The sequence below is a fragment of the Papio anubis genome, chromosome 16, assembly GCF_008728515.1.
Source record: "Papio anubis isolate 15944 chromosome 16, Panubis1.0, whole genome shotgun sequence".
Lineage (NCBI taxonomy): Eukaryota > Metazoa > Chordata > Mammalia > Primates > Cercopithecidae > Papio > Papio anubis.
In genome coordinates this window covers 61,387,591-61,610,145 of record NC_044991.1, presented here as the reverse complement: position 1 = coordinate 61,610,145, position 222,555 = coordinate 61,387,591, and the positions used below count along the sequence as shown (strand labels likewise).

Below are 222,555 nucleotides of genomic sequence, written 5' to 3'. Positions count from 1 at the left end.
CTTTGCGAAGGCCAAGGCAGGCCTGAGGTCAGGAATTTGAGACCAGCCTGGTGAAACCCTGTCTCTACTAAAAATACAAAAATTGGCTGGGTGTGGCAGTGCTCGCCTGTAATCCCAGCCACTCGGGAGTCTGAGGCAGGAGAATCGCTTGAACCTGGAAGGTGGAGGCTGCAGTAGCCGAGATCGTGCACTGCACTCACCTGGGTGACAGAGCACGGCTCCGTCTCAAACACAGGTGGCTCCATCTGCCTTATTATGTCTCTGTCCATCTTCCCTTTTTGAATTTCAAAGTTGCAGACATCTGTTCACTTTCCCCTCAGCCTTTCACGTTCATGTATTTTCTTTTGGGGTAAAATTCACATACAATGAAATGCGGAGGTGTCAAGTGTACTCTTTGGTGAGTCTGAGAAATACTCACTAATGTGACCCAAACCCCTTTCAAGATAGAGAACATGGCCGGGCACGGTGGCTCTCGCCTGTAATCCCAGCACTTTGGGAGGCCAAGAAGGGCAGATCACCTGAGGTCAAGAGTTCAAGACCAGCCTGGCCAACATGGTGAAACCCCATCTCTACTAAAACTACAAACAATTAGCTGGGCGTGGTGGTGGTGCCTGTAATCCCAGCTACTCAGGAGGCTGAGGTAGGAGAATTGCTTGAACCCAGGAGGCAGAGGTTGCAGTGAGCCGAGATTGACCCACTGCTCTCCCGCCTGGGTGGCAGAGCAAGACTACGATTAAAAAAAAAAAGACAACTTGGAAGGTTCCTTGGGCCTCCCCAGTCCACCTGCACCCCGTGGAGGCAGGCACCGTTCTCATTTCTCACCCTACTCTGGCCTGGTCTAGAAATTCTTACAGATGGAATCATACAGCATGTGTTCTTGTGCCTCTGGTTTAATTCAGTATAAAGTTTGAGGCTTACCCATGTTGTTGCAGGTATCAGTAGGCTTTTTTTTTTTTTTTTTTTGAGACAGTCTGTATAATTTCATATCCTGCATAATACGGGAGCATGCTGCCACACCTGGCTAATTTTTTTCTGTATTTTTAGTCGAGACAGGGTTTCACTATATTGGCCAGGCTGGTCTCAAACTCCTGACCACCTGATCTACCCACTTCGACCTCCTAAAGTGCTGAGATTACAAGCATGAGCCACCACGCCCGGGTAGGCCATTTCTTTAAACTATCAAGTAGGTTCCCATGGAGGGATGTACCAGTTTATTGTTTTATTGATGGATGCCGGGGCTGTTTCCAGCTTTTGGTGATGTGAATAAACTGCTCTGAACATTGCTGTGACAGTGTTTGCGTAGATATGTTCTTTTGTTTCACTTGGACGAATAGGAGAATTGCTGGCTTTGGGGGCAGATGTGTGTTTGAAGAGTGGCCAGGCCTCTCCCCAGTGCTGTTCCATTTTGCGCTACCATCAGTGATGTGTGGGAGTTCCGGGTACGCTGCCTCCTTGCCAGCGTTTGGTGGTGTTCATTTCTGTTTCACCATTTTGGCGAGTGTGTAGTGGTATCTCCCTGTGGTTTTACAGTTATTATAATAAAATTTTATTTCCTTCTCACTAAAATGCAAGTCCTCGAAGGACAGTTTTTCATATGCTTGGTTCCTGCTACACCCCAGGACTTAGGGTGTGGCACATGGTGGGCGCTCAGTAAATATTCTTTGGATAAGTGACCCTGCCCCTGGGTCCCTACAGTCATCTCTCCGTGCCATTTGCCATCTAAAAGGTTTATCTCCCCCTCTAGACCACGTGCAGGGACAGAGTCTGTGCCAGGCAGTGCCAGGGGGATCGGCAGAGGTTGGGGGAGTCGCTTCTGCTCAGGGGGTCTCAGCCACGGTCAAGCACACCCCCTGCCACTCTGCTCCCATCCCTCATTCCTGCTGTTCTGTGGCTTCTGACTTGGACCTATTGGCCTGAGAAAAAGCAGACAGCTGGCCTTGGCTGGCCTGACGAGGGCGGAGCAACCCTGGCCTGTTTGGCCACTAATGACTGTGCGAGTATGGGCAGATCATAGGCCCTGAGCTCCTTTACACGACGGCAGGTGGGCCAGACAGACCTGGGGCCTCAGCTGCTTTTCCACATGGAGAACTGAAGAATTTCATCTTCATCTGCAAGACAGACAGTGCCAGAACCACCTCCGAGGTGGAGGATCAGTCAGCAGCTCGGAAGCCATGGAGTCCTGGGGGAAACAGGGCCTGCTGTCAGCACTGAGGCAGGAGGGACTGACTCTGGACCAGACTGAAGACTGGCTGAACCGGAAGTGCCGAAATCACCTCTCCAGAAGACACGCCCACCAGTGCCATGACAGTTTACCATTGCCATGGCAATACCTGGAAGTTACCCCCTCTGGCCATGGCAACAGTCAGAAGTTGCTGCCCATTTTCTAGCTATTTCTGAATAACCCGCCCCCTGACTTAGCAGTCATTAAAAATGGGTGTAAGTACGGATACAGATCTGCCCCTGGGCTGCTACTCTCAGGACACTGCCCATGGCAGGGGCAGCCACAGCTCTAACCCTGCCACCCCCTCAGTAAAGCTGTTTTCTACCACCGGCTGGTTCTTCAATGCCTTCCTGAGCGAAGGGAAGAAACTGCCCTGCATCAGCGCTGCTGTGCCTTGGCGCCTCGTTTCAGGCAAAGGACTCGTAAAATGGGCCTCACATTGGGAGGACCCAGGTGGGCTGAAGTCTGAGTCAGGGTCATTATCTCTGAGGAAGGATTGGCTGCTCCCATTTACAGACTCAAAGTGAAGGCTGGGCACGGTGGCTCGCGCCTGTAATCCCGGCACTTTGGGAGGCCAAGGTGGTCTGATCACCTGAGGTCAAGAGTTCGAGACCAGCCTGGCCAACATGGTGAAACCCCTTCTCTACTAAAAATACAAAAATTAGCCAGGTATGATGGTACACGCCCGTAATCCCAGCTAATCAGGAGGCTGAGATGGGAGAATCACTTGAACCCGGGAGGCAGAGGTTGCAGTGAGCCGAGTTTGCACCGATGTACTTCAGCCTGGGTGATAGAGTGAGACTCTGTATCAAAACAAAAACAAAAAACCACAACCAAAAAAGTGAAATGGGGCCAGGCATGGTGACTCACACCTGTAATCCCAGCACTTTGGGAGGCCGAGGTGGGTGGATCACCTGAGGTCAGGAGTTGAAGACCAGCCTGGCCAACATGGTGAAACCCTGTCTCTACTAAAAACACAAAAATTGGCCGGGCGCGGTGGCTCAAGCCTGTAATCCCAGCACTTTGGGAGGCTGAGACGGGCGGATCACGAGGTCAGGAGATCGAGACCATTCTGGCTAACACGGTGAAACCCCGTCTCTACTAAAAAAATACAAAAAAACTAGCCGGGCGAGGTGTCGGGCGCCTGTAGTCCCAGCTACTCGGGAGGCTGAGGCAGGAGAATGGCGTGAACCCAGGAGGCGGAGCTTGCAGTGAGCCGAGATCCGGCCACTGCACTCCAGCCTGGGCGACAGAGCGAGACTCCGTCTCAAAAAAAAAAAGAAAAAACAAAAATTAGCTGGGCATGGTAGTGTGTGCCTGTAATCCCAGCTTACTAGGGAGGCTGAGGCAGGAGAATTGCTTGAACCCGGGAGGCGGAGGTTGCAGTGAGCCAAGATTGTGCCACTGCACTCCAGCCTGGGCGACAAGAGCAAGACTCCATCTTAAAAAAAAAAAAAAAAGGCGAAGTGAAACATTCCCAAGATTGTAGGGACTGAGACCCACTAAGGGGTCCACAGGCCTCGAGCTCACACTGCCTCACCTCACTCCCAGATTCTCTGCTTTCACTGGGAAAGTGGAGGCTGAGAACACCAACCCCACTGGCCCTGCAGGGCCTCAGACCTGGCCATTCCCTTCCTCTGGGCCTTACCCGCATATCTGTCCTCTTGAGCCAGAGGCGTGCTCAGTCCTCTCCAGCTCTAATCCCACCTCCTTGAGAGGGCTGCGGGTGTCACCCTTCTCCCTCCCTCTGTGACTTCAAGCCCTCAGAGCAGGCTGGTCGCCTGGGGAGGTTGGCTCCCCAAGGCCTTTGCAGCCTCCAGCTGCTCCTCAGCTCCCCTTAGCCACTCATGGGGTCCTGGGTTCTGTCCACACCCACCAGTGCATCCACTATGAGTGATGTGCAATCCCCACCTCCAGTTTGGCTTCCAGCTGTCAGGTCCAGGCTCTGTCTCTGGAACAAAGGCTGCCTCAGAACTCAACACATCCAAAGAAAGTCACCTCTTTCCCCAAGACTGTGCCTCCAGCTAATCACCCCCTCTCCTCTCATCCCATCACCTGGCCCCAGTGCAGTCCTGAGTCCTCTCAAGCCCATCTGTCTCCTCCCACCCCTCTCCACTGTCACTGCCCTGGGAACCCCCCTCCCTCGCCTGCCCCAGACGGCACCTCACCAGTGTGCCTCCCCTGCAGAAGCAAGGCCGGGCACACTGATCCCCGCCTTTCTGAACAATCAGCCCTTTCCAAAGTTTCACTCTGGCCAGGTGCGGTGGCTCACACCTGCAAACTCAGTGCTTAGGGAGGACGCAGGAGCTCAAGACCAGCCTGGGAAACCGTACACGTCCATTCTCAAACTGCTGTGAAGAACTGCCCGAGACTGAGTAATTTATAAAGATAAGACGTTTAATTGACGCACAAGTCCGCATGGCTGGGGAGGCCTCACGAAACTCACAATCCTGGTGGAAGGTGACGGGAAAGCAGGCACCTTCTTTGCTGGGCAGCAGGAGAGAGAATGAACGCAGGAGGAACTACCAAACACTTATAAAACCATCTGCTCTCATGAGAACGATCACGAGAAGAGCATGCGGGAACCACTCTATGACTCAATCACCTCCACCTGGGCTCTCCCTTGACACCTGGGGATTGTGGGGATTATAATTCAAGATGAGATTTTGGGTGGGGCACAGCCAGACTATGTCAGCAACATAGCCAAACCCTGTCTCTATTAAATAAAATTAAAAAAAAAAAATGAAAAAAAAAAAGGGGGGTTGGGGAGGAAAAAATTTTTGATTAAAAAAAGTTCCACTGCCACCCTCTATCCAGTCACTCCCCTTCCTCTCCCAGCACAGACTCCACAGCCATCACAATTACTTCCAACAGTCCCAACTCCCTCTTTCTTCTGCCGACTTAACCTGGCCAAGTTCAGCTGTGCGGTGACTGCTGCACCCCCGGCTGAAAAAGATGCTGCAAAAGGGCCACCTGCCACTCGGTCAGACTCCCCGCCCACGTCCCCAGGGAAGTGTGTGTACTGTCTCCTCTCCTGCAAGGCACCCTCCCTGCTGCCCTCACTCCACAGAGACCTTGCCCTGCCCTCTTGGCCTCTCCCTGGCTTCCCTCATGCTGAGTGGAATCACTGTCCCTGTTCCTAAGGCCAGTCCTTCCACTGTGCGCAGGACACCAGCCTTCCTCACGCCCCATGGACTTGCTCCCTGGGACTCCTTACGATCTTTCCGCAGCAAACAAACGTGTTCTGGCGACTTACCCCTCCTCAAAATCCTTTCTCCTCGTGGCTTCTATGGCAGAGGCGGCTGACAGCTGACTCCAGCAGCTGCTGTCCCAGTCCCCCTTCGAAGACAGCCCTGGGTGTCTCTTAGTGCAGCCCTGCACGAGGCTTCCGTGCAGTCAGGAGTGGCAGGTGGCTGAACTTCAGTCAATTAGCCTAAGTGGGAAGTGCCCTATGGGACTCCTGGGAAATCGCCTTAAAGAGAAAAGGTACATCCTTTGCCATCTCCATCCTCCATCAGCTGCCGTCTGGAACTAGAAAGTGGTAACTGGGGCTCCAGAAGCTTTTTCTGTTTTGTTTTGGTTTTTGAGATGGAGTTTCGCTCTTGTTGCCCAGGCTGGAGTACAATGGCATGATCTCGGCTCACTGCAACCTCTGCCTCCTGGGTTCAAGTGATTCTCCTGCCTCAGCCTCCTGAGTAGCTGGGATTATAGGCATGTGCCACCACACCCAGCTAATTTTGTATTTTTAGTAGAGACGGGGTTTCTCCATGTTGGCCAGGCTGGTCTTGAACTCCCGACCTCAGGTGATCTGCCTGCCTCGGCCTCCCAAAGTGCTGGGATTACAGATGTGAGCCACTGCACCCGGCCTCCAGAAGCTTTTTTTTTTTTTTTTTGGAGACACGGTCTCTCACTCTGTTGGCCAGGCTGGAGTGCAGTGGCGTGATGCAGCCTTGACCTGCCAGACTAAAGCAATCCTCTCATCTCAGCCTCCCAAGTAGCTGGGACTACAGGTACTCACCACTGCACCCGGCTGTTTTTTGTATTTTTAGTAGAAGTTGGGTTTTACCATGTTATCCAGGCTGGTCTCGAACTCCTGGGCTCAAGTGAATCTCCCACCTCGGCCTCTCAAAGTGCTGGGATTATAGGCGTGAGCCACTGCGCCTGACCTCCTTGGCTTTACATTCCAGTAACAGGCTGACAGCTCCATATCCTTATGTCTAGCAAGGCCTGGAAGAATTGGGTATTCAACAGTCCGTCCGACATTCTAACTAAACACATGGGTATCTAACAGGCTCAGATTAAGCAGGCCATTTCCAAATTGCTGGTGCTCTTTCCCCCACAAAAGTCCCTAATCAGCCTCCTCTCAGTAAATGGCAGCACCTGGTTGCCCAAGCAGGCACCAAGGAGTCTCCCTTGATGTCTCATTTCCTTACTTTCCAACCCTCCCCAGCAAGTCCTGGCACTTTCCCTTCAGAATCCCCACTTCCGACACCATGAAACTGCCCTTGCCCAAGCCGCCATCAGTTCTCCCCTGGCTGCCTGCGCTCCTGACTCCACTCAGCTCTACGTTCTCCGGAGCCGCTGGGATGCAAACGTGTACATTTCTAGAGAGCAGGTTCATGTTTGCAGGGGGCTCTCTTTGGATGACTCCGGCAGATTCACCCTGGACTTCTAGATAACGCTCCTTATTCTTCAGTTACTTCATTAGAAAAAGGCTGGGAAGCCCTGGCTTATATTATAGCCTGTTGTTAGATTATTACAAACTTTCAAATTTTTACCCAAATACTTGCAGTATTTAAAAATCAAATATGCCAGACGTGGTGGCTTGCGCCTGTAATCCCAGCACTTTGGGAGGCTGTGGCAGGAGGATTGCTTGAGCCCAGGAGTTGGAGCCCAGCCTGGGCAACATGGTGAAACCCTGTCTCTACTAAAAATACAAAAAAATTACCCAGGTGTGGTGGCGCACACCTGCAATCCCAGCTCCTTGGGAAGCTGAGGCAGAAGAATTGCCTGAACCTGGGAGGCAGAGGTTGCAGTGAGCTGAGATCACACCACCGCACTCCAGCCTGGGTGAAAGAGCGAGATTCCGTACCCGCCGTCCCCCACAAAAAAATCATGAAATTCCCTATTTCACCTAGCCTTTTTTAGGGAAAGCAACTAATATATTTCTTGTAAACTAGGGGGTTGAAGTTGAATTATCTTCATCTTAGTTTCTGCTGAGACCCCCCCAAGGCATGGTCCATGGGCCAAATGCCACAGAGAGGAGCAGGACCAGCAGCTACCTGGACTGTGACACCAGGTGGTCTCAAGCGAGCTCACGTTTCTGCTGGGAATGTCGTCTATAAAGAAGCTGGAAGTTTGAGGATGAGTTTCAGAGGCCACTGAGAAGCTATGAATCTTACCACCCATGGAGGAAGGTGGTGGGGTTTCTGCTTCACCTCGAACCAACAGAAGACAGTGTGTAGAGGGGAGGCCCTGAGAGTCAGGAGCCAAAGATAGACAGGCCTGGCCAGAGGGAGCACATCCTCCAAAGTGAGGGAGCTGCCAACAGAAGAGGGCAGGGGACATGCCTGTGAAAGCTCAGGAGAATGCACCACGGCCGAAGTCAGTTCACAGCAGTTATCGGCGAATGATGAACTGCTCCCCACCTCATGCCCCTCTGAGCAACTTGGGCAAAAGAGTGACAGCACCAGGTGGACAAATAAAATAAGGCTGAGGCCAAACATAAGCTGCTCTCCCTCTGCAGAGAGCGAGGTTCCCTGTGGGCCCACAGTGAAAGGGGCGGCCTCTCTCCAAATGCAGCTCGAAGGACTCAAAGAACTTGTTCCTGTGCTGGGCGGGGACTCCATCTGCCCAGGGCACGGCTTGCCCTACATATCACCTAGGGACAGCAGGAGAACAAGCCCTAGAGGAAACTTAGACAGTGGGAGACCAAAATAAAGGTGCTTTGGATTGGATTGAGCTTGTTCATAGCAGTAGGACTAGCATTTTGAACATCTTCTGCAATTGTGTTATTTGCCTTCTCAACCTGAATACATAATTGATCAGCTTAAGTTCACCGACAGTGGGGTACGCTTACTAATTTGATGGATTCGGTGACCTAGTGATTTCTACCTGCTGTGATGATGGAATCTGAGACCTCCATTTCTCAGTTTTTCTTTTTCTGGTAATTTGGGAGAGACAGACGGGAATTTGGTATGGAAAGGTGGCTTTTAGGATTCTCAATGAAATAAGACAATAAGCAGTGTCTCAGAGTCAAACTTATGAAAGGGGAGAAAACCTATAATCCTTGGAGCATTTTTAATTTTTGGAGAAACGGCAATACCAGCTCACAGAGGAGGATCAGAATTCCAGGGAGCCGTGGCCAGGACTGAGGCGGAGGAATGAATGCTGACGGGAGACGGCAGCTGACGGGACCTCCCGAGAAGCAGCCACTTCCCTGAAATGCGGGCCCTGCTCACGGATCCCAGGCGAAAGCTGCACCTTAGAGGGCAGAAATCATACTTGGAGGAAATCAGAACTGGGTGGCCTCTGAGGAGTGGGCTGGGCTGACTGGGAAGCAGAAGCAGCTTTCCTGAAAGGCCTCTGAGGTTACACAGGGGTCACATTTGTCACTTTGAAGATTTGTGCATTTTGCTGTATGTAAATCTTACCCATCCTCCAAAAACAGTAAACGAGTTAATGATATACACTTGGAAGTGGTTGGGGCGGGTACTGCCTGCAATATACTTAGAAATGCAAAAAAAATAAGTTAGATGGAAGAATGGAAAGTTATGTGACATAGAAATAAAGCAAAATGGGTAACTGTAGAATTGAGATGAAAGATATACAATTCTTTCAATTCTCTGTAGGTTTGAAATTTTTCATAAAAAAATACTGGGCATGGGTACACCTTTGCTGTATTGGCAAATGTCCTTCTGAAACTCAGAACCCATGCTTTTCCCTCCAGGCCTAGGACAGCTGTCAGTTTCTAACCTTGACAGTATACACGCTACTTTTGAGTACAAAAACACTAGGGATTTTGTATGTGGAATACCATTATTTAGATTCTTAAAAATCTGAATTTTGGCCAGGCGCGGTGGCTCATGCCTATAATCCCAGCACTTTGGGAGGCCAAAGCAGGCAGATCACCTGAGGCCAGGAGTTTGAGACCAGCCTGGTAAACATGGGGAAACACCATCTCTACAAAAAAATACAAAAATCAGCCCGGGTGTGGTGGTGGGCGTTTATAGTCCCAGCTACTTGGGAGGCTGAGGCAGGAGAATCACTTGAACCTGGGAGGTGGTGGTTGCAGTGAGCCGAAATTGTGCCACTGCACTCCAGCCTGGGTGACAAGAGAGAGACTCCGTCTCAAAAACAAAACAAAACAAAAAAACCCCTTAATTTTAACCTTCTTCCCCCCACCCCCCCGTAAACCTTCTCTGCGGCCATGAATTTTTACATCTTTTTTTGAGACAGGGTCACCCAGGCTGGAGTGCAGTGGTAGACTCATAGCTCGCTGCAGCGTCCATCTCAAGCAATCCTCCCACCTCAGCTTCCCCAGCAGCTGGGACTAGAGGTACGTACCACCACACCCTGCTAATTTTCATATTTTTGGTGAAGATGAGGTTTTGCCATGTTGCCCAGGCTGGTCTTGAACTCCTGGGCTCAAGCAATCCATCTGCCTTGGCCTCCCAAAGTGCTGGGATTACAGGCAGGAGCCACCGTACCTGGCCAAATTTTTACATCTTAATTTGAGTCCAAGGAATTATGCTTGCCTTGCCGCATTACAAACTCCTGATGTACATGGTGGGCTCCTGATGTACAAAATCCTGGTGCTCAAGGGACTGGGAGGTGGAGCATCTTCATTTTCGTAAGAAACCTTCCCCAGGACATTGGATGGGGAACTTTAAGGCAAACAAGAGGGAGTAGTAGGGGGACTACGGGAAGGTGGAAGGGACAGGCCTCCAGCCCTATTCTGAACCCTTGCTTTGGAGCCAGAACGCCTCCTCCCTCCAGGGACAGAACCCCAACCCCCCTCCTAGAAACCTGACCTCTCCTCCGACCTCCTTCCCCATTATCCTTCTTGGAGAAACTCAAGCAGAAGGACAGAAGAGCCTCAGACTTGGATCCCAGCTTCTGAGAACACAAGGGAGATGCTGCTTGGCCACACCCCAGGTTCGTCTGCAGCACAGAACCTAGCAGATAATCAACAAGCAGGGTCTGCCGTCACCCACTCTCAGGGGGCACTTCCTAGGTCCGCAGGGACAAGGGACACCAGAGTGTTTCTCAGACAACCAACATTACTTAAGTTTCAGGGAAAACTATTTGAGGGTTATTTTTATATTAAGATAATCATAGATGTATTATAGAGTGGAAAATTCCTATCATCTTTCATTACAGTAGATTTTGAAGAAATTTTGCCAAGCTCTTATAAACTACACCCCTCAACTCCAAAGAGTACGTATTTTACTCCTCCGATACCACTGAGGAAGCCTCCCTGGAAAATCTGGGCAGGTATGATTGCTAGATGGAAGAACTCACAGACAGTGGCGACTTCTGGGGCAGGGAGGACAACGACGGGGATTTCCAGGCTCACACTACACAGTGCTGAGTCTTTTTCCTGTGTAACAGGAAACAGACAAAAAGAAAAACCCTAATCAAATTAAATACATGTGTTTTCAGAGGGAAAAAACAAGAGAGTGGCTGGATGAGGGTGTGTGGGAGCCTGAGTGCAGGTGAATTCTGGGACGCTGTCGGCGGGAGGACCCCTGCACTCCGAGTCTACGGGGCAGATGTTTGCCCAGGACGGGCTCACTCGGGTGAATGGGGGCCCTCCAGGATTTCTGGAGCAGATAGTGTGGGAAGAGCAGGGATATTGGAGTCTGAGACCTGTGTCCTGGCTGTGAGGGCGTAGGTAAGCCGTTCTAAGCCCAAGTCCCCATGTCTGAGGTAGCCCCAACACTCTGTCTGCAGAGGGTACCGTTAGGTGAGAGCTATGTAGATTACATGCCAGGTGCATTCCGGGTCCTCAGTAAGTACCACTCTTCCCCAGTGCAGCATAGTAGAAAAAAATCTTTCAACACTGGCAGCAGTGGGAAACGGTAAAAGAAGGACGAGGGCCAAGAGGCCCAGAAGCCAGGGCACTGATTTGACACCAAGCTACACGAAGGACGGCCACCAGCACAAGCAGCAGCAGCAGGCCTCTCGGAGCCGTGAACATGATCTCCCTCCAAGACTGACGGAGGCAGCCGGGCCTCTGACGTGTGATTACACAGGAAGAAAGAGGCCTTTTCAACCTAGTGTTTAAAGACACAACAGCCGGGTAAGCATTTTGGTTATTTTTAGTTAAAGAAAAACAGCTTTCTCCAAGGGCGACAAAGTGAACTGAAGGTCAGAAGGAAGCTGGGTGCGGGCTTCTTGCAAGCTCTTGCTCTAAAACCTGGAAGTGAGGAGAGACGGCCCTCCGGAGCTCTGGGGAAGGTTGGCGAACACAGGGGTTCCTTTGGTGGGGGAGGAAGAGCTGCCAGCCCACACATGGTCACTGGATTGGTCTGAGTGGGTTCCAAGGCGACTGCCACATGCCAGTCCACTGACATGATCGACTAACATTCTTGGGGGACATTAAATTAAGGAATGACACAGGGAGCCGAGAGTGGCTTATTCGGTTGGATTCTGAATCACAATCAGGAAATAGTCTTTATCTGCAAAAGAAAAAAATGACACAAAAAATCACTAAATGTAAAATGAGAGAAAAACACACAAGAAAGCAAATAAACCATTAAATCACTAACCATAAAATGAGAAAGGGGGTGAAAGCAATAAAAAGCATCAACGCTCAGCATCTCCAAATGCTGGGAAAACAAGATAAACCTGTAAGGTTCCTGCGGGGGCCCCTGCAAGAGGGGCCTCCCCGTACCGGGCAGCAGGCACTCTACAGTGTCCCCTCTTCTAATCCTCCCCACGACAGTGGCAGCAGGTAGGCAGGATTCTCACCCCTGTTTTCCAGGTCGGGGGACTCTGGTTCAAAGAGCTCCAATGAATTGCCTAAGGCCATGGTTCTCAAACTAGGGGCATCCCAACCACCTGGAGGGCTCCACTCCCAGAACCATCATTTAGTGGGGCTGGGGCAAAGCCCAAGAGTTTGCATTTCTCTAACAAGTTCCCAGGTGATGCTGATGGTGTAGGCTGTGGGAGGACCGCTGGCTTAAAGTTACCGAGCTACTGAGTGTCAAAGATGGAATTCCGACATAACTTCACTGGACTTGGGGTAGTGTCATTTTCTTTTTTTTCTATCTCTTTTTCCCCCTCAAGACAGGGTCTTGCTCTGTCGCACAGGTTGAGTGCAGTGGTGCGATCATGAGTCACTGCAGCCTTGACCTCCAGGGCTCAGGTGATCCTCCCGCCTCAGCCTCCTGAGTAGCTGGGACTACAGGCACACCCCACCAAACCTGGGTAAATTTTTAAGAAGATTTTTGTAGAAGGTCAGGTGTGGTGGCTCATGTAGCACTTTGGGAGGCCAAGGTGGGCAGATCACTTGAGGTCAGAATTCAAGACCAGCCTCTAGCCAACATGGTGAAACCCTGTTTCTACTAAAAATACAAAAATTAGCCAGGCATGGTGGCAGGTGCCTGTAATCCCAGCTACCTGGGAGGCTGAGGCAGGAGGCCTGCTTGAACTTGGGAGACAGAGGTTGCAGATCGCCTCACTGCACTCCAGCCTGGGTGACAAAATGAGACTCCATTTCAAAACAAAAAAAGTTTTTTGTACAGATGGGGTCTCACTATGTTGCCCAAGATGGTTGCAAACTCCTGGGCTCAAGTGATCCTCCTGTCTCAGTCTCCCAAAGTGTTAGGATTATAGGTGTGAGCCACCACACCCAGCCAGCTAATGTCAATTTCTGTCACAAACTCAATTTGTTGGCTTTCCAGAACCTTCTGAATAAGAAAATTTCGAAAGGGGACAAAGCTGCCTGGATTCCAGCTCCAGGGATCTGGCCCAGTAAGGAGGGATGTCCACCATGAAATCACAGCAAGTCCTTGGAGGTGAGCCTGAGTGCCTCTCATTTTACTGAAGAGCAAACTGGGGAAGTGGTATTATTGGATTTAGGGCTTGCTAATTTGGAATAAAAGACACTGATATTACTGGTGTGCCTGAACATCAGTAACTTGTTAATTCTGTTTTCATTAGTGATTTTTATGTATGCAGATTTACCCACTTAATCCAACTGCAAACATTGATCAAGGCTTCTTTGTGTCCCAGTCTGGGCCACCCACTTCTCATACGGCCCCTCAGTGAGCCCTCGAGTCACTCTGAGAACACGGAGGCTCAGAGAGTTAAAGGGCTTGCCCAATCAAGGAAAATCCACAGGTGGAGTGGGGACAGGGACCTGGGTTTGACCCCATACTCCGAACTGCCCTGGTCTGCTGCCCCCTGCTGAGCATGAGAGAAATGGCAGGACCTCAGCCAAGTTGCTTTGTGGCTGTTCAGAGCCGAGCCTAAAGCTTGGTTCTTCCCACAAAGATGGGCTGTTGCAACTGGGAAGAAACAGAAATGAAATGGCTCACAGTTTCATGGCTAACCAGTCTGCATTCATAAAAATCACTAATGAAAACAGAAATAATTAACAAGCCACTGATAAAAACAGGCACAATCAGTAATATCAGTGTCTTTTATTCCAAATTATCAAGCCCTAAATCCAATAATACCACTTCAAGTGCTTTGTGACAGGTAATGTGTGTTGAAGGTTGTGTGGGCTGAGTTAGTTACCTCAGCTTTAGTATTAGTGAAGTTAATAAGTGAAAACTAGAAGTCTGTTCTTTTTTGTTTTGTTTTTTGAGACAAGGTCTTGCTGTCGCCCAGGCTGGAGTGCAGTGGCACGATCATGGCTCACTGCAGCCTCAACTACCCAGACTCAAGCAATCCTCCTACCTAAGCCTCCCAGGTAGCTGGGAATACAGGTGCCACCATGTCTGGCTAACAAAAGTTTGTGTTAAGATGTCCTGGCCAGGCATGGTGGCTCACGCATATAATCCCAGCACTTTGGGAGGCCGAGGTGGGAGAATCGCTTGAGCCCAGGAGTTTGAGACCAGCCTGGGCAGCATAGTGAAATCCTGTCTCTACCAAAAAAAAAGTCTGGGTGTGGCGGCGCAGGCCTGTGGTCCCAGCTACCAGGGAGGCTGAGGTGGAAGAGTTGCTTGAGCCTGCGTGGTTGAGGCTGCAGCGAGCCATGATCGCACCACTGCACTACAGCCTGGACAAGAGCTAGACCCTGTCTCTGAAAAAAAAAAAGTCTGTTCACGTGGGCGGTTCTGGGCCAGGGTGGGGTGAATTTGGCACACATGTGGAGAGCCACGCTGTCTGGAACACCTGCTGCTGTCTACGGCCTGGGAAGCAGCTCCTCAGCTGGATGGAGTCAGGCCAGGCGGGTGGGAAGGCGTGGATCTCCCTCCTGGGCCAGGCTGCTCACAATGTGTAGGGTGCTAACTACAGTCTCATATGGGCACCTCTGGCAGTAGCCAGGCCTGCTCTACGCCCACGGCCACCCCTGGGTCCTGTGCTCTGTAGCCATCCTGAGGCAATTCAGTGCCAGTGCCTCCTAGGCTCTGCGTGGTGGCTCCTGACCACAGGAATTCTGCACCAAAACCCAATTATTTTTTCTTGGCCACATAAAAGTGGGTATGTCAAAGTGTCAAATCACTGGTTTTCATCCTAACACTATGCCCCACAGACATCCCTGACTCCACCCCCACTGCTGACCCCACCTCTGACCCACATCAGTGCGGTGTCAGCAGTGGAGGGAGGTTTACAGAGTCATTCATTTATTTAATCAATGGATATTTGCTAGATGCTTACTATGTGCTTACAAGCCCCTGCCCTCATGGAAGTTACTCTCAAGTGGAGGAGACGGCCTTAAAAATGCAGGTAAGCATTTGGTGGCGAGGAAGGACTGAGTGGCCGCAGTGAGGCTGAGCCAAAGAAGCATGCTCTGTGTGTAAGACAAGCTCAGCACGCCACCGTCCTCCAGGACAGCGCCGCGTGTGTGCAGGAGAGACAGAGTGTGACTTGAGAGCACGGGCGCCCCCTGCAGTGCCGCCAAGGAGAGGGACTGGCCACCTCATCCTCCTCCACTGACAAGGTCGTGGGATCTCCGGGCCTGTGAACCCCAAGGAGAACCCCCTACTTGGGAGCTGCCCATTCTGGACTCAAGCACCAACCAAACTCATGGGCTCTGAATGCCTGTGGGTCTTCAGGGCCAAACTGGAGGTGCCACTGCTGCCAAGTTGAGACTTGAATGGCCAGGAGCTTTCAGACGACGCTGTTCTTCCGGAGGAGACATTCTCAGGAGCTTTATGCCAAGGGACACTGTCCGTGAAGAATCTGTCTGATTTTGAGACCATGTAATTTGCTCCTTTCTCCCATACCCTGAACTCCCAGTTGGCCATTGGGAAGCATAAGGTCTGCTATGCACAGGGTGAGTAGAGGCATCGTTCCCAGCCTTTTTTTTTTTTTTTGAGACAGAGTCTCGCTCTGTCTCCCAGGCTGGAGTGCAGTAGCACGATCTCAGCTCACTGCAAGCTCTGCCTCCCGGGTTCAAGCGATTCTCCTCCCTCAGCTTCCCAAACAGCTGGGATTACAGGTACGCGCCACCATGCCAGGCTAATTTTTATATTTTTAGTAGAGACAGGGTTTCACCATGTTGGTCAGGCTGGTCTCGAATTCCTGACCTTGTGATCCACCTGCTTCAGCCTCCCAAAGTGCTGGGATTACAGGCGTGAACCACCGTGCCTGGCCTCTCAGCCCGACTTTTAGGGGAGTGAAGCTTTGTCCTCTGCAGCCACACAACATGACGTCCTGGGAGGGATTTCAGTTTAAATCTGATTCCAAGGCTTTTTCCCCCAACCCAGGTCAACACACTCAACCAGGCAGGGTGGCTCAGGACATCAGCACAGCACAGTCCCCTACTCGACATTTCACAGATGTAGATTTGCAGGTGTTCTGTGACTTGCCCAGGGTCATGCTTGTGGGAGGCAAAGCTGGGAAAACAGATTCTGCACCTCCTGCAGTCTTTCCTCCCTGATGGATCAGGCAGTACACATGGACGGCGTGATTTTGGAATAAAAAGACTCTGGAGTTATTCTTATGTTCTTCTCTGTGACTGACTTGCTCTGTCCCCACCCCTCTAGGGAGTGTCCCAGGGAAACTGGGCTGCTGTGACTGGCTCTGTAGTTCTTTCCTTCCCATCCTTCCAGGCCTGGTGACAGAACCTATGCTGGTCTGCTGCGTGGAGCGGCTGACCCCCCATCAAATGACCTCAGAACTCTGTGGCCTCTGTGTTGCCACGTCCAGAACACTCAGTGTCCCCAGATCCCCCGCTGCCTTCCTTTATCTGGGTCCTAATCATAATCCTATCACCTCCTGCCCTAAAAACCTTTGCTTGCAAGATCAAGTCCATGCAACTGAGTTAGGTGTTTGTGGCCCCTTCTAAACTGGAACAAAGTCTCACCTCCCACTGCTCCCCACTCACATCCTGATGCCCTAGATAAGCGGCACTGCAGCGGAAGTGCACCATCACACGCACACATGACACACACACACTCAACTATGTGGCTCAGCCAAGAAAAAGCAGGGTGAGAAGTCACGAGGCAGAGATGGTCCTGGAACCTCTGTCTGCCACCCTAGACCATGAGTGAGAGCGAGGGGGCCGGGCAGGAGATGTGGCTCTGTTGCTGGCTCCTGTGCTCCCATCCTTGTGGGCTCCTCCCAGAATGAGCATCTCCTCACCCCGAGAATGATCCTAAGGACTAAACACAGGCCTTGGTTGCACCACACAGCCCTCAAATGCAAGGCAAGCACCTCGTGTAAAAGAAACATGGCAATCTGCTCCGGTGTGGGAGGAAGAGCTGGCTGTAACGGGCCTAAAGACAGGCCTGGTCTTTACAAGTGGGCAGAGAACATGTTTTCAAGGATAAAACGATACGGTACTTTTGCTTTACATTTTGGAGCAGAATCACTGAATATTCTTCCAAATGTGGCTTTCCGCCCCTCTGCCTTGCTCACACTGCTTCCTGTGCCCTTAAGATTCAGTTCCGGTGTCCCCTCTTCTGGGAAGCCTTTGCAGACAGCCCCAGACAGGCCTGGCCACACCCTCCTCTATGTCCCAAATGCCTTTGAGTTTTCTCCTATCAAGGCAGGGGAGACACACATGATGCTCACGTGTCTGTCTATCCCGGGAGACTGGGTTCCCCTCTGGGGCCAGTCGCTGGGCGGATCTGCTGTGGGACACCAGCTGGAGGCTGGCTAGGCAGTAAGGCAACAACCCAGTTCCTTCAACTCCTCGGGCCCTGCCTGGATCCTCTGGAGACACCACTGTGCCAGGCCTCCTGATGAGGCAGAGAATGTGCCGTGAGGTCTGCTCCTACATGGGGAGGTAGAAAACCCCTTACCTGGTGCAACCATAATTTCATTTTTCTTGGAGCGAATTCGAAGGAAGGTGAGATCGTTCTGAGGGTCGATTTCACGCACGGTGCTCCGTGCCTTCAGGATGAAGCTGTGCATGAGGCTGGCGTACTGGGTGGTAGTGGGGTTGTCCATGGTGCTCTTGATGGGAATGCCTGAGGGGAGAGCAGACGGAGCCTGAGAGGATGTGGAGCCCCTTCTGCCGAGCTCCCACCCACACCCCTAGTGGAAAGAACTGGAATAGCAATTCTCAGTCAATGCCACCATCCGCAGAGGGCTTGCTATGTGATAGGCATGGTGCTGAGCCCCAAAGCATGCCAGTGCCATGCCCTAGAACTACTCCACGGGTGGCAACACCATCTCATCCCCCTGCGAGGAAACAGGAGCTCTGAGCGGTGAGGCAACCTGTCTGTGGTCACACAGTGGGGCAGGATTCACATGTAGGCCTGCTGTCTCACTCCCGGTTCCTTTCCCACAGTGGGGCAGGATTCACATGCAGGCCTGCTGTCTCACTCCCGGTTCCTTTCCCAGGGCTGATTGGTTCCCAGCAGTAAAAAGAGACACTAGCTCTGATTCATGAAGGGACACAGATTAAAAAAACTAATAAAATAAGGTTTTTGTTTTTTTGTTCAAAAAAGGAGAGACTCTCATTCATAGTGCTTAGACTTGAAACCAGGAAGCGCTTTTACAAATTTCTTTTTTTTGAGACGGAGTCTTGCTCTGTCGCCCAGGCTAGAGTGCAGTGGCTCATGGCAACCTCTGCCTCCCGGGTTCAAGTGATTCTCCTGCCTCAGTTTCCCGAGTAGCTGGGACTACAGGCACGTGCCACAGTGCCCAGCTAGCTAATTTTTGTATTTTTAGTAGAGACAGAGTTTTATCATGTTTGCCAGGCTGGTCTCGAACTCCTGACCTCAGGTGATCTGCCCGCCTCAGCCTCCCAAAGTGCTGGGATTACAGGCATGAGCCACCGTGCCTGGCCTTACAAACTTCTTTTATTTATTTTATTATTATTTTTTTTGAAATGGAGTCTTGCTCTGTCACCCAGGCTGGAGTGTAATGGCGTGATCTCGGCTCACTGCAACCTCCGCCTCCCTGGTTCAAGTGATTCTCCTGCCTCCACCTCCTGAGTAGCTGGGACTACAGGCGCACACCACCACACCCCGCTAATTTTTGTATTTTTAGTAGAGACGGGGTTTCACCATACTGGCCAGGCTAGTCTTGAACTCCTGACCTCATGATCCACCCGCCTCGGCCTTCCAAAGTGCTGGGATTACAGGCGTGAGCCACCATGCCCGGCCACAAACTTCTAAACACTAAAAAGTAGAAGAGAAAAAGTCAGCTTGTGCTGGGACATAACCGTCACGATTTCCACCCAAGGCAGGCTTGGGGTGCAGCTGTAAACACACTGTCCACATGGCCGTGCCCCCAGATTAAAACATGTTTTTCTATGTTTGCACAACAGGCACAGAAACAGGAAACATGTTCACCCTTTGTAAACAGCACTGCTACCTCTTTCAAAGAGCCCACTAAGTGGGCGGTCCACAGAGCTCCCCAGCCCCTACTGTTGGCTACTTAGGGGCTGGGTTTGTTACCAGTAACAAACTGGGCAGTAACAAACTGTAACCAGTAACAAACTGTAACCATTAACTGGGCAGTGAACAGCACCTTATACCAAGCCTTTTGTTTGGAGGACTGTTTCCTTGAGATGAACCATTAAATGGACTTATTCACTGGATGGTGTCTACTGTCACAGAGGTGAGGAATGTAGCTCACACTGAGCCACCTCAGGCCATAATTGGGCCAGCAGGTACCTGTGAATTGGCTGTGACATATGAGCAGAAGGCTCTATCCATGAGACCCCCAAGAGCCCACCAGCTGACAGGCACTTGAGGAGTGTGGCACAAGTGGCTCCTCATAAGAAGTGGCCAGCTTTGGGGCCCAGGACCCTGCTCGTCCTGCCCACAGCTGCTCAGCCTAGGGATCGGCCAAAGGCAGTTATCAGGCCGACCGGCTGAGTAGTAAAGAAACCGGCCCAATCTTGTCTTCCTAGGGCACCAGGAATGCAAGGGTAGGCAGAAGAGGACACGGTGGCAAAAGAAGCAGGTGAGTCAGAGAGGCTTTTTGAGCCAAGTGATGTCAGGAGAAGAGGTTGTAGTCATCACTTGTCTGCAAGGGACAAGACGACCAGATCACCAGGGCTGCTGCTGGCTCCTGGATGGCCACAATGTACACGGCAGGGCCCTGCAAGGCCTTGCTCTACAGTTGACGCTTCCTGAGGATAGCACCAATGAGTGTGTCCATTATAATCTACCCACGATGGGGCGGTGATGGGGAAGGAGCCACCACGACTCTTTCTGTCCACGCTCACATTCCTGGGGGCCTAAGAAAACAAGACTGGGCCAGTTTCTTGCCACCCAGCAGGTCGGTCTGATAACTGCCTTTAGTTGAGTCCTAGGCTGGGCAGCTATGGGCCAGATTAATAGGGTCCTGGGCTCCAAACTGACCTGTGCTTACACCCAACTCTGCCCTTCACAGCTATGCAGCCTTGGGCATGTGATGAAACCTCCTGAGCTTCCACTGCCTTATCTATAAAATAATATCTGTGCTTCCAAGTGCTGCTGGGCGGGCTGAATACTGCTTAATTCATTTAAGAATGTTTAGCAAGAGTACATTTAATAAATGTTAATAAATAAACACTATTCACACAGGAAATGCCATTTGCATTAATCTGAGGGGATGTGACTATTGCTTAAACCTGCAAGGGGCTTGCTAAAACACAGCCCACCCACCGAGGGCCAGGACCAGAGCCCAGGCAGAGCTCTGGGTTGGCTGTTCTTGCTACCTGGCCGGAAACCCTCCCCTTAGCTCATCTTTGGGCCCCAATGGTAAGAGGCCTACAGTCTCAAGGCTTGGCATGGTTTGGGTGATCAGACCCCTTGACCTTCTCTTTTTACACACCGCAAAGCCACCTTCTCACAGATCCCTCTGCCTGGAACTTTCTTTCCTTCCCCTATTCACTCATGATTCCCACTTTGGTCCCTGAGGTCTCCATCTTCGGGTGACACCTCTCATCCCCACTGGTGGCACCGACCCAGCACCACACAGCTTTCCCAGGCTGACACTGCAGCATTACACTGTGATCATTATTCTATCTCCCACCATAATGTAAGCTCCCCAAGGGCTTGACCAAGTCTGATTTGCTCACTAGTGTCCCTAGAGAGACATCATTAAGCTTTTACTGCTGTTGGTAAGTGAGTGGTCAAAGGGTCTACTTTCACTAGTTTGGACAGATATTGGCATGAAGAGTCTGATCACATCCATACAAGCAGGAGCTGTGTAAAACAGACAAGAAACTAAACATCTGCTGGCTCACTCCAAAAACAAAAGAAAACGTGCAAGTACAGGGCCAAGGACCAAAACCGGGAAGAAGTTCAAACAAGGACAAAGATTAATTCCAGATTCACTGGATGCCAGAGCTGGAGGAGACCTCAGAGACAGCCTAGTTATTAGGCCACCTGCTCCCAGCCTCTGCCTTCACAAATGAACACTGTGGAGCCTGCAGAAGTAGCTGGTCATCTGGGAGGCACAATTTCTAACTTGGGGCTCTGATCTGCTGGGATATACCCCCAGGCTCTTCCAACACACCCAGTTCCTTCAAGCAATAAAAGACATCTAAAAAATTCAACAGACACTTTAATCAAACACCAACTCTGTGCCAACACCATCCTAAGTACTACAGACAGCAGTGAACACAAGAGACCAATCTTTGCCTTCACTTATTCTGCCTGTGTGAGTAGCAGCAGAGGATGGCAGGGGGTCTGGAAAAGTATAAACAGAATGAAATTTCCCTTGCGTTTTCGGTAAAACTGCTTAAACTCACACTTTTATTATGAAACACTATTTGAGTCTAGTCAAGGCGGAGATGTCAAAAGGCAGTGGCAGGTGGCTGGAAAGTATTGGGACTTGGGTATGTCATGGGTTCAGGGGCAGGAGCAGGAGCAACCACTCTGGGCTGGGGTGATCAGGGAGGGGGTCCTGAAGAAAGAAGCAGCTGCGCTGAATGTTGGTGGGTGGGTAGGAAAACCCTAGATAAGATCATTGGCATCCCAATACAATTATCCCCAAATCATCATCTTTAATGGAAGCTTCCAGAGGGCTTAAAGGCCCCATGGATCAGTGGGAAGTGTGACCAACCCAGATTCCGGGTTCTGACCACGTTCATCTACAGCTGGGTGACCTTGGGCGGTTATCCACACCTCTCTCAGCTTTGGGTTTCTCATCTGCAAACTGGGCAAACCCTTGCCTCACAGGGTCACTGTGTGAGATGTAAATGAGACACTGATGTGGGGGCCCTGAGAATGGGACACAAGTTAAAGACACACACACACACACTAACTGAGACATTCATAGGCATTTCGTGCCAGGCACTATTCTAAAAGCTTCCCCTAGAGAAAGGCAGAATTATGATCCACACTTTACAAATTAGAAAACTTAACAGAGAAAGTGGCTTATGCCCAAAACCACATAGCTGGTAAGTAAGTAGGGCCTGGATTCAAAGTCAGGCGGGCTCATTCTGCATTCCATGTTCTCAGCTATGCTGCAATCAGCCCCATGAGTATACAAAAAGGCAGCACTCATTAGCATCCAAAAGGTAAGCAGCTGGGGCTTCCCAGTGAAAAGGCTTGGCTTTAGGGGCAGTTTTAAGGCAAGAATGAGGGCCTCCCCTGTGCGAGTACTGTGGAAGCCTGGGGGTCAGAGCTGGGGCCGCTGGACCCTGGGGTTGTTTCCTTGGAGTCAAAATGTCCAGTCCCAGAAGACAGTTTCTCTCTTAGTGACAGAAGTCTTTCAGGTCTTGGAGTAAGAAGTGCCCAAAAGAGATTCCCTGGACCATCACAGGACTCGAGGCAGTTGAGGGCTGAAGAGGGAAAGGAGCTGCCTCAGGCCACCCAACTGATCGGGGCAGCCCTGAGCAGGGGGCCTGCTCCTGCCTCCACAATGTCCCAAGGGCTCCTAGCCTCCTGTAAATGAAATGAGCACATGGTTTAATCAGAACTAGGCAGGGCTGGGGAGCACATTCTTTCTAGCTCTGTGCTTGTCAGGGTTCTGCTGACTTGGAAATCAACATTTTTTTTTTTTTTTTGAGACAGAGTTTCGCTCTTGTCGCCCAGGCTGGAGTGCAGTGGTGTGATCTCGGCTCACTGCAACCTCCGCCTCCTGGGTTTAAGCGATTCTCCTGCCTCAGCCTCCCGAATAGCTGGGATTACAGGTGCCTGCCACCATGCCCAGCTAATTTTTATATTTTTAGTAGAGACGAAGTTTCACCATGTTGGCCAGGCTGGTCTCGAACTCCTGACCTCAGGTGATCTGCCTGCCTTGGCCTCCCAAAGTGCTGGGATTACAGGCGTGAGCCACTGCGCCCGGCTGGAAATCAACATTCTATCCAAGGACATAGCACCTCCACTTTGTTGCCCTTGATGGCTTTCATTCTGCTTGATTTAAGTAGGAATTGCTGAGAACTCTGCTTCTCCAAAACAAGTCCTAGACTGACAACACACATAAGAGGCTGTCTAACAGCACTGAAAAAATTAGAGCCCACTGAATACACTGGGCCAGAGAATTTGGGGGGCCCCGCAACTGGGCATGGCCTGACCTCTTGGGATGTCCACATGTGTCTGTAAAGGTGGCCGCAATAGCATCTACCCTACGAGGCAGCCAAGAAACACATAAACAAACTGTGCCCGGCAGCACGCCAGGCACGTGACAGATACAGGTACTGCTGTATTACCTCTACCCACAGAGCTGCCTGTAAATCCTGGCCTGTGGGAGCAGCCTCTGGGCTGGGCACTGAAAGGCCTACATACTTTATTATTATTATGATGATGATTATTTTTAAAGAGACAAGGTCTTGCTCTGTGCTGGAGTGCAATCACAGCTCACTGCAGCCTTGAACTCCCGGGATCAAGGAATCCTCCTGTCTCAGCATCCTGAGTAGCTAAGACTACAGGCGTGTGCCACCACACCTGCCTAATTTTTCTTTTTTTTGTGGAGTTGGGGTCTCACTACATTGCCCAGGTTGGTCTTGAACTCCTGGGCTCAAGTGATCATCCTGCCATGGCCTCACGAAGTGCTGGGAACAGGTGTGGGCAACCATGCACCACGCCCAGCTATTATAACAATTATTAATCTACTCATTATGGCATCTAACATGCTTGCAAAAATTTCAGGTTTTTTCCTTTGGGATTATTGCCTTTGAACACAGTCCTTGGGAATCACCAAATCAAAGGGGCTGACGGCTACACCCACTGTGGTCGGTTCATTTAACGTTCACTGACCTGACTCTGCGGCCTGTGGTGAATGACACGGGAACAGAGGTGAGTCAGGCATGGTCCTGGTCTTTCTTCATTGGCCACGCTGCTCTATCAGCAGCAGCGTCTCAGTGGACTCCTCTCCTCCCAGCCTCACATAAACTGGTTTATGTTATTTTTGTAAACTCCAGTAGGGTAGTTTTTAAATAGGCCAAACCCCTTCCCAAATTAAAACCAATGTAGAAACACAAACTGATGGTTCTTAGTATGTGTGCTCTCACTGAAGTGGATGACAGGAACCTCAGCCTCTACCTCTACTCCCAGGGTAGCACAGGACCCCTAGGTTTAAGGAACACAGCCCTGAAAACATGATCTGAGGCAGTCTCTCCAAGGGAAGGCCTTCGGAAAGAGACAGAACTGCTGTGAATCTTAGGCCTGTGGCTCTCACTGAAGCCTCTTCTGATTAGAATCTATCCTCTAAAGCAGAATTTTCTAAACTTGTCTGATCATAAGAATCTCCTGGGGTGCTTGGTAAACACACAGATTCCTCAGGTCTTGCTTTGGTCCTAATAAATTAGACTTTTTGATGCTGAGGCCTGGAAAGCTATGTTTAACAGGATCCCCGGGTGATTTCAAAGAATGAATACATTTGGAAAACACTGTGGCCTAGAGGCATAAAGTATGTGGATGCCCCCAACCCAACAGCGGAACCCCATCAGGTAAATCAGAGTTTGTATGAACAAATGCCTCACAGCTCAAAACAGATGGTGACAATACTGTACTAAATGCTTTATGCTGTTCATTCTTAGTTACTCTTCAACTTATAAGGTAGATATAAGTATTATCCCCATTTACAGGCTTAAGCGACTTGGCCAAGGTCACAAAGCTAGTCAGAAGATGAGGCAGAATTCAAACTCATGACTGCTGGATTCCAGAGTCCCTGTCCTTACTGCTGGCCTGGAGCGTGAGGGCCTGGGGGCCATTCTGGTTCTTGACAGCATGGCATGGGAGAAAGCATCCAAGTGCACTCAGATGGGCTTGGATTTAAATCTCGACTGTGTGATGGTAGGCAGATCAATTACATTTCTAGACTCAGTTTTCTCCATTGCAAAATGCAGACAACCGGGCTGCTTTACGGAATATAAGAAAGAGAACGCGCGGCACCAGCCAGAATCCTGGCACAGAGCAGGGGCGTGCTAAATGTTCGCTCCCTTCCTGTCCGGTGCAGTCTGGGAAAATTAGTATCTGTACCCTTCTACCTATACAGATACCCACTCAGAAAGGGTTGTCGGGGTGGAGGAGAGCTGCAGGCACAGAGAAGTAAACTAGAGAACCATCCAGCCAATAAAGCAGAATCAACACAAATGGGTAGGTAATACCCACTTAATGGATTTACTAAAAAGTAGAAACAACAAAATTGGGCTAATGAACATTGTGATGACACTTAAAAAACTTGTTTATGTAAACCATGAAGCAATATTTTAAAAAGCTCATGTGTAAACATATGCCCAAGGGTAACAACTATTATTATGGTCCTCTCGAACTGTGCCGGACGAGCCTGAGTAAGCATGGAAGACTGAAGTGTGATCTGTCAGGGCAGTGGGACTGAGCAGATTTTCCCTTTGTAAGGACACTGGAAGTGGCTGGTCTGAACGCAGTGCTGTTTACAACTAATTGCTCACAACCAGTTACTGATTTCTTTGTCCCTTCTCCACTCCCGCTGCTTCACCTGACTAGCCTTAATGGAAAAAAAAAAAAGAACACTGGAGGTGTTAAAAATTAAAAAGGCCTAAAATTAGATCAGGTTCGTGAAGGACTTTGTCAACAGCAAGTGCTATGCTGAGTTATGGCTGCTTCTGGGCCTGCCTGGGTGCGGGTCATGGCGGGAGGGAGGGCGTGTACCTTCTGTGTTCACCACGATGATTCCCTGCACTCCCTTCTGGCTCTGCAGTCGCTTCAGTGTCTCCTCCACCTCTGCCTGCCAGAAAACAAGACCAAGGTTAGGAGAAGCCAATAGGCAGGATTAACTTCCTCATACCCCAGGCAGATGAATCACATGTTTGTCTTCCAACAAACAAGTAATACTCAGGCACCTGGCACCCCCTCAAAGCTCCCCAAGCTGATCTGATGTGCTCCTCCGGCCACCGCCAGTGCCCAGAGCATCTGCTCACACCCCCATGTGGGACAGGGCTGCTCCTGGCGCTTTGCCCACCAGGCACTATTATCCCACCCTCCTCAGCTGTTGGGGAGCAGAATATAAACACCATTCCCATGTATATACACGTCCATGACTCATATATTTGGCATAGCTGGGGGATGGGACTCTGATGATTTAAGAAAACCCAGAGAGTACTATCTAACAGGAAGACAACACTTTGTCATTTGCGGCCCAAAGAGCACATGAGGATAGACTGAGTGACTTCAGCAAGCATCCGAGATAGTGTGATGTGCAGCACTCAGCTATAAGAAGTGTGCCTTGGGAAGGGGCTCATTAATTTTGATTACCCAGACACTGCTCAGTGGGCTACTTCTGCACACAGCATCTGTAAGCGGAGGGGCAGTCGGAGTTCATGTCCTCATTCTGCCATGCCAGGCCTCCTGTCACTCCTGTCCTACCTTTCCCTCCACTCTCCAGCTCCATGACACACCTCCCTGTCTCTACATCTTTTTATCCCACAAGGCCTCTTCTCTGCTGAAATCCAACAAACTCTTCTAGACCACCTAAGACATCATCTCCTCCACGAAGCCCTTACTGATCCCCCAATCGATGGGGTCTGCCTACATGTGACTCCCCAAATCCCTGGCTGTGCTTCTCTGGGACATATATTAGGTACTATGTCTATTTCTTAGAGACTCTACAAAGGTCTGTGGAGTAGACGTGTGATAAATAGCTGCTTAACTGAACTAGGCCTAACTCTTCCTGTGGATGGAAACTAGCCCTGAGGTATACCTGTTCTCAGGCGGCCCCTTCCAGACTGGTCTAGAATCCAGTCAGAAGCCCCTCAAAGGCTGAGAGTTGTTAGAAACAGAGGCTCCATTCACCAAAAGAAAACAGTTCCTCACCCCCAGGGACTAATGAGTTGGGGTTGCGGGGGGGAATCCTCAACACTGGGTGGAGACAGCACAATGAATTCTTGTTTTTTTCTGGAAAGCACAAGGCTGACAATCCAGTCACTGCCACCCGCTCCCCTGTGACAGAAGAATACTCTCGAATGCTGGAGGGAAGGGTAAACAAGTTTCTCCTATAAAGTGGCAAATGGCCTGATGCCTCTAAGATCTGGAGCCTGGGTAAAATGACAGGGTTCTGTGGACGTGAGAGTACAATGCAGTGGGTCATGCGTGTATGAGATCGAATGTCAGTCAACACATTCATTGAGCTCCTACTATGTGCCAGTGGCTATTGTGAAGGGGAGGAGCGGGGCACAATAGTGGTCACCGCTGGACAGTACACAGTCTACCCTGGTCACCCTCCTGGAAGTTCACTAATGGTCATCATTCCTCGCAAACAAATAAATGAAAAATTCAGCTGGGCGTGGTGCTCACACCTGTAATCCCAGAACTTTGGGAAACTGAGGTGGGTGAATCACTTGAGGTCAGGAGTTTGAGACCAGCCTGGCCAACATGGTGAAACCCTGTCTCTACTAAAAATACAAAAATTAGCCATCATGGTGGCACGGGTCTGTGATCCCAGCTAATCAGGAGGCTGAGGCAGAAGAATTGCTTGAACCTGGGAGGCAGAGGTTGTAGTAAGCTGAGATCGCTTACTGAACTCCAGCCTGGGCAACAGAGTGAGATTCCATTTCAAAGAAAGGAAAGAAATGAAAAATTATAGCAATGCTGAGGTTTATTTTTAAATGCTGGCATTGCTATTACAAAACTGGCAGGTACAAGGGCAATACAATCTTGACAAAGTACCAAAGTATAGTGGCATCTGCAATAGCAAAATGCAGAAAGAACTAAAAACGCCCAACAATTAGGGAAAAGGCCAAGTAGATTATGGAACATTCACTAATAGGAATATAATACACATATTAACCATGGTGATTAGACCATGTTATACCATCACAAAAGATGTGTGCTATAATGTTAAGTGAAAACAGCAAAATGCAAAAATAAAGTGCTTTAGGGACTGCAATCACATGAAAACAAAAGGTTAGAGGAGATTATGAAAAAAGCCACATTAAGGGCAAGGAATTATAGAAAGGTTTGATTTTCTTTTTTTTAAACCGCCCTTTTCATTCTACTGTATTGTTTCTATTTAAAAACATTTTAATCCCCCATCTATGTATCCAAGAGAAGTCTATGATACAGGGGCCACAGGGCTCTGATACACTCAATGTTGTCAGAATAAGAATATGTAAGAATAACTTGGATGATAATTTAGGACAGCTCAATCTGCAATCAATCCAGAAAGAAAGGGGAAAGAAAGTGAAAACCAAGATGTCAGAATCTAAATCCAAAACATCCCCCAGAGATTAGACAATGGGGCTGAAATGAAATTTCCTAAGACTGCTATTCATTCAGTAACTACATGGCAACCTTCCATGTGCCAGAAATGTTCTAGGCCTGGGGATGCTGCAGTGAACAAAATATAACAAAAATCCCATGTCACAAAACTGACATTTGTGGGAAGGGACATTAAATAAGAAAAAAGAAGTCAAACATAAATGTCAGCTACAGTAGAGAAATGGGACCTGGAATGCAGGGGTGATGGGAATGTGACATACATTGTCAGAGAAGGCTCGCCAAGGCGATAGTGAGTAGACATCTGAAGGAAATGAGGGACTTAGCCATGCCAGTTTCTGGGGAATGTTCCAGACAACACCAAGAGCAAGCACAAAAGCCCTGGGGTGGGCAAGCGCCTGGCATATTCAGGGGGAAAACCAAAGAGGCTGGTGTGGCTAAAGGGCAGGGAGCAGGGGAGGGACGGCAGCTAGGAGCCGGGACCAGACCCCAGACAGCCTGGCAGGTCAAGTGATGACTTTGGTTTTTACTGCATATGATTCATGGAGCCACTCTCAAGTTTTGAGGTAGAGAGTGACAAGACCTGATTGTTTTCCAAAGGGCGGCTCTGGCTGCTGTGTGGAGAATGGACCGCAGGGGGTGAACACAGCCTGAAGAGGCCTCCCATCCCTGCCCTGCCACGTGCTGCTCTGGGTCTGAAGGAAACAAGCTTCCCTCCTTCACTCAATGCTTGATGTAACTACCTCCCAACCCTTTGGACTCAGCTCCACAGCTTCCCACTGGAGGCTTCTCTGACACCAGTCCCTCTGCTGGGCACCGAGGCCCTCAGCCTTCACAGCACTGACCACAATGCAGTGCAACTGTTTAGGTCACATTCATCTCCTCCTCCAGACGCAAGGCACCCTGGGACCAGGAAACCAGACCAGACTTTATAGCCCCAGTACCTCGCAGAGGATAGGCTCAATAAACACTGAAGGAACAAATAAAAAGCATTTCCGCAACTATGTTTCACGAAATCAACCTTTTTAAGTACAGGAGGGGGACATGGCCTCACAGTCCACAGTGCGAAAAAAGAGCTAAGGTTTAGGTGATCTGAAATTCAACGAGAACCAGACACTAAGATCTGGCTATACAAAAGTAAACACAAGCCGGGCGCAGTGGCTCATGCCTGTAATCCCAGCACTTTGAGGAGCCAAAGCAGGTAGACTGCTTGAGCCCAAGAGTTAGAGACATGGTGAAACTTCTTCTTTACAAAAGATTAAAAAAATTAACCATGCATGGTGTCGTGTGCCTGTAGTCCCAGCTACTTGTGAGGCTGAGGTGAAAGGGTTGCTTGAGCCCAGGAGGTAGAGGCTGCAGTGAGCCACGATTGTGCCATTGTACTCCAGCCTGGACAACAGAGTGAGACTCCTCAAAAAAAAAAAAAAAAAAAAAAAAAAAGAGGAAGAAAGAAAAATAAATGAAAGTAAACACACATCTCACACATCTATCAGGAATGGGAGGACACACAGGTATGATTTCCCTACTCAGCACCTACTATGGGTCATATATTGCTTTCAGACACATGCTCTCTTCTGAAACTCTCATTCACGGGTTAGTATGATCTCCATGTTAGTGATGAGGAAACAGGTTTGGAAAGGAGAAGGGTTTTGCCCAAGAACAACACATTGCTGGTCAATAGAAGGGCTGAATATACCGGTGACCACAACCGAGGAGGTCCCTGCCCTCAGGGAGCTCACATTCTGGCGAAAGAGACTTAAACAAGTAAACAAGATTCTTGCAGGATACAGGGACTATGCTGCAGGGCAAGGGATGCTACTCTGACTAATGTGGTCAGGAACACCTGAGGAGATGTAATCTTTTTTTTTTTTTTTCTGAGATAGGGTCTCACTCTGTTACCCAGGCATGCAGTGGTGCGATCATGGCTCACTGCAGCCTTGACCTCCCAGGCTCAAGTGATCCTCCCACTTCAGCCTCCCGAACATGTGGAACTACTGATGTGTACTACCAAACCCAGCTAATTTTTTGTAGAGATGGGGTTTCGCCATGTTGCTCAGGCTCGTCTTGAACTCCCGGGCTCAACTGATCTACTTGCCTTGGCCTCCCAAAGTGCTGGGACTACACGTGTGGGCCACCATTCTCGGCCGTAAGTATGTCATCTTTAAGCCAAGAACCAAATGATGAGAAAGAAATGCATCCCGGGCAATGGGGTGATGGAGACAAGGCTCCCCAATTCTCTAGTCCCCAGGTGCACATTCCTGACACATGGAAAAACAAGCAGCAATAAAGATCCAAGAGTATCCACTGGCTCAGCATAGGAGGGATGACCACTGGAAGCAAATGATTGACAAAGAACTATGACCAATTTGATCACTAAACATAAAACTTAACTTCTGTATAAGAAAAAGGAATCTAACAGGACAGAAAAATATATGCACCAAATATAACAGGCAAAAAAACCCACAAAAACATGAAATGACTAAGAACAATAGCAAGTCTCTAGTAGGTAGTATGCAAAAGAATACTAGTAGAAAATATGCCTACCAGAAATTACAATCACATCAAACTATGGTCATCATTCCTCGCAAACAAATAAATGAAAAATTCAGCTGGGCGTGGTGCTCACACCTGTAATCCCAGAACTTTGGGAAACTGAGGTGGGTGAATCACTTGAGGTCAGGAGTTTGAGACCAGCCTGGCCAACATGGTGAAACCCTGTCTCTACTAAAAATACAAAAATTAGCCATCATGGTGGCACGGGCCTGTGATCCCAGCTAATCAGGAGGCTGAGGCAGGAGAATTGCTTGAACCTGGGAGGCAGAGGTTGTAGTAAGCTGAGATCGCTTACTGAACTCCAGCCTGGGCAACAGAGTGAGATTCCATTTCAAAGAAAGGAAAGAAATGAAAAATTATAGCAATGCTGAGGTTTATTTTTAAATGCTGGCATTGCTATTACAAAACTGGCAGGTACAAGGGCAATACAATCTTGACAAAGCTACAGGACAATGTATTGCAAGAACCATAAAAGCATTGGTCCCTCCCCCTCAGAAATTATTTTCCTAAGAATTTCCTCCTGAGGAAATAACCTAATAAGTAAGTTAAAACAAAACGAAACGAAACCAGACATTCACAGAAGCATCATCACAGCACTATTTCTACTAATTAAGAAATGGAAGCAGCCGGGTATGGTGGCTCATGCCTGTAATCCCGGCACTTTGGGAGGCTGAGGCAGGTGGATCACCTGAGGTCAGGAGTTTGAGACCAGCCTGGCCAACATGGCGAAACCCTGTCTTTACTAAAAAATACAAAAATTAGTTGGGCGTGATGGTGCGCGCCTGTAATCCCAGCTACTCAGGAGGCTGAGGCAGGAAAATCACTTGAATCTGGGAGGCAGAGGTTGCAGTGAGCTGAGACTGAGCCACTGCACTCCAGCCTGAGCAACAGAGACTTCGTCTCTAAAACAAACAAAGAAATGGGAGCAACCCAAACGTACACAGGTAAGATATTTGGCCAATTATGGTACAATTATTTCACTAAGTATTATGTAGTCACTACGTAGTTAATCACAAAGACGATATGACAACAAGGTTAAATGTTTTTGGATATTAAAACAAAAAAAAAAGAAAAAAATTCTCCTAAAACCCAGCATGCATATCTTGGAAAATATGTATACGTGAACAAAAGAGGAAGGAGAACATACAAAGACGAAAATAGTTGTGTGGTAGAGTGAAACTGGATGAGGAGAATTACATATGATTACTTTTAAATTTTATTTATTTATTTTGAAACAGAGTCTTGCTCTGTTGCCCAGGCTGGAGTGCACTGGCCTGGTCTCGGATCACTGCAACCCCCGCCTCCCAGGTTCAAGCAATTCTAGTGCCTCAGCCTCCTGAGCAGCTGGAATTACAGATGCATGGCTTCCGGCTACTTTTCGTATTTTTAGTAGAGACAGAGTTTCACCATGTTGCCCAGGCTAGTCTCCAACTTCTGACCTCAAGTGATCTGCCCACCTTGGCCTCCCAAAGTGCTGGGATTATAGGCGCGAGCCATTGTGTCTGGCCAATTATAGATGATTTTTATATCATTATTCTAAAGGTCAGTTTCCACCTAAAATGTAAAATATGCATGCCAAAAGTGCCACTTGTAGAAATCTATGCTACATAACCACTAGCATGAGTGCGAAAAAGACAAGAACAGTTACTGCAGCAGTGTCTGGAATAAAAAAAACTATACACCACCTAAATTTACATATGGGACTAGGATACTATACAGACCTTAAAAAGAATGAAGTAGACCTGCACATAATAACACAGAAAAATGTGTGATATTTTTAAGTGAACAGAACAAGTTGCAGAATAAGATACATACACATATATCTTAAAGTCAACTTCTGTTTTCTCTTATTTTTTTCTCACCCAGGGTGGAGTGCAGTGGTGCAATCACGGCTCACTGTAGCCTTGACCTCCTGGGCTCAGGCGATCTCTCCACTTCAGCCTTAAAATTAACATATATAAATATACATATTCCAGTTTCATCTAATAAACAGCTTATATATAAATGTGCTTATGTACCAAACAAATCTGGAAGGAAAAACACCCAACTGCCAACAGAAGTTACCATGGAGTAGTAAGATGGAGACCACATAAACTTTCTACATTATATCCTCTGGTACTGCTTCAAATTGTTGAAATATGTGGTGGTTCACGCCTGTAATCCCAGCACTTTCGGAGGCTGAGGTGGGCTGATCACCTGAGGTCATGAGTTCGAGACCAACCTGGTCAACATGGTGAAACCCTGTCTCTACTAAAAATAGAAAAAAAAACCCCGTCTCTACTAAAAATAGAAAAACTAGCCAGGTGTGGTGGCATGCGCCTGTAGTCCCAGCTACTCTGGAGGCTGAGGCAGGAGAATCGCTTGAACCTGGGAGGCGAAGGTTGCAGTGAGCTCAGATCACACCATTGCACTCCAGCCTGGGCGAAAGGGCAAGACTCTGTTTCAAAAGAAAAAAAAAAAAAAGTTAAAGTATGCATCTAAATTTGTATTGCTTTTATGAGTATAACCACAGAATAGCATAATACAGGTTCTAGTAAGCTACCATTTAAGAAAAACGGGGGCCATATAAGTGCTTGTATAGATGTACAAGAAACTAACAGCTGGGTGTGGTGGCTCACGCCTGTAATCCTAACACACTTTTGGGAGGCCAACGTGGGTGAATCACTTGAGCCTAGGAGTTCAAGACCAGCCTGGGCAACATGGCAAAATCCCATCTCTACAAAAAAATCAGCAGGGTGTGGTGGCGTGCACTAGTAGTCCCAGCTACTTGGGGGAATTGAGGCAGGAGGATCACTTGAGCCCAGGAGGGTCAAGGCTGAAAAAAACAGAAACTACATTGGTTGTTTCTAAAGGAGGAGAGACTGAGACTGGGGGTTAGGAGAGTGGGAATTTTATTTTTCACTTAGATCCTTTTACATCATTTATTTTTTTACTGTGTGCAAGTATTACCTGTAAACAATCCTAAAATTCGTATGGAACCACAAAAGACTCAGAAAAGACAAAGCAAGTCTGGACAAAAAGAACAAAGCCTGAAGTATCACACTACCTGATTTCAAAATATACCAGAAAGGTATAGTAACCAAAAGAGCATGGTATTGGTATAAAACACAGACACACAGGCCAATGGCATAGAATAGACGACCCAGAAACAAATCCACATATTTAGAGCTAACTGATTTTCGACAAAGGCATCAAAAAAACAAAACAAAACAAAAACAAAAAACCTACCATAAATCAACAATACCACTACTGGGTATTTATTCAAAGGAAAGAAAATTAGTACATCAAAGGGATCCCCACATCCTCATGTTCATATTGCAGCACTATTCACAATAGCCAAGTTATGGAATTAGTGTCTATCAATAGGTAAATGAATAAAGAAAATGTGGGCCGGGCGTGATGGATCACACCTGTAATCCCAGCACTTTGGGATGCCGAGGCGGGTGGATCATGAGGTCAGAAGATCGAGACCATCCTGGCTAACACGAAACCCCATCTCTATTAAAAAATATATATATATACAAAAAAAAAAAAAAAATTAGCCGGGCGTGGTGGCGGGCGCCTGTAGTCCCAGCAACTTGGGAGGCTGAGGCAGGAGAATGGCGTGAACCCAGGAGGTGGAGCCTGCAGTGAGCGGGATGGCGGCACTGCACTCCAGCCTGCAACAGAGCAATACTCCGTCTCAAAAAAAAAAAAAAAAAGAAAATGTGGTATTAGGCTGGGCGCGGTGGTTCACGCCTGTAATCCCAGCACTTTGGGAGGCCAAGGCGGGCAGATCACGAGGTCAGGAGATCGAGACCAGCCTGACCAATATGGTAAAACTCCGTGTCTATTAAAAATACAAAAATTAGACGGGTGTGGTGGTGCGAGCCTATAGTCCCAGCTACTCAGGAGGCTGAGGCAGAAGAATCGTGTGAAACCAGGAGGCGGAGGTTACAAGGAGCTGAGATTGCAGCACTGCACTCCAGCCTGGGTGACAGAGTGAGACTCTGTCTTAAAAAAAAAAAAAAAGAAAGAAAGAAAATGTATTAATACACAATGGAATACTATTCAGCCATAAAAAAAGAATGAAATCCTGTCATCTGCAGGATGACAGAACTAGAGGTCATTATGTTACCTGAAATAAGTCAGGCACAGAAAGAAAAATATTGCATCTTTTCACCCACATGTAGAAGTTAAAGATCTTGCTCCTGGAAGTAGAGAGAATGATGGTTACCAGAGTCTGGGAAGTGGGAGAGGGGTGGAAGAGAAATTGGTTAATGGGTACATATATACAATTAGATAGAAGCAACAAGTTCTAGTGTTTGACAGCACAATAGGGTGACTACAGTTAACATTCATTTATTGTATATTTGAAATTAGCTTGCTAGGCTCGTGGCCCCTGCCTATAATTCCAGCTACTTGGGAGGCTGAGGCAAGATGATTGCATGAGCCCAGGAGTACCAATCAGCCTGAGCAAGAGTAAGATCCTGTCTCAAAAAGAAAAGAAAAAAAGAAAAAAAGAAAAGCCTAGAAGATTAGAAGATTTGTTCTTTTTTTTTTTTTTTTTTTTTTTTAAACGGAGTCTTGCTCAGTCACCCAGGCTGGAGTGCAGTGGCGTGATCTCGGCTCACTGCAAGCTCCGCCTCTCCGGTTCACGCCATTCTCCCGCCTCAGCCTCCTGAGTAGCTGGGACTACAGGCGCCCGCCACCACGCCCGGCTAATTTTTTGTATTTTTAGTAGAGACGGGGTTTCACCGTGTTAGCCAGGATGGTCTCGATCTCCTGACCTCGTGATCCACCTGCCTCGGCCTCCCGAAGTGCTGGGATTTCAGGCATGAGCCAACTCGCCCTGCCAGAAGATTTGTTCTTAACACAAAGAAATAATGAATGATGACTGGGCATGGTAGCTCACGCCTGTAATCCCAGCACTTTGGGAGGCCAAGGCAGGTGGATCACGAGGTCAGAAGATCGAGACCATCCTGGCTAACACGGTGAAACCCCGACTCTACCTTAAATACAAAAAATTAGCCGGGCGTGGTGGCAGGCGCCTGTAGTTCCACCTACTCACGAGGCTGAGGCGGGAGAATCACTTGAACCTGGGAGGCAGAGGTGGCAGTGAGCTAAGATGGTGCCACTACACTCCAGCCTGGGTGACAGAGCGAGACTCCATCTCAAAAAAAAAAAAAAAAAAAAAGGAAATAATGAATGTTTGAGGTGATGGATATTCTATAATACAGCCTGATTTGATCATTACACATCATATGCATGTATCAAAATATTACATGTATATCTACAACATAAATATGTACAACTATTATATATCAATTTTTTTACAGCTTAAGAAGTGATGTGAAAAATGAAGTTATACATATTTTAAGCATTATTACATGTTTGTAATGATGTGGAGATATTCTTTGTGGTGTAATAATGAAAAACACAGAACCCAAAATTGTACATTCAATAGGGGCTAAACTGTATAAACCAAAAACAAGCAAAGAGTCACATGACTACTGTAAGTGGTTGCCTCTAGGTGATGACAGTTTCTTTTTTCGATTTTTTCTTATAAGCTCTAGATTTCTAAATAAGATTTTTGAAAAAGTAATACATTCACATGGCTTAAAATTTAAAACTTTTTTTCAAATTTTGCACAAGCTGTGAGGATTAAAAACACAAAACCTGTAATGGCGTAGAGAGCCCACAACTGCAGCTAGAAAGGTAAAAAGGCGGCTTTGGGATCCCCAAGAGCGGACCCCGCCCGTTCCTGACTCTGGCACCCACCCAGTCCCAGCGGCTAGAAAAATCACGCCGACAGAGTGGCGGCCGTCAAGCTTCTAGGGTTCAAATCCACCTCCACCATTTTCTGGGGCAAAGCACTTGGCTTCTCGGGGCTGTGGATAACAGATATGTGTAACAAAATGGGACTAAAGATCATATCTACCTCACAGAGCTAGGAGGAGGAGGGGGGAGGAAATACAAGACACATAAAGTGCTTGGCAGAGCCTGCCACAAACTGAGCTCCCCGGGAAACGTTAGCAAGGTTGCCATCGCGCAACAAGACCCAGGACGCTAGGCTGCAGGGCCGCTGCCCACCCCTAGCCCATCATCTCTTCCTGGCCAAGGCCAGGCTCCTGCTTCCGGTAAAGGGGCAGCGGGATCCGGCGGCCCCGCCTCGGTCAGGCTCTAGAGGCCTCCGCCGCCGGGTTCCGCCCTCAAGTCGGCTGGGTCCCGGGCCCGGCCACGCCCAGCCCCCACCGATTCCCGTCCAGAGCTCTGAGATCTCCTCATCCTCAGAGGACTGAAGGCCTGGCGTGGGGTGGTGGGCAGCCGCCAGCCACAAGCCCCCAGCGCACGCTCACCATTTCCGACGGATCCGGTAGCCCCGCGTAGCGAACACCCAGCCCAGTCCCGTGCCGTGCCTTTCTGCGCCTGCGCACAGGTTTCTGTCAAAACGGACAGCTCTAGCTGCCTATCAGGAGCCAGCGTGAAGCGAGGGCGGGCGAGACGATCCTGGCTCCGCCAGGACTCTTGGAAAATTTGCTTTCCACTGTGGGAAAGCAAAAAGCTAAGAAGCGGAACGCTAAGCTGCGGAAAATTCCCAACTCCAGCCGTGCAGAAAAGATGCTGGTTCTGGCTGGACGCGGTGACTCACGCCTGTAATCCCAGCACTTTGGGAGGACAGTCGGAAGGATTGCTTGAGTCCAAGAGTTCGAGACCAGCCTGGGCAATATGGAGAGCGACCTCTTATCTACTAAAAAATAAACAAAACTAGCCGGGCATGGTGGCGCGCCCCAGTAGTCCCAGCTACTCCGAAGGCTGAGGTGGGAGGATCGCCTGACCAGGAGTTCGAGGCTGCAGTGAGCCGAGATTGCGCCACTGCACTCCAACCTGGGCGACAGAGCAAGAGACCCTGACTCAAAAAAAAAAAAAAAAAAAAAAAAAAAAATGCTGGTTCTCGGTATCGGAAGAGGCTTTTAGCTCTCAATGGAGGTCTAAGCTGACTCTGAAGTCCCTGGGTGGAGCGTGGTGGGAGAGTATGAAGGCAAGTGGGACGGTTGCTGAGACCCCCTTTGCGCCCTGACTGAGGCAGAGACAGGCCCAGGGCCAAAATGCGCTTTGGGCTCGGGCAGGTCGGGGGTGGGGCTGGAGTCAGGTACCTCTGGAGTCTCCGGGGAAGATGCCGTGCAAGCTCGGAGATGAATTGGTTAGGGCTGGCCTGGGAGTCTTTCGAATCCGAGCTCAGCCCCGCACCGCGTTACGTAGCAGAAGCCACTTCACATCTTTGTTCTCTATCTTGTTCTCACCTCTGAAAGGGGGACTCTTCTTCCCAGAGCCCTATGTTGTCCCGGTTTCCGCTCTTTAACATTCTATTCCCGCAGGTCACAAACGTTTCTGGGTCCTCTAGTAAGAATAACTTCTGTTAAAACGTGCTGCAGCTTAGTGAACCCTGTGCCACATTACTGTGCTGAACACGCACATAGGTTATCTCCGTAGCTTCATGGAAGTATCGGTAACCCCGATACTTTATAAATGCTGTTTCTCCCAGGCACTGTAGCTTGCTGGATTCAACGATGATCTAACTCCAAAGTTTCATTCCACGGTAGCTGCTCTTCAGTGAGGAAGGATTTGGTTCTCCTTCCAGGGGTGTCTGCATGTTAAGAGGATTGACTTTACTGCGAAGAAACCTAGCCGACACCACCTTAACCAGATCAAAGTTAGTATTACTGGAAAGGGGACATATTGATGCCTTGTGCCCCGATAAAAATACGTTGAGGGCAAATTACCTCCAAGTCATTTTCCACAAAAACGCAAAGCCTTAAACCATGAGAAAACTTCACTAAACCCAGTGTGAGGGATGTTCTACAAGACACCTGTACTCCCCGCAAAATCTCAAAAAGTCATGAAAGCAAGGAATGAATGCGGAACTGTCACAGATTAGAAGAGTAAAGAGAAAGCAAAATAACATTGGTGGGAAAATTGGTGAAATATGAGTAAGGGCTGTAGTTTAGTGTTATTTTACCAGTGTTAATTTATTATTTCTGGTAATTCTACTAGCATGGTTATGTGGGATCATAACATTGGAGAAAGCTGGGTGAAGACTGTGCAGGAACTCTTACCATTTTTGCAACAGCTCTGTAAATGTAAACTTATTTCAAAATAAATTTTTAAAAGGACTGGATCCAAAGGAATTTCTATTGAATGCTGGAAACATTAGGAAAGCATTTAGCAAGGGGAAAAAGTGCTGCAGAGACTGGACCCTAAAACATCCTGGAAGACAAGCCCTGGAAGAATCACCACCTTCTTGCCCATGGAGAGCCAGACTGAGAGGAATGAAAGGATTTTAAAAGATTACAATCCCAGAAGCAAAAAAGAGAATGGCCAATAGTTCATATGATGGGAGTCAAAATGAGAATGGAGGAGGAGCTGGAATAGGACCAAGAATGTCCCGGAGTGGCAGGCTTACAAGCTTTAAGAGCTTTGGCCGGGCGCGGTGGCTCACGCCTGTAATCCCAGCACTTTGGGAGGCCGAGGCGGGCGGATCACGAGGTCGGAGTTCGAGACCAGCCTGGCCAACATAGTGAAATCCCGTCTCTACTAAAAATACACAAAAAATTAGCTGGGCATGGTGGTGTGTGCCTGTAATCCCAGCTACTCGGGAGGCTGAGGCAGGAGAATTGCGTGAACCCAGGAGGCGGAGGCTGCAGTGAGCTGAGATTGCGCCACTGCGATCTGCCTGGGCGACAGAATGAGACTATCTCAAAAAAAAAAAAAAAAAGAAAAAGAAAAAAAAAGTTTTATACTGTGGTAATGGTGAAACCACTGTAAGATTTTAGGTAGAGGAGGCATGAGACAGGACTTCCACAGATAATCCTGAGGTAGCACGGAAGATATACTGGAGCAGGGAGGATGGAAAAATGAAGACAGGATGCCCTTATGGTCAGCCAGATTAGGAAGGAAGCATGTGGGCTGTGGCAATGTTGTAAACTCTGAGAGAAGGGATTTTAAAAAGTTTTGGGGCCGGGCGTGGTGGCTCACGCCTGTAATTCCAGCACTTTGGGAGGCCAAGGTGGGTAGATCACGAGGTCAGGAGATCAAGACCACGGTGAAACCGCATCTCTACTAAATACAAAAAATTAGCCCAGGGTGGTGGTGGGCGCCTGTAATCATACCTACTAACGAGGCTAAGGCAGAATTACTTGAACCTGGGAGGCGGAGGTTGCAGTGAGCTGAGATTGTGCCACTGCACTCCAGCCTGGGCAACAGAGCGAGACTCCACCTCAAAAAAAAAAAAAAAGTTTTGGGAATAGGATTTGGAGACAAATTAAATGGAATGGCAAAATTGGTCATATTAGATTCCCAGTGTTGTGGTAAGTAGCAGCACAACAAAATGGTAAAGTATGCATGCTTTATAGAGTCAAACCATCCTGGATTCCAATCTGTACTCTTTCTACTTAATAGTTGTAGACATGATTGAATCATCTTGAGCCTCTATTTTCTTGTAAAACAGATATAATCATACTCAATAACAGGAAGACTAAGTGACACTGCACATAGCGTATCTACCAGTGTCCTGCACATAGTGATAAATGTTGACAGTTGTTTTGGTATTAAGTGAATATGGGTGTGGTATTGGTTGCTATGATATGGAAGACAAATAGAAGAACAGGTCTGAATTAGAAGAAAAATCAAAGGAGGGCTGTTTTTAGTGATCTTTCAAGTATGACTACAAATTCTCAAGGTCCCTCCCTGTGGGGTGCTTTGAGGAAATCCTCTTGTCTATAGCCACTCTTTGCTTATTAACAGACTCCTGTGCATAAGGGATCAACAGTGTCCTTCTGGGGTTTATGTTTAAGGCCCTCTTTTCCTTGCCAACCATGAAGATTCCCCTGGCTCCTCACTCCAGATATCCTGATCACAAAGGAGTCCTACAAATATGAAAGAATCGACAACTGAAATGGGCTGGGAGAGACAGCAGCTCCTGTACTGGAGTTACATAATGTGAGACAGACACTTAAAAAGTCCAGAGAACAGCCAGTCAGTCACAGCTGAGTCCCAGTTTGATGCTTTGTAGGGTTCTGGATGAGAGCCAATGGTCAGTAAGAACAATTACTTAATGACGATTGACCCTTACTTAGTGGGGCATATTTTCCCCTATTCTAAGCCACAATGAAACTAGGGCATTCTAGCAGCTTCCATTGGACAGAATAAACAGGATAGGGTCTACTAACTACTCAGGACCTGGGAGGGGCCTGCAGTTTTTGTCCTCTAGTCCATGTAAGCTCAGCCGTATTAAAAAATTCCTCTTCCCTTAGTCTGTCTCCACTGGTTCTGTTTTAAATGAGAGCATAATCACCTGAGTTTCCTAATAAGAAAAAGGTCTACTGAAGCTGGTAACCAGGTCAGCTTGTTGCGAACAGTCTTGGTAACAGTCTTGACAGTTAGCTAGTTGGTGATTCTCTACTCAGCACTCATGCGTGTGGTCGTGGTCTTTTAGTTGTCTCAGAAAAGCAATTCATATGGAGGCCTTCGTGTTGGTTGATGGCCCCTGCAGATATCTTCATCTTCAACATGGGCATCAAATCCAATCTCATCTGCACAGCTCTTTCTAGTTTTTTCTACCCATATTGTGGCAGGCCAGATCTCAATAACGCAGGCCTCCATGACAACTGTTTCAACACTGAGTGGTTAAGTTAAATATTAAAAGCTGAGTCAGGGCCCTTATACAAAGGCTGGAATGTAACAAAAGCCCACCAAGGGTTTTGCCCAGGCCTTTTCTGGGCCTTAAAGCATGACAAGGTAACAAAGGAATTTTTAACAGGACCCATTTAGGATTAAACAAATTTTATTGGGCGTCTGAAGGGACTTATTGAGGGTCTGAAAGCCTCCACAAACAAGTTTACTGGGGGGTCTGAAGGAACTCCCCAAACCTCCATGATTTAGCAGGAGACAAGATAAGGGTAATCACCCCAGAACCTGGACCCATTTAGATTAAGTAAATGTACTTGAGGCTCCAGAGGAAGGTTTTTGGGACTCAGATCTTATTTACAGACTTAAAAAAGTGAATCACTTGTCTTTAGATGTCACACGTAGACATACAGCTTATAAGGTAAATAAGCTCTGGAAAACTCTGTAGTTTTGAGTTGGTCTTGGGATCATTTCCTGGCCTTCTCCCCATACTTGGATACAGAAATAAACTCCCTCTTTTCCCAGTTCATCTGCACCTCATTATTTGGCTACAAGAATAAGCAGTCCGACCCTCGATTTGGTCCGGGAACAATATCACAATCCAGACAGGCTGTAACCTGCCACTTAAAAGAGCAGAGAAAGCAGAAATCTATGTGACCTGGTCACATATAAGTCTTCTCAGAAGGTGGGGTCGGGGAGAGAGGAAAGAGACCCCTCCTTACCCAAGACTAACGGAAAGGCATGCAAATGAAGGACCAAAAAAGTTTAATTATGAACAGTCTTATATCTTGTAGGAAAACACAAGTGTAGCAACCACTGAAGGAACTTTATAAAAGCATTTAACTCCCTGTAATATTTGTAGCATTACCTGAGTATTAAAAGTAACAGATCAAGAAAACAAAAGTACTCTTAATACAGTAATATACAATCCTGTGCTGTCAATTCCCTGTTTTTAGTTAATAAAAGCAAATATACAAACAAAGTAAATAACTAAAAGAAAAACGAAAAAAGGAGGGGGGCTGGAGATACCAACAATACTAAATAGAAGTAGTTAACTCTAAAGGAGTTTAGAAAGATGAAGTTACATCCAAAACAGGGAAGGATATAAAAATAGAGGAAAAATTTAATTCCATGAGTCAACCCTGACAACATTTTGTATTATTAACCAGATAAGTAAAAAGTGGTAGAGTGGGCTTGACTGAAATAGCTCATTTAGGATGAGAACTTTGTGTATAGTTGAGTCAAGTTTCACTAAAATTTTTGATCACTGGTATGTCAATCTCTCGATGAAAAACCAGTACCTGAATATGTCTTTTTGTTTTTTTAAGAGACAGGGTCTCGCTATGTTGCCCAGGCTAGATTTGAACTCCTGGGATCCTCCCACCTCAGCCTCCCGAGCACAATACCTGAATTTTAAATAGAGTTATTGTAAGTCTTATGAAATGATGTTTTTCTGCACTCTGACATAAGATAATGAAAGACAGAGCAGGAATTCATTATTATGAGCTGCTTGATCAGTTTTAAACCACTCCATTTGATGAAACAAGTGAGGTCCTTCCCTCCTGACCAGGCTGTGGAATGCTGTCTTCCCCAACCCCCACCCCCTGCAAAAGAGCAGAAGAATAAGGCAATTGCTCATTTTACTTTGTTTTTATTTCAATGTAACATGCAGTAAAAAAAAAAAAAAAAAAAAAAAAAATTAACAGGATTTATTAGCATTTACAATGCTTACAAAGAAAAAGAATTCTAAAAGCAATTTAGTTCAGATTTAAGAAAAAGCTCTAAGTAAATACTTATAACAAATCTATTTCCATATGTTCAGTTTGGACCAAAATTTAAGATAGCATTTGGTAGATATTTATGTCTTCTGTCTATTTGCAATATTTTTATATAACCTCTGATTCTTGGGATATCCAGCCCCCATTTTCCTAACACAGCAGGGAAGACATATACATGTGGCCACTTAAATTAAAGGAAAAAATGGAGTAGGGAGATCCCAGGCTGCAAAAATATATACAAGCATTTACCTTTTCCAGAACTAAACACTTCTTCCATAAAAATATTAAATAGCCAAGCCCTATAGAACTAGGGCCAGGACTATTTCGAATATAACTATTCTGTATTTTAAAAATATAGGGCAGAAAGCCTTTTGGGTGATATTTATATATTTTCACACAATATTTCTAGGTCCCTAAATGAATCATGAAGCATTATATAGAACCAAAAAAATCTATTTTCTTACATTATCGCTTAATTTAATTTCATAAATCTCTAGTAAATATTGTAGGTAACTACATTTCAGTATGATAATTCACCTCAACAGGAAGTCTTTATAGAGGGCTTAATCTTCATTAGCCATATATTACCAAGTTCAGACTTATATAATGAATGGGCAGTTGGCAGACATTCGCTCTGTAAGACAAAGCAATAGCATTTTTTTTTCCCCTACTAACAAACAGGCAGAGTCCCTACTTTTAACAACCAGGGATTTTAGAAACCACACAGTATTTCCTGGGGTACATGAAATAAAAAAACCATAGAGCTGGGGAGAGCCTAGTCTCCCTATTTACACTGAGTTTCTTGATGAGGCAACCTTTTCACTCATGTAAGTCTCTGCTTTATGATGGCAGTGTCTTGGAGTACAGATAGACAAGTTTAAAAAAAATGTTTTTATTGTTGTTCCAGGATGTAAAAAGGAAGAACATTAGGGACAAAAAAGTGTTTTGTTTTTTGTTTTGTTTTGTTTTTCCCATATGGAACAGGGTTCTGCTGCTTGTTCTTGGTTTAATATTACTTGTTCATGCTATGCCTCTGAAATGTGGCAAAAGTCCCTGATATATGAGCTATGAGGCTGTCCTCAGGGTTCAGCTATGATAGGGACTCAGCTGGCTTAGGCTTTATTCCACTGCCAATGAAGTCAAATTTATAACAGCCATCTTGACAGTCAAAGCTAGGCCAAGTTAAAATAATTAATTCCAGAGAACTTCAAAGTGCATTAATCAGTTAATAATGGAGCAATCTAAACTTAAATAGTCATGAGAAAAAAAGGAAACCCTGTTAAAAATTTTAGGGGTGAAAAGAATATTGCAGATGAGGGGTATCAATCCAGTTCATGACAATGTAAAGAATGGAAATGACTACTCCAACATATGTCAGAGAAATGATAACTTTGAAGACTTTTAATTCACAGAGAATATATTCCTGTGGTTACTGGATGTTATCTTCCTTTCTTTTTAGCCAGTACCACAGCTTTCCCTCTCAAATGAAAATTTGATGTCAAAAGCTGTTTCACTGACCTCTATTTGGACTAGAAAACACTCTAGTCTTTCTAGTCTTAAACTCCTTAACAATTAAATATAAATGAAGTTGTTGGATTATGATAAAATTATAAAGCATCAATTATATGTAGAGGAACATATAAAAATCACCAGTGACATCCTTAGATGAATTCAGTTAAATTAATTCTAATTCTAGGTTAACTTTTTTTTCCTTTTATTTATTTATTTATTTCTCCCCCCACCCTTCCCCCAAAGAGACAGGGTCTCCCTATATTGCCCAGGCTGGTCTTGAACTCCTGGGCTAAAGGGATCCTCCTGCCTCGGCCTCCCAAAGTGCTAGGATTACAGGTATGAGCCACCATGCCCGGCCCTAGGTTAACTTCTTAAAACAATGAAGGAATCACAGTGTTAACATTGTAAAGTGTAGTATTTGCCAGGTAACTGAAACAATCAAACTTCCAAATGAAGTCATTTGTAGGCTGTGAAGAACTTTTCCCTGAATTCAAATTGACAAAACTACTTTGCAGAGATGCAAGAGTCTTGCATCACTTCCAGGAATGATGTATGGATTCATGCTCCAGAAAGGAAAAACAATAGTCAAGTCAGACTAAAATGAGAGGGAGAACAGAAGCCAGAATTTTGCTCACATCCCCAGAAGCTGGGCTAAGCTTCCACTTTTAACAAATGCCTCTTACCAAGACGTTAAATAGGCAGATCTTGTATATTGCAGTTACCAAAGGACTTCCCTGCATATCTGCTGAATCTCTAAGAGAAAAAAAACTACTCCCAAGTGAGACTTTTGACACATATACAGAATTGTTGTTAAAGGAACAAACTAGTGGAATAAGACAAGGCAGATTTCGTTGTTGTGTTAAAATCTCATATTAAGCAAGGTTTTGACTAGTCATTTGCAGACCTGATTTCTGGAAATGTTGAGTAGAAATCACTGGGAGATAAATCTAAATGAGAACATTAATTTACTTACACTCAGATAACTCTCTAAAGAGCGATAGTCCAATTTTACAAGATGTGCAACAGGCAGAGAAGGACAAACATTGAAAATAAGTTCTTGCCCATTCACGGTGCAAGTTCTCAGAAGTTACTCTTGTCCAAATCCTTCTGTTTCTTCTATGGCAAACAACAGCTTTTCCTTCAGTTGCTCATAGCTCTTGTATGGTGGAAGGTCCAGGCGATTAAAACTAAAAGCAAGAATTGTTAGTTTTAGAAAAGGAAATATGCAAAGAATCAAATGAGTAGTGTAGTATAACACTACTATAGAAGCACAAAATTATACTACCGTGCTTCAAAGGATACCATTAAGAAAGTGAAATAACCCAAAAATGGGAAAAAATATTTGTAAATTATATATCTGATAAAGGACTGGTATCCGAAATATATAAAAAACTTAAAACTCAACAACATTTTAAAATGGGCAAAGGATAGAGATTTCTCCAAAGACATACAAATGACCAATAAGCACATGAAAAAAATGCTCAACATCCTTAGGTAAATGCAAATAAAAACCACAATGAGATACCACTTCACACCTATTGGGATGGCTATTATTTAAAACAAACAAAAACAACAACAACAACAACAACAACAAAAAAAAACAGAAGAAAACAAGAGTTGAAAAGGATATGAGGATGTGGAGAAATTTGAGCCCCTCTACACTACTGGTAAGACTATAATGCAGTGTAGTCACTATGGAAAACAGTATGGTGAGATTCCCCCCAAAAATTAAAAATAGAATTATTACATGATCAAGGAATTCCACCTCTGGGTATATACCCAAAACAATCGAAAGCAGGGCCATGGATAGATATATCTATATTCTACCACAGTATACATATGTTTATAGCAGCATAAACAGCCAAAAGGTGGAAATAATCTAAATGTCCATGGACAGATGAATGTGTAAACAAAATGTAGTATATCCAGACTATCAAATATTATTCAGCATTAAAAAGGAGGAAATGCTGACACATGCTACAACATGGATGAAAATTACAGATACTATTCTAAGTGAAATAAGCCAGTCATGAAAGGACAAATAAGATATGATTCTACACTTAATTAAGTACTAAAGACAGTCAAAAATCATAGAAACAGTAGTAGAATGATGTTTGCCAGGACCTGGGGAAAGGGAGTCATGCGGAGTCATTGTTTAAAGCAGTGGTCTCCAACCTTTTTGGCACCAGGGAATGGTTTTGCGGAAGACAATTTTTCCATGGATGGGAGTGGGGAGGAGGGTGGTTTCAGGATGAAACTGTTCCACCTCAAGTCATTGATTCTCATAAGGAATGCGCAGTCTAGATCCCTTACATGCACAGTTCACAATAGAGTTATTCCTCCTATAAGAATCTAATGCCTCTGCTGATCTGACAAGTGGTGGAGCTCACCGGGTAATGCTCACTCACCCTTCGGTTACCTCCTGCTGTGCAGCCAGTTCCTAACAGGCTGGGGACCAGGAGTTGGGGACCCCTGCTTTAATAGGTACCATTTCAATTTTACAAGATTTGAAAAAAGTTTTAGGTCTAGTCCGATGGCCTGTAATCCCAGCACTTTGGGAGGCCAAGGCAGGAGTATTGCTTGAGCTCAGGAGGTTGAGACCAGCCTGAGCAACAAAGTGAGACTCTGTCTCTACAAAAAGTTTAAAAGTTGGCTAGGTGTGGTAGCACATGCCTGTCATCCCAGCTACTTGGGAGGCTAAGGTGGGAGGATAATTTGACCCTGGGAGGTGGAGGTTGCATGAGTGGAGATTAAGCTACTGCACTCCAGCCTGGGTGACAGAGTGAGACATGTCTCAACAAAAGAAACAATTTTTGGAGATAGGTGATGGTGATGACTGCATGATATGAATGTGCTTAATGCCACTGAACTGTACACACTTAAAAATGGTGGATTCTATGTTATGTATATTAAACACAACAATTTTAAAAAGGAATGAAATACTGTATATGCTAGACCACAGATGAACCTTGAAAACATGCTAAGTAAAAGAAGCTACACACAAAAGGTTGTATATTTGGCTGGGGGCAGTGGCTTATGCCTGTAATCCCAGCACTTTGGGAGGTCAAGGCGGGTGGATGACGAGGTCAGGAGTTCAAGACCAGCCTGGCAAATGTGGTGAAACCCTGTCTCTACTAAAAATACAAAAATTAAGCTATGCGTGGTGGTGCATGCCTATAGTCCCAGCTACTTGGGAGGCTGAGGCAGGAGAATTGCTTGCACCTGGGAGGCAGAGGTTGCAGTGAGCTGAGATCACGCCACTGCACTCCAGCCTGAGTGGCAGAGAGAGACTCTGTCTCAAAAAAAAAAAAAAAAAAAAGGAAAGTTATATATTTATTGTATGATTCATTTTATATAAAATGCCCAGAATAGGAAAATTCATAGAGACAGGAAGTAGATTAGAGGTTACCAAGGGCTACATAGGGGATAAAAGGGGAGTGACTGCTAATGGGTACATGGATTTTTGGGAGGGTGAAAAAAAATGTTTTGGAGCCTGTAATCCCAACACTTTGGGAGGCTGAGGTGGGTGGATCACCTGAGGTCAGGAGTTTGAGATTGGCCTGACCAACATGGTAAACCCCTGTCTCTACTAAAAATACAAAAATTAGCTGGACGTGGTGGCGGGTGGCCCAGCTGCTTGGGAGGCTGAGGCAAAAGAATTGCTTGAACCTGGGAGGCAGAGGTTGCAGTGAGCCGAGATCAAGCCACTGAACTCCAGCCTGGTCTACAAAGTGAGACCCCGTCTCAAACAACAACAACAACAAAACAAACCACTGAACTGAACTGCATAATTTAAGAAGGTGAGTTTTATAATATGTAAATTATATATCAATAAAATTGTTATTTGAACACTACATGTATGTATAAAACATATGTATAAAAACAAAAAGGAATAGACAATAAAACAGTAAAGAGGTCAGATATCCAGTAAGGACCATATGTGACCACTAAAATATATCCCACAAAGCAAGGTTCAAATATTGTTGACATTAGGTTGAATTCCAAAACATTAATATATTTGCCCTGAGATTAGGATTAGATTTAGTTTTCTATATTTTTAGAAATGTAATTAGATTTCAAATGAGAATATTTGTGGTCATGATGTTAGACGCAGGTCTCCTAACTTTGACTTCTTTTGCTGCCTTCAGAGAAAAATGAAAATAAATCCCACATTAAAAAAAAAATTCAGATGTAAAAAAAGGAATTGATTGCAAATAGTTGTAAGGAATCACACTGGGGTGAACAAAATGCTCTTAAACTGGATTGCTATGATGGCGGTGCTACTCTCTAAATCTACTAAGTATCATTTTTAATTTCTAGCTGGCTTTAAATAGCTACAGATAACTGGACAAAAGCTGTTTTCTCTATCCTTTTTGATTGTACTTACCAGGTATGACTTCTGGGTAGCCAATTTTCTTTCCCAACTTTTTCAATGCAGAATTTCTGTGGTCCATTGCTCCCTAAAACATAATGAAATCATAAACTTTGTTAGTATAGTGGATCTCAAACTGTGTTCCCCAATCCAATGTTCCCCAATCCAATAAGCATCAGCATCATGAGGGAACTTGTTAGAACCATAAATCCACAGGCCCCACACATCAGCTTACTAATTCAGAAACTCTGAGTTGGGTGTAGTGGCTCATGCCTGTAATCCCAGTACTTTGAGAGGCCAAGGCGGGTAGATCACTTGAGGTCAGGAGTTCAAGATCAGTCTGGCCAATATGGTGAATCCTGATCTCTACTAAAAATACAAAAACTAGCCAAGTGTGGTGGCATATGCCTGTAATCCCAGCTACTCAGGAGACTGAGGCAGGAGAATTGCTTGAATCTGCGCAGCAAGGATGCGGCTGAGTCGATTGCACCACTACACTCTCACCTGGGTGACAGAATGAGACCCTATCTCAAAAAAAACCCTCAAAAAACTCAAAACCAACCAATAAACAAAAAGAAACTCTAGGGGTGAGGCTCAGCAATATGTGCTTTAACAAGCTTCTGGGTGAGTCTGGTAAGTGTAAAAGTTTGACAACTAGTTTGTTAATATAAGCCCCAGAGGAGAAAAATGCAGTTTCATCTAGCATTCTTTAGCCAGAATAACACATTGTTATGATTAATAAAAGCTTACACAAGAACACTGAAAAAGCTTACTTTTAGTAGTTTGAAACACAATAAGGAAACTATAATAAAACTTGATTTAAATACAGAATTGACAAAACTTTGTGAAATGTAAACATCCTAGTGAATTCCATATTATTAATGCTAGAACTTACAGGTCCTGTAGGGCATACCCTTACAAAAACAGATACAAGTATAAACATAAAATTCTTGCCCCTCATTTACCTGCTGCTGGAGATAGCTGTGAATAGTGATCATAAAAACACTGGTTTTCTAAAAGATCATTACTTTTCCCTAGGAAGCATTTATTGTTGGTCTCAATGATTAGTAGTGCTACTAGATATTTTAATTAGAAGGGGGCAGGAACACTAACTGTTCTGCAATGTGTGACACTGTCAGACACAAAGAATTTTCTCATGTCCCACCTGACTAAACCGAGTATACTAAGTATACCTAATATAAATTGTTAGTGCTTTTGTATTTAATAACACTGAATTATTTTCACAAGTAGTTATGTAAAAAATCCAGTAATACAGGAAACATTATAAAAAAAGACAGTTATAAGTTAAAATTATTCTGTGGTGTTCAACACATAAAATTAACTCACTCTGCATGTTCTCTCTACTCTCTATATATATTTTTTGAGACCGAGTCTCACTCTGTCACCCAGGCTGGATGGCAGTGGCACAATTGGCTCAATGCAACCTCCGCCTCCTGGGTTCAAGCAATTCTCATGCCTTAGAGTAGCTGGGATTACAGATGTACACTACCACACCCAGCTAATTTTTTTATTTTTAGTATAGATGGGGTTTTGCCATGCTGGTCAGGCTGGTCTTGAACTCCTGACCTCAAGTGATCCACCCACCTTGGCCTCCCAAAGTGTTGAGATTACAGGCGTGAGCCATCATGCCCGGCCTCTACTCAGTATTTTATAGCAGAGTGCAGTGGGGCAATCTCAGCTCACCACAACCTCCGCCTCCCAGGTTCAAGCGATTCTCCTGCCTCAGCCTCCCGAGTAGCTGGGATTACAGGCATGCGCCACCATGCCCAGCTAATTTTTGTATTTTTAGTAGAGACAGGGTTTCTCCGTGGTCAGGCTGGTCTTGAACTCCCGACCTCCCAACACCCGTCTTGGCCTCCCAAAGTGCTGGGATTACAGGCATGAGTCACCGTGCCCAGCCTGAGCAAAGATTTTATAAAGAAGACCTGAAAAGCACAGGCAACAAAAACAAAAAATAGACAAATGGGGTTATATGAAACTAAAAAGCTTTGGCATAGCAAAGGAAACAATCAACAGAGTGTAGAGACAATCTGCAGAATGGGAGAAAGTATCCGCAAACTATTTATCCAACAAAGAATATCCAGAATATACAAGAACTCAACAGCAAAAAAGAAGAAAAACAATGCATTAAAACATGGGATACGAGCTAAACAGATCTCTCAAAATAACAATGTTAAATGTAACTAATCACCAGAGAGATGCAAATCAAAACCACAATGAAGGGTCATCACTCGTCAGTTAGAATGACTGTTATAGATTAAAAAATAACAAATGAGGCCGGGCGCGGTGGCTCAAGCCTGTAATCCCAGCACTTTGGGAGGCCGAGACGGGCGGATCACGAGGTCAGGAGATCGAGACCATCCTGGCTAACACAGTGAAACCCCGTCTCTACTAAAAAATACAAAAAAAAATTAGCCGGGCGTGGTGGCGGCGCCTGTAGTCCCAGCTACTCGGGAGGCTGAGGCAGGAGAATGGCGTAAACCCGGGAGGCGGAGCTTGCAGTGAGCCGAGATCGCGCCACTGCACTCCAGCCTGGGCGACAGAGCGAGACTCTGCCTCAAAAAAAAAAAAAAAAAACAAATGCTGGCAAGGATGTGGAAAAAGAGGAACTCTTATATATTGTTGGAGGGGATGTAAATTCTTCTTCTTATTATTATTATTAACTTTTTGAGACAGAGTACTGCTCCATCACCCAGGCTACAGTGCAACCTCTGCTTCCCAGGTAGCTGGGATTGCAGGCGCGTACCACCACTCTCAGCAAAAAAAAAAAAAAAAAAAAAAAATTCTTTTTTTTTAGTAGAGACAGGGTTTCACTATGTTGGCCAGGCAGGTCTCAAACTCCTGGCCTTAACAGGTCTACCCATCTCAGACTCCCAACAACCATATGATCCAGCAATCCCACTATGGGGTATTCTCTAAAGAAAAGGAAATCAGTATGTCAAAGAGACATCTGCACTCCCATGTCTACTGCAGCACCATTCACAAGCCAAGATAGGGAATCAACTTACGTGTCCATCATCAGGTAAATGGATAAAGAAAATGTAATGTGGTATATAAACAAACTGGAATACTATTCAGCCATTTAAAAGAGCAAAATTCTGTCATTTATGACAACATAGATGAACATGGAGGACATTGTAAGTGACATAAGCCAAGCACAAAAAGATAAAGAGTATATGCTCTCACTCATGTGAAAGCTAAAAAAGCCAATCTCATAGAAGTACAAAGTAGAACGGTGATTACTACGGAAGGGTGGCAGGAAGGAGGGGAGAATCAAAGGTTGGTTAATAGATACACAAGTACAGATCGGCAGGAAGAATAAGTTCTGGTGTTCTACAGCACTATACAATGACTATAATCAACAACAATTTATTGCGTGTGTGTATGTGTATATATATGTGTGTGTGTATATAAAAATATATAAATAAATAAATATATATATATATATATATATTTTTTTTTTGCATTTTTCATAGAGAAGGGGTTTTACCACAATGGCCAGGCTGGTCTTGAACTCCTGACCTCAGGTGATCCGCCTGCCTTGGCCTCCCAAAGTGGTGGGATTACATGCGTGAGCCACCACGTCCAGTGTATGTATTTTTAAGATAGGGTCTCACTCTGTCACTGAGACTGGAGTGCAGTGGCATGACCTTGGCTCACTGCAGCCTTCACCTCCAAGGCTCAAGTGATCTTCCCACCTCAACCTCCTGAATAGAAGGGACTATAGGCGTGTACCACCATGCTCAGCTAATTTCTAAATTTTCTGTAGAGACAGGGTCTCCCTATATTGCCCAGTCTTGTCTCAAACCCCTGGGCTTGTGTGTTCCTCCTGTCTCAGCCTCCCGAAGTGCTGGGATTACAGGTGTGAACCACTGTGCCTGGCCTGTATGTTTATAAAGAGTTAGAAAAGTGAGTTTTGAATGTTCGCAACAGAAAGAATTGATAAATGTTTGAGGTGATGGATATGCTAATTACCCCGACTTGATCATTACATATTGTATACATGTATCAAAATAAAAACTGTACCCCTAAATATGTACAATTTTGTCAATTAAGAACAATTTAAAAAGTAAAAAAGAATAAAGATTTGAAAAACAAACAAAATAAACTAGATAGCCTCTTAAATTCTCCAAACTACAATCTCACTGTTTCTGTCTTCTAACAAAAACTTTCCTAGAAGTCACCCTTCTGAGACCTCTCTGCAGCACTGAAGAAGTGCTCTGCAGCACTTCTACTTGCTTCTCAGACAGTATGCTATTTCTTTCTTCTTCTCATTCTCTGGTCTCTCCTTTAAATTGGGTTCCAGGCTAATTCCATCTTTTCTTTTCCTTTAAGATGAAGTCTCACTCTGTCGCCAGGCTGGAGTGCAGTGGTGTGATCTCAGTTCACTGCAACCTCTGCTTCCTCCCAGGTTCAAGCGATTCTCCTGCCACAGCCTCCTGAGTAGCTGGGGCTACAAGTGTGCGTCACCACACCCAGCTAATTTTTGTATTTTTAGTAGAGACGGGGTTTCACCACGTCGCCCCAGCTGTTCTCAAACTCCTGAGCTCAAGCGATCCACCCACCTCGGCCTCCAAAAGTGCTGGGATTACAGGCGTAAGGCTGTGCCTGGCCTAGGCTATTTCCTTCTGTCTTATTCCTACATGCAGATGGTTCTAGGCATTAGCCTTCTACTCCTCTCTGTATTCTATTTCTGCCCGAGACCACACATTCTCACAGCATCAAATGTCACTGCTCTGATGATTCAACTTCTTCTGTTTCCTCTTAACTCTAACTCATATATTGTTACCTCTACAGCTGCTCCCCTGGGGTTTTCTACTTGGTTTTCTGGCAGTTACCTTAAATTCAGCAGGTTCTAAGCTGTTCAGCATCCTCCCCCAACATCTACAACCATGCATACTCTTTATACTTCCTGACTTCTCCATTGTTCCATGTTCTATAACATGACAATTATTGCTGATACCCCTCTCTTACATTTCCTTTTCTATTAAGCTCTCTACCTGTTTCTACCTTTGGAACTTTCTCTAGCATCTACCCTCTCTTTTCTATTTCCGTCTCCTGAGATCAGGTTCTCATCATTGCTGCAACGATTTCTTCTTATCTCTAGGCCCTCACCATCTTTTAATCCACCCTGTATCTTCCTATCAAATCTTCCTAAACGCAGCTTGAGCAAGTTTTCCTCTCTTCAAAAAGTTCCACAGCTTCCAATACCCTCACAGTAATAACCAAATTCTTTTGATCTGGTTTAAAGTCTTTTCTAAACTGGTTCCATGCTCTGTATTCAAAATTACCTGCTTAGTTCTCCTAATTTTAACTCTGCTTCACCTGAAGCAGGCTTAGGGATCATAACTTCTCTGTGTATCTTCCTATGGTACTTGGGATAATGTTGGTATTAAGGAAATACTTGAATTTACTTTAATAATTTATTGTTTGGTAACAAAGTAAATATTGCCACAGTCACTCATCTCAATATTCATTTTAAGCAGCAGATTGCTGTGTAACAGGCACTTTGCCAGGGGCAAAAAATAAAAAGATGAAGAAGATATGAATCCATATCTCAAAGAACTCCCTGTCTCCCAGGGAAGAGTAGTTTTAAACACAATACAGAAACTACAATCCACTATTGTATTATACAATGATCTTCTCACATTGTTAAATAATACAACCAATAATGATTGACTCATAAGAGACACATGTTTGGCAAATCACTAAATGAAGAGATTTACATACAGAAGACTGCTGTCCTAATGAGTTAGCTGTGGGTTCTAGCTTGAGGGTTAAAAATTTCTAGAGGTAAGGACTAAAACTTATTTTAAAGGTTATACAAATCCACGCTAACTGGGAATAGTTAAGAAAATGGTTATCCTTGTCTTTGTTGCTTCTGATACGCTGTATACACATTCACGTAAAGCAGCATGATAAACAGTTTTCTGTATAGGAAAAGTGATCCTGTATACATACCCATGAGATCAGCAAATCCTCCTAGTGGCAATCGGCAGGTTCCAGTAACAAACTGTAGAAGTCTCATTCTCTTCTCATTATCAATTTCTTTAACAAACTGTTAAAAGTATATTTAAAGAGATATATATGTCATATGTTACATTCGGCACACTAAATAAGAAAGAAAAATAATGATTTCAGATCTTTTACTCTTTTTAGAGGTGAGGTCTTGTTCTGTGGCCCAGGCTGGGGTGCAGTGGTACAATCATAGCTCATTGCAGCCTCTAACTCCTGGGCAGCAGGCAATCCTCCCGCCTCAGTCTCCAGAGTATTTGGGACTATAGGAGCAAGCCACTGTATCTAGCTCATTTCAAATCTTAAAGGAACCCCTGGTGTCCACTGCATTAGATAATTACTTAACCCAACACTATGGATGGAGGACCATTTCCATGTTTATCAAAGCCCCAGCAACCTTTCCTTATATAACTCTTAGGACAATATACTTAAAGGGATATATAAAAAGTAAGATGGACTGAGACCAAGAGCTCCTTACTCATGAAGTTTTAAGATTAGCTCTTCTAGGGCAGCCCTTCCTGTGACTCCCCATCCCACCACCACCCCCCAGCCCCAGATCTGCCTGTCCTATAGGATATTCATGTGGCTACACAGGATAGAGACCTTGAGTCAGTATAGACTTTTTGGTTTAATAAACAACTTTAATGAAATTCACAGAATTCTGAAGCAGGATATATCCCAATAACCTCCTCTTCTCAATGTTCTTTAGGTTTTGGTACAGCTACACATAGCTAGAATCATGTGGTTTTTATTTCATACAATTCTGACTCAAAACAAAAGGTTTCTAGAGAATGTTTCTAGCCTGTAGTATAACTGTTTTGCCTCAACCAAAAACTTTTTTGTAAGGAATAATTTTTATCCTATTGTACTATTATCAATTATCCTACAATTGTAACCTTACTTGTTACAGAAGCTCAGTTTATCTTTAAGTTTCTCATATGAATTTCTTTACATGTATAGCAGATTTTTAAATTTAATTTTTTAAATTGTTGTAAAATATACATGACATAAATTCTTGATTTTAACCATTTTGAGTGTAATTTAATAACATTAAGTACATTCACACTGTTGTGCAACCATCAACACTATTTCCAACTTTTTCATCATCCCAAGTAAAAACTATGTATACATTAAACACAACTTCCCATTTTTGCTCCCTGCAGCTTCTGGTAACCCATATTCTACTTTCTGCCTCTATGAATTTGCCCATTCTAGTAACCTCATGTAAGTGGAATTATACAATATTTGTCCATTTGTGTCTGGCTTACTTTGCTTATCTGTAGCACATACCAAAAATCTCATTACTTTTTAGCACTGAATAATATTCAACTCAAGATATTTTTGACTTATGATGGATGTACAGGATAAAACTCCTTTACAAGTCCAGGAGCATCTGTATATGTATATACCACATTTTGTGTGGGTAAATGGATGATGAATACTGGTATACAAGTATCTGTTTGAGTCTCTGCTTTCAATTTTTTGGGCTGTATACCAAGGGTTGGAATTCCTGGATCTTATGTTAATTCTATGTTTAACTTTTTGAGGAACCACCAAACTATTTCCACAGTGGTGTGGTATTTCACACTATCACCAGCAATGCACCCTTGGCAATGGTTGTTTTCTCCACTTTAAAAATAATACTAAGTATGATGTGATATCTCATTGTGTTGTTTTCATTTTTGTTTTTGAGATGGAGTCTCACTCTGTCGCCTAGGCTGGAGAGCAGTAGTGTGATCTTGGCTCACTACAACCTCTGCCTCCTGGGTTCAAGTGATTCTCCTGCCTCGGCCTCCCAAGTAGCTGAGATTACAGGCATGCGCCACCACGCCTGGCTAATTTCGTCATGTTAGCCAGGATGGTCTTGATCTCCTGACCTCGTGATCCACCCACCTCGGCCTCCCAAAGTGCTGGGATTACAGGTGTGAGCCACAGCACCCAGCCTCATTGTGGTTTTGATTTGCATTTCTCTAACGATTAATGATGTTGAACATCATTTACTATGCTTACGGCAGACATTTTTAGAGAGGTACCATTATGATCCTAAATCATGTCTCTTAAATTTTGCCTTCTGAACATTATATAATTAATGAAGTATAAATGATATAAAAAACAAAAAACAAAAACATATTACAGGCAGTCCTATAAAACCTCAAAACCATTTAAATAAAATGTAGGTAAATTTTATCATCTGGAATTGTCTTACACTCTACTCTGGACAAAGATGCAAGGTATGTGTGGCTTACTTGGCAATAGTCTTAAAAGGATGCTGTTGGCCGGGCGCGGTGGCTCAAGCCTGTAATCCCAGCACTTTGGGAGGCCGAGACGGGCGGATCATGAGGTCAGGAGATCGAGACCATCCTGGCTAACACGGTGAAACCCCGTCTCTACTAAAAAATACAAAAAAAACTAGCCGGGCGAAGTGGCGGGCGCCTGTGGTCCCAGCTACTCGGGAGGCTGAGGCAGGAGAATGGCGTGAACCCGGGAGGCGGAGCTTGCAGTGAGCTGAGATCCGGCCACCGCACTCCAGCCTGGGCGACAGAGCCAGACTCAGTCTCAAAAAAAAAAAAAAAAGGATGCTGTTATAATCTGTATTCATTTATTATAATGCATATGATGGACTAAGGGGTCTATATACACTGGTACATTTTGAGCTGTGACTCATTTCCATATGTGGTAAGCAAATTCTAAAAAATTATGCTGTGTCAACTAATAGAAATAAATTTAAAAACAAACCTGCCAAAACCACATGATTTGTTTGCTGGTCCTCGTATAATGACGGTAGATGGCATGTCTTTGCCAGTCATTCAAATCAATCTCTTGCATTCCACATAAAAGGACCTTTAGGGATGAAAAAGACAAATTGTTTCCTTAGGTCACTGTACAAAAACAGCTGGACATAAACAAGGAAAGACGAAGATTAAGCAAAGTTTTAGAAAAACAATCAGTAGGCTTTGACTTATCAACTATACATCAAGAATTATATCTACATTGCTCATGAAGGCAAGGTTCCAAGCACGGTGTCATATATATACATATTCAGGGAAGTAAGTCACTCAATTGTAGAGAAGCTCTAATATTTGTACTTTTGCGGGGGTAATACTATTGTTTTATCTTTGGATAAATTATTATTTTCTTTAACCACTGGGGATGTTTCAAAACATTTTGCGCCAGTATAAAAAGTATTACAGTAACAGGAAAGATGGGAAAGTGAGTTAAAAGCAGACAACCGAAGGCATTATTTACTAGCATGGTACAGGGGAATGAAGGAAAACTCATTACCTCTAATTCCTTTGCATCAAAGTATTGCACATATTGCTGGGGAAGAATTTCATTAAAGCCCTCAAAGAAAGCTTGTGTCTGTTCTTCAACACCTCGAGACAACCTCCATTCAGCTACCATTCTGGCAAACAAATATAAAAAAAACCTATCAGGAAGTTTAGATCTTATCTTTAAATTCTGAGTATAAAAATAAATTTTAAAAAATTACAAAAAACTTAAAATATATTCAAAAGTAGAATATAATGAACCCCCTGTACACATGTCCAAGCTTCATCACAATGCCCATCTATTTCATTTATGTCCCTATTCATACCCTAGATATCACATAATTTCATTTCTTTTATTTATTTGAGATGAGGTCTCACTCTGTCACCTGAGCTGAAGCACAGTGGCACAATCTTGGCTTACTGCAGTCTTGACCTCCTGGGCTCAAGCAATCCTCCTACCTCGGCCTCCTGAGTAGCTGGGAATATAGGTGTGCAACACCACGCCTGGCTAACTTTTGGTTTCGTGTGTACAGGGTCTCTCTGTGTTGCCAAGGTTGGTTTTAAACACCTGGCCTCATGTGATCTTCCTGCCTCGGCCACCCAAACTGCTAGGATTACAAGCGTGTGCCACCATGGCCAAGCCATATAATTTATTTTCTTTTATTTTGTTTTTGTTTTTTTTTTTTTTTTTTTTTTTTTGAGACGGAGTCTCGCTCTGTCACCCAGGCTGGAGTGCAGTGGCCGGATCTCTGCTCACTGCAAGCTCCGCCTCCCGGGTTCACGCCATTCTCCTGGCTCAGCCTCCCGAGTAGCTGGGACTACAGGCGCTCGCCACCTCGCCCGGCTAGTTTTTTTGTACTTTTTAGTAGAGACGGGGTTTCACCGTGTTAGCCAGGATGGTCTCGATCTCCTGACCTTGTGATCCGCCCGTCTCGGCCTCCCAAAGTGCTAGGATTACAGGCTTGAGCCACCGCGCCCGGCCTGTTTTTGTTTTTTGAGACAGGGTCGCATTCTGTCGCCCAGGCTGGAGTGCAACGATACAATCTGGGCTCACTGCAGCCTCCACCTTCCAGGTTCAATCGGTTCCAGGTATCAGCCTCCCGAGTAGCTGGCATTACAAAGGTGTGCACCACCACGCCCAACTAATTTTTGTATTTTTAGTAGAGATGGGGGTTTCATCATGTTGGCCAGGCTGGTCTTGAACTCCTGACCTCAAGTGATCCGCCTGCCTTCTCCCAAAGTGCTGGGATTACAGGCGTGAGCCACCATGTCTGGCCCAAACAATTTCATTTTGAACAGATACTTCAGTATATGTCTCTACAACATGAGGATTATTTTTTAAAACATAAAGCATAAAAACATGACCGCATCATTATTTATAAACCTAGAATTCTAAATCTAGTGACAATATCCTTCAAAAAATGAAAGTGAAATAAAGATGTTTTCTTTTTTTTTTTTTTTTTTTTTTTTTTTGAGACGGAGTCTCGCTCTGTCACCCAGGCTGGAGTGCTGTGGCCGGATCTCAGCTCACTGCAAGCTCTGCCTCCCGGGTTTACGCCATTCTCCTGCCTCAGCCTCCAGAGTAGCTGGGACTACAGGCGCCCGCCACCACGCCCGGCTAATTTTTTGTATTTTTAGTAGAGACGGGGTTTCACCGTGTTAGCCCGGATGGTCTTGATCTCCTGACCTCGTGATCCGCCCGTCTCGGCCTCCCAAAGTGCTGGGATTACAGGCTTGAGCCACCGCGCCCGGCAAGATGTTTTCATATAAAAGCTGAAAAAATGTAATGCCAGGAGATGCACATGAAGTGAAATGGTAAATAAAGGTTTTTTTTTTTTTAAGCCAAAGGGAAATGATCTTATATTTAAAAAAAAAAAAAAAAAGAATCTGAGGAAAGAAATAAGGAGAACCAGAAATAGTAATGTGAGTAAATATAAGAATATTTTTGAAAATGGTTAAAAATTAAAGCAAGAGTAACAGTAACAAAGTATTATATTTGTAACATGTAGAAATAATATATGACAACAACAGCACCAACAGCTGGAGTGAGGTAAATGGAATTATATTATTATGAGCTTCTTTTCTTTTTCTTGAGACGAAGTCTCACTCCTGTCCCCTAGGCTGGAGTGCAATGGCATAATCTCAGCTTACTGCAACCTCCGCCTCCTGGGTTCAAGTGATTATCCTGCCTCAGCCTCCCAAGTAGCTGGGATTACAGGTGCCTACTACCATGCCAGGCTAATTTGTGTGTGTGTATATATATATATATATATATATATATATATATTTTGACCGTAGCACAGTAAGACAGAGTCTTGCTTTGTCGCCCAGGCTGGAGTGCCGTGGCCGGATCTCAGCTCACTGCTAGCTCTGCCTCCCGGGTTTACGTCATTCTCCTGCCTCAGCCTCCCGAGTAGCTGGGACTACAGGTGCCCGCCACCTCGCCTGGCTAGTTTTTTTGTATTTTTTTTCTTTTTAGTGGAGACGGGGTTCCACCATGTTGGCCAGGCTGGTCTTGAACTCCTGACCTCAGGCAATCCACCAGCCTTAGCCTCCCAAAGTTCTGAAATTACAGGAGTGAGCCACGGCACTTGGCCTATGAGCTTCTTATATTGTGCAAGAAGTAGTGTTTGGGTCAACAGGGATGTTACAGATGCATATTATCATAATCATTACAGTAACCACTAAAATTAAACAAAGAGGTATAGCTAAAAACCCAACAGAAGAGCTAAAAAAGAAAGTAAAAATTGCTTTATTAATTCAAAGAAAGCAAGAAAGAACAAAGTTGGGAAAAACAAGAAACAAATAGCAAGGTGAGACAAATAGCAAAACAAATAGCAATGGTTAGACAAAAATCCAACCAAATCAGCAATAAACTTAACATAAATGTACTGAACACTCCAATTATAGAGATTATCAGGATAAAAATAATAAGACTTAAGAAATACTTCTAAATACAATGAGAGTGGCTGGGAGTGTGATTACATCTGTAATCCCAGCACTGTGGGAGGCTGAGGCAGGTGGATCCCTTGGGCGCAGGAGTTCAAGACCACCCTGGGCAACATGGTGAAACATCTCGCCATGTGGGTGTGGTGGCACATGCCTGCAGTCCCAACTGCTTGAGGGCTGAGGCAAGAGGATTGCTTGAACTTCCAGAAGTGGAGACTGCAGTGAGCCAAGATTTCGCCACTGCACTCCAGCCTGGGTGACAAAATGAGACCCTGTCTCAAAAAAATAATAAAAATAAAACATAATAAATAAATACAAATAAAATAAAGTAGTGAAAAAACACAACATTCCAAAATTTGTGGCTGGGCACAGCAGCTCACGCCTGTAATCCAGGCACTATGGGAGGCTAAGGCAGGCGGATCACCTGAGGTCAAGAGCTCAAGACCAGCCTGGCCAACATGGCGAAACCTTGTCTCTATTAAAAATACAAAAATTAGCCAGGTGCGGTGGCGGGTGCCTGTAATCACAGCTGCTCGGGAGGCTGAGGCAGGAGAATCGCTTGAACCCAGGAGATGGAAGTTAAAGTAAGCCAAGATTGTACCTCTGCACTCCAGCCTGGATGACACAGCAAGACTCCGTCGCAGGGAAAACAACAACAACAACAACAAAAAATTTGTGGGCTGATAAAAAAGGATGAGTTTGTGTCCTTTGTAGGGACATGGATGCAGCTGGAAACCATCATTCTTAGCAAACTATCACAAGAACAGAAAACCAAACACCGCATGTTCTCACTCATAGGTGGGAACTGAACAATGAGATCACTTGGACTCAGGAAGGGGAACATCACACACCGGGGCCTATCATGGGGAGGGGGTGGGGGGAGGGATTGCATTGGGAGTTATACCTGATGTAAATGACGAGTTGATGGGTGCAGCACACCAACATGGCACAAGTATACATATGTAACAAACCTGCACGTTATGCACATGTACCCTACAACTTAAAGTATAATAATAATAAATAAATTAAAAAATATATATTTTCCAAATAAACATAATTTTTAATTCAAAAAAAAAAAAAATTTGTGGGCTGGATGAGGTGGCTCATGCCTATAATTCCAGCACTTTGGGAGACAAAGGGGGGAGGATCGTTTGAATCCAGGAGTTTGAGACCAGCCTGGGCAACATATTGAGACCCATCTCCTACAATAAATAAGTAAGTTAGCCAGGCATGGCAGCACATGCCTGTGGTTCCAGCTACTTGGGAGGCTGAGGTAGGAGGATATCTGGAGCTCAGGAGGTTGAGGCTACAGTGAGCCATGACTCTACCACTACACTCCAACCTGGGCAACAGAGTGAGACTCCATCTCAAAAAAATAAATAAATAAATAAATTGTGAGGATACATAAATACTTAGTTGGAAATCTGCAGCTTTAAGTCCTTATATTAGAAAACAGAATGTGGGAGGACAGCTTGAGGCAAGGAGTCTGAGACCAGCCTGTGCAAAATAGCAAGACCACATTTCTACAAAAATAAAAACAACCAAAAAATTTGCTGGGCACGGTGGCTTGTGCCTACAGTTCCAGCTACTCAGGAGGAAAAGGTAAGATGACGGAGGGAGAGGGAGGGAAGAAGGGAAACAGAAAAGTTTCTAAAATCAATGATCTGAAATATTTAAGAACTCCTACAATCACAAATAAAAAGACAACCCAATTTTAGAATGCATAAAAGATTTGGATATACACATCAGAAAAGAAGAGCTACAAATGATGAATATGCACAGAAAAACGTACTCAACGCTATTAGTCAAGGAAAAAATGGAAATTAAAACCACGAAATACTACTGATAATGATGAATTGGCAAGAACGTGAGGCAACTTTCAAATATTGCTAGTAGGACTGTAAAATGGCAAAAACACTTTGGGAAACTTTGGCAGTTTCTAATAAAGTCAAACACCTTCCCAGCGATTTCACTCCTAGGTATTTACTAAAGAAAAATATGTCCACAAAAAGACACCACAAGAATGTTTATAGCAGCTTTACTCATAATAGCCCCAGACTGGGAAACAACCAAAACATTTATCACTAACAGAATGGATAAACAAATTTTGAGATATAAACAGCATGGAATATTTCTCAGCAATAAAAAGGAATAAAATACTGATATAAACAATATGGCTGAATCTCACAAACACCAAATAAAAGAAAAAATCAGACACTAAAAGCTAGATATAAGACTACATACTCTATGATTCCATTTTAGGAAATTTAAGATCAGAAACAGTTATAGAAATAGAACTAAACAGAAATGGTTACCTACCTCTGGGGCTGGGAGAAGGGAGGTGTATATTGGCCCCTTATGGGGTCCAGAATAGAAAAAAAAAGTTCCACAATTTGGGTCATGTTTACATGGACATGGTGCTATATGGAATAGTGTTTACAGAATTGGTAATTAAATGAGTGATCTAGCACAACTTCTATCCATAAAATGCTCACATTTGGGCTGATACATATATTTGTCAAAATTCAACATGTACACTTAAGATCAGTGCATTTTACTCTAAGGAAATTATACTTCTTAAAAAATACTAAAAACCCCCCAAACTCTGAAATTTTAAGCAAGCCATTATTGAAGCAGATACTAAAAATCTTTTTAGCTGCCCATTATCTTAAAATGTTATATCACCAGCAACAAAACTATTGAGGAACATAGTACATCCTTGGTTACTTGGAATCTTGAATCATTACCTCTCTGGAATGCTATATATGTCATAAAAAAATCTAGACATATCATAACAAAAAAACTGGAGAACTGACAAAAACAAACTGACTACATTTTAAAAGGATATTTCAAAATAAACTTTTAAAAGGATAGATTGTTTTCCAACAAATAATGACTGTTCACTGTGTTAAACAGTGTACTTTCAATCATGGAGGGAAAACCCAGGCAAGAAATGCAGAACCTGGAACTTAAGAAGTAGATATGCAAAATTTAACCCTGATTGGAAAGAATTGCTATTGAGAAGGTATGAATGAACTATTAGCTCTTGAGACTAGAAATATGAACCAATGGAAATAATTAGAAAGGATATACTATAAAACTTCATTTTAATTATAATTTTACCCAACCTTATGATATGGTTTGGCTCTGTGTCCCCACCCAAATCTCATCTTGTAGCTCCCATAATTCCCATGTGTTATGGGAGAGAACCAGTGGGAGATAACTGAATCATGGGGACAGGTCTTTCCCGTGTTGTTCTCATTATAGTGAATAAGTCTCACAAGATCTAATGGTTTTAAAACGAGAGTTTCCCAGGACAAGCTCTCTCTTTGCCTGCTGCCATTCATGTAAGATATGACTTGCTCCTTCTTGCCTTCCACCATGATTATGAGGCCTCCCCAGCCATGTGGAACTGTTAAGTCCATTAAAACTCTTTCTTTTGTAAATGGTCCACTCTCGGGTACATCTTATCAGCAGCGTGGTAACAGTAAATTGTTACCAGGAGCAGGGTGCTGCTGAAGATACCTGAAAACGTGGATGCAACTTTAGTACAGTCCCAGCTACTCAGAAGGGTAGCAGGCAGAGGTGGAACAGTTTGGATGGCTCAGAAGAAGACAGGAAAACGTGGGAAAGTTTGGAACTTCCTACAGACTTGTTGAATAGCTTTGACCAAAATGCTGACGGCAATATGGACAAAAAAGTTCAGGCTGAGGTGTTCTCAGATGAAAATGAGAAACTTTTTGGGAAACAGAGCAAAGGTGACTCTCGGTATGTTTTAGCAAAGAGACTGGCAGCATTTTGCCCCTGTGCTAGAGGCTGGTGGAACTTTGTACTTGAGAGAGATGATTTAGGGTATCTGGTGGAATAAATTTCTACGCAGCAAAGCATTCAATAGGAGACTTGGTGCTGTTAAAGGCATTCAGTTTTGTAAGGGAAGCAGGGCATAAAAGTTTGGAAAATTTGCAGCCTGACAACGCAATAGAAAAGAAAATCTCATTTTCTGAGGAGAAATTCAAGCTGGCTGCAGAAATTTGTATAAGTAATGAGGACCCGAATGTTAATCCCCAAAACACTGGGGAAAATGTCTACAGGGCACATCAGAGGTCGTCATGGCAGCCCCTCCTATCACAAGCCTGTAGGCCTAGGAGGAAAAAATGGTTTTGTGGGCCGGGCCCAGGGTCCCCATGCTGTGTGCCCTCTGGGGACTTGGTGCCCTGTTTCCAAGCCGCTCCAGTGTGACTAAAAGGGACCAAGGTACAGCCCAGGCTGTTGCTTCAGAGGGTGGAAGCCCCAAGACTTAGCAGCTTCCACATGGTGTTGAGCCTGAGGGTGCACAGAAGGCAAAAATTGAGGTTTGGGAACCTCCATCTAGATTTCAGAAGGCATACGGAAACGCCTAGATGCCCAAGCAAAATTCTGCTGCAGGGGCAGAGCACTCACAGAGAACCTCTGCTAGGACAGTGCGAAGGGGAAATGTGAAGTTGGGGGCCCATACAGAGTCCCTACTGGGGCACTGCCAAGTGGAGCTGTGAGAAGGGGGCAACCGTCCTCCAGACCCCAGAATGGTATATCCACCAACAGCTTGCATCATGAGACTGGAAAAACCACAGACACTCAACGCCAGCCCATGAAAGCAGCTGGTGGGAGGCTATACCCTGCAAAGCCACAAGGGCAATGTTGCCAATGCCATGGGAGGCTACCTCTTACATCAGGGTGACGTGCATGTAAGACATGGAGTCAAAAGAGATCATTTTGGAGCTTGAAGATTTGACTGCCCTGCTGGATTTCAAAATCTGCATGAGGCCTGTACATAGGATATTACATGCAGCTCCTTTGTTTTGGTCAATTTCTCCCATTTGGAATGGCTGTATTTACCCAATGCCTGTTATCCCCCAGTATATGTAAGAAGTAACAAAGTTGCTTTTAATTTTACAGGCTCATAGGTGGAAGGGACTTCCTTGTCCCAGATGAGACTTTGGACTGTGGGCTTTTGAGTTAATGCTGAAATGAGTTAAGACTTTGGGGGACTGTTGAGAAGGCATGATTAGTTTTGAAATGTGAACACATGAGATTTGGGAGGCGCCAGGGGCAGAATGATATGGTTTGGCTCTGTGTCCTCACCCAAATCTCATCTTGTAGCTCCCATAATTCCCACGTGTTGTGAGAGAGAATCAGTGGGAGATAACTGAATCATGAGGGTGGGTCTTTCCCATGCTGTTTGCATGACAGTGAATATGTCTCACAAGATATGATATGGTCATTTTTTTTTTTTTAGACGGAGTCTCGCTCTGTCATCAGGCTGGAGTGCAGTGGTGCTATCTTGGCTCACTGCAAACTCCGCCTCCTGGGTTCAAGCCATTCTCCTGCCTCTGCCTCCCTAGTAGCTGGGATTACTGGCACATGCCACCACACCCAGCTAATTTTTGTATTTTTAGTAGAGACGGGGTTTCACCATATTGGCCAGGATGGTGTCAATCTCCTGACTTCGTGATCTGCCTGCCTTGGTCTTCCAAAGTGCTGGGATTACAGGCGTGAGCCACCGTGCCCGGCCAATGATGAGGTTTTAAAAACAGGAGTTTCCCTGTACAAGCTCTCTCTTTGCCTGCTGCCATCCATGTAAGATGTGACTTGCCCCTCCTTGCCTTCCACCGTGAGTGTGAGGCCTCCCCAGCCTCGTGAAACTGTAAGTCCATTAAACCTCTTTCTTTTGTAAATTGGCTAGTCTTGGGTATGTCTTTATCAGCAGCGGGAAAGTGGATTAATACACCTTACAATATTCCCTGTGAAAATATCTGCATATATATTTGAGATTCTTTTTAATGACTTGTTATACAGCGTAGTTACAGAATTGATATTTAAAAGAGTAATCCTGCATGACTTTTATCCTTAAACTCTTTTAAAAACACTTTTTGAAAAAAAAACTTTTTAGAAATGAAAAATGACTGCCTACATAGGATATTGATTAGTACAAAGACAAATATTATTTTTAGAGATAACTCTCCATTAGTATTAGTAAGCAATTATCAATACGCTGTAGTCAAACAAAAAGTGAAATGTGAAAAGGAGCACTCTCACCTGATGTATTCCTCTTTATTTTCTTCTGTTACAAGAATATTGCCACCATTAGGTTTCAGATCATGACTCTTAATTTCACCTAGAATTTCTTTGTCAACGGAGAAGTACATTTCCAAACCACATTCCTCAATATTGTTTTCTCTGCACAAATGAAATTAGCACTCTCTGTTATATCCACCAATTCAATCATAATTTATAAGTCTTTAACTAAAGGCCCATGTTCTTAAATAATTAAGTTATAACATCAAAATAAGAAGAAATAAGATTCTATTCTAAGGTCATCATATTATTGCCAAAGATCTTCGGTATATTTTTGTAAAATTTATCATATTGAATAAAAAGGCAGGTTTGATATATAGATCATTTAAATACAATAAACCAATTATGTGCTTACAGTTTGCATAGGTTATCAATACTACATGGAATGCATATAAACTATATTTTAATAAATTACATGGAAAAAGAAACTTACTTAACCCAGATGAGAGAATTGTAAAATTCTGGATCAATAGATTCTAAATCCTTGAGTCCAACTGGTTTGCTCAAGATACGCTTATAGAATGGTAAAGAAAAACTTGTGTCTATGATTTTCCCATGGAACAGAGCCTATGAAAAAAGGAAACAAGACTGCTTAAAATAATTGTACAATAATCATTTTATTTGAATATGTTAAATGAATTCTTCATTTAAAAACACTTCCCTGGGTCGGGCATGGTGGCTCACGCCTGTAATCCCAGCAATTTGGGAGGCCGAGGTGGGTGGATCACCTGAGGTCAGAAGTTCAAGACTATAACGACCAACATGGAGAAACCCCATCTCTACTAAAAACACAAAAATTAGCCAGGCGTGGTGGCACATCCTTGTAATCCCAGCTACTCAGGATGCTGAGGCAGGAGAATTGCTTGAACCTGAGAGGTGGAGGTTGTGGTGAGCCGAGATCACGCCACTGCACTCCAGCCCGGGCAACAAAAGTGAAACTTTGTCTCAAAAAAACACTTCCCTGGCTGGGCCCGGTGGCTTACACCTGTAATCCCAGCACTTTGGGAGGCTGAGGTGGGTGGATTACCTGAGGTCAGGAATTCAAGACCAGCCTGGTCAACATGGCAAAACCCCATCTCTACTAAAAATACAAAAATTAGCCGAGTATGGTGGTGCACACCTGTAATCCCAGCTACTTGGGAGGCTGAGGCAGGAGGACTGATTGAGCTCAGGAGGCAGAGGTTGCAGTGAGCCAAGATTGTGTCACTGCACTCCAGCCTGGGTGACAGAGCAAGACTCTGTCTCAAAAATAAAAAACAAAACAAAATCACTTCCCTTTCTCTCGTATGATCTGTTATGGCACCTAAGAGAAAATTTAGTATTGCTGAGTAAGCAAAGTAAACATAATTCTTGACCTGCACTTACCATGGCAATAAATCTGCCAATAAAACGAAAATATTTCAGGTGATCTGGATTGATGTAAGAAGCGGGGTTTATCTGCAAGCAGTAGTTATCCTTCCCTGCATATTCAAACAGGCAATACATTGGGTTCAACACTTCATGTGACAAAAGAAAGAACCATTCTCTGAAATCAAAAGAAAATTTACTATGAAAAATCTTGCAGGTTACCATGTCAACAAATCAAAGAACAGTGTTATAAAGTTCTCAGGGATCTATACCCCTCAGCTAGTGATAGTTTTCTAATCTCATGTTGATTTTTATTGCTTCTGTTCAAACTCACATCTATTTCACAGAGTTGGTAGTATACACCATCTCTGGTAGATGGTAATATATACATTATTACATTTCAAAGAATCTAAGAAAACATTTTCCTAATTTTACCTGCGATATATCTTAATTTCAGAGATATTATAACATGAAAATACTGGTCTTAGAATCAATGAAATACTATTCATAGGCAAATTTAAAATTCACCATTCACCCATGTGAGTGGCTGAAATCAATCTAATATTCCATCTATTACTAAGTCCCATAATAATCCCCGTCAAGTGCCACTACTCCCTACACGTTAAATCAATATGAAAATTTCACAGAGGCAGTAAAGCACATAATTCCAGCCACTCACATATTAGAAAAATGCTGAGACTCTAAGTCAAATATTGTGAAAATACGAACCAATATTAACATAAGATTATGGTTACTAAAACTATGTAACATGGGTGATCTGGGGTAATACATGTGGCATAAGCCTGTAATCTGGATCTCTTTTCCTGTTAGTTAATGGCCTCTTCTGATAAGTGTATCTCGTGACACACTTTAATATTGCTAGTTGATTTTCTTATTAGGAATAAATGATTGCTCTCCTCTTCGATTGCCTTTAATTTATACAAAATTACATATTTCTACTCATATTTGTTATTTATCTATGATTATATCATATATTTTGAAATAATTTTATTTAAACTCAGAAACATAATATAAATAAGAACTACTAAAAAGTAGCCACTAGTTAGTGTGCACACAAAGACACAGGCTCTGAACTAGGTCGTTATTAATAAACAATATTTCTACTCTTCACAATAATCCTAGAAATGTAGATATTACTATTCTTATTTTACAGATGAAAATATTTGCTCAACCTCACACTCCCAACATTGGGAGTAGAAAAAGATTCAAACCCGGGCTTGACCCCAAAGTCCTTGTCTTTGCACAATGCCACCTCTATGCAAATTTTTAACCTGGGGTGATATATTATTATGGAATAAGCAAAGCAATTCTCATTAGAGACTATCTTCTAGGGTTTGATTTCAAGCTCCAATAAGAAGAAAGCAGAATTAAGACTTTCAACTCCTATTTTGTACAATTTTTTATATTTTCATGACAAATATACTAATCTCAGTTGGAAACTGAGTAACTATTACCTGTATCAGTAATCTGTGGTCGGGAAAATGACCTGATCATTATAAGGCCTTGTGTTTTCTGTGGAACAGATATGAGAGGTGGTAGACTGAACACTGGTTACTGGTTAGATGGTACAAAGCTTGCATCCAGGCTCTACAATTTATGATGTGCCTTAGATGAGTCTCTAAGCCTCTTCATTATCCTATAAAATTCTCTATCACAAGGTTACCCTGAAGATTAAATGAGTGATGTGGGTGAAATCAATCAGCTGTACATGACACAGAAAGTGCTGAATTAAATGTTTTTGGAAATTCTGTAGCTATAGTATAATAAAGGTATAATAATTTGACATACTTCATTTTCCTAAAATATAAGATTGAGAAAATAATACTTGCAAGTGAAGTGCAATGGTACCTTTGGAGGAAAGGAACTAAGTTCTGAGTATTCATATTATCACTACCTTGCTACACCTCCATAATCTAAACCTTCTTCTCCTGGAAAAATCACCCACAAACGTCTTCGCAGATCTTGGGGACTGAGGCTCATTATCTAAGAAACAATAAAGTAAAATAATTGGTGAAAAAAGTCATTGAAACACTGTCTACCACTTCTACGTTTGACATCTCCTTCATTGTAGGTAATTCAAATCCCTCATGACATAGAAAGGAGTTCATGGTCTAATCAAAACCACACATTCAGAAAATACGTTATAGTAACATTTAATAATATTTTATTATTATACACATCTATATTTTTATATACTTTATATAAAACATGTGATTTTATTTATTTATTTATTTTTAGACAGAGTCTCGCTCTTATTGCCCAGGTTGGAGAGCAATGGTGCAATTTCAGCTTATTGCACCTCTTCCGCCTCCCAGGTTCAAGCAATTCTCCTGCCTTAGCCTCCTGAGTAGCTGGAACTACAGGTGTGCACCACCACGCCCGGCTAATTTTGTATTTTCAGTAGAGACGGGGTTTCCCCATGTTGGCCAGGCTGGTGTCAAACTCCTGACCTCAGGTCATCCACTGGCCTCGGCCTCCCAAAGTGCTGAGATTACAGACCTGAGCCACCACACCCGGCCATGATTTTATTTTTAATGATGCTACTATTGACTTACAATGTTGCTTATATCAATTACTTAGAACATAGATGGGCATGGTCAGAGGGTAGATGGGGTTTTTGTGGTTTTGTTAGGTTTGGTTTTGATTCATAGCCAAAGGTACACATAACAGCTAACTGGCTAACCGAGAAATGAAAAACAGTAGCTGCAGAGAGACCCAGTTAACGTCAGAAACTCATTCTCAGTGGCAACCTATAAATACCTAGAAAAACTACTCAAATTTTGTGTCCCACTATAGGTGGTTAATAGGATCATCTTCATATTTGAAGGATGGTACGTTACTGAGCTACAGCGAATAGATCATTTGGTTTCCTGCCACATAAAACTAATTATTTGACCAAAATTGCGTGTGCATAGCACTGCATATATCAATTACTCTTAGAAAAAAATACAGAAGAACCTGGAAAGGAAGAAGTTGATATAATGCCTTTACTTTATTGAGTGGTAAGAATGAATTCTCACATTTAAATATCCAGAGAGGATCAGTAAGTAACCTGTTTATGCCAAGTTCTCTCAGTTCCCCCACAAAACTATCACATTTATGAATTCATATCCCAATCAAGCCAGAAAATCCCAGATGTAACATAAAAAAATTCAATGCTTAGACATACGTACATGTTTATGCCCACTATTCTACAAATAGTATAGGCTAGGTATACAGCAATGCAAATGAGAACTGTCACAAAGTTAAAACTATCTTTAAATAATTCCTTTTAAAATATGTCTAATATGAAGGAAAAAAAAATGTTTTCTCCTGTACTTTACCCCATAACCAGTTGTGCTATGTTAACAGACGAAACACTATCCAGAGCCATTTTATCCAACAGCTATCCAAAGAAAATCTGATGCTAATTTTGCAATTAGTTTTGTTACCTTTAAGCAATCAAATTGTTCTCTCATATTTTTATTACCCAGTTATTTGATGGATGTCAAATCTAGGGTGACATTTTTAAAAACTGTTTTAGAACCATCTAGTCTGTTATTTTGCAAAAGACTTCAGGTTTCAAAGTCAAAAGATAAAGGAACAGTTTAATGTTTTGCATCTTTCCAGTACAGGTAAGATTGGTAAGCAAGTTGTTTCAAGAAACTCGTCCAAAAGATTGATAAAAGGGTGGTTATGAACATAAAATTAGAAATGGGCAAGGACTAGAGTGGGGAATGGCCTTTGACACTTACATCAGATCAAGGGGATGATTCATAATTCTCTAAATGGCCTCAATAAAGCTCCAGTTCCCACTAAAAAGCTTTCTGCTCCTATATAGCAGGATGCCAATTGGCTTTTTCCTTTAATGTCAATAATTGAAGTTCCATTAGGAAATGAACAAAACTGATTCTGAAAGCAAACAGCCAGCTACTACCAACTGTCTCAACCTCTTTTCTCTTTGCATTCAATTCCACACTTCTTGAAGCTGTAGTTACTACAATATCACTGGTGCTTGAAAATAAAGAATCACTTCCACATCTGGATATAAAACAAGGACTAACCAGATGTTTTCATTTTAAGACATTTTAAGACATTTTTTCACTATTTTAACCTTCTATATAACAATCATTTTAACATTTAGTTGCAGTAGGTTATTAGTGATATCTATAATATAAAGGTAAATAGTAGATTAATTCAAGTTCCTTTTTTTCATTATTGAGATGGAGTTTCGCTCTTATTGCCCAGCCTGGAATGCAATGGCATGATCTCAGGTCACTGCAACCTCCGCCTCGCAGGTTCAGCCAACTCTCCTGAGTAGCTTTACAGGATTACAGGCACCGGCCACCAGGCCCAGTTAATTTTTATATTTTTAATAGAAACAAGGTTTCACCATGTTGGCCAGGTTGGTCTCAAACTCCTGACCTCAGATGATCCACCCGCCTCAGCCTCCCAAAGTGCTGGGATTACAGGCATGAGCCATGTGCCCAGAGAGTAAATTAACTCAAGTTCTGAAGACAAGTGAAAAAATCTGCTGACTACTTCTGAAAACTCATATATATCTTTTTTTAGATACTGTCACCAATGACCAGTTACTTTTTTTCCTGTTAAGAGTAACACACGCTTATTGCAAAAATCCAAGTAATACTGAAGTGTAAAAACAAAAGTCTTCCCCTCTCCTTTCTACAATCTGATAATGTTCATATGGGTATTTCCAGACCTTTGGCTACCAAAAATCTATTATCTTACCTATGCATTTATTTCAAATCATACCAGTTTAGAAACAGAAACCTGAAACACGCACGCGCGCGCGCCCGCACACACACACACACCTCTTAAGCCCTAAGGTGGCTGGCAAGGAGATCACACTTGAAAAATTCAAGGACTTCAACTCAAGAAGTTCCAGACTGTTCAGATTAAACTGACAGCACCAAAAGCTGGTCCTAAGCTAGCAGCCAGGGCAAAAATTATTGAGAGAATGAAACAGTACCTGTTGAAAGGAATCCTCAAATAATGTTTTCCTTGTCACTGTAATCTTTATGTGCTGTGGCATGGCCAGTTGCTGAAATAGAAGAATGACTTAAGTCAACTCTCATCATTAAAACAGCCTATCAAAAAATCAAAAGGGGAAAGTTTTATTTACTTTTATCTTTGCTTACAGAAACAAGTAGACTATGAATGTAAATTTATATTCAATAACATTTACCAATGCATCGGTGAGTATTCATGCTAATTATAGCTTAATACATGAAAACAGAAGAACCACAAGATTGATCTCATATGCACACTGCTTACTTAATAATGTATCAAATAAATCTTTACTTAATCTTATTTTCCAATAGTTAATCCAGATTCTTCTTGCTTCCATGGGTCCAGTTAATTACAAGTTTCAATTGTAAAAATATTCATCATAATAACTTTGACTAGGGCATTCATTTAGAACTCATAAAAAATCATTCATTCCAGTAAATATCTATGCATCAGAAATAGTTGATCACATCTGAAAAAAACACTGAATATAACATCTATGTATGAATATGTTCATGTATGTATGAACATGTATATATCTATCAAAGTCATTTATAACAAATGATAGATATAAAAATGGCTGGTGTCCGGGCATGCTGGCTCACGCCCACAATCCTAGCACTTGGGGAAGGTGAGGCAGCAGGATAATTTGAGTCCAGGAGTTCAAAACCAGCCTAGGCAACATAAGGGCACCCTGTCTCTACCAAGAATTAGCCAGCTGTGGTGGAGTGCATCTGTAGTATCAGCTAGTGAGAAGGCTGAGGCAAGAGGATCACTTGAGGCCGGGTGCGATGGCTCAAGCCTGTAATCCCAGCACTTTGGGAGGCCGAGACGGGTGGATCATGAGGTCAGGAGATCGAGACCATCCTGGCTAACATGGTGAAACCCCGTCTCTACTAAAAATACAAAAAAAACTAGCTGGGTGTGGTGGCGGGCGCCTGTAGTCCCAGCTACTCGGAGGCTGAGTCAGGAGAATGGCGTGAACCCGGGAGGCGGAGCTTGCAGTGAGCCGAGATCGCGCCACTGCATTCCAGCCTGGGCGACACAGCGAGACTCCGTCTCAAAAAAAAAAAAAATAAAATAAAATAAAATAAAGAGGATCACTTGAGCCCAGTAGGTCAAGGCTGCAGTAAGCCATGATGGCACCAATGCACTCTAGCCTGGGTGACAGAGTGAGACCCTGTCTCAGAAAAAATAACAAATCAAAATAGAGGCCGGGCGCGGTGGCTCAAGCCTGTAATCCTAGCACTTTGGGAGGCCGAGACGGGCGGATCACGAGGTCAGGAGATCGAGACCATCCTGGCTAACACGGTGAAACTCCGTCTCTACTAAAAAATACAAAAAACTAGCCGGGCAAGGTGGCGGGCGCCTGTAGTCCCAGCTACTCGGGAGGCTGAGGCAGGAGAATGGCGTAAACCCGGGAGGCGGAGCTTGCAGTGAGCTGAGATCCGGCCACTGCACTCCAGCCCGGGCGACAAAGCCAGACTCCGTCTCAAAAAAAAAAAAAAAAAATAGAGTAGCTGGTTACAATTATATCAGAAAATGCTTTAACTTATATTTGAAGATTTCTGCAATCTGAAAGTAATGGGTACTGGGAAAAAGTGACAATGTTTGCTTATTCAGATGGTCTCAAGTTTAATTTTCTTCTTAAAAGAAATATATATATGTATATATATATTTACAGAGATAAGGCCTCAATGTGTTGCCCAGACTGGTCCTGAACTCCTGAGCTCAAGTGATCTGCCCACCTCAGCCTCCCCAAGTGCTGGGATTACATGAGGTTTAATTTTCTGAACAACCAAAGTCACAAATGATCTAATTGATAAATCTATTAATTTGCTCTAAAAATAGACGAAAGAGATTCTAATGCTTCCCGTTTTACCTGGTTTTCTGTGAGTTAAGTATTTTCACAATCACTGTGTAATACAAGCAACACAACAAAGGAAAGGGAGTACAGAGATACAATTCCAACACTAACCTGACACCAGAATCGGAAATACTGAACCTTTGCTTTGAAGTCCCGAACATAGGCTATCTGAGGTCCATTGTCTCTGAGGAAGAACAAGGGTTAACAGGACATATATAGCTGCTTGTAAAAGATAATGCTGAAGGAAAGCAAAACATCCCACCCTCTCTCAGCACTTACTAACCAAATACAAAAATATAGCATATTCCTAACACAACCATTCTTGGCTTTTTGAGAGATATTTCCCCAGGAATACCTTTAAGTAACAGAAAAAACAAAAGAAAAACTTTGATTTTGTTGAAGCTACTATTGTGGAATTTTCTTTTCTATGCTGGCAAATCTAAGAGGGCTAAGTAGAAGGGGATCTATCTGAGAATGCTGTCTATCCCAACATCGATTCCCTCCTTTATCCTTAAGTGAGATCCTGGTTATTTAACTGAATAGAATACTACATATAATAAAGTCTACATTTCTCTATATGGCCATGTGACTTAAGTCTCTAAGTGAAAGTGGCATATGAAACTTTCAAGAAGGATCTTTTTGGCCAGGTGCTGTGGCTCACACCTGTAAATCCCAGCACTTTGGGAGGCTGAGGTGGGTGGATCACCTGAGGTCAGGAGTTTGAGACCAGCCTGACCAACATAGTGAAACTCTGTCTCTACTAAAAATACAAAAATTAGCCGGGCGTGGTGGCAGGTGCCTCTAATCCCATCTACTTGGGAGGTTGAGGCAGGAGAATCACTTGAACCTGAGAGTTCAAGGCTGCGGTGAGCTGAGATCGCACCACTGCACTCTAGCAAGGGTGACAAAGCTAGACTCCGTTTCAAAAAAAAAAAAAAGAAGGATCTTCTAAAAGAGCTAAAATAGCTAAAAAAGTATGTGTGTGTGTGTGTGTATGTGTGTTTTGTTTTACTCCAAATTCCAGCCTGGAGTATGACTCTGATAGCTTAAGTTTCAGAAGCTGTCACAGAACATGAGGTGATGTTGAAGAATGAGACCACACTCTAGGATGGCAGAAAAGACAGAAGAAATTTAGATAACTAATGACACCATGGGGTTTCTCAGCTAGCCTTGGACTTAATACCACTGGATTATCTTCCTCTGAAAAATTCAATGTATATCAGTGTAGAAATACAACTGATTCTGTACATTGACTTTATATTCTGTTAAATTCACTTACTAGTTCTAGTAATTTTTTCTAGATTCTTTATGATTTTCTGTATACGTATGTTATTTGTGTGAGGGGAAAAGAGACAGTTTTACTTCTTCCTTTCCAATTTATACATCTTGTATTTCTTTTCTTTTCTTTTCTTTTTTAGATATAGTCTCGTTCCGTCTCCCAGGCTGGAGTGCAGTGGTGCAATCTCTGCTCACTGTAACTTCTGACCCAGAGGTTCAAGTGATTCTCCTGCCTCAGCCTCCTGAGTAGCTGGGATTACAGGTGCCCACCAACATGACCAAATAATTTTTGTATTTTTAGTAGAGATGGGGTTTAGCCATGTTTGCCAGGCTGGTCTTGAACTCCTGGCCTCAAGTGATCTGCCCGTCTCAGCCTCCCAAAGTTCTGGGATTACAGGCGTGAGTCACCATGCCTGGCCTGTATTTCTTTTTCTCATCTCACTGCACTGGGTAGGAATACCAACACAACGTTAAGTGAAGTGATGTCAATAGATATCCTTGTCTTATTCTTGATCTTGTGAGGTATTTCATCATTAATTGTGATGTTGGTTGTAAGCTTTTGTTAAATTTTTTTCTGGTAAAACAGCTTCTGGCCGGGCGCAGTGGCTCACGCCTGTAATCCCAGCACTTTGGGAAGCCGAGGCACGTGGATCACGAGGTCAGGAGATCGAGACCAGCCTGGCTAACACGGTGAAACTCCGTCTCTACTAAAAATACAAAAAATTAGCTGGGCGTGGTTGCAGGTGCCTGTAGTCCCAGCTACTTGGGAGACTAAGGCAGGAGAATGGTGTGAACCCGGGAGGCGGAGCTTGTAGTGAGCCAAGATCGCGCCACTGCACTCCAGCCTGGGCAACAGAGTAAGACTCCATCTCAAAAAAAGTTTCCAAGGTAGCTGAGGGTTTATCATAAATTTGCATTGTATTTTGTCAAAAGCTTTTCCTGAAATTATCACATGATTTTTCTCCTTTAACCTAGTTTGTTTTTTTTGACATGGTGTCTCACTCTGTCACCCAGGGTGGAATGCAATGGCCTGAAACCTCGTCTCTACTAAAAATACAAAATTAGCTGGGCATGGTGGCATACGCCTGTAATCTCAGCTACTCGGGAGGCTGAGGCACGAGAATCGCTTGAATCAGGGAGGCAGAGGTTGCGGTGAGCCGATATCGGGCCATTGCACTCCAGTCTGGGCAACAAGAATGAAACTCCGTCTCAAAAAAAAAAAAAGAAAGAAAAAAGAAAATGTTTCCATCACTTGTATTTTATGAATGAATTTGAATATGATTGATTAACTTATAAGTTTGATAAACTTTACCAGTGACACCATCTAGGCCAGAATTTTCTTCATGAGAAATCTTTTTCTTCTTTTTCTCTTTTCTTTTTTGGGCCTCAGCCTCCCAAAGTGCTGGAATTACAGGCGTGAGACACCACGCCCGGCCTTTTTGTTTTGAGACAGGGTCACACTCTGTCACCCAGGCTTAAGTACAGTGGCGCGATCTCGGTTCACCACAACCTCCTGGGCTCAAGCAATCTTCCCACCTCACCCTACAAAGTAACTGGGGCTACAGGCACGCACCACCACACCTGGCTAATATTTTGTATTTTTTGTAGAGATGGGGTTTCACCATGTTGCCTAGGCTGGTCTTGAATTCTTGAGCTCAAGTGATCTGCCCACCTTGGCCTTCCAAAATGCTGAGATTACTGGCGTGAGCCACTGGGCCTGCCCTTAAAAATTATTTAATTATGCATTTGATTTATCAGCTATAGAGATATTTAGACTTACTATCTGTTCTTGTGTCCATTTTGGTGACATACCTTTTAAAGAATTTGTCCATTTGATCTAAAATGTTAAATTTATTGGCATAAATATACCCTTTATTATCCTTTTAATGTCTATAAAATACACAGTAATGTCCCTCTTTTTTTCTCTACAGGTTTAATTACTAAGGGTTGTTAATATTATTCATGTTTACCAAAAATTTATCTTCTAGCTTTGGGCGCTCCATTGTTTCTTTTCCACTTCACTGAGTTCTGCTTTTATTTATTTCCTTTCTTGTACTTACTTTAGGTTTAGTAACTTTCCTTTTTCTAGCATCTGAATGTAAAAGCAGAGATCACTGATTTTATCTTTCCTATATTCTCATCTACTTCTTTAAAACAAAAAGTTGCCGGGCACGGTGGCTCAAGCCTGTAATCCCAGCACTTTGGGAGGCCGAGACGGGCGGATCACAAGGTCAGGAGATCGAGACCATCCTGGCTAACACGGTGAAACCCCGTCTCTACTAAAAAATACAGAAAACTAGCTGGGCGAGGTGGCGGGCGCCTATAGTCCCAGCTACTCGGGAGGCTGAGGCAGGAGAATGGCGTAAACCCGGGAGGTGGAGCTTGCAGTGAGCTGAGATCCAGCCACTGCAGTCCAGCTTGGGCGACAGAGTGAGACTCCGTCTCAAAAAAAAATAAATAAATAAAATAAAACAAAAAGTTTCCCTCTGAAGACTACTTTAGTTAAATCCCACAAATTGTGATATGTGGTGTTTTAATTATTATTCAAAATAAAATATTTCCTGATTTTTCTTGTAACTTCTTTTTTGAGCAATGGTAATGGTGTGGTGGAAGTCCCGCTGGACTATTTTTAAATGATGGGGACAAATACACTTCTATCTTACATAAACTACTATTATTTTAGTGTTTTCTGTTATATGCACCCAAACTTACTGTAACTAAAATCAATGATAGAATAATATTATCGATAATTTATCCCCATATCTAAATTACCTCCGTATTTCATTAATACCAAATTAGCCTGATTTCCCAGTTTCTGTTTTAAACATAAAAGTTGTTAATGTGTAGAAGTATAAAATTAGAAGGTAACCTTTGCTCTAAGCAAGCCACACTATAAGAAAACTACAGACCAACATCCCTTATGAACACTGATGGAAGAATACTAAATAAAATATCAGCAAAAAAATCTCAGCAGCATATTAAAAGGCTACTTTAATCCTTTTGACTAAGAAGGATTTATTCCTTAAATGCAAAAATGGCTATTATATCTATGGATATAATAGACATATCTAGGGATATGTCTAAATATCCCTATAGCTGATAAATCAAATGCATAATTAAACCTATGAAAAATCAACGTAATATACCACATTAACAGAATGCGGGGGGGGGAGGGGGAATCACATGATCATCTCAATTGATACCAAAAAAGGATTATACAAAATTCAATACACTTTCATGATAAAACACTCCACAAAAGGGATAGGAAACACTAGGAATAGAGGGAAACTACCTCAATATAATAAAAGGCACATATAAAAATCTAACAGCAAACATCGCATTCAATGGTTAGTTTTTTAAGATGAGGAACAATACAAGAATGCCTACTTTCGCCACTTGTAGTCAACATAGCATCCAGAAGCTCTAGCCAAAGGAATTAAGAAAAAAAAAAAAAAAAAAAAAGATATCCAAATTGGGAAGAATAAAACTTATCTGCTTTCAGAAGCTATGATATTTTATGAAGAAAACACTAAATATTCCGCAACAAAAAATCCTGCCAGAATAAGTGAATTCACGAAAGTAGCAGCTTACAAAGTCAACACACAATAATCAGTTCCATTTCTATATACTAAGAATAAACAAATGAAAAGAAAATTAAGAAAACAATTCCATTGCAATAGCATCACAAAGAATAAAAAATACTTAGGAATTAACCAAGAAGGCAAAAGACTTGTACACTGAAAAACCACAAAACACTACTGAAATAAATTAAACACAAAGATATCCACATTCATGGATTGGAAGACTTAATATTGTTAAGATGACCACACTACCCCAAATTGATATAGATATTAAATCTATATCAGTCAATATAGATTTTATTGATTTTATACATTCAATAAAAGCCCCTATCAAAATCCAAATGACCTTTTTTTTTCCCCAAGAAATAAAAAAATCCATCCTAAAATTCATATGGAATCTCAAAGGACCCTGAATAGCCAAAGGAAGCTTGAAAAAAGAACAAAGTTGGAGGACACATACCGTCCTGATTTGAAAACTTGCTACAAAGTTATAGCGTGGTATTGGCAAGTCAGACATACAGACCAATAGAATAAACAGCGCAGAAATAATGCCTTGCATATATGGTAAAATGCTATTGACAATGGTGCCACAATCATGCAATGGGGAAAGGACAGTCTTTTCAACAAATGATGCTTGGGAAAATTGGACATTCACACGCAAAAAGATGACGTTGGACTCTTACCCAACAACATATACAAAATTTAACACAAAATGGATAAAAGATCTAAATGTAAGAGCTAAAATTAAAGAACTCTCAGTCCAGGTGTGGTGGCTCACGCCTGTAATCCCTGCACTTTGAGAGGCTGAGGCGGGCAGATCATGAGGCCAGGAGTTTGAGACCAGCCTGCAACGTGGTAAAACCCCATCTCTACTAAAAATACAAAAATTAGCCAGGCGTGGTGGTGCGTGCCAAAAACCCCAGCTACTCAGGAGGCTGAGGCAAAAGAATCGCTTGAACCCGGGCGGCAGAGGTTGCAGTGAGCTGAGATCTTGCCACTGTACTCCAGCTTGGGCGCCAGAGTGAGACTCTATCTCAAAAAAAAAAACAAAAAACAAAAAACAAAAAACGAACTCTCAGAAGAAAACTTAGGGCAAAGCTTTATGACACTGGATTTGGCAATGACTTCTTGGATATGACTCCAAAGGTACAGGTGACAAAGAAAAAATTGGCAGGTAGGGCACAGAGCCTCACGCCTGTAATCCCAACACTTCTGGAGGCCGAGGCGGGCGGATCACCTGAGGTCGGGAGTTCGAGATCAGCCTACTCAACAAGGAGAAACCCTATCTTCTACTAAAAATACAAAATTAGCTGGGCATGGTGGTGCATGCCTGTAATCTCAGCTACTTGAGAGGCTGAAGCAGGAGAATTGCTTGAACCCAGGAGGCGGAGGTTGTGGTGAGCCGAGATCGCACCATTGCACTCCAGCCTAAGCAAAAAGAGCGAAACTCCATCTCAAAAAAAAAAAAAGAAAAAAGAAAAACGAAAAAATCCACAAATCAGACATCAAAATCTAAAATGTTTTATGCATCAAAGGGCACTATCTGCAGTAAAAAGGAAATCACAGAATGGGAGAAAATAATTGCAAATCATGTATTTGATAAAGGATTAACACCCAGAATATATGGAGAACACCTAAAACTCAATTGCAAAAGAAAAGAAAAACAACAGCAACAAATGGGCAAAGGACTTAAAGAGACATTTCTCCAAAGAAGATACACAAATGGCCAAGAAGCATACGAAAAGATACTCAACATCACAAATCATTAGAAAGATACAAAGAAAAACCACAATGAAATACTACATTAAGGATGGCTATTTAAAAAAGATGATGATGACGAAGAAAAAAAAACAAAAACAAAAGAGCTGATGAGAATGTACAGAAATTGGAATTCTTCTGCACTAGGGGGGAAATGTAAACTGGCATAGATACTCTGAAAAACAGTATGGTGGTTCCTCAAAAAATTAAATAGAGAATTAATATTTAATCTAGCAATTCCACTTTTGGGTATAGATACAAAAGTCATCAAAGTAGGAACTCAAATAGATATTTGGTTTTTGGTGTTGTTTTGAGATGGAGGGAATCTTACTCTGTCACCCAGGCTGGAGTGCAGTGGCATGATCTTGACTCACTGTAACCTCTGCCGCCTGAATTCAAGCAGTTCTCCTGCCTCAGACTCCCGAGTAGCCGGGATTACAGGTGTGTGCCACCATGCCCAGCTAATTTTTGTATTTTTAGTAGAGATGGGGTTTTGCCAAGTTGGCCAGGCTGGTCTCTAACTCCTGATCTCAGGTGATTTGCCCGCCTTGGCCTCCCAAAGTGCTGGGATTACAGGCATGAGCCATTGCGCCTGGCCTCAAGCAGATAACTGTATACCAATGGTCAGAGCAGCATTATTTATAATACCCCCCCAAAAACAGAAACAATGCAAATATCTGTGAATAAACAAAATGTGATATATATATACACACTGGAATATTATTCAGCTTCAAAAAGGAATGAAAATGTTGATACACATTACAACATGGGTGAATCTTGAAGACATGACCTTAGTGAAATAATCCAGAGACATAAGAATAAATATTGTATGACTCCAATAATATAGGTACTTAAAGTAGTCAAATTCATAGAGAAAGAAAGTAGAACACTGGTTACCAGGTCTGCTAAAGTTATTGTTTAAAGGGTACAGTGTTTCAGTGTGGAATGATGAAAACATTCTGGAGATGGATGGTGGTAATGATTATGCAACAATATGAATGTGCTTAATGCCACTGAACTGTACACATAAAACAAGAAACTTTAGGTTACATATTTTCCCACAAAAAAAGTCATAAAGCAAATAAGCAAATCAAAAGGTTACTTTCTCAGAAATGGGGTGGGGGAGAATGAGAGCTTTTTTAAAGTCAAAAAGTAATGGGAATGAAAGAAGCTGAAAATCAGAAATCAGATATTAATTGGTAAGCAGCACAATATCTATAAATTCTAAATAGTTTCATTTAGTGCTGTGTGAACAAATGGTAAGAAATATGAAAATCTCTAGAATAAAATATCCAAGACGGAGATGGAAATGCAAAATACTTAATGAACAGAAACCTACTGTCGAGCTAACTCAAGAAATACTAAGATTTCCACTCCTTGCTAATACAAATCTTTATATCAAAATCTGAAGGACTAGTTTTTTACTCTTAATCTACAATGTTTAGAAAACTTACAGGGCAGATTTTCCTGTGCGGGGATCTATATAGGTGGTAGTTCTTCTATTGTGGTCCACAAAATATGCAATTCCATCCACTGTGAATCTCATTTCCCAACCTTCAGGTAAGGGCTTTTCATTTAATTGACTACAAAACACAGGAAAAAACATAAACAAAAAATATTAAAGAGTTGCTTGTTTGCCAAGTACAGAAGCCACAAATGTCAATAAACATAGCAGAAATATTTTAGAAAGCCATTCAGTTATTTCAGTTGTATACTAGACATATATGTGGACATCCTACAAACAGGTTAAATTCAAAGTCCATCAACCACAATTCAAGTCTTCTGCCGTCTACTTGGCTTATGTTCCCCATTAGCTAATGACTCACTCCAAACATCTTGTTAACCAAGTTCTAACCATTCTGCCTTAGAAGTCTTCGTGTTCATCTCTATTTCCAGTCCCCAACATCATCCTTTCTCTGGCTTTCTTTCTCTTCTGCTTTTTCTTTTTCTTTTTTTTTTTTTTTGAGATGGAGTCTCGCTCTGTCGCCCAGGCTGGAGTGTAGGGGCACGACATCTTGGCTCTCTGCAACCTCCACCTCCCAGGTTCAAGCGATTCTCCTGCCTCAGCTTCCCGAGTAGCTGGGACTACAGGCGCCTGCCACCATGCCCGCGCCCAGCTAATTTTTGTATTTTTAGTAGAGACAGGGTTTCACCATGTTGGCCAGGCTCGTCTCGAACTCCTAACCTTGTGATCCTCCCACCTCAGCCTTCCAAGGTGCTAGGATTACAGGCATGAGCCACTGTGCCCAGCCATCTTCTGCATTTTTTCAACAGTCACTTAACTCGTGTTCCTCATTTGATCTCACTCTAGGCCTGCTCTTATACTGATACTGCTAAACAGAGTATCTTCCTAAAATAGAGATCTTATTAAATTAGCTATCTCTGTAAAGTACTATCACTGTTCCATCGTTACCCATGATTATGATCTAAAGTTCTTCATATGGCATTCACTCAGCCTCTATACTCTGGCCTAAATATTCCCTTTCAGATTTATCTTTGCACCCAAACCTCTAACTCCCTTTCATGAATCCCATGATTTCACAGTGTATGGCCACTCAGCACTTCCTTAAATAATATATGATCTGTCACACCTCCAAATGAAGCTTTTCCCTTTGTCCCATATTATCTATTGTTTTTCTACTAAGGCAACTCAAAAAAAAGATTTTTTTAAGAGAAAGAATCTCGACCGGGCGCGGTGGCTCACACCTGTAATCCCAGCATTTTGGGAGGCCGAGGCGGGCAGATCACGAGGTCAGGAGATCGAGACCATCCTGGTTAACACGGTGAAACCCCGTCTCTACTAAAATACAAAAAAAAATTAGCCAGGCATGGTGGCGGGCACCTGTAGTCTCAGCTACTTGGGAGGCTGAGGCAGGAGAATGGTGTGAACCCGGGAGGCGGAGCTTGCAATGAGCCAAGATGGCGTCATTGCGCTCCAGCCTGGGTGACAGAGCAAGATTCCATCTCAAAAAAAAATAGAAAAGAGAAAGAATCTCACTCTGTTGCCCAGGCTGGAGTGCAGTGGCATGATCATAGCTCAAGGCAGCCTCAAACTCCTGGGTTCAAGCAATCCTCCCGCCTCAGCCTCCCTAGTAGCTAGGACTACAGGTGTATACCACCACACCCAGTTAAATTATAAAATTTTATGTAGAGACAGGGATCTCATTATGTTCCCCAGGCTGGTCTTGAACTCCTGACTACAAGTGATCCTCCTACCTTGGCCTCCCAAAGCAGTGGGATTACAGATGTTGAGAAACTACACACGGCCTAAAATGTTATTTATGAAGTATTCCATGCCACCTCCTTAATACCTATCTTTATACCTTGAAAACTCTGTGACCCTAGACAAGCTGGTTAATCTCTCTAAACTTCAGTTTCTTTGTCCATAAAATAGAGACAACAGTGTCTATGTAATGAGACTAGATGAGGAATAAATGAGACAGGTAAAAAGTGACAGTGAGCCCTCAAGTTGTAATTGTTATTACTCCTACTACAACTACAGATTGATCGTTTTTTCTCTTTAGGTCTTCCAACAGTATTTCCTATAGACTGCCAGGACATCATTTATCATGTATTTCAGTTTGTGTGTTTGGCAACAACTTCCCACCAGCCTGGGCAACACAGAGACACTGTCTCTACAAAAAAAAAAAAGGCCGGGCCCAGTGGCTCACACCTGTAATCCCAGCACTTTGGGAGGCCAAGGCGGGCGAATCACGAGGTCAGGAGATCGAGACCATCCTAGCTAACATGGTGAAACCCTATCTCTACTAAAACTACAAAAAATTAGCCAGGCGTGGTGGTGGGCACCTGTAGTCCCAGCTACTCGGGAGGCTGAGGCAGGAGAATGGCGTGAACCCAGGAGGCGGAGCTTGCAGTGAGCTGAGATCGTGCCACTGCACTCCAGCCTGGGCAACAAAGCAAGACTCTGTCTCAAAAAAAAAACAAAAACCAAAACAAAAAAAAGCTGGGTGTGGTGGCCCATGCCTGTAGTCCAAGCCACTTGGGAGGCTGAGGCAGGAGGATTGCTGGAGCCCAGGAGGTCAAGGCTGCAGCAAGCCATGATCATGTCACTACACTCCAGCCTGGGTGACAGACTGAGACTTCATCTCAAACAGCAACAACAACAACAACAACAACAACAAAGTTGTATTCACTAAACTGAATACAAATGTCAGATAAAATAGACTACCAAAAATGTAAAAAAGAGGTTTCTCAATTTAATTATACTTGCAAGATAGGCTCAGTAACCAGTTGTCTTCAAAATAGATAGAACTAGGTCATCTGTATTGTTAAAACAGAATTCTAACTTTAGCTATAAAACTTTAAACATCTAAGGGGAAACAAAAAAAATGGTAGCAAATTATAGAAAGGTGACTTCCTCAATTATATCCTTAGAAAAATTCTAAAAAGGAAGAAAATGTTATCTATGAAATTCTTCATTCTTCCTTTATGGAAACTGAATAAATTTAAGTAAATGCAGTAACTCCATTTAAAAAGAAAATGGTCATTTGTTGGTAGGCAGAAAAAGCTATTTTAAGTTTAAAGCATACCTTCTTTTATTTTTAGTTTTAGTTTTTTGAGGCAGAGTTGCCCAAGCTGGAATGCAGTGGTGTGATCTCGGCTCAGTGCAACCTAAACCATACCTTCAGAACAAAAGTCTTTAAAACTTTTGAGCCATGGACTATCTGTGCTCAAATTATAATTATACCAAAAGAGAGGTCTGGCTTTTGCTCTTAGCAACTTGGTGGTGATGTTTAAGCCCTTGGAATGCACTGCGTATTGGGAATATCCTTGTTTGCCTGGAAGCTTTGATCACTGGACAGTCAATAATGCGATTTATAATGGAGGTTGTGGGACATGGCACACCAGTTCTGACCTCTGGAGGAACTAGAGACTAAGGGGTCATTAGCTCAAATCTCCAGTAAGGACTGGAGACAAAAGGTCAGCCATGAAGGCAGTATGTGATCAAGCCCCAATAAAAACCCTAGATACCAGAGACTTCCCTGGTTGGTGATACTCAACCTCAGTGTGCACTGTCCCACAACAATGCTGGATGTTCAGAGCTTCCCAGACTCTGCCCTGTGCACCTCTTCCTTCTGCTGGTTTTATTTTCCATCCTTTCTCTATAACAAATGTGACTAGAAGAGGTTTCAATGAGTTCTCAGTATTTCTAGTAACTTATCATACCTAAGAGTGGTGGTGGGGGCCCCAAAATTTGTAGGCAGTTGGTCTGGAGCCGTCCTGTGGACCCCCAATATTGTAGCTGATGTCTGAAGTGAGCGCAGCAGTTTTGTGGAGGACTGTGTCCTCTGACTGTACAGTCTGCCAAATTCCTTGCAGAATGGAACCTTCTGGCAGTCTGATAAATGCATAGTATTATAGACTGTTATGAGTTGAACTGTGTCCTCCCTCCAAATGCATGTTTATATCCTGGCCCTCAATAACTCAGAATGTGACCTTATTTGGAAACAGAGTTACTGCAGATGTATTAAGATGAGGTCATACTGAAGTACTGTGGGCCACTAATCCTATAGGACTGATGTCCTTATAAACAGGAAATTTGGGTACAGATAGACATACAGACAGGAAGAATGCCATGTGAAGACTGGATTCATGCTGCCACAAGCCAAGGAGCTACAAGAAGCCAGGAGAAAGACCTGGCACAGATCACTTCCTAGTATCTTCAGAGTGAGCATGGCCCTGCTGACATCGTGATCTCAAGCTTCTAGCCTCCACAACCCTGAGACAACACATTTCTGTAGTTTAAGTGACCTCCTTTGTAGTACTTTGTTAAGGCAACCCTAGCAAACTAATATGCATACTAGTATAAAATGTTACAAAGATAAACCATTATATATACATAATTGTCAAAACATTATTCCTGTAATCCCAGCTACTCAGGAGGCTAAGGCAGGAGAATCGCTTAAAGACAAGAGTTTGAGAACAGCCTGGGCAACGAAGAGAGCACCTTGTGATAATATATATATCTCTTTATTAATAAATTAACTAGCAAGTCCTTGTAATGATGTATGTAAACAAGTATTTAGAGATATCTGCAACAACTACAGAATTTTTTTTTTTTTTTTTTTTGAGACGGAGTCTCGCTCTGTCGCCCAGGCTGGAGTGCAGTGGCCGGATCTCAGCTCACTGCAAGCTCCACCTCCCGGGTTCACACCATTCTCCTGCCTCAGCCTCCCGAGTAGCTGGGACTACAGGCGCCCGCCACCTCGCCCGGCTAGTTTTTGTATTTTTTTTAGTAGAGACGGGGTTTCACCGTGTTAGCCAGGATGGTCTCGATCTCCTGACCTTGTGATCCACCCGCCTCGGCCTCCCAAAGTGCTGGGATTACAGGCTTGAGCCACCGCGCCCGGCCACCACAGAATATTTTTTAACATCCTTTGACTTCTACTGATAGCAAAGTCCTAGGCATTCTTAATCCTACATGGTAGTAGCCTACTTTCATAATGGAAGAAGATACTAAATTTCCAGTAAAGAGTAATAAAACTGAGTATGTATTTTCTTCCCCCTTGAAGCCACATACCCTGGATTCTTAACCAGTGATCTCAGGTTAAGAAATCCTGATTTAGAATCACTAATCTGTTCTTAGTAATTAAAAATAATATATATATGTTAATAAGTATATTCTCATGTGCCAGGTAATTTTTTTGTTTTTTCTATCTTTTTTTTTTTTGAAACAGGCCTAAACCTGTCCTCCAGGTTGGAGTGTACTGGCACAATCACAGTTCACTGCAGCCTCGACTTCCTGGGCTCAGGTGATCCTCCCACCTCAGTCTTCCAAGTAGCTGGGACTACAGGTATACATGCCAACACACCCAACTTTTGGGGATTTTTTTTGTAGAGACAGGGTCTCACTGGTTACACAGGTCTTGAACTCCTGGCCTCAAATAATCCTCCCTCCTTGGCCTCCCAAAGTGCTGGGATAATGGGCATAAGCCACCATGCCCAGCCAAAGATTTTTCCTGTACTTTGAAGAAATCTTCAAACTTTCCATTAGATGAAAATAATAGTATAATTTTCTCTTTCCAAAGTATGTAGGTGATTAATGTTTTAGGTCTTTGGCAAAAGAATATGAACTTTGATTTTCTTCAGTTGTTAGAAATAAGGTATAATCTTTAAGAAATTAAATATACACAAGTAACTATTCTTACCCTTGACTTCTGGGGTCTTCCCATTGTGTAATTCGAGTGTTGTGGTTGACGAAATATACTCTGCCATTGCTGTCTGTTCTCTTCTCTTTGGGAAAGGCAGGGGCGGGGGAAAGCAAAGCATTAGCATTGGCATAGTCTTCTTGCTCAAGGTAAAATAAAATTATCTGAATTTGCCCATTTCTCATTGCATTGTTCATTTTACAGTTTTTAAATCACAGCTTTAAAAGGTTTAATTTATTCTTTGACTATTAAATGCACATCCTTACTGAAGTTATAGAAGTATTACATCTTAGAAGCTATGTAGACGTACTTTATAACGTCCTAATCATAGGACCTTTCTACTCAATCCAACCAACAGCAGCAAGAATAATGAACAGGTATTTGGTTTTTCACACAGGACCTTCATTTTATTCTTTTTTTTTTTTTTGAGACGGAGTCTCGCTCTGTCGCCCAGGCTGGAGTGCAGTGGCCGGATCTCAGCTCACTGCAAGCTCCGCCTCCCGGGTTCACGCCATTCTCCTGCCTCAGCCTCCCGAGTAGCTGGGACTACAGGCGCCTGCCACCTCGCCTGGCTAGTTTTTTGTATTTTTTTTAAGTAGAGACGGGGTTTCACCGTGTTAGCCAGGATGGTCTCGATCTCCCGACCTCGTGATCCGCCCGTCTCGGCCTCCCAAAGTGCTGGGATTACAGGCTTGAGCCACCGCGCCCGGCCCATTTTATTCTTAATGGTCCCATAGGGTAGGTGAATTCATCTTTATCCTTAAGATAAGAAAACTCAGATAGGTTAAATAATCTACCTGAAACCTCAGAATTAAGTAGCAGAGATGAGATGGAAACTCAGGTCTCCATTTAGGGATTTTTTTTTTTTTCCATACCACATCATTTCATTCATTAAAATATAATAAGGAGCCAGGCGGGGTAGCTCAGGCCTGTAAACCCAGCACTTTGGGAGGCCAAGGTGGGTAGAATGCTTGAGCTCAGGAGTTTGAGACCAGCCTGGATCACATGGTGAAACCTCGTCTCTACAAAAAATATAAAAAAATTAGTGGGCCGTGCTGGCAGCCCACTAATATATATATTTAATATACATTAAATATACATTTGTATATGTAAATATACATATACACACACACACACACATATATATATAATTTTTTTGGATACAAGGTCTCACTTTGTCACCCAGGCTGGAGTGCAGTGGTGTGATCTCAGCTCACTACAGCCTTGACCTCCCAGGTTTGGGCAATCCTCCTGCCTTAGCCCTGCAACTTACTCAATTTGATTTTTAGAAACTAAGCTTTTTAAAAAGTTTGAATCCATTCTGTCATCTTTAATACATCAGTTATTCATTTTGAGACATGTTGAACAAATTAAAAATTTAGGATACTGGAAGAGTCACGTCTTTTGAAGAATTAATTGGTAATGGGACACAGAAGCAACTTGTGGGGCTAAAGCAGGGAAGTCGCCTGAACCTGGGAGGTCACGACTGCAGTGAGCCCTGTCTCACACACACACACACAAATATATATATATATATATGTGCACGTGCGTGCACACATAATATATAAAAATATACATAAAATAAGGAAATAATGTAATTTTTTTGGTATATGCCAGGCATTATTCAACTAGAAAAGACCTTATTTCTTAATATACTTAACATATCTCGTTCCTTAATACACCCAGTTCCAAAATCCTAAATATCTACAGTAACTTTCTATACAAGGGATAGGAAACAGAACTCAGTTCTCTAATTACTGCATCTAAAGCTGCTGCTTGTTCCCCAACTGCCTCTTGCTTTAGAATTCTCCTTGTTTTCTTGTTCCCAGTCTACAAAATTTTACCTTCTTTCCTGAGATTTCCCCATTAAGGTTTAGAAGATGTGGATATTGGCCGGGCACAGTGGCTCACGCCTGTAATCCTAGCACTTTGGGAGGCTGAGGCGGGTGGATTGCCTGAGCTCAGGAGTTCAAGACCAACCTGTGCAACATGGTGAAACCCCGTCTCTACTAAAATACAAAAAAAAAAACCCAAAATTAGCTGGGCATGGCGGTGTGCACCTGCAGTCCCAGCAACTCGAGAGGCTGAGGTAGGAGAATTGCTTGAACCTGGGAGGCAGAGGTTGCAGTGTGCTGAGATGGTGCCACTGGATTACAGAGTGGCGAGACAGCAACATTCCGTCTCAAAAAAAAAAAAAGTGGGTATAATTTTCTCTTTTAATAAACAAGTTAAATAGACTTGAAATTTTAATTTAAGTTCTGGTAATTTTGAACTACTGACTTCTCTGTCCCATTACCAATGAATTCTTCAAAAGATGGGACTCTTCCTGTATCCTAAATTTTTTATTTGTTCAACATGTCTCAAAATGAATAACTGATGTATTAAAGATCATAGAATGAATTCAAACTTCTTTAAAAGCTTAGTTTCTAAAAATCAGCATTTTAAACAAAAATTTAAGCTTAATCCAGGTTGACATGGCTAATTTTTATTTCCTGTGGTTTGAAAAATTGGTTAACTATTGGCCACTGTGGCTCACGCCTGTAATCCTAGCACTTTGGGAGGCTAAGGTCTCAAACTCATGACCTAGCACTTTGGGAGACTTTGGGAGGCTAAGGTCTCAAACTCATGACCTCAGGATGGCCAACAGGGTCGAAACCCCGTCTATACTAAAAATACAAAAATTAGCTGGGCATGGTGGTGGGCACCTGTAATCCCAGCTACTAGGGAGGCTGAGGCAGGAGAATCGCTTGAACCTGGGAGGCAAAGGTTGCAGTGATCCAAGATCGTGCCATTGCACTCCAGTCTGGACGACAAGAGCAAAACTCCATCTCAAAAACAAAAAAGAAAAAAGAAAAAGAAAAATTGGTAACTATTTCTCAAATAACACTTGAGATCATTTGGATCAGTTTTAGTCCAAATTATAGTCTTGTCAATTCGTATTTGGTAATATTTATTTCCAACACTGATTCTATGATTTCAAGTAGCAGTGATAACAGAGGTTACAATGGATGTAACTAGTGAGTATCACAAACTTGATTCTGACGTTTAAAGCTACCTTCTGGCCGGGCGCGGTGGCTCAAGCCTGTAATCGCAGCACTTTGGGAGGCCGAGGCGGGTGGATCACGAGGTCAGGAGATCAAGACCATCCTGGCTAACACGGTGAAACCCCATCTCTACTAAAAAAAATACAAAAAACTAGCCGGGCGAGGTGGCGGGCGCCTGTAGTCCCAGCTACTCGGGAGGCTGAGGCAGGAGAATGGCGTGAACCCGGGAGGCGGAGCTTGCAGTGAGCTGAGATCCGGCCACTGCACTCCAGCCTGGGCGACAGAACGAGACTCCTTCTCAAAAAAAAAAAAAGAAAAAAGAAAAAAAGCTACCTTCTATGTCAGCTGAGCTTAAAATGAAAATAGAACTCCAATGTGCAAAATATACAGAAAAGTGGGACTCTGCCTCTCATGACACATAGGTTTTGCTGGTCAAGGCATCTTCAGTGCATAAGCTTATCACCAACTCAAAGGCTGTCTCTAAACAAAAACATAATCACCCACAGTGTTACAGCTTGCTCCTGTTAACATGACAGCAAGGTAAGTTCATGTCTTGGCAGTCGCATTAAATTTTAAAAATTTATTTGCAGAATACAGAATTCTCTCTTTCTTCTTCTTCTTCTTTTTTTTTTGAGACGGAGCCTTGCTCTGTCACCCAGGCTGGACTGGAGTGCAGTGGCGCGATCTCAGCTCACTGCAGCCTCAACCTCTCAGGTTTAAGCAATTCTTCTGCCTCAGTCTCCCAAGTAGCTGGTACTACAGACACCCGCCACCACTCCCAGCTAATTTTTGTATTTTTTGTAGAAACAGGGTTTCACCATGTTGGCCAGGCTGATCATGAACTCCTGACCTCAGGTGATTCACCTGCCTCAGCCTCCCAAAGTGCTGGAATTACAGGCATGAGCCACCACACCTGGCCAGAATTCACTTTCTTGTTTAAAAATATATATTCAAATAATTTTTATAACCTAAAAATAATACCCTAAGTATATAGCTGAGCACATACTCAACTTTTTTCTTTTTTTTTTTGAAACAGTCTCACTCTGTTGCCCAGGCTGGAGTACAGTGATACAATCACAGCTCACTACAGCCTTGACCTCCCAGGCTCAAGCAATCTTCCCACTTCAGCCACCCAAGCAGCTGGAACTATAGGCATGCCACACCCAGCTAATTTTTGTATTTTTCGTAAAGATGGGGTTTCACCATGTTGCCCCAGCCTGGCCTCGAACTCCTGGACACAAGCCTTGGCCTCCCAAAGTACTGGGATTACAGGTGTGAGCCACTGTAATTGCCGTTCATCTTTACCTGTCAGCAAAGTTCAGATTTCAGACCGAGATTTTCCTTTCAGAAGATAACATGAGGCAAGAGAAAATTAATAGCAAATATTTTTCCCGTATATATTCTAAGTATATGCTGCTGAGATCAGCCTTGACACACTTGTGAACTGAAGGCTCATCTACTTAATGAGAGGAAGTGCTGTGGCTGTAGAACTGATTTCTTTGTTGAAAAATCACATGATAGGCCGGGCGCGGTGGCTCAAGCCTGTAAACCCAGCACTTTGGGAGGCCGAGACGGGCGGATCACGAAGTCAGGAGATTGAAACCATCCCGGCTAACACGGTGAAACCCTGTCTCTACTAAAAAATGCAAAAAACTAGCCGGGCGAGGTGGCAGGCGCCTGTAGTCCCAGCTACTCGGGACGCTGAGGCAGGAGAATGGCGTAAACCCGGGAGATGCAGCTTGCAGTGAGCTGAGATCCGGCCACTGCACTCCAACCTGGGCGCCCGTCTCCAAAAAAAAAAGAAAAATCACATGATAAACAATACTGAAATTACTGAACATCAAATTCAAATGCACATTAGAACACTTCCTGACTTGATGAATAATGAATAAAACAGTAAAAAAGATACTTCTTGTCATTCTATGTATTCTGTCACAGTAACTAGGAAAATTAGGAAATATCTTCATACTTGATTGGAGAAGCACCTACACAAAGCCCTATTAAATAATACTGGTGAAGCAAAAGTGTTCTTTGTTCTCTACCCTCTATAGTATGTGCATGTGTTAAAAATTCTTCATTGCCTAGCTAGGCATGGTGGCACACAACTGTAATTCCAGCTACTCAGGAGGCTGAGGCAAGAAAATTGCTTGAGGCCAGGAGTTCAAAGCTGTAGTGTGCAATTACTGTGCCGGAGAACAGCCTGGGCAACACAGGGAGATCCCATCTCTAAAAAACAAATTCTTCACTGTCAGCTTATGAGGTAGTAATGTCTAGTCTTAGCATATAAAAGTCTGAAAGGGTGCAGGCTGTAATCTGGGATTCTATCAACCTGGGTCAATCCTGAAAGTATGTCAGGTGGGTCACTTCATCTGATATAGTACCAGTGTTGTCACTGGTTCTACAAGTAAGGTATATGCCCCAAAGGCAGCGGGTTATAAAGTAGCGCTCAGTCTGAGTAGGATAATCATAAACACCTGTAGGAAGGGGCACTACTTCAACATGTGAAATGTGAAACCTAAAAATAAGCAGACTGTAAGATAACAGAGCAAGACTCTAATAACCTGGCTAAGCTGGATCTTTAACACAGTATTTTAGCAAAGTATTGTTGGCTAAAGTAAAAATGAGAAAGATCTGGATGTTAAACAAAATGATGAATACACAAGGCAAGGACCAGCTTGCAGGAAAGGCTTTTCTGATAAAGGAAATGTAGCTCACAATTCAGGTTTCTATAAGCAAGAGGCAATTTTTTCTACACCTGCCCTAGAGAAGGAGTAAAACAGTTTGTCTCTGACCATAACCATGAAGCAAGTCACAGTTTTTCTGCAACTTTTTTTTTTTTTTGAGACAGGGTCTCACTCTGTTGCCCAGGCTGAAGCACAGTGGCACAATCTTGGCCTACTTGCAGCCTTGACTTCTCAGGCTCAGGTGATCCTCCCACTTCAGCCTCCCAAGTAACTGGGATTACGGAGGTGTTCCTCCACACCCACATTATTTTTTGTATTTTTTTACAGAGACAGGTTTTCACTATGTTGCCCAGGCTGGTCTCCAACTCCTGGGCTCAAGCAATGCTCCCACTTTGGCCTCCCAAAGCACTGGGATGACAGGTGTGAGCCACCATGCCTGGCCTGCAATAAAATTAAGAGGATAAATACATATCCTTTGGTGCATGAGTTTTAGTGCATGAGTTTTTTAGTGCATGAGTTTTTTTCTCCTTCCTTAACATAAGGCATACAACTCTAGAAATAAAGCTGGGAAACTCTAAAAATAAAACCATCAATGTCTGGGAACGCAATCTGACAGGTTAAGTTTAATATGCCTTGTAAGGGCAACATCCCCTCTTCTAAAGTGCTTCATACTAACCATTCACTGACCACTCTTAGGCTTCAACAGAAACAGAGGACTCCTTAACTCCAGGCTGCCAGGCTTTGGTAAAGACAGAAACTCACAACTTACTTTCTTCTTTTTTTTGAGACAGGGTCTTGCTCTGTCACCCAGGCTGGAGTGCAATAGCGTGATCTTGGTTCAATGAAGCCTCAAACTCCCAAGCTCAAGCGATCCTCCCACATCAGCCTCAAGAGTAGCTGGGACTATAGGCAAGCACCACCATGCCTGGTTAATTTTTTTTTTTTTTTTTTTTGAGACAGAGTCTCACTCTGTCACCTATGCTGGAGTGCAATGGTGTGATCTCAGCTCACTGCAACCTCCGCCTCCCAGGTTCAAGTGATTCTCCTACCTCAGCCTCCTGAGCAGCTGGGATTACAGGCACACGCCACCACGCCCAGCTAACTTTTTTGTATTTTGAGTAGAGATGGGGTTTCACCATGTTGGTCAGGCTGGTCTTGAACTCCTAAACTCAAGTGATTCACCTGCCTCGGCCTCCTAAAGTGTTAGGATTATGAAGTATAAGTTGCTGCACCTGGCCCACAACTTTCGTATGTCCCCCCGTTGTTGTAAGCTAATAACAATAACAGTTGTAAGTATAGCCTAATACATTTTTTACCTTATTGACTCACAGAAGTGTTTTGAGAATAGATACCTTTAAATAAGAGCAATGAGATTTCTCAAAGAAAAGTGTACACCACTAGTAGCATTTATTAACCCCATTCATGTGATCCTAACACACCAATATTTTTTCTCCATTACTCAGTACTGCTAGAGCAATGTATCTTGCGGACCAATTTTTCCCAATCTAGAAATATCACTTTCTGAATTTATCCCAATATTATGAAATATCTTCAGCTCTTTAAGACAAAACTCTGGTTCCACAATGGACTTTATGTTGCTGTCCACTTTCTATTATATTATTATCTTGCTTCTATGCAAAACTTTCTATATTGCCATCTTTATTCTGAAACCTTGCTATAATGCTATGAGTATTACATAACACTATAAAATAGAACCTAATAGGGTAGGTCCAGCTTAAAGTCTATTAAAGTCTATTTTAATAACTGAGGTATCAAATATCCTCAATAACAGGACACGCTCATGAGCTCCATGGTGTAGAGCATGAAGTTGACACCTTCACATGTGCTCCTTCCACTCTTCTATCAGATACTGCCAACTTAACCAAACTCTGAACCTTGTTTTAGGAGAACCAATGTGATCACAATTTTTTTAAAAGCTTTTTATTTTGAATTAATTATTACTCACAGGATGTAAAACATTGCACCAAGTCTCACATATACTTCATTTTTCTCCGAAGGTGACATCTTATATAACTATAGTACAGTATCAAAACCACAGAAGTGGCATCGGTACATTATTGTTAACCACAAACATTGTTAAATTTTCATCATGTTTAAAAGCTGAGTTCATTTCTGTAAATGTATAGTTCTATGCATTATCTCATGTATACATTTACGTAATCACCTATCACCAAAATCAAGATACAGAATCATCTTGTATGATGGAATCGTCATCATCACATAATCATCATCATCACATTACCTTTTAATATTTGTATCCACTTCCCACCTACTCTGTTTCCTGACAAGTACTAATATGGTCTCCATCTCTAGTTTTGTCATTTTGAGAATGTTATATGAATTGAATCACACAGGATGTCATCTTTTGAGACTGACTTTCCTCATTAAGCAAATTACTCTTGAAGTCCACCCAGACCTACTGTGTGTATCAACAGCCCATTCCTTTTTTATTGCTGGGTGATCAGTATTTTTAAACTGTAGAAGAGTAAAATAATTCTGAGTGTCAATAAAAGTTTTAAAAAGTCCACTTAATGTTTGGGGAATTTAATGCCTACTTGTAAATTAAACTGATACATTAAAAAAAAAAACTTCCCAGACATTCACTTAAGCAACAGCACAGTATCAGACATAAATATCTGTTTTAAAATGACAGAATTGGAAGAAAGAAAAAATGAAATGACAGAATTCAGTGAAGAAACTCAGGTGACTTACCCCATCCAGGTGGCAATGGACCAAGAGGATCAAATTCTTTACTTTGTGATGTAGCAAATAAATCTTGATTCTAAAAAGAACCAAGAAGTGATGAAACTATTAACAACAAATTATCTGACAGCAAGCTTATGAGTTCTGATTTTCCTTTCCTGGCAATGTATAACACAGAGAGTTTGCCATCTTAAAGAAGTGTCACATGGTTATGGATAAATGCCAATACACTTTGGTTTGGTTTAATAAAAACCTGTGCAAACATTACCTAACATTTTAAATTATTTAAAATTAAAATATTATACAAATATATAATTCTCATCCCCAAAATGACCATTTTTTCCTTTGTGCTACAAATTTTACATCAATAATTTAAAAATTAGAAAAACATATAACCCCCCCGCAAAAGTAATTTAGAATACCAGTACCCAGAATCATCAGATGACGGTGAAAAATATTGCATGTGTAACTCAAAAACAGAAGATCAAATACTGAACATATGACATACAAAGAATTATGAGAAGAGAGTTGGGGGAACAGGAAGAGTGGGCTGTCAGATGAGTGAAAGGAAAGGATTCCAGCTGGAAAGTGTTAATGAGCCTAGAACTGTATGGAAGACTTCTTAAAAGTTCTGTTTCCAGTGATCACATTGGTGGAGAGAAAGATTTGGCTAGATAAGATAAAAGCAAAGTAAGAGTCAACCTTCGGAAAAAGAAAACAAAAGTCGTGCTGACTCCGTGTAGGGATATTAAATGTTTTGATTTAAATGTATAATTAAGTAGAGATAATTATATGGTCACCCTGTAAGACTTGGTTCAACCCTTTCTTCTTTAGTAAGATAAACAAGAGTCTAACTGCATAAAACATAATTTTACTATGGGGAAGAAAAAAAACAAGTAAAATAGGACAATGAATCCCACATACCCAGCACCAGGATTCAACACTGATCAAGACTTAGCCAAGTTTCTTTATCTCTTTTCTCCTGTTCTTTGTTGAAGCAAAAATCAAACATTATTTTACCTCTACATATTTTAGCATGCCTCTCTAAAAATTTTTTTTCTTTTTTTTTTTTTTTTTTTGAGATAGAGTCTTGCTCTATCACCCAGGCTGGAGTACAGTGGCAGGATCTTGGCTCACTGCAAACTCCACCTCCTGGGTTCAAGTGATTCTCCTCCCTCAGCCTCCTGAGTAGCTGGGATTACAGGCGTGTGCCACATGCCCAGCTGATTTTTGTATTTTTAGTAGAGACGGAGTTTCGGAGTTTCACTGTGTTGGCCAGGCTGGTCTCAAAGTCCTGACCTCAGGCAATCCACCCACCTTGGCCTCCCAAAGTACTGGGATTAAAGGCATGAGTAACTGCACCCAGTTGACATTTTCTTACATAATCACAATGTCATTATGACATGTAGTAAAGAATCAATGTTAATTTTATCATCTAATACCTAATCTGTAATTAAATGCATGATTGCTTATTTGTTAAAATCAGGATCCAAACAAAGTCCTTACGTTACATTTGGTTGTTTCTCTTAAATCTCAACATAGAGCAGCTCCCTTGCTATCTCTTTTTGTTTCTTTACCCATCCCCTCCAACCCCCTGTCACTGGCCTATTACAGAAACCTGGTTGATTGATGAGGTCTTGAAGGATATGAGATATATTACACTACTGATATAATAACTTGGATTTAGTGCTGTCGAGAACTGCCTTCCTCCTCCTGATAGACACGATTATGAAAAGATGTGAGGACAGGGAGGCCAGCAGGAAACACTACAAAAGGTCTGAGCCCAAGTTACAGATGAGGTCTGAAATGTTTGGCACAAGACATACTGTACTGACAATTTTAAGACTGAAGCCAACCCCACTGGCTCTCCCTGGACAGATAAACTAGGGACATGCACAATTAAGCCATGGACTAGGAAGAACCATTACACAGTGTTTTATCATCAATCATATCCACTCTGAGACTTAAAATGCTGGGTGTATGACAGTTTCTGTATGCTAGTAACAGTCACAACAACAATGGCAGCCAAAGGCCACTTCATATACTCAATAAACAGACTATTTCTCAGCAACACCCCATCATTTTTAAAGTAAATGTTATTAAGGATGTTAAATTAATTCATTTCAGCTTATATCTTTGGCTATGTTAACTAAAATAGGCTGTTTAGATTCTATGTGATTTCAAACCACTCTACATCAAGTACAAAGAGTAAAAATTTCAGAAAATTGTTCAGATTATGTTGGATTGTTGGGGGGGAACAAGATGATGAAGGAGAAGCTGCCCTTAAAAAAAAAATTCCAAAGACCCTGAGTCCTAAATCGGTCAGGTTTACAGTAGTCAAAATATACAGTTGGTGCTCCAGAAATCTGCTAAATCTCTCTTCTAAAAGAATGTTTTGAAAGATTATGTAATGCAAAAATGAGATAAAGGGTACATATACAGAGGTGAATATGAAGAAGAGAAGAGATGGGAACTAACATTTCTAAGCATTCAGTACGTGCCAAATATATTGGAACTTTATTTTAAAGAATCCTCAGAAAAACTGAGGCAATTTTATATCTGTATTTATTTTACAGATAAAGGAAATAAGTCTTGATGAGGTTAAGTAACTAACTCAAAGTCATACAGAGAAAGTTAACTGTGGAACCAGGATTTGAACCCAGACGTGTCTGACTCCAAAGCCCATGCTCTTTCCACTGAACACCCATGTGGAAACTAGTTTTAAAGAAGGCAGGCAAGCTAGGCATTCAAACCTAGAAGAAATTTGGCCAGGCATACCACAGGTGATTATAATTTAGAAAGGAAGATGTAAAATAGCACAGGAAAAAAAAATGAAAAGAAGGGTAAAGTACACAAGAGACACAATTAATTTCAGCTTTAAAACCACTGGGAGGGGAAATATAGTTAACATTTGTTCAGAGAAAGTGGCAGGAAAAATTGTTATATGAAAGAAAAGTACCTGAGTCATAAGCAGGAAACAAAGGGAAGGCTGCTGATAAAGGTGAATTTGTCTACATCAGTGAGTGCTGACTATTATGATGATGAGGTATCAGGAATAGGCAAGAATATGAAGAAAAGGGATAAAACCATGCCTGGTCAGGACAGGAATGTGAAAGGTGCTGTTTTACGCTGATGAATTCTAACAGGGATGATACCAATGGCAGTGGAAGGGAAGAGATGGTGATGGAGAGGGGCATTTTCTCCTGAGCTCTTTTAAGATTTGATTTTCTTCTATTTAGGTTCTATATAACAAATCCATCTTGTTTGGCACAGAGAATCAAATTTCTCAATGGACTATTTTCCTTTTCCTCCAGAGAAAAGATCAATGATACCGTATGACTTGAGAGATTATAAAATTCCTACCACCAAAGACTGCATAGCAAAGGAAGATTTTGGTGTACTTACACTATTACTGCAATATTATTGCTCTATAGGAAAATATGTAAAATTTAAAGCATTTGTTTCCAGAAGGGAAATGATTTTATATCAAAGATAATAAAGATTTAAAGACAGAATAATACGGTAAGCATACTCCTATAAAGGATCAAATTTCTTCAGTCTGCCAGAGTACCAAATAATTTTTTAGGTAAGCCTTACCTCCAAATGGTAAAAAGTGGTTAAACTCTATCATCAGTTTTGTACAACCACGTTAGAGTCAGATGCTCTTAGACCCAAGTCACTAGCAAATTTAGAAATGTTTTAATTATTTTCAAGCTGCTTGAGTTTATTTTTACTATTCTTTTGTTCATGAATTTTAAGTTGTCCTAACTTCCTTTTTGCTTATTTTTGACATTAAAAAGAAAAGGAAGTTGGACTTAAGCAAATTACTAAAAGGAAAGACTAGATCACACACAGAATACCCCAGACGAGGTCTAAAAATAATACCTACTAACAGCAACAACTGGGTTGCCATGCTACTTGCACCTTCTTTTTAGTGCTTTCCATGACATATGCTGGAAGGGGCTAGAAACAAAATACTCTTACTAGTTTATTAAACAACAGCCTGCTCACCCCATAAATGAACCTCTGGTTAAACTGCTGCATTGCTCCTTGAAGCTGACTACGCTGTAGCTGCCATTGTTCATAGTTCCGGACAGATTCCAGTGTTGGCCTCTGCCACGTTGTTGTTCTTGTGAAATGGTCAACATAATAAATACGTCCCATGTTGTCAACCCGCCGTTCCCAGCTAAATCAGAAAAAAAAAAAAAAAACAAGCTAATTCAACAAATACTTGTGAAACAGACAGAAGATTTTACCTTGAGAAACTACTTTTAATTTATATGGACTCTTTTATGCGTTTTTAAATAGTTTGTAAGTAAACTTAAGAGAAATGTTTCTAAAAATTTATTTCTTGAAAGATCCTAAGATACATTAGCTAGGTTCTTAAAATGCAATACATATTTAGCGAGTAAGTCTCAAACAGTCATTAAGTTTTGAGCTTCTGTTCAATGTTCTTTTCACTGTTTCAATCATAACAGGGACGCAAATTGAATTTATAGCTTTGGACAGATATCAAAAAGCACTTTTTGGCCAAGTGCAGTGGCTCACACCTGTGATCCCAGCACTTTGGGAGGCCAAAGTGGGTGGATCACTTGAGGTCAGGAGTTCAAGACCAGCCTGGCCAACATAGTGAAGCCCCCATCTCTACTAAAAATACAAAAAATTAGCCAGCCGTGGTGGCGCAGATCCATAGTCCCAGCTACGCTGGAGGCTGAGCAGGAGAACTGCTTGAAGCTGTGAGGTGGGGGCTACAGTGAGCTGAGATCATGCCAATACACTCCAGCCTGGGCAACAGAGTGAGTCTCCATCTCAAAAATAAAAATAAAAATAAATCAAACACACACAAAATTTTTTGCAAGAACACAACTAACTTCCTATCTTTTTTTATTTTTATTTTTTTGAGACAGAGTTTCCCTCTTGTTGCCCAGGCTGGAGTGCAATGGTGCAATCTTGGCTCATCACAACCTCTGCCTCTTGGGTTCAAGCGATTCTCCTGCCTCAGCCTCCTGAGTAGCTGGGATTACAGGCATGCATCACCACGCTTGGCTAATTTTGTTTTGTTTTGTTTTTTTTCTTGAGATGGAGTCTCGCTCTGCCGCCCAGGCTGGAATGCAGTGGCCAGATCTCAGCTCACTACAAGCTCCGCCTCCTGGGTTTACACCATCCTCCTGCCTCAGCCTCCCGAGTAGCTGGGACTACAGGCGCCCGCCACATCACCCAGCTAGTTTTTTGTATTTTTTAGTAGAGACAGGGTTTCACCGGGTTAGCCAGGATGGTCTCGATCTCCCAACCTCGTGATCCACCCGTCTCGGCCTCCCAAAGTGCTAGGATTACAGGCTTGAGCCACCGCGCCCGGTCAATTTTGTATTTTTAGTAGAGACGGAGTTTCTCCATGTTGGTCAGTCTGGTCTCGAACTCCCGACCTCAGGTGATCTGCCCACCTCGGCCTCCCAAAGTGCTGGGATTACAGGCGTGAGCCACCAAGCCCGGCCAACTTCCTATCATTTTAAATGGGTACAAAATATGTAAGTAAATATTGATACAAATGTTCTAAATAAAACATTTGAAACACAATTAATTGTGTTGATTATGAACATAATTCATAAATGAATCAAATGATTTCATGATTTCTACCTGGTTGGTTATTTAGGCTGGTTTCTAATATTCTGATGTTATAAAAAATAAAACAATGAATATCCTAATGCAGCAAATGGTTTCTTCCTTTGAATTATTTCTTTAGGATAAATTTCACATAGAGGATTATGGTATGTATTAATACATAATTATGGTGGGCAGATGCAGGGAGGATGACAGGGTCTGGCTCTGTTGACCAGGAGTACAGTGGCACGATCACAGTTCACTGTAATCTTGAACTCCTGGGCTCAAGAGATTCTCCCTCTTCAGACTCCTGATTAACTAGGACCACAGGTATATGCCACCATGCCCAGCTAATTTTTTTTACTTTCTATAGCAATGGGGTCTCACTATGCTACCCAGGCTGGTCTCAAACTCCTGGCCTCAAGCGCCCATCCTACCTTGGCCTCCCAAAGTGCTAGGATTTCAGGCATCAGCCACTGTGCCCAGCCACAGCAGCAATTAATAAGGTAAAGTTCCTCACCAACACTTGATATTATCTGCTAATTTAATAACTAAGACAGTACCTTTTCAGGGTATATTTCCTTCAGATTACTAACAAGGTTAAGTATTTTTCCATGTTTGCTACTGACATTCCTCTGGATTAAAAAATATTTTTTCTCCAATTATTTTATATAAGATTTCTTGGTTTTTTTTGGGGGGGGGGGTTTGACAGAGTCTTCCTCTGTCTCCAGGCTGGAGTGCACTGGTACAATCTCGGCTCACTGCAACCTCCGCCTCCCAGGTTCAAGCCATTCTCCTGCCTCAGCCTCCCGAGTAGCTGGGACTATAGGCGCATACCATGGCGCCCAGCTAATTTTTAAATTTTTAGTAGAGATGGGGTTTCACCATGTTGGCTAGGCTGGTCTCGATCTCTTGACCTCGTGATCCGCCCACCTCAGCCTCCCAAGGTGCTGGGATTACAGGCGTGAGCCACCGCACCTGCACTATAACGTTAATGTTAAAAGCTTAACACCATGTATTAATATATCCTTAACTTCCCCAATTAATTTGAAATGATTTTGCTATTAAATATAGTTTTTTAAATATAATAAGAATTTCATTTTAATATATGATGGGGCTCTAATTCTTATTCATTTAAATAATTACTCTTGAAGAAACTAATACTCAAACTACAGTATTAGTAAACAGGTAAACAGTTTAGACAAGAAAAGTCAAGGAAAAAAAATTTTTTTTTTTTTTGAGACGGAGTCTTGCTCTGTCACCCAGGCTGGAGTGCAGTGGCATGATCTCTGCTCACTGCAAGCTCCATCTCCCAGATTCACATCATTCTCCCACCTCAGCCTCCTGAGTAGCTGGGACTATCGGCACCTGCCACCACGCCCGGCTATTTTTTTTTTTTTTTGTATTTTTAGTAGAAACGGGGTTTCAGCGTGTTAGCCAGGATGGTCTCAATCTTCTAACCTTGTGATCCGCCTGCCTTGGCCTCCCAAAGTGCTAGGATTATAGGGTGAGCCACTGCGCCCGGCTGACCTAGGGAATCTTTAGGTCAGAAATGAATGAAAATAGGGCCAGGCGTGATAGCTCACACCTATAATCCCAGCACTTTGGGGGGCCAAGGCAGGAGGATGGCTTGAGCTCAGGAGTTCAAAAACAGCTTGGGCGACATAGCAAGATGTTGTTTCTATATAATAAAGAAAAAAAGAAAGAAATATGAGTGAAAACAAAAATCATTTATCAGGTTCTGAATTAATCAGTTGTCTAGCTCTCTTCTTTCTAATTTGTACTTACCACAAAACAAAGTGGGCAGAGAAAGGGTTGACAGGAAAAAGTAAAATAGAAATGTAGGGAAGACTATACAGATGTAATCCACAATTCTGACTAAATAAAATTATTCTTTTTAAATTCAGATACTTACCCAGGAGGTAGAGGTTCTGGTCTATCCCATGTTGTTCTTTTCTCAACATGATCTACATAGTAAACTCGTCCGTGCTGGTCCACTCTCTGCTCCCAACTTAAATACAAAATTAGAAGGCTGGTAAAATACTTGCATGAGTTACTTGGCTTTTTAATCCTGTCTTTGCCTTTTTCCATTAAATGACCACTATTGAACTAAGGCAAATAAGGATATCAGTTTAGAAAGATGATACAAATACAATTTAAGAATAAAGTGAAGAAATGTAATCTTTAGGCGGTGGCACACAGTGAATTCAATTTCTTCTATGCAAGTATCTGCTCTAGGAGAAAATACATCCTAAAGAGGCTTGAGGTCAGTCAAGCTAGGATACTGAAGTCACTGTCAATCAGGGTATAATCAGGATTTGAGTGGAAACAAATGGCCAGGCACAGTGGCTCATGCCTGTAATCCCAGCGCTTTGGGAGGCCGAGGCGGCCGGATCACTTGAGGTCAGGAGTTCAAGATGAGCCTGGCCAACATGGTGAAACCCCAACTCTACTAAAAATACAAAAATTAGGGCGCAGTGGCTCACACCTGTAATCCCAACAGTTTGGGAGGCCGAGACGGGTGGATTACTCAAGGTCAGGAGTTCAAGATCAGCCTGGCCAACATGGTGAAACCTTGTCTCTACTGAAAATACAAAAATTAGCTGGGTGTGACAGTGGGCACCTGTAGTCCCAACTACTCAGGAGGCTGAGGCAGGAGAATCACTTTAACCTGGGAGGCAAAGGTTGCAGTGAGCCAAGATTGTACCATTGCACTCCAGCCTGGACGACAGAGCAAGATTCCATATAAAAAAAAAAAAAATTAGCCAGGCATGATGGCAGGTGCCTGTAATCCCAACTACTTGGGATGCTGAGGCAGGAGAATCACTTGAATCCAGAAGGTGGCGGTTACAGTGAGCCAAGATCCCACCACTGCACTACAGCTTGGGTGACAGAGCAAGATTTCATCTCAAACAAACAAATAAAAAATAAACAAGAAAAAATTACATTTGAGTATCTTAAAAACAATCTATGAAAATAGTCTCAAAATAATCAGTAGAGATTAAAATGGGATTATGAGCACAAATTTTCTCTGTTTTCGGAATTATCTATCACTTTGCTACAATGATTTTTCTTTTTTCCCCAAGATGGAGTTTTGCTCTTGTTGCCCAGGCTGGAGGGCAGTGACATGATCTTGGCTCACTGCAACCTCCACCTTCCAGGTTCAGTCAATTCTCCTGCCTCAGACTCCCGAGTAGCTGGGATTACAGGCACCCGCCACCATGTCTGACTAATTTTTTGTATTTTTAGTAGAGATGGGATTTCACCATGTTGGCCAGGCTGGTCTCGAACTCCTGACCTCAGGTGATCTGCCCTTCTCGGCCTCCCAAAGTGCTGGGATTACAGGCATGAGCCACCACGCCCAGCCTATAATGATTTTATGATGAAAAAAAAATTTGATATAAAAAAGGGATTTTTTTTCCCCCTGAAAGAAAAAAGCAATTAGAATTAGGTGATTATTTTATTAATTGGCCTTGGTTAACTTTCAGGGTCCATTGATGAAAAAATATATTTTTCCACTTTGCCCTGAAGATTTCAAATATGGTGTTTTCCTTGTTCATTTTGACTCTAGATCCCCCAAAATCAATTATAATATCATAAAAACAGTCGGCTGGGTACAGTAGCTCATGCCTGTAACCCCAGCACTTTTGGAGGTTGAGGTGGGTCGATCACTTGAGGTCAGGAGTTCGAGATCAGCCTAGCCAACATGGTGAAACCCCGTCGCTACTAAAAGTACAAAAATTAGCCGGGCTTGGTAGTGCACACCTGTAATCCTAGCTACTCGGGAGGCTAAGGCAGGAGAATTACTTGAACCCAGGGTGCGGAGGTTGCAGTGAGCCGAGATCGCGCCACTGCACTCCAGCCTGGGAGACAGAGCAAGACTCCATCTCAAAATAAAGCAATTTAAAAAGAGTGATTGAAACAATGGAGTTTACTGTTGTTTACTATTATTTTCCTTATTAATAAGCAGGCTTATGGAGAAGACTAAAGACAATGTATGTTAATTTCAAAAGTTACTCACCCAGGTGGCAAGGGAGCTTGAGTTACAGGATTTAATGGCCTAGGGCCTGAGCCTCCAGATATAGTAAGAGGAATTATTAATCCAGATGTTGCTCCTTCAGATGTATTTGTATTTGTATTTGTCGGTGGCAGAGAGCCTGTACTAGACCCATCACTTTCAGAAGTGGCAGATGGTGAACCATTGACAGATGCTATAAAAGATTTGGGGAAAATAGGAAAAAAATCTTTTATTTTCTAAAATTCAGGATAGAATTTTAACTGTAACAAATAAAAGGCAGATGACAAATATAAAACTTAAGATGTAGATACACAGGTGAAAATTACTTAAAGAAATAAGTAATGGAAATAACCAACGCTGCCACTTAATAGGCTTGTTTACTTCTTCGGTCCTGTCTACCCCTATGTCCCATTATTAATTACAAAGCATGTACAGGTTCTCTGATCTCCTGATGTCATAGGAAATAAAAACTTTTAGAATAGGAAATCATTAATATTCCTTGGTATTTTAAGTTCATTTATTAATTTTCCAGCTCTTTAAAACTGCTTTCCTGTGAAACCCTGCAGATTACAGACCAATTTTTTATGTTGGTTAATAATATGGAAGGTCTGACTGATAAGCAATAATATTCTTACAAATAGTAACTGGTCATATATTACACCTTTAAGAAATACTTGTGGACAAAACAATGTCTAGAGGAGGTCAACAAGTTTATAATAAAGACATCTTAAAGACTCACAATATACTGTTATTCAAATTATCTATAAAAGGGGAAGATGTGGTTGCAGTGCCTTATGCCCGTAATTCCCACGCTTTGGGAGGCCGAGGCAGGCAGATCACTTTCAGCTCAGGAGCTCCAGACCAGCCTGGGCAACATGGCAAAACTCCATCTCTACAAAAAATATAAAATGATTTGCAGGCCGGGCACGGTGGCTCAAGCCTGTAATCCCAGCACTTTGGGAGGCCGAGACGGGCAGATCACGAAGATCGAGACCATCCTGGCCTACACGGTGAAACCCCGTCTCTACTAAAAAATACAAAAAACTAGCCAGGCGAGGTGGCAGGCGCCTGTAGTCCCAGCTACTCGGGAGGCTGAGGCAGGAGAATGGCGTAAACCCGGGAGGCGGAGCTTGCAGTGAGCTGAGATCCGGTCACTGCACTCCAGCCTGGGTGACAGAGTGAGACTCCATCTCAAAAAAAAAAAAAAAAAGAAAATGATTTGCAGAGAACTAATGTACTTTTCCAGTAATATTTGGTTTAACTACACTGCATTCCCTGCCCATTATTAGCAGAGAGAAATAATAAAAGATAAGATTAAAGATTTGTTCTGGCTATCAGAGAAATGGATACTCTAACTGTAGGTGTTCACATTTTTACTACCTAAAATATGCTTATCTGTTGTGTATTTTTTATTTAAAATCTGAGTCATTTAGCATTGTTGGGTTTTCATTTACTAACTTTTTAAAGGATATACTGGGAATAAGCAACCAAATCCTTGACTATTTAATACATTTATGTTATAGTTACAAACCATGTAAGAAAGGTGCAATGTTATTGCAATGTTATCTGTACCGCCTATACTTTATATTATGCACATGTAATTTTCATTCTCAATAGAGCACTGCCTCAGTAACGTCACCTTGAATAAAAACTTAGGAAAAAGGCACTTTTGGTTACCTACAGAAAGATCATTCTCTTCCAAAATCTTAAATGTAAAAATACACGCAGAAAATTCACCTAAAAGAATTTCCTGACACTTACCTGAGAATTAATTGCCAACCAGAACATTATTTATGAGAGTACTGAGAGCTGGAATACAAACCTGGTCTACGTGGGGTGGGTGGTGGTGGTCGTGAAGGTCTTGGAGGTCTAGAAGGTTTAAAACCGCCATTTGAGAGTGATGGAGAATTATTCCCACTGACTCTCCTATTTTCACCAGCTCCTGCATCTTCGGGATCATCTGATCCATTTGTGCTCAGTCTGGGTAAGAAGAGGGGAAAAGAAAGGGGGAGAGAAAAATAATGAATACTCCCTGAATTTAACATCTAGAGATAGAGTGATGGGTTGTCCGAGGGCATAGGAATACATTCAGAACTATTAGGTATGCTGGTTCGTATTTCAAATAAGCCTTCAGGAGGCCCTATATTAATAGGAACAAAGTCAAGTTTTCAAAATCCTTATAAACGGTACTACTTTATCACAAGCACAGATAACTTTACCATTGTTGTTTCTTGGTTTCCACTGGCTATTAATATTAATTCAAGTTTGAGGCAGGTCTGGTTTTCCCATGCTAGGAGAATGAAGTGCACGTATTTCCCAGGGACTAGACCCTGATATCCCCCGCCTCAGTACAATGGTACACAAAAAGTTCAAAGCTGGTGATTTAGAGTAGAAGTACCCACAGACCTTTTTTGAAAGGAGCTGTCATTTATTCAAAGCAATGACATCAACTGGAGGGATAGAAAGGAGGGAAGAACACTAACAGGAAATGTCAGACTGAAAGCTACTGCTACTGTTAGCTAAATATAGTTGATTCCTTTTCCTTCCAGAGGGGCTCTAGTCATAGATTAGAAACAAGGGCATAAGTAGCCAGTCTGCACATGTCTCCGCCAAGGCTCTGGTATGTACTACCTCCAAACCACTACACGGTACTAACCCATACTCCTAGGAATTTCAGAATAAGCCTGAACAAAATAAAATCTAATAGATTCAACTAACAGAGGCTGGGTGCTGTGGCTCACGCTTTTAATTGCAACACTTTGGGAGGCTGAGGTGAAAGGATCACTTAAGCGCAGGAGTGAGAGATCAGCCTGGGCAACATGACAAGACCCTGTCTGTACAAAAAAATTTAAAAAGTAGCTGGGCATGGTGGGGCACGCCTGTAGTCGAAGCTACTGAGGAGGCTGAGGTGGGACGATTGTTTGAGTCTGGGAAGTGGAGGTTGCAGTGAGCTGAGCTTGCGCCACTGCACTCCAACCTGGAGACAGAGTGAGAGCCTGTCTCAAACAAAACAAAGAAACAGAGACGCAGTATCATTTTTCGTAAAACGTGTATTGCAATGATTTATTTTTAATAAAAACTGTGTGTTTTGATATACATAGTGAAAAACATTACTGCAGTCAAGCTAATTAACATCTCTCTCCTCGCATAGTTTTGTTTTTCTTTCTTTTTTTTTAGACAGAGTCTCATTCCATCGCCCAGGCTGGAGTGCAGTGGTGTGATCTCAGCTCACTGCAACCTTCACCTCCCAGGTTCTAGTTCTTATGCCTCAGCCTCCCAACTAGGTAGGACTACAGGCACCCACCACCATGCCCAGCTAATTATTTTGTAGAGACAGGGTTTTGCCATGTTGCCCAGGCTGGTCTTGAACTCCTAACCTCAAGCAATCCTCCCTCCTTGGCCTCCCAAAGTGCTACGATTATAGGCATGAGCTGCTGCGTACCTGTCCTCATATTTTAAAAGACATTTTCAAACTATGTACCACAGAAATCCTTTAGGGCCTTTCTATTCAAAGTGTGGTCTTTAAAACAAAAGGACAGCACTATACAGGAGCTTGTCAGAAATGCCCAAACTTCAAAACTATTCTAGACCTACTACATCAGAGCTAGCATTTTAACAAGATCCCCAGATTATATATGTGGAGAGTAAATTATGACAAGCACTACTTTGGGGGTTCCCCAAATGCTTATTTTTAATAGAGGGACAACTCCGTAATTGGCAGTCAGCACCTGATTAGTGTTGACTACCTGCAGAACATGGTATGAATGCAGGAAGAGTCAGCTTTGACACTGCTTCCCTTCTAACTGAGGTTTCCAAAACCATTTAAGACTGCATATTGTCTCTCCATGCTATTTTAAGAGGTTCCTAATTAGTTTGAAAGACGAGTTCCTGCTGCTTTTTAAATAACAGGTAACAACTAGTAGAATAGACCGAAAATTGGGAAATTAAGGTTTCTAGCTCTGACTCTGCTACTGATGAGTTATATGACCAAAGAATGAATCCTAAAATGTATTATCTTGACTACAAGATTCCTAAAAATCTTTCAGCTAGAAAATTCATACTAAATTGCATATTCAGTGCTAGACAAGTTTTAGGGGTATGTGAGGGAGGGGGAGAACATTCAGTGCATGAGATAAATCTACTATGATAAAGGTACAGTAGAAACTGGATTCCAAAAATGCTATGATTTGTTGCTGGGGATTAACATTTCGGGAATTTTAACATCAATGCTATGTACCCTTCTAACATTTTGATCTCAATTTTTCAATGGAATTATCTGATAACCCATACAACTCCTTAAATTTCCTTGATACTGAGAATTGTTCCTCTTTCTAGATCTTGAACTCTAAAATCCCTCTAACTACAACTTCCTATTCATTCTACCTGCCTCCTGCAATATCTTTTATTCAGTCTCATCACAACCTTCAACTCCTCCCACAATCTTTACAGTTCATCAGCTCACTTCACGCCTCACTTGAACTTCAATCATAGGCTACTTTCCCTAGTAGTTTCAATTCCTTCACCCTTGCCCAACTGCTTCCCCTCCCAGAAATTCTTTCACCACAACTAATCCCTTTTCTACTTTGTCCACTACTATTTTCTCGGACCAACAAGTAATGCTGAAGAACGTTCCAGTTGAGAAGTCAGGTGTATTTTAGTGGAGTAAACAAACTAGGTAAACTAGCATATTAAAGAGCAGGCTGCTCTACAAATGATCCTGATAAATTTTCCACTGGGCCCAGCAAAGATAAGGTCAGAGATTTTCACTTCCAATTATTTAAGACAAAAACTCTTTTCTCCCCTCTTATTAAAAAGAAGAAATTGCCAGGGCACAGTGGCTCACGCCTGTAATCCCAGCACTTTAGGAGGCCAAGGTGGACAGATCACTTGAGATCAGGAGTTTGAGACCAGCCTGGCCTATATGGCAAAACCCCATCTCTGCTAAAAGTACAAAAATTAGCTAGGCATGCGCCTGTAGTCCCAGCTACTCAGAAGGCTGAGCTGGGAGGATCGCTTGAACCCAAGAGGCAGAGGTTGTGGTGAGCGGAGATTGCACCACGGCACTCCAGCCTGGGCAACAGAGCAAGACTCTGTCTCAAAAACAAACAAACAAACAAACAAATCACAGCTCAAGACTCCTGGGAGCTCGGGAATTATAAATGATGGATGATTTTGACAACCCAACCTAGTAGTAAAACCATGGGTTCAATGAGATTAGTGTGCTGGTATTAAAATTAATGTGAATAAAGAAATTAGTAATTTGGTAGGACAAAAAGCTCTAAGTCCTATACAATCATACAGACCTAGGCAAAAGATAGAAAAAAATTAAAATTGTGCTTCAGTCTATATATTTGTATTATAGAGTATTCAAATTCCTAAAACTGGATTATGTCAAAGAGACCAAGCCAACATTGGCTACAGTTGACATTATTCAACAACTTCATTTGGGTTATCTATACTGCTTAGAAATCAATCAGTTTCTACATCTCTAATCCACTCCTGGACCCATCCCCAGTGCCCCCTGCAAACCTTTTCCATCTCCTCAAATTGCTAATACCAATCTGTAGCTATCCCTGACTCTTCCTCTTCCTTAAAATAATGATTATCTGCTATCCCTCAACTTTCTCCCATACCTTAAAATTTCTCTGTGCCACTAACTATCTTCATCTGTTTCCCATGTCTGAAAAAGTCTCTCTCCCTTTCTTCAAGGATGATTTGCCTATTATGTCCTGGATGGCAGACTATATCCTCTAGGACTGCCCAACATCTTTTAATGCTTTCTTGCATCTTAATTACATTCCTTTCTTACAGACCTTTTGTCTTACTCCACAAATATAATCAATCACCCAAACCTAAAATGTTTCCTCAATCCTATCTATTTCTCAAGCTGTTTCCCATTCCCCTTTCCTTCACTATACTCTTTTTTTAAATGCAGTTGGCCAGGCACGGTGGCTCACGCCTGGAAGGGTGCGGTGGCTCATGCCTGTAATCCCAGTACTTTGGGAGACTGAGGCAGGAGGATCACAAGGTCAGGAGTTTGAGATCAGCCTGATCAACATGATGATGAAACCTCGTCTCTACTTAAAAAAAAAAAATACAAAAATTAGCTGGGCGTGGTGGTGTGTGCCTGTAATCCCAGCTACTCGGGAGGCTGAGGCAGGAGAATCACTTGAACCTGGGAGGCAGAGGTTGCAGGGAGCCAAGATGGCACCATTGCACTCCAGCCTGGGCTGGAAATGCAGCCATTTTGAAATGGAGACTCCATTAAAAAAAAAAAAAATGCCGTTAATATAGTCAGTGCATTTTAATTTTTTTTTCCTTTGGGGTTTTGCTCTGTCACCCAGGCTAGAGTGCCGTGGCACAGTCATGGTTTACTGCAGCCTCAGCCTCCCAGGCTCATGTGATCCTCCCGCCTCAGCCTCCTGGGTAGCTGGGAATACAGGCATGTACCACCATGCCCAGCTAATTTTTGTATGTTTTTGTAGAGACAGGGTCTTGCCATGTTGCCCAGGCTAGTTTCAAACTCCAGGGTTCAAGCTATCTGCCCACCTCAGCCTCCCAAAGTGCCATGATCATAGGCATGAGCCACTGTGCCTAGCCCCCATTTTAATTTTTAAAACAGACTTTCAAAGAACAAACGTAACCTCTAATTATAAAATAAAAATTATCTGCCATCCTATATCCTGGAGATAATTACCACCAAGATATAGGACTATCTCTTGTCAGTCCTTTGCATTGGATATGACTGCAATCACATACTGTATAACAGTTTCATGTTCTGGGTGGGTTTTTATTTGATTAGTTACTCAGTACATATTGGGCATTTCCCCCAAATTATTGAAAATCATTTTGAATGACTGTAGAAAATTATTATTATTTTTTTTTTTTTGAGACGGAGTCTCGCTCTGTCACTCAGGCTGGAGTACAGTGGCGCGATCTCCGCTCACTGCAAGCTCCGCCTCCCGGGTTCGTGCCATTCTCCTGCCTCAGCCTCCCGAGTAGCTGGGACTACAGGCGCCGCCACCTCGCCCGGCTAATTTTTTTGTATTTTAAGTAGAGACGGGGTTTCACCGTGTTAGCCAGGATGGTCTCGATCTCCTGACCTCGTGATCCGCCCGTCTCAGCCTCCCAAAGTGCTGGGATTACAGGCTTGAGCCACCGCGCCCGGCCGACTGTAGAAAATTATATATAGACACGCCACAATTTAATCATTTTCTTTCATTAGTCTTTTTGGGGTTTTTTTTTTTTTTTTTGAAACATTGTTTCACTCTGTTGCCCAGGCTGGAGTGCACAGGCACAATCACTGCTCACTGCAGTTCCGACCTCCCCAGGCTCAAGTGATCCTCCTATTCTACAGGCACACCTCACCACACCTGGCTAATTTTTGTATTTTTTGTAGAGACAGGGTTTATCCATGGTGACCATGGTAGTCTCGAACTCCTGGGCTCAAGTGATCCACCCACCTCGGCCTCCCAAAGTGCTGTGATTACAGGCGTAAGCCACCATGCCCTGCCTGGATTTCTTTTTTAGACAGATTACAAAATAGAACAGCCAAGTCAAAACATGCAAATATTTTGAAAGCTGAAAAATACTGGTTGCTTGTTTGTTTTTTTGTTTGTTTTGTTCTTGAGACAAAGTCTCGCTCTTGTCCCCCAGGCTGGAGTGCAATGGCACCATCTCAGCTCAATGCAACCTCCACCTCCTGGGTTCAAGTGATTCTCCTGCCTCAGCCTCCCCAGTAGCTGGAAATACAGGTGCCTGCCACCACGCCCGGCTAATTTTTGTATTTTTAGTAGAGATGGGGTTTTACCATGTTGGCCAGGCTGGTCTCAAACTCCTGACCTCAGGTGATCCACCTGCCTCGGCCTGCTAAAGTGCTGGGATTACAGGCGTGAGCCACTGCGCCCGGCCTAAATTGTTTCTTTTTAATAGTGTTTCTTTTGGGTTTCTGAGACAGATTTTCGCTCTGTACCTAGCCAGGAATGCAGTGGCGTGATCTCAGCTCACTGCACCTCCACCTCTCAGGTTCCAGAGATTCTCCTGCCTCAGCCTTTTGCGTAGTTGGGACTACAGACGCAGGCTACCATTCTGGACTAATTTTTGTATTTTTAGTAGAGACAGGGTTTCGCCATGTCACCCAGGCTGGTCTCGAACTCCTGGATTAAAGCAATCCACCTGCCTTGGCCTCCCAAAGGTACTGGGATTATAGGCATAAGCCACTGTGCCTGGCCCTAAAAAATAGTTTTAAAGGTAATAATTGATCTTTTCTCCCATTTGCTGGACATTTTCAAACTATGTATCGCAAAAAAAAAAAAAATACCCACTTCACCACAAAGTTTTAAAATCTTTGCCAATTTGGTAAGCAAAAATGTTAATGCTTTTTTAAATTGAAGATGAACAATATTTCATATAATTACAGGTCATTTGAGTTTCTTTCATGAACTCTATATATATATGTTTTTTGTACATTTATCTATCATAAGGGAATAATTCTGCCTATTTTTAAGACATCTTTACAATCTGAGAATACTGAGCATCTCATATTGGTTAAATATTTCCTTTCTTTTGATACTACATTTTTAAATTGTAAGAGTTTTATATTTCTATATAGCAAAATTTATTCAGCAATGAGCTCTTCATATTTTCTTCTAGAGGTTTTAGTTTAATTTTTTAAAATCAATTTAAAAGTCAACATCGAATCTACTCTCATCTTGGGATAAGCTAAGGCACTAACCTGATTTTTCTTTTTCCAAACAGCCAGTTTTCCCCAGCTTATTAATCTAAGACTTAATTCTCTTTTGCAGCGTTTGATACTGTTAAATGTCCCATCTTTTTTTTTTTTTTTGGACACAGAATCTCACTCTGTCACCCAGGCTGGAGTGCAGTGGCACGATCTCGGCTCACTGCACTCTCCACCTCCCGGGTTCCAGCAATTCTCCTGCCTCAGCCTCCTGAGTAGCTGGAATTACAGGTGCATGCCACCACACCCAGCTACCTTTTTTTGTATTTTTAGTAGAGATGGGGTTTTGCCATGTTGGCCAGGCTGGTCTTGAACTCCAGACTCAAATGAATCGCCCACTTCGGCCTCCCGAAGTGCTGAGATTACAGAAGTGAGCCACCGCCACCGGCCAAATTTACCATCTTTTAAAAAACATTTTTCTCTTAATTTCTGTGACAGTGCTTTTGTAATCTTGTACTCCCACTTCTCATCATCCCTTTTTTGGTTTGTCCTCTTCCTACCATCCACTAAATATAGGTCTCTATGGTTGTGTTCTTGTTCTCCTTTTCTTTCTCCACAGATTTTTCCCTAGGATCTCAAACTCCATGATTTCTAAGGTTATCTCAGAGAACGATTCCCAAATCAATCTCTACTCTTGATCTCACTCCCATCCTCCAGTATCAAATTATCAACTAAATGCGAGAGATCTAGAATAACTCTCCCATCCCAAGGCCCATCCTATCTTCCTTTTTTTAAAAGACAGTGTTGCTCTGTCACTCAGGCTGGAGTGCAATGGCACAATCACAGTTCACTGCAACTCTGAACTCCTGGGCTCAAGGGATCCTCCTGCCTTAGCCTCCCGAGTAGCTGGGACTACAGGAGCATGCTACCTTACCTGGCTAATTTTTTATTTTATGTAGAGATGGGGTCTTGCTTTGTCCCTCAGGCTGGTCTCAAACTCCTGGGCTGAGGCAATCATCACTCTTGGGCCTCCCAAAAAGCACTGGGATTATAGGTGTCAGCCATTGTGCCCTGCCAGGTTCCTCCCATTCCTCTAAACATTCCCTTCCTGTGGTCTCCCCTCCCTTTTAGGTTTTGGTTCTACGGATGATACTGCTGTCTTTCCAAGGCAATTTTACTTTTTATCTCCCTGTGCTTCTTGACACTCAGTATCTAAGTCCTGTTGATCCCACTTTCACATTCTCCCTCTACTCTTCCACCATCACTGCCTCAGTTCTAGCCTTCATTACCTCTCAATAGATTATTGTAACAAATTTCCATATAGGACTTTCAAACTTCACTCACCATATAATCCAAACTATATACCACTGTCAAAATACTGTTTCCTACAGAGTTCTGATCACCCAGTCTCCTGTTCAAATATTTTAGGCTGGGCGTGGTGACTCATGCTATAATCCCAGTACTTTGGGAGGCCAAGAAGGGTGGATCATCTGAGGTCAGGAGTTCGATACCAGCCTGTCCAACATGGTAAAACCCCATCTCTACTAAAAATACAAAAAATTAGCCAGGCCTAGTGGTACACGCATGTAATCCCAGCTACTCTGGAGGTTGAGGCAGGCGAATCACTTGAACCCAGGAAGCAGAGGTTGCAGTGAGCTGAGGTCGCGCCACTGCACTCCCCATCTGGGCGACAGAGCAAAACTCAGTCTTAAAAACAAAACAAAACAACAAAAAAATCAAATTATTTTAAAAGGCATTCCTTTCCATTAAAAAAAAAAAAAATTCTATAAATCTTTACCTGCAAACCTCCATCTGGTCCCAATCTATCTAACAATAAAAATAACATGGCTAAGCACATAGTTGTATCCCAACTTCGGGTGGCAATAAAGCATGATAGTTATGAGCTCAGGCTCTGAAGGTAAGGCAGTTCCAGGTTCAACTGTGCCACTTAACTCTATTAACTCAAGCAAGTTCTTTTCCCTTTCTAAGCCTGTTTTCTCATCACCTACAAAAATGAGACAATAGTACCTAATTCATAAACGTTTAAGGACTAACTGAAAGAAGAGACATGTTGAGCATAGTGTCTATCATATAAGGGCAAATAAATATAAATGGACTGATTCTACTCTCAAATCACCAAATGCCATTTTTCCCTTGAAATTACTGTATCTTTAGCCAAATATTGTGATTAAAGATTTTCTACAAAACAACCTGTGTTTTTCGCCACCTTTGTTTTTCTTCTTTCTCCTTAGAATTCCTTCTTCCCTCCAATTCCTCTAAGACATGCGTATACAATTTATAACTCTGTTTTAAGGTCTTAGGTCAAAGATTATTTCTTCCATTAAGGCTTTATACATTTTACTTTACACACTATTTAATTTATATCTTTTGAAATAATCATGTATTATTTTCTAATAATAAACATAAAAACAACAGCAGTTCAAAAAAGAAAAAAGATTCAAAGTATCTTTCTAATAAAAGGGTATGAGATTAAGACAGAGTGACAGTTCTAGCGAATTCTGCATGCTTGGACTTTGGGGAAGTCCTTATATAATTTTCCATTATATAAGAAGTCTGTTTCCATTATCTGTTGTTATTTCCCATAAGAGTTATAATTTGCAAAAACGTGTGTGTCTAACCATAGTGTTCTCAAAATGCAGACTCTGGTCTAGCAGCATCAGCATCACATGGAAATGTGTTAGAAATGCAAATCTTGAGCCCCACCCCAAACCTAATTAACCAGGTGATTCTAATGTGCTCTAAAGTTTGAGAAGCAGGGTCATACTAAAATAGTACTGGCGGTTTATTTTATTTATTTTAATAAGTTTAAGTTCTTTTAGTAAAGTGTGAGGCTAAAACTAAAAATAGATTGTGAAAATCAATGCGGCAATCCATACAGTATACAGAATTGTCAGCGGAACCAGCATCACCATTGGCTTTGAAAAGCAATTAGCTGGCTGGGGTGCGGTGGCTCACGGCTATAATCCCAGCACTTTGGGAGGTCACAGTGGGCAGATCACTTGAGGTCAGGAGTTTGAGACCAACCTGGCCAACATGGTGAAACTTCATCTCTACTAAAAATACAAAAAGTTAGCTGGGTGTGGTGGTGCATGCCTATAATCCCAGCTACTGAAAAGGCTGAAGCAGAATCACTTGAATCCGGGAGCTGGAGGTTGCAGTGAGCTGAGATCACGCCACTGCACTCCAGCCTGGGCAACAGAGCGAGATACAGGCTCAAACAAAAAAGAAAAAAAAAAGCAATTAGCTGCTAATTATGTGCCATTATATCTTTGTTCCCCTATTCCACAATCTTACAAACATCTGCTAATTTCAATATACATATACATCTGACCTACACATAAGTTCATAAGTTATGGACAGGATAGAGAATCTCAGACAACCAAAATGCTATTATAGTACAACAAGGTCATAAGAAATATTCAAATCAAAGAGGAACAATCAAGAAGGCACATGTGCTGGGCGTGATGGCTCATGTCTGTAATCCCAACACTTTGGGAGGCCGAGATAGGGCAACTGCTTCAGGCGAAAAGTTTGAGACCAGCCTGGGCAACAGAGCGAGAGCCTGTCTTTAAAATATAATAATAAATTTTAAAAAACGCACATCTAATGACAAAATCTTGAAAATCAGGCACCAATCATCTTGGTACTTCATAAAAATAAATAAATAAATAAATGAACAGAAGACAACACTGAGAAACATAAAACATCCTGACATGCTGTGGGGAAAACAGATCAACAAATACATTCATGATACAGACAGTGCTTGAATTAAGAGCAAAAGCTAAAATAACCTAAGGCTATTAGTAAACTTCCTAAATGATAACTATGGGGATGGAGGGAAGGATGTGAAGCCCTTGTCCACTAAATATATACTGCCCTGCCTTTTAGTTTTATAGTCATGAAATCTGCAAACAAAAGCAAAGGAGAAAAGGCAGTCACAGCTATGACTACTACTCATAATTGTGTAGTAACATTTAAACAGCATTTGACAGTTTACAAAATGCTTTTCAAACCCATCATCTCAAAGGTGTGTGTGCTCTGGAATAAAAGCTGATGCACAGGAACTTATGCTTAACACAAAAGACGTACTCAAAGATTGTCAGGCAGTCTCAGAAACCTAGAAGACATTGTTCCCCAAATTATTTATGACAATGATTCACGTAGGAAGATAAAAAGCACTGATGAAATAGCATTAAGTAGGGGATCCAGCAATGCCTTTATAAGATATTTAAAGATGTCCAGAGTACAAGTGGTTTGATGAAAATATTTTAAGAAAGAGACTTGCAGAAAACAAGCAAGCAACAACACATTGGCATAACAGAACCTTTTAATCAACATATAAAATCCGATCACATACCCACTTATTAATGCAAAGATGCAGGTTTATTGTGTAAAAGAAGAGGTTAATGACCAATGCAAACTGAAATACTAAAACATTTTATGGGGGAACTTTCAGGAATTCAAGAAATCTTCTACTAAAAATAATCATACTAAAAAAAGACATAAGAGACATAATAGGAGACTTCAGTCTACAGATAAATATGTAATTTTTTAAACCTGTCCTATTGCTTTTTTTTTTTTGAGACAGGGTCTAACTGTCATCGTGCTGAGTACACTGGCATGATCTCAGCTCACTGAACTCCCCAGCTCAAGTGATCCTCCCACTTTGGGCGCCCTCCCCACTCCAACAGCTGGGACTACAGGCACGCACCACCAGGCCTAATTATTGTTTTTTATTTTAATTTTTTTGTTGTTGTTTTGTTTTCTGTAGAGATGAGGTCTCACTCAATTGCCCAGACTGGTCTCAAACTCCTAGGCTCAAGTGATCCTCCTGTCTTAGCCTCCCAAAGTGCTGGGATTACAGGTGTGAGCTACCACGCCCGACCCCACTGAGTTTAATCACAGTGAAGAATAAAAGTATCTGTTCTTTTCTAGGCAAGAAGTTACTGCTCCTTAAAATTCTACCTCTTGTGAGACTAGTTTAGATGATTCTTCGTCATAGAAATGTGAAGGTAGATATCTATTAGGTAAGACACAACAGCTTTACAAACTGATTTTCCTAAAGATCTTGATAAGTTGTCTTTAACTTTTTATTATGAAAACTTTCATATATTGGCTGGGCACGGTGGCTCATGCCTGTAATCCCAGCACTTTGGGAGGCCGAGGAGGGCAGATCACAAGGTCAGAAGATTGAGACCATCCTGGCCAACATGGTGAAAACCCGTCTCTACTAACAGTACAAAAAATTAACTGGGTGTGGTGGCGGGCATCTGTAATCCCAGCTACTCCGGAGGCTGAGGCAGGAGAATCGCTTGAACGCTGGAGGCAGAGGTTGTAGTGAGCCAAAATCGCACCACTGCACTCCAGCCTGGGTGACAGAGTGAGACGCCATCTCAAAAAAAAAAAAAAAAAAAAAAAAAAAAAAAACTTCCATATATTGGCCAGGCACAGTGGCTTATGCCTGTAATCCCAGCACTTTGGGAGGCTGAGGCAGGCAGATCACTTGAGATCAGGAGTTCAAGACCAGCCTGGCCAACATGGCGAAACCCCATCTCTACTAAAAATACAAACAGCCGGGCATGGTGGTGTGTCCTGTAGTCCCAGCTACTCAGGAGGCTGACATAAGAGAATCACTTGAACCCGGGAGATGGAGGTTGCAGTGAGCTGAGATCACGCCACTGCACTCCAGCCTAGGTGAAAGAGCGAATCTCTGTTTAAAAAAAAACCAAAAAAAACAAAAACAAAACCCATAGATGACAAATGCAGATAGACTAATATAATAAACTCCCATGTACCTACCAAGACAGCTTCAACAACCATCAGTATTTTGTTCTACTTGCTTCACCTATCCTCCTCTGCAACATCTGACACTGTAATATCTCACCTTTGTGGATAATTTTCCCTTACAGTCTATGACATTACTTTTCTCATTCTTCTCCCCTTCTGACTCCTCCTCCCGTGGTTCATCATCTTCTTCCTACTCACTGCTTATGCAATTTGAGAAAAACAAAGAATCAAATGGAATTTTATAATCACTGCACTCTGTGGTTAAGACATGCCACTGACTGCTTTAAAAGCAGAATCATCTCCTTTCCTAATTTTATATGCTGTTACCAGTTTCCAGGATAACCAATAAGCAGTCTACGTTAATTCACATAGCCCAAGGCTTTCAACACCTTTTAGATGAAGGGGGCCTGCCCCTCCATACCTGTGGGTATTTCTCATCAGGTGGAGACGAGAGACTGAGAAAAGAAGTAAGACACAGACACAGAGTACAGAGAAAGAACAGTGGGCCCAAGAGACCAGCGCTGGTCTCTGATTTCCCTCAGTATTTATTGATCACTATTTTTACTATCTTGGCGAGGGGAGTGTGGCAGGGCAACAGGGTGATGGTGGGAGAAAGTCAGCAGGGAAAAATGTAAGCAAAGGAATCTGTATCATGAATAAGTTCAAGGAAAGGTACCGTGTCTGGATATGCTTGTAGGCTAGATTTATGTTTCACTTTACACAAACATCTAACTGTAGCAAAGAGTAACAGAGCAGTATTGCTGCCAGCATATCTCACCTCCAGCCACAGGGCGGTTTTCTCCTATCAGAACAGAACAAATGGTCGGCTTTACACCGAGACATTCCATTCCCAGGGAAGAGCAGGAGACAGAAACCTTCCTCTTATCTCAACTGCAAAGAGGTCTCCCTCTTTCCCTACTCCTCCTCAGCACAGACCCTTCACGGGTGTCGGGCTGGGGGATGTAAGGTCTTTCCTTTCCCACGAGGCCATATCTCAGGCTGTCTCAGTGGAGGGAAACCTTGGACAATACCCAGGCTTTCTTGGGCAGAGGTCCCTGAGGCTTTCCACAGAGCATTGTGTCCCTGGTTAATCGAGAATGGAGAATGGCGATGACTTTTACCAGGCATACTGCCAGCAAACATATTGTTAACAAGGCATATCCTACACAGCCCTAAATCCATTAAACTTTGATTCAATACAGCACATGTTTCTGTGAGCACCAGGCTGGGGCTACAGTTACAGATTAACACCATCTCAAAGCAGAACAATTTTTCTTAGTACAGATCAAAATGGAGTTTCTTATGTCTTCCTTTTCTACATAGACACAGTACAATCTGATCGCTCTTTCTTTTCCCCACATTGAGGTCCAAACTTGAAGACAGATAGATACATGCAAGTGCTAAACCTAGGCTAACAGCAAACAACTGGTACAAAGCTCTACCCCTTCTAATGAAGGCCCAGATGATACCACAGCTAGTAGTGACCTTCACATACGTGTAAAGCTCCTATCTCAGCTTTTCTGAAAAAGAAACTTAACAGCCCAATGATGGCTCTGGGGTTTAGAATGTCCTGCCTCTGAAAAGGTGCCAGTATATTTTCTACAAGTAAAAGAAGTATCAACAATTTGGTTATCCATAGCCCACTCCAGATAGCTGTAATCCAATAAGCTAAGAGCCTTCAATCTTTCACAAATACTTCCCTTCTTCAGTTCTGAATTCTTTCTGACACTCATTTATTCTTGTATCATGAACCTGAAGTTTATACTAAAATGAGTATTTAGGAAATCTATCTCTCTGCATTCTGCGGTAAGCAATCAGCGAATGCTTACCTTGTTTCATCCTTGGATCTGGAGCCATCGTCATTCTGAGAAGCACCTTTAACATCAAAGTTTAAACAGAAAATGAGTTTCAGGAGAGTAGTTTTCACGCTTTTTTTCTAAACATGCCATGTAAGCAAAGCCTTTTAGTAAATCTTTGTAATAAAGAACATACTGTAACTTAAATTCCAACATGACTTTAAAAGGAAAAATGTCATGACTGCAAAAAAAGTCTACCAAAATTTTGTGCAAATGCTTAATAATTAATGGATAAGGGATGTTAATTACTAAAGGTATATCACTCATGCACTACTATTCCTGCCTTTTTTTAAGATATGTCTAACTCTAATTTGAGCCTAGTGTTTTAACCATCTTTGTATCCCAAATACCTCATAAAAAAGTGCTGATCGCCAGCAGAATAAAATTGATTCCAGAAATAGAAAAACCCATAACATCTCTCTTATGCAGGGGCCTGGAAAACAGCTTAAAAATTAGGAAAGCCACAAATGGGAATCCAAGTGGCCAAAAATTAACGCCCCAATGTTCATATTTTCTTCTTGCTTTATTGATGGAAAATATTCTTAGGATTCAGTCAAGATCTTTTTACTGTAACAGTGTTGGAGAGGCCAGGTGCAGTAGCTCACACCTGTAATCCCAGCATTTTGGAAGGCCAAGGTGGGTGGATCGCCTCAGGTCAGGAGTTCAAGACCAGCCTGGCCTACATGGTAAAATCCCATCTCTACTAAAAATACAAAAATTACTCAGGAATGGTGGCAGGCACCTGCAATCCCATCTACTTGGGAGGCTGAGACAGGAGAATCGCTTGAACCCGGGAGGCAGAAGTTCAGTGAGCCGAGAACACGCCATTGCACTCCAGCCTGGGCAACAAGAGCAAAACTCCCATCTCAAAAAAGTGTTGCAGGGAGGCTGCTAAAGGTAGGTACATTTAAAGAAGCAAAAACAAATGGTAAACAGGGAAAGAGAAAGAAAAATTATCAAACGCAGAAACAAGAACTCAAGTTCAACCATCTAGGTTCATTTAGTAAAGGAACAATAGTCCCTGGATAGAATCATAGTTTAAAACAGTGAAATCATTACCATATTACAACAAAGCATAATTGGTGGATTAATTAATTAAAAAAAAAAATGAGTCACCACTATACTATACCATACTTAGCAAAGTTGGTAAATGTCTCATCCACTCTAGAAATATATATCTTTAAAACAGTATGTAAATAAAATGTTGTCTATAGAATGGAATTAATACTATTTGGTAACAAAAGAGAACATACTAATGAAACACGCTGTGTCATGGATGAACCTCAAAAACATTACACTAAGTGAAAGAAGCCAGACACAAAAAAACACATATTTTATGATTCCATTTATACAAATGTTCAGAAAAACACAAATTTTTAGAGATAAAAAATAAAGGCTGGGCATGGTGGCTCACACCTATAATCCCAGCACTTTGGGAAGCCGAGGTAGGCAGATTGCCTGAGGTCAGGACTTTGAGACCAGCCTGGCCAACATGGCAAAACTTCGTCTCTACTAAAAATACAAAAATTAGCTGAGTATGGTGGTGGGCGCCTGTAGTCCCAACTACTCGGGAGGCTAAGGCAGGAGAATCACCTGAACCCGGGAGGCGGAGGTTGCAGTGAGCAGAGATCGTGCCACTGCACTCCAGCCTGGGCGACAGAGCAAGACTCCATCTCAAAAAAAAAAAAAACATAGATTAGTGGTGGTTACCTGTGGCTGACAGTGAGAAGGGAAGCTCCTGTAAACAGGCAAGAGGGATTTTACTGAGGGGATAAAAATGTTCTAAACCTAAATTACAGTGATAGTTGAATCCCTCACTGAAGTTACTAAAATTCATTAAGCTATACACTTGAAATGGGTAAATTTTATGTTGTATAAAATAGAACTCAATAAAGATGTTAAAGTGGTAAAAAAAAAAATGGTACAATGAAATACATTTTGGCTATAAAGGGTAAATTCCAGTTTAAGAATGTTTTAATATGGAATACAGTCCCCTAAAACGGCTTATGAATGTGACACAAATGAAATCAGAAAACCACAACAAACTATCCAGCATAAGTTACTAAAATGTGTCTATTAGTATTTCACTTTTCTCAAAATTAAGAAAACCATTAGGAATACTCCATTTAAGTCAACCATGATTTGCTACTTCTAAACTTTCTCACTACAGTGACAAAGAACAGTATTTTAATCACATGAATTCTGAGGGCACACTGCCTAGGTTTGTATCCTAGCTTTATTACGTACTTTGTGACCTTACAAAAGTATACTTGACTTCCTATACCTTTTCCTGCATGTATAAAATGGGGATGACACCTACCTCATAGACTATTTGTAAGAATTAAACATGTAAACATCTAGCACAGTGCTAGCACATATAAGCAGTCATAATAACTATTATTTCTCAAAATTTACATCTCATTAGGAAAGTCTAAACAAGGGTCATTTTTCTTCTATATATATATATATTTTTTGACAAAGGGTCTTGTTGCATTGTCCAGGCTGGAGTACAGTGGCATAGTCATAGCTCATTGCAGCCTCAACCTCTCAGGCTCAAGCAATCCTCCTACCTCAGCCTCCCCAAGTGGGAGGATACATGGATGCATGCCACCACAAAATCAGCTACATTTTTAAAAAATTTTTTTGAATACATGGAGTCTCACCATGTTGTCCATGCTAGTCTCAAACTCCTGGACTCAAGTGATCCTCCTGCCTTGGCCTCCCAAAGTGCTGGGATTACAGGTGTGAGCCACTATGCCTGGAATATTCATTCTTTTATTTCACTCCAATATAAAGTGAAGCCATAACTATGAAATGGCATAAATTATTTAGATCTTATCCTCTGCTTACAACCAGAGAATAGTTAACAACAAAAAAAATCTAACACCTATACAATGAACGTCCAAGAAGAGAACAATGGTTGTTCTTAACCACTGCATTTTACAAATGTATTGCCTTTTAAAGGTATTCCCAATCTAAATTTCCTCAAGAAAATTTTTCAGATTGCTAAACGCACGTTTTACCCACAAGAAACTTTGGAAGATCTACAAAGGTATCTTCTACTCATTAAGCTCGTCAAAATGGCCTGCCCTCCCACCACAAAATAACTAGCTCCTAGGTAAAGCAGTTTAACACATCGTTCCTATTTCTTGGATGTCTAGCAATCTCAAAAACAAAAAAGTGAACTGAAGCCAGGTGTGGTGGTGAGCACCTGAAGTCCCAGCTACACAAAAAGCTGAGGCAGGAGGACTCCTCGAGGCCCGGAGTTCAAAGGTGCAGTGTGCTATAACCGCTCCTCTGAATAGCCACTGAACTCTAATCTGGACAACACAGCGAGATCCAGTCTCAAAAAGAAAAAAAACAAAGTGAATGGACACAAGTCTGCAGTGAGCAAATGTGAAAAACTAGGTTACCCAGAGGGCCATTTTCAATCCTCAAATGGATTAGAAAGCCTTGGGTCAGCAGCAAACCTGGGGTGCTGAACCAGAGCCTGCCACATTAGGCTGGTAAGGGTCTGATCCATTTTAGAAATACATATGTAGAAAAGGAGGTGAAGTGTTCCCAGTTCAGTGGTACACCCTAGCAACTAGCAGAAGCAAAAGAAATTTTCTCTGGGGCAAAGAATCCCCAATTTAGGCCCTTAAGATTCCAACAGATTAAGATCAAATATAAACTTGCAATCGAAGAACAAATGCAAATGAAAACAAACCTCAATGAGGAAGAGACAAAAAACCATTTACATACCCAAGGATTTCAGACACTGGAATTACCAAATGGAGAACGTTTAAAAAAAAAAAATCCGATGTATCAAAAAAAGTTACAAGGAAGAAATGAGAAACTATCAAAAACAAGCATCAGCAATTCTACTCCTAAGGTATACATCCAAAAGAAATGAAAACATATTTCTACACAAATGCTTATAGCAGCATTATTTATAATTCGTAACAGCCAAACGGAAGTAAGCCAAATGTGTATCAATGAATGAATGGACAAACAAGTTGTGGCACATATATACACAGTAGAATTATTATACAGACATAAGAAGGAAGTACTGACACATTCTACAAATTGGATGAACCTCAAAGTCATTATTGTAAAGAATCCAGACAAAAAAGTCACATGATTCCTTTTATGTGATATATCCTGAATAGGCAAATCCATAGAGACAGAGAGCAGACTAGTAGTTATCACGGCTTGGGAGAAGAAAGAAATGTTTTTTTTTTCAGGTAACAAGAAAGATCTGAAACTAGAGAGAGATGGTGGATGTATATCATTATCAACACACTAAACACCACTAAGGTGTACACTCATTATATAATGGTTAATTGTATGTTATGTAAATTTCATCTCAGTTTTAAAAATCCTAACAAATAGCATATTTGAAGAAGCAATAAATACTGTAGAGCTGAAAATAAAAATACCCCAGCAATTCTACTCTCAAGCATACACCCAACATAAACGTTAAATCTGTTTATTAATAAACATACGCAAAAATGTTCAATGTATCACTGTTCATAATGGAAAAAAAAAAAAAAGGCTAAGCAAATGTCCTTTGATATAAAAATCTTAAAACCCGGTACATTCACTCAACAGATTACTATGCAGTAGTAAAAGTGAATGACCTACAGACACAATTAAATGACTAAATCTTAAAAGGCCCGTAGTCCCAGTTACTCAGGAGGCTGAGGCAGGACAATAGCACGAACCGGAAAGGCGGAGCTTACAGTGAGCCGAGATCATGCCATTGCACTCCAGCCTCGGCGACAGAGTGAGACTCCATCTCAAAAAAAGAAAAAGGCAACACTAAAAATTAGCTGGGTGTGGTGGCAAATGCCTGCAATCCCAGCTACTCCGGAGGCTGAGGCAGGAGAATCGCCTGAACCCGGAAGGCGGAGGTTGCAGTGAGCCTAGATCGCGCCACTACACTCGAGCCGGGGTGACAGTGGGAAGACTCCGACTCAAAAAAATAAATAAAAAGGCAAACACTGATATTTTCATAGAGCTCAAGAGAAACATACAAGTACTGCTTATATATCACACATAGGATAAAACTTTTAAAGATCACAGAAATGATAAATTCAAAGTTCAGAATAGTGATTATCTCTAAAGGAAAGAAAAGGAATGATATAGGAAGAAAAATACAGGTGGATGCAATGATATTGTTAATATTCTACTTCTTTTTTTTTTTTTTTTTTGAGTCGGAGTCTCGCTGTCGCCCAGGCTGGAGTGCAGTGGCTTGATCTCAGCTCACTGCAAGCTCCGCCCCCTGGGTTCACGTCATTCTCCTGCCTCAGCCTCTCAAGTAGCTGGGACTACAGGTGCCCGCCACCACGCCCGGCTAATTTTTTAATATTTTTAGTAGAGACGGGGTTTCACCATGTTAGCCGGGATGGTCTCGATCTCCTGCACTCGTGATCCGCCCGTCTCGGCCTCCCAAAGTGCTGGGATTACAGGCGAGAGCCACCGCGCCCAGCAATTATTAAATATTTTACATTAGTTTCAACTTCTGGGGGGCGAAGCTTAGGACACTATAAATACTGAGGTTTAAGGCAGTTTAACAATATAACTTGTATTTTATCTTCCAGACTTCCAATTTTTGTATAGAAAAATGTGACTATTAGAGAGTTCTTGTGAACAATAGTCAGTGTTAACTCCAAATCAGTATAACCATTTCAGAAATTTCTTTCCGTCCTCACTAGCCCCAAAGAACTAATCTGGAAGATATATTAGGTCCTGCTACTTTATTTTTTTTTTTTTGAGAGAGGGTCTCACTCTGTCACCCAGGCTGGAGTGCAGTGGCGTGATCTTGGCTCACTGCAACCTCTGAGTCCTGGGCTCAAGTGATCCTCCCACCTCAGCCTCCCAAGTACCTGGACTACAGGCACATGCCACACACATGGCAAATTTTTGAATTTTTTGCAGAGACGGAGTTTTGTTACGTTGCCTAGGCTGGTCTTGAACTCCTGGGCTCAAGCAACCCTCCTGCCTCAGCCTCCCAAAACGCTAGGATCAAGGGGTGAGCCACTGCGCCCAGCCTGTCCTGTTATTTTTAAAAGTCATCAGTCAAAAAGGAAGTAGGAAGTCTTTCAACAAAGTAGAAAAAGAATAGCACCTGACAGCTGCAAAATGTTTCATAATGCAGTTTCTAAGTAAACCAAAAGATCTTTGTCAAACTCATCAAGAAATCCATTAATCTGCTCTTTCATTGTCTTCAGGCCTCTAAAATCTATGTTTCAAGTGAAAATACACTTAGCACATTAGGAAGTGATGGAAATAGCTGATGGGAAAAACAGCAGGAAAAAGTTTTATTAAATATGCTAGCTGTGTAGCCACTAAGGTGCCACACAGTTTATTTTTCTTTAACACACACCACTAAATCAGAATGCACATATAATGAATTAGTATTGTCAAAAGGTATCCCTGCAAGTGTAGCCTACAGAAGCAGAAGGGGAATGGTAAATAGATTTCAGCTTGTAATGGCTGTGTGGTCCAGTGTTAAGAAAGATTTAGAGGTCGGATGCAGTGGCTCACGCCTGTAATCCCAGCACTTTGGAAGGCTGAGGTGGGCGGATCACCTGAGGTCAAGAGTTCGAGACTAGCCTGATCAACATGGAAAAACCCCATTTCTACTAAAAAAAAAAAAAAAAATTAGCTGGGCGTGGTGGCACATGCCTGTAATCCCAGCTACTCAGGAGACTGAGACAGGAAAATCACTTGAATCCAGGAGGTGGAGGTTGCGGTGGGCCGAGATTGCACTCCACCCTGGACAACAAGAGCAAAACTCTTGTCTTTAAAAAAAAAAAAAAAAAAAAGGCCAGGCGCCTTGGCTCACACCTGTAATCCCAGCACTTTGGGAGGCCGAGGCAGGTGGATCACGAGGTCAGGAGATCAAGACCATCCTGGCTAACACGGTGAAACCCTGTCTCTACTAAAAATACAAAAAAATTAGCCGGGCGTGGTGGCGGGCATCTGTAGTCCCAGCTGCTGGGGAGGCTGAGGCGGGAGAATGGCGTGAACTCAGGAGGCGGAGCTTGCAGTGAGATCATGCCACTTGTACTCCAGCCTGGGTGACAGAGCAAGACTCTGTACCAAAAAAAAAAAAAAGTTTTAAATTCATATTTAAACTCAACCACACACTGCTACAGACAATAAATTTTGTCTGCCATTGGCACAGTTGGCAGTGTGGCATCTAACCCATATGAACTGCCATAGTGGGCCTATAGAATAAATACTATATTAATCAACTCATTACTCACAGAGCCAAATGTGATTCAACTTCTATTTGGCTAATTTTTCAACTTATGTAAAAATATACATGCTTTTATTCATAGAAATACGAATATATCTCATTCTCTCTAATGTGATCAAGTTTGAGAGGACAAAGAAACACTTTCCTACTTTGAAGTCTACCTGTGCCTATTACCACCACCATTTCAACAGCAATGGGTAGATTAAACTAAAAAGAAAATGTTTAAAGTGATCAGTGTCTGTTTTTTAAAAAGAAAAAAAATCATTTCTTTTTTTTTTTTTTTTTTTTAAAGAAACAAGGTCTCACTCTGTCACCTAGGCTGGACTGCAGTGACGTGATTACAGCTCAGAGCAGCCTCAACCTCCAAGCTCAAGCAATCTTCCTGCCTCAGCCTCCCAAAGTGCTGGGATTAGAGGCGTGAGCCACCACACCAGCCAGAAAAAAACATTTTATTAATCTGAAAAAAAAATCAAAATAATTACATACAGCATACTACAATGGCTATTTTATTTAAGAAGGATCATTAAAGACCTTAAAAAGTGGTCACTTACTTTCTGAACATGTAGTTTCACCATTGGTAACAACTTCAGATTCTAACTGTAGCCCATCAAGACAAATTGATAAGTCTCCTACTGTCTCTGTTGGCTCTCTGTCACCTCCAAGCTGCAAAGTCACAACTACTTCTTCAACTGGAAGAAAATAAAGTTACAGAAAAAATGGTCACTTTTTCCCCCCAGTTAAGGCATCTTAACTGTTAAAAATTAACTGTTAAATATGTGATGTCCAAGAAAATATAACTATATGTGCATATAAATTGTTTAACTTTGTTTCACCCAAGGTTTGAGTACTTTTGACACCAAAACACTGTATCTTTTAAAAAGGACAAAATTTGTTAATGTTTCATATCCATGATGTAAAATAGTATGTCCATCGTTTATTATTTTCATTCCATCCTTGTAAGACTATAGTATAAAATGGGTCAGCATAAGAATAAAGATTATTTAGCAATACATACCTGAATTAAATTGAGTAAAAACATAATTTAAGGATAAATTATATCTAATAAGCCCTAAATGAGAAAATTCTTAGAAGTATGTTTTAGATAGTTGAGGGGTAGAAAAAATGTGTTTTATTAATACATAATTATATAATTAATATATATTAATTAAAACAAGCTACACATATTTCCATATTATATAAACCACAACCACATAAAATGAGGACATTTTAAAAAATAAGCATTTAATTAAAGCCGAATGTGGTGGTACCCGCCTAGTCTCAGTCTCAGGAGGCTGAGGCAGGATAATCACTTGAAGCCAGGAGTTCAAGACTACACTGTGCTGCAACTGCACCTATAAATAGCCACCGCACTCCAGCCTGGGAAACAGAGTGTGTCCTTGTCTCCCCATGTCCCTCCCAAAAAAAACCATTTGAAAAGGAAATCTGTAAAAATATTCATTGGATTTGTCTCTGAAGTGGGATTTTTATTTTTTCTTTCATCTCTGCTCTATATTTTAGTTTTTCCACAATTAACTATGTATTACTTTACTGATATCTATTTACTAAGTAAATAAATATTTACTAAAAATACTGAATTCAAAATGAATGGCCAAACCAAGGTTACTCAGAATACTTTCAACACTGTAAAATTCTTCTATCTGTTCATCCTATAACAAGTAAAACTTAAAAGTATGAGTGAACATGAGTCATTATGCATGCTTGGCACACAAATTTCTTCCAGAAAAACAAACAGCTAAGTGCAATTTCTATTAGTCTTACATACATACGTTTCATATTGTTTGACTTTAATGTTTCATAAATATCTAATGCAGCAGTTCCCAACAAAACATCAGATTTCAGTGTCTGGTGACTCCACACACGAAAATGTAATTTACTCACAGGGGTAACGATACTAAAAGTGAAAAAAGCGGAAAAAATATTATTTGTATTGAATATGACAATGAGATCCTAAATAAATTACAATTCAGTTTTAAAGTCTAACGTCTTCTCACTGCACCCCTTACAGTTTACTATACAACCAATATTGGCCTATGTTCAGTAATCTTATGAAAATTATCTGAATGCTACATGCTTACATGGTCATTTTCACTTGTGATTGAACTATAGAAGTAAATTCATCACATATTGTCAACAAAAGTGAAACTGCTTATCCTGCAACAAACTATTGGAAAACTAGTTTTACTTTAGTAGTACAGAAGAGTAACTTTACAAATTAAATCCTTATGTCAGTAGTTTACAGAGCTTGAGGTTATTTTATCTTCACAGTAACCCTATGAGATGGGAATTATCACTTCCTTCTTCAGATACAGAAACTGACATTCAGATATAAAGCAAACTGCCTAAGGTCACACAGCCAGTAAGTAGCAGAACGGTAATTTGAATAAAATCTTGACATTAAACTTTATATTAAAAAGTTCTTCAAGTCAGCTACATAATGATTTGAAGATTACATTACATACACCAAGTTTCACATTGCTAGAGGCAAGTTGCCCAGTCCAACTATCGAATATGAACTCACTCATACCTTACTAAATGCCAATAAAGAATACTCTCTATAATGGTATTTCCAAAGTAAACTGGGAAATTTGAATTTGCAATACATATACAATCAATGTTAGAGTCAAGCATCAGAAAGCTAGGAGCACTATATAATCTACCACAGTCCTATGGTTCAATGATACAAAGACAAATTCCAGAAATGTTTGAATTTCTCTATATCTCATTCTCTCTAATGTGATCAAGTTTGAGGGGACAAAGAAACACTTTCCTCCTTTGAAGTCTACCTGTACCTATTACCACCACCATTTCAACAGCAATGGGTAGATTAAACAAACTAAAAATTCCACATTGCTCTTCTTCTTAGGGGGTACAATATATTCATTCTCTTCAAAATTCTCATATGCTACTTTCAAGAGAGCTCATACTATATATCATATTAGGAAAATATTTCTCGGCCAGGCGCAGTGGCTCACGCCTGTAATCCCAGCACTTAGGGAGGCTGAGGTGGGAGGATTATTTTACGTCAGGAGCTTGAGACCAGCTGGCCAATATGGTGAAACCCCGTCTCTACTATAATTACAAAAAAATTAGCTGGGAGTGGTGGCGCATGCCTGTAATCCCAGCTACTCAGGAGGCTGAGGCAGGAGATTTGCTTGAACCCGGGAGGCAGAGGTTGCAGTGAGCAGAGATGGCACCACTGCACCCCAGCCTGGGTGAGAGTGTGAAAAAAAAAATTCTGTATCAGTCAGTTCAGAAATCATAACGGGGATGAAATAAAAAGCAAATAAATTTAACTTTACTATTTTTAATATGGAAGAAAAAGGCATACAAAGTACACTGTCAAAGATGACCAGTCTTAATTGTTTCAATTCAGTTCTCAACAGCAGTCTGGAAAGCCTGCTACACAACAATGGAAGTGATAAAATTCCAGGCCAATTTGCTGCAACTTAAAAATTCAGGAAAAGAACTTGAATTTAAGTTCCCCAAATGTCTGTGATCAAAAACAGCACTACCACACAGAACTACAAAGACAGTTTCTTTTTTCTTAACTTTTAAATCACTAAGGAGTTCATGACATTAACAGCTTAAGAGCCTCCGAGCGCATATCAAGTAAGCACTCAAATCAGTTGGAGGAAATTAGGTGACCATCTAATTCAACTGAACATCTCTAGCCATTATGGAGGCTGTGACCTTTTATAGATTTCACTTGGTAAAGGAAAAAATATATATGAGATGGGAACTCACTACTTTGCCCTGGTTAATCTCTAACTCCTCCTGGGCTAAAGCACCTTATCCTCCCACCTTATCCTCCCAAGTAGCTGGGATTACAAACATGTGCAATCATTCCCAGCCTCATGTGTTTTTTTGAAATTTTTATTAATACATTGTTTCATTTCGACTCAATCTACGATGGGCCATTAATTAAAAACAGAAAGCCTAAATAAGAAACATTTATGCTGAAATAAACACAGATGAGGAACACTGGAATGATATGGGCCTCCAGATGATCTCCCATAAATTCTTCTTTTTTTTCTCTTTTTTGAGACAGGGTTTTACTCGTCACCCCGGCTGGAATGCAATGGCGCAATCTCAGTTCACTGCAACCTGCAACCTCTGCCTACCAGGTTCAAACAATTCTCCTGTCTCAGCCTTCCGAGTAGCTGGGATAACAGGCACCCACCACCACGCCCAGCTAATTTTTGTATTTTTAGTAGAGACTGGGTTTCACCATGTTAGTCAGGTTGGTCTCAAACTCCTGACCTCAGGTGATCCTCCCGCCTTGGCCTCCCAAACTACTGGGATTACAGGAGTGACCCATCATACCTGGCCAAATCATTCTTTTTCTTCCTTTTTGTTTTCTTTTTGTAGAGACGGGGTCTTGCTACATTGCCCAGGCTAGAGTTCAGTGGCAATTCACAGGAGCAATCATAGCAAACTGTCCCTTTGAACTCCTGGCCTCACAGAATCCTCCTGATTCAGTCTCCCAAAGAGTTGGGATTACAGGTGTGAGACACCACACCCGGCTCCATGTGTTTTCTTCTATTTTAATTTTAAAAATTAAAATTAACCTTTAATGGGTGTCAATATCTTAGATTATAATGCCAACATTTGGGGCTTTGTGTTAAAACTGAGCTATATCCTACTTCTATGAATCTATACTACAGATATAAACACCAACATACAAAGATATATGCACATGGATGTATCCGCAACACTGCCTAATAACACAACATTAGGAGCCAACTAATCAATACAGAACTATTAAAATATAGTCCACCCATATTAAGGAATATTACAAAGCTATATAAGGGATGCAAGATCCATATGTACTCAGGTAGAGAGATCACCATGATATTAGTGTTAAGTACAAAAAGAAAGTTGTAGAATAAAATGTATAGTAGTAGTCCCAGCTACTGGAGCAAGAGGCTGAGATGGGAAGACTGCTTGAGCCAGGGAGGTTGAGGGCACTCTGGACAACACAGTAAGATCCCATCTCATTCAAAAAATAAGTAAGTATAGTATAACTGGCACCGTAATTTAAAATACTAAAAAACTGGCCAGGCACAGTGATGCATGCCTGTGGTCCCAGCTACTTGGGAGGCTGAGGCAGGAGGATCTCTTGAGGCCAGGAGTTCAAGGCTGCTGTGAGCTATGATAGCACCACTATACTCCAGTTTGGGTGACAGAGTGAGACACTATCTCAAAACAAAACAAAGAAAAAACTAATTAAAATACTATTTTTAAAAATTAAGTTAAAAAACAGAGGGGGGTACTCATAATCCCTTAATTCAACCCAAAGTTAATAAAAGGGCTGCCAGAAATCTTTTTAGGTCTATGACCATGGGCTCTTTTCAGTTATTGTTCAGTGACAAGAGCAATATCATCACCAACTAAACTAGAGAAGGTAAAGAAAGGGAATGACTATAAAAACAGCTATTTAAAGAGAAACAAAAAAGCAGACCAGAAGGAATCCTAGGAAAAGGGAGAAGGGAAAAAAAGGAGAGAAAGGAGGAAGAAAAAAAACAAAAACCAGGCCGGGCACGGTGGCTCACGCCTGTAATCCCAGCACTTTGGGAGGCTGAGGCAGGCGGATCATGAGGTCAGGAGATCGAGACCATCCTGGCTAACACGGTGAAACCCCCGGCTCTACTAAAAATACAAAAAAATTAACCGGGCATGGTGTCGGGCGCCTGTAGTCACAGCTACTCAGGAGGCTGAGGCAGGAGAATGGCGTGAACCCAGGAGGCAGAGCTGGCAATGAGCCGAGATCACGCCACTACACTCTAGCCTGGGCGACAAAGCAAGACTCCGTCTCAAAAAAAAAAAAAAAACCAAAGTGAGAAACATTTTTTTAAATTGTATTTCCAATCATCTACTAAACAAAACGTACTATAGAAAAATACTTCCAAACTTACACTGTAAGGGGTTGCTTCCACTTAGGACTGTTTGTGTTGTTGCATTTTTCTGTCTTCTTTGACTGTCCATCTACTGTGACCTCTACATAAGGACTTGGTCCAAACCAATTCTTCTTATTTTCCTTAAGTTTTGCTGAGATGACTATGTAAATGAAATGAAAAATATTTCAATAGATGAGATGTTAATTCACTTATGAAATCGATTTAACTTCATAATTAGGCAGATTTACTAAATTTATTCAAGAAGCAGTTTTGCTCTAAAATACTTACCAATTTTATTCCCTCATAACCTTTGTACTTCTCCCATCCTAGTAAAGAAATATAGAGGTTCCCCGTACCATCAACCCAAACTCCCATCAGTAGAATTCCATGTTATCAAAAGTTCAGAACTCAGATCAATTAAAAACTACACATATGGGCCAGGTGCAGTGGCTTACGCCTGTAATCCCAGAACGTTGGGAGGCCGAGGCAAGAGGATTGCCTAAGCTCAGTAGTTCAAGACCAATCTGGAAAATACAGCGAACCTTCATCTCTCCTAAAAATAAAAAAAATTAGCTGGGCATAGTGGCATGTGCCAATAGTCCTAGCTACTTGGGAGGCTGAGGTAGGAGAATCACTTGAGTCCAGGAGGTCAAGGCTTCAATGAGCTATGATTGTGCCACTGCACTCCAGCTTGGGCGACAGGAAGAAAAATTTAAAAAGCACACATAAGGCTGGGCAGGGTGGCTTGCACCTGTAATCTCAGCTACTCAGGTGGCTGAGGCAGAAGGACTGCTTGAGCCTAGGTGTTTAAGACCTGCCTGGGCAGCACAGTGAGACCATATCTCAAAACAAACAAAATGTATGCATTGACAAACATGGTCAACAAACATCTGAATGCCTACCATGTGTCAGATACTGCTCTAAACTCTGTCTCTAAAGCAATTAACAGTAAAGGATCTGGCTTTCAAGGAGATTATATTCTAATTCAAGTATTTATGATGAAAAACAGGCTGATGTGACAAAACATGACTTGGTAGTAAGGAAGGCTTCTGAGAAGACTGTTAAGCAACCATCCAAATGACAAGGAGCCAGCCATGTGAAGACTAGAGGTGGGAATAAGAAAGCATTCCAGACAGAGGCAAATGAGTATGGCATATCTGAGGGAAAGTATAGCAAGCACAGGAAAGAATGGTAAATGAAAGGAGATAAGCTTTGTATGGGAGCTTTGCAAGCCAAGATAAAGAATTTGCAGCTGGGCGCAGTGGCGCACGTCTGTAATCCCAGCACTTTGGGACGCTGAGGCGGGTGGATCACCTGAGGTCAGGAGTTTAAGACCAGCCTGGCCAACATGGCGAAACGCTGTCTCTACTAAAAAAATTCAAAACTTAGCCAGGTGTGGTGGCAGGCACCTGTAATCCCAATCACTCAGGAGGCTGAGGCAGGAGAATTGCTTGAACCCGGGGGGTGGAGGTTGTAGTGAGCCAAGATTATGCCACTGCACTCCAGCCTGGGCAACAGAGTAAGACTATGTATCAATAAATAAATAAATAAATAATAATAATAATAATTTGGATTTTATTCTGGTGGAAAGCCAAAGGAAGAATAAGAATTACAAACTAAGATTTTTTTTTAAACATCTCATATTATCTAAGCAAGAGCTTCCTATGTTGTGCATCTTGAGATACAAACTCCTTAGCCTTCACCCTTTAGTTACCTTTGCCATAAAATAGCTTTGTCCAAGCCCCTTAGAGGGTATAACAAGTAGAAATATAGCAGAGCACCCCATGATTTCCACAGGTGGCAACTCATTGCTCCCTCATGAGTTGAGGGAGCACAGATGAGGTAAATTACAACCAAGGAAGTACTCCACCACCCAGGTTATCTACTCCAGCAGCAAAGTTCAGAGAATGCCACTGCTCATCAAAGTTAAGGAACCCATGGAGTTGTCAGAGGAGTTTATATAGTAGCTACTTAAGAAGCTTAATATATAGTCCAAAGTCTGGGAATCCAAGTGGGCACAGTCCCAGGTGGTGGCCCTGAAACTCTGACTTTACATATATCAAATACTTTCATCCTTTTAGGCTTATGTGCCTTTTTGCTGGCATTCAAGCCAGCTGCAAAATGACTGACTAAAGAAAAAGAAGAGTTGCAAGAGAAGGCTAGACAAATAGACAAGATCAAGCATGGTGGTTCACACTTGTAATCCCAGCACTTTGGGAGGCTGAGGCAGGAAGATCACTTGTGGCCCAAGAGTTTGAACAAAGCCTGGTCAACACAGTGAGACCACCATCTCTACAAAAGATAATTTTAAAAATTAGCCAGGCATGATGGCATCACCTGTAGTTCCAGCTGCTGGGGAGGCTGAGGCAGGACGATCGCTTGAGCCTGGGAGGTCAAGGCTGCAGTGAGCTGTGATTGCACCACTGCAATCCAGCCTGGGCAACAGAGCAAAACTGTGTCTCCAAAAAAAAAGTTCTTTGAGATGCCGAGACATCTAAGTGGAAACATGAAATAGAAAGTCTTTTTCACAATAAAAATATATTCAAGTGGGGACCAGAGCTATCTCTGATTAAAATGTAATAGGCCAGGCACATAATACCAGCACTTTGAGAGACCCAGGAGGGAGGATCGCTTGAGCCCAGGAGTCTAAGACCATTGTGGACAACATAGTGAGACCTCATCTCTATTAAAAAAAAAAAAAAAAAAAAGTATTATTAAAGCTCTAGTGCTTAATATAGAGCCAAATTTAATCACAGGATTATACAGAAAAACATAAAATTTCCACTTTTAATACATTTCTGGTCTAAGAAAAGGTGAAATAGCCCAAACAATTATACATACACTCATTATATTTCAGGGCCTCTTGTGGCACTCTGAAACTGATTAAACGTAGAACAAAGAGCAATGCAGGGCTGAAAGGAAAGAAATGATCTGCCCCTGTTTGGGCTTTCTAGGATTCAAATTTTTTTTTTTTTTTTTTTTTTTGAGATGGAGTTTCACTCTTGTTGCCCAGGCTGGAGTGCAACGGCGCAATCTGAGCTCATTGCAACCTCTGCCTCCCGAGTTCAAGCGATTCTCCTGCCTCAGCCTCCCAAGCAGCTGGGGTTACGGGCACCCATCACTACACCCAGCTAATTTTTGCATTTTTAGTAGAGACGGGGTTTCACCATGTTGGTCAGGCTAGTGTCAAATTCCTGAGGTGATCCACCTGCCTCTGCCTCTGCCTCTTAAAGTGTTGGGATTACAGGCATGAGCCACTGTGCCCAACTGGATTCAAATTTGTGAAAGCAATTTTGCTACATAATCCTACCAAACCCCACTGAAACTTTTTTTTTTTTTGAGACAGGGCCTGGTTCTGTCACCCAGGCTGGAGTATACTGGCACAATCTCAGGTCACTGCAATCACCTCTACTTCCTGGGCTCAAACCGTCCTCCCACCTCAGTCTCCCAAGTGGCTGGGACTATAGGTGCGTGCCACCACATCCAGCAAATTTTTGTATTTTTTCTGGTAGAGACAAGGTTTTGCCAAGTTGCCCAGGTTGGTTTTGTACTCCTGGGCTCAAGAGATCTACTCACCTAGGCCTACCAAAGTGGTAGAATTACAGGCATGAATCACCAGGCCCAGCCTAGCAAACTTTACATGGGGGGTGGGGGCAGGGGGCAGCAATTGTTAGTATTTACCATGTGCCTGCACATAAATGTAATTTCAAGATTCACAACTATTCTGCGAAACAGGTATTACTGTCCTAATTTTTACACATAAAAAGAGAAGCAGCTGAATGTAGTGGCTCATGCTTGTAATCCCAGCACTTTGGGAGGCTGGGGCAAAAGGATCACCTGAAGTCAGGAGTTCAAGACCAGTCTGGCAAACAGTGAAACCCTGTCTCTACTAAAAATACAAAAATTAGCCAGACGTGGTGGCAGGCGCCTGCAATCCCAGCTACTCAGGAGGCTGAGGCAGGAGAATCACTGGAACCCGGGAGGCAAAGGTTGTAGTGAGCGGAGATCACGCCATTGCACTCCAGCCTAGGTGATAAGAATGAAACTCCGTCTCAAAAAAAAAAAAAAAAAGACACAAGCTCTGTGGAATTTAAATTTTTGCCCAAGGGTCACATTGCAAAACCTGAACAGGAAAAATTATTTCAGTATTCCAATCTCAAAGTCTAGATTGAACAAAACCTTGTGTTATAGTCATAATATTACAAATATAAAATAAATCAATATACTACTTCCTGAAAACTAAAGTCCCATAGTAAATCAAACAAAAAAATAAAAAACTATACATCATAAACTGGAAGAAAAAGGACCAGAAAAACGTCTGTCTCATCTGACACTTCGGCTACTATGAGAGGCCTCTAAACAACTGTTTTTACTGTCACTTCTCCAATCCAACTCCTCACAGTCACCAGAATTATTTTCCTAAAATAGATGTGATCATGTCATTACTTAAATGATTCTTTATTGCCTGCAAAATGAAGTTTAAACTCTTATGGGGCATTTTACCTTGCTTTGTAACTTACTCTTCCAGCCTCCTACTAAAACAAATCTTACCAAAGCTCTATATTCTAGTCACCCTTAGTTATATGATGTTCCTCACATGGGCCATGTACTTTCATTCCTTTAAACATGCTGCTCCCTCTACTCAGAATGATACTTTTTCCTTTTATACCCATTAAATTCTACTTCTTGAGAGACAAACGTCCCCCGTCTCTTTGATTGAAGGCTTCTTTAATGCTAAGAAGTGAAATTATTTCCACCTCCATGCTTCCAGGGTATTTCCATATTTACGTATGGCTCCGTCAGGTTTTCATTTTGTCTTACTAGTTTTTACTTGTTTAACTCGCCATGTGAGCCTCTTGATTGCACAGATGTAGCCAATCTTTACAATTTCTGGAGCACTCTGGGATTTAATCTGAGAAGTATTTAATACATATGTTGAACCAAATGATTATCAGTCATGGCAGAAAACAAAAGTTTCCCTGCTTTCTAGTCTTTGTCTCTCTGCTTTATTATCATCATTTGCTGGCTATCTCACTCTCCCATGCTTGTGCTCTCTGTCTCTCTCTCTCTCACACATACCCACATACTAATGCAAATAGTTTTCATGGCATAAACTAATGTTCCTCTGATCCTTCTGTTCTGAAGGTCAGTGCTTTGAACTGATTTCAGTTCTTCAGCGTATCTCTCTGATACAACATAAACATTTTACAATACAAATACAAAAAAAGAACGGATCCTTAGCTTATCCAACCTATTTTGGATAAGCTACAGAGAACAAGGTACAACAAAAAACAGTGCCAAAACTAAATAAATAAGCAGAATAATGAACTAGGTAAGAGATCAACCCGGTTGAGCAACAGCCACCTTTGTGGAAGAACTCTGCCCTGCCTGTGGAGAACTAAACTCTAAATCACAAGTATAAAATTCTTAGTTTGCTGGACTGTTAAAGGAATTAAAAACAACATAAGTATAAGGGATCTTTTTGCTTCCTGAACAATCAGAGCTAAATATATGGTACTATAATAAATTTGGGACATGCAGTAATATTTAATTACAATTAATAATAATTAAAATCAAGATGACATCTCTTTCTTAATTTGGAATAAAGAGGAGAATATAAGAAATTCTAGCAAGTACCAAAGTTTCCTTATTTTGCCCAATGCTAGCATGCAACAAACATCAAATAAAAAACACAGATGAGCCAATGCCCTGGTGGAGAAGCTGAGGTCAACATCAGATTTAAAATATTTAAAGTGGATACCAAACTATTTCAACAATGCAGACAATTAAGTGTGTTGTTGTAGATGATGGTGCTGTTGGTAAAACAACACAACAAACAAATTTCCATCGGAATATACACCAACTGTTCTTGACAACTATGCAGTAACCGTTATGACTGGTGGAGAACCATATACTCTTGGACTTTTTGATACTGCAGAGCAAGAGGATTATGAGGGATTATGACACTGAGTTACCCACAAACAGATGTATTTCTAGTCTATTTTTCAGTGGTCTCTCCATCTTCATTTGAAAATGTGAAAGAAAAGCAGGTGCCCAAGATAACTCACCACTGTCCAAAGACTCCTCTATTGCTTGTTGGGACCCAAATTGATCTCAAAGATGACCCCTCTACTATTGAGAAACTTGCCAAGAACAAACAGAAGCCTATCACTCCAGAGACTGCTGAAAAGCTGGCCCATGACCTGAAGGCTGTCAAGTATGTGGAGTGTTCTGCACTCACACAGAAAGGCCTAAAGAACGTGTCTGATGAAGCAACATTGACTGCCCTGGAACCTCCAGAACCAAAGAAGAGTCGCAGATGTCTGCTGCTGTGAACATCTCTCCAGAACCCTTTCTGCACAGCTGGTGTCGGCATCATACTAAAAGCAATGTTTAAGTCAAACTAAAGATTAAAAATTAAAATTAGTTTTTGCCATAATGGCAAATGCCCTGCACCTACCCACATGTACTCATGTGAGACAAGGCCCATAGTTATGGCCCCCTCGCATCCCTATCCCAGTACTAGTTAATTTTGAGTAACTGTATATTGTCAGAAAAGTGATTAGTACTAGTTTTGGTTTTGTTGTTTCAAGATATATGTATGTATTTTAAAAGCAAGGCATGCTTGTGGATGACTCTGTAACAGACTAATTGGAATTGTTGAAGCTGCTCCCTGGTTCCACTCTGGGACATCTTAGTGGTTTCTTTCTTCCCCCCTCCTCTTTTTTAGGGCGGAGTGTGGTGAGGTTTGTTTTTAAGTCTTTTTTTAAATTTTTTTTAATTCATTAACCAGTGGACGTCACCTTAAGGTGACGAGGACCGACTGATTCCACAGTCCACTTCCTAGATCCAGTTGAGAAAACATGTTCCCCATCTGGGGCTCTTAGGAAGGAGTATAGTAAACGCCTCATTTAATAACATACTCCTTTTTGAAAGTTGCCTTTTTACTCCACCCTTGAGTAGATCCAGTATTTGATGAAACTCGTGAAAGTAGGTGGAGGCTGTCTTACCCCTCCTCTTTTCTAGGAGACACTATATGTGACTGTGACTTTCAAGGATGTTTGTTTGCCACTTACTGAATTTTTTTGAAAGTTAATTTCTTAACTTCTTTCACTGATAAATGAAGAAAAGCACTGTACCTCTGAAATACACCAAATGGGTTGAGCTTGTAATTTTAAAAAATTTTTCCCAGTCAAAAAAAAAAAAAAAAAGACACAGATGAGTTAAGTATAATAGCTGAGGTTATATATAGGCATAATTAAATGGGAAACAGATAAATAAAGATAGGTAAGGACATAAGAAAACAGACTTACATCCAAGGTAAAGACCCCGGCTAAATGATAAGAAGAAACGAAGAGCTGATTTAAGAAATCCAAGATCAGCCTGGGTGACACAATGATAACATGTCTTTATAAAAAATTTAAAAATTGGCTAGGACAATGGCTCATGCCTGTAATTCCAGAACTTTGGGAGGCCAAGGTGGGCGAATTACTTGAGGTCAGGAGTTCGAGACCAGCCTGGCTGAGCCAGGCACAGTGGTGCATGCCTGTAATCCCAGCTACTGGGGAGGCTAAGGCACGAGAATCACTTGAACCTGGGAGACGGAGGTTGCAGTGAGCCAAGATCAAGTCACTGCACTCCAGCCTGGGCGACAGAGCAAGACTCTGTTTCAGTAAATAAATAAATAAATAAAAAGGTAGGTAAGGGGGTGGGCATGGTAGGCAGAGATTACAGTCAACTGAAATAGCACCACTGCACTCCAGCCTGGGTGACAGAACGAGACTCTGTCTCAAAAAAAAAAAAAAAAGAAATTTTTTTGTCTTTGTCTCTAACTTTCTAAAACACAAATCTAACCACTCTTTGTTACAAACACTGATTACTTCCCATCTCCATCTCCCTTAGCAATAAATTTTTTTTTAAGGCACACCCGAAAGACACAGCCATTCCCATTCTCAGGGCTCCCCCTATTACAGGGGTTTGCATGGGTATTAGGGCAAGTTTTGTGTATTCTCTTCTTTCATGTGTCTTGCTCATGCTGTCTCCTCAAAGGGTCCTTTTCTACTTTTCTGCATTTAAACAGCAGCAATCCTAGGTCAGGCAGAGTGGCTCAGGCCTATAATTCCAACACTTATGGAAGGCTGGGAGCATCACTTGAGGCCAGGAGTTCAAGACCATACTGGGCAACACAGCAAGACCCTGTTGCTACAAAAGAATTTTTTTGGCCAGGCGGGGTGGCTCACACCTGTAATTCCAGCACTTTGGGAGGCTGAGGTGGGCGGAGCACGAGGTCAAGAGATCGAGACCATCTTGGCCAACATGGTAAAATTCCGTCTCTACTAAAAATACAAAAATCGGCTGGGTTTGACAGCTCGTGCCTGTAATCCCAGCTACACAGGAGGCTGACGCAGGAGAATCACTTGAACCAGGGAGTCAGAGGTTGCAGTGAGCCAAGATAGCACCACTGCACTCCAGCCTGGCAACACAGCGAGACTCCATCTTAAAAAAAAAAAAAAAAAACCACACAATTTTTTTAAATTAGTCAAGTCTGGTGGGTGGTACACACCTGTAGTCCTAGCCACTACAGAGGATAAGGTGAGAGGATGCTTCAGCCCAGGAGGTTGAGGCTGCAGTGAGCTGTGATTGTGCCACTATACTCCATCCTGGGTGACAGAGTGACACCCTCATTTAAAAAAAACAAAAAAAACAAACGGAGTATCACTCTGTCACCCAGGCTGGAGTGTAGCGGCACGATCTCGGCTCACTGCAATCTCTGCCTCCCAGGTTCAAGCAATTCTCCTGCCTCAGCCTCCTGAGTAGCTGGGATTATAGGCACATGCGACCACACCTGGCTAATTTTTGTATTTTTTAGTAGAAACATGGTTTCGCCACGTTGGCCAGGCTGTCCTGAACTCCTGACCTCAGGTGATCCGCCTGCCTCAGCCTCCCAAAGTGCTGGGATTACAGGTGTGAGCCACCGTGCCTGGCCAACCCTGTCTCTTAAAATAAATAGCAGCAATCCTTCAAACACCACCTTCTTTCCCAGTGACTCTAGTCAAATATTGATCTCTTTTTCCTGACCAGTTATCCCTTCTTGCCATTAAAATACATGTTGACATTTGTATATTTATTTTTATTTTATTTTTTTTTTTGAGACAGAATTTCGCTCTTGTTGCCCCGGCTGGAGTGCAATGGCGCGATCTCGGCTCACCGCAATCTCCGCCTCCTTGGTTCAAGCAATTCTCCTGCCTCAGCCTCCCGAGTAGCTGGAATTACGGGTATGTGGCACCATGCCCGGCTAATTTTGTATTTTTACTAGAGACGGGGTTTCTCCATGTTGCTCAGGCTGGTCTCAAACTCCCAACCTCAGGTGATCCGCCCGCCTCAGCCTCCCAAAGTGTTGGGATTACAGGCGAGAGCCACTGCTTCCGGCCTGAGATTTATTTTTTATACTTGCATGTTTATTCCTTCCTTGATTCTAGAAACGCATTGAGGCAGGTTACAATAAAACAAATACTATAACTAACCCATGAAGAGATTAAAACCCACAATGTCATTAAGGAGATTTGTGCAAAATACTTAGTTCTAAGCGTTCTAGCATCAAAACTAAAGAAGTAACTCAATGAATTATGAAGGGCATTTGATTCTATTAAACTTGGCACTTCTGTCTTTTATGCTGTTTCATATCTAATATGTTTGCTGAACAGGGTGTGTTTGTTTTTTGCCCTATACTTGAGCACACTCAGAATATTTAGACCCAATTAGCAAGCAATGAGTAAAAAAAAGACAAAGAAAAAGAAAAAAAAATTTATTAAAAAAAGAGTATTGAAGGCCAGGCACGGTGGCTCATGCCTGTAATCCCAGCACTTTGGGAGGCAGAGTCTGGTGGATCACCTGAGGTCAGGAGTACAAGACCAGCCTGACCAACATGGTGAAAACCCGTTTTTACTAAAAATACAAAAATTAGTCAGACATGGCAGCAGGTGCCTGTAATCCCAGCTATCCGGGAGGCTGAGGCAGGAGAATTGCTTGAATCTGGGAGGCAGAGGTTGCAGTGAGCTGAGATCATGCCATTGCACTCCAGCCTGGGCAATAAAATGTCTCAAAATAAATAAATAAAAGAATATTTTAGACCTAAGATTTTAAAAATCTGAGATGGGGCTGGGTGAGGTGGCTCACACCTGTAATACCAGCACTTTGGGAGGCTAAGGTGGGTGGATCACCTGAGCCCAGGAGTTTGAGACCAGCCTGGGCAACAGGGCGAAACGCCATCTCTATAAAAAAATACAAAAATTAGCCGGGTGTGGTGGCGCACGACTGTAGTTCCAGCTACTCAGAAGGCTGAGGTGGGAGGATCACCTGAGTCTGGGAGATCAAGGTTGCAGTGAGCCATGATCACGCTACTGCACGCCAGCCTGGACAACAGGGTGAGACCCCGTCTCAAAAAGAAAAAAATCTGAAATGTCTATGGATTACGACTTTTTGAGGTGCAATTAGCGTTCATCATCACAGTAAAAAAAAATTCAATAATGATGATAGCAAAGAAGACATTTATGCAAAGAAAAAACTATTAATCATTGTCTCTGAGAATAATTTACTATTTTTTAAAATCAGTAAAAAATAAAATGTCTATTATTTATGTAATCTGAAAAAGTACAGAATGTTTTAAAAGACTGTTCTAGTAAAAACTTTCAACTTTAAGCTGCCAAAAAGAAGTCATAAGAATTCTGGTATGATATAAGTCAGCTACTCAAGCTAGATTGAGGATAGGGACGGAGGGGAAATTGGAATCTGGCCTGAACTAAGAAATAGTAATATCTTTCTTTAAGAAATAGATACTGCTAAGGAAAGAGACCAGTTAGTGAAAAAATTCTACGATGTGGTTACCTTAACACAGTATTACTTTTATATTCAATCGCCTTTAGGTTTTGAGGAAAATAATAATGATATGGTCTGTGACCTATTCATAATCCAGAAGAAGCTATAAGCCAGGCATAGTTGAAACTAAAATACAGAGGATGATAATTGTTCTATAATCAATAAATGCTATCAAATTAAAGGGAGAGAGACTGAGGTTTTCACTGTGTGACAGAAATACATGTATGTCTGAGGAAAATCCAGTGACTCATTCTAGCTAGTACAAATGGTTCACATATAAAGACTTACAGGCCAGGTGGGGTGGCTCACGCCTGTAATCTCTGCACTTTGGGAGGCCGAGGTGGGTGGATCATGAGGTCAGGAGTTCAAGATCAGCCTGGCCAAGGTGGTGAAACCTCGTCTCTATTAAAAATGCAAAAATTAGCCAGGCGTGGTGGCGGGTGCCTGTAACCCCAGCTACTTGGGAGGCTGAGACAGAGAACTGCTTGAACCCTGGGAGGCGGAGGTTGCAGTGAGCCAAGACTGCGCCACTGCACTCCAGCCTGGGCGACAGAGCAAGACTCTGTCTCCAAAAAAAATAAAAAATAAAAAACCTACAAAGAGACCATATATAGACAGAGGGTGAAGGGTCTTAGCTCATACTAAAGAAATTCTATACCATAGTCTAAGAAAAGTACCTAAGGTTTTTGAGCAGGAATGAAACATATTGGACGGCATATTAAGAACATTAATCTGAAAGTGGCACATGAAATGATTAGAGGAAGAAATAAAGACAGATATTAATTAATAGCAACAGAGGTATTAATTTACAATAGCAAACAAAGGATGTGAACAGACATTTCTCCAAAAAAGATACAAAAATGACCAATAAGCACATGAAAAGACAATACCATTAGCCATCAGAGGAGTACAAGCCAAAACCACAATGGGGAGCTGGGTAGGGTGGTGCATGCCTGTAGTCCCAGCTACCCAGAAGGCTGAGGTGGCAGGATCACTTCAGCCCAGAAGTTAGAGATTGCAGTGAGCCATGACTGCACGACTACACTCCAGCCTGGGTGACAGAGCAGACTGTCATCTGGTCTCAAAAAAAAACAAAAAATCAAATTAAATAGACAAACATACACACACACACACACACACACACACACAGAGTAAAGTACTACTTCACACCCACTAGAATGGCTATCATAAAAAAAGATAATCACTGGCAAGAATGTAGAGAAATTGGAATCCTCATATATTGCTGGTGGGAATGCAAAACGGTGCAGCTGCTTTGAAAAATAATTTGGGCCCGCGAGGTGGCTCACACCTGTATTCCCAACACATTGGGAGGCCAAGGCGGGTGGATCACCTGAGGTCAGGAGTTCGAGACCAACCCGGCCAACATGGTGAAACCCCCATCTCTACTAAAAATACAAAATTAGCTGCGCATGGTTGTGCGTGCCTGTGGTTCCAGCTACTCAGAAGGCTGAGGCACGAGACTCACCTGAACCCACGAGGCGGAGGTTGCAGTGAGCCGAGATCACGCCACTGCACTCCAACCTGGGCAAAAGAGCAAAACTCTGTCTCAAAAAGAAAAAAAAAAGAAAATAATAATAATAATAATTCGGAATTCCTCAAAATGCTAATAAACATGGATTCCATATAACCTAGGAATTTCACTCTTAGGTATATACCCAAGAAAACTGAAAACATACATTCTCACAAAAACTTGTTCACAAATGTTTATAGCATTTTTCATAATATCCAAAAAGTAGAAACAACCCAAACATCCCTCAACTGAAGAATGGATTTTTAAAATTTGGTATACTCATACAATAAAATATTATTTAGCAAAAAAAGGAATTAAGTAATGCTACATGCTACAACAAGGATGAACCTTGAAAACAGTCTGCTCAAAGAAGACACAAAAGGCCACACATTGTACAATTCCATTTATATGCAAGATCCAGAATAGGGAAATCTAGAGACAGAAAGATCAGGAGTTGCCTGGGTTTGTGGGTGGATGGGTTAAATGGAGAGTGACTGCTAATGAGTACAGGGCTTCTTTCTGGAAGGACAAAAATATATATATATTTTTTTTTTGAGACGGAGTCTCGCTCTGTCGCCCAGGCTGGAGTGCAGTGGCCGGATCTCAGCTCACTGCAAGCTCTGCTTCCTGGGTTTATGCCATTCTCCTGCCTCAGCCTCCCAAGTAGCTGGGACTACAGGCGCCTGCCAGCTCGCCCGGCTAGTTTTTTTTTTTTTTTTTTTTGTATTTTTTAGTAGAGACGGGGTTTCACCAGGTTAGCCAGGATGGTCTCGATCTCCTGACCTCGTGATCCGCCCGTCTCAGCCTCCCAAAGTGCTGGGATTACAGGCTTGAGCCACCGCACCCGGCCAAAAATATTTTAAAGTTGATTGTGGTGATGGTTGCACAACTCTGTGAATGTACTTTTGGGGTTCAGAAACTGATATCCCAAAATATGGTGCTTTGACTTGTTGAACTAAAGGAGTCTCTCAAGGTCTCTCTGACCCCTGCAGCTCCCCTCCCTCAATCTTCTTTCTCTCAAAGTATAGCATGAAGTTGTTTTCTGAAGTTCTCTTATCTGCCTAAGTCCAGATCCACCAAAGAAGGAAACAATTACAATTACCTTTGTTCCTTCCTTGAGTTTTCAATAACTAAACTTATATAGCAGGAATATAAAGACTGAAGTCTTTTTTTTTTTTGAGATGGAAACTCGCTCTGTCGCCCAGGCTGGAGTGCAATGGCATGATCTCGGCTCACTGCAACCTCTGCCTCCTAGGTTCAAGCGATTCTCCTGTCTCAGCCTCCCAAGTAGCTGGGATTACAGGTGTGCACCACCACGTGCAGCTAATTTTTTTTATGTTTAACAGACGGGGTTTCACCATGTTGGCCAGGCTGGTCTCAAACTCCTGACCTCAGGTGATCCGCCCACCTGGATCTCCCAAAGTACTGGGATTACAGGCGTGTAATCCCAATAAATGGGTAACCTGTAGGGGATATGAATTATATCTCAATAAAGCTGTTAATACAATACAAAACAAACAAAATAAGCAACTACCCAGGTGCCCATGTTCAAGGAAAAAAAACTGTAAAATATCCAAGAATATTCTACAATAAAAATTACTATCTGTATGTCTTCATTCATTCATTCAGCAAATATTAATTGAGCACCTGACATGTAACAGCCATTAAATATTTTGTTCTCTTAAGATTTTTTTTTTTGAGACAGTCTCACCCTATCACCCAGTCTGGGGTGCAGTGGCGCAATCTCGGTTCATTGCAACCTCCACTTCCCAAGGTCAAGCGATTCTCATGCCTCAGCCTCCGAAGTAGCTGGGACAGCAGGCGTGCACCACTACGCCCAACTAATTTTGTATTCTCCATGTTGGCCTGGCTGATGTCAAACTCCTGGCCTCAAGCGACCCGCCCACCTCAGCCTCCCAAAGTGCTGGGATTACAGTCATGGGCCACCATGCCCGGCCCTCTCAGGATTATTTTTTAATCACATGGGGAAAAATAAAGTAAAGCTGCCGATGTTTCTAAAACTTACCAGTGATCTGAAGCTGTGATTTCATGGTGAGGCTACCCATTGAACCAAGTTGTGATCCACTGTCAGACATACCACCAATAGGTTGGAAAACCTGAACATGGCAAAGGAGGCAGTGTAAACATCAAAAATTCCCATTAAAAACGTACGTAAATAGTGCTAACCTGGCTATTACTGAAGACAGTGTAACAAAGGCCTTTACATTGCTAAACACAATTTTCAATTCTAGTCTTTATCCTACCTAACTTACTGGCAAAATCTGACATGGCTGTTCATTCCCTTCTCCATGTTTTACTTTCTTCCCTTCAGTTCCCAAGATATATTCTCCAGGTTTGTGTCCTACCACACAGATTGTTCCTTCTCAGTATCCTCTGAAGATTCCTTTTCTTTTCTCCATTATCTTAACACTAACATAACCTACAGCTTAGTTCTTGGTTCCCTCTTTTATCTACACTCATTCCCTTGAGGATATTACCCAGTCCCAAGTAGACAGGACTATAGGTGGGTACCACTATGCTTACCTAATTTTTTAAATTTTTGGTAGATATGGGATCTCACTATATTGCCCAGGCTGGTTTCAAACTCCTGGGCTCAAGTGATCCTCCCACCTTGACTTCCCAAAGTGCTGGATTACAGCGTGAGCCACCACACCTGGCCAAATTACCCATTTAGAAGTCAATGCTTGTTAGTACTACAGGGGCCAAGACAAGACTTCCCCTTTGCCCCCAGTGAAGGTTCACTGAAAATCATCTGACAAAAGGCAGGCAGATAAATTTGAGAAAAGGCATACATAACTATTAGCATGCATGAGTCGGGGTGGGGTGGATCACAAAATGATCACCCCATCAAGCAATGGGGTACAGATGATTATAACCTGGAGGATATTACCTATCCAGATAGCTTTAAATATCATCTATATAACATGTCCCAAGCAACTTTATTTACTTATTTATTTTTTGGGAAAAACTCTCACTCTGTCACCCAAGCTGGGGTGTTCTGGAGCGCCTCCCGGGCTGGGGGGTCCTTCTGCTTCAGCCTCCTGAGTTGCTGGGACCACTGGTGCACACCACCACTCCCGACCCAGGAGGTCAAGTCCGCAGTGAGCTGTGATCACACCACTGTACTCCAGCCTGGGCAACAGAGGAAGACCCTACCTCAAAAAAGAAGAAATAAGATACAATAAAAAATAAAATTAAACTAAATATACTTGGCACTTACTGTTTGCCAGGTACTTTTGTAAGAAGTACACAAATACAATAAGGCAAACAAAATGCCTTGAAACTGTAAACGCTGTCTTGAGATTTTATGCAAATTTAGGTTTCCGTTTAAAAATTTAAATATAAAACAATTATGATGGCTTCTCATTTCTGCAAAAATGAAATGGAACAATAATTAATTCCTACTGAGATGAACCCTATAAAATCCAACCTACCTCATTCTGTGCTTACATACAAAAATGCTCGAAGCTAAAATTTGGTCTCAACCATAGGGACTAGCTCATTTTCTTGGCATAATACATATATTTTTTCCTTTACCTTGTTTATTTAAATTGCACTATTTCAAATGAGATGTTTTATAAACAAAATCTGCTAAAAGAACCCTTTTATTTTAAAAATGAAAGGTAAACAGCATAAAGTCATTAGTAGTCATCCATAATATATTAAGAAATGAGATGTAACCTAAAAGCCTTTTAACACCATATTGCACAAGATATTATTCTGATTCAAATGGCTTGTTATGAGAAGGGTCCTCAAAGACATTATAACACATTATGTACACGTATTACTCCCTCCTCAATATCCAAAAGCCTGTTTGCCATAGAACGACAATATCAAAAAAAGTAAATTAAGGGGCAGTGAGAAAAGTCCAATATCTAGGTGCTGATATTCTGCATGATAAAGGTACTCATCTCCATCAACAGTCACTCATCTCCACTAACGATTTATTGCAAGAAAATGCCCTTTCTAATAGTACAGTATAAACTATTCTAAATATAAATTAACATTAATTACAAAGTCGCAAAAAATTTTAGATCTCTACAAAAATGAAGTATATTTTAAAAACTAAAATTAACTTCATGTAGAGAAGATTAATGAAAGCATAGCCTGCAAATATTTTTAAGAACAATGACTCTCCAGATAATTACAGAGAATCATTATGGTAGAATTGTGAGGTGCTCTGCCAAAAACATGCTAGTAATTTCAATAATTTATGTACATATACATACTAGTTTTACATAACTAAAATTCACCGAGCATTTTAAATTCTTGAAAAGAATAAAAATTGCTATTTGCGGCCGGGCGCGGTGGCTCAAGCCTGTAATCCCAGCACTTTGGGAGGCCGAGACGGGCGGATCACGAGGTCAGGAGATCGAGACCATCCTGGCTAACACGGTGAAACCCCGTCTCTACTAAAAAATACAAAAAACTAGCCGGGCGAAGTGGCGGGCGCCTGTGGTCCCAGCTACTCGGGAGGCTGAGGCAGGAGAATGGCGTGAACCCGGGAGGCGGAGCTTGCAGTGAGCTGAGATCCGGCCACCGCACTCCAGCCTGGGCGACAGAGCCAGACTCAGTCTCAAAAAAAAAAAAAAAAAAAAAAAAAAATTGCTATTTGCATAATATCAAAAAATTAGAAGCAACCTATATTATCAATTGGCATATGTTAAATAAATCACATATTCATACCACAGAACAGATTACTATGCAGGTATCAAAATAAGTAACTTATTAATGACTGAAATTGAAAGATCCCAAGAACATCTTTAAAGTTGCAGAATAGCATACATGAGTTGGGGTGGGGTGGATCACAAAATGATCACCCCATCAGTATGTACAGTATGATATTATTTTTGCAAACTAAAACACTATATACTCCTATGAGTACAAATACTTATAAATAAACACAGAAAAAGTATACATTCCATTGAGGAGGAGGGCACCTGTGTACTCAAGTAGGTGGTCACAGGGAACTGCAGTTTTGTATGTATTGTTTGAAGTTCTAGAAGTGAAACATGTATCATTGTTGACTTGTACAATTTTAAAAACAGCATAAAACAGAGTAGAAAAAACAGATAATCTACACTTCAAGTCCCATCCTCTCCCCTGAGAGCCAAACTCTTAGGTTTCACTATCACTTACAACTGCATACATGGTTAAAATGATTAAATCTAAGCCGGGCGCGGTGGCTCACTCCTGTAATCCCAGCACTCTGGGAGGCCAAGGCGGGTGGATCACCTGAGGTCAGGAGTTCAACACCAGCCTGGCCAACATGTTGAAACCCCATCTCTAGTAAAAATACAAAAAATTAGCTGGGCCTGGTGGTGGATGCTTATAATTCCAGCTACTCGGAAGTCTGAGGCAGGAGAATCGCTTCAACCCGGGAGGTAGTAAGCCAAGATTGCGCCATTGCACTCCAGCCTGGGCAACAAGAACAAAAAAAGATTGAATCTAGGCCGGGCACAGAGGCTTATGCCTGTAATCCCAGCACTTCGGGAGGCTGAGGTAGGCGGATCACCTGAGGTCAGGAGTTTGAGACCAGCCTGGCCAACATAGTGAAACCTCGTCTCTACTAAAAATACAAACATTAGCCAGGTACGGTGGCACACGCTTGTAATCCCAGCTACTTGGGAGGAAAAAAGAAAAAAATTATTCTTGTCCGTTCTGTACCATGTATTACAGGAGACATTATAGCATGGTAATTACGTATGCAAACAGTGAAGTTAGACAAATCTAGATAAACATTCCGGAACTGTTACCCTGTGAACTTGAGCAAATTACTGAATTTCTCTGAGCCATGCTTTCTTCATCCATAAATGTAGATAATTTATAATTTATAGTTTCATTGTAAAGACTGAGAGAGTATCTGTAGAATTAAAGACAGTTGTAGGAAAACTGCCTGCTGCATGGCAAGAGTGATGCCATCTTGAAGTGAAACTATCATGCTGACCAATTTTTTTTTTATTTTTTGGAGACAGAGTCTCACTCTGTCGCCCTGGCTGGAGTGCAGTGGCACGGTCTTGGCTCACTGCAACCTCCACTTCCCAGGTTCAAGTGACTCTCCTGCCTTAGCCTCCCGAGTAGCTGGGACTACAGGCACCCGCCACCACACCTGGCTAATTTTTGTATTTTTAGTAGAGATGGGGTTTCACCATGTTGGCCAGGCTGGTCTCAAACTCCTGACCTCAAATGATCCACCCACCTAGGCCTCCCAAAGTGCTGGGATTACAGGCGTGAGCCACTGTACCTGGCCCTGACCAATGTTTGTTTCCTGCATACCAAGGTGTTCTTCAGCAAGGACTTTAACCAATGCCTGTAACATACATAACCCCTTATAAAGATGCTTATCTAACCTCCCCAGTGGTCAGAGTTTCAGTAAGAAAGTCTGAAACGGCCGGGCGCGGTGGCTCAAGCCTGTAATCCCAGCACTTTGGGAGGCCGAGGCAGGCGGATCACGAGGTTAGGAGATTGAGACCATCCTGGCTAACCCGGTGAAACCCCGTCTCTACTAAAAAATGCAAAAAAACTAGCCGGGCGTGGTCGCGGGTGCCTGTAGTCCCAGCTGCTCGGGAGGCTGAGGCACGAGAATGGCATGAACCCGGGAGGCGGAGCTTGCAGTGAGCTGAGATCCAGCCACTGCACTCCAGCCTGGGCGACAGAGTGAGACTCTGTCTCAAAAAAAAAAAAAAAAAAAGTCTGAAACATGACCACCTGCACATTACCCTAAAGGCTAGCTAAATAATGGACACCTTCTAGTAGTTGTAAGGATCTACTATCTCATGGCCAACCAAGACATCACTTCTGTTCCTAAGTTTCTATTGAATATGTTTTTCTGAGAAACTGGATTTCTTAGTCTCTTTCCCATTTTCTTGCTGTTAATCTTTTTCACCCTCAAGTGTTTCTCTTCTGTAGCATCTAGTCTGCAGTTCCATTTCCCACAAAGTCAAAATTAATGACTAAAATCTGCATATTCTTACTGCATTGTTACTCACATAGAATGTCATCAATTTTTATAATTCTAATTACAGTTAGTTCTTGCCCAACAACTGGTTTGAACTGCACAGATCCACTTATATGCAGCCTTTTTTCAACCACACACAGATTGAGGCCAGGAGCAGTGGCTCACACCCATAATCCCAACACTTTGGAAGGCTGAGCAGGAAGGGTCGCTTGAGCCCAGAAGGTTGAAACCAGTGTGGGCAACATAGTGAGACTTCATTTCTATTTAATTAAAAAATGTTAAAAAAATAATAAAAAATAAAAATAAAAAACACCGACTGAAAATACAGTACTCATGGGATGTGAAACCCACGTATATGGAAAGGACTTTTCACAAATGCAGGTTCCACAGGGCGTACTTCAGAGCATGCACTGATGTGGTTATATGTGGTGGTCCCAGAAGCAATCCCCACACATACCAAGGGATGATTGTATTTACATTATGGGTCTCTCTTAGATTTTCATTTTAAGTTCTAGGACAGCAAAAGTGTTCTTATCTTTATCTCTTGTTTTCTGTTATAAGGGGACTAAAGTGAAACTTTATGCATTATGTTTTCATTTGTTGCTTTTGTGTTATCTTCATAGATCTAAGAACAAAAAATATTCTTTGTAACTTCACATTCATAATTAGAGACTCTTTTGAATAGGCTATTAGTGCTCTCATTTAGGGGAGAAATGTCAGACAGTGGTAGGTTTTTTGGATTGTAATAGACACTTTTAAGCCTTTATATGTCTCGGTAAGAAAGATGTCCTAAATTCAAGTCCTTTTGAGGAGTTAGAGAAAACTTTGCCCTGAGTATCGTAACTTTTTTGTGTTTGTTTATTGGTTGGACAGATATGTGAGAGCAAAATCCTGTCTCTACAAAAAATAAAAATAAATTAGCTGGATGTGGTGGCATGTGCCTGTTGTCCCAGTTAACTGGGAGGCTGAGGCACAAAGATTGCCAGAGACCAGCAGGTAGAGGCTGCAGTGAGCTGTGATCAGGCCACTGAAATCCATCTTGGGTGACAAAGCAAGATCTCATCTCAAAAAAAAAAAAAGAAAAGAAAGTAAGCAAGATTTAAAAACAAACAAGCAAAAAAACAAACTAAAAGCCTTCAGAAGACCAGCCTGGGCAATACAGTGTAGACCCCCATCTCTACAAAAAATTTAAAAATTAGCCAGGTGCAGTGGTGCATGCCTCTAGTCCCAGCTACATGGGAGACCAAACTGGGAGTACCACTTGAACTCAGAAAGTTGAGGCAGCAGTGAACCATGACTGCACCTCTGCATTCCAGCCTGGGCAACACAGTGAGACTTTGTGTCAAAAAAAAGAAAAAAAAAAAAAAAGTCTTCACAAGTACAGTGGTATGCAATCTATAGCTTTACTTAGCACTGTAAACCATTGTGACTAGAACCAATGAAGATACAGTTTGAATCTAAATCATGGCTGGGTGCCGAGGCTCATACCTATAATCCCAGCACTTTGGGAGGCTGAGGTGGGCGGATCACAAGGTCAAGCGATCGAGACCATCCTGGTCAACATGGTGAAACCCTATCTCTACTAAAAATACAAAAATCATCCAGGCATGGTGGCAGGCAGCTGTAATCCCAGCTACTCAGGAGGCTGAGGCAGGAGAACTGCTTGAACCCGGGAGGTGGAGGTTACAGTGAGCTGAGATCATGCCACTGCACTCCAGTCTGGGTGACAGAGTGAGACTCCATCTCAAAAAAAAAAAAAATCTAATAATATTTTAAAACTCTATTACCTATTAGTCTGTCAGTTACAAAGAAACTCAAAACAGGGTCTTGCTCTGTTGCCTATGCTAGAGTGCAGTAGTGTGATCAAGCTCACTGCAGCCTCAACCACCTGGGCTGAAACAATCCTCCTGCCTCAGCCTCCTGAGTAAATGAGAATAACAGCCACATACCACAGGCTCATCTAATTTTTTATTGGGAGATAGAGACAGGGTCTCACCATGTTGCCCAGGCTAGTCTCGAACTCCTGGGCTCAAGTAAGCGATCCTCCTGCCTTGGCCTCCCAAAGTGGTGGGATTACAAGGATAAGCCACTGTGCCCAGCTGGGTCAATTCTTAGCACTTTATAATCTTTTTTTTTTTTTTTTGAGACAGAGATTCACTCTGTCGCCCAGGCTGGAGTGCAGTGGCGCAATCTCCCCTCACTGCAACCTCCGCTTCCTGGGTTCAAGCAATTCTCCTGCCTCAGCCTCCCTAGTAGCTGGGATTACAGGCGTGCACGACATCCAGCTAATTTTTTTTGTATCTTTAGTAGAGATGGGGTTTTGCCATGTTGACCAGGCTGGTCTCAAATGCCTGACCTCAGGTGATCTGCCTGCTTTAGCCTCCCAAAGTGCTGAGATTACAGGCGTGAGCCACCACGTCTGGCCTATAAATCATTTATTTTGAGTAATGTTTACTGCTACACTAAAAAAATGTGACAGACAAAATGCCCAATGTAGAAAGAAGGTGCTAAAACACAGCCAGAGGTAAAATTAACCTTAACATCTTCCTGAAAAGGCAGTGGAAACAAAAATGTGGAAAGGGATAGACATACTTCAGAAGATTATTTCAGCAATATCTTGTCTCTTAACCAACAAACATTTATAGCCTTATTTTAAATATGTATCTTATTAATAGAGAAATTATTAAACAGGATATTATAAAATCTGCTTGGTTTATTTTCAGAAATAACACATTCAACATAATCAGCTATTTTTATAGGCCACATCTATTGTGACTTAGAAAACCTTTAAGTAATTTAATATAGCCCTATATTTTCTTAAAAGAATCCAACAAGGCCGGGCGCGGTGGCTCAAGCCTGTAATCCCAGCACTTTGGGAGGCCGAGACGGGCGGATCACGAGGTCAGGAGATCGAGACCATCCTGGCTAACCCGGTGAAACCCCGTCTCTACTAAAAAATACAAAAAACTAGCCAGGCGACGTGGCGGGCGCCTGTAGTCCCACCTACTCGGGAGGCTGAGGCAGGAGAATGGCCTAAGCCCGGGAGGCGGAGCTTGCAGTGAGCCGAGAGCCGGCCACTGCACTCCAGCCTGGGCGGCAGAGCGAGACTCCGTCTCAAAAAAAAAAAAAAAAAAGAATCCAACAAAATGACATTTCAGAAGACACGAAAAAACCAATAAGGAGAAAAACTGCTTGTGGCAGAAAGTCCAGAGTTCAAAGAGCTAAAGTTTATAGTGGTATTCAGAGAACTAAAACCTAATGAAGTCAAACTCTCAAATAATCTTACTATAAAATACATAAGCATGTGTGGTAAGTTAGAAATACATACTGAGTAGTATGTCCCCCTTGGACAGGGCCACTCTGCCATGTTCTCAAACCACTACTCAAGTGAAAAACTAGATCCCATTATTTAGGGGCACAGTAGCAAAGACTAGCTAGAAAGAACACAGGTACATTTTTAGATCCCATTCTCCACTAATAAACACAAAGGAGCTTAGCCAGGTGTGGTGGCAGGCGCCTGTAATCCCAGCTACTTGGAGGCAGAGACTGTCATGAGCCGAGATCGCACCACTGCACTTCAGCCTGAGCGAGAGATCAAGACTCTGTCTCAAAAAAAAAAAAAGGAGCTGACTTTGGTGTATGGGCTACTGAAGGTATTGGCAGAAGGAATAAAAGTTTATTTAGGTTGGAGCAGAGGGTAAATACCCATTTCCATAATTTAATTTCTCAGCAAAGCTAGTGGGAATAAACCCAAAATCCCTCATGATAGGGAAAGTGGTTGCTTTCCTATTTACTAGAGAAAATTGACTTAACAATTGACTTAACAAGGAGGTAGAATATGAACCATTATCCACACATAACAGTGACACTTTGGTTCTGAACATCACACAATGATCTCAGAACACTAAAAGCTCCTTTCCCATTTTCCAACCAAATATATCAATATGGATTCTAAAGCATATGCAAAAAAGGACAATTACATTATTCAAAGAGAAAAAGAGAAAGCTACAACTTTTAAGGTTCAACAGTATAAACACAGAGTTTAAGGAAATTGGCACCAGGATCTAACTTTTGGCATTCATTTGCTGGTTTGAACTCTGTATCTAATATTCCAGAAGGTGATTTCTTCCCCTTTCTGACAAACAGCTTTCTGACAAACATTTCAAAATTAACTATTATTACAAGTTGTTTCTAGCTTTGACTATTGCTAGAGTTTAAAGCATTTGCCACAATAAATATAAATATTGTTGTACTACTATAAGTTTTGTTCTCTTGCAAACAATGCTTGTGTGAAATTACACACCTAATTAAATATAATGTTGAATTTCCTGGCTCTAAGGAATCCTTGTTTCTGGCCAGAGGTGGTGATTCATGCCTGTAATTCCAGCACTTTGCAAGGCCGAGGTGAGCGGATCACCTAAGGTCAGGAGCTCGAGACCAGCCTGGCCAACATGGTGACACCGTCTCTACTTAACAAAAAAAAAAAAAAATTAGCTGGGCGTAGTGGCATGTGCCTACTGTAGTCCCAGCTCCTCGGTAGGCTGAGGCAGGAGAATGGCTTGAATCTGAGAGGCAGAGGTTACAGTGAGCTGAGATCACGTCACTATACTCCAGCCTGAGCGACAGAGTGAGACTCAGTCTTAAAAAAAAAAAAAAAAAAAAAAAATTGTTTCTGACCATCTCTTAATATCCATACATTCTCAAAATATAAGACCCTAATAGCTGGGCGCGGCGGCTCACGCCTGTAATCCCAACACTTTGGGAGGCCGAGGCGGGCGGATCACGAGGTCAGGAGATCGAGACCAACCTGGCTAACACAGTGAAACTCCGTCTTTGCTAAAAATACAAAAAAAAAAATTAGCCAGGCATGATAGTGGGCGCCTGTAGTCCCAGCTACTTGGGAGGCTGAGGCAGGAGAATCACTTGAACCCAGGAGGCAGAGCTTGCAGTGAGCTGAGATCCCACCACTGCACTCCAGTCTAGGCGACAGAGTGAGACTCCGTCTCAAAAAAAAAAAAAAAAAGAAAAAAAAAAGACCCTAATATCCACCATGCCTCATCCTTCCAGCAAACTTTCCTCAGATCATTTATAAACATTATTTAAGAATTACAGGCGGCTGGGCACGGTGGCTCATGCTTGTAATCCCAGCACCTTGGGAAGCTGAGGCAGGTGGATCACAAGGTCAGGAGTTCAAGACCAACCCGGCCGAGATGATCAAACCCCATCTCTACTAAAAATACAAAAATGAGCCGGACATGGTGGCGCATGCCTGTAATCCCAGCTACTCAGGAGGCTGAGGCAGAGAACTGCTTGAACCCGGGAGACGGAGGTTGCAGTGAGACAAGATCGCGCCACTGCACTCTAGCCTGGGCGACAGAGTAAGACTCCGCCTCAAAAAAAAAAGAAAAAGAATTACAGGCCTTGGCTGGTCCAACTGTACTGGTTTTTACAACTAATTGATCACAACAAGTTACAGATTTCTTTGTTCCTTCTCCGCTCGCACTGCTTCACGTGACTTAAAAAAAAAAGGTCAGACGCAGTGGCTCACGCCTGTAATCCAAGCACTTTGGGAGGCTGAGGCAGGCATCACCTGAGGTCAGGAGTTTGAGAGCAGTCTGACCAACATGAAGAAATCCCGTCTCTACTATAAATACAAAATTAGCCGGGTGCAGTGGTGCATGTCTGTAATCCCAGATACTCGGGAGGCTGAGACAGGAGAAATCACTTGAACCCAGGAGGTGGAGGCTGCAATGAGCTGAGATTGTGCCACTGCACTGCAGCCCAGGCAACAAGAGTGAAAACTCCGTCTCAAAAAAAAAAAGAATTACAGACCAGTCCTGGTGGCTCATGCCTGTAATCCCAGCACTTTGGGAGGCTGAGGTGAGAGGATCGCTTGAGTCTAGGAGTTCTGAGACCAACCTGGCCAACACAGTGAAACCCCATTTCTATTTTATATACATATAAAATAGCCGGGCACGGTGGCTCATCCCTGTAATCCCAGCACTTTGGGAGGCTGAGGCAGGTGGATCACCTGAGGTTGGGAGTTCGAGACCAGCCTGACCAACATGGAGAAACCCCGTCTCTACTGATAATACAAAATTAGCTGGGAGTGGTGACACAGACCTGTAATCCCAGCTACTAGGGAGACTGAGGCAGAATTACTTGAACCTGGGGTGGCAGAGTTTGCAGTATGCTGAGATCACGCCACTGCACTCTAGCCTGGGTGACAAGGCGAGACTCCATCTCAAGAAAAGAAAAAAGAATTATCAAGTAAACTGGAAGTCAATACTGGGTTACTGAGTAATATGCATACGCACTTTATCAACAAAATTCATGCATTTTCCTTAAAAGGAGCCAAAAAAGCATTGTTATTCAGATTGTGTCAAAAACCTAGAATAAAATGACACAACTAAGACCTTATACCCAAGAGCCCTCAATACTAGGAAGGGGAGAGGAATCAAATTACCACCTACCTATTAGGAAACAAACAGGATTATGAAAGCAAAGTCTATTCTACATTCCAATTTGAGTCTGTAGATTTTCACCTTAGTATTCTATCCCAAGATTAGCCCCTCCGATTAAATTCAAAAGGAAACAGAGTAAAAATATTATTCCAAAGAAGGCAGAATACCACATACATCTTATTTGTTCTCACAGGTAAACAAATGGAAGTCTAAGAAAGTTTATTGATTGCCCAGTAAGGCAAAGATTTTTGTAGATATGACACCAAATGTATAATTCATTAAAGAAAACAACTGAGAAACTGAGTGTATTGAGTTTTTCTTTTTTTTTTGAGAGACAGGAATTTGCTCTGTTGACAGGGCTAAGGTATAGTGGTGGGATCACGGCTCACTACACCCTGGAACTCCTGGGCTCAAGGGATCCTACTGCCTCATTCAATAGCTGGGACTACATACAGGAACACACGCCGGGCACGGTGGCTCACGTCTGTAATCTCAGCACTTTGGGAGGCCAAGGCGGGCAGATCACAAGGCCAGGAGTTTGAAACCAGTCTGGCCAACATGGCGAAACCCCGTCTCTACTAAAAATATAAAAAATTAGCCGGGCATGGTGGCGTGCGCCTGTAATCCCAGCTACCCGGGAGGATGAGGCAGGAAAATCACTTGAACTCAGGAGGCGGAGGCTGCAGTGAGCAGAGATCGCGCCATTGCACTCCAGCCTGGGCTACAAAGCAAGACTCCATCTCAAAAAAAAAAAAAAAAATTCACCGGGCATGGTGGCACACACCTGTAGTCCCAGCAGGAGAATCACTTGATCCTGGGAGGCTGAGGTTGCAGTAAGCTGAGATTGTGCCACCACACTCCAGCCTGGGCAACAGAACAAGACTCCATCTCAAAAAACAAAACAAAACAAAAACACAGGCACACACCACCACATCCAGATAGTTGTTTTTTTGTTTCGTTTTGTTTTGTTTTTGTAGATATGGGGGTCTCACGTTGTTGGCCAGGCTGGTCTCCAACTCCTGGGCTCAAGTGATCCTCTCACCTCAGCCTCCCAAACTGCTGGGATTACAGGCGCACGCCACCATGCCCCGACTTAAGTATGTCTTCTAAAGAGTTGAAGTTCCAGACAGGCGCAGTGGCTCACACTGGTAATCCCAGCACTTCGGGAGGCCAAGGCGGGTAGATTACTCGAGACCAGGAGTTCAAGACCAGCCTGGCTGACATGGTGAAACTCCGTCTCTATTAAAAATACAAAAATTACCCAGGTGCAGTGACACAGACCTGTAATCCCAGCTACTCGGGAGGCTGAGGCAGGAGAATCTCCTGCACCCAGGAGGTGGAGATTACAGTGAGTCATGATCGTGCCACTGCACTCCAGCCTGGGTGACAGAGTGAGACTCTGCCTCAAAAATAAATTTAAAAAGAGTCAAAGTTTCTAATTTTGATTGCACTCAACTTCTTGGGAAAGGCATGGTGGCTCACACCTGTGATCACAGCACCTTAGGAGGCTAAGGCAGGAAAATCACCTGAGCCCAGGATTTCGACCAGCCTGGGCAACAATATAAGACCCCATCTCTATTTTTGAAAAAAAGGACATCATTAAAAAAATGGAAAGACAAGCAATAGGTTAGGAGATAAAATCTGCAAAACATGTATCTGATAAAGGAGTTGTATCCAGAATTTAAATAAACTCTTACAACTAAGACAAACAACCCAAGCAAAGTGGATTTCCTAAGGCCAGAACAGAAGATGTGGCCCAAAACTAGTATCTCTAGCATAGTTCAATGTTAATTTCATGATTTAAAATCATAGTTCACAGCAAAAAAGATAACATTTAACTGCAGAACAAATGAAAACAAAAAATATGTCATTGCTGTAGTCCTTCAAAAACTTACTAAAATATATACAATGAAATATTATTCAGCATTAAAAAGGAATAAAATTCTGACACATGGTACAACATGAAATCTGAAGACATTATGCTAAGTGAAATACACCAGACGCAAAAGGACAAATATTGGCCAGGCCCAGTGGCTCATGCCTGTAATTCCAGCGGAGGCAGACGGATCACAAGGTCAAGAAATGGAGACCATCCTGGTCAACATCGTGAAACCCTGTCTCTATTAAAAATACAAAAATTAGCTGGGCGTGGTGGCGCACGCCTGTAGTTCCAGCTACTCAGGAGACTGAGGCAGGAGAATCGCTTGAACCTGGGAGGCAGAGGTTGCAGTGAGCTGATATCCAGCCACTGCACTCCAGCCTGCGCCACACAGCGAGACTCCGCCTCAAAAAAAAAAAAAAAAAAATGGGGGCTGGGCGCAGTGGCTGACACCTGTAAACCCAGCACTTTGGGAGGCCGAGAGGGGTGGATCACGAGGTCAGGAGATCAAGACCATCCTGGCTGACACAGTAAAATCCTGTCTCTACTAAAAATACAAAACGAAATTAGCCGGGCATGGTGGCAGGTGCCTGTAGTCCCAGCTACTCAGGAGGCTGAGGCAGGAGAATGGCATGAATCCAGGAGACGGTGCTTGCAGTGAGCGGAGATCGCGCCACTGCACTCCAGCCTGGGTGACAGAGCGAGACTCCATCTCAGGAAAAAAAAAAAAAAAAAAGGACAAATATTGTAGGACTCCACTTTTACCATGAGGTGCCTAGAATAGTTGAATTCACAGAGACAGAAAACAGAATAGTAGTTACCAGGGCAGGGAGGAGGTGAAATGGAGAATTATTGTTTTATAGGTACAAGTTTCAGTTCCGGATGATGAAAAAGTTAGAGACTGATAGTGGTAATGGTGGCATAACAAGGTAAATGTACTTAATGTCACTGAACTGAAGACTTAACAATACTTAAATGGTAAATTGTATGTAATGCATATTTTACCACAATAAAAAAAAAACTAAGATAGATATTTTCCTAATTTTCTTTGTCCCTTAGAGATGAAAACGTCAATTTCTATATACAATCAACTAGCCAGGCAGAATGAACACGCTTCATTCTCCATTCCCTTCCAAAACCTCAGAAAAAATGAAATAAAGGAATAAAAATTATAAACCCCCAAGGGCAAAAACAAAGGGAGAGAAGATGATAGCAGAGAGATGCAAGCAACATTCTGGATAATGAAAAGCAGCAGCAGCAGGGTTCTGCACATTTCAATATATACAGAATATAGTTTTTTTTTTTTTAGACGGAGTCTCGCTCTGTCGCCCAGGCTGCAGTGCAGTGGCCAGATCTCAGCTCACTGCAAGCTCCGCCTCCCGGGTTCACGCCATTCTCCTGCCTCAGCCTCCCGAGTAGCTGGGACTACAGGCGCCCGCCACCTCGCCCAGCTAGTTTTCTGTATTTTTTAGTAGAGACGGGGTTTCACCGTGTTAGCCAGGATGGTCTCGATCTCCTGACCTCGTGATCCACCCGTCTCGGCCTCCCAAAGTGCTGGGATTACAGGCTTGAGCCACCGCGCCCGGCCAGAATATACTTTTTAATTAAGACCTATAGTAAATATCTTTCCTCCAAAAAACTTAACAGAAAAAAATGATCTGTGTGTTTGCTTCAGCAACACATATACTAAAAAATTAGAACACAGAGGTTAGCATATCCTCTAAGCAAGGATAAGGTGAAAATTCACCAAGTGTTCCATATTTTTAGATAAATAAATAATCCAGAATCTTCTTTTGACTACTGACTTTCCACAGAAGCAAATGCAGTTAATCTCTCTCACACGTTATTTTCCTTCCCATTTCCAAAACAGAGCTATAATTAAATGAACCACCTAAAAATCCCTTTTAATTGCAGAACAAATGAATTCCAAAAACTAGGTTAGACCATCCTTCAAAAATAAAAGCAAAATGCCTTTTTCATTAAATGAAATTTAGATTTAGCTCATTTGACCCTACTGCTGCATCTCTATGACAGAGGCAATTTTCTGTACTTTTTTAAAGGCCCAGTTCAGTATTTTTATTCAACTGTGAGAAAAACTTTGCTATATCTCAAATATTCTTTTTTTTTACATATCTTTTTTTTTTGAGGCGGAGTTTCTCTCATCATCCAGGCTGGAGTACAATGGCATGATCTCCACTCGCTGCAGCCTCTGCCTCCTGGGTTCAGCAATTCTCCAGCCTCAGCCCCCCGAGTATCTGAGATTACAGGCGTGCCACCACCACACTCGGCTAATTTTTTTGGTATTGTTAGTACAGACGGGGTTTCACCATGTTGGCCAGGCTGCTCTCGAACTCCTGACCTCAGACGATCCTTCCGCCTTGGCCTCCCAAAGTGCTGGGATTACAGGCGTGAGCCACCGCACCCAGCCTACATCTCTTTTTAATACATATCTCAGATATTCTTAATACTCAGACTATACCTAACACACTATTCACCTTACTTGCGAAAAGTCTTTAAAATAATGACATTTTGTATTTGGCCAAGAATAAGGAATAACTTCCCAGGTATGTAAAAAACAAAAAATAAAAAAGTTTCATAAGTATAAATAGAACAAAATCTAAATCTTATTTTAAAAATAACATCCTAAAAATAATTTTCTCAGGTTATGTAGAACAAACATATTCCACCTTTCTACAACATTTATTGGTTTCTTCAAACAATCTGAATCATAATTTTTTTTTTTTTTTTTTGAGACAGCGTCTCACTCTGTTGCCTAGGCTGGAGTACTGTGGTACAATCACAGGTCAATCACTGCAGCCTTGACCTCCCGGGACCAGGTAATCCTTCCACCTCAGCCTCCTGGGTAGCTGGGACTACAGGCGCACACGCCACCATGCCCAGCTAATTTTTTGTGTTTTTCGTTGAGACAGGGTTTCTCCATGTTGCCCAGGCTGGTCTCAAATACCTGGGCTCAAGGGATATGCCTGCCTTGAACTCTCAAAGTGCTGGCATTACAGGCGTGAGCCACCGCGCCCAGCAATATCAGTTACATCAAGTTGCTGTAGCAAAATTCTACATCTTTCTAAGAGCAAGCCATTTGTCATTGTTTCCAAACCTTGGTAAATATGAAAATTCAATGTATAAACTAAGGTCTAATGAAATATACCAGAGGTTAACCGAGATCACCAAAAACCCCAAACAAGAAATGTGATGAGCAATTGCGCTACTTTGGTGGTTTTTCTTTTTGAGACAAGGTCTCGCTCTGTTGCCCAGGCTGGAGTGCAGCAGCTCGATCTCGGCTCACTGCAACCTCTGCCTCCCGGTTTCCAGCAATACTCATGCCTCAGCCTCCCAAGTAGCTAGGACTACAGGAATGCGCCACCATGCCCGGCTAATTTTTTATATTTTTAGTAGGCACAAGGTTTCGCCATGTTGGCCAGGATGGTCTCAAACTCCAGCCTCAAGTGATCCACCCACCTCAGCCTCCCAAAGTGCTGGGATTACAGGTGTTAGCCACCATGCCTGACCTGGCTTTTCCTTCTATTCTACTTGTGAAAGCTGGGAAATCATGAGAATATGCACGTAATCCATCAACAAGGAAACTGTTGGGACTGAGTAAGGGATAAAGCAAGATTCACAACATGAAAAAAGGAATATAGCCTGTACACAATATCTTCCCATATCCCAGTTTTTACAAAAGTCAATAGAGAAAAAGCTTTCAAAATTGGCCCTCTTTGATGCAATCTTTTGTCTCTTATACAAGCTTTTCCCCCTTTATTTTCATTCCTACTGACACCTCCATAGCCTAGTCTCCCTGCCTCCAACCATAGTAAATACGACAGACTTCAATTTTGCCAAATAAATCTTCACAAAATACCATTTAATCCTATCAGCCAATAGGTCTCAAGGTTATTCAAAATAAGAGGCTTGACTCTATTCAACTTTTCAAAACTTTTGCCTATTACCAGGCTCACACAAACACTCTAAAATTAAACTCCACCCCCTGAAGTCCATTCCTGCCTCTGTACCTTGGCATATTCTGAATAACTAAATAACTTCCCTCCTTCTATCTGCCTTAATAATTATTCTACGTACCTCTCATTCAGCATTAGACTGCTTTGAGGTATTGAACTGTTTTATTTATTTATTTGTTTGTTTGTTTATTTATTTTTGAGACAGGGTCTCACTCTGTTGCCCAGACTAGAGTGTAGTGACATGATATCAGTGCAGCGACATGAGCTCACTGCAGCCTCAACCTCCAGGGCTTAAGCAACCCTCACACTTCAGCTGGGACAACAAGCGCACACCACCATCATGCCTGGCTAATTTTTGTGGGGCTTTTTTGTAGAGACAGGGTTTCGCCATGCTGCCCAGGCTGGTTAAATCTTTATGTGGGTAAGAACTTTCTTCTCAGACGGCAGAGACCATGGGTTATGCTGCAGAAAGTCAAGCCCCAGATCAGAGGTTGTAAAGCGGCAAGCCACAAGAAAAATTCTGCCCACAGTGGTAATTTGTTTGGCCCACAGTGTTTATACTATGAATTCATAAGTTGCCAACATTTAACAATAAAAATTTCTTACAAAATCTTGATTTCCAGCTTCTCTTTAGAAAAAAATCAAGATGTTCAGGCTGCACTTGGTCTGTACTCTCCCCGAGGTCAATAGTAAGCCAACACTGAATTGTACACTTTAAAACAGTGAATTTTGCCTCAATTTATTTTTTAACCTTCTGAAAACTTTCTTTTTAATTTTGAAAAATATAATGACGGGATCTCACTATGTTGTTCAAGCTGCTCTCAAACTCCAAGGCTCAAGCAATCCTATCACCTTGGCCTCCCAAAGTGCTGGGATTGTAGACGTGAGCCACAGCAACTGGTAAAAAAAACAAAAACAAACAAAAAAAAATTAACTACCAATACATTGTGAGTGTATTCCCAAGACCTTAAGTAGTATTTTTAAAATTATTTTTACTTGACAAAAAAGGTATATATTTATCATGTAAAACAGGTTTTATTTATTTATTGAAATAAAATAAAGACGGGGTCTCACTATGTTATCCAGGTTGGTCTCAAACTCCTGGCCTCAAGAGATCCTCCTGCCTTAGCCTCTCAAAGTGCTGGGATTATAGGCATGGGCCACCATGCCCAGCCTATAACATGTTTTAAAATATGTACACATTGTTAAATGGCTAAATCGAGCTAAATAACATATACATAACCTCACATACTTACTTTTACCTCCATCAAAAGAAAAAAAAAAAGGCCAGGTGTGGTGGCTCACACCTGTAATCTCAGCATTTTGGGAGGCCGAGGCAGGTGGATCACCTGAGGTCGGGAGTTCGAGACCAGCCTGACCAACATGGAGAAACCCCGTCTCTGCTAAAAATATAAAATTAGCCAGGGTGGTGGTGCACACCTGCAATCTCAGCTACTCCGGAGGTTGAGGCAGGAGAACTGCTTGAACCCAGGAAGCAGAGGTTGTGGTGAGCCAAGATTGCACCACTGCACTCCAGCCTGGGCAACAAGAGCAAGGCTCCGACTCAAAAAAAAAAAAAAAAAAAAAATCACACCAGGCGTGGTGGCTGACGCCTATAATCCCAGCACTTTGGGAGGCCCAGGCAGGTGGATCACCTGAAGTCAGGAGTTCAACACCAGCCTGGCCAACATGATGAAACCCTAGCTCTACTAAAAATACAAAAAATTAGCCAGGCGTGGTGGAGAGCGCCTGTAATTCCACCTACTCAGGAGGCTGAGGCAGGAGAATTGCTTGAACCCAGGAGGCGGAGGTTGAGGGTGCAGTGAGTCAAGATTATGCCACTGCACTCCAGCCGGGGCAACAAAAGTGAAACTCTGTCTCAAAAAAAAAAAAAATTATAAGCCAAAGCTGCTTTAACAGCTGCTCCCTTGGAGGGGCATGAATTCCCTAGTTCACTTAAAGTCCCAATCCGACATATCATTACTTACTAAATGTTCATCCAGCCCTTGCAGATACTTAAATTTACAATGCTCAGCCTAAATAGGTTTACTGAATGACTAATGAACTCAGATCATAACTTTAAGAAAGATAAGGTTGATAGTAATGATGATAATGAAAACAACAATAATAACTAACACTTCACACTGTGAGCCAAGTCTTGTTGAAGCAGAAACACATAATACCTATGTATATACGCTATTACCACTCCCAATTTACAGATAAGAAAACTAAGGCACAAAGAAGCTAGGCAAGTTGGCCAAAGATCATACTACCAATACACAGTAGAGTCAAAATTCAAAATCAACCTAACTCCAGTAAATACTGTTAACTCCTACAATATAATCCTTTAGACTAAAATCCTTTCCTTTGTGACCAACTGAATTTGATTCTTTGAAAAAATAATCAAGACAAAATTGTAGAACCTACTCTTTCTTTGTACGAATGAATGACTAACAAACCAAAGTTCACCTAAATGCAGATGGTTATTTCTGGAGCTTATCTTGTCTTAAAAAAATAAAAAGTCCATCCTGGCCAACATGGTGAAACCTCCTCTCTACTAAAACACAAAAAATTAGCCAGGCGTGTGGGTGGGCACCTATAGTCCCAGCTACATGGGAGGCTGAGGCAGGATAATCGCTTTAACCTGGGAGGCGGAGATTGCACTCAGGCGAGATTGCGCCACTGCACTCCAGCCTAGCGACAAAGCAAGACTCTGTCTAAAAAAAAAAAAGTTATCTGGTAACTGACAAAGAAAAGGTTGTAGAATCCAGTAAAATAATGAACATTTTCTCAGAAAACAAGCAAGTTATTAGGTATTTCTGGAGTAAGTTAAGCTCAATATGTAGATGCATTATTAACCTATAAGTGACGACACAGTATTAAAATTCTTCTCTTTCCTGGGACAGAAGGATAGATCTATTAGGGTAAGCAATTTCCAGACATGGAAAAAAAAAAAAACGCGAGTTGTTGGAGGGCAGAGATTGCTTTTTCACCATGAGTCCCTGCGATGTCTAGCACAGAGCAGCACTCAGAATACATTCAATTATGTTAGGCCAGGCGCCTATAATCCCAGTACTTTGGGAGGCCAAGGCAGGCGGATCACCTGAGGTCAGGAGTTCCAGCCTGGCCAACACGGTGAAATCCCGTCTCTAGTAAAAACATAAAAATTAGCTGGCCATGGTGGCAGGGACCTGTAATCCCAGGTACCCAGGAGGCTGAGGCAGGAGAATGGCTTGAACCCAGGAGGTTGCAGTGAGCCAAGATTACGCCACTGCACTCCAGCCTAGGTGAGAACAAGACTCCATCTCAACAAAAAAAAAAAAAAAAAAAAAAAATACATTTGGCCAGGCTCAGTGGCTTATGCCTATAATCCAGAACTTTGGGAGGCTGAGGCAGGTGGATTGTTTGAGGTCAGGAGTTCAAGACCAGCCTCACTAACATGGTAAAACCCTATCTCTAGTAAAAATACAAAATTATCTGGGTACAGAGGCACATGCCTGTAATCCCAGCTACTTGGGAGGCTCAGGCAGGAGAATCGCTTGAACCCATGGGGTGGAGGTTGCAGTGAGCTGAGATCACACCATTGCACTCCAGTCTGGGCAACCAGAGCAAAACTCCGTCTCAAAAAAAAAAAAAAAAAAACCCACAAACAAAAAAAAGAATACATTCAATTATGTTAAAGGAACCAAAAAATCTGAACTTAATTTCTTAAATTGCAATGCAATGAAACTCTTATAACATTTATCAACTTCCTTTTTATAATAATCAATCACTGGCAAGGGAGTTTGTTTTCCAGACAAAATCCTTAAACCAGGAGTTTTATATTTGAGTACCCCTTGGAACCTAGCACAACAGCAGCTCAACAGCTCAACAGATCCTTGTCAAATATTACAAACTTAAACTTTCCGTACTTATGTTTCCTACAGGTCTCTCTTGGTGCCAGTGTTTAAAGTAGAACTTAAAACGCCGGGTGCGGTGGCTCACGCCTGTAATCCCAGCACTTTGGGAGGCCGAGGCGGGCAGATCACAACATCAGGAGATCGAGACCATCCTGGCTAACACGGTGAAACCCCGTCTCTACTAAAAATACAAAAAATTAACCAGGCATGGTGGCGGATGCCAGTAATCCCAGCTACTCGGGAGGCTGAGGCAGGAGAATCACTTGAACCTGGGAGGTAGAGGTTGCAATGAGCCGAGATTGCGCCACTGCACTCCAGCCTGGGTGACAGAGTGAGGCTCCGTCTCAAAAAAAAAAAACAGTAGAACTTAAAATAACACGATTTGTCATTTATAAAGCATCGGATATTATGAAGCCTTTTTTTCTCTTTTTTTTTTTTCCTTCACAATATTATTGTCAACTTCTCTCACCTTGTGGATCTAGACAACATTTTTTTTTCTTTTCTTTGAGACAGACTCTCACTCCGTTGCCCAGGCTGGAGTGTAGTGGCACGATCTTGGCTCATTGCAGTGTCCATCTCCTGGGTTCAAATGATTCTCCTGCCTCAGTCACCCAAGTAACTGGGACTACAGGTGCACGACACCACACCCTGCAAATTTTTGTATTCTTAGTAGAGATGGAGTTTCACCATGTTGACCAGACTGGTCTCAAACTCCTGACCTCAAGTGATCCGCCCGCCTTGGCCTCCCAAAGTGCTGGGATTACAGGCATGAGCCACCGCGCCCGGCCAAGATAACATTTTAAGTCATGAATTCATGTCCTTTACTAAAGATTTAATAGGTATTATTTTATTTGATCCACACAACAATGACAGGGAGGGAGACAGGAATCAATACTTAACCTATTTTACAGATGTATAAACTGAGGTCTGGCAAGATGAAATAACTTGCTGAAAGTCACACAGCTTGTCAGTGGCAAAATCAAATCAGAACCCAGATCTTTTCTTTGCAAGTCCTCTGTTCTTTCTCCACTGAACTATGTTGTCTTCTTTTTTTTTTTTTCGAGACAGGGTTTCACTCTGTCACCCAGGCTGGAGTGCAATAGCGCGATCATGGCTCACTGCAGCCTCAACCTCCTGGGCTCAAGTGATCCTCCGACGACATCCTCCCAAGCAGCTATGATTACAGGTACACGCCACCACACCAGCTAACTTTTTTTTTATTTTGTGTGGACTCAGGGTCTCACCATGTTGTCCAGGCTGGTCTCAAACTTTTGGGCTCAAGTGATCCTCCCACCTTGGCCCACAAAGTGCTGGAATTACAGGCATGAGCCACTGCACCTGGCTATGTTGTCTTCTTTTTCATTCCCCACCTCTTAACCCTACACACGCACACGTCTAGATAGTATACAGAGGTAAATGTATATAAAACAACACAAATAGAAAAAGTATGCGTATGTGTAAGGGATCTACAAAAACAGAAAAGTCAGAAAATTCAAGTTAAGAGCACAATGTGGCTCACAGGTTAATCCCTGCAGAGGCAGCTTTGGGTTTCAGAATCAAGTGAAGCTGCCTATTTGTTCAACCAACTGATGCAGCTAGCATTAACACTGCTCTCTCTTCACAGCAGTTATATGACCAGAGCTTGGCCTCCGCATCACTCTTGCCCCCAAGTTCTCTCACAGGATGTCACCATACCTGAAGTTCTCACAGTTGAGTCACTTCCTTGGGTTAAGGCGTTGTCTCCACAAGGCCACTGTGAAATGCATGGTACCTGAGAAAGGAAGGAGAGTCCATTAACACATTACTTCTATAGTTTTTTGTCTGTTTTTAAGACTGAGTCTTGGCCGGGCGCGGTGGCTCACGCCTATAATCCTAGCACTTTGGGAGGCTGAGGCGGGCGGATCACAAGGTCAGGAGATCGAGACCACGGTGAAACCCCGTCTCTACTAAAAATACAAAAAATTAGCCGGGCGCGGTAGTGGGCGCCTGTAGTCCCAGCTACTCAGGAGGCTGAGGCAGGAGAATGGCGTGAACCTGGGAGGTGAAGCTCGCAGTGAGCTGAGATTGCGCCACTGCACTCCAGCCTGGAGGACACAAGGAGACCCCGTCTCAAAAAAAAAAAAAAAAAAAAAAGACTGAGTCTTGTTCTGTCCCCTAGGCTGGAGTGCAGTGGCACGATATTGGCTCACTCCAACCTCCGCCTCCTGGGTTCAAGCCATTCTCCTGCCTAAGCCTCCTGAGTAGCTGGGACTATAGGCGCACATCACTACACCTGGCTAACTTCTATATTTTTAGTAGAGATGGGGGTTTCACCATATTGGTCAGGCTGGTCTTGAACTCCTGACCTCGTGATCTGCCCACCTCAGCCTCCCAAAGTGTTGGGATTACAGGCGTGAGCCACCATGCCCAGCTGACTTCTATAGTTAAACACATCAGATCTGCAATGACCTTGGGACTCTACAAGCACAAAGGCTCTTTTAAAAATTTCATTGGATAGACAATTTTTAACGGAGCAGACAGGACAAAAGAAAGAACTGGGGGAAAATGATTCATACATAGTATGGGAAGATACCAATCTGAGTATGATGGCTATCTGGCAAAATGAGGATGGCCATATAAATACACCAGTCTATAAGGGTCACCATAATGATAGTCCCTGCAAGTTGGAGACTCCTAGGGACAGGAAAAGAAAAAGCACACCAAGGATCTGGATATAGTCAGTTCTGAAAAGAAGCAAAAGAGCTGAGCTGGCAACAGTTTTTCAAGGACAGTACGCTGCTAGACTGGAGGAGGATAGAGGCAGGAACAGCTTCTGGTTAACTGCTTCTAGTTGTGAGGATAGTTTCCAACTTAACGTTTTTAGCTGAAAGCCAACCTCCCAACCAGAGAATGCTGCAATTCAATTCTGTGAACCCCCTAACTAACTTACATTGACTCAAAGCCAGTATCATTTACAGCCATAAAAGTCAACATGCCTTTACTGAATGCTTATTATGAGCCCAGAATTTGGCTAAGCACTATAAATACAGAAAAAAATAACCTTACATACTTTTGTCTTAATTCTTATAAAGGAAACCAATCCTCAAAACCCAAAACTGAGTTAGGCAACAAGAAAGAAAGTGGCAAAATAACAAAACAGGTGACTATTTCCTATCAGTACTAACACAAATTTCTTTTTTTTTTTTTTTTGAGGCAGAGTCTCATTCTTTTTGCCAGACTGGAGTGCAGTGGCACAATCTCAGCTCACTGCAACCTCTGCCTCCCGGGTTCAAGCGATTACCCTGCCTCAGCCTCCCAAGTAGCTGGGACTACAGGTGCGTGCCACCACACCCGGCTAATTTTTTGTATTTTAGTGAGCTGGGGTTTCACCATGTTGGCCAGGATGGTCTCAAACTCCTGACCTCACGATCTGCCCGCTTCGGCCTCCCAAAGTGCCGGGATTACAGGCATGAGCCACCGCGCCCGACCCTAACACAAATTTCTTAAAACAGAATAAATACAACAAAACTCACTTCTAGGCCAAAATTCCTTGTTAAACTCTTGCCTAAACAGTCAAGAGGCACAAGCTAAAAATCTCCCTTTTCTTTTTCTAGTCTAATACCAGAAGCTCTTCGGTAGTGCACATTGATCTTGGTAAACCAGAGAATACCAATCTCAGAGTCGCAAAACCTAGTGCTAGTTCTAGTTCTTACTCTTAACTAGTTTCAGGTAAATTATTTAACCTTTAAAACAAACAAACAACAACAACAACAACACAGAAAATAAGAGATTGGAGTAATCTAAGAATAGCTTGTATCTGGCACATATCTACTACCTACTAGATAACTGTCCATAGGAGATATAACTGATCAACCATAATACAATTCCTCAGAGCCCCTACAACCAGAATCCTTCCAAACACAGTGCTGCTGGCAGCTTCCAATTAGAGCTGGCCGATAAACCAAAATATATTTGCCATTATGGACTAGATAATCTCTGTAATTTCTTCCAACTCTAAAACTCAATGAGCAAGTTTCTATAGGCTGAGAGAAAAACACTTCCAACAAGCCTTGACCAATAGTACTGAGAGACATAAATCTCAGTCCAAACTCCAAGTTCTAAATTAGCCAGGCTTGATGGCATGCACCTGTAACTCCAGCTACTTGGGAGGCTGAGGCACACGAATCACTTGAACCCAGGAGGCGGAGGCTGCAATGAGCCAAGATCACGTCACTGCACTCCAGCCTGCATGGTAGAGCAAAACTCCATCTCAAAAATAATAACAAACTCCAAGTTCTCTTCCAAATTACACCTGACATAGTTCTTTCTAATTTCTCAAAGATGCTACAGAACAATTCACTCTCATACTATATATAACATATATAACCTGGCAATATAATTTAGACTTGCTAATGGGTTCTTCTGACAGAAAAGGAGCCCTTTACCCAGACTAGCTCTAAAAAAAATCCTCATCTAAAAATATGGCAACAATACTGCACTAGTAAAAAGCTAAATCCAATCCTTTGATCACCCCCACAACCTCTCTCCAAGGTCAGGCTTTGTTACTTCTCAACTAGACTTCTGCAATAGCTACTCTTTCATCCTTTCGTTCATCACCAGAGCAATCTTTCTTTTTTTGTTTTTTGATGCCTATCTTTGTCCTGCAGTACACAGCAATCTTCCTAAAACACATATGTACTCACATCATTTCCCTGTCTAAAAATCTGTTTATCTATTTCTTTTTTTTTTCTTCCTTTTTGTAAAGATGGGATTTCACCATGTTGACCAGGCTAGTCTCGAACTCCTGAGCTCAAGCAATTCACCCGCTTCAGCCTCCCAAACTGCTGGGATTACAGGCGTGAGGCACTGAGCCCAGCCCTGTATCTATTTCTACCAAAATAAAATTCCAAATTTTTAGCATTATACTTAAAATTTTTAGACAAAGCACAGTAGCTTACACCTGTAATCTCAACACTTCAGGAGGCCAAGGTGGGAGGACCACTTGAACACAGGAGTTCAAGACCAGCCTGGGCAGCATAAAGAGAACCTGTCTCTATAAAAAAAAAATCTTTAATTAGCCAGGTGTGCTGATGCATGCCTGTTGTCCCGGCTACTCAGGGAGGCTGGGGTGGGAAGATCACTTGAGCTCTGGAGGTCCTGCCACTGTACTCCATCCCGGGTGATTGGGTGAGACCCAGTCTCAACAACAACAAAAAATAACTTTTCATATACTTGCCTCCTTTAACCTTTCTGACCTTGTGTTTCAAAACGCTCTCCTTCCCCATTCCACTCCCTACTCCCTGAATCATTTTTGTTCCACAATCCTCTGAATTTACACACAGCATTAAGGCCTTCACTCAGCCTACCCTGTCCTTCTCTCTTCCCTCCGCCCCCACCGCCCCCACACCCCCACCGCCCCCCACTGCTTTTCACATTCCTACTCTTCATCTAAGACCCAATGAGGGTTCAGGGGCAAATCTTGCCTCTTCTAACCAATCCTCCACCCAGCCACACACACAGAATTGGCCACTTCCTCTTCCGTCTCAAAGTTTTTTGACCTTTCCTTGGTAAGTCTAGAGTACCATCTGCCCTCAGTGGTTCCCAAGACCATCAGAATTACCTAAGGCATGTGTTAAAAATAAATTGGTTGGAGCCAACCCAGACCTACTAAATCCATCTCAGAAGGTGAGACCGTGGAATTTCTAAGCCCTTCTAATTATTCTAATGGTCAAATTTGGGGACTATGGTTTGTCTGTCTCTCCCAATAGGTGAAAAGTTGTATTTTTTAGGGCCAGGCAAGGCGGCTCATGCCTGTAATCCCAGCACTTTGGGAGGCCGAGGCAGGTGGATCACGAGGTCAGGAGTTAGAGACCAGCCTAGCCAATATGGTGAAAGTCCATCTCTACTAAAAAACAAAAAAAAAATTAGCCAAGGGTGGTAGCACGTGCCTGCAGTCCCAGCTACTAGGGAGGCTGAGGCAAAAGAATTGCTGGAACCCAGGAGGCGGAGGTTGCAGTGAACCGAGATCACACCACTGTACTCCAGCCTGGGTGACAAAGCGAGACTCCATCTCAAATTAAAAAAAAAAAAAAAGATGTATTTTTTAAAAAAGAATGTAGAAATGTTTGATTCTAGAATACACTGAAGTAGTCTGTACTCATTTTTGTAATTTCATATCATATCCTTGGTGACTTGACTTGTATGCTGAATATAAGGGAATTCCTTTTGGACTCACAAAACTTAAACACATTCACGGTTCAAAGAAGCAGTAGAATTTCCACCTTCATTTCCAATTTTTTTTTTTTCTTTCTTGAGACAGGATCTCACTCTGTCACCCAAGGCTGGAGTGCAGTGGCACAGTAACAGCTCACCATTGCCTCCACCCCCAGGACTCAGGTGATTCCCCCACCTCAGCCTCCTGAGTATCTGGGACCACAGGCACCCACCACCACACCCAGCTAATCTTTGTATTTTTTGTAGAGACGGGGTTTCACTATGTTGCCCAGGCTGATCTCCAATTCCTGGGCTCAAGAGATCTGCCCGCTTGGGCCTCCCAAAAGTGCTGGGATTACAGGCGTGAGCCACCACGCCCATCCCATTGTTTGTTTGTTTGTTTTTTTTTCGGAGTCTCACTCCGACACCCAGGCTGGAGCGACACCCAGGCTGGAGCGCAGCAACCAGATTTGGGCTCACTGCAGCCTCCACCTCCTGGGTTGAAGCCATTCTCTTGCCTCAGCCTCCCTAGTAGCTAGGACTACAGGTACCTGCCACCACGCCCAGATAATTTGTGTGTGTGTGTTTTTAGTAGAGACAGGGTTTCACCATGTTGACCAGGATGGTCTCGAACTTCTGACCTCGTGATCTGCCCGCCTCGGCCTCCCAAAGTGCTGGGATTACAGGCGTCAGCCCCAGCACCCGGCCCATTTCTTAATTTTAAAAATAAATTATAGCTTAAATAAACCTGTAAAGGCCGGGCGCGGTGGCTCAAGCCTGTAATCCCAGCACTTTGGGAGGCCGAGACGGGCGGATCACGAGGTCAGGAGATCGAGACCATCCTGGCTAACACGGTGAAACTCCGTCTCTACTAAAATACAAAAAAAAAAAATTAGCCGGGCGAGGTGGCGGGCGCCTGTACTCCCAGCTACTTGGGAGGCTGAGGCAGGAGAATGGCGTGAACCCGGGAGGCGGGGCTTGCAGTGAGCTGAGATCCGGCCACTGCACTCCAGCCTGGGCGACAGAGCGAGACTCCGTTTCAAAAAAAAAAAAAAAAAAAAAAAACCTGTAAAATACACACAGCAAGCTCTCACCATATCTGCCATGAGAACTTCACCTGAACTGATAAATAACTCCTTAGCCGATTTTGAGAATGGAAATACACTGCCTTTACATACTTCCTGAAGATCGAATTATATTAGGAAAAGATGCGGGAGAACCCAACTAAGTGCAATGATAGGTGGCTGGCTCCAGGGTCTTACTAATTTTCAAAGCAAAAATCTCACACTTCCCCATCCCCCACTCCAAACCAAGTATATCGCAGATGTGGAAGAACGGCAGAAAATGTAGTAAGATTAGGATACGAATACAACCAAGAAAACAAGGTTGCGTTGTTATTGGGGATAATGAATTCCTGGCCCTTTACAAGTTCACCTGGTTACATGTCCAACTAACTTTAGGCCCAGCGTCTACTTGGGCGCACAAATCCTGCGATTCTCTCTTTTAAGTTGCGGCCCGGAACTGTCTTGGAAAACTTGAGTTCTCCACTTAAAAGTCATGTCATCATGTTTCGACCCTTAGAATACGTTCAACGGCTCTTTTTACTTTCCTCTGCTAAGGAAAAGGGCACTCTCCGGAGGAAGGGCAGTGACAGCTCCACGTCTGCAAAAGTCGGCGCCGCCACGACGGTGGCGGGCGTCCGGGAGGGCGCCGGGGCCGGGACCACCACGCCGGGGGACAATGGAAGGAGGAAGGGAGTGGGAGAGGGAAGTGGAGGCAGCCGCTGGGCTGGGCCCTTCTAGCGACTGGGGGCTCGGAAGTCTCGGGAAGGACAGCTGGGTGACGGGGGACCCGGCCGACGCCCCTCACAGGGCCACGTAGCCCGCGCCGGCCCGGGCCGCCGGGCCCCGCGCGTAGGCCGAACCGCTGGAGAGTGGCCCCAGGCGGGGATGAGGGGCGAGGGGCCGGACCGTACCCACGCCCGTCGTGGCCCAGCCCTTTCACAACTTGGAGCCCGCGAGGCGAAGGCCTCGGGAGCCTGTGCCAGGCATTGATCCCTCCGAACGTCCAGACAACCCAACCCCACCGCCCGGCCCGGGCCAGTAGCCCGAGCTCCCCGCGCCCCCCACAGACACCGGCTCTGGGAGACAGAGCAGCCGCGGCTCTGGGGTCCCGACCCGCGCGTCCCACTCCTCTACCCTAGTTCTCCCCCAACATTCTCATCCGGACTCCCTCCCTCTCCCGAGAACTGCCCCGAGCTCGCCCACGGGTGTTTACCGGGACTCCGGGCGGCGGCGACTCCTCAGTCCCTAGACTAAGATGGCAGCCGGTCCCGAGCCCCGACCACAGCTACCAGAGCGAGTTAGCAGCCACAGCGCAGGCGCCTGAGCGCGGGAGTGGTCTGGACTACAAGCCCCAGCAGGCCTTGCGCGCCAGCCGTTCGGCCCGCCCCTGGCTTGAAGAGCTGGCTGCGGTGGTAAATCCAGTTAAATCCCATTTTTCCTCACCTCCGGATGAGACGGGCGCGAGCGGCTCATTCTTTTTTCTTTTTTTTTTTTTTTTTAACACCCCGCCCACCGGAGCCTATAAGGACTGTGATTCTCAAACTATGGTGTGCATCAGAATCACCTAGAGAGCTTATTAAAACTTACAGTGCTGACCCCCACCCCCAGAGTTTCTGATCAGAAGATCTGGCATAGGAGGATAGGGTCTGATAATCTGCATGTCTAACAAGCTCTCTAGTGATACTACTAGTGAGTGAATAATAATTTGAGAACCACTGGGCTACACAGCTTAGTTTATAACTTAGTTGTTCTTTTTTCTTTTTCTTTTCCTTTTCTTTTTTTTTCTTCTTTTTGAGATAAGGTCTCACTCTGTCACCCACGCTGGAGTGCAGTGGTGCAGTCATAGCTCACTACAGCCTCACACTCCTGGGCTCAAGCAAGTCTCCCACCTCAGCCTCCTGAGTAGCTAGGACAACAGGTGAGCACCACCACACCCGAGTAATTTTTGTCTATTCTTTGTAGAGATGGGGATGGGGTGGGGTCCGGATGGGATGGGGCAGGGACAGGGCCACAGTCTCGCCATGTTGCCCAGGCTGGTCTCAAACTCCTGGGCTCAAGAGATACTGCCTCCTCAGGCCCCCTAATCGCTGAGATTACAGATGTGAGCCACTGCACCTGGCCTGGTTTAGCCTTTAACAATGTACATTAAAGGCTGTGGTTAAAAAGAAAATAAAAGAAAAAAATGTACACTTGAGAGTTACACTGACTGGGTTCAAATCCTCCCTTTTCTACCTTTTAACTGGGTGTGCTTAGGAATGGTGATAACAGCTTAGTGGAGCCAACATGGCCGGTATTCTAAGAGCTGATACCAAGCTCCCTTTATTCTCACGAGAAACCTATTCCAGAAATACCGTTATTATCCCCATTTTACAAATGTACAAACTAAGTCACATGCTTGATAAGAACCCAGGCAGTCTGGTGTGAAAGTCCATTCTCTTAACCTTCTTCATGGGTTGCTTGAGAAATAATAGGCTGTGCAAGCAGAGACTCAGAGGTATGACTAAGTACTCATTTCTTAGTGACCTTTGCTATTACTGTTTCCGCCTAATGAAAATAGTATTTTGCCATCTGGAAAGTCACTTACATTTTTCAAAGTATCTTTTTTTTTTTTTTTTTTTTTGAGACAGCGTCCTGCTCTGTCACCCAACCTGGAGTGCAGTGGTGCAATCATAGCTCACTGCAGCTGACCTCCTGGGCTCAAGTGATCCTCCCACCTCAGCTTCCTGAGTAGCTGGGACTCCAGGCTCAAGCCACTACACCAGGCTAATTTTTTTTATTTTTGTAGAGACGTGGACTCCCTGTGTTGCCCAGGCTGTTCTCAAACTTCTAGGCTTGGCCAGGCTCGGTGGCTTACACCTGTAATCCCAGGAGTTAGGGAGGCCAAGGCGGGCGAATCACTTGAGGTCAAGAGTTCGAGACCAGCCTGGCTAACATGGTGAAACCCCATCTCTACTAAAAATACAAAAATAAGCCGGGCGTGGTGGTGGGTGCCTGTAATCCCAGCTACTCGGGAGGCCGAGGAAGAGAATTGCTTGGACCCAGGAGGCAGAGGTTGCAGTGAGCCACGATCGCACCACTGAACTCCATCCTGGGCCACAGAGCGAGATTCTGTCTCAAAAAAAAAAAAAAAAAAATCAAAAATTAGTTGGGCATGGTGGTACACCCCTGTAATCTGAGCTACTCAGGAGGCTGAGGTGGGAGAATTGCTTGAACTCAGGAGACAAGACTGCGGTGAGCCAAGATCGTACCACTGTACTCCAGCCTGAGTGACAGAGTGAAACCCCATCTAAAAAAACACAAAAACCAAACTCCTAGGTTCAAGCCTTCAAGCCTCAAGCAAAGTACTTTCAAAACCACTTCATGTTTCCTGCAACATGTCTTAGGAAAGATTGCTAAAATACCGATTCCTGCGCCCCTATCCTCATTCAGATTCTCTAGTGCAGTGATTTTCAAACCTCAGTACTTATTAGAATTGCCTGCAAAGTTAGTTAAATCATAGATTGCTGAGGCCACTCCCAGAGTTTCTGATTCAGTAGGTCTGGGTGGGGCCTGAGAATTTTCTTTTTTTTTTTTTGATACTGAGTCTCACTCTGTCGCCCAGGCTGGAGTGCAGTGGCCCAACTTCCGCTCACTGCCACCTCTGCTTCCCAGGTTCAAGCGATTCTCCTGCCTCAGCCTCCCAAGCAGCTGGGATTACAGGTGCATGCCACCATGACTGACTAATTTTTGTATTTTTGTAGGGATACAGTTTCCCCATGTTGGCCAGGCTGGTCTCGAATTCCTGACCTCAAGTGATCCGCCTGCCTTGGCCTCCCAAAGTGCTGGGATTACAGGCTTGAGCCACCGTGCCTGGCAGAATTTGCATTTCCCCTTCCCCTTCCCCTTCCTCTTCCCCTTCCCCTTCCCCTTCCCTTCCCAGACAGAGTTTCACTCTTGTTGCCCAGGCTGGAGTGCAATGGCATGATCTTGACTCACCACAACCTCTGCCTCCTGGATTCAAGCGATTCTCCTGCCTCAGCCTCCCGAGTAGCTGGGATTACAGGCATGCACCACCATGCCTGGCTAATTTTGTATTTTTAGTAGAGACAGGGTTTCACCATGTTAGCCAGGATGGTCTTAATCTCCTGACCTCGTGATCTGCCCGCCTCGGCCTCCCAAAGTGCTGGGATTATAGGGGTGAGCCACTGCACCCGGCCAGTACGAGGTATTTTTATGACCATTATACAGAGAAGAAAACTGAGTGTGACAGAAATTAAATGGCTTGTTCAAGATCACTCAGCCAGGAACCAGGGATCTAACCCTAAGTCTTCTAGCTCCAGATTCTGTATTCACCTACACTTTTAAAAACTATATAAGGTTAGGCAAAACTAGTCTATGGTGTTAGAAGTCAGGATACTGGTTACTCTTTGAGGGGAGGGAATACTTGGAAGAAGGCACAAAGACACCTCTCAGGATGGGTGATAATATTCTGTGTCCTGATCTGAGTAGTGTTACTGTTTCAGGAAAAGGGTCCTGATTCAGACCCCAAGAGAGGGTTCTTGGATCTCGTGCAAGAAAGAATTTGGGGCAAGTCCATACAATAAAGTGAAAACAAGTTATTTATTTATTTATTATGATGATGATTATTTTTTCAGACAGAGTTTTGCTCTTGTTGCCCAGTCTGGAGTGCAGTGGCGCAATCTCAGCTCACTGCAACCTCTGCCTCCTGGGTTCAAGTGATTCTCCTGCCTCATCCTCCCGAGTAACTGGGATTACAGGTGCACACCACCACGCCCTGCTAATTTTTGTATTTTTAGTAGAGACGGCGTTTCACCATGTTGGCCAGGCTGATCTTGAACTCCTGACCTCAGGTGATCCACGTGCCTCAGCCTCCCAAAGTGCTGGGATTACAGGCATAAGCCACGGCGCCCAGCTGATAACAAGTTTATTAAGAAAGTAAAGGGGCCAGGCGCTGTGGCTAACACTTATAATCCCAGCACTTTGGGAGGCCGAGGCAGGTGGATCACGAGGTCAGGAGTTCAAGACCAGCCTGGCCAACATGGTGAAACCCCGCCTCTACTAAAAATGCAAAAATTGGCTGGGCATGGGGTCGGGTGCCCATAATACCAGCTACTCCAGTGAACTGACATCGTGCCACTGCACCCCAGCCTGGGTGACAGAGCGAGATTCCATCTCAAAAAAAAAGGATAAAAGAAAGTAGGAGACCAGGCGTGGTGGCTCACACCTGTAATCCCAGCACTTTGGGAGGCCGAGGCAGGTGGATCGCTGGAGGTCAGGTGTTTGAGACCAGCCTGGCCAACATGGTGAAACCCCGTCTCTACTAAAAATACAAAAAAAGTTAGGCAGGCATGGTGATGCACGCCTGCAATCCCAGCTACTCAGGAGGCTGAGGCAGGAGTATCACTTGAACCCAGGAGGTAGAGATTGCAGTGAGCTGACATCGTGCCACTTCATTCCAGCCTAGGAGACAGAGCAAGATTCTGTCTAAAAAAAAAGGAAAGAAAGTAAAGGAATAAAAGAATGGCTACCCCATAGGCAGAGCAGTGACTTGAGATACTGGCCTAAGGATACTTAGAGTTATTTCTTGATTATATACTAAACAAGGGATGGATAATTTATGAGTTTTCCAGGAAAGGGGTGGCCAATTCCCAGAGCTGAGGGTTACTCCCCTTTTTAGACCATATAGGGTAACTTCTGGATGTTGCCATGGCATCTGTAAACCGTCATGGCACTGGTGGGAGTGTCTTTCACATGCTAATCCATTATAATTAGCATATAATGAGCAGTGAGGATGACCAGAGGTCACTTTCACTGCCATCTTTGTTTTGGTGGGTTTTAGCCAACTTCTTTATCGGCAAGGTCTTTATGACCTGTAGCTTGTGCCAACTTCCTCCCATTCCGTGACTTAGAATGCCTAACCTCTCACACCTGTAATCCCAGCACTTTGGGAGACCAAGGCGGGCGGATCACAAGGTCAGGAGTTTGAGACCAGCATGGCCAATATGGTGAAACCCCGTCTCTATTGAAAATACAAAAATGAGCCAGGCATGATGGCAGGCACCTGTCATCCCAGCTACTCAAGAGGCTGAGGCAGGAGAATCGCTTGAACCCGGGAGGTGGATGTTGCAATGAGAGGGATCATGCCACTGCATTCCAGCCTGGGTGACAGAGTAAGACTCCATCTCAAAAAAAAAAAAAAAAGAAAAGAAAAGAAAAAAGAATGCCTAACCTCCTGGGAATGCAGCCCAGTAGGTCTCAGCCTTATTTTACACAGCCCCTATTCAAGATGGAGTTGCTCTGGTTCAAATGCCTCTGACAGTACACAGGCTTTCTCACTTTGTGAAAATTAATCAAGCCATATACTTATTATTTCTGCATTTTTCTCTATATTATACATCAATAAAAGCTTACTTAAAACAAATGTATGTTTTATTTTATTTCATTTTTATTTTTTTAGCGACAAGGTGTTGCTGTGTCACCTAGGCTGGAGTGCAATGGTGTGATCATAGGAGCCTCAAACTCCTGGGCTCGAGCAATCCTCCTGCCTCAGCCTCCAAGAGGCTTTGTTTTTTTGTTTTGAGACAGAGTCTCGCTCTGTTGCCCAAGCTGGAGTGCAGTGGCACTATCTTAGCTCCTGCCTCAGCCTCCCAAGTAGCTGGGATTACAAGCGCCTGCCACCATGCCCAGCTAATATTTTTGTATTTTTAGTAGAGACAGAGTTTCACCATGTTGGCCAGGCTGGTCTTGAACTCCTAACCTCTGGTGATCCACTGGCCTCAGCCTCCCAAAGTGTGAGCCACCGCACCCAGTCCCAAATATCTGTTTTAAATGGATATTGGCCAGGAGTAGTGTCTCATGCCTGTAGTCCCAGCACTTTGGGAGGCTGACCCAGGAGGATCCTTTGAGGTAAGGAGTTCTAGACCACCCTGGACAACACAGACTCCATCTCTAATAATGGTAATATAAATAAATAAATGCATACTCATTTTGTTTGGAAAATGCATCTCTTTCTACTACATATCAATGTATAAAAGCTTTATAGTGCATCAGAATTGCCTGAAGGACTTATTAAAACTCATATTGCTAGGTGTCACCCAAGAATTTCTGAGTCAGGAAGCTCTGTTAGGACTGAGAAATTGCATTTCTTTTTTTCTTTTTTCTTTTCTCTTCTTTTCTTTCTTTTTTTTTTTTTTTTTGAGACGGAGTTTCGCTCTTGTTGCCCAAGCTGGAGTGCAATGGCACAATCTTGGCTCACTGCAACCTCCACCTCTGGGGTTCAAGCAATTCTCCTGCCTCGGCCTCCCAAGTAGCTGGGATTACAGGCTCCTGCCACCATACCCAGCTAATTTTTTGTATTTTTAGTAGAGACAGGGTTTCACCATGTTTGCTAGGCTAGTCTTGAACTCCTGACCTCAGGTGATCCACCCACCTTGGACTCCCAAAGTGCTGGGATTACAGGCATGGGCCACCGCGCCCAGCTGAGAAATTGCATTTCTAATAAGTTCCAGGTAATGCTGATGCCCACCTAGCATGACACTTTGAGAACCACTGGACTATGCTATCCTACCCTTCTTACTAATGCCAACAGGATGGGTCAGCTCTCATCTGGGAGGCAGTACCTAACAGAAGTTAGTAATTTCAGCTTCAGTGGCGTATGTATCAAGGATCTAGTCCTTATTATGTCAATAAATTGCTTGTGGGGCCGAGGGGCAGGGGTTCTTAGGAAAAGTCACCTGAACCTCAGCATCCAAATCTCTAAATGAGTCTAATAGAACCTACCTCCTAGGATGTTGTAAAGATTCTAGAACATCCCAGGTTTGTAGTTGGTGATTGTCCAAGAAGAAGCCGAGTTTGTGAGGGCAGGGAATCCCAGCCTGGCCATTTCCTCATTCTCCCATGCTATGTGGCTCCAGCTCTCAAGTTCCCTGATCCAGAACTCAGCCTGGTCTTGGCCTGGTCAGAATGCAGGATCAGTGGTTGAGAAAACTAAGCCACCCTTACCTTCCTTCTGCCTATGACACCTGTGCCAATCCAGGACAGGACTAGCCCTGCTAGAGCAGGGGCCAGAAACCTGGAGGAGCCTGTCACCAGCAAGGGAAGGAGGTTCCTAGGCCTCTTGGGAAGGAGGAGGGCAGGAAGCAGGGCTGCAGAGCTGGAAGGAGTTGGGAGAAAAACCCCAGCGGCCCACATGCCACCTGCCACTTACCAGATTTCCCTGCAGAACACTTAGTCATACTATTGTCCCCCTCTTTCCTGGAGCCTCTTTGCTTTCACTTGCCAGAGGAAGGCTTGAAAAACTGTGTGTTAATGGAGAGAAGACACCACGGGGCTTCTGGGGGCCTGAGATCTGGATCCAAAGAAACCACTTAAGGCTGGGTGTGATGGCTTATTATTTCTCTTTAAGACTGTTTACTTATCCTTGAAATAAGGTACACAAGTTCTGTCCATGGTCCCAGGTTGCCAGATTTAGAAAATAAAAATATAGAATGCCCAGTTAAATTTGAATTTCAGATAAACAACATAATTTTTAGTATAAATATGTGCAGCTATTGCACGTAACATACTATTACTAAAAATTTTCTCATTGTTTATCTAAAATTAAAATTTAACTGGGCATTCTATATTTTATTTGGCAACCCTACTTCCAAGGCTTTATAATACACTTTCTAGATCAGAGGTAATAAACTTAAATGCCTCCAAGGACCATCCAGGTAAAATAAAAAATAACATTTAGGTCAGCTGCGATGGGTCACACCTGTAATGCCAGCACTTTGGAGGCCAAGGTGGGTGGATCACTTGAGGCCAGGAGTTCCAGACCAGCCTGGCCAACATGGAGAAACCCTGCTTCTACTAAAAATACCAAAAAAAAAAAAAAAAAAATTAGCCAGGTATGGTGGCATCCACCTGTGATCCCAGCTACCTGGGAGGCTGAGGCACAAGAATCACTTGAATCTGGCAGGTGGAGATTGCAGTGAGCCAAAATTGTGCCACTGCACTCCAGTCTGGGCGACAGAATAAGGCTCTATTTCAAACAAAACAAAACAAAAACCCACCTAGGCCAGGTGCGGTAGCTCACACCTGTAATCCCAGCACTTTGGGAGGCTGAGGCAGATAGACCACCTGAGGTCAGGAGTTCAAGACCAGCCTGACCAACATAGTGAAACTCCGTCTCTACTAAAAATACCAAACAACTAGCAGGACGTGGTGGCAGGTGCCTGTAATCCCAGCTACTCGGGAGGCTGAAGCAGGAGAACTGCTTGAACCCGGGAGGTGGAGGTTTCAGTAAGGTCTCGCCACTACACTCTAGCTTGGGCGACAGAGCAAAACTTTGTCTCAAAAAAAACCCAAAAAAATCCAGAAACAAATAGTAAATTGTAGTTAATGATAGGCATGTTGAAATGTTTAGAGGTAGTGAACTCTGCAACTTCTTTGAAATGCATCAAAAAATTAGATGGGACTGGGCACAGTGGCTCATACCTATAATCCTAGCAGCACTGTGGTCAGGAGTTCAAGACCAGCCTGGCCTACCTGGTGAAACCCTGTCTCTACTAAAAATACAAAAATTAGCTGGGCGTGGTGGTGGATGCCTGCAATCCCAGCTACTCGGAAGCCAGAGGCAGGAGAATCACTTGAACCCAGGAGGCGGAAGTTGCAGTGAGCCGAGATCACACCACTGCACTCCAGCCTGGGTGACAAAGCAAAATTCCATCTCAAAAAAAAAAAAAAAAAAAAAAATTAGCTGGGTGTGATGGCTCACACCTGTAGTCCCAACTACTCAGGAGGCTAGGGTAGGAGAACTGCTTGAGCCCTGGAGGTTGAAGCTCCAGTGAGCTTTGATCTTGCCACTGCAATCCAGCTTGGGCAACAAAGAGATACTCTCTCTCGAAAAATAAATAAATAGGCCAGGCACAGTGGCTCAGGCCTGTAATCCCAGCACTTTGGGAGGCTGAGGCAGGCGGATCACTAGAGGTCAGGAGTTCAAGACCAGGCTGGTCAACATGGCAAAACCCCATCTCTACTAAAAACACAAAAATTAGCTGGGATTGCTGCCACGTGCCTGTAATCCCAGCTAGTTGGGTGGCTGAGGCAGAAGGATTGCTTGAACCCTGGAGGTGGAGGTTGCAGTAAGCAGAAATCATGCCACTGCACTCTGGCCTGGGCAACAGAGTAAAACTCTGTCTCAAAAAAATAATAGTAAGATGGATGGGAGGAGAGATGGAGAAACAGATGAATGAGTAAATATGCAACAAAGCAAATGTAGCAGACAGTTAACAATTGTAGAATCTAGGTAATGGGTGGATGAGCATTCACTGTACAGTTCTTTCAACTGCTCTGTATGTTTGAAAATTTTCATAATATAGTGTTGGGAGGAAATCTTGCGCAACCAAAATGCAGCCCAAGCCTGAGCAACATAGTAAGACCCTGTCTCTATGAAAATAAAATCAAAATAGTAGCCAGCTGTGGTGGCAAAAGGCTGAGGGGGGAGGATCGAATGAGCCTAGGAGGTCAAGGCTACAATGAGCCATGTTCACGCAACTGCACTCAAACCTGGGCGACAGAGTGAGACTCTGTCTCAAAAACAAACATATAAACAAAAACCCAAAAAGGCTGGGCACAGTGTCTCATGCCTGTAATCCCAGTACTTTGGGAGGCTGAGGCAGGTGGATCACTTGAGGTCAGGAGTTGGAGACCAGCCTGGCCAACATGGTGAAACCTCATCTCTACTAAACATACAAAAATTAGCCAAGCGTGGGGGCATGAGCCTGTAATCCCAGCTACTCAAGAGGCTGAGGCAGGAGTGTCACTTGAATCTGGGAGGCGGAGTTTGCAGTGAGCTGAGATCTCCCCATCACGCTCCAGCTTGGGTGACAGAGCGAGATTCCATCTCAAAAAAAAAAAAAAAAAAATGCAGTTGATTTTCACAGCTGAATTTCCAACCCCTGATCCATTTGCAGCCAGCTCCATATTCTATTCTTCCTCTTTTTTGGGCTACAAACTAGCATGATTTTATTTACAAAGTTCCTTTCTCCTTGCTCTTTTCCCAATGTTCCTCCTAATTGGGTTCAAGTTCCCTGCCTACTATTTATTTGCCATGTGACCTTGCCTCTCTGGGTCTCTGCTGACATCTGGAAATTGAGGTCAAATGCATTTTTTTTGTTTATCTTGAGGCAGGAGTTTGGACCATTTAATCTGGGAAGATTTCCTCCTTCCTGCCTCCCCAAACCAAAAGCCTTTTTTTTTTTTTGGTCTTATTTTTTTGAGACGGAGTTTTGCTCTTGTCGCCCAGGTTGGAGTGCAATGGCACGATCTCGGCTCACTGCAACCTCTGCTTCCCCGTTCAAGTGATCCTCCTGCCTCCACCTCCTGAGTAGCTGGGATTACAGGCATGCACCACCACCCCCGGCTAATTTTATGTTTTTAGTAGAGACAGGGTTTCTCCATGTTGGTCAGGCTGGTCTGGAACTCCCAACCTCAGAGTATCTGCCCACCTCAGCCTCCCAAGGTGCTGGGATTACAGGCATGAGTCGCTGAGCCCAGACTATCCATAAGTCTTTCAAGGGGAAAAAGCCAGTCTTATCCATACTCATGTGTCTTCTGGCAGGTAGTGACATCTTAAGGGTGCTCAGGAAATGCTTGAATGAAATCCCTCTGTAAACAGAAAGGAGGAGACAAGGACATATATTGAGTGCCCACTGTGTTTTTATGAACTAGATGTGCCTTTATTTATCCCACAGCTACCCAGTGAGGTAGGAGTCACTGTGATTCCCACTTTTATAGAGGAAGAAACCGGTTCAGAAGGGAAAAGTGACTGGCCAAAATTCACAGTGAATTCAAGAAACAGATCTGAGATTGGAACCCAGGACTGTCTCTTTCAACTTCATCACAACTGCCTCTTCCTGAATCAAGGAAAGGAAGAGGCTCTTTTTCTGTAGCCTTCAAATTTTCTATACTGAATTAGAAGTAGGAAAAAAAAAAAAAAAAGTTATAGGCCGGGCACAGTGACTCCTGCCTGTAATCCCAACACTTTGGGAGCCTGAGATGGATGGATCACCTGAGGTCAGGAGTTCAAGACCAGCCTGACCAACGTGGTAAAACTAAAAATACAAAAATTACCCTGGCATACCACGCCCGTAATCCCAGCTACTCAGGAGGCTGAGGCAGGAGAATCACTTGAACCTGGGAGGTGGAGGTTGCAGCGAGCTGAGATCACGCCATTGCACTCCAGCCTGGGTGACAGAGCAACACTTCGTCTCAAACAAAAAAAAAAAAAGAAAAGAAAAAGAAAGAAAAAGGCCGGGCGTGGTGGCTAACCCCTATAATCCCAGCAATTTGGGAGGCCAAGGCAGGCGGATCACAAGGTCAGGAGTTTAAGACCAGCCTGACCAACATGGTGAAACCGTGTCTCTACTAAAAATAGAAAAATTAGCTTGGCATGGTGGCACGTACCTCTAATCCCAGCTACTCAGGAGGCTGAGGCAGAAGAATCGCTTGAATCCAGGAGGCGGAGGTTGCAGTGAGCCGAGATCATGCCACTGCACTCCAGCCTGGGTGACAGAGCAAGACTCTATCTCAAAAAAAAAAAAAAAAAAGTTATAAAAATAAATCACCATCAGGAGCTATCAATACATCCCCCTGCAATTTTGGGGAGATTTGAGCTTCAGAGGGGCAACTGCAAGACTCAAGAACTGCCTTAGATAATAATCAGCATGCCAGAGCTTCTTCTAGTCCTGCTCATTACCCTCAGTTCCTTCTTTTCTTGTTCTCAAATCTAAAGTTATCCTTCTTCCAGGAAAGCCCCATTGGCCTATCTCTACAAACTGTGGTCCTGAATAATTTCTTGCCCAGAGTTCTCACTGGAGATGACTGGCCTAAGCCAGAACCTGCATCTCAGGGGAGAAAAAAAAAAGATTAAAGCCATTCCTGTGAATTCCTCAGGCAAAGGCAAAGTCAAGCAACAAGCATCCAGGTCACCTTATGCAAGTTGGGAAGGTGTTGTCAGGCAGAAACACCCCTGGGAATCTTAGAAATCAGACTTGATTCATGCAAACTACTGAGGTGGCAAAGGGTGCAATTATAAACATGGGGACATACGTGACTTTATTTTCAGTCATCGGGAACCTTCTAGACTTGGAGAAGGAGGGGCAGGTCCCACAGGTCAACTGGTCCATTAAGGCATTAAGGCTGTTTCCTCATGTATGAAACAGGACTGGCCAGGCACGGTGGCTCACGCCTGTAATCTCAGCACTTTGGGAGGCCAAGGCGGGAGGATCACTTGAGATCAGGAGTTCGAGACCAGCCTGGCCAACTTCGTGAAACCCTGTCTCTACTAAAAATACAAAACTTAACCGGGCGTGGTGGTACATGGCTGTAATCCCAGCTACGCAGGTGGCTGAAGCAGGAGAATTGCTTGAACCCAAGCAGCAGAGGCTGCAGTGAGCCAAGATAACACCACTGCGCTCCAGCGTGGAAGAGAGTGAGACTCCATCTCAGAAAAAAAAAAGAAAGAAAGAAAGAAAAGAAAGAAGAAGAAACATGACTTAGTGTCTTACCTCTTAGGTTGTAGAAAGGATAAAATGAGACTGTATTGACACAGTACAGGCCCAAGTGTGCTCGATGAAACCAAGGGCTGTGACCTGATTAGGCCCGTCAAACTTAACCTGGCTGGGCGCAGTGGCTCACGCCTGTAATCCCAGCAGTTTGGGAGGCCAAGGTGGGTAGATCACCTGAGGTCAGGAGTTGGAGCCCAGCCTGGCCAATATGGTGAAACCCCGTCTCTGCTGAAAGTACTATAATTAGCTGGGCATGGTGGCGGGCATCTGTAATTCCAGCTACTCAGGTGGCTGAGGCAGGAGAATTGCTTGGACCCAGGAAGCAGAGGTTGCAGTGAGCCGAGATCACACCATCTCACTCCAGCCTGGGCGGCAAGAGTGAAACTCAGTCTCAAAAACAAACAAACAAACAAACAAACTTAACCTGCCTTACTTGCTTTTCTTTTTTTTCCTTTTAGAAATTTTATCACCTATATCATGCTTTGATTTGTTTCCTTTTAGTTACTTGCTTCTAGTTGATTTTAAAACCTATATAGCTAAAAGTCACATAGCTAAGCAGTGTATAACTAGACTTCCACAGTGTCCTTATAGATAACATATCTGATATATAGGTCACTATGACAATGGTTGCTTAAGTTGTTTTTCAGGAACTCACAGTCAGTTCTTGTCCAGTTCAAGCTGGCTGAGCCCACCGACCCTTCACTTCGGCCTGCTTGAGTGTCTCATGGGTGACCTTTCAATGTTAGAGGGCCAAAAAGTCCATCCTTAGATCATACTAATGATGTCATTTTGTGAACCTGCATCCTATGAACCATAAAGCTTGACTGTGCTTGCACAGATCACCAATGGCCCCACTTTTCTTTACCTCCAATCACCTTTCCCAACACCTTGGACCACCTTGCTTCTTTATCCCATAAATATCCCTAAACCCTGTTTTCAGAGATGCAGATTTCAGACCTGTTCTCCTATCTCTTCACTGGGCTGCCTTGTGAATAATCTCTTTATTGGCTGCAAAACTTACCATCTCAGTGATTGGCATACTGTGCAATGGGCAGAACAAGCCTGGTTCGGTAATGTTGATTTTTCAGCTGAGGCAAATATCCCAGAGTGTTTAGGTGACTTCCCTGAGATCAGCTAGTAATTGATGGAATCAGGATTCACTTTTGATCGGCCTGACTCTAGAGCGCTCACTCTGAACCTTTAAACCAACTTCTTTCAAGGGGTTGTGCAGTGACAGATGTACACAAGATGATTTTAGGTGGTGCCATAAATGGTCATTTAAAATAACTTTTGCTGGGTGCAGTGGTTCACACCTGTAATCCCAGTACTCTGGGAGGCCGAGGCAGGTGAATCACCTGAGATCAGGAGTTCAAGAGCAGCCTGGCCAACACGGCAAAAACCCGTCTCTACTAAAAATAACAAAAATTAGCTGGGTGTGGTGGCAGGAGCCTGTAATCCCAGCAACTCGGGAGGCTGAGGCAGGAGAATTGTTTGAACCCCAGAGGCTGAAGTTGCAGTGAGTCGAGATTGCGCCATTGCACCCCAGCCTGGGCAACAAGCCTCCGTCTCAAAAAATAAAGAAAGAAGTAACTATTTATTTATTTATTTATTTTAAATAGAGACTGGTTTTGCTGTGTTGCCCAGGCTGGTCTCAAACTCCTGGGCTCAAGCAATCCACCCGCTTCAGCCTCCCAAAGTGCTAAGATAACAGGCATGAGCCACCATGCCCAACCTAAAAATATGTTTTTATTGTGAAAAATATCAGAGATAGATAAGAACAGAGAAAACAGTATAATGAATTTCTAGTGTCATAAGCTTCAAATACCAGTAACAATAGTTTTCAGGCTGGGCATGTTGGTTCACACCTGTAATCCAAGCATTTTGAGAGGTGAGGTGATCACTTGAAGTCAGGAGTTGGTGATCAGCCTGGGCAACATAAAGAGACCTTCATCTCTAAGAAAAGGCTGGATGCGATGGCTCATGCCTGTAATCCCAAACTTGGGGGGGCCAAGGCAGGCGGATCACTCGAGGTCAGGAGTTCAAGACCAGCCTGGCCAACATGGTGAAACCCTGTCTCTACTAAAAATACAAAATTAGCCAGGTGTGGTGGCACACACCTGTAGTCCCAGCTACTAGGGAGGTTGAGGCAGGAGAATCGCTTGAACCTGAGAGGCGTAGGTTGCAGTGAGCTGAGATCGTGCACCGCACTCCAGTCTGGTGACAGAGCAAGACTTGGTCTCAAAAAAGAAAGAAAGAAAGAAAGAAAAATAGTTTCATCTACTACCTCCATTGATGGCTTATTTCAAAGCAAATCCCAGACATCATGTAATTTCTTCTGTCAGTATTTCAGTAGATTGTATGGTAGCTTTTATCTTAGTAGTTGCATTCCTTAGTAATGTATATACTGAAGCAGTGGGTGGCTAACCCATTGAGCTGGTCATTTCACAGATATTGTGTAGGATGTGGCTAAAGTAGGATTTTAGCTATTAAAACTATGAGATGCCATGTTCTCACTATCAGATCAGTCAGAAACAAAAAGTTTGATATCTCAACCGTGTTACCAAGCATGTGAGAAAACAGCCATACTCTTGATTGGAGTATAAATTGATGTGATGCCAATTGCGTGGTGGGAGGACAATTTGGCTGTATCTATGAAAATTTTAAAAATATATGTCAGGACTGGGCACAGTGGCACATGCCTGTAATCCCAGCACTTTGGGAGGCTGAAGTGGAAGGATTGCTTGTATCCAGGAGTTCTAGACAACCGTGGGCAACATAGCAAGACCCCATCTCTACAAAAAATAAAAAATTAGTTGGGCATAGTGCTGCATGTGTGTAGTCCCAGGTACTCAGGAGGCTGAGACAGGAGGATTGCATGAGACTAGGAGGTTGAGGCTGCAATGAGCTGTGATCCTGCCACTGCACTCCAGTCTGGGCGATAGAATGAGACCTTGTCTCAAAAAAAAAAAAAAAAGACATAGGAAAAAATCTTCAAGACTTTGGGTTAGGTAAAGATTTCTTAGATGTGACAGCAAAAGCTTAATCTATAAAAGGAAAAATTGATCAATGAAACCATCAAAATTCAATTTTTTCTGTGTCTTGAAAGATACCATTTGCTTTCTGTGCTACCCACGGAGGGGTCCATATGACATTGTTCTGGATTCCCATTGTAACTTCAAGGGAAAATTTCACAATGTCCAGAGCCCTTGATGTCCTGCCAGTGAAGGAAGATGTCCTCAAGTTCCTTGTAGCAGGATAGCAGGAACCCACTTAGGTGGCATCAACCTTGACTTCCAAATGGAACAGCACTTTTTTTTTTTTTTTTTTTTTTTTTAGACAAAGTCTTACTCTGTTGCCCAGGCTGGAGTGCAGTGGTGCCATCTTCGCTCACTGCAACCTCTGCCTCCTGGATTCAAGCGATTCTCTTGCCTCAGCTTCCTGAGTAGCTGGGATTACAGGTGCATGCCACCATGCCTGGCTAATTTTTGTGTTTTTAGTAGAGATAGGGTTTCATCATGTTGGCCAGGCTGGTCTCGAACTCCTGACCTCAAATCCTCAAGTGATCTGCCTGCTTCAGCCTCCCAAAGTGCTGGGATTACAGGCAAGAGCCACTGCGACTGGCCAGAATAGCACATCTATAAGAGGAAAAGTGACAGTATCTACGTCGTCAATCTGAAGAGGACCTGGGAGAAGCTTCTGCTGGCACCTCATGCCATTGTTGCCATTGAGAACCCTGCTGATGTCACTGTCCTATCTTCCAGGGACACTGTCCAGCCAGCTGTGCTGAAGTTTGCTGCTGCCACTGGAGCCACTCCAGTTGCTGGTCACTTCACTCCTAGAACTATCACTAACCAGATCCAGGCAGCCTTCTGGGAGCCACAGCTTTTTGTGGCTACTGACCCCAGGGCTGACCACCAGCCTCTCACAGAGGCTTCTTAGGTACACCCACCTACCATTGCTCTGCATCACACAGATTCTCCTCTGTGCTATGTGGACATTGGCAACCCATGCAACAAGACTGCTTCCTCAGTGGGTTGAATGTGGTGGAGGCTGGCCCAGGAAGTTCTGCACGTGTGTGGCATCATGTGAACACTCGTGGGAGGTCATGCCTGATCTCTGCTTCTACAGAGATTCTAAAGAGACTGAAAATGAAGAGCAGGCTACTGATGAAAAGGCTTTGACCAAGGAGGAATTTCAGGGTGAACGGAGACTGCTCCAGCTCCTGAGTTCACTGCTACTCAGCCAGAGGTTGCAGACTGGTCTGAAGGCCTGCAGGTGCCCCCTGTGCCTATTCAGCAGGTCCCACTGAAGACTCAGCCTGCCACGCAGGCCTGGTCTGCAGCTTCCCCTGCTCAGGAGAATTGCTTGAACTCAGGAGTTTGAGACCAGCCTGGGCAATATAGCAAGACCCCATCTCTTTAAAAAAATTTTTTTAATTGTTCACTTAAAATGTTTGTTTATTTATTTTTCTCCTTGAGATGGAGTCTCGCTCTATTGCCCAGGCTGCAACCTCCTCCTCCTGGGTTGAAGCAATTCTCCTGCTTCAGCCCCCTTGAGTAGCTGGGATTACAGGCTTGCACCACCATGCCCAGCGAATTTTTGTACTTTTAGTAGAGGTGGCGTTTCACCTTGTTGGCCAGGCTAGTCTTGAACGCCTGACCCCACGTGATCCACTCACCTCGGCCTCCCAGAATGTTGTGATTACAGGCGTGAGTCAGAGTGCTGAGCCCTAAAGTGGTTAATTTTATGCTATGTGAATTTTACTTTAATTTTTTTAAAGTCATCATCAAGAAAATGAAAGAGAAGCCACACACTAGGAAAAAATATCTGTATAATACATACATGACAAAGGACTTGTAGTCACAATATACGAAGAGCTCTTACAACTCCATAATAAGACAAACCACTCATTTAAAAAATGGACAAAAGATCCTAATGGACATTTCACCAACAAAGATCCAGAAATAGCTAATAAGCACATGAAAATAAGCCCAACATCATTAGTCATTAGTGAAATTAGTGTCCCTTTCTCTAAATCATCTTTAGACAGAAGCACAGGGCTGCCTCCCTGGCATGTTCTTAACCTTGGCAAAATAAACTTCGAAATTGATTGAGACCTGTCTCAGAAACTTTTTGGTCTACACCAGACACAGAATATCACATAGTCCATGTATATGGAATGTCCACAATGGGATGCCATTTTATTATTTTATTTTATTTTTTGAGACGGATTCTTGCTCTGTTGCCCAAGCTGGAGCGCAGTGGTATGATCTCGGCTCATTGCAACCTCTGCCTTCTGGGTTCAAGTGATTCTCCTACCTCAGTCTCCTGAGTAGCTGGGATTACAAGCACGTGCCACCACACCCAGCTAATTTTTTTTTTTTTTTTTTTGAGATGGAGTATCACTCTTGTTGCCCAGGCTGGAGTGCAATGGCGCAATCTTGGCTCACTGCAAATTTTGCCTCCTAGATTCAAGTGATTCTCCTGTCTCAGCCTCCTGAGTAGCTGGGATTTCAGGCACCAGCCACCAGGCCCAGCTAATTTTTGTATTTTTAGTAGAGACGGGTTTCACTATATTGGCCAGGCTGGTCTGGAACTCCTGACCTCAGGTGATCCACCCACCTCGGCCTCCCAAAGTGCTGGGATTACAGGCGTGAGCCACCACACCCGGCCATAAGTTTTTTTTAATCAATAGAGACAAGATCTCACTATGTCGCCCAGGCTGGTCTCAAATTCCTAAGCTCAAGTGATCCTCCCACCTCAGCCTCCCAAACTGGTACAATTTACTGACCACCACATGAATACACAATTGACTTTTCCTCTACCAGCTTCTTTTTCTCTTGCAACATGTGGATTCAGTAATGTGACCTCACCCTTCCTCTTTCCCCTCCAAGCCTGCTTTTCCCCTTGAAATATTGAAGCCCTGAAAAACATCTTTGGAGAAAGGCACAGATCTGCCTCCCTGGCACATTCTTAACCATAGCAAAATAAACTTATAAATTGATTGAGACCTGTCTCAGATACTTTTTAGTTTAAACCAGTCACAAAAATATCATATATTCCATATATATGGACTGTCCAGAAAAGGCAAATCTATAGAAACGAAAAGTAACCTGGGTGAGGTGGCTCATGCCTGTAATCCCAGCACTCTGGGAAGCTGAGGCAAACAGCCAGGTTGAGCCCAGAGTTCGAAGCAGGCAGATGGGTTGAGCCCACAGTTAGAGACCAGCCTGGACAACATGGTGACCAACCCCATCTCTACAAAAAATACAAAAATTAGCCAGGCATGGTGGCACATGCCTGTAGTCCCAGCTACTTGGGAGACTGAGGTGGGAGGATTGCTTGAGCCCAGGAAATCAAGGATGCAGTGAGCCATGATCTTACCATGGCATTCCAGCCTGGGTGACACAGTGAGATTCACTCTCAAAAAAAAAAAAAAAAGGAAGTGCAGGGGCATAGGGTGTCATGAAACATAGTCATGAGACCATGAAGAGCTAGCTTTTTTTTTTTTTTTTTTTTTTGAGACGGAGTCTTGCTCTGTCGTCCAGGCTAGAGTGCAGTGGCGCAATCTCCACTCACTGAAAGCTCCACCTCCTGGGTTCACGCCATTCTCCTGCCTCAGCCTCCTGAACAGCTGGGATTACAGGCACCCTCCACCAAGCCCGGCTAATTTTTTTGTAATTTTAGTAGAGACGGGGTTTCACTGTGTTAGCCGGGATGGTCTTGATCTCCTGACCTCGTGATCCGCCCACCTCAGCCTCCCAAAGTGCTGGGATTACAGGCATGAGCCACCAAGCCTGGCCTTTTTTTTTTTTTTTTTCTGAGATAGAATCTCATTCTACTGCCCAGGCTGTAGTGCAGTGGCATGATCTCAGCTCACCACCACCTCAACCTCCTGGGTTCAAGCGATTCTTCTGCCACAGCCTCCTGAGTAACTGGGACTACAGATGTGCGCCACCATGCCTGGCTAATTTTTTTTTTTTTGAGATAGGTCTCGCTCTGTCACCCAGGCTACATGTGGTGGTGCGATCTTGGCTCACTGCAACCTCTCCCTCCAGGGTTCAAGCAATTCTCCTGCCTCAGTCTCCTGAGTAGCTGGGACTACAGGTGCGCACCACCATACCTGACTAATTTTTGTATTTTTAGTAGAGATGGGGTTTCACCATGCTGGCCAGGCTGGTCTCAAATTCCTGACCTTGTGATCAGCCCACCTCGGCCTCCCAAAGTGCTGGGATTGCAGGCGTGAGCCACTGAGCCCGGCAATTTTGTATTTTTAGTATTTCCAACTCCTGACTTCAAGTGATCCACCTGCCTCAGCCTCCCAAAGTGCTGGGAATACAGGCGTGAGCCACTGAACCAAGCCCTAGAGCTAGCATCTAATCCAACATGGGGGATCAGGGAAGTATCTAAAGCAATAAGAATATATTTTGTTGGCTGGGCGCAGTGTGGCTCATGCCTGTAATCCCAGCACTTTGGGAGGCCGAGGCAGGTGGATCATGAGGTCAGGAGATCGAGACCAGCCTGGTCAACATGGTAAAACCCCGTCTCTACTAAAAACACAAAAAATTAGCCGGGTATGGTGGCACGCGCCTGTAGTCGCAGATACTCAGGAGGCTGAGGCAGGAGAATTGCTTAAACTCGGGAGGCGGAGGTTGCAGTGAGCCGAGATTGCACCACTGCACTCCAGCCTAGCCAAGATTGCACCACTGCACTCTAGCCTGGGCAACAGAGCAAGACTCTGTCTCCAAAAAAAAAAAAAAAAAAAAAAAAAAGAATATCTTTTGTTAAAATATTTGGCCTTTTGTCCTAGATCCTTGAAGCCCCTCTAGGAATAGCTTCAGTGCCAGAAGGTGAAAGATAAAAAGATTGTTATTTAAAACAATCCCCTTTCAAACACGCTTGAGTATATGTTTTGTTTTGTTTTGTTTTGAGAGGGAGTCTCGCTCTGTTACCAGGCTGGAATGCAGTGGTGCGATCTCCACTCACTGCAACCTCTGCCTCCCGGGTTAAAGTGATTCTCATGCCTCAGCCTCCTGAGTAGCTGGGATTACAGGCACATGCCACCACACCCGGCTAGTTTTTTGTGTTTTGTTTTAGTAGAGACGGGGTTTCACCATGTTGGCCAGGATGGTCCCAATCCCTTGACCTCATGATCTGCCCGCCTTGGCCTCCCAAAGTGCTGGGATTACAGGTGTGAGCCACAGCGCCTGACTGAATTTATGTTAATGAGAGGATTTGGGGAAAGTTCCCAGATAACCACAGGATGGGGGTCTGGCTGCCAGAGGATCCAACCATTTAGTCAAATGGTTAGAAGTTTCAACCCCACACCCAACCTCCAGGGAGGGTCTCAAAGTGAAGTTAATCACCAATGGCCAATTATTTATCAGTCATGCTTACATAATGACGCTTTATTTTATTTTATTTTATTTTTTTTGAGACAGGAGACTCTCTGTGTTGCCCAGGCTGGAGAGCAATGGTGTGATCTCAGCTCACTGCAATCTCTGCCTCCCAGGTTCAAGCGATTCTCATGCCTCAGCCTCCTGAGTAGTTGGGACTACAGGCACCCACCACCACAACCGGCTAATTTTTGTATTTTTAGTATAGATGGTGTTTCACCGTGTTGGCCAGGCTGGTCTTGAACTCCCAACCTTAGGTGATCTACCTGCCTACGCCTCCCAAAGTGCTGGGATTACAGGCATGAGCCTCTGGGCCCAGCCTAACGCTTCCATTATACACCAAAATGACTGGGTTCAGAGAGCTTCTTAATAGCTGAACACCTGTAGGCTTCCAGGACGGTGAATAGGAGCACATCCACATGCAGGAGGAGGCAACACCCCAGCTCCATGGGGATAAAAGCGCCCGTGCTCCAGACCCTTTCAGACTTTACCCTTTGTTCTCTTCATCTGATATAATGTATATGTTTCCCTGAGTTCTGTGAGTCCCTCTACCAAATTAAAGGAACCCAAGGAGGGAGTTGTGGGAATTCTGATTTATGGCTGGTTAGTTTGAAGTTCTGGAGGCCTGAACTTACTACTGGCATCTGAAGTGGGGGCGGTCTTGGGGACTGACCCCTCAACCTATGGGACCTGGTGTTATTTTCAGGTGGATAGTATCAGAGTTTATTTGGACTAGAAAACACCCAACGGGTGTCCACTGCAGAACTGATCGATTGCCTGATGTGTGGGGAAAACCCCCATACATCTTGTGTCAGAGGCCTGTTGTGAGTATAGTGGGAGAAACTGAGTTTGTTTTTTCTGGTCGTGGTGGTTGTACGACTCAATAAATTTACTATAAATCATTCAATTAGGCCGGGCGCGGTGGCTCAAGCCTGTAATCCCAGCACTTTGGGAGGCCGAGACGGGCGGATCACGAGGTCAGGAGATCGAGACCATCCTGGCTAACACGGTGAAACCCCATCTCTACTAAAAATTACAAAAAACTAGCCGGGCGAGGTGGCGGGTGCCTGTAGTCCCAGCTACTCGGGAGGCTGAGGCAGGAGAATGGCATGAACCCGGGAGGCGGAGCTTGCAGTGAGCCGAGATCCGGCCACTGCACTCCAGCCTGGGTGACAGAGCAAGACTCTGTCTAAAAAAAAAAAAATCATTCAATTATACACTTAAAGTGTGTGCATTTTATGGTATGGCAATTATACCTCTATAAAGATGTCTTCAAGGCCGGGCGCAGTGGCTCATGCCTGTAATCCCAGCACTTTGGGAGGCTGAGGCGGTCAGATCATGAGTTAAAGAGTTCAAGACCATTCTGGCCAACATGGTGAAACCCCGTCTCTACTAAAAATACAGAAAAATTAGCTGGGCGTGGTGCGTGCCTGTAATCCCAGCTACCCGGGAGGCTGAGGCAGGAGAAACGTTTGAACCAGGGAGTCAGAGCTTGCAGTGAGCCGAGATTGTGCCACTGTACTCCAGCCTGGCGACAGAGCAAGATTCCGTCTCAAAAATACAATAAATAAAATAAAATAAAATAAAGATGTCTTCAAATATAAGGCCTCGGCCAAACACCATGACTCACATCTGTAATCCCAGCACTTTGGGAAGCTAAGGAGGGAGGATCGCTTGAGCCCAGGAATTCAAGACCAGCTTGGGCAACATAGGGAGACCCTGTCTCTATAAAATATACAAAAATTAGCTGGGTGTGCTGGTACATGCCTGCAGTCCCAGCTACTCTGGAGGTTGAGATGGGAGCATTGGTTGAACCCAGGAAGTTAATGCTGCAGTGAGCCATGATCATGCCACTGCACTCCAGCCTGGGTGACAGAGCGATACCCTGTCTAAAAAGAAAAAAAAAAAGGCTTCAACCTGAGGAGGTTGATTGCCCACCCTCCCCACCAAAAAAAAAAAAAAAGAATGAAAAACCAGCCGGTTGTTCCTAGCCGTTTCATCTCTAAAAATTTATCTCTTAGATAAATACGCAATGAACAAAATAACCGATGAACTTGGCTATTTGTCCTAACATTTTTTGTAATAGGAAAACATTGGAAATAAGGTCAGTGTTCACCAGTAGGGGACTAGATAAATTATGGTACTAGAAAAACTACGCAGGAACTAAAAAAAAAGAAGAAGAAGAAGGCAGGTGTAGTGACAAAAGCCTGTAATCCCAGCTACACAGGAGGCAGAGGTGTTGAGAACTGTGCTCCTTAATTCAGCTAAAACCAGGTTCTTGTCACACAACCGGGAAGAATTAGGAAAGCAGAGACACTGAAGGGTGAGGAGAGTGGAATTCATTGGGTGAAAAGGCAAAAAGAAAAAAACTCTCAGCAAAGCGAGAGGTGAGAGGGGATCCTGCTAACAGGCCCCTACCTAGCAGATTGATTACCAGGCCACCGCACAGAAACTGAAGAGGCTAGGCTACTCTCCCTGCACCCAGCTTGAACTTCCCAAACTTCCTGTGGCTCCACCCTGTTCTTCCAGTGTATAGGCAGGCCTTCCCCTTATCTGCCTCCTGCATCTATCAGCAGGAGGATAGTTTCAGCCCAGGAGTTCAAATCCAGCCTGGGCAACATGGCCAGATACCATTTGAAGAAAAAATAAAAAAGGCCGGGCACAGTGGCTCATGCCTGTAATCCCAGCACTTTGGGAGGCCGAGGCAGATGGATCACGAGGTCAGGAGTTTGAGACCAGCCTGGCCAGCATGGTGAAACCCCGTCTCCACTAAAAATACAAAAATTAGCTGGGCATGGTGGCAGGCACCTGTAATCCCACCTTCTTGGGTGGCTGAGGCAGGAGAATTGCTCGAACCTGGGAGACGGAGGTTACAGTGAGACGAGGTCGAGCCACTGCACTCCAGCCTAGGCGAGACAGCAAAACCCCGTCTCAGGGGAAAAAAAAAAAGAATGAGGCATATGTACTAATATGAATTAGTATTCAAACTATTTTATTTAGAAAATAGGCCGGGCATGGTGGCTCACGCCTCTAATCCCAGCACTTTGGGAGGCTGAGGCGGGCAGATTACGAGGTCAGAAGATCGAGACCATCCTGGCTAACACGGTGAAACCTCGTCTCTACTAAAAACACAAAATATTAGCCAGGTGCGGTGGCGGGCACCTATAGTCCCAGCTACTTGGGAGGCTGAAGCGGGAGAATGGCATGAACCCAGGAGGCAGAGCTTGCAGTGAGCCAAGATTGCACCACTGCACTCCAGCGTGGGCAACAGAGCGAGAATCCATCTAAAAAAAAAAATACAGAAAATAAATAGCCTGGCAAGGTGGCTGATGCCTGTTATCCCAGCACTTTGGGAGGCTGAAGCAGGAGAACTGCTTGAGGCCAGGAGTTTGAAACCAGCCTGGGCAACATAGTGGGACCCTGTCTCCACAAAAAATAAAAACAAATTAGCCATGTATGGTGGCTTGCACGTGTAGTCCCAGCTACTCAGGGGTGGGGGTGATGAGGTAGGAGGATTGCTTGAACCTAGGACGTGGTGGCTGCAGTGAGCCATCATCGTGCTGCTGCACTTCCAGCCACAGAGTGAAACCATGTCTCAAAAAAAAAAAAAAAAAAAGAAGCCAGGTGGCTCACACCTGTAATCCCAGCGCTTTGGGAGGCCAAGGTGGGCGGATCACCTGAGGTCAGAAGTTCGAGACCAGCCTAGCCAACGTGGCGAAACCCCATCTCTACTAAAAATACAAAAATTAGCTTAGCGTGGCAGTGGGCACCTGTAATTCCAGTTACTCAGGAGGCTGAGGCAGGAGAATCGCTTGAACTAGGGAGGCAGAGGTTGCAGTGAGCCAAGATTGCACCACTGCACTCCAGCCTGGGTGACAGAGGGAGACTCTATGTCAAAATAAATAAATAAAATGAATAAATAAATAAAATAAACGAAGTGAGTCAATTTAAAGAAAAATATGAGGCCAGGCCCGGTGATTCACACCCGTAATCACAGCACTTTAGGAGGCTGAGGTGGGTGGATCACCTGAGGTCAGGAGTTGGAGACCAGCCTGGCCAACAGGGTGAAACCCCATCTCTACTAAAAATACAAAAAAAAATTTAGCTGGGCGTGGTGGTGCGCACCTGTAATCCCAAGTACACGGGAGACTAGGGCAGGAGTATCACTTGAACCCAGGAGGCGGAGGTTGCAGTGAGCCAAGATCGTGCCATTCATTGCATTCCAGCCTGGGCAACAAGAACAATAATCCGTCTCAAAAAAAGAAAAAAAAAAACAAGAACAACTATTGCTACTTGCAAAAACAGAAGAATTGCAGAAACATGATAGTGAAAGAAGCCAGACAAAAAAAATGCATACCGTAAAAAATATACTTCACAATTTTGTTTATTTATTTATTTTGAAACAGGATCTCTCTTTGTCACCCAAGCTGGAGTGCAGTGGTGTGATCATAGCTCACTGCACCCTTGAACTCTTGGCTTCAAGTGATCCTCCCACCTCAGCCCACCCCAAGTAGCTGGGACTACAGGCACAAGCCACCACATCTGGCTAATTTTTCTAAAAAATTTTTGTAGAGATGAAGTCTTGCTATGTTGCCCAGGCTAGTGTTGAACTCCTGAGCTCAAGTGATCCTTCCGCCTTGTACTAAAATATACCCCACGTTGCTGGGATCAAAAGCGTGAGCCACTGTGCCAGACCTACTTTGTTTAAATGCTTAAGAACAGGCAAAACAGGCCAGGTGCAGTGGCTCACGCCTGTAATCCCAACACTTTGGGAGGCAGGGGTGGACAGATCACCTGAGGTCAGGAGTTCAAGACCAGCCTGACCAATGTGGCAAAACCCCATCTCTACTAAAAATACAAAATTAGTTGGGCATGGTGGCACATGACTGTAAGCCCCGCTACTTGGGAAGATGAAGCCGGAGAATCACTGAATCACTTGAACCCGGGAGGCAGAGGTTGCAGTGAGGAGAGTTCATGCATTGCACTCCAGCCCGGGTGACAGAGTGAGACTCTATCTCAAAAAAAAAAAAAAAAAAAAAGTCAAAACAAATCTAGGGTGACAGAGGTAAGGATACTGGTAACTCTCAAGTGTCAGGAATTGGCTGGGAGAGATCACCAGAGAGGTTTCTAGGGGATGGGAAATGTTTGTTTGTTTTTTGAGATGGAGTTTTGCTCTTGTTGCCCAGACTGGAGTACAATGGCACGATCTCAGCTCACTGCAACCTCCACCTCCTGGATTCAAGCAATTCTCCTGCCTCAGCCTCCTAAGTAGCTGGGATTACAGGCATGTACCAACACGCCTGGCTAATTTTTTTTTTTTTTTTTTTTTTTTGAGACGGAGTCTCGCTCTGTCACCCAGGCTGGAGTGCAGTGGCCGGATCTCAGCTCACTGCAAGCTCCGCCTCCCGGGTTTACGCCATTCTCCTGTCTCAGCCTCCCGAGTAGCTGGGACCACAGACACCTGCCACCTCGCCCGGCTAGTTTTTTTGTATTTTTTAGTAGAGACAGGGTTTCACCATGTTAGCCAGGATGGTCTTGATCTCCTGACCTCGTGATCCGCCCGTCTCGGCCTCCCAAAGTGCTGGGATTACAGGCTTGAGCCACCGCGCCCGGCCTCGCCTGGCTAATTTTTTGTATTTTTAGTAGAGATGGGGTTTCACCGGATTAGCCAGGATAGTCTCAATCTCCAGACCTCAAGTGATCCACCCGCCTCGGCCTCCCAAAATGTTGGGATTACAGGAGTGAGCCACCGCACCTGGTGGGAAATGTTTATATGTTGATTTGGTTACACAAAAATCTATGCACACATAAATTATTTGAATTGTGCGCTTACTATTTGCTCAGTTTATTATATGTATGTTATATCTCAACAGAAAATTAAAAATAATATGCAAGAGGGAATGATGAGCATAAGGTTCAGGAGGATGGTTACTAGGGTTGGAAAAGAGGTTGGGTGGGGAGGGAGGTATATAGTCAGATGCAGGTTATTAAGGTTCTACATTTGATTTTGGGATGGTGGCTTCACAGGTGACTCTGTCATTACTTTAAAAAACTAATTAAACAACTAAAAAATAATTTCAAAATAATACAAATGGTACACATACTGATAGAGTTGTTATGCAGTGTGTCAATCAAGATTCTTAGTTGCAAACAAAACAAACCAACTCACTTCAGTTTAAACAGGAAAGAAAGTTATTACAGGATGTTGGGTGGCTCACAGAATCTCCATGAGGGGAAGAGCAATAGTATTGAGAGCTATGCATAGGTAGGAACAACTCCTACAATCACCCTGGCGAGTCAGGCCAGAGGAGATGCCAGGATACAAGGCAAAGACACTACAGCGCGTTCTGCCAACCCTGAATTCTTTCTTTCTTTCTTTTCTTTTTTTGAAACAGAGTTTCGCTCTGTAGCCCAGCCTGGAGTGCAGTGGTGTGATCTCGGCTCACTGCAACCTCCACCTCCTGGGTTCAAGTGACTCTCCTGCCTCAGCCTCCTGAGTAGCTGGGACTACAGGTGCCCGCCACCATGCCCAGTTAGTTTTTGTATTTTTAGTAGAGACGAGGTTTCCCCATGTTGGCCAGGCTGGTCTCGAACTCCTGGCCTCAGGTGATCTGCCCACCTTGGTCTCCTAAAGTGCTGGGATTACAGGTGCGAGCCACAGTGCCCGGCCTACAACCCTGAGCTCTTTTTTTTTTTTTTTTTTTTTGAGACGGAGTCTGGCTCTGTCGCCCAGGCTGGAGTGCAGTGGAGCAATCTGTAAGCTCCACTTCCCGGGGTCTCACCGTTCTTCTGCCTCAGCCTCCTGCGTAGCTGGGACTACAGGCTCCCACCGCCACACCCAGCTAATTTTTTGTATTTTTAGTAGAAACGGGGTTTCACTGTGTTAGCCAGGATGGTCTCGATCTCCTGACCTCATGATCTGCCCGCCTCGGCCTCCCAAAGTGCTAGGATTACAGGCGTGAGCCACCGCGCCCAGCAACGCTAAGCTCTTAATGCTACTGATGGCTAACACTCTCACTTCTCTGTGCCTAAGTTTCCATATTTGTTAAATAGAAGCAATGTGCATATATTTTAGGGTTATGCGGAGACATACCACTCAATTAGGTTTAGCAATGGCAAGGTCATGTGGCAGCTGGCAGAACTTGTTCTGGAATGCCAGGTAAGACACCTCCAGAGATTCCAAGGAAGGCTTGGAGAAGACTTCACAGGGAATGCCAGCTGCATTGGGCAGATAAAGGCCAGGAGTCATAGAATTGTTTTTTAAAGTTATTTATTTATTTATTTATTTATTTTTTATGAGACGGAGTCTGGCTCTGTCGCCCAGGCTGGAGTGCAGTGGCATGATCTCGACTCACTGCAAGCTCCGCCTCCCAAGTTTACGCCATTCCCCTGCCTCAGCCTCCCGAGTAGCTGGGACTACAGGCACCCGCCACCACACCTGGCTAATTTTTTTGTATTTTTGGTAGAGACGGGGTTTCACCGTGTTAGCCAGGATGGTCTCGATCTCCTGACCTTGTAATCTGCCCACCTCGGCCTCCCAAAGTGCTGGGATTACAGGCATAAGCTACCATGCCCAGGCTTTTGAAAGCGATTTTAATGAGAATTATGTTATACTGGTATGAATGTTATCATGCCCATCATCTTATTTAATATTCATAATTTGCAAAAGACAAGGACTGAGACAGATAGAAATATTCAGGATTGGCCTAGCAGTGTGGCTCACAGCTGTAATCCCAGCACTTTGGGAGGCAGAGACAGGCGGAATGCTTCAGCCCAGGAGTTTGAGACTATTCTCGGAAACATGGTGAAACCCCAACTCTACAAAGAATAAAAAATAAAAATAAGAGGCTGGGCACGGTGGCTTACGCCTGTAATCCCAGCACTTTGGGAAGCCGAGGCGGGTGGATTGACTTAGGTCAAGAGTTCGAGACTAGCCTGGCCAAAGTGGTGAAACCCTCTGTCTACTAAAAATACAAAATTTAGCTCGGCATGGTGGCAGACACTTGTAATCCCAGCTACTCAAGAGGCTGAGGCAGGAGAATCACTTGAACCTAGGAGGCGGAGGTTGCGGAGAGCTGAGGTCGCGCCATTGTACTCCAGCCTGGGCAACAAGAGCGAAAATAAATAAATAAAATAAAATAAAAAATAACAAAAAAGGCCGGGCGCAGTGACTCAAGCCTGTAATCCCAGCACTTTGGGAGGCCGAGACAGGCGGATCACAAGGTGGGGAGATCAAGAACATCCTGGCTAACATGGTGAAACCCCGTCTCTACTAAAAAATACAAAAAAACTAGCCAGGCGAGGTGGCGGGCGCCTGTAGTCCCAGCTACTTGGTAGGCTGAGGCAGGAGAATGGCGTAAACCCGGGAGGCGGAGCTTGCAGTGGCCATTGCACTCCAGCCTGGGCGACAGAGCAGGATTCCGTCTCAAAAAAAAAAAAAATTTAAAAAAAAAGAAATATTCAGGTCCAGGAGCGGTGGCTTACCCCTGTAATCCCAGCACTTTGGGAGGCCAAGGCAGGCAGATTACCTGAGATCAGGAATTTGAGACCAGCCTGGTCAATGTGGTGAAACCCCATCTCTGCTAAAAATACAAAAATTAGCCAGGCATGGTGAGGCACACCTGTAATCTCAGCTACTCGAGGGTCTGAGGCAGGAGAATTGCTTGAACCCGGGAGGCGAAAGTTGCAGTGAACTGAAATTGTGCCACTGCACTCCAGCCTGAGTGACAAGAGTGAGACTCCATCTCAGGAAAAAAAAAAAAAAAAAAAAAATCAAGATCAAAACCAGTTCTGCAATTTCCTGGTCCACCTGGATTCCCTGCTCCATCTTCCCCTTGCCCCGCCCTCTCCTGGGTGTTTCACAACTCACTATGAACCCCATCATCTGTCAGCCTCCTCTGGCAGCCACGTTGAACACAGCTGGAGAAAAAACCATACCTCTCAGCTTTGTTTTACTTTAGATTCAAGTTCATAAATCCCAGTGGGGTCTCAATCTTATAGGGATAACTTATCATGTATCTCCTTTGGCTCACTCTACCAAACAACTCTCTGATACATTCTCCTCTCCTTCAAGCGTCTCTCACAGATGCCTACTTCCAACTGGCACTGTTGTCTCAAGCTTTTTGAAGAAATAGAAGTCCCTCATTTTCCCACCTGCACTGAAGAAATATCTCTTATACCATCTAGCACTAGTCCTTCCAAGGTTTCATCCCTTTCACCTTTCCAATTGCAACTCTCCTTTAACCCCTCTGTTCTTTTTTTTTTTTCTCTTTTTTTGAGACAGAGTCTCACTGTCGTCCAGTCTGGAGTGCAGTGGCATGATTGTAGCTCACTGCAGCCTCCACCTCCTGGGTTCAGGCAATTCTCCTGCCTCAACCTCCTAAGTAGCTGGGATTACAGGTGCCCACCACCACACCCAGCTAATTTTTGTATTTTTACTAGAGACGGGGTTTCACCATGTTGGTCAGGATGGTCTTGATCTCATGACCTTGTGATCCACCTGCTCCGGCCTCCCAAAGTGCTGGGATTACAGGCGTGAGACTCCACACCCAGCTGACTTCTTTTTTGTATCTTCCATGTCTGCTTAACTTTTTGGATGTGTAGTACAGTTATGATCATTGTTTTAATGTCTATGTCTGCTAATTCTAATGTCTATGTCAGTTCTAGATTGGTTTCAATTAACTTTTCTCATCATTTCCTGATTTACATGACTAGCAAATGTTTTTATTGGATGTCAGACATTATGAATTTACCTGTTGGCTGCTTGCTGAACATTTTTGTAATCTTATAAGTATTCTTGAGCTTTGTTCAGGGGTGCAGTTAATTTTTTTTTCTTTTAATTTTTAGAGATGAAGTATTGCTCTGTTGCCCAGGCTAGAATGCCATGGCTATTCACAGGTTCAATCAGAGTGCACTGCAGCCTCTAATTACTGGACACAAGTGACCCTGTTGCCTCAGCCTCCTGGGTAGCTGGGACCACAGGGACACAGCACCATGCCCAGTTATCAGTTAAATAATTTAAAAACAGTTCGATCCGTTTAGGTCTTTTTTTTTTTTTTCTTTTGAGACAGAGTCTTGCTCTGTTGCCCAGGCTGGAGTGCAGTTTCACAATCTCTGCTCACTGCAGCCCCTGCCTCCCGGATTCAAGAGGTTCTCGTGCCTCAGCCCCCAAGTAGCTGGGGCTATAGGCACACACCCCCACGCCCGGCTAATTTTTGTATTGTTTGTAGAGACAGGTTTCACTGTGTTGCCCAGGCTGGTCTCGAACTCCTGACCTCAAGTGATCTGCCCACCTTTGCCTCCCAAAGGTGCTGGGATTACAGGTGTGAGCCACTGCATCCGGCCAAGTCTTGCTTTTAATATTAGGTGGGATCAAAGCAATACTTAGTCTAGGGCTAATTTTTCTCCAGTACTGAGGCAATGCCCTTCCATGTGCTCTACAGCAGGAATCCCCAACCTTTTTGGCACCAGGGACTGGTTTTGTGGAAGACAATTTTTCCATAGATGGTGGAGAGTGGGGGATGGTATCAGTTTCGGGATGAAACTGTTCCACTTCAGATCATTAGGCATTAGTCAGAGTCTCCTAAGAAGTGCGCAACATAGATCCCTCGTGTGAGCAGTTCACGATAGGATTCGTGCTCCTATGAGAACCTAATGCTGCTGCTGATCTGACAGGAGGCAGCGCTCGGGCAGAAATGCTCACTTTCTGCTCACCTCCTAATGTGCGGCCTGGTTCCTAGTGGGCCAAAGACAGGTACCAGTCCATGGCCCGGGGGTTGGGGGCCCCTGCTCTATAGAATACCCTGTGAATCATGAGGTTTTCCAGTCTGCCTGGTGGCAACAGGCACCATTCATGGCCCTCTTTATTACCTCTAATTCTTTTGGGTGGTTCTTTCTCCATCTTTGGATAGTTTCTTCACTTGCATGTACTAATGAGTACTCAGTTGAATTTTTTTTTTTTTTTTTTTTTGAGACAAGGTCTCACTCTCTTGCCCAGGCTGGAGTGCAGTGGTGCGATCTCAGCTCACTGTAACCTCCGCCTCCCGCGTTCAAGCGATTATCCTGCCTCAGCCTCCCCAGTAGCTAGGACTCCAGGTGTGCACCACCATGTCCAGCTAATTTTTGTATGTTTTAGTAGAGACAGGGTTTTGCCATGTTGGCCAGACTGGTCTGGAACTCATAACCTCAAGTGATCTGCCAGCTTCAGCCTCCCAAAGTGTTGGGATCACAGTGAGCCACTGTGCCCAGCTACTCAGTTGAATTCTTGAGAACTTTCTATGCAACTCTCTCCTCTTCTGTAGTCTGTCCTGCAAATTCTAGCCTCATTGGTCTCTCCAGACTCTTAGCTCTGTCTTTCCAATTCAGAGAATCTGCTGGGCTCTACCTGGGTTCTTTTTCCTTGAACCATGGCTGAAAACTCTTTCCAGACAATAGTTTCGAGAAATCACAGGTCTTACAGCATTCGTTTCCAGTCTCTATGTGATCACTGTCCTTCGTTACCCCAATGTCCAGTGTCTTTTTTTGTTTTTATTATTATTTATTTATTTATTTATTTATTTATTATCATTTTGGAGACGGAGTCTTGCTCTGTCTCCCAGGCTGGAGTGCAATGGTGTGATCTCGGCTCACTGCAACCTCCACCTCCCGGGTTCAAGCAATTCTCATATCTCAGCCTCCCAAGTAGCTGGGATTACAGGTGCAAGTCACCACGCCTGGCTAAGTTTTGTATTTTTAGCAGAGATGGGGTTTTGCTATGTTGGCCAGTCTGGTTTCAAACTCTTGATCTCAAGTGATCCACCCACCTCCCTCCCAAAGTGCTGGGATGACAGGCATGAGCCATCACACCCGGACTGTTTTTATTTTTGAGACAAGATCTTGCTCTGTCATCCAGGCTGGAGTGCAGTAGCATAATTACAGCTCACTGCAGCCTTGACCTTTTGGACTCAAATGATCCTTCTGCCTCAGCCTCCCAAGTTGCTGGGACCACAGTCATGTGATCACCACTCCTGGTTAATTTTTTATTTTTTGTAGAGATGGGGTCTTCCTATATTGTGCAGGTTGGTCTTGAAATCAATCCTTGGCTCAAGCCATCCTCCTGTCTCAGCCTCCCAAAGTGCTGGGATTACAGGCATGGAGTCTGGCCACGACTCCCAGACTTGAGTGTCTTGAAAACAGTGGTTTCATACACTTTTTCTGTTTTTTGTTTGTTTGGTTTTGGTTTTCTGCAGATGGAAGGGTAAATCCAGGTCACTTTAACTTCAGGGGAATAAGGCACAGAGTTTAAAAAATCTCAATGTCGCCAGGCATGGTGGCTCACGCCCATAATCCCAGCACTTTGGGAGGCCAAGGCAGGCAGATCACCTGACATCAGGAGCTCGAGACCAGTCTGACCAAAATGGAGAAACCCCATCTCTACTAAAAATACAAAAAATTAGTCTGGGTGCAGTGGCTCATGCCTGTAATCCCAGCACTTTGGGAGGCCGAGGTGGACGGATCCCCTGAGGTCAGGAGTTTGAGACCAGCTTGACCAACATGGAGAAACCCTGTTTCTACTAAAAATACAAAATTAGCCAGGTGTGGTAGCGCATCCCTGTAATCCCAGCTACTCGTAAGGCTGAGACAGGAGAATGGCTTGAACCTGGGAGGCAGAGGTTGCAGTGAGCTGAGATTGTGCCATTGCACTCCAGCCTGGGCAACAAGAGAGAAACTCCGTCTCAAAAAAAAAAAAAAAATTAGCCAGGCATGGTGGTGTGCACCTATAGTCCCAACTACTCAGGAGGCTGAGGCAGGAGAATCACTTGACCCTGGGAGGCAGAGGTTGCAGTGAGCCAAGATCGTGCCACTGCACTCCAGCCTGGGCCACAGAGTGAGACCTTGTCTCAAAACAAAACAAAATCTCAAATGTCAACTGAGCATGGTGGCTCACGCCTGTAATCCTAGCACTTTGGGAGGCCTAGTCAGGAGTGTAGCTTGAGCCCAGGAGTTCAAGACCAGCCTGGGCAACATAGTGAGACCCTGTCTCTATAAAGAAAAGAAATAATGCAGGCATGGTGAAGCATGTCTGTAGTCCTAGCTACTCGGAAGCCTAAGGTGAAAGGATGTCTTGAGCCCAGGTGGTCGAGGCTGCAGTGAGCCATAATCATGCCATTGCACTCCCGCCTGGGTGACTCATGCCATTTGCACTCTGTCTCAAAATAAAAATCTCTATTTTGGGGCCAGGTACAGTGGCTCATTCCTGTAATTCCAGCACTTTGGGCGGCCTAGGTGGGAGGATCATGTGAGGTCAGGAGTTCGAGAGCAGCCTGGCCAACATGGTGAAACCCCGTCTCTACTAAAAATACAAAAATTAGCAGAGTGGGCCAGGCACGGTGGCTCAAGCCTGTAATCCCAGCACTTTGGGAGGCCGAGACGGGTGGATCACGAGGTCAGGAGATCGAGACCATCCTGGCTAACACGGTGAAACCCCGCTCTACTAAAAATGCAAAAAAACTAGCCGGGCGAGGTGGTGGGCTCTGTAGTCCCAGCTACCGGGAGGCTGAGGCCGGCAGACCATGGACCCCAGAGGCGGAGCTTGCAGTGAGCTGAGATCTGGCCACTGCACTCCAGCCTGGAATAGAGTGAGACTCCGCCCAAAAAAAAAAAAAAAAAAAAAAAAATTAGCAGAGTGTGGTGGCAGGTGCCTGTAATCCCAGCTACGTGGGAGGCTGAGGTTTGAGAATAGCTTGAACCCAGCATGTGGAGGTTGCAGTGAGCCGAGATCATGCCACTGCATGCCAGCCTGGGCAAGAGAGCAAGACTCTGTTTTGTCTCAAAAACAAAACAAAACAAAACAAAACAAAACTCTACTTTTATATGTCTAGGCCGCCATATATATAGGCCACAGCTGGGCATAGTGGCTCATACCTGTAATTCCAGCACTTTGGGAAGCCAGGGTGGAAGGATCACTTGAGCCCAGGAGTTTGAGACCAGCCAGAGCAACATAGTGAAATCCTATCTCTACAAAAAATAAAAAATTAGCTAGGTGTGGTGGTGCATGCCTGTAGACCCAGATACTTGGGAGGCCGAGGAGAGAGGATCACTTGAGCCCAGGAGGTCGAGGTTGCAGTGAGCCATGATCACACTACTGCACTCCAGCCTGGGTGACAAAGTAAGACCCCTTCTCAAAAATAAATAAATAAATAGAAATAAAAATAATTTATCTTAAACTGGCCTTGGCCATAAGAAGGAGGCATTCAGGCACATATGCTAGTTACTGCTGAGCCCCTGATGAAAGAGATAAAATCTCTTGAAAGTTCCCTGATTAAGCCAGACACGGTGGCTCACGCCTGTAATCCCAGCACTTCACCTGAAGTCGGGAGTTCAAGACTACTCTAACATGGAGAAACCCCATCTCTACTAAAAATACAAAATTAGCCGGGCATGGTGGCACATGCCTGTAATCCCAGCTACTTGGGAGACTGAGGCAGGAGACTTGCTTGAACCCGGGAGGCAGAGGCTGCGGTGAGCTGAGATCCCCCCATTGCACTCCAGCCTAGGCAACAAGAGCGAAACTTCGTCTCAAAAAAAAAAAAAAAGCTCCCTGATTAAAAAAATAAAGTTGCCAAGCAGGATGGCTCATGGCTTATGCCTGTAATCCCAGCACTTTGGGAGGTCAAGGCAGGTGAATCACCTCAGGTCAGGAATTCGAAACCAGTCTCGCCAACATGGCAAAACCACGTCTCTACAAAAAATACAAAAATTAGCAGGATGTGGTGGCGCAAGCCTGTATTCCCAGCTACTCGGTAGGCTGAGGCACGAGAATTGCTTGAACCTGGGAGGTGGAGGTTACAGTGAGCTGTGATTGTGCCACTGCACTACATACAGCCTGGGTGAAAGGGGAGACTTTGTCTCAAAAAAACAAAAGCAAACAAACAAACAAAAAAACAGATGCCAGGCATGGTGGCTCATACCTGTAATCTCAGCACTTTGGGAGGCCGAGGTGGGTGAATCACTTGAGGTCAGGAGTTCAAGACCAGCCTGGCCAATGTGGTGAAACCCTGTCTCTACTAAAAATAGAAAAATTAGCCAGGCGTGGTGGCAGGTGCCTGTAATCCCAGCTACTCAGGGGGCTGAGGCAGAAGAATTGTTTGAACCCGGGAGGTGGCAGTCGCAGTGAGTCAAGATCACGCCACTGCACTTCAGCCTGTGCAACAGAGCAAGGCTCCATCTCGAAAACAAAAACCAAAACCACTAAAGCTGGTGTCAAGCCCAGCCCAGGGCAGAGCCTGCATGTGAGAGCTAAGTGGCTTCCGCTGTGGGGAGAAGCTTCCTGGGGCAGGGCAGGGCTCTGAGCAACACCTGAGAGTCCTGAGGCATTGCCAGTTTATTATTTCCATCCAACAAAGTGTTCACACAGTGCTGTCTTGCTTCATTTTCTTCCCCCAACAACCCAGAAGCAAATATTCGCTATTTCTGCTGGGCAGATGAGGCAAGAAGGCTCAAGGGGTTGAGTAACTTGACAAAGGACAAATCAGTAGCAGAGCTAAAATTTTTGTTTAGGTCTTTTTTTGGACATAGGGTCTCATTCTGTTACCCAGGCTAGAGTACAGCCGCGCCATCACAGCTCACTGCAATCTCCACCTCCCAGGGTCACGTGATCTCCAACCTCAGCCTCCTGAGTCACTGGGACTACAGGTGTGTATCACCACACCCGGCTAACTTTTGGTAGAGACGGGGATTCCCCATGTTGGCCAGGCTGGTCTTGAACTCCTGACCTCAAATGATCTGCCTGCCTCGTCCTCCCTAAAGCACTGGGATTACAGGTGTGAGCCACTGAGCCCGACCCAGCAGAGCTAAAATTTAAACCTGCTTCTCAGAGATAAATTAAGGAGCAAAGGAAGCCTTTGTTGGGTAGCTTCCATAGGTTGGGAATGTCCCTGGAAAGTGCTGGGATGGAATGAATTCTGTTGATCGGGGCCTCCTAGTAGATAGGCAAGAAATTATTTGATAAATTCTAGTGGTGGGGGTGATGAAGACTGAGCACTCCAAGGGGAATGCTTGCGGAGTGATAAATAGTCCCTACACTACCTTCTAGGGAGATCAAGGTTCCCCACGGGACTTCTGTCTTAGGAGGGTCTATGAAAATGTAGTCAGAGCTGAATTGCCAGGAAAATGAAGATACTGGGGGTTGCTACTTCATCTTTCCTTTTGGCCCTCCCTCATATAGCTCTCAACCTCTCCTCTTGATTAATGGAGACCATATAATAATACAGCAATATTGGTTCCTATCTACTGTGTGTTTGCTATGAGCCAGATTCTTCTTATTTTTATTTATTGGTTTATTTATTTTTTGAGACAGGGTCTTGTTCTGTGGCCTAGGCTGGAGTGCAGTGGTACAATCACAGCTCACCGTAGCCACAACTTCTTGGGCTCAAGCGATCCTTCCACCTCAGCCTCCCGAGTAGCTGGGACTGTAGGCCCACGCCACCACGCCCAGCTAATTTTTGTATTTTTTGTAGAGAGGGGATTCGCTGTGTTGCCCAGGCTCGTCTCAAACTCCTGGGCTCAAGTGATCCACCTACCTCGGGCTACGAAAGTGTTGGGATTACAGGCGTGAGCCACTGCACCCAGCTTAGCCAGATTCTTTTCATGTATCATATGGAATCCTCATGATTATATAAAGCAAGTCCTCCCATCATCCTCATTTTAAAGAAAAGGAGGCAAAGTGTGATTGTATTCATTGTCTGTTGCTGTGTCAGGAATTACCCCAAAACTTAAAAGCTTAAAACAACAATAAACATTTATTACCTCAGGTATTTTCTTTTTCTTTTTTTTTTTTTTTGAGACGGAGTCTCGCTCTGTCGCCCAGGCTGGAGTGCAGTGGCCGGATCTCAGCTCACTGCAAGCTCCGCCTCCTGAGTTTATGCCATTCTCCTGCCTCAGCCTCCCCAGTAGCTGGGACTACAGGCGCTGGCCAACACGCCCGGCTAGTTTTTTGTATTTTCTTAGTAGAGACGGAGTTTCACCATGTTAGCCAGGATGGTCTCGATCTTCTGACCTCGTGATCCACCTGTCTCGGCCTCCCAAAGTCCTGGGATTACAGGCTTGAGCCACCGCGCCCGGCCTACCTCAGGTATTTTCTATAGGCAAGGAATTCAGGAGCTGATTAGTTGAGTGACTCTCACCAGAAACATCTCATAAGTTTCAAGATGTTGACCAGGGCTGCAGTCATCTGGAAGCTGGAATGGGGTCAGAGGATACAGTTTCAAGAGGACCCATGCACATGGCTGGCAAAGCCGTTGGCTGTTGGCAAGCGGTCTCAGTCACTTGCCCTGTGAGTCCCTGCATTGGGCTGCTTGAGTGTGCTTATAACATAGCAGCTAAGGTCCCTCAGAGTAAGTGATCCAAGAGAGCAAGATGGAAGCTGCAGTGTCTTTGTTTGTTTTGTTTTGTTTTTGAGACGGAGTCTTGCTCTATTGCCCAGACTGGAGTGCAGTGGCACAGTCTCGACTCACTGCAATCTCTGCCTCCCAGGTTCAAGCAATTCTCCTGCCTCAGCCTCCTGAGTAGCTGGGATTACAGGCGCGTGCCACCACCCCCGGCTAATTTTTGTATTTTTAATAGAGACGGTGTTTCACCATGTTGGTCAGGGTGGTCTTAAACTCCTGACCTCATGATCTTCCCACCTCGGCCTCCCAAAGTGCTGGGATTACAGGCATGAGCCACTGCGCCTGGCCGTTTTTATTTTTTGAGACAGGTTCTTGCTGTATTGCCCAGACTGGAACACAGTGGTGTCATCTCAGCTCACTGCAACCTTGATTTCCTGGGCTCAGGCGATTCTCTCACCTCAGCTTCCCGTGTAGGTTGAGACCACAGGTGCTAATTTTCTTTTCTTTTTTTTTAGTAGAGATGAGTTCTCGCTATATGGCTATGTTGCCTGGGCTGATCTCAATCTCCTGGACTCCAGTGATCCTCCCACCTCGGCCTCCCAAAGTGCTAGGATTACAGGCATGAGCCACCTTGCCCAGCCTTGCATTGTCTTTTCTGAACTGGCCTCAGAAGTCACACCTGTTTCTGCAGTAGCCTGGTGGTCACATAGGAAGACAGAATCATTGAGGGCCATCTTGGAGGCCACTACCATGGTGATAAGTAATTTGCCCAAGGTCACATACGTGGGAAGCGTTAGGGGTGGGCTTTGAAGCCAGGAAGTTACTATGTCACAATAAATATTAGTTTGAAGGAGTAGGGGCAGGCAGGAACCCACAGGTCTCCTCTATCCTGGAGGCATTCATACTTGAGATCCTGAAATTCTCATTCCAGTGGTCAGGTGAGTCAGACACTGACGTGTCAGACAGACATTTTGTAAAAGCAACATAATTTGGGCAATTTTTTTTTTTTTTTTGAGTCGGAGTCTCACTCTGTCATTCAGGCTGGAGTGCAGTGGCGCTATCTTGGCTCACTGCAACCTCCACCTCCCAGGTTCAAGCAATTCTCCTGCCTCAGCCTCCCGAGTAGCTGGGATTACAGGCATGTACCACCATGCTGGCTAATTTTTGTATTTTTAGTAGAGACAGCGTTTCACCAGGTTGGCCAGGCTGGTCTCGAACTCCTGGCCTCAAATGATCCACCCACCTTGGCCTCCCAAAGTGCTGGGATTATAGGCGTGAGCCACTGTGCTCAGCCAATTTGGGCATTTTTAAAAGACAGAAAAACAAAAAACAGCAAAAGATCGCACAGACTTGCACTTAATGGTAGACTTGCTGAATTAACGGAACCTGGATTGTGGCTCCAACTTTGCCACTGACTTACTGAAGGACCTTAGGCAAGTTCCAGCCCCCTTTGGGGCCTTTGTTTTCCCATCTGTACAATGGAGCAGTTTGATTCCATGGACACTGAGGTCCTCTGGCTGGGTGATTCTGGGATTCTACGCAGAGAGCTGTTCACGGAGACAGCCCAGGGAGTTCTTTCCCCACTTTCCCTGGCTTCATCTGACCTTTGCTGAAGGGGAGCAGATCCCTCAGGTGCAAGGGGCACTCTTCTGGACCCAGGCCAGAGCCAGCCAGGCTGTTCAGCCTTGTTTCACCCGAAGCTGGCTGGCACCATTGTTCCCCCATAAAGCTGGGCCCCTTTCCAGCTGCTGCTGAACTCAGGGCAGGGGAGAGGCTCAAAGGACTCAGTTGTGTGGATTTCCTCCCTCCCCCAAGGCAGGCCTGGGTCACCCAACAGGCTGATTCAGCCCATACAGAGGAACAAAAGAGATGAGATATGGTTTAGGGACAAAATTTGACATTTACCATTTTCCCTCATAAAACTTCAAAGTAATCATCATGGGGAAATCCCCTTATGCTTATTCATTTCACAGTTCAGTGACATTTTTAAAAATTGGGGCAAGGGCGTTGTTTCCAATTTCAGTGCTTAAGGGCCCATATTTTAATGATTCTATGATGCACATTTGTTTACCTTTTAATATCTTTGAAACTGGAATGCATGTAACAGGTAATGACATAATAAGCTAGTTGCAGCATTTAAAAAGTACATTATCAGGCTGGAAGCGGTGGCTTATGCCTGTAACCCCAGCACTTTGGGAGGCTGAGGTGGGTGGATCACGAGGTCAGGAGTTTGAGACCAGTCTGGCCAACATGATGAAACCCCGTCTCTACTAAAATACAAAAATTAGCTGGGCATGGTAGCACATGCCTGTAGTCCCAGCTACTCTGGAGGCTGAGGCAGGTGAATTGCTTGAGCTTGGGAGGAAGAGGTTGCGGTGAGCCGAGGTTGCACCACTGCACTCTAGCCTGGTGACAGAGCAAGACTCTGTCTCAAAAAAATAAATAAATAAAAATAAAATACATAATCGGACATAAAATAATGGCGCGTATTACAATGATGGATCTTAAATTTGATGAACTATGATAATTAGTTTCTGTTCTTAGATTCTAGGTTTCCGGATCTTGGACGGCCCCCTCCACCCCAACCCAGGCTTTTCCACCACTTACAGGCTTGTCTTTATCCTAGCGTCATTGTCTTATCCCTCTGTCTCCAATATAATCCTTTGCACTTTTTTTTTTTTTTTTTTAACTCAAAAATCTTTTTACAGAAACTCTTACAAGTGAGGGGAGGCCCACTCTGGAGCTAGGGGCGCTGCTCAGCCATAGCCACGTTCAGTGTGGGCTGGGTATGGTGGCTGCTTCCCTGCACAGGGCATGATTTCCTTATTTACTTTTGACCTTTACATTGTTTTTTTGTTTGTTTGTTTGTTTTTTACAGCTTTTCCTCAGCATAAGACCCTGAAGGAATGGTGAGGGGAGACTCTCCCCAACTTCTGATCAAGACAAAGATTGTTATTATTATTTTGAGACGGAGTTTTGCTCTTTTTGCCCAGGCCGGAGTGCAATGGCGCGATCTCGGCTCACCGCAACCCCCGCCTCCTGGGTTCAAGCGATTCTTCTGCCTCAGCCTCCTGAATAGCTGGGATTACAGGCACCTGCCACC

The 222,555-nt window shown here is 43.5% G+C and overlaps 3 protein-coding genes and 1 pseudogene across 14 annotated transcripts; 2 read left to right on the top strand and 2 right to left on the bottom strand.

The window, feature by feature from the left end:
• Positions 1 to 11,526: 11,526 nt before the first annotated feature.
• On the bottom strand, positions 11,527 to 37,446 carry DYNLRB1 (dynein light chain roadblock-type 1). Of its 3 annotated transcripts, none has more exons than XM_003904826.3 (4): positions 37,320 to 37,446; positions 25,867 to 25,942; positions 17,647 to 17,814; positions 11,527 to 11,904 (listed from the first exon to the last, which is right to left on the bottom strand). In XM_003904826.3, the coding sequence occupies exons 1-4, from the start codon at positions 37,320 to 37,322 to the stop codon at positions 11,861 to 11,863; spliced, it is 291 nt and encodes a 96-aa protein (XP_003904875.1). In that variant the 5' UTR covers positions 37,323 to 37,446; the 3' UTR covers positions 11,527 to 11,860. The 3 variants fall into 3 exon arrangements, with proteins under 3 accessions (XP_003904875.1, XP_017800363.1, XP_009214548.1); XM_017944874.1 differs by lacking the exon at positions 37,320 to 37,446 and adding an exon at positions 35,099 to 35,164; XM_009216284.2 differs by lacking the exon at positions 37,320 to 37,446 and adding an exon at positions 32,844 to 32,920.
• A 4,948-nt stretch (positions 37,447 to 42,394) lies between these two features.
• On the bottom strand, positions 42,395 to 181,481 carry ITCH (itchy E3 ubiquitin protein ligase). Of its 10 annotated transcripts, XM_031656670.1 has the most exons (26): positions 181,354 to 181,481; positions 174,580 to 174,655; positions 152,686 to 152,862; positions 151,716 to 151,806; positions 137,302 to 137,443; positions 133,153 to 133,277; positions 131,917 to 132,054; positions 124,090 to 124,135; positions 109,595 to 109,752; positions 107,776 to 107,965; positions 105,670 to 105,765; positions 102,168 to 102,342; positions 98,166 to 98,235; positions 89,705 to 89,789; positions 83,990 to 84,118; positions 76,030 to 76,102; positions 74,014 to 74,085; positions 70,939 to 71,027; positions 69,042 to 69,201; positions 68,110 to 68,243; positions 67,638 to 67,778; positions 58,627 to 58,771; positions 58,081 to 58,185; positions 55,291 to 55,387; positions 49,324 to 49,396; positions 42,395 to 46,123 (listed from the first exon to the last, which is right to left on the bottom strand). In XM_031656670.1, exons 4-26 carry the CDS (start codon positions 151,783 to 151,785, stop codon positions 46,024 to 46,026), a joined length of 2,613 nt encoding a protein of 870 aa, XP_031512530.1. In that variant the 5' UTR covers positions 151,786 to 151,806; positions 152,686 to 152,862; positions 174,580 to 174,655; positions 181,354 to 181,481; the 3' UTR covers positions 42,395 to 46,023. The 10 variants fall into 10 exon arrangements, with proteins under 10 accessions (XP_031512530.1, XP_031512529.1, XP_003904876.1 ...); XM_031656669.1 differs by lacking the exon at positions 152,686 to 152,862; XM_003904827.4 differs by lacking the exon at positions 152,686 to 152,862 and having other exon boundaries at positions 58,627 to 58,747.
• On the top strand, positions 143,060 to 143,875 carry LOC108580624 (annotated as a pseudogene).
• Positions 180,642 to 198,141, top strand: LOC101023545 (40S ribosomal protein SA). Its single transcript, XM_021944154.1, is given in 5 exon segments — positions 180,642 to 180,833; positions 181,280 to 181,552; positions 197,321 to 197,769; positions 197,771 to 197,894; positions 197,897 to 198,141. Coding segments are annotated over 5 exon segments (1,215 nt in total). The 3' UTR covers positions 198,074 to 198,141.
• Positions 198,142 to 222,555: the final 24,414 nt, after the last annotated feature.

Bases quoted from the DNA above. Each gene is read 5' to 3' on its own strand.
- DYNLRB1 (XM_017944874.1), bottom strand. From the start codon at position 35,149: ATGTGGGTGAAAAGATGCAATATTTTTCTTTCTGTGCCTGACTTATTT. The intron at 25,943-35,098 runs GTAACATAATGA...GTTTTCTGGCAG, and splicing joins CTGTGCCTGACTTATTTCAG to GCAGAGGTGGAGGAGACACT. The intron at 17,815-25,866 runs GTACACGCCCTC...CTCTCCCCTCAG, and splicing joins CATCGTGGTGAACACAGAAG to GCATTCCCATCAAGAGCACC.
- ITCH (XM_031656668.1), bottom strand. From the start codon at position 139,777: ATGTCTCGGCATCTCAAAGAACTTTTTTTTTGGAGACACAGTTTTGCT. The intron at 107,966-109,594 runs GTTTGTATTCCA...AATCTTTTATAG, and splicing joins ACCCACCCCACGTAGACCAG to CATCTGTCAATGGTTCACCA. The intron at 74,086-76,029 runs GTTAGTGTTGGA...CTTCTATTTCAG, and splicing joins ATTTCCGATTCTGGTGTCAG to CAACTGGCCATGCCACAGCA.